Source organism: Heteronotia binoei, chromosome 20 (genome assembly GCF_032191835.1).
Source record: "Heteronotia binoei isolate CCM8104 ecotype False Entrance Well chromosome 20, APGP_CSIRO_Hbin_v1, whole genome shotgun sequence".
NCBI lineage: Eukaryota > Metazoa > Chordata > Lepidosauria > Squamata > Gekkonidae > Heteronotia > Heteronotia binoei.
In genome coordinates this window covers 3013807-3247383 of record NC_083242.1, presented here as the reverse complement: position 1 = coordinate 3247383, position 233577 = coordinate 3013807, and the positions used below count along the sequence as shown (strand labels likewise).

The 233577-nt window shown below is 49.2% G+C and overlaps 3 protein-coding genes, 1 long non-coding RNA gene and 1 other non-coding gene across 5 annotated transcripts; 2 read left to right on the top strand and 3 right to left on the bottom strand.

The window, feature by feature from the left end:
* Positions 1–16238: 16238 nt before the first annotated feature.
* Positions 16239–106217, top strand: USP7 (ubiquitin specific peptidase 7). The gene is made up of 31 exons (XM_060260511.1): positions 16239–16386; positions 53598–53702; positions 65309–65507; positions 68928–69066; positions 71425–71513; positions 72586–72694; positions 78071–78201; positions 79085–79139; positions 80465–80545; positions 80635–80725; positions 82416–82498; positions 82629–82738; positions 84197–84353; positions 86004–86148; positions 87266–87396; positions 88869–89003; positions 89144–89245; positions 90805–90910; positions 92257–92349; positions 92843–92910; positions 93320–93420; positions 94324–94477; positions 95334–95401; positions 96208–96316; positions 96403–96480; positions 97259–97359; positions 99012–99111; positions 101018–101137; positions 102817–102888; positions 104707–104797; positions 105807–106217. The coding sequence occupies exons 1-31, from the start codon at positions 16290–16292 to the stop codon at positions 105911–105913; spliced, it is 3327 nt and encodes a 1108-aa protein (XP_060116494.1). The 5' UTR covers positions 16239–16289; the 3' UTR covers positions 105914–106217.
* Positions 106218–121007: 14790 nt separating this feature from the next.
* Positions 121008–174322, bottom strand: LOC132588579 (cell death-inducing p53-target protein 1-like). Its single transcript, XM_060261010.1, has 7 exons — positions 174271–174322; positions 172138–172329; positions 126028–126334; positions 125846–125907; positions 124875–124967; positions 123282–123444; positions 121008–121125 (listed from the first exon to the last, which is right to left on the bottom strand). The coding sequence occupies exons 1-7, from the start codon at positions 174320–174322 to the stop codon at positions 121017–121019; spliced, it is 978 nt and encodes a 325-aa protein (XP_060116993.1). The 3' UTR covers positions 121008–121016.
* Positions 174323–188167: 13845 nt separating this feature from the next.
* Positions 188168–209735, top strand: CARHSP1 (calcium regulated heat stable protein 1). Its single transcript, XM_060260804.1, has 4 exons — positions 188168–188409; positions 202913–203089; positions 207502–207624; positions 208522–209735. The coding sequence occupies exons 2-4, from the start codon at positions 202932–202934 to the stop codon at positions 208682–208684; spliced, it is 444 nt and encodes a 147-aa protein (XP_060116787.1). The 5' UTR covers positions 188168–188409; positions 202913–202931; the 3' UTR covers positions 208685–209735.
* Positions 209736–215763: 6028 nt separating this feature from the next.
* Positions 215764–228217, bottom strand: LOC132588405 (uncharacterized). Its single transcript, XR_009556503.1, has 5 exons — positions 228192–228217; positions 226558–226598; positions 226223–226308; positions 216966–217172; positions 215764–215911 (listed from the first exon to the last, which is right to left on the bottom strand). It is a non-coding gene; the product is annotated as an uncharacterized LOC132588405 (long non-coding RNA).
* On the bottom strand, positions 226400–226486 carry LOC132588627 (small nucleolar RNA SNORD60). Its single transcript, XR_009556517.1, has one exon. It is a non-coding gene; the product is annotated as a small nucleolar RNA SNORD60 (small nucleolar RNA).
* Positions 228218–233577: the final 5360 nt, after the last annotated feature.

Below are 233577 nucleotides of genomic sequence, written 5' to 3'. Positions count from 1 at the left end.
AAGATGTAGGTGGGTTGTCTTCTTTCTTTGAACAGCCTAACTGAATAGTACAGAGCTGTGTTTGTTCAGCTCTCACATGCTATATAGCCTGCTCCATTTCTACACAATTTTCCAATGGATAGTGTGAACCGGTCTTCTTATAACATCTGAGTTAAAAATTTTTGTTTTTTTAATAGCTATATAGCCTATGAGCTTAAAGATACTTGCACTGCTATCTTTGTGTATTTATTCGCTTCATTTATAACACCTTTCTTGCTGAGATTTGAGGTAGATAAAGCAATACAATAAAACCAGTATAATGGTTTAAACCACTATAATGGTATAAAGGGCCATCAAGTCACTGCTGACTTTATTATTTTATTTTACTTTTCCATTTTATTGGTTTTAGCCTAGTTCTCCAGCCTGACTGGATGACCTTGACAGGCTGGAAAACTAGGCTAAAACCAATCAAATTAATTTTAACAGGGATCAATGTGAAGTTCTGCATTTAGGTAGGAAAAATCCAATGCATGGTTATAGGATGGGGGAGACTTGTCTTAGCAGTAGTCTGTGCGAAAAGGATCTAGGGGTCTTAGTGGACCATACGCTCGACATGAGTCAACAGTGTGATGCAGTGGCTAAAAAAGCAAATGTAATTTTGGGCTGTATAAACAGAAGAATAGTGTCCAGATCACGTGAAGTGATGGTATCGCTTTACTCTGCTCTGGCAAGACCTCACCTATTGTGTTCCACATTCTAAGATGGATATAGACAAGCTGGAACAGGTCCAGAGGAGGGTGACGAAGATGGTGAGGGGTCTGGAGACCAAGTCCTATGAGGAAAGGTTGAAGGAGCTGGGCATGTTTAGCCGGGAGAGGAGGCGGCTGAGAAGGTGATAGGATCACCATCTTCAAGTACTTGAAGGGCTGTCATATAAAGGATGGGGTGGAATTGTTTTCTGTGGCCCCAGAAGGTAGGACCAGAACCAATGGGTTGAAATTAAATCAAAAAGGTTTCTGGCTCAACATTAGGAAGAACTTCCTGACCGTTAGAGCGATTCCTCAGTGGAATAGGCTTCCTTGGGAGGTGGTGGGCTCTCCTTGGAGGTTTTTAAACAGAGGCTAGATGGCCATCTGACAGCAATGAAAATCCTGTGAATTTAGGGGGAGGTATTTGTGAGTTTCCCGCATTGTGCAGGGGGTTGGACTAGATGACCCTGGGGGCCCCTTCCAACCATGACTCTATGATTTATGGTGACCCAGGAGGGTGTTTGAGGCAAGAGATGTTTCAGAGGTAGTTTGCCATTGCTTGCCTCTGTGTCACAACCCTGGTATTCCCTGGAGGTTTCCGCCCAAGCCAAGGCCGACTCTTCTTAGCTTCAGAGATCAGTAAAACTGGATTATGGTTTTGTCCCCTGGGCAGGCAAACTTGTTACCTCCGGGTATGGTGCATGCTGGACCCAGTATTTGGGAGACCTTGGGGTATAGTTGCCCCCCCCCCTCCAATTTGAAAGAGGTGGAGTATGGAACCCACAAATCCTAAACCCCTAATCTTGGGTTCTCCATGAAACGTGGACATGGTAGCCCTCCTGGGGCATTTCTTGACCCTCTGCCAGTCTGTGGGGTTTGGCAGAGGGCAGGACTTTCCACACGGTGACCACAGCAGCCAAAGGGGCCCAAATGCAGATGGGAAGAGAAGGGAAAAGGACGGATTGTTAATTGTCACATCTGTCACTAGAGGGCGTCCTGCTAGTCCTTATAGACAGAACAGAGGCAAGAAAACCTCACAAATGTTTTGGTCTGGGAGGAAAAAAATAAATAAAAACAAAACAGGGACTTTAAAACACGTGGGGGAAATCCCCTAAACAAAGGATGCAATTAATGCATTCAATGAGGACCTGAAATGTGTCTTACTGAACATTCCATAAGTATGAATAGAAGATAGAAGAAGATGATATTGGATTTATATCCCGCCCTCCACTCCAAAGAGTCTCAGAGCGGCTCACAATCTCCTTTACCTTCCTCCCCCACAACAGACACCCTGTAAGGTGGGTGAGGCTGGAGAGGGCTCTCACAGCAGCTGCCCTTTCAAGGACAACTCCTACCAGAGCTATGGAGGACCCAAGGCCATGCTAGCAGGTGCAAGTGGAGGAGTGGGGAATCAAACCCGGTTCTCCCAGATAAGAGTCCGTACACCAAACTGGCTCTCCTGCATTTGTAGGCTGGATGTCCTTTTGGAGTGTGTGGGGTAAACATTATGAATGGTTCAAAGGGAAGGTGGGGGGGATAAACAACATGTTCTTCCCTCTTTCAGATCTATGGAAGCTGAGGGGGGTGGTGTCAGCAAGTTCAGGGGAAATGGAAGAACATGCAGAATTCACAACCACATGATGAGGCTCTGATGGTCAGCAGAGTCTGGATCACCTGAGATAAAAAGGGCTGGAGGAATGGAGGATGGGTCTATCAATGGTGGCTGTAGGGAGCCTCGGCAGCCACAGGCAGAATACCTCCAGATACCAGATGCTGGAGACAGGGAAGGGCTCTTCTTTCCATGTCCTTTTTGTGAGCAGCTTAGAGGTGTCTGGGAGCAGCCCTGGGAAGCAAAACATTGGGTTTGGGTCTGATCCATCTCACCAAACCAGATTCCCCCTCTGGGTCTGAGGTTAGGAATCCTCCCTGCTGTCTATTCTTCTGTGGCTGAAACAATACACAACTCTGATGGTGTCTGAATTCTGTCTGCTCTCATTGGGCTTTGGCTGCTCTTTTATATTAAAAAGTATGAGGATTCCCCTCCCTATCGTGTCTACGTTTGACTCCCAAACCGGTGGTGTCCAATGTGAGATTTCATAGTTGACCCCAAAGACGTAATAAATGATCCATTTGTGTTCAGTTTTGGGCATAACAGTTTAGGACGGATGTCAATAACCTGGAACAATAGAGCAACCAAGCAGGTGAGGGGTTTGGAAACCACATCCCACTAGGAAAGGCCAAAGGAGCTGGAAGTCTCTATGTTGGAGAAGAGACACTTGGGAGGTGGTATGATCACCACCTTCCAATACCTAAAGGGCTGCCCCATGGAGTATGGGACAGAAACATTTACAATCATGTTAGATGACAGGGCTTGAACTGACAGGCACAAACTACAGCAAAGAAGGTTTAGTCTAAATTTGAGGAAGAATTTCCTGACAACGAATGTGCTCGACATCAATTAGATGGTGCGGGTGGTACACCTGCCCACCACACTATCAATCTTAGTTAAATCCTAAACATCGTATCAAATCTCGCGGCATATCAAATGCTGGAATCTGGTTTGATTGGGATTCAGAAAGGTAATCAGACGTTTGGTGAAATATTTCACTGATATAGAGAACGTCTGTGGAAAATACCAAAATCTGCAGGAGAGAATGGGTGTGTGTGTGTACTGTTGTTTTTTTTGTTTTGCTCTTTAAAGAGGTATTTTGTTTCAGCTCTGCTCCCAAGGATGTGGCAGGGCCAGTGAGACATTCCGTCTCGCCATTCTTGCTAGACCCGAGTCTCCTGTTGCCGCGAGTGACGTTCTGTTTATGGTGCTTTCTCTTTCTGAGCTGAACCAGAACCAATGGGAAGGCAACACTTTGTGCCGAAGATTCCACCACATTGGCCCTGCAGAACTTTGTGGCACGGTCTCCTCCCACCCTACCAGGGAATCTGTCTCAACAGTCTTGGACAGCTCCAGCTTGACAGTTGTGGGGAACGAAGGAGGCCTTTTCCCAAGAACCCTTCCAACAATTAAATTCCAGGTATGCTCTGAAAGAATCAGAAATGCAGAACTAAATCACTGGGTTTCAAAGTGTATTTTTTTCATGTGCCTGTGAGAAAGAGGACTATTATCCCAGCTTCCCTCAGCAAAGCTGTCACAAATGCGATAGTGACATCAATAATGCAATTACCAACAATCCACAATGTCGGATTAAAACAGTCAACAAGTGCAGAGGGAGTTTTGTGTTTAAAATCTTCCACAGTGAAATCTCCTATCCTCCTGCCCAAAACCCCCCAGGAGATGGTACCTACCTAGCTTCTTCAGGCAGACCACTGCAGGGAAACAAGACCATGTCAGAGCAGCAACTATTCAGATAGCCAAGATGGAAAAATGGCACCTCCGCCTTTTGAGATAGTGTATCTCAATACTAGGGGGGTGGGGCGGAGGGGGGAGAAATGGGGGAGAGATGTTGTTCTCCATGTCTTTCTTGTGGGTCTTCTGGGGCCAAAAGCCATCAATGGACTTATCAGTTCTAAATCTGTATAATCCTTTTTTGAAACTACACCATAAGAACATAAGAACATAAGAGAAGCCATGTTGGATCAGGCCAACGGCCCATCAAGTCCAACACACTGTGTCACACAGTGGCAAAAAATGTTATATACACACATACACTGTGGCTAATAGCCACTGATGGACCTCTGCTCCATATTTTTATCTAAACCCCTCTTGAAGGTGGCTATACTTGTGGCCACCACCACCTCCTGTGGCAGTGAATTCCACATGTTAATCACCCTTTGGCTACACTACTTCTTGCGGCAGAGTACTTTCTTGTTCCCACACAAGTATGTGTAGTGCCAGCTCCTTATTGGGAAATACCTGGAGCCTTTGGGGGAGTTGGCAACCTTAGCATAGCACCTTCTCTCCATAAATCTCAATTCGCTCTCGGACCACTCTGCTCTCATTGGGCCTTCAGCTCCCATATTCGGAAGCGATCAGATCAGAATAAAACATAACATCCTATTCATTCCTAGGGGTCAGGTTTATCATATGTCAAACGTTCTGCTAATACTTGGCGGTATTTATTGGCAGTTACTTTGGGGGGAAAAAATCTTTTTTGTACGGGTGTGTTTGTAATTGTGCATAAAACACCCCTGCACATGGAAGCACTACATTCATTATTGCATCATGATTCCAATTTCCAACGTCATGTGACCTTTCTAGGAATGAGACGTTTCTAACTGGGAAGTATTTGTTTCACAAAATTATTCGGCAGATTTGGGGTGGGCGGGCTAGAGGGAATAAAAGAAACTTACAAAACATAATTTTAGCAGGTCTTTTTTGTGGCTCAGCTCCTCCTGCATCCTTGATGCGGAAAGGGCAGGCTGTCTCTGAGCGACGCCCCCTGCTGTCAAAGGGCTGCAAAACTCCTGTCAGAATAAAAATTCTGGTATCAATCACGGTATATCATAACCTGAAATCACAGCTGTTTAGAATGGGGAGGAATAAGAGAGAAAAGAAGAATTTCTAACTTCAGCACAAACGTATTATATTTCCTATATTATTTTTATTCTTTAAACTCTGTAGGAAGGTTTCTTCCTGGAGGACAAACCAGTAGATATTCATGTTTGGGAAGTTAATCCACTCTGCCCTGTCTTCCGATGACTGGGATATTAGGAAGCTGCTCTCCAGTAAGTGTTTCAGATCTAGTAAAATAATGTCACGCTCGCAAAACAACTGATATAGCTTTGCTCTGCATACCCATATCATAGGACGCCAGTTTTAGGATGCCATGGATCCTCCCAAAGAACCCTGGGAATTGTAGTTCAGTGAGGCTGCTAAAATATCCAGTAGACCTCACTCATCTCCCACACCAGAATTCTACTTCCCAGGGTTCTTCATGGGTGTTTATGTATATAAATGTTATTGAATAAATCAGCGGTGGAGCTATGCTTTTACAGTTCATGAAAAAGTTTGGCCCATTGAAATATGATAAAATGCATTTTATTATAGCTGTCTTTCTGGCTTATGCCTGTTAATAATAGGACATGTGGCAATTAACTTTAGTTTAATCTGTTGGCTATGGGTTTAAAATAAAAATGGGCAGATGTTTGCTTTGGTTTACATTTGTGTCAACAGGTTTGGTTCTCCAGCATTCCTTGGTGGGGTTTTGGAGAACTATTAGGGTTACATGTGCATATTCTATGGCTTTAAAGATCAGTTTGTATAGCATTTGTATGAACAGTATGGCATTTGGACAATTTTTTTAACTATTGCCACACATGCTCAAAATGCGCATACTTTGAAGAAAACTTTTGGTTTTCGTATTAACAGTTCACTGCACTTTTTAGCTTCTTTAGAATCATCATCCAGTTACAGAATGTTTAGTTTAACATCTTTGATTAAACATGAAATCCATTTCCTGTTGTCAAAACTTGTGCGACAGCCCGGCTTCTTGAGATACTGAGGGGTGTGTGAGAGATTAAAATGTATACTATCAACATAAACTACCTCTTTATATACATAAAAAAAGAAAAAGGCAGCCATTTGAAACACTTCCTTGGGCTTTTCTGTGATAACAATGTGCCAATACACCTACTAGGAACTGTTGTGGCACCTCACCATTGGGCCATGCTGCCTGTCTCTTTGCTTAGCATACAACTTTGCAATTCCAGGCTTAAGATTTTGGTTTAAAAAAAATAACTGGGCAGCGTCTTAGGATGTGGGTTTTGTGTATAATTATTATGAGTTTTTACAGCAATATTTACTATGGCTTTTATTGTTGCATAAGTTAATTTTGTTGTTACCATTTCTCAATCTGGCTTCTGTCAAAGGCATTGTGCAAATATCTTTATTAAACTTCTCGAGTTCTGATTTATTTAAGTGATTCGGTATAATGAGATCTGGGATTCAAGCCAACCAGTGTTTTACTGAACTGGTAAACATTTGGCTAGTGACCTGTATTAAAATGGGCTGCACCCAGAAGCCAGAATGGTATTATTTTATTGGATTTTTATTCTTTCGTTCTGCACATTCAAGGTGGCATATGTATCCTGACAGCAATCTTGTGAGGTTAGGATAAGCTCCAAGACAGTGACTGGAACAGTAGCACCCAGTGGTTTTCAGACCAGACTCGGAGTAGTCCTTCCTTTATCAAATGTTGGGGAGGGACGATGGCTCAGTGGTAGAGCATCTGCTTGGTAAGCAGAAGGTCCCAGGTTCAATCCCCTGCATCTCCAACTGAAAACGGTCCAGGCAAATAGGCTTGAAAACCCTCAGCTTGAGACCCTGGAGAGCCGCTGCCAGTCTGAGTAGACAGTACTGAGTTTGATGAACCAAGGGTCTGATTCCGTATAAGGCAGCTTCATATGTTCATAAGTTCTTAGCTGTAAATTCTGACCCCTAGATGACACTAGAATCATAGAACCATAAGAGTTGGAAGGGATCTCCAGGGTCATCTGGTCCAATCCCCTACACAGTGCAGGAAATTCACAATTACCTCCCCTTCCCCATACATACATCCCCAGCGACCCCTGCTCCATGCACAGAAGATGGTAAAAACCTCCAGGATCCATTTGCCAAACTGGCTTAGAGAAAAATTTCTGACTGACCCCAACGTGTCAATCAGCATTTCCCTGGGCATGTAAGAAAGGGCCATGAGAACTAAGCACTGATGCAACCCATCCTGCCCTCCTTCTCATGACCTGCCTAATACACAGAATCAGCATTGCTGTCAGGTGGCCATCTGGCCCCCGCTTCAAAACCTCCAAAGGAGGAGAGCCCACCACCTCCCGAGGAAGCCTGTTCCACGGAGAAACCACTCTGTGAGAAAGTTCTTCCTAATGTTGAGCCAGAAACTCTTTTGATTTAATTTAAACTCATTGGTTCTGGTCGGACCTTCTGGGGCAACAGAAGACAACTCCACACCATCCTCAATATGACAGCCTTTCAAGTACTTGAAGATGGTGGCTCAAGAGGTTTGACCCTAAATCTGCCTCTTCTCCAGCTTGCTAGATTTCTCAGTTCTGTCCTGTCCTGGCCAAGTAATGTGGGGGGGGGGGAGGGGGGCAGAGGACCTTTTATTTTTTGTAAAAAGACCAAGGCCAGTAAACGTTGTCAAATGTACCTCCTGAGAAAAGGTATTGATCCTGTGATGGAAGGGAAGACATTTGAGATCTCTTATCAGTTCAAAGACTTGCAATGCCAATTTGGGAGGGGCTATATCCCCCGTGGCGCAGTGGTAAAGCTGCAGTACTGCAGTCGGAGCCCTCTGCACACGACCTGAGTTCAATCCCAGCGGAAGCTGGTTTCAGGTAGTGGGGGGAAAGTGTAGATGACTGGGGAAGGCAATGGTAAACTACTCCATAAAAAAGTCTGCCGTGACAATGTTGTTGAAAACAACTGGTGCTTGCACAGGGAACTACTTTTACCTTTTTTTAGAACAGGGGTGGCCAGACTTGCTTAATGTAAGAGCTACATAGAATAAGACATGAACATCTGATGTTGGAGAGCAGGAAGGGAGGGAGGAAGGAGAAAAGATAGGGGGGGAGGGAGAGAGAGGTCGAAAGAAAGCAAAATGCATTCTCCAAGCTGCTGGCTGGCTTGGCTTGGCGAGTTGATTTAACAAGACAAATGCTTTCTCCAAGCTGGCCAATGATGGGGCAGTGGGGGCTTCAAGAGCCACACAATATGTGTGAAAGAGCCACATGTGGCTCCCGAGCCAGTTTGGCCACCCCTGGGCTAGATTTTTATATAGAAAGCCTAGATTTTTACATAGGCGCAGAGTGCTAAAGCTGCAGTACTGCATTGAAGCTCTGCTCACGACCTGAGTTCAATTCTGGCAGAAGCTGGGCTCAGGTAGCCGGCCCAAGGTTGACTAAACCTTCCATCCTTCCAAGGTCGGTAAAACGAGTGCCCAGCTTGCTGGGGGGGAAGTGGAGATGACTGGGGAAGGCAATGGCAAACCACCCTGTAAAAAAGTCTGCTGTGAAAATGTCCCCCACCCCTCCATGCTAATGAAAATTAGGCCATAAGCTTCAGGCAGGATTGCAAGGCAAAATGAGCTTTCAGGCCAGCCTGGGCCCTTGCTGGTGTGTGCTGAAACACAAAAACCCAGATAGGAAAACTGAGTCTGGCTGCTCACCTCCCCTTTCTTTTTCAGCCAGACATGCTGACAGATGGCTGTCCACTCCACTGTACGTTTTATTCGTAAAGCAAAACAAGAGACACCAGAATTAGACTTGTGAAATTTATGCATCCTTTTAAGTTTAAACAAAAATGAAAAGAGAGGACTTCTAATAAACAAAGGATTCCTGGATTTGTTGTGAAAAGAAAATGTACTGGTTTTGTAGCTATCCCCCCTCCTTGAACAAGCTGGCTTTCAGGCTACGTTCTGAAAAACAGAGAAGTTCCCTGCTAGCTTTCTACAGGTCATAAGGAGACCAAAAACTTCTTAAGACATAGGTGGGAGGGACCCCCCTCCCCACCCCCGGCAATGGTGGGGGTGGGCCACCTTGATGCTGTTGGACTCTTGAAACAAAGTGCAGACTTTGAAAGATGCTCACCAGTTTGTGTGTCTCTACTGTGCAGAGTTATGCAAAATGGGCCTTGAATGTCTTAGCTGGGGCTGAATGGAATAACCCGTGTTGCACCAAAAGCCACTCCACATCGTTCTTTCCTCTAAATAGGGTCCCTCCATTTGCCCTTTAACGTACAGGGCTCCTCTACTTATTCTGCCCCCTCTTTCAGTTCTTTGTCCCACTTCCTTAGCCATATCCCCATTGGAAATCTAGAGATTTGGGGCTGGAGCCTGGGAAGGACAAGGACCTTTGTCCATTCATTCTTCCTCAGCCCCCTGACTTACCTCCCTCCATTTTCAACCACAACCCCTTGACCCTTTCCCCTCTGCTTTCCACCCCTCTCTGGCCCCTGAGCCGTCCTCCCTAAGGCTCCCCCCTTTCTCCCTACACCCTCCTGACCCACAGTTCTCAACTCTTCTCCCTCAACCCCACCTAACCCCTCCCACCTTCAGCCCCCGGACCCTTTCTCTTCCAAATTCCCCCTCAGTCCCAGACCTTTTTCTCTCCCCTTTCACTCTACTTCCCCCCTGTCCATTTCCCCCACTTCTGCTTCAGCCCCCTTTTCTCTCCCCATCCCCCTTCAGCACCCTACCTCTTCCCCCCTTCTCTCCCAGCCCCCTCTTTTCTCTCCCCTTCCCTCTTCAGTCCCCTATCTCTTCCCCTCCCTTCTCCCTCAGCCCCCTCTTTTCTCCCCCCTTCAGCCGCCTACCTCCCCCCTTCTCCCTCATCCCCCTCTTTTCTCTCCCCTTCCCCTCCTTCAGCCCCTTACCTCTTCCCCTCCCCTTCTCTGTCAGCCCCCTCTTTTCTCTCCCCTTCCCACCTTCAGCCCCCTCCCTCTTCCCCTCCCCTGCTCTCTCAGCCCCCTCTTTTCTCTCCCCTTTTCCCCTTCAGCCCCCTACCTCTTTCCCCCTTCTTCTTCAGCCCCCTCTTTTCTCTCCCCCTTCCCATCCTAAAGCCCCCTACCTCTTCCCCTCCCCTTCTCCCTCAGCCCCCTCTTTTCTCTCCCCTTCCCACCTTCAGCCCCCTACCTCTTCCCCTCCCCTGCTCCCTCAGCCCCCTCTTTTCTCTCCCCTTCAGCCCCCTACCTTTTCCCCCTCCCCTTCTCCCTCAGCCCCCATCTCTTTTCTCTCCCCTTCCCTCCTTCAGCCCCCTACCTCTTCCCCTCCCCTGCTCCCTCAGCCCCCTATTATCTCCCCTTTTCCCCTTCAGCCCCCTACCTCTTCCCCTCCCCTTCTCCCTCAGCCCCCTCTTTTCTCTCCCCTTTTCCCCTTCAGCCCCCTACCTCTTTCCCTCCCCTTCTCCCTCAGCCCCCAACTCTTTTCTCTCCCCTTTTCCCCTTCAGCCCCTACCTCTTCCCCTCCCCTGCTCCCTCAGCCCCCAACTATTTTCTCTCCCCTTTTCCCCTTTAGCCCCCTACCTCTTCCCCTCCCCTGCTCCCTCAGCCCCCTCTTTTCTCTCCCCTTCTCCCTTCAGCCCCTATCTCTTCCCCTCCCTTCTCCCTCAGCCCTCAACTCTTTTCTCTCCCCTTCTCCCTCAGCCCCCTTCTCTCTCCCCTTTTCCCCTTCAAGCCCATACCTCCTTCCTCCCTGCTCCATCAGCCCCCTCTTTTCTCTCCCCTTTTCCCCTTCAACCCCCTACCTCTTCCCCTCCCCTTCTCCCTCAGCCCCATCTTTTCTCTCCCCTTTCCCCCTTCAAGCCCATACCTCTTCCCCTCTCCTTCTCCCTCATCCCTCTCTTTTCTCTCCCCTTCCCCCTTCAGCCCCCTACCTCTTCCCCTCCTTTCTCCCTCAGCCCCCAACTTTTCTCTCCCCTTTCCCCTTCAGCCCCCAACCTCTTTCCCGCCTTCTCCCTCAGCCACCAACTCTTTTCTCTCCTCTTCCCTCCTTCAGCCCCCTTTTTTCTCTCCCCTTCCTCCTTCAGCCCCCAACCTCTTTCCCTCCTTCTCCCTCAGCCCCATCTTTTCTTCCCCCTTCCCCCAGCCCCCTACCTCTTCCCCTCTCTTTCCCCTCAGCCTCCAACTCTTTTCTCTCCCCTTCCCCCTTCAGTCCCCTACCTCTTCCCCTCCCTTTTCCCTCAGCCCCCAACTCTTTTCTCTCCCCTTCCCCCTTCAGTCCCCTACTTCTTCCCCTCCCTTTTCCCTCAGCCCCCAACTCTTTTCTCTCCCCTTCCCCCTTCATGTCCCCTACCTCTTTCCCCCTTCTCCCTCAGCCCCCAACTCTTTTCTCTCCCCTTCCCCCATCAGTCCCCTACCTCTTTCCCCCCTTCTCCCTCAGCCCCCAACTCTTTCCCCTCCCCTTCCCCCTTCAGCCCCCTACCTCTTTCCCTTCTCCCTCAGCCCCCAACTCTTTTCTCTCCCCTTCCCTCCTTCAGCCCTCTTTTCTCTCCCCTTCCCCCTTCAGCCCCCTACCTCTTCCCCTCACTTCTCCTTCAGCCCAACTCTTTTCTCTCCCCTTCCCCCTTCAGCCCCTTCCTCTTTCCCCCCTTCTCCCTCAGTCCCCAACTCTTTTCTCTCCCCTTTCCCCTTCAACCCCCTACCTCTTCCCCTCCCCTTCTCCCTCAGCCCCTGACTCTTTTCTCTCCCCTTCCCTCCTTCAGCCCCCAACTCTTTTCTCTCCCCTTCCCCCTTCAGCCCCCTACCACTTTCCCCCTTCTCCCTCAGCCCCCGACTCTTTTCTCTCTCCTTCCCCACTTCAGCCCCCTACCTCTTCCCCTCCCTTCTCCCTCAGCCCCCAACTCTTTTCTCGCCCCTTCAACCCCCTACCTCTTCCCCTCCCCTTCTCCCTCAGCCCCCAACTCTTTTCTCTCCCCTTCCCCCTTCAGCCCCCTACCCCTTTCCCCTTCTCCCTCAGCCCCTGACTCTTTTCTCTCCTCTTCCCTCCTTCAGCCCCCTTTTTTCTCTCCCCTTCCTCCTTCAGCCCCCAACCTCTTTCCCTCCTTCTCCCTCAGCCCCATCTTTTCTTCCCCCTTCCCCCAGCCCCCTACCTCTTCCCCTCTCTTTCCCCTCAGCCTCCAACTCTTTTCTCTCCCCTTCCCCCTTCAGTCCCCTACCTCTTCCCCTCCCTTTTCCCTCAGCCCCCAACTCTTTTCTCTCCCCTTCCCCCTTCAGTCCCCTACTTCTTCCCCTCCCTTTTCCCTCAGCCCCCAACTCTTTTCTCTCCCCTTCCCCCTTCATGTCCCCTACCTCTTTCCCCCTTCTCCCTCAGCCCCCAACTCTTTTCTCTCCCCTTCCCCCATCAGTCCCCTACCTCTTTCCCCCCTTCTCCCTCAGCCCCCAACTCTTTCCCCTCCCCTTCCCCCTTCAGCCCCCTACCTCTTTCCCTTCTCCCTCAGCCCCCAACTCTTTTCTCTCCCCTTCCCTCCTTCAGCCCTCTTTTCTCTCCCCTTCCCCCTTCAGCCCCCTACCTCTTCCCCTCACTTCTCCTTCAGCCCAACTCTTTTCTCTCCCCTTCCCCCTTCAGCCCCTTCCTCTTTCCCCCCTTCTCCCTCAGTCCCCAACTCTTTTCTCTCCCCTTTCCCCTTCAACCCCCTACCTCTTCCCCTCCCCTTCTCCCTCAGCCCCTGACTCTTTTCTCTCCCCTTCCCTCCTTCAGCCCCCAACTCTTTTCTCTCCCCTTCCCCCTTCAGCCCCCTACCACTTTCCCCCTTCTCCCTCAGCCCCCGACTCTTTTCTCTCTCCTTCCCCACTTCAGCCCCCTACCTCTTCCCCTCCCTTCTCCCTCAGCCCCCAACTCTTTTCTCGCCCCTTCAACCCCCTACCTCTTCCCCTCCCCTTCTCCCTCAGCCCCCAACTCTTTTCTCTCCCCTTCCCCCTTCAGCCCCCTACCCCTTTCCCCTTCTCCCTCAGCCCCTGACTCTTTTCTCTCCCCTTCCCTCCTTCAGCCCCCTTTCTCTCCCCTTCCCCACTTCAGCCCCTTACCTCTTCCCCTCCCTTCTCCCTCAGCCCCCAACTCTTTTCTCGCCCCTTCAAACCCCTACCTCTTCCCCTCCCTTTCTCCCTCAGCCCCCAACTCTTTTCTCTCTCCTTCCCCCTTCAGCCCCCTACCTCTTTCCCCCTTCTCCCTCAGCCCCCAACTCTTTTCTCTCCCCTTCCCCCTTCAGCCCCCTACCACTTTCCCACTTCTCCCTCAGCCCCCGACTCTTTTCTCTCTCCTTCCCCACTTCAGCCCCCTACCTCTTCCCCTCCCTTCTCCCTCAGCCCCCAACTCTTTTCTCGCCCCTTCAACCCCCTACCTCTTCCCCTCCCCTTCTCCCTCAGCCCCCAACTCTTTTCTCTCCCCTTCCCCCTTCAGCCCCCTACCCCTTTCCCCCTTCTCCCTCAGCCCCCGACTCTTTTCTCTCCCCTTCCCCACTTCAGCCCCTTACCTCTTCCCCTCCCTTCTTCCTCAGCCCCCAACTCTTTTCTCGCCCCTTCAAGCCCCTACCTCTTCCCCTCCCTTTCTCCCTCAGCCCCCAACTCTTTTCTCTCTCCTTCCCCCTTCAGCCCCCTACCTCTTTCCCCCTTCTCCCTCAGTCCCCGACTCTTTTCTCTCCCCTTCCCCACTTCAGCCCCCTCCCTCTTCCCCTCCCATCTCCCTCAGCCCCCAACTCTTTTCTCTCCCCTTCCCCCTTCAGCCCCCTACCTCTTCCCCTCCCTTCTCCCTCAGCCCCCAACTCTTTTCTCTCCCCTTCCCCCTTCAGCCCCCTACCTCTTCCCCTCCCCTTCTCCCTCAGCCCCCTCTTTTCTCTCCCCTTCCCACCTTCAGCCCCCTACCTCTTCCCCTCCCCTGCTCCCTCAGCCCCCAACACTTTTCTCTCCCCTTCCCCACTTCAGCCCCTTACCTCTTCCCCTCCCCTGCTCCCTCAGCCCCCAACACTTTTCTCTCCCCTTCCCCACTTCAGCCCCTTACCTCTTCCCCTTCCTTCTCCCTCAGCCCCCAACTCTTTTCTCGCCCCTTCAACCCCCTACCTCTTCCCCTCCCTTTCTCCCTCAACCCCCAACTCTTTTCTCTCCCCTTCCCCCTTCAGCCCCCTTTCTCTCCCCTTCCCCACTTCAGCCCCCTACCTCTTTCCCCCCTTCTCCCTCAGCCCCCAACTCTTTTCTCGCCCCTTCCCCACTTCAGCCCCTTATTTCTTCCCCTCCCTTCTCCCTCAGCCCCCAACTCTTTTCTCTCCCCTTCCCCCTTCAATCCCTTTTCTCTTCCCTTCCCCACTTCAGCCCCCTTTCTCTCCCCTTCCCCACTTCACCCCTTACCTCTTCCCCTGCCTTCTCCCTCAGCCCCCAATTCTTTTCTCTCCCCTTTCCCCTTCAGCCCCCTACCTCTTTCCCCCCTTCTCCCTCAGCCCCCAACTCTTTTCTCTCCCCTTCCCCCTTCAGCCCCCTACCTCTTTCCCCCGTTCTCCCTCAGCCCCCAACTCTTTTCTCTCCCCTTCCTTCCCTTCCCCTCTCCTTCTCCCTCAGCCCCCTCTTTTCTCTCCCCTTTTCCCCTTCAGCCCCCTACCTCTTTCCCCTCCCCTTCTCCCTCAGCCCCCAACTCTTTTCTCGCCCCTTCCCCCTTCAGCCCCCTTCCTCTTCCCCCCTTCTCCCTCAGCCCCCAACTCTTTTCTCTCCCCTTCCCCCTTCAGCCCCCTTCCTCTTCCCCCCTTCTCCCTCAGCCCCCAACTCTTTTCTCTCCCCTTCCCTCTTCAGCCCTCTACCTCTTTCCCCCCTTCTCCCTCAGCTCCCAACTCTTTTCTCTCCCCTTCCTCTCTCCTTCTCCCTCAGCCCCCTCTTTTTTCTCCCCTTTTCCCCTTCAGCCCCCTACCTCTTTCCCCTCCCCTTCTCCCTCAGCCCCCAATTCTTTTCTCTCCCCTTTTCCCCTTCAACCCCCTAATTCTTCCCCTCCCTTCTCCCTCAGCCCCCGACTCTTTTCTCGCCCCTTCCCCCTTCAGCCCCCTTTCTCTCCCCTTCCCCCTTCAGCCCCCTACCTCTTCCCCTCCCTTCTCCCTCAGCCCCCTCTTTTCTCTCCCCTTTTCCCCTTCAGCCCCCTACCTCTTTCCCCTCCCCTTCTCCCTCAGCCCCCAACTCTTTTCTCGCCCCTTCCCCCTTCAGCCCCCTACCTCTTTTCCCCCTTCTCCCTCAGCCCCCAACTCTTTTCTCTCCCCTTCTCCCTCAGCCCCCAACTCTTTTCTCGCCCCTTCCCCACTTCAGCCCCCTGCCTCTTCCCCCCTTCTCCCTCAGCCCCGACTCTGCTCCCCGCGCTCCCCTCATCCCCCCCCCCGACCCCTTTCCCCACCCCTTCCCCTCCGCAGCGCCGCCTCTCCCGGCCGGGCTCCTCCTCTGGCCGGCCTGCGTGCTGTTCCCGGGGCGGCCGCGGCGCTGCTGCCTCCTTCCTCCCTTCCCTCCCCTCAGATTCCTCCTCCTGCTGCTGCTGCTGCTGTGGCCGGGCGGAGCGGAGCGGAGGCGAGCGCGCCGGCGGAGCCCGTCGAGCTAGGCCGCGGCCCGGCGTCCCTTGGCCCGTGTGCGCCGCGGGGCTCCTTCGCCCGCCCTGCCGCCGGCTCCCCTTCGCCTGGGCGCCCCTCCATGCGGATGTGACATTTGGCGGCCGCCATTTTGAGGGCGGGCGGGAGGGAAGGAAGGAAGGAAGGAGGTGCGAGAGGGAGAGAGACGGAGCAGGCCGCGCTCGGAGCCTGCCGCTGCCGCAGCCCGGCCCGGGGCCGGAGGGAGCCGCCCGCCCGCCAGCCAGGCCCGCCCTGCTGCCTCCCTCCCTCCGCCGCCCGCCAGCCGCCATTGGGCGAATAGCCAGTAAATACGTGCGCGTCTCGCTGCCTCCCCCGGCGGCCGCCCGCTCCTTGCCCGCCGCCGCCGGAGCCCAGCCCCAGCCGCCCCGCGACGACGACCACCCCCGCCAGGCCTCGCCGCCCGGGCCTCCCCGCCGCGGCAGGCCGCAGCAGCAGCACCAAGCCCCGGCCTCCCCTCCGCCGCCGCCCGCAGCCGCCCTCCTCCCCCTCGCCCCGGCCGGCCGGCCCCAGCCAGACATGAACCACCATCAGCAGCAGCAGCAGCCGCCGCCGCCGCAGCAGCAGAAGCCCGGCGAGCAGCAGCTCAGCGAGCCCGAAGACATGGAGATGGAAGGTGAGGCCGGCGCTGGGCATCCGTCGCTCTGGGGGGGTCTCCTCCCGTCCCCCCTCCAGGCATCCCCGCTTCTTCGCCCTGCTTTAGCAGCACCACGGGGGGACCTCCTGATGGCACTTTGCTTTTTTGGCCACTGTGGGACACAAGAGTGTTGGGCCGGAGGGCCCACTGACCTGATCCAACATGGCTTCTCTTAGGTTCTTACCACTTTCAACACCCCCCCCCTCCAAATATTGCTTTAGCAGCACCACTTTTAACACCCCCCCCCCCAATATCGCTTTAGCAGAACCACTTTCAGCACCCCCCCATATTGCTTTAGCAGAACCACTTCAGCACCCCCCATATTGCTTTAGCAGCACCATTTTCAACACCCCCCCAATATTGCTTTAGCAGCACCACTTTCAACACCCCCATATTGCTTTAGCAGCACCACTTTCAACACCCCCCCAAATATTGCTTTAACAGCACCACTTTCAACACCCCCCAACATTGCTTTAGCAGAACCACTTTCAACACCCCCCAAATATTGCTTTAGCAGAACCACTTTTAACACCCCCCATATTGCTTTAGCAGCACCACTTTCAACACCCCCCCAATATTGCTTTAGCAGAACCACTTTTAACACCCCCCCAAAAAAATATTGCTTTAGCAGCACCACTTTCAACCCCCCCCCCCCCCCAATATTGCTTTAGCAGAACCACTGGTGGACCTCCTGATGGCTCTTCCTTTTTTTGGCCACTGTGTGACACAGAGTGTTGGACTGGAGGGGCCATTGGCCTGATCCAACATGGCTTCTCTTATGTTCTTATGTGACACAGAGTGTTGGACTGGATGGGCCATTGGCCTGATCCAACATGGCTTCTCTTATGTTCTTCTGTGACACAGAGTGTTGGACTGGAGGGGCCATTGGCCTGATCCAACATGGCTTCTCTTATGTTCTTCTGTGACACAGAGTGTTAGACTGGAGGGGCCATTGGCCTGATCCAACATGGCTTCTCTTATGTTCTTATATGACACAGAGTGTTGGACTGGAGGGGCCATTGGCCAGATCCAACATGGCTTCTCTTATGTTCTTCTGTGACACAGAGTGTTAGACTGGAGGGGCCATTGGCCTGATCCAACATGGCTTCTCTTATGTTCTTACCACTTTTAACACCCTCCCAATACTCTTATTCCTCAATTTTGCTCTTGCCCCAGTATTCATGACAACACCCCTCTCCCCAGTTTCCCCTTCCTTTTTAGTCTTCTTTTTCTCTTCCCAGTCTTGCCCCTCCCATAGTCTCATTTCTCTTCCTCCCCTTGCTCTAGTAGGTGCAGGCCTTCTGTCCCCTTCCCAAGCATCCTTGTTTCTTCCATTTTGCCTCCCCCCCATTTCAACAGCAGTAACCTTTTCTCCTTCCCCCCATCCTTATTACCCCAGCTCTGCTCTTTCCCCAGTTCCCTCTCTTCCCTTGTCTCTTTAATCTCTCTCACCAGCGTTGCTCCCCCCACCCTCCTTAGATTCATTTCTCTAGTTCTCCCCCTCCCCCAGTTTCTTAGGCACCCCCTGGTTCTTCCTTCTTTTTAGTCTCCTATTTCTGTCTTCAGTGTTGCCCCCCCCCCCCCAAAAATCCTTGCCTCCTTTTTCCATGGTCCTTAGGCCTCCTGTTCCAGCCCTCCCCATACCCATGGTAGGACATCCCAGGCCCCCTTCCTGCATCTCTCTCCACCCCCCAAGCTTTGCTACACTCCTGGTTCTGTTCTCCCCCTCCCCACACGCTCAACTCCTTACAGTTTTCAACACAGTTTCCGCGTCTCATTCTCCCCTCCCTGATTTTGACTCCCACCCCTCAGCCTCCTTCCCACTTTTCCAGCCTTCAACTTTGCTGCCTCCTCTTCTCCGATTATCTTATCCCTCCCATACTCAGGGCTATGTCCCATTTAATAAAATGAATTCATTCCTGAGTAAACAACATGCACAGGGTGGATGGGGCTTGTGTCTCCCAACCTGGCAGGGGGTCTGCCTTATTCCTCCTCTCCCCTGCAGCCCACCTTTTCATCTCTCGAGGGTGATGGGCTGTATCGCCATTAAATTCTCTTCCCCCCCACCCCTCAAAGTGCATGGATGCAAATTTCTCTTTCCAGTCACCCTTCATTCTGCAGCATGATCTTTTCTTTTTGCCTTTTCACTTGACTGGGCCCCCATGAAGGCTTTAACTGCCCCCCCATCAAAAAAATAAACCTTCCACTCTCTTATTTATTTATTTATTTATTTATTTATTTATTTATTTATTTATTTCATTTGATTTATATCCCGCCCTACCCCACCGAAGCGGGCTCAGGGCGGCTTACAACATAGAACTCTAACAATAAATCAGCTTAAAATACATTAATAATTAATACAATAAAATACATAAAAACATTTATCAATATACCATGCTACATCTTCCCTAAAAGTCGGTTCTTCAAGTATTCCAATGTTCAGATGTTCATGAATTTGGATATTCAAATATCGGGTCAGTTGTATGCCAGTCGGAAGAGGGTTGTCTTACAGGCCCTGCGGAACTGTCCTCCGAGAACTCTTCTAACTTCGCAGTGCCCACTGTGCCCTCTTTTCACACACCCCTTTTGTAGCCCTCCTGGGTATCTCCCTGCTCTCGCAGTCTTCCAGGTATGTGGAAATAACTCTTCCCCCCCCCCCCCCATCATCAGAAAAGCAGGTCTCCTTCGTGACTCCTCATGCCCCTCCCCCTTTCAAAACACATCTGGATCCCTTTCACCTGCTATTGCAGAGAGGAAGTTCGGGGTCTCTGCTCTTACCGTGTTGACCAGCGCTGAATGCTCCCTAATGCCCCCCACCCCCATTATATTGGTAGATGGGGGGAGGGGTGGGGGAGGGAAAGAATTTAGTGGCCAGATCCTGCCCAAGCTGCCCACTCTCCCAGACCCCCATTTCCCTAGAGGAGACCTCCTTGATCCCAGTGCCAGAAGTTGAATTTAAAAAAAAAAAGTTTGGGGTTTGTTTTGCACAACTGATGGGTGCTGGAGGAGGGGCGGCCTTGCGCGTTTCCCTGGTTTGGGGGGTGGGGGGGGAGCCTGCCTGATTTTGGCGCTTTGGAGGCGGGGGAGGCGTGTCTCCCATTGAGAAAGGGGGGCGGGGGCGTCGGCTTCTCTTCCGGTAGCTTTTGGGGGGTGGGGGGAGTGCATGCCTGTGTGCAAAAGGCGCTGGGTGGAGGGGCCAGAGCCGACACGGAGAGGCTGGGGCGCCCCCCCCCCAGCAGGCCCCGATCCCCTCTTTTGCAGGGGAGCAAGAGCTGGGAATGTGGGCGGGGAGGGGTTGCTCCCGCCCGGGGTGACCGGCGGCTGGCTCAGGAATGCTCGTGCCGTGTGCGGCGCTCGGGTTTGTTGCCTCCCCCCCTCCGCCCCCCTCCATTGTACCTTGCACGCAGCCAGCCACGCGAGATGCTCGCCATTTTTAATTGGGGCACCGCTCTTTGCTTGCACGGGGTGGGGGGGAGCGTTATTTACAGAAAATGCATTGACTTCTTGGAGCGGGGGGGGGGGGAGAAGCAGCTCACGCGATGCGGCCCGAGTCCCGCCCCCCGCCACCCCCCCCCAAATGCTTTTAAATAGATCCAAGCGGGCAGCCGTGTTGGTCTGAAGCAGTCGAACAAAGCAGGAGTCAAGTGGCACCTTTAAGACCAACCCATTTTTATTTAGAACGTCAGCTTTCGTGTGCTGTCTTAAGCACACTTCATCGGGCCAGGAATCCAGCACAGTGTATGGCTTTGCCCACTGTGCTGGATTCCTCGTCCGATGAAGTGTGCTTAAAAGCACACGAAAGCTTACATTCTAAATAAAAATTGGTCGGTCTTAAAGGTGGAGCTTGACTCCTGCTCTTAAATAGTCCTCGACCAGCTCAATCATGCTGCAGCCTGTGTTGGGGGGCGGGGGGGGGGGGGTAGAGGGAGAGGAAGAAAACGCTCCCCGGTGAACGTCCTCCAGATCTAGGTTCCCTTTCCCTGGCTTAGGAGAAGGAAAGCTATGCACAGTTTTCTGCAGAATGTGGGTTGGGGGTGCTGCAAAAGTTTGGAAGGAGGACCATCCTCTTCAAAACAACTGGGCTTTAAAGCCGACTTCCCTTTATTGCTGTTGTTTGTTGCGCGATGACAAGACTTTGGAATCACCAAAATGAAAAGTATCTCGGCATCGGGGTATTGGGCGATAAAGAATTGATTGGCATCCTGAAATCCAGGTTAGCTTAGTTGGGCAGACCTCTGAGCCGCAGAACGCAAGGTGGTAGATTTAAATGAATTTGTTTTACTGGGGCTGGATTGTTTTTATTGGTCATTGATAGAGTGCTTAGCTTGCTTTGCGAATGCAGGGCTTTTATGCTGGGGTTCTTTAATTCTTGTTCTTTAATCTCTGCTTAATTTTTGTTAAAACACTTCTTGTTCAAAAGGCTCCCCATATGGTAAAACTGACTGAGCTGTATCACAAATGGGGGGAGTAGTGTGATTGAAAGGTCCAGACATTCGCTACACAGAGAAAGCTAGCTAGACTGGAACCCTTCTCTTATTTTCTTTGCGGACTAGTTTCTTCTTATACATAGCCCTGTGGGCAAGTAGTACAGCCCCAGTGTGAATGGACCATTTCTGTGAGAATTTAGGCTAAGGTTACTTTGTACTTTTTGTGGCAAGGTGAGAGAGGTGCATATGGTAAAACAGATATTTTGTATCTAGGTGCAGAATGGTAGCATAAGAATTATCTTAACTGTTTTAGTGGGACATGTTTCCCCTACCCCCCCCCCCCTTTTGTGGGACTTCCCAAGATGCCTCAAATGAAGAGCTGCCTAACCTCCTGATAGCTAAAATTTCAGAGCATCTTGCAATATCCGTCTCAGCTTTCAGAAGGCACAGCTGTTGATTTGATTCTGCCTGCCCATGATTGCAAGCTCTGTGGTATACTGATGCAAAAAAAAGCATTATATTACACGGGTGTCAAACTCATGTGTTATGAAGATTTACCACAACATAAATATGACCTTGTTGGGCTGGGCCGTGTGTGTCAGGTAGTGGTGGTATAAACTTTATAAAGGGACACAGATGAACACAATTGAATATTTTTAAAAATTCAAAAATAAAGCATGCTTAAAACATTAGCACTCTTCGATCTTAAAGGTGCTTTCTTTGTATCTCTTCTGTGTGATCCGGAGAACTGAGCAAAGTTTACCTTCTTTCCCCAGGGGAACAGGAGAGGAGAGGGGGAGCCTCAGCCAATAGAAGGAAGCTTAGTAGCTCTGTGTGATTGAGAGAGCCTGGTAAAGCAAGCTATTCCTCCTCCCCAAGGGAGGAGCCTCAGCCAATGGAGAAATGGAGACTTTGCTGTGTGGCTCCTGCGCTCATATTGAGCAAGCCTGGCAAAGCAAGCTGTGATGCAGAAGGAAGCAAGAGAGGGAGAAGGAAGCAGATGACAGTTGCTCGGGGGTCTGATTGACACCCCTGTGTTAGAACTTTGGATCCCTTTAGTATTTATTTTAATATGAGAGCCTGCGTGGTGGAGCGATGAGAGTGTCAGACTGAGACCCAGGTTGAGTCCCCACTTCTACCATGGAAGCTCACTGGGTGATCTTGGACCAGTTGCATCCTCTAAAGCTACCCTGCTTCACAAGGGGGGGCGGTTGTGTGAATAAAATGGAGGAGAGGAGAACCTGTGTACACCGCTTTGGGGTCCCTATTGCGGGGAAAAAGAAGGATATAAATTAACTATACAAACAGTGAATCTCGTGTTCACAAAAGAGCATATCATGTGATCCTTGCAGTAGAATAAACTAGAAGCATTTCAGGTATTTTTTGGTGTGGTCTTTGAAAGGTTTAAAAAGTAAAATCAAGTTTTTCTGGAAGCAAAATAACACCTATAAACTGGCGTTTCTGTGAAGCAAGGATGGGTTTTCTAAGTTAAACTCTGGTCTCCTGAGTCCTGCATCCTGTCTCCAGCCTCAGCCTCTGGCACTTTAAAGCAGGTTTGGAAGCAGACAAACACTTTCTGGTATTTCCCCCGAGCGCGTGGCATTCACAGGTAGACTGTATCGATTCATGGAGGCTTCAGTATGTAGTTGTGATGACTAACAGGCAGGGATACATTGAACCACCATCAGTTTGTCTCATCTTTAATTTTTAAAGCTGCTTAACCCGGCAGCTGTGAAGACTAACCCACACTGAGGCTTCCATACTTTGGTTACTTTACGAGAAGACGGTCCCTGGAAAAGACAACAGCGCTAGGAAAAGTTGAAGGCAGCAGGAAAAGTAGACAGGAGATGAATGGACTCCCATCAAGGGGGCCGCTGCCCTCGGTTTGCGATAGGATGTTTTGGAGGTTATTAATCCATAAGGTCGCCGTAAGTCAGAAGCGATTTGACGGCACTTAACATACACGCATGCACCCTGGTTGGCCTCTTGTCCGAATGAATTCTCTAAGATAATTGTGTGTTCTGTACAGATGTGCTTTCATTCGTCTGCTTGCAGCCAGTTTTAGTGGCTGACGGTGAGCTCTAGCGTTGCAGGGAACAGTTTATATCCCCTTATGCGCGTAACCTTGAAATGTTGACCACGTTTCCCTTTAACCGTCTTGCCCAAAGCTTTTTCTCCTTGATGGCTTGACTGAAGTGTTGTGCAAATCTATGAAGCAGACCACGGCGTTCATGAATGATTTTAACGCCACAACCCCAATAAGTTGTTTTGGGAGCTTTTCTTGGCTAAAAAAGCAGCATATAGATAGCATCGCTACAAAATAAAATTGTTTTTTGTGCAGTGCTGCGACTTGCAGAAATAAATGTTTTCCAGTGACCTCCCAGAGAGCCAGTTTGATGTAGTGGTTAAGTGCGCGGGCACTTACCCGGGAGAACCAGACTTAATTCCCCACTCCTCCACCTGCACCTGCTGGTAGGACCTTGGGTCAGTCATAACTCTCAGAGCTGTTCCTCTTCAGAGCAGTCTGGAAGAGCTCTCTTAGCCTCACAGGGTGACTGTTGTGGGGAAGGGAAGGTAAAGGAGATTGTAAACTGCTCTAATGTTCCAAATGAAGGGCAGGGTATAAACCCAATCTCTTCTCTTCTTCTTTTTCTTCATCTTCTCACCAGAACTGTCTTTTTCCTTAGGTAGCTGCAGCCAAGCCTGATCCCATTAATCTGTGTGTGAAATTTGGTCACCTTTGTTTGTCTCCTGTTGTTGATCTGCTCACTGAAGGACCCCCAATAAGTTTCCAGAGTACCACGGAGCAACCCTTACGGTACAATCTCCTCATACCATTGCCTAGCACAGTTGCTCTTATAAAGCTCTTGCCGACAGAAAGTTGAGTTTGGGAAGAAACTACACTTGGAAGGAAAGTGTATCCACACATTGGTTGCACTTATCATCTCAAGCTCTCCTTTGCCTTCCCCTCCTGCAACGAGGTGTGGATATTGGTGGTCTTTTCCAGGGGTTGGTGTTTTGCAGTGGCCCCCTTTGATGCTCTGGAACAGGTTGCCTGCAGAGGTGAGGAAGCCTCATCTCCCTGCCAGGTCTCAGGCAAACTTGCAAGGTTGTTTTAGAAGAAGAAGAAGAAGAAGATGATATTGGATTTATATCCCGCCCTCCACTCCGAAGAGTCTCAGAGCGGCTCACAATCTCCTTTACCTTCCTCCCCCACAACAGACACCCTGTGAGGTGGGTGGGGCTGGAGAGGGCTCTCACAGCAGCTGCCCTTTCAAGGACAACCTCTGCCAGGGCTATGGCTGACCCAAGGCCATGCTAGCAGGTGCAAGTGGAGGAGTGGGGAATCAAACCCGGTTCTCCCAGATAAGAGTCCGCACACTTAACCACTACACCAAACTGGCTCTCCTTTTGGGCTAAACTTTTATCCTGAGGAACGTTGTTGGGTTTGATAGTATTAAGATGGTCTTAAGAGTGTTGTTCGTTTGATCGGATTATGATGATATTGGATTTATATCCCACCCTATACTCTGAATCTCAGAGTCTCAGAGCGATCACAATCTCCTCTACCTTCTCCCTCCCCACAACAGACACCCTGTGAGGTAGGTGGGGCTCTCAGAAGCTGCTCTTTTAAGGGCAACTCCTACGAGAGCTGTGGCTAACCCAAGGCCATTCCAGCAGCTGCAAGTGGAGGAATGGGGAATCAAACCTGGTTCTCCCAGATAAGAGTCTGCGCAGTTCACCACTATACCAAACTGGCTCTCTTTGGTTGCAAATTGTCCACTGTCTGTGGATAATTTGCAAATTGGTTGTATTATCCGCTGCCTGTGCCTTGGTTGCAAATCTCTTCCGGTCCACATCTCATGGAGAATGGATGGCCTATCCGGATTTCAAATAAGTAGTCGTTGTGGTGGGAATGGGCTTCTGCTTGAACTAAGAGGAAGCCGTGCATTGATTTCCACAGTATTCTCTTATTGACCTACAGTTCAGAGAAGCGATGTTCAAACGCCTGAGTGGTACAGAGTGAAGGGATGGGTTTTATGGGCCAGGGCCGGCCTGCAGCCAACCATCTATATATTCTGTAAGAATGTGTATTCTGTGGCTGTACCTCAAGACCGCTTCTGAGAACCGGGGCTGTCACGTGACCGCAAGCAGGCTGCTTTAATCCCACCCTGAGCTGAACAGATGCTGCAGACTTTCTTTCTAGCACCTGTGGGGAAGCCCCTTTTGTCACTCGGTTTTAGTACAGTACACGTTTTAATATGTAATTACGCTATGGAAGCAAAACATGTTCTGGTGCAAAGCCTGCTGCCTTTCGAAGGGCGCCTGCTGTGAAAATAGCAGGTAGCTTCCCAGTCCCTCATACACTTTTGGGTTGGCGTGGCTTGCTCCAGCTGAGAATCAGTGCAGAAAATAGTGGGGTGATTTTTGTAGGAGCAGAGGACAAACGGCAATGGATGAAACAACATCCTGGTGTACTGAGTCTCTGCTTACAATAAGAGGGAAACGATATCACCATTTCCCTGTAGAGGGTATTCTAGAGCTAGTGAGGATCAATTTCGCTAATGTTTTTCTTTGCATCAAATAGATTCTTCCCCCTTTAATATATTAGCATTCTTGGGTTCATAGACTCCCATTCCGCCCTCTATCAGTGTTTAATCTGTTCACTCGGGGCTCTTATAAAAATTTCATTTATAAGTCAATTCCTTGATTGCTTCTGTTGTTCTTAACTCCTTGCTCCTTCTCGGTAAAGTTCAGGTTAGCAAACGGAATCAATTTGTTTATTGTTGATCTGGCAATTTGCTTGTGCAACATAGCAAAGCAGATAAGAGCCGCAAAAATGTTATCAGTATTTATAATAAGCGCAGAACGACTATGCCGAGCTGTAATATTGGCTGAAGGCTTCTAACAAAGCCTCAGCTTTTTAAAGGCTTCACCGTATTGACCAGACAGTGTTTGCTTTCATTAAAAAAAAAATAGCAGAGTCATGTAATTGCAGAGGCTTCGATGTGAAGAGTCAGGACTGTGACAGGAACAAAAAAAATGTAGCTGCAAAACAAGGCCAAGCTGCTTGGGGGTGAAAGGAATGCCGCTTCCGTCGGTCTTCTGCAGCCGGTGTTCAGAGTTGCATGTGTGAATGGTAAGTGCTTCACACGAGAAACCAAACTTCCAGGGAACAAACTCTGAGAATGCTGTGATATTTCCACAGCAAACCCTCGTGGAACTTCATCCAGATATATCTTCATCCATTAGCTGTGGCTTGAGACCTTACTTCTAAACCGAGGTGAAACTCCATTTGAGAAGGAAAAAACCCCAAACCATCATTTCATCTAGACAGACTGACAAAAATTGTGGTTCACCGTGGAAGCACTGAGAGGCCAGTGCGGCCCTGTGCCAGTGGTCTTTCAGTTTTCCTGTACTCCTTGCAATTATTGTAAGTCGGTTTGCTTTTAGGAACTGTACATCGCTTCAGGTGCCCTGCCACAGAAAGGCAATTAACGTAAATAAGAGCATTTACTTTAGAACAGGGGTGGCCGAACTTACTTAACCTAAGAGCCACATAGAATAAACATAAGATGTTTGAGAGCCACAAGACATGAATGTCAGAGGTTTGAAGGAAGGTAGATGAGCACGGAGGAGGGAGGAAGAGGTGGAAAGAAATCAACTTTAACTTTAAATGCATTATCCATGCTGACAACAAATGCCTTCTCCCAGCCAGCCAATGAGGGCTTTGAGAGCCACACAAAGTGTGTGAAAGAGCCACATGTGGCCCCAGAGTCACAGTTTGGCAACCTCTACTTTAGAAGTTACCTCTTGCTTTAAGGTCTGGAAGTGCTGAGTGTGGGAAAGTGAATAAGATCTCTCTTCTAGTTTGGAAACTTTGCATCTAAAGAAACATGACTGTGTTGGATTTTTGCACCATTGCTCCATACATTGTTACGGGAGGTCAGGGAGGAGATGCCTCAGTGGTGGTTTGGGAATACTTTGGCCATTAGCGAATATGATGAGTAAATGTTGTGCTCAAACCGGGGCTCAGCCTGGTGAGTTTTGTCTCTGGCCCATTTTCTTCAGCACAGTGCAGAGAATCCACATTGGGAGGTAGGGGAATTCAAAAGGTGTGCTCATCAAGATGTGCAGTAAATTGTACTCACAGAGCCTTCTGTGATTAATATAAAGTAGGGGTGTTGAACTCATTTCTTATGAGGGCCGGATTTGATATAAATGAGGCTTTGTTGGGCCGAGCCATGTCGGGCTGGGTCGTTTGTGCACCTGTTTAATATTAGGTAGCAGAGATGTACACTTTATAAAGGACACAGACAAACACAATTAAAGATTTTTTTAAACAAAATTAAAACATGCTTAAAACATTAGCAGTCATTGGTCTTAAAGGTGCTTTCTTTGTATCTCTCCCATGGGATCCAGGGAACTGGGCAAAGGAAGCTCTGGCTCTTTCCTTCCTTCCCCAGGGGACCAGGAGGGGGAGGAGCTTTAGCCAATAGAAGGAAGAGAGGCTTGGCTCAGTAGCTCTGCTGTGCAATTGAGAGAGCCTGGCAAAGCAAACTCTCCCTTCCTCCCCAAGGGAGGCGCCTCAGCCAATGGGAAGAAGAAGATATTGGATTTATAACCCACCCTCCACTCCGAAGAGTCTCAGAGCAGCTCACAATCTCCTTTCCATTCCTCCCCCACAACAGACACCCCGTGAGGTAGATGAAGATATTGGATTTATATCCCGCCCTCCACTCCGAAGAGTCTCAGAGCGGCTCACAATCTCCTTTCCCTTCCTTCCCCACAACAGACACCCTGTGAGGTAGATGAATATATTGGATTTATATCCCGCCCTCCACTCCGAAGAGTCTCAGAGCGGCTCACAATCTCCTTTCCCTTCCTCCCCCACAACAGACACCCTGTGAGGTGGGTGGGGCTGGAGAGGGCTCTCACAGCAGCTGCCCTTTTGAGGACAACTCCTGCAAGAGCTATGGCTGACCCAAGGCCATTCCAGCAGGTGCAAGTGGAGGAGTGGGGAATCAAACCCGGTTCTCCCAGATAAGAGTCCATGCACTTAACCACTACACCAAACTGGCTCTCCTACACCAAACTGGCTCTCCTAATATGGGGAAAATAGAGGCTTTGCTCTGTAGCTCCTGTGCGATTGAGCAAGCCTTGCATTGCAAGCTGTTATGCAGAAGGAAGCAAGAGAGAGGGAGAAGGAAGCAGATGGCAGCCAGTTGCTCAGGGGCCTGATAGGAGCCCCCCGAGGGCCTGATTTGGCCCCCAGGCCACATGTTTGACACCCCTGAATAAAGGATGCAAAAAAAAAAAAGAGAGAGAGAGATACCCATTGGAAGTTGAGAATTGGATCCATAGACTGAGTAGCTGCCTCTGGAGTTGCTACTGAAGGAGAGGGTGACTTTCTCCAGCCATGTCTCTGCTATGTATCTAGGCGGCTCCTTTTCAGGAAATTCTCTCTGGTGCATTGTGGGTAGGAGGGATGCAAAACATTAAACGGTGAGGATTTGCCTGCCAGCTGTTGATTACTGCAGACCTTATTTTTGGAGGCCTCGAAAACTGGCAAAGGATTCCATGGGCATTCCTGGAGCGCCTGCGCAGATGAATAAGTTGCATGTTTCCCGTCGCATGCTGACCTTACTGCTAGTTGTCTGCTCACAAGGCTGACACCGCAGAGGACGTGTTAATCTTTCTTAACAGAAACCAGAAACAGAATGAGGATGATATGTGGGCTTTGATTCTTAATGCTTAAACAATAGCATTTTGATGCTTTGCGTGCTCACTTAGTTGAACAGAATTGATGTCTGCAGTATGCGCATTGGATGGTTTAATTTGTATTTCTGCACGTGGCTTGTTGTTGAATATATCCCTGCTCTTGCTTAGCGGTAGGTTGATACTGAGTGACTCTAGGAAGTCTCCTCTTCTTCTGAGCCTGCTTTGGTGGGGAGGGCGGGATATAAATCGAATAAACTAAACTTCTCCCCCCCCCAATAAAAAACCCCACTCACCAGTGGATCATTTTAGAGCATCACACAACCTAGAACATAAAGAAGCCATGTTGGATCAGGCCAGTGGCCTATTCAGTCCAACACTCTGTGTCACACAGTGGCCAAAACCCAGAGGCCATCAGGAGGTCCACCAGTGGGGCCAGAACTCCTGATGGCCCCTGGGTTTTGGCCACTGTGTGACACAGAGTGTTGGACTGGATGGGCCATTGGCCTGATCCAACAGGTCTTCTTTATGTTCTTATGTGACTCAGAGTGTTGGACTGGATGGGCCACTGGCCTGATCCAACAGGGCTTCTCTGATATCTTTTGTTCTGTCTGGGACAGTGATGCTCTGTACTCTTGGTTCTTGGGGGGCAAGAGTGAGAGGGCTTCTGGAATTTTGGCCGCACTGGTGGACCTCCTGATGACCACTATGTGACAACAGAGTGTTGGACTGGATAGGCCATTGGCTTGATCCAACATGGCTTCTCTTCTGTTCTAAGTTGTGTGGTGCTCTAAAATTGTCCACAGGTGAGTGGGTTTTTGTGGGGGAGGGAGAGGAGAACATGAGACTTCCAAGAGGAACTCAGTATCAACCCACCATTGGGCCAGAAGCAGTGGTTAAGTGTGCGGACTCTTATCTGGGAGAACCAGGTTTGATTCCCCACTCTTCCACTAACAGCTGCTGGAATAGCCTTGGGTCAGCCATAGCTCTCATGAGAGTTGTCCTTGAAAGGGCAGCTGCCGGGAGAGCCCTCTCAACCCCACCCACCTCACAGGGTTTCTGTTGTGGGGGAAGGAGATAAAGGAGATTGTAAGCTGCTTTGAGTCTCTGACTCAGAGAGAAGGGCGGGGTATAAATCTGCAGTCTTCTTCTTTCCTCTGCTGGGTATATTTGTTCAGGACCCCCTGGCTCTTAGGCACATGTCCTCTAATTCTTACGGTTTTTTGCAAAGGAATTATGTCCACAACTTTTCTCAAGCGTTCCCCCCCCTTCACTGCCCCTTCCCCCCCCCTCATAATGTGACAGTAGCTTTCCATGCCTGGGTTAGTGGGTTATGAAAGTTTTAACACAGTGGCCTCATGGGTGGTTATTTTTGTTTTGTCTGCTTGTTTATTTCCTCACTAGCTATTCTTTGCGGGATAGACACAGGCAGGTTCTGTTTCTAAAGCTTCTGGAGGCTGGCTTTGCTAAGTTGGGCGCAGGTAAATGTACGCCAGTGAAGCCGTGCTTGCTCTAAATTGCAGCACGCTGAACCAGTCCAGGCGGTGCTTTTTAAATGGCACGACGGGATGTTCTGGAGTGGCCCTGCAGGGTGCGGAGGCAGGAGTGAACTGGCGATGGGCTGCGACTTGCCCTGACTCTCCTAGGAATGGAATTATTAATCGCGGACGATGCTTAGGGAAACTGGGAATGACATAAGGTTGTTTATATGTGAGTGCAAATGGATGCCTACCCACCATTGCCTTTTCTGGGCTTTTAAAGCCCAGCAGAGCCTCAAGTTGGCAATTGGAGATTTGGTTGGCTGTGCAGCTTTTTGAAAACGTTGCTGTGGGCTGCCCTAAGAGCTTCACTGTGTGTCTGAAGGGCAGCCACATCTGCCACTGAGTGGCTGGTCCCGCTTCTTGTGGTGGCCATTTTGTTGCTATGCCCACCATGTTGTTTCAGAATTCCAAAGGCCACCCACAGGCTCAAAGAAGGTTGAAGTCCCTGGTATAAATAGATTCACGGGACTGGCGTGTCTGGGGAAGTCAGCATTTCCCCTCCCTAGAGTGGGACCCTTTCCCATGGTAGAAACACCAAATTCATTCGAAGGCCAAAGACCTGAAACTAGTTCAGAACCAAATTATTCCCTCTGTAGTGGCGACCCTAGAGTATTCCGGCATGTGTGCCAGCCTGGGTGAATTTCGACTGCAAAACTTAACTTGCCCACCAAGTGTGGCTACCCTTGTTGTCGTTGTGTGAGTATTTTGTGGCACATTGAGAGCCTAGTTTGTTGGGGAGGTGTGTTCTTCTTGGCATTCTGTGGCATTTTCCCGTCATCGTTTTGGAACTCCTTCTCCATGGCCTGAGCTTGTTTATGATTCCTTTTACAGTCCCCCCCCCCCCTATTTTGAGAGATGGCCTTATAGATATCTCACTTCCAGACCTCCTTACCAATCTGAGTGTCTTGGATTATACATGTACTGGATTTTAGAACTCTGGCTCACAGAGAAATCTCTGAATAGTTTCAGATGAGGTTGGTAGAATGAAAACAGCAAAATTCATTATAGCGTTGTAAAGGCTAACAAAATTATTGTGGCGAAGCTTTCCCAAGATAAGCCTCTGAAAAATGTACGCTACAGTAAATGTATCAGTCTTTAAAGTTCCCCAATATTTAATTTTTTCCGAGTGATTTTTCACACACCGATCTGTAACTTGAGTCAGAGAGTTACTTTTTCAGATATCTGAGACCACAAGAGCTATACTGCTCGGTAGGTAGCAGTGGGAACGTTTGTAACTGTTGTGGAAATAAAAAGGTAACAACTGTGTACTGCTCCTGTGGTTCATAAACATGCCAGACAATACTGCTTTAATGTAACTGCCAGATTACACACAATACGTCTCATGTTTTTAAAAACAAAGGTAAGGTTCACTGCTGTTTCAGCTTTTATGTTAAACGAAGCCTCAGGGAAGCGGTTTTTTATGGCTTCAGAAATTTTGGATAATTTGACCAGCTAAATCAAAGCTGGGAACCCTAAACCTCCAGATTGTAAGGGAGGTATCTCAAATGCCTGAGCACTATCCAGTTTCTCAGCAGAGCATTTGCTTGGCATGCAGAAAGTCCCAGGTTCAATCCCCGGCATCTACCGTCAAAAGGATCAGATAGGAGGTGGTGGAAAAGACCTCAACCTGAGCCGCTGCTGTTCTGGGTAGACAATACTGACGTTGATTGGACCAATGCTCTGATTCAGTATAAGGCAGGTTCATGCGTTATTTGGAAGGTTTTAAATGTTTGCATACAATTAAACAAAACCAAGCCTTTTTGTAGTGCACTGAAAGAAAGACAGAAGCATCATTGCTAATGATCTCAGCGAGACTAGATTTATTTTCCTCTTTCAGAGTGTTCTTGTTGGGTAACTGATGAGCTAGTAAAGCCAAACAACTTTAAAACTGATTCTACAGAACATTTATTATCCCTTTGTTTAAACAAAATACGTTGCTTACACCCAGAACTTGCAACCACAATCCTGTCTCTCCTCGTGTTTCTTAGGAAAGGAAAGGTCCCCTGTGCAAGCACCAGTCGTTTCCGACTCTGGGGTGACGTTTTCCCGGCAGACTTTTTACAGGGAGGTTTGCCACTGCCTTCCCCAGTCATCTACACTTTCCCGCTAACAAGCTGGGTACTCATTTTATTGACCTTGGAAGGATGGAAGGCTGAGTCAACCTCGAGCCAGCTACCTGAACCCAGCTTCCACCAGGGATCGAACTCAGGTCGTGAGCAGAGCTTAGGACTGCAGTACTGCAGCTTTAACACTCTGCGCCACGGGGCTCTTCGGCTGTTTCTTAACATAGGTATTTTTTAGCTGTCTGTCTCTTGCCTTCTCTCCACTGAGTTTGGTGTAGTGGTTAAGTGTGCGGACTCTTATCTGGGAGAACCGGGTTTGATTCCCCACTCCTCCACTTGCACCTGCTAGCATGGCCTTGGGTCAGCCATAGCCCTGGCAGAGGTTGTCCTTGAAAGGGCAGCTGCTGTGAGAGCCCTCTCTAGCCCCACCCACCTCACAGGGTGTCTGTTGTGGGGGAGGAAGGTAAAGAAGATTGTGAGCTGCTCTGAGACTCTTCGGAGTGGAGGGCGGGATATAAATCCAATATCATCTTCTTCATCTTCTGAGTTCTGGGCGGCACATGTTAGTTAGTCCTCTCCCCTCCATTTTATGTTTGCAATTTTGATCTTGATGTAGGTTTCTTTCTTTTTTTTTACATAAGATCATCCAGGAACCTGGACAATGAGGCATTTGTGCCCAGTTGGTTGTAAATGGGCTGCCAGGGCAAAGGTTGATTGCATCTCCTGTATTTACTTGGAAAGTTCACAAGGGACACTCGAGAGCACCTTGATCTGAATAGATTTGCAGCAGGGATGGGTGTAGGTGGAGTGGGGCTCGGATCCAGACCTCTGGTCTGGGTTTAGCTGGCTGCCAACCTGAAGTGAAAGCACTTTCTGTGCTCAGACAAATCAAGTCAAGTGTGAGGACGCATTTTTGGGGTGGGGTGGGGGGGGAAAGCCTCTGTCAGGACTTGAGCACGAAGCATGCTGGGGGGGGGGGAGTATTCAGCCTGCATTCCAGCCCCGAGTTTTGTCCACAGGAGTGGGGAGAATGCTTCAAAATGACCGTCCACGCCTGCAGGAAGCCTCCAGAGCATCAGTGATTGAGAGCAGGTCACGTGATGCCTTGGCCCTGGAAGCAAAAAAGGCGGGACTCACCTCTGCTTCATTTGGCCACGCCCAGTTTCCTGCTGCCTCGCATCTTGGACTTTGCCTCTTTTAATTTTGCAAGGAGGTGGGTCTGCTGCTTCTTTGCAGTGGATAATAGCTTGTCTTGGTGTTTTTTTAAACTTGGGATTTGGGCGCTCACCATCGTTTTCCAGACAGTAGCCTGCCAGTTCTTCCAAAAGTGACTGGAATATGGGGAAAACCTGTGATGCAGACACGTTGGAGAAACATCGCCTGCGGGGTGACATGGTAGAGGTTTACAAGATAATGCATGGGATGGAGAAAGTAGAGAAAGAAGTACTTTTCTCCCTTTCTCACAATACAAGAACTCGCGGGCATTCGATGAAATTGCTGAGCAGACAGGTTAAAACGGATAAAAGGAAGTCCTTCTTCACCCAAAGGGTGATTAACATGTGGAATTCACTGCCACAGGAGGTGGTGGTGGCTACAAGCATAGCCACCTTCAAGAGGGGGTTAGATAAAAATATGGAGCAGAGGTCCATCAGTGGCTATTAGCCACTGTGTGTGTTTGTGTGTATATAATATTTTGGCCACTGTGTGACACAGAGTGTTGGACTGGATGGGCCTTTGGCCTGATCCAACATGGCTTCTCTTATGTTCTTATGTGACACAGAGTGTTGGACTGGATGGGCCATTGGCCTGATCCAACATGGCGTCTCTTATGTTCTTATGTGACACAGAGTGTTGTACTGAACGGGCCATTGGCCTGATCCAACATGACTTCTCTTATGTTCTTATGTGACACAGAGTGTTGGACTGGAGGGGCCATTGGCCTGATCCAACATGGCTTCTCTTATGTTCTTATGTGACACAGAGTGTTGGACTGGATGGGCCATTGGCCTGATCCAACATGGCTTCTTTTATGTTCTTATGTGTCACAGAGTGTTGGACTGGATGGGCCTTTGGCCTGATCCAACATGGCTTCCCTTATGTTCTTATGTTCACCCTTTGCTTGTGTTCTCCCATTCAGCATCCCTCCTTTCTCACAAGGGACAAGTCTTGCCCTCAGTCCCTCATGGAGTTTGCACTGCTGACACCCGCTTAAACCACGGAGCAGTATCCCCCGCCCCACCTCCTAGGTCCAGGAACACAACCGCAGGCAGAGATGTGGGGTATTGCCGCTCAAGACACTTCTTCCGCTCTGTGCCAATAAGTGTTCCCCAGCTGAACTCCTGCATACTTGGGAGGGATCCCGTGGAAAGAAAGACAAAAAACATCCAGCTTAGAGCTCAGCTTGTCAAACGGCAAGAAAGATGTGTCACGTTTCTTATTCCTGCTTGCTCTGTTTCTGGAAAATTTTCTTGAAAACTTCTCAGTTCTCATTTCCATCAGTATGCAAAGCCGATGTGTTTGGTTTGGGGCATGCAATTATTTGTGTTTCGTAGCTCATGTCAGTCTGCGGTAGAACAGCTAGAATCGAGTCCTGTCTCACCTTACAGCCCAACACGATCTCCAAGGTATAAGCTTTCGAGCGGCAAAGTTCCCTTTGTCAGACAGGAGTAGGAATGGAGATCTGTGAGTCCTTTTATCACAGTCCGACGCTGGGAGGGGTGTTGTAAAGAATGCTTGTAAAAGATGCAAAGGTGCTGTTTTGTGCATTGTAATCAGCTTGATTAGAGTGGTGTGGGAACGCCCGGAGGCAGAAAATTAACATCTATTTTGTCGTTGCCCTTGAATACATTGTTTTTAACTGGGTGCATTTTTGTGCAGGCACTGCAAAGCTGTGGTCAGGGATGAGAGCTGTAGTTGTTATCTGACACAGTATATAAATGCCAGGCAAGGGCAATGAGGCTAGAGGGGGAATTATTGGAGGGGGAAGGGGGAGTGAGAATTGGATGGAGGCTGGCTCCATAGTCTGTTGCAGAAGTGTGCAGTATCTGATATCTCTGACTGTTTAGCGATGTGTTGGTGCATCAGTTGTGCTGCGTGTCTCAGCTGTAGTCCTGTAGCTGCATAGTCCTGTAGAGCCAGTTTGGTGTAGTGGTTAAGTGTGTGGACTCTTATCTGGGAGAACTGGGTTTGATTCCCCACTCCTCCACTTGCAGCTGCTGGAATGGCCTTGGGTCAGCCAGAGCTCTCTTATCTGGGAGAACCGGGTTTGATTCCCCACTCCTCCACTTGCAGCTGCTGGAATGGCCTTGGGTTAGCCAGAGCTCTCTTATCTGGGAGAACCCGGTTTGATTCCCCACTCCTCCACTTGCAGCTGCTGGAATGGCCTTGGGTCAGCCAGAGCTCTCTTATCTGGGAGAACCCGGTTTGATTCCCCACTCCTCCACTTGCAGCTGCTGGAATGGCCTTGGGTCAGCCAGAGCTCTCTTATCTGGGAGAACCCGGTTTGATTCCCCACTCCTCCACTTGCAGCTGCTGGAATGGCCTTGGGTCAGCCAGAGCTCTCTTATCTGGGAGAACCGGGTTTGATTCCCCACTCCTCCACTTGCAGCTGCTGGAATTGCCTTGGGTCAGCCATAGTTATCGCAGGAGTTGTCCTTGAAAGGGCAGCTTCTGTCAGAGATCTCTCATCCCCACCCACCTCAGAGGGTGGATCTGAGAGCCTGTTTGGTGTAGTAGTGAAGTGCGTTGACTCTTATCTGGGAGAACCGGGTTTGATTCCACACTCCTCCACTTACAGCTGCTGGAATGGCCTTGGGTCAGCCATAATTATTTCAGGAGTTGTCCTTGAAAGGGCAGCTGCTGTGAGAGCCCTCTCAGCCCCACCCACCTCACAGGGTGTCTGTTGTGGGCGGGGGGAGATATAGGAGATTGTAAGTTGCTCTGAGTCTCTGATTCAGAGAGAAGGGTGGGGTATAAATCTGCAGTTCTTCATCGTCATTTTTTTTTTAAATCAAATTTATATCTCGCCCTCCCCTGGCAAGCTCTTATATCTGAAATTTAAAAGTGATTTAGCTTTAACGATGCCTGGAAAAGTTGGATTTCCCCGCTAGCTGTGTGTTGGATGGATACTGCTGCCCCATTAGCACATGTCAGTCTGTGGCCCGGTGTTGCAGCTTAAATCATTGGGGCACTTAAGTAGCTTGTGGAGGTCATAATCTGAACAGGAGGGCCGTCCCTCTGTCCTGAGGGTTCCCTCCCTCTCTCTCCTCCCCTGATAATCTCGGTATTGAAGTGAAGGCAAGAGAGTGCAAGATATTGTGCGGGGGTTTCCTGTTGACTAAATCAGCAGTGAGTTAATTAAGAAGATTAGACCAAGGTAGCCGGATTGTTATCTCAGAGTCCAGGCACACCATTTCAAAGGAATACAGAGCATATTTCAGAGGTTCTGTGCGCCTTAAAGACCCTGCTGATTTCTCTGAGGAATCATAGTTGTTGGAGAGGGGGCGGGGGGGGGGGGTGTTATTACCGTATTTAGTTTCCTGAGAGTAGGATCCGGGAGCTGGATGAATGACAGAAGAGACCTGTTGTATCAGACCAGTGGTCCATCTCCTCCAGCACCCCATTTCTCAGCGTGGCTGGCCAGATGTCTAGCAATGGCCACAAGCAGTAGCACCTAAGTGAAAACCGCTTCCTGAGGCACACTGCCTCTTTGAGTGTCCACGTTCAGCTGTCATGGTTGAATCTGTCTTCTATGAATATGTCCGAAGTAGCAACCATCCCTGCATCCGTTGGCTGAGGGTGCCACAAGAAGATACTTACCATCGGCTACCTGTTAAGTAGAGTTGCCAAGCCTCCAGGTAGTGGCTGGAGATCTCCAGTTGTTACGACTGGTTATAGGTTGGGGGGGGGGACTTGTCTTAGCAGTACTATGTGCAAAAAGGATCTAGGAGTCTTAGTGAATCATACGCTGAACATGAGTCAACAGTGTGATGTGGTGGCTAAAAAGGCAAACGCAATTTTGGACTGTATCAACAGAAGTATAGTGTCCAGATCACATGAAGTGATGGTATCGCTTTGCTCTGCTCTGGTAAGACCTCACCTTGAGTATTGTGTTCCCTTTTGGGCACCACATTTTAAGAGGGATATAGACAAGCTGAAAAGGGTCCAGAGGAGGGCAACGAAGGTGGTGAGGGGACTGGAGATCAAGTCCTATGAAGAAAGGTTGAAGGAGCAGGGCATGTTTAGCCTGGAGAGGAGGTGGCTGAGAGGTGATATGATCGCTATCTTCAAGCACTTGAAGGGCTGTCCGGATGGGATGGAATTGTTTTCTGTGGCCCCGGAAGGTAGGACCAGAACCAGTGGGTTGAAATTAAATCAAAAGAGTTTCCGGCTCAACATGAGGAAGAACTTACTGACTGTTAGAGTGGTTCCTCAGTGGAACAGGCTTCCTCCTTGAGAGGTGGTGGGCTCTCCTTCCATGGAGGTTTTAAAACATAGGCTAGATGGTCATCTGACAGCAATGAAGAGCCTGTGAATTTAGGGGGAGGTATTTGTGAGTTTCCTGCATTGTACAGGGGGTTGGACTAGATGGCCCTGGAGGTCCCTTCCAGTTCTATGATTCTATGAACTGATCTCCAGGTGACAGAATTCAAGAAGCATTTTAAGATAGATGCTGAACTGAAAGAATTTAGTACACCTTCCGGTGTTGTCAGGGGGTGTATAGCATGGGCAAATGAGGTGTGCTAATGAGCTCTGGCACCTCTTTTTCTATGAAATGACCCCTGGAAATGATTCTAAAACTGCAGTACTGCGGTTTGAGCTCTCTGCTCATGACCTGAGTTCAATCCCAGCAGAAGCTGGTTCAGGTAGTCAGCTCCAGGTTGACTCAGCCTTCCATCCTTCCAAGGTCAGTAGAATGAGTCCCCAGCTTGCTGGGGGGAAAGTGTAGATGACTGGGGAAGACAATGGCAAACCACCCCGTAAAAAAGTCTGCTGTGAAAACGTCGTGATGCAATGTCACCCCAGAGTTGGAAACGTCTGGTGCTTGCACAGGGGACTTACCTTTACCTTTTAATAAAAAGTATTGCTTGCCTTGGGTCAAGCAGAATATAGATCTTTAAAATAAACGTAAAGGTTGCTATTTGGGGTTTTTCCCCCTCCTCTTAATGAGCCAAAATGGCTACCTGAAATCTTTTCTGTAGTAGTGCCCATGGTCCATAACTGGAGCAATTTTGCTTCTTCAAGGGACTTTTCTTTGTTGTGCCAGCATTCTTAAAATGATCCACAGTGTCCTATCAATTCACACATGAATTTTATTTTACCACTTCACTCTTAGGCTCTTCTGCAACACATAGGAGCAGTTCAATTTGAACTGGGTTTCTGCAAATTTGGAAGAAAATCGCTCTACAAATTGGTTAGATTTGCAGAGGAAGTTAAAAAGAGAGAGAGATTAGCTTTCTGGAACATGTTTAAGCAATGGCTTCTCAAAGCATAATTATGTACGTCTTTCTGTATAAGTGATATTTATAGTTTGTGCAAACTAACTTGGCGTTAATCCCAGAGCGCTGAGGTGCCCATGATACACCCAGTGTCTTCCTTTATTTACTTTTGCCCTTTCCACAGTTCAGTCTGTTTTCCTGGGTAAGGTTTTTACTAACAAAGGAGTTTACAGTGCTAGTGAAATGCCCTTAGCTCTGGCTGCAAAGAGGCACAGTTGAGTCAGCGGGGGGGGGGGGGGGGTGTTTGCCCGAAGTCTGGAAGGCAGGAGGCTGTCTTTACTGGGAAATAGAGAAGAAGCCCCCACCCCCTATGACAGGCTTGTTGGTAGAAAATCACATGAAGCTCCTCATCAAATTAAGCCACTGTGGTCCTTCCATTCTGACAGTGGTTTTCTAGAGTGCCTCAATCTTTCCCACCTGCTATTCAGTGAGATCTTCTACTTGGAGGTGAACCCCCAGGACTTTTGGAGTTCAAACAATATGTCTGCCCCCTAAGCAGTAGCCTTCCCCTCCCCTGTCTTGGCTCCCCAAGCCACCAGGCAGGGATCTTTTATAAACTAGGTCTGTCTGTATGCCATATAGATGACCAGTACAAACCTGTCTATACAAATGATGTGGTGTATATATATATAATTTCCATGACTAGTCCTGGATTGAGACACCAGAAGCACTGCCGTCTGTTCTTGTCCTATGCTAGAAGGCACAGGTGAGCTGGTATTTTGCAGGATCTGGCCACTTAACATCATTCAGGTTTGGGTTTATACAGATTGAACTCCAGTGGTGTACGCAAACATTGCTAGTTTCAGCCTGTGATTGAGCGCATACACTCAGAAATGGTGGTGGGAAGTGCCGACTGACTTACTTTCAAGGCAAGAGATGTACAGAGGTGGTTTGCTATTGCCTGTCTCTGTGTTTTGACCCTCGTATTCCTTGGAGGTCTCCCATCCAAATACTAGCCAGAGATGACACTGCTTATCTTCTGAGATCTGATGACAGTAGAAAAGAGCAAGAGTCCAGTAGCACCTTAAAGAGTAACAAAATTTGAAGCAGGGTATGATAAGAGGGTGGATGACCATCTGACGGGAGGGATGGTGGCTCAGTGGTAGAGCATCTGCTTGGTAAGCAGAAGGTCCCAGGTTCAATCCCCGGCATCTCCAACTAAAAAGGGTCCAGGCAAATAGGTGTGAAAAACCTCAGCTTGAGACCCTGGAGAGCCGCTGCCAGTCTGAGTAGGCAAGACTGACTTTGATGGACCCAGGAGGGTCTGATTCAGTAGAAGGCAGCTTCATATGTTCATATGACAGCAGTGCTGATTTTGTGGACTTGGGCAGATCGTGAGGGCAGGAAGGGTCTCGCCAGGGCTTAGTTCTCATGGTCCCTTCTCACAAACCCAGGGAAATGCTGGTTGCCTCTTTGGGGTCAGGCAACAATTTTTCTCCAGGCCAGTTTGGCCAGGGATCCTGGAGGTTTTTGCCATCTTCTGGGAATGGAGCAGGGGTCACTCTGTGTGTGTGTGTGTGTGTGTGTGTAGGGGAAGTACTTGTGAATTGTGTACTTGCTTACTTGTGTGTAGTTGTGTAATCGTTTGAATTGTATACTTGTGTGTAGGGGAAGTACTTGTGAATCCCCTACACTGTGCAGGGGGTTGGGATAGGTGACCCTGGAAGTCCTTTGCTACAGCTACTAACACAGCTACCCATCTTTATCAAGGTCTAACGCGATCAGGTCTAGCCTGGGCATACTCAGAAATAGCTGCTATTAACATCTTGATGTGGCAAAATATGCACCTTCCTAAGATAGATGCTCTTGCCACGTCTAGTCTCACGGATGCCGTGGTTGGTCAGAAGAATGCCATAAATTTTCAGCCAGTTAGGTGTGAATGGATTTAATTCACTGTGTCTTTAATTAATGCGATTTATATGGCGTTTAGCGAGTAGCAAGATGGAGCTGATGGACAAGCTTAAACTGTTTTGTTTTGATACCCTCCTGCCAGCCCCACAAAACTGCTACGGTTTTCTGCAGCTGACGTTCTCTGTGAATAATTTACAGAAAAGCTCAGAAAGCAGTCATAGCTGGGAAATGTATTGGACCAGAACTTGCTTTTGTATGGCTCCTTATTGCTTGGGTGCTTATGCAGATATTTTTTTAAAAAAGGGTGTGCTTGCTGGTGCTACTTTGGAATACAAAGGTATGAAGACTCCCCGGCAGCGTGTGGAAACCTTGCCTATTTGTGAAAATGATTGTAGCGTCGCCTTTTATTTGTCACATTAGCAGGGGTGGAATTCTAGCAGGAGCTCCTTTGAATATTAGACCACGCACCCCTGATGTAGCCAATCCTCCAAGAGCTTACAAAAAAGAGCCTTGCAAGCTCTTGGAGGATTGGCTATATCAGGGGTGTGTGGCCTAATATGCAAAGGAGCTCCTGCTAGAATTTCACCCCTGCACATTAGCTTTCCAACATGTGGGACATTACTGGTGCGGAGGATCCTTCTAGACAGCCAGTGGGGTGTAGTAATTAACGGTGGTGGATCTGATTCTCTACTCCACCTCCCCATGAAGCCTGCTGGGCCAGTCACGGTTCTCTCAGCTCCCGTCTCGCTCACAAGGTGCCCGTTGAAGGGAGAGGAAGGGAAGGCGATTGCAAGCCACTTTGACACTCCTTAGGGTAGAGAAAAGCAGAGCACAAAACCCCCCTAGCATCCGTTCTGAATTGGTATCGCCCCAAGAGTTCTGTACTGTGTGTTCTTCCCATGTTATCTGAATTGGCTCTTGGTGATAAAATCACTGCCGTGCGACCACGTCTCAAGGCTGTAGGAAAATCTTAAATTCGTAGTCAAAATCCGACAGGCCACGAAAGGAACCATCTTTCAAGCCGCTCATTTACACCCTCTCCATTGCATCTTAACGTTTAACTGACCCCATCGTGCCAGAAGATGCACTGCTGATAGTTAGCGCTTATATATGCGCATAGCGTCCCTGTTAACATCACAGCGCCACGACCCATGTGGGGCTGACGTTCATGAAGACTTGCTCGCTTTCCAAGTGAGTTCTTCGTGCTACTCCGTTTCTTATGAGCAGCTGCAGCCAACAAACTCAAGAGATCCCTCCTCAGTAGACTTGATAGAGCGTTGGGGAAAGGTATGACGATGTACATAGCAAGAGAGGCGGGTTTGTGAGCCTGCTGTTATTTCTGGTGGCTGTGAAATTGCCGTTCTGGGGCTTCACTGTCTATGCACAGTCTCCTGGCATTTTAAAAACAAGGGAAATCTCAGCGCGCATCAATAACACCAGCTGCCATTTGAAGATCAAAATACCTTGAAGTTTCTCCCTTTGTGACCCTTCCAGTGCGTGGTCCTTTCTGGGGGGGAGGGGGGGTTCAGTAAGATAACCGGCCATTCAGACATAATCTCATTAGGAGCGGACACAGTAATCGATTAATTAGCGCAGTTAATCGGTTTTTAGAAGGCTTGATTGTAAATAGGAAAGATGAATTGGAGCCGCACATGGAGGTTTCCTTTCTGGGTGGCTTGCTTCTCTGGGTTCTGACCCGCTCCCCTGGTCCACTTCCCCCATCTTCTTTCCGGTCTTGGTGTCCCCTGGGGTGAACGGAGATCAGGAATCTGATGCAAAACAGGCGCAAAGGCTGAGAGGGTAGCGAGAGAGAGCCAGCGGGCGAGTAAAAATTAGTTGGCAGAATTGTTTCTTTCCGTGTCTGCTGCATAGAAGCCATGGGTGCATGAAAGAGCCCATTTGTGTGTTGGCAACTGCATGTTACAGATTTAAAGCGGCTTAGAACTCCTCCCACTGCCCCAGGGAGTCCTGGGGACTGTGGCTGCTATGTGTTAGTGGTGGCTATCATCTAATTCTCAGTTCTCAACCACAGTACAATTCTTAGGGAAATCCCCAACAATTATACTGGTACCAGTTAAAGCATACAGTGTCGGCAGGCCCTGTATGTCTGTGCAGTTATAACGTAGTTGAGAATGCCATGATTAGTGCAACCCCATTGAAGCTGTGGCAGGGACTGAAGCTGGGGAGAGGGACAGACTCCCATGTGCTTCCTTGTGTGTGTGTGCGCGCGTGTTCAGTGCAGTCAAGCTGCAGCTAACTTAGAGCCCCTCCACAGGGTTTTCAAAGCAAGAGATGTTCAGGTGTGGTTTGCCATTGGTGGGCGCCAGAAAAGGTGTCGGTGGGCAGCATGGCACCCACGAGCACGTTGGGGACCCCTGGCTGAGAAGGTGGAGGCTTCCTTCTGAGTTCTACAGGAGACTATCAAGGTGCAATATCTGACCAGTAATGACTCCTTGTAGGCGGCTTGGTCATAAGCCAAGGCCTGTGTGGCTCTGGAAGGCCAATTAGCAAAGCTGCAAAAGGAGGGAAGTGCCAGTGCCGGCAGAATGCCACCCTAATGTGTTGCCTTGTGCAAGAATTACGCCTGAAGAATCTGCGCTGGCAGGATGCAGAACTGGTCGGAGCAGTTGAGCTCTTTCCTCCTGGACGAGTTTCAAAGCAGCCCCATGTAGGTGTGGTGTCCGTGATGTAGGTCATGAGCTCTCACCCTCTCCCGTGTGTGATGTTTAGACCATGCTAATTTATTTCAGCCCTTAATAAAGGCAACTTGAGCATTTATGTGGTGCATGAGGTGAAAATTGGCTGTTAAACTAGCACCGTGGCACTCGCTGTTTTCCCTGTCCCTTCTTCTCCAGGGGATTCCTTTAGCTGCAGGTCCTTCCGTTTCTCCAGCAAGCTCTCGCTCGTTTCTCTGCAGAATGCAAGCTGAGTTTCACTAGTGTCTCAGTCACCTTGCGCTTGATGGTGTCAGAAAGCATTCCCTACCCCCTTTCCGACAAGTGTTGCAGTGCTATTTGCTGCCTTTCCCAGTCCTTGAAAGACACCTTTTAGTGTAGTTCACAGTGCTCATTGAAATGTAGGCTAAAGGGGTGAAGTTCTGATTTTCAGCAAGGTAAGAGCGTAAACATTTAGCCGTTGCATTTGATGGAGGTGTTGCATCCCTTCAGATCAGCGTTTCATCTGCATTCCACCTGGGCAATAGCTCAGTTAGGCATAGAGACATTGCAAGACTTCTGTTCGTTTTCCCAGAGGGTTGTCTCTTTGGTAATGTTTCTTCAGGGCCTTTCCTGAAGAACATGTGGAAATCTTTCCACTGTGCAAACCAGAGGTTCCCCACCTTTTTGAGCTTGCAGGCACCTCTGGAATTTTGAAAGGGGATGGATAACCCTCCCCCCCCCCAAAAAAAGCTATCTCAGAAGGCAGAGCCAAACCCAAAGTGGCTGCCACAGAAAGTGGAGCCAAACACAATATCTCCCTCCTCACTTTGCAAAAGGATCGCAGAAGGGTAGTAAAAAGAAATGAAGGAAGTCCTGAGGGGGATGGAAAGGAAAAGAAGCGAAGGCTTAAGGGGAAATGGAACCGGATATTGGCTATGGAAAGCACAGGAGCTTACTAGGCATGTGGGTTCTCTAGCGGCTGTGACTGCTATTGCAATGGAAACACCTTTTGTTTGAATGCTGGCAGCCAATAACAAGCCTTGCCTTGCAGTGGCTCTGCCCACTTCCTGAAAAGTTCAGTGGACACTGCCTCAGGGACCCCAGTGTAGACACTACCATGTACCGACTGAAGAAAAAATGAGAGGAGGGTTCTCCCCCCCCCCACCCCCAAATATTTATACGGTTGAGTCGCTGAGAGCCAGTTTGGTGTAGTGGTTAAGTGCACGGACTCTTATCTGGGAGAAGCGGGTTTGATTCTCCACTCCTCCACTTGCAGCTGCTGGAATGGCCTTGAGTCAGCCATAGTGGTTAAGTGCACAGACTCTTATCTGGGAGAAGCTGGTTTGATTCCCCACTCCTCTACTTGCAGCTGCTGGAATGGCCTCGGGTCAGCCATAGCTCTCTTTTGTGGAGGAAGGAGATTGTAAACCGCTCTGAGTCCCTGATTCAGAGAGAAGGCCAGAGTATAAACAGAGATGTGAAGGCCCAGAAATAAAAATTCGGGGGTAGGGATGGGGAAACAGGTTTTTTTTCCTGTTTTTTTCCTGAAGCCTTTTTTGTTTTTTTCTGAAAAATTGAAAAAAGAAAATAAATGATTATGGGATGTTTTATTTTAACATGATGAATAAAATATTTTAAGACAAGGTGTTCAAATATTTTTCAAATCATTTCTAAAAAATGTGTATGGTATCAGATTATTCTAATTTCTGTGCACTGAGGACAAGCAAGCCCTAGGCTGTGCCCATTCGTTGAAACTTAGTCCTCCACTCCCTTCTATACATTTCCCCCCTCTTCAATTCTTTTTATGAGAATGAGTTTTTTTTTATTTTTATTCAATACTGTGGAGAGGAAATATGAATAATTGCTACTTCTGGATTTTTAGAAAATTGTTTTGTGGAGTTTTTTGTGTGTTCCACATAAGCTAGTAAACAGTTCAGGAGATTGTTGCTCCATTTGTTACAATTACAAATAAATATTACGTAAAAAGTAAATTCTGTTTGTAATAATTGTTTGGATACACTATATTTTTAATATGCTAGTTGTGATAATTGCATGCCAAGTAAAATTGTCCATAGTCATATTTTATGTTCCTAAAGTAACAGAATGACTTTCAATCTGGAAAAGAAAAAAAAGTGCTAATGTGGCTTTTTTTTTCTTTCAATTTTTCAAAAAATTTCCATTTTTTTCAAGAAAAAAAATACAGGGGGAAAAACCTGGGTTTTTCCCCGTGTTTCAGAATTTCTAAAAAATTTACATCTCTAGGTATAAATCTGCAATTCTTCTTCTTCTTATCTAATGACCTTTTGCATCTTCGTCATCTTTTCTCCCCTTTACCCTCAGGTTACATATATCTGCTATCTGAGGGTATGCACCACTAGTCTGATCCATGGGTTCCAGACTGCTTAGGCCACAATGGTGCTACAGGCCTGACTTTTTTTCCTTGGATTTCCATGAATTCCACGGTTTGGGACTTTCAGATGGCAGAAATACAGGTCCCTCCACAACTCTTCAGCGTATTTGCTTGTGTGAAATTCTCACCCTGTAGCATCAGGGAGAGGGGTTCTTGCCCCCCCCCCCAACCCATGATCCTATACTGGTGTTTGTTAATTTCAAGCATTTGAACTTCCTTTGCCTGTAGATTGGGAAATTGTCCTCTTACAGTGAATACAGAAAGGTGATTTTTGCTAGAACCACTCCACTTCCTGTTGACTATGGAGGCATTGCAAAAGCCCAATGTTTTTTTCTCTCACACATGTGACAATATAAAAGTCTCTTTTAGGTATCCAAAAAGAAACCAGAATGCTGAAGTGGGTTCACACCACCATAAATCTGTTAGTCTTTGAGGCCTTGGAAGGAAACCCCCCCCCTACACACACACACACACACACACGCAAAAGTTGTTTCTTTGGAAGTATTTCTTTAGGTCCTTTTCTGGGTTCAGCTGTTGCTTTGATTTTGTTCATTTCTGAGAGGACTGCAGTGGAAATCTTTATATAGCATGAAGGCACCACAGCCCATATTCCTTTCCTTCTGCAACATTCTTCCACTTTATGTCTTGCTGCAAGTATTTATTGCCATTACATACAGGCAGAGGGTTGGGGTTTTATTTTTTTGGGGGGAGGGGGGATGTTGTTCTTTGCCTTGGAAAATAAAAGCTTGATATCCATTCTTGCTCAGTTTTTAGAAAGTATTCAGCGTTGCCTCTCTGAAAGTGCACAAGACGGCAACTCGGATTGCTTACCTCTGTTTTGTTGCTTTGACTTCAGGGTTATTTATTTATTTTTTACTTGTAAATTTCATTTGCTGTGTCTGCTGCCCTCCTGGTCCACCCGGAGACACGTTTGCTGTGGTGCAGAAGAGATCTTGGCTGCTCTGGAGGTCCAGCAACTGCCACGGAACTCCAGGCGCTGCATTCTGAGACCAAACGCAGCACCAGCTGGACTTTCCCCTCCATCTCACTTTTCTAAGACATAATTAAATCCGGCAACACATCCAGTTCTTGCTCCTGTATCACCGCCTTCCTTTCCCAAGTATCTCAGGCTTGACCGATGTGGGTACAGTAAGGCTTTTAGTGGCACTACGTGAGTTGGTTGGTTGGGTTTTTTTTACTCCCATCGAGTTGGCTGTTTGGTTTTGTTCAGGATGATATAAAACCTTCTACCAGGATCCATTTCCAAATATTCTGTTTGCATGTACTAGGCAAGTCTATATTTTGCCCCAGTTGTTTTCTTCCCTCCCACTGTGCTTCTAAAGATATGAAAGGAAAGGGGTGATAGTGTAATTTCCTTCATTTCTCCCCCCCCCACACACCAAGCACTTGTTCGACTTTTTCTTCCAATGGAAAAAGCAGAGATTTAAGGGGAAACTGGGACTAAAAAGTCTTAAATATTTTATCATAATGAGGCATGAAATTGCTGCTGGGGATGAGGGTTTGTAATACTGTTGTAGCTGTCTGTAGAACTCTTTAAAAATGTTTTCTAATTAATATGTTACTTGTACAGCCATAGCTGGTTTAAGTCTGTTGCGGTGAAATAGGAGTCTTGGGGCGACTTACAGATGAGCAAGTTTTTATTCTAGTTCAAGCTTTCATAGACCAGAGCCCATTTCATTTACCGCTGAGATTATTTCTTGTGAAGGCTTACTCTAGTGTTAAAATTTGTTACCTTTCAAATCATCCCACTTACTTCGAATTCCCCATCAGATGTGAAAGAAACTAGTCTGCGTTTGGGTATGTAGGCACCAAATCAAGAGATAAGCTCAGGCTACGCAAGAATGTATTTTTTTAGTCCGTAGTTCTCCAAAGTCCATGGAGGAAAAACTTACCATAATTTCAAGATTTGCTCTCTAATAAAAAGTATCTTCAAAGAGATATCTAATTTAAATGGCAGACGTGGCTAATTTTGTTCACTTTACAGACAAAACTAGAGACTGGTACCTGGGGGCGTTCAGTCTCACATTCAGTGGTGTGTGTGTGGTATGTCACACGAGAATTAATTCAGCACACGTATAAAGAATGATTGGGCGTACACTTTGCACAGATTGTATGTGTGTTCGCTGTAAATGCAGCTAAAATGTAGCTTTTTATTAGCAAACTTTTATCCTGTGCTCAGTTAGAGCAAGAGACAGACAAGATGTTTCGCCTCCTACCCCTTAGAGAACTTTATCTTTTGTGGTCTGGAGTGTCATTTGTGGTACAGCCGCTTCACGTGTCTTCTGTTCCTGTGAAAAGGACACCGTTTTGAAGCCCAGATAATAATTTCTTCATTTTGTTTGCTACAGTGTTGATAGATTGTATTTTTAATCTCTCCTTCCCAGGAACATCAATTTTCCCAGTCAGCAAAAACTAAAAATATACTTAAGGCGTCCTGGCTTGTAACATCTTCTCTAATGCCGGATAGAATTTTGTAAAGATGGTTTGAATAAGACTAAGGTGCGAAAAACACACCTTCGTTTTATTCAAAACATCTTTACGAACCGGAGAAATGGGACTGGACCATGAAAGTTTTATCGTGGAGTGAAATGGACAAACTAACTAGAACACTAAGAGACTATGATTTAGAGATATTTAAAAAGGAGTGGAGGAAATTTAAAGGATATATGGAGAAAGAGTGGAAAGTAAAAAGACATTGGACAATTTTTTAGTAGTAAGAACATATATATTGAATTTTGATCAGTTAGTAGTACCTTTAGTATTGAATTTGAATTTATAACCTCGGGGAAGTCAACATTGGAGGGAGGGGGGATTGAAATGTCATATGGGTTAATACTGAAATAATTAAGAAACAATTAAGTTTTGTAACCATATGCTATCAATAAATTGTTAAAGCTAAAACATCTTTACGAAAATAAGCAGGCTTAAGTGGAGTAACTCTGCATAGTATTGCATTGTTATAATTTGTTTTTAGAAAATTTTGTAAAATTTAAAAGAAATGGCGCTAACTGTGATGTATTCCAGTGCTGATTTTAATGCTTTATATTTCTTAAAGCAGTAAATTTAAATCTGAACAGAAAAGCAGTAATGCCTAGCTTTAATTGTATTTAATATGTATTTCCCTTTTCCTGCACCATTCTGGGGTGGGAGACACAAACCTCTTGGCAAAATTTCTTTGCTCAGCCCACACTGCCCATTTCACCTGGACCTGCTGCATAAGTTCTGGCTGTTTCTTAGAGCAGAGTTGGTCTGTGTTCATGCGTAAATATCAGATCTAACCTCTGAGGGAAAGGAATTGTTAAATAACCACTGTGGCATGTCATTTGGTTTTTTAAAAGGCCACCAGGAGAGGTTCTTAACTCAGCTCCTCTATGATAGATCCAGGGGGGGAGCCGTGTTGGTCTGAAGCTGCAGAACAAAGTTGGGTCTTTAAGTCCAACAGAGTTTTATTCAAGGTATAAGCTTTTGTGGCTTGCGCATGAAATCTTATACACTGAATAAAACTCTGTTGGTCTTAAAGGTGCCCCTGGACTCAGAACGTCATTTAGTTCCTCTAAGTAGTGTAGAGTTGTGTTGGTTAACAACTGTCACCTGTTTCTTTCATTGGGCCAGTCCTGAAAATTGGTGTTAATCATGCCCTTTCTGCCTGGATGCCCAGGGCTGAAACAATTCTGCTGCTGTGGCAGTATATATATATATATTTAAATTACCCACCTTTCCCGCTGAGACTTAAGGTGGATTATAAACTTTAAAAACAGTGTAAGGGATATAATAAGTAATGCAATAAGACTGGATGACAAAATTAGAAGAAAAAAATGCAGTAAAAACAAGGTATTAGAGCAGAGCAGGCCTTACGGCTTCCTTGGGGCCCACCTTTGCAAAACTTTGCTCATGGAGGTTGGGGGGAGGGGGCGGGGGCTGATTCCCTTTCCTTCGTTCTGAGCTCCTGGTTCCTTATGCTGAAGAATAAGAGAACTGGTCAAACGTACATTGTACCCCGTGGCAACTGCATTTGTTTCCAAGTGATGGTATTTCTGGCTTCTTCACCTTTTATAGCTTAAGATCCAGCGGTTCTCAGGACCAGAAGGGGGGAGGAAGGGGGTCCTGGCGGAAGTGCTCTCGAGTTAGGGAGGAATGGCTTGAGGACTGTGGCCGTTGCATGGGCTGGGTTAATCGCTTCTCTTGCAACTCCCCAGGTGATGTAGCTGCCTGTCAAGCTGGTTGGACACAGTAGATAGATGTTAGGCCAGCCTTTTGCCGCTGCGTTTCTGAATGGGTAGGAACAGTCTCTCACCAGCGGTCATTTTTAAGCCATCATGAGCCTGCTCGACTTCTATGTCTGCAACTCAGGTGAGACCTTACAGTCTTAAGCTTCAAGGGACTCTCATTAATGCCTTTTTGTACACCCAAACAAAACACCCGGCCGGGTTCCAGCTGTTTCTTGTGTTCTGAACGGAGGGTTGAGCTGGTCACACAGGAAGCATGTATAAAACCTCAGCCCGGTGCTTTGTCCTTTCTAGGGACTTCCCCCTGAAGTTGCCACATGGGGTTCTGGTATAAAAGTGCGTGATTTGTGGGTGACAAGTGAGTAGTTTCAGTTAAGTTCAGTGATTTGCTGAACTTCGTCTGGGTGACATCTGCGGACGACTGTTGAGAGAGGATTATTTTTTGTAGAACAGCCAGAAATAAGCAATGCACATGGCTTTGACGTAACTATTGGGGAACAAAGTTCCGAACCTTAACAGAGGAGAACTCGCATGCATCACTTAATACGGGCGAGTCTCCAGCAATGTTCCCTCTAAGCTATGGAGTCTTGTGAGCAAAAATCCTACTTTGTAAGCGACTGGCATTAAAGTTGTGAGCTCCTGCATTAATTAGCATGCTCTGGCCCATCCTTCCAGAGCTAAGGCAAAAGTGGGTGAGCCAGAGGCTAAAAAACTGTGAGCTCGCTCACACTAACTCAGCTTGAAGGGAACGCTGGTTTCCAGATGTTTTGCCATAGCTGATCTTGGACCTCATGAGCTTGTGGGACTTGGCCAGGTGGGGAGGAAGTCACCTCAGGGCTTACCCATTGCAGGAAAGCTATTTCAGGTACACTGGGGCAGATCACATAGGAAGGGAAGAGCCCCGGACAGAAACTGGTCAACTCCTTGGCATGGGAGGAGCAGCTTGCTGGCTGGTGGGACAGTCTTCAATCCACCGTCCAGTTCAAGTAGGACATGGGTTCCCTAAAGAACTGTAAAAAGGTAAAACACTAGTCATTTCCGACTCTGAGGTGATGTCGCATCACAACGTTTCCACGGCAGACTTTTTTTACGGGGTGGTTTGCCATTGCCTTCCCCAGTCCTCTACACTTTCCCCCCAGCAAGCTGGGTCCTCATTTACTGACCTCGGAAGGATGGAAGGCTGAGTCAACCTTGAGCCGGCTACCTGAACCCAGCTTCCGCTGGGATCGAACTCAGGTTGTGAACAGAGCAGAGAGCTCGGGCTGCAGTACTGCAGCTTTACCACTCTGTGCCACGGGGCTCTTCCAAAGACCTGTACTCGTCCTCTTTTTTACTACACCAAGGGAGCTTTTGATGCTCTTACTGGCCTGTTTGCATTGGGTCTTTTTCAGGCAGCTTGTTTCCATTTGGATCTCACCACAAGCCCCTGGCAAGACGTATTAAGTAATAGAGGGCCCTGCTCGACTCTTAGGTCTTGAATGCAAGTGAAATCTTAATTTCACAAGAGGACTGTTATTAACCATGTTGTAGAGATGTGAGAAGACCTGGGGTGAAGGGTTTTTCTCCCCTTTCCCAGGCTGGTGAGGGCAGCCCCCCCCCCCAGTTCTTCCAGCAGAAATGCTAGAAATTTTGGAGAGCACTGCAAAGAAAAACATAAGAGAAACAGTTTTGTCTTTTGAAATGGGTGAAATGGATTTTAAGCAGTGCTTGTTCAGAAATATGTTGCGTCTAGCCCTGAGCTGGATAGCCCAGCAACTGGAGTCTCAGAAGCTAAGCGAGGTCAGCTCTGACAAGTACTTGGATGGGAGACCTCCTTGGAATACCAGAGCTGGGAGGCAGGGGCAGGCTTTATTCAGCCACCTCCCTGAATATCCTCCAGGCCCCCAATAGAGGTCAGTCACCATGACTTTCAGGTTTGTGCATGTGTGCACCCAAATGCTTGTACATATAAAAATACACACACACATGCACACACAGACCGTTGCATATGCTGCCTAGCAACATAATAGAGATTCTTCCTTATGCTGTATAGTTATAGACAGTATATTCAATGATGTATTTATTCTGACTAATTTTGTTCACAGTTAATATCCTGTGATACATTTGAAGACACTACTTTGCTTGAACTCTGTCTGGGGCATGAAGGCCAGTGATAGGATCCCCTGTTCTTACAAGATCTTGTTTCTCAACCATCCTGCAAAAGAGAGAGAGCCTTAATGGCGGTATTCCTTCCTAGCTTGGCATGGAGGATTTATGACCTGCAAAGCACTACAACGATTTCGTTAGATGCGGTTTGCACTGCTGATTTGAGATAAATAGCCTCATTATTAACCCTTCAGTAATTAATTGAATTTGAAAAAAAGAGTCCAGTGCTACACAGGGGTGATAATTACCTCTAGTATTTAGTAGGATTGCATTACCTTCATTGGGTAGAAAGCAGCTTCAAGTTCTCCAGAGTAACAAGAGGACCTTTGGTCACTCAGCCTCCGGCCAGGTTGCCCTCTGGACCAAAGCGTTCTTGTCTGGCACACCTCGCAACTGGTGCTGGGTTGCTGTGCGTTGTCCTGGCTTAGGGAGTGACATTTCTAGATCACGCTTCTGGGACTGATCAGCTGAATTATTTCCCATCTTCGCCAGGTGTTTTATCTGGGCTTCTGGGGACTTCTGGATGTGTCAAGGCGGCTTTTGCGATGGTTTCCTTTCTGGTTTGTGTGCAAAGACCATTTCAGAGCTGCTTGAGGCAGGTGGAGGTGCAACAGTGCCGTCTGCTTTCTGTGCAAGCTCAGGAGCGGAAGCGGCAGAGGTTGGGTCGGAAATGAGAGTAGGAGCTGCAGCTTCTGAGCCTTTGGTTAAGGGGAGGGCAAGGAAGGCCCTCATAAGTCCCTGCAGGGCACGAACTGGGAGGAGAGAGCGGAGAGGTCAAGTAATCCCCTTAATGAGTGCCTAATAATAAATGTTCTCTCACAAGCAGGGCTGTCAGGGGAATGATTTTTTTTTGTGTGTGTAAGATGATCATGGAGCTGCATCGCCAAGGGTGGACGTGTCTGGAGCAGAGAGCCCGGCAGCCGGACTCACCCCCAGCCAAGGGCTGCTGCGGCGAGTGGATTTGGGGGCAAAGGGAGTGGCAATGAAGACTGACAGGCCTCCCGGAGGGAACGGTTTGTTTTATTTGCTGGAGGGTCCAGCCGGATCAGCTTTTCTTTCCCCATCACTGTCGGGCATGTTTTATAGCCAGCGGTAATTCTGGAAGCGCCTCTTAACCGAGGCTCTGTCCCGGGTGCTGAATACGCTTCGGAAACTGTGTGCAGAATGGGAACTGGAGACAGACCACTGTCCAGATGCCTGTTATCTGTCTTGGCAGGGGGGAAGGAAGGGGGAGCACAGATATGCAACTAGAATGTGCTTTTAATGTCACTAGCGGGAGTTGCTTTGGGCTTGATTTCTTGCGCAAACGTGAACTTCTGTAGCGTCCCGACTTCTAAATACGATGGTTCTCGATATTGTGTTTACGGAACAAATTTAACGCTCTCCCTTTTTTTGGGGGGGGGGTTAACCCAAGGAGTTAGGATTAACATCTGTTTATTCATCTTTTCCTTTGAGACATGAAAAGGGAAAGAAAAGCTAATGCAGAGTTATTGATCTTGACAAACGTTGCGCTCGTTGTGGGGTGACTGCGCTGAATGCTGTTTGCGGCTTATTTTTTCCTAACGGCTGATAAGACCCAAGTTGCTAATCTGTTTCCCCTCTCCTCTCTTCCCCCTCTCTCCGTCCTCACAAGCTGGGGATGCCGATGACCCGCCAAGAATCACTCAGAACCCAGTCATCAACGGGAACGTAGCCATGGCTGACGGTCACAACAACACGGAAGAAGACATGGAGGATGGTGAGTTGCCCTCCTGTTTCCTTGAGAGCTGCTTTACTTACTGCTTTACACAAAGAGTGATTAAAATGTGGAGTTCGCTGCCGGAGGATGTAGTGTTGGCCGCAGGAACAAACAGCTTTAACTGGGGGATTAGAGAGATTCGTGAAGGATAAGCCTATCAATGGCCATTAGGCATGGTGACTGAGGGGAACCTCCATATTCAAAGGCACTAATCCTCTGAATCTCAGAGCCAGGAGGCAACATCAGGGGAAGGCCTCGGCCTCCCTGCCCTGTTATTGGTCCTCCAAAGGCCACTGTGCGAGACAGGATGCTGAACTAGATGGACCACCAGTCTGATCCAACAGGGCTGATGTTCTTACGAAGGTCTCGGCCTCTCTGCCCTGTTATTGGGCCTCCAGAGGAACTGGGTGGCCACTGTGTGAGACAGGAGGCTGGAATAGATGGACCGTCCCTGGTCTGACCCAGCAGGGCTCTTCTGATGTTCTTCACAGGGGAAGCCCTCGGCCTCTCTGCTCTGTTGTTGGCCCTCCAGAGGAACTGGTTGGCCACTGTGTGAGACAGGATGCTGGACTAGATGGACCCTCCCTGGTCTGACCCAGCAGGGCTCTTCTGATGTTCTTCGCTGGGGAAGGCCTCGGCCTCTCTGCTCTGTTGTTGGCCCTCCAGAGGAACTGGTTGGCCACTGTGTGAGACAGGATGCTGGACTAGATGGACCCTCCCTGGTCTGACCCAGCAGGGCTCTTCTGATGTTCTTCGCAGGGGAAGGCCTCGGCCTCTCTGCTCTGTTGTTGGCCCTCCAGAGGAACTGGTTGGCCCCTGTGTGAGACAGGATGCTGGACTAGATGGATCCTCCGTAGTCTGACCCAGCAGGATTCTTCTGATGTTCTCAAGGGAAGACCTCGGCCTGTCTGCCCTGTTGGGTGGCCGCTGTTGGGACAAGATGCTGGACTAGATAGACCCTCACTGGTCTGATCCAGCAGGGCTCTTCTGAGGTTCTTATGAAGGCCTTGGCCTCTTTGCCCTGTTGTTGGATCTCCAGAGAGAACTGGTTGGCCACTGTGAGAGACAGGATGCTGGGCTAGATAGTCTGATCCAGCAGGACTCCTCTCATGTTCTTGTTCTTCTGTACTTCTTGTCCTCCTTAGAGAGGAGTATCTTGTGGAGTGACTAGGACTAACCCAGAAGAGGTAGCTCTGGAAAGGTTCATGTTTCAGAAAACAGCTCGCTAAAAACACACACACAATCATGCACTTGAGCATAACCTATTTTAGTACTCAGCCATAATTCTTCATGTAACACGCAGCAAGACAGTGCACTGTCTTGTTATATATTCTGAAGGCCTGTAGGAGTTCTCCTCTTGCCTTTCTAGGTGTCTCCATTGTCAGCAGTTGTCAGTCGCATCCTAGTTTTAATCATCATGAGTGGCTGCTGGTCTGCAGCGGAACTAGGCCATGTGCAGCAGAACTAGGAGAGCCAGTTTGGTGTAGTGGTGAAGTGCGCGGACTCTTATTTGAGAGAACCGGGATTGATTCCCCACCTCTCCACTTGCAGCTGCTGGAATGGCTTTGGGTCAGCCATAGATCTCGTAGGAGTTGTCCTTGAAAGGGCAGCTTCTGTCTGAGCTCTCTCAGCCCCACCCACCTCACAGGGTGTCTGTTGTGGGGGGAGGAAGGGAAAGGAGATTGTGAGCCACTCTGAGACTCTTCGGAGTGGAAGGCGAGATATAAATCCAATATCTTCATCTACCTCACAGGGTGTCTGTTGTGGGGGAGGAAGGAAAAGGAGATTGTGAGCCGCTCTGAGACTCTTCGGAGTGGAGGGCGGGATATAAATCCAATATCTTCATCTACCTCACAGGGTGTATGTTGTGGGGGAGGAAGGGAAAGGAGGTTGTGAGTTGCTCTGAGACTCTTCGGAGTGGAGGGCGGGATATAAATCCAATATCTTCATTTACCTCACAGGTTGTCTGTTGTGGGGGAGGAAGGGAAAGGAGATTGTGAGCCGCTCTGAGACTCTTCGGAGTGGAGGGCGGGATATAAATCCAATATCTTCATCTACCTCACAGGGTGTCTGTTGTGGGGGAGGAAGGGAAAGGAGATTGTGAGCCGCTCTGAGACTCTTCGGAGTGGAGGGCGAGATATAAATCAAATTCCCCCCCCCCTTACTGAGTGGAGCAGTTCACATCCTGAGCAGAATGTAACTGCTGTAATCTTAAAACGGACAGTGGGCAGTGCAAGCCCCCGCACGGCTCCAGGCTGCTGCTGAGAGAGGCTTCTGGTGTTAAGTTCGGCGAGAGATACCGTCTGGTGTAGTGGTTAAGCGCTCGGAGTCTTTTCTGGGAGAACTGAGTTTGATTCCCCACTCCTCCACTCGCAGCTGCTAGAATGACCTTGGGTCAGCCGTAGCTCTTGCAGAGTTATCCTTGAAAGGGCAGCTTCTGTGAGAACTCTCTCAGCCCCACCCACCTCACAGGGTGTCTGTTGTGGGGGAGGAAGGGAAAGGAGATTGTGAGCCGCTCTGAGACTCTTCAGGGTGGAGGGCGGGATATAAATCCAATATCTTCATCTACCTCACAGGGTGTCTGTTGTGGGGGAGGAAGGGAAAGGAGATTGTGAGCCGCTCTGAGACTCTTCGGAGTGGAGGGCGGGATATAAATCCAATATCTTCATCTACCTCACAGGGTGTCTGTTGTGGGGGAGGAAGGGAAAGGAGATTGTGAGCCGCTCTGAGACTCTTCAGGGTGGAGGGCGGGATATAAATCCAATATCTTCATCTACCTCACAGGGTGTCTGTTGTGGGGGAGGAAGGGAAAGGGGATTGTGAGCCGCTCTGAGACTCTTCGGAGTGGAGGGCGGGATATAAATCCAATATCTTCATCTACCTCACAGGGTGTCTGTTGTGGGGGAGGAAGGGAAAGGAGATTGTGAGCCGCTCTGAGACTCTTCGGAGTGGAGGGTGGGATATAAATCCAATATCTTCATCTACCTCACAGGGTGTCTGTTGTGGGGGAGGAAGGGAAAGGAGATTGTGAGCTGCTCTGAGACTCTCCGGAGTGGAGGGCGGGATATAAATCCAATATCTTCACCTACCTCACAGGGTGTCTGTTGTGGGGGAGGAAGGGAAAGGAGATTGTGAGCCGCTCTGAGACTCTTCGGAGCGGAGGGCGGGATATACATCCAATATCATCATCATCTTCTTCAAAGCCCGCTCATCGGGAAACATTATTGGGTGGTTTTCTATTTCACAAGTCTGTTGAGGGAAGCAGTCGTGGAACTCGTGGTTCAGAACCCCCAGGCAGGCCACAAGCCCTGCAGGACCACCGTTCTTCTCCCCCCCCCCCCCATCTTGTATGCAGGCATGTGGTGTTTAACTGTACATTTTTAAAAAAACAGAGAGGAATCTATGCCTGTACCCTGAGAGGAGCCGGTGGTAAGTTGAAGCGAGGTCACTCCCTGGTTGGAGAAGGATCCCTCTGTGGGTTTGGTCTTCTTCCTCGGTGCCATGAGCCCTCCTGGTGATCAGTGTTCCCTCTGGGTTTCCCCGCCCCCTTACTGAGTGGAGCAGTTCACATCCTGAGCAGAATCTTAAAACGGGCAGTGGGCAGTGCAATCCCCCGCGCAGCTCCAGGCTGCTACTGAGAGGGGCTTCTGGTGTTAAGTTCGGTGAGAGAGACCGTCTGGGGTAGTGGTTAAGCACACGGAGTCTTTTCTGGGAGAACGTGAGTTTGATTCCCCACTCCTCACTCGCAGCTGCTAGAATGACCTTGGGTCAGCCGTAGCTCTTGCAGAGTTGTCCTTGAAAGGGCAGCTTCTGTGAGAACTCTCTCAGCCCCACCTACCTCACAAGGTGTCTGTTGCGGGAGAGGGGGGAAGGTAATTGTGACCGCTCTGAGATTCAGAGTATAGGGTGGGATATAAATCCAAAGATATTGGATATGTATTCCACCCCCCACTCCAAATCTCAAGAGTCTCAGAGTGGCTCACAATGGCCTTTATTTTCATCCTCCCCAACAGACACCCTGTGAGGTGGGTGGGGCTGAGAGGACTCTCAAAGCAGCTGTCCTTTCAATGACAACGTCTACCAGAGCTACGGCTGACCCAAGGCCATTCCAGCAGGTGCAAGTGGAGGAGTGGGGGAATCAAACCCGGTTCTCCCAGATAAGAGAGCTCTGGCTGACCCAAGGCCATTCCAACAGCTGCAAGTGGAGGAGTGGGGAATCCAACCCGGTTCTCCCAGATAAGAGAGCTCTGGCTGACCCAAGGCCATTCCAGCAGCTGCAAGTGGAGGAGTGGGGAATCACACCCGGTTCTCCCAGATAAGAGAGCGATGGCTGACCCAAGGCCATTCCAGCAGGTGCAAGTGGAGGAGTGGGGAATCAAACCCAGTTCTCCCAGATAAGAGAGCTCTGGCTGACCCAAGGCCATTCCTGCAGGTGCAAGTGGAGGAGTGGGGAATCAAACCTGGTTCTCCCAGATAAGAGAGCTCTGGCGGACCCAAGGGCATTCCAGCAGCTGCAAGTGGAGGAGTGGGGAATCAAACCCGGTTCTCCCAGATAAGAGAGCTCTGGCTGACCCAAGGCCATTCCAGCAGGTGCAAGTGGAGGAGTGGGGAATCAAACCCGGTTCTCCCAGATAAAAGAGCTATGGCTGACCCAAGACCATTCCAGCAGCTGAAGTGGAGGAGTGGGGAATCAAACCCGGTTCTCCAGATAAGAGTCCGCACACTTCACCACTACACCAAACTGGCTCTCAATGGCTCTTAATGAGAGGTCGCTCACATGGCTTAGAGGGAATGCTGCCAGTGACCCCGGGCTAGGGTTTCTTGCCCCCAGTTCCTTTGGTCTCCTGACCATTTCCCTTGTCTTGACCTTGGTGGTGTCGTAGCTCGGGCTGTCGTTCTGTCCGTCATGCAGCTCTGACATCATGCACTCCCCATCCAACAGGATCTCACGCTCAGAGCCTTTTAGGTCTGGAAAGATCGGAATCTGCTGATTCAGAGTGTTTATTCCCTAGAGATGTTGGCATTCAGGCAGCTTACCAGCTTTTATAAAACAATTTGAAATAGGAGGAGGACGTGGAGGGGGGAGGCACAGGGCCAAGTCTGCCACGGCGTCCCCTTCCGCTGCAGCGGCCTTCCCTTCGGGGCTGTGAAATTAAACACTTTGTTTGACCAGCCTCTGCGACGGGGCCCGTGTCCCTTGCTTTCCTGCGCCATGGCAGAGTAGCATGCAGCACAGACTTGGTCGTACCGTGCAGAATTGACTGAACCATCCACATTTTTGCTGATGGTCTCAGGCACCCCAAAAAACCCTGTAAAGTCTTGGGGCGTTTCTTTTTACTGTGAAGGAACAGAGCTTTACTACAACTTGGACGCTCTAATAAGGCGATGTCCCTTCCTCCCCCTTCTCCCAGTTCTACCCGATGAAGTCTTAATGTTTTGGTGCGGGGCTTACGTTGGAACCTCAAGGTGACATTGACAAAGCACGGCACTAGACTGATGATTCCCGTGCAGTATTTTGCCCTGTCATTGAGCCAGGGCTGCTGCTAGGCTTTATGGCACCCTTGGCAAATCACCCACTAGCATGCCCCACCCCCCGTTAAAAATATAGAGAAATTGAAAACTTTTCAAACTTAAAACTTTTCACGTTTTTAATTTACCGATTTTTAATTTTAATTTTTCAAAAATATGTGATGTTATAAAAAAAATGGTGAGAATAAGAAGACGACGTAGGATTTATATTCCGCCCTCCACTCAAGAGTCTCAGAGCGGCTCACAAATCTCCTTTATCTCCCTCCCCCACAACAGATAACCTGTGAGATGGGTGGGGCTGAGAGGGCTCTCCCAGAAGCTGCCCTTTCAAGGACAACTCCTGCGAGAGCTATGGCTAACCCAAGGCCATTCCAGCAGCTGCAAGGGGAGGAGTGGGGAATCAAACCCGGTTCTGCCAGATTAGAGAGCTCTGGCTAACCCAAGGCCATTCCAGCAGGTGCAAGTGGAGGAGTGGGGAATCAAACCCGGTTCTCCCAGATAAGAGAGCTCTAGTTGACCCAAGGCCATTCCAGCAGCTGCAAGTGGAGGAGTGGGGCATCCAACCTGGTTCTCCCAGATAAGAGAGCTATGGCTGACCCAAGGCCATTCCAGCAGCTGCAAGTGGAGGAGTGGGGAATCCAACCGGGTTCTCCCAGATAAGAGAGCTCTGGCTGACCCAAGGCCACTCCAGCAGCTGCAAGTGGAGTAGTGGGGAATCCAACCTGGTTCTCCCAGATAAGAGAGCTCTGGCTGACCCAAGGCCACTCCAGCAGCTGCAAGTGGAGTAGTGGGGAATCCAACCTGGTTCTCCCAGATAAGAGAGCTCTGGCTGACCCAAGGCCATTCCAGCAGCTGCAAGGGGAGGAGTGGGGAATCCAACCTGGTTCTCCCAGATAAGAGAGCTCTGGCTGACCCAAGGCCACTCCAGCAGCTGCAAGTGGAGTAGTGGGGAATCCAACCTGGTTCTCCCAGATAAGAGAGCTCTGGCTGACCCAAGGCCATTCCAGCAGGTGCAAGTGGAGGAGTGGGGGAATCAAACCCGGTTCTCCTAGATAAGAGACCTCTGGCTGACCCAAGGCCATTCCAGCAGCTGCAAGTGGAGGAGTGGGGAATCCAACCGGGTTCTCCCAGATAAGAGAGCTCTGGCTGACCCAAGGCCACTCCAGCAGCTGCAAGTGGAGTAGTGGGGAATCCAACCTGGTTCTCCCAGATAAGAGAGCTCTGGCTGACCCAAGGCCATTCCAGCAGGTGCAAGTGGAGGAGTGGGGAATCAAACCCGGTTCTCCCAGATAAGAGACCTCTGGCTGACCAAGGCCATTCCAGCAGCTGCAAGTGGAGGAGTGGGGAATCAAACCGGGTTCTCCCAGATAAGACTCCGCATACTTAACCACTACACCAAGCTGTCTTGCTGGCCATGTTAGGAAGGAGAGTGGCAGGATAGAATGAGGTGGGGGTCAAGTCACACATTGGGGAAAGGGGGGTGGCTTGGCTTTGTTGAGGGCAGCTTAGTGATGGGAGAGGACAAGGTGAACATCGGTCAGGAGCCAAAGTCATGCATCGGGGAAGGGGTGGCCCTAGGCCAGGTGGCGCCCTAGGCGACTGCCTCCTTTACGTACTCCCACGCCCTGGCCCTGCATTTAGCAGCCCTCACTTGTGGAAAACATTCTAGATGCGGACAGGCTGATGATCCTAAATGTCTCTGCTTCCAGCGCTGCCCTTCCTGAGGGAGCCCAGTCTCCTAGCGTGCTTGCCCTCCTCTCGGCAGGTGGGCAGCACTAGAGAGCACAGCTGAGGCTGAAGTTCTGAATAGGTGGGGGTGGACTGGAAGGGGGAAAGGCAGTGCTAATGGCCAGTGTTCCCTCTAAGCTGAGTTTGTGTGAGCTAGCTCACAGATTTTTAGTCTCCAGCTCACACGTTTTTTTGTCCTGCCTCAGGAAGAACGGTCCCAAAGCACCATAATTTATGCAGTAGCTCACAACTTTAATACCAGAATAAGACCATAGATTTATACCCCGCCCTTCTCTCTGAATCAGAGTCTCAGAGCGGCTTGCAATCTCCTTTATCTCCTTTCCCCACAACAGACACCCTGTGAGGTGGGTGAGGCTGAGAGAGCTCTGACAGAAGCTGTCCTTTCAAGGACAACTCTGCAAGAGCTGTGGCAAACCCAAGGCCATTCCAGCAGCTGCAAGTGGAGGGGTGGGGAATCAAACCCGGTTCTTCCAGATAAGAGTCCCGCACTTAACCACTACAGCAAACTGACTCTCACACCAAACTGGCTCACAAAGTAGAATTTTTGCTCACAAGACTCTGCAACTTAGAGAGAACACTGCTAATGACCCTGGATGAGCTGTGTGGGCCTCTCCCTGTGTGCATTTGCTCGATTGCCTTGGGTGGTGAGGGGGGCACCTCATAGGTTTCCTGTTCTTGTTTTTGGTTCCATCTGATTTGCTTATTGGAATCTGGTGGAATTCTGTCTGTAAAGGGAGCGACTCTTCCAGAAAACACCGGCGGGTTACCTTCGCTGTGCATTGCAGCTTCTAATGGCTTAACGAGCGGTAATCTGGCTCGGGGAAAATAGCTGCACGCTTCCTAATTGAAATTCATTTGGGAGGCAGCGAAAGGCAGAATGCTCTGTGATCAGAAAAGGGGCATTTGAATCTCCATTTGACTGCATCCCCCCCCCTCCCCCATTTCAAGAATGCCACAGCAGTAAGCTGAATGAGCTGTTGAAAATGCAAAGATGCGCATTGGTCTTTTGGCGGGAGCTTCTCTGAAATACCTGTGTGTTTGGGGTGGGGCGAAGGGGAAGAATAGCTTCGTGTCTGATGCCGTGACACTCACCTCAAAGCTCCATTCTGCCAGGAATGGGTCAACCTTTACCCAGAAAATAGACAGCTCTGTTTTTTTTATTGCCGGAGTTTCCTGACTGATGTGCTCGGTGCTTTGGGTACGAAGTGGATTTGCACCATCACTAGGCTGTTGTGCAACGTTTAGTGTGTTTACAGCCGTGTGTCACTCCACGTGTGCCACTTCGGCACTCTCAGCTAGCCGTGGAGGGTGGAGACTTACTAGCAGTAGCAGCCCCAGCATGACAAGGGTTTTTTTTCCCCTGAGAGTGCTGAGGAAGGAATTCTTCATGCAAGATCTATTCTGGCCTCCCTAACCGTGACACAGTTTCACATCGTACATGTTCTAAATTGGCACGCATGATGTCTTTTGTAACCCAGAATGCTGTGTTTTCCAGCAGTGGAGCTTAGCTGCTTTTGTGTGTGTGTGTGTGTGTGTGTGTGTAACTTGCTGGGCTTTATTATCCCCCATGATAATCCCTGATGCCAAGGCTACATGCACATTTTGTGCACAGTCCTCTGCATGGTTTCAATTGTACCGCGGTAATCTGTTTGTGGAGTGAGGCAAAGGGTAGTTTTGCCGTCTGATTCTGTGGGTCACTGCAAGCTTGGTGCGGATGAGCGTTCTGCTTGATTCCAAGCGCTTGGAGAGTTACTGTTGAATCGGTGGAAGCTGAGGTATGGGAGGAAAAGAGCAGGGGAGACACTTGGTCCTTTGGGTATAAGTTGGGCTGTTCTGAGTTCCATCTTCCTGCGTGGCGGCTGCGACTTATAGAAGTTTTATACCCTGCCTTTCTCTACCCTAAAAAGTCTCTTAGTGGATTTAAGACAGAACCTGATTAACTAACGAACAGACGCTTAGCCATCTTATGTACATCAGGATTACATCATTTTAGCACCTATTTTTATATGTTTTATCTATTTTAATTAATTTATTTGTAATTGATATTTACTGTTATGTTTTATGTGAATCATGGGACTCCCATGTCTGTTATACTGTTTAATGTGAATCATGGGACTCCCATGTCTGTCAGCCGCCCTGAGCCCGCCTGGCGGGGAGGGCGGGATATAAAAATAAAATATTATTATTATTATTATTATTATTATTATTATTATTATTATTATTATTATTATTATTATTATTATTATTATTATTATTATTAAGCCAACTCGATGACCTCAGAAATCCTCTGTAGACGATTGAATGCAGTCCTTCTCAGGGGGACTCTTCAAAGCCAAAAAGGAACCCCACCGGAGTCCCTTGTCAGCCAAAGTAAATCCCCTCAAAACTTGATAAGCATATCTTGGCCCCCTCCCTGCCTGGAAGAGGTAGGCAGCAGGTGTTAAGATTGCCTTCTCTGCCCAGAACAGAGGTTTTGATCTGCTCGTCGTCGTCTGAAGAGCAGCTCAATCCTCCATGACCAAAACCTGGAAGTCCCCTCCACTCTAAAAAGTCTCAAAGCGGCTTACAGTTGCCTTTTCCTTCCTCTCCGCACAACCGGCACTTTGTGAGGTAGGTAGGGCTGTGGGAGTTCCAGGAGAACTGTGACTGACTCAAGGTCACCCCACTGGCTTCACACGGAGAGAGGCGTGGGGAATCAAAACACTGTGCTCCAACCTGGATAATGAACCTCGCATCCACCGCTCTCCACCGCTACAGCATGCTGGCTGTCACAGGACTCACACAACATTGTGGTATGTTTTGCTGTGCAGATGTAGCTTTCCAGCTCGCAGCATCGCACCTGCGCCAAAGGTCTGTGACCTTCCCCCCTAGGAGGCAGCACGGGGCCCACTAAAATGTCAGGGAAGTGATCTGACATCAGAGCCATGCGACAGGAAGGGAAGGAATCCATTCCCTTAAGAGCGGTGGACTCTAATCTGGAGAACAGGGTCTAATCTGAAGGGTCAGGTTTAAATCTCCACTCGGAGCCTGCTGGGTGACAGTCACAGTTCACTCAGGACTCTCAGCCCCAAGGCGTCAATTGTAGAGAGAAGAAGGGAAGGCCATCGGAAGCCATTTTGAGACTCCTTAGGGCAGAGAAAAGTGGAGTGTAAAACCCAACACTTCTGAAAAGGCATCCTCTCCCCAACTGAGTGTCCATACAACACTGCCCTCAACATGCACCCAAAGCGATGAGGGGGGGGGGGGGAGGTGATGACACCATGGCTTCCTGGGCACGTACACTGACAACACCACAGTAGAAGGTGGTAGCTCTCCAAAAGCTCACAATAGAGATTTACAAGATTATGCATGGGATAGAGAAGGCAGAGAAAGAAGTACTTTTCTCCCTTTCTCACAATACGAGAACTTGTGGACATTCATGAAACTGCTGAACAGTCGGGTTAGAACTGATAAAAAGAAGTCCTTCTTCACCCAAAGAGTGATTAACATGTGGAATTCACAGGAGGTGGTGGTGGCTACAAGGCATAGACAGCTTCAAGAGGGGAATGGAGAAGCATATGGAGCAGAGGTCCATCAATGGCTATCGTTGGAACTTTCTGGTCTGGGGCAGTGATGGTCTGTATTCTTGTGCTTGTGGGGGGGGGGACAGTGGAAAGACTTCTAGCCCTATTGGTGGACCTCTTGATGGCACTTGGTTTTTTTGGCCACTGTGTGACACAGAGTGTTGGACTGGAGGAGCCATTGGCCTGATCTAACATGGCTTCTCTTATGTTTGGGGCAGTGATGCTCTATATTCTTGGTGCTTGGGGGGGGGGGCACAGTGGAAGGGCTTCTAGTCCCACTGGTGGACCTCTTGATGGTACTTGGTTTTTTTTGGCCACTGTGTGCCACGGAATGTTGGACTGGAGGGGCCATTGGCCTGATCCAACATGGCTTCTCTTATGTTCTTATGTGACACAGAGTGTTGGACTGGAGGGGCCACTGGCCTGATCCAACATGGCTTCTCTTACGTTCTTACGTGACACAGAGTGTTGGACTGGAGGGGTCATTGGCCTGACCCAACATGGCTTCTCTTAGGTTCTTATGTGACATAGAGTGTTGGACTGGATGGGCCACTGGCCTGATCCAACATGGCTTCTCTTATGTTCTCATGTGACACAGAGTGTTGGACTGGAGGGGCCACTGGCCTGATCCAACAGGGCTTCTCTTATGTTCTTATGATCCAGCCAGTGAAACTCCGCAACCCTCTAGGGGGGTCTCTGCCGGTGGGGTCGAGGACCACCGTGTCCAGCGCATGATGTATAATGGTTCTTTTGGTTCTTTTCCAGACACGAGCTGGCGGTCGGAAGCAACGTTTCAGTTCACGGTCGAGCGCTTCAATCGGCTGAGCGAGTCGGTGCTGAGCCCGCCCTGCTTCGTCCGGAACCTGCCATGGAAGATTATGGTGATGCCGCGACTTTACCCGGACAGGCCGCACCAAAAAAGTGTAGGATTCTTTCTTCAATGCAATGCTGAGTCTGATTCCACGTAAGACCTTTCAGATCTTTAATACCCATTCCTGCAGCGCGCCCACCCGCCTCGTCCCCCCTGTAGCTGACGTGCACCCAAAGGCTGGGGGGCTGTAGGAGTAACAGACTAACAGGAGGAAAGCCAGCGGGTTGTTTTATGTGCATTAAAAATAAATAAATTATGGATGAGTGTGACTTGAATTCTGGATGGTACAGTACACTGTTTTCCAGCTTGCCTTTTTGATCCAACCTTTTCTTTGGCTTCTGCCTGCCTGCTCTGTTTCCTTAAGATTTGCTTGTGCTTAACGTGGGCAGCGTCAGCAGGCAAGGAAGGGGCAATGCAGGGGTGGCCAAACTTGCTTAACATAAGAGCCACATAGAATAAGCTTCAGATGTTTGAGAGCCACAAGACAGGCAGGGAGGGAGAGGTGGAAAGGAGAGGAAGTCACTTTAAATACATTCTCCAAGCTGTTGTCTGGCTCGGCTTGGAAAGTGATTTAAAGAGAGAAGTTGGCTGATGGGGAAATGGGAGCTTCGAGAACCACACAATATGTGTGAAAGAGCCACAGTTTGGCCACCCCTGGGATAGTATGTTGCCATGCATGCAGAAAGGGGGCAAAGTTGTGGAAGGCCTGGCTTGGGCCGCTTGGTGCCACCTGCAAAATGGGGTGTAGACGACCAGTGGTTTAGCGTTTCCAGGCAGCGAAGCATGAAAAGCTTAAGGCAGACGCATCCTACCAGTCCAGACCCTCTGATATAGGAATGTGCAGCACGCTTGAGTTTTGCAGAAGCGCTCCTTCAAAAAGAGAGGTGATCCTTGGCTGTGTGTAAACCAAACCTGCTTCAGGTTGGTACTAAGCCAGTTTGGGGTAGTGGTTAAGCTTTAAGAGGGAATTGGATAAAAATATGAAGCACAGGTCCATCAGTGGCTATTAGCCACAGTGTATATATATGTGTGTGTGTGTGTGTGTGTATATGTGTATGTGTGTATATATATATGCACAAACACACATATATTGGCCACTGTGTGGCAGAGTGTTGGACTGGATAGGCCATTGGCCTGATCCAATATGGCTTCTCTTCTGTTCTTCTGACACAGAATGTTGGACTGGAGGGGCCATTGGCCTGATCCAGCAGGGCTTCTCATATGTTCTTATGTGACACAGAGTGTTGGACTGGATGGGCCATTGGCTTGATCCAACATGGCTTCTCTTATGTTCTTACGTGACACAAAGTGTTGGCCTGGATGGGCCATTGGCCTGATCCAACATGGCTTCTCTTATGTTCTTATGTGACACAGAGTGTTGGACTGGATGGGCCATTGGCCTGATCCAACATGGCTTCTCTTATGTTCTTAAGTGTTTGGACTCTTATCTGGGAGAACCGGGTTTGATTCCCCACTCCTCCGCTTGCAGCTGCTGGAATGGCCTTGGGTCAGCCATAGCTCTGGCAGAGATTGTCCTTGAAAGGGCAGCTGCTGTCAGAGTCCTCTCAGCCCCACCTACCTCACAGGGTGTGGGGGGAGAATATATAGGAGATTGTAAGCTGCTCTGAGTCTCTAATTCAGAGAGAAGGGTGGGGTATAAATCTGCAGTCATCTTCTTCTTCTAAAAAGTTTTAAGTTGTGCTTGTCACCTGATCACTGGATGGGAACGAAAGCTTATTGGAAAGGCCCAAGAAGCCTCTCTTGTGAACTGGGACAGGAACCTCAGTGATCTCTGTGTTTTGTACGACCCACATCTGTCTGTAGCAGTGTGAATGTTCCCTGACTTACCTTGCCCGTCTTCTGTCAGGGCCTTGCCATGAAAACAGCTTCTTGCATGGTTTTTATGGCATCTCCTTTCCCCACAAGATGAAAAGCTGCAACTGTGCTTTGTAAATTGCGCATAGATTTCCAACAAGCACTCCTTCGGCTGCCAGGATATATAAACATGATGAATGGGTGCAGACGCATCCTCCTTCATCCTTCTAAGTACTAGAGCTTATGTGTTACCAGGAGCTCTTTCCCTCAAAGGGTTTTCCCTTGCAACTAAAGTGCAGAGTGTTATATATATGTGTGTGTGTGTGTACATGTGCATACACACACACACGCACATTGGCCACTGTGTAACACAGTGTGTTGGACTGGATGGGCCACTGGCCTGATCCAACTTGGCTTCTCTTAGGTTCTGATGTGTGACACAGTGTTGGACTGGATGGGCCATTGGTCTGATTGAACATGGCTTCTCTTAGGTTCTTATGTGTGACACAGAGTGTTGGACTGGATGGGCCATTGGCCTGATCCAACATGGCTTCTCTTAGGTTCTTATGTGTGACACAGAGTGTTGGACTGGATGGGCCACTGGCCTGATCCAACATGGTTTCTCTTAGGTTCTTACATGTGACACAGAGTGTTGGACTGGATGGGCCACTGGCCTGATCCAACATGGCTTCTCTTAGGTTCTTATGTGTGACACAGAGTGTTGGACTGGATGGGCCACTGGCCTGATCCAACATGGCTTCTCTTAGGTTCTTATGTGTGACACAGAGTGTTGGACTGGATTGGCCACTGGCCTGATCCAACATGGCTTCTCTTAGGTTCTTATGTGTGGCACAGAGTGTTGGACTGGATGGGCCACTGGCCTGATCCAACATGGCTTCTCTTAGGTTCTTATGTGTGACACAGAGAGTTGGACTGGATGGGCCACTGGCCTGATCCAACATGGCTTCTCTTAGGTTCTTAAGTGTAACACAGAGTGTTGGACTGGATGGGCCATTGGCCTGATCCAACATGGCTTCTCTTAGGTTCTTATGTGTGACACAGAGTGTTGGACTGGATTGGCCACTGGCCTGATCCAACATGGCTTCTCTTAGGTTCTTATGTGTGGCACAGAGTGTTGGACTGGATGGGCCACTGGCCTGATCCAACATGGCTTCTCTTAGGTTCTTATGTGTGACACAGAGAGTTGGACTGGATGGGCCACTGGCCTGATCCAACATGGCTTCTCTTAGGTTCTTAAGTGTAACACAGAGTGTTGGACTGGATGGGCCATTGGCCTGATCCAACATGGCTTCTCTTAGGTTCTTAAGTGTGACACAGAGTGTTGGACTGGATGGGCCATTGGCCTGATCCAACATGGCTTCTCTTAGGTTCTTAAGTGTGACACAGAGTGTTGGACTGGATGGGCCATTGGCCTGATCCAACATGGCTTCTCTTATGTTCCTTTCTGCTTGAGAGCTTCCATCTTCCTTGAGGCGGCCCTCATGCAATAATGCACAAAAGTAGAAAAAACGGGGAACAGCGTTTAAAACAGTTGAAATGTAGCCTCTCTTCACCAGTCACTTCTGTTGCATTGATTTTCGCTGACACCCAAAGCAAAAGTGTTTAAATCTAGGGGGTGGAAAAGCTGGCCATCCCTTGCAACTCAAGTGCGGGGTGTTATCTGTTTAATTGCTGCAGGTCGTGGTCTTGTCATGCTCAAGCGGTCCTCAAGATAATAAATTACAAGGACGATGAGAAATCTTTCAGCCGCCGCATCAGCCACTTGTTCTTTCATAAAGAAAACGACTGGGGCTTTTCCAACTTCATGTCATGGAGTGTAAGTAAAGCTATGCACTGGTGGGCACATAAGGAAGGCATCTGAAAGGTGCGCATGGAGGCATCGGGCACACCTTTGGGAAGTCCCGGCGAAGCCCCTGGGGCAAGCGACGCTCTCCTCCCGTTTCTGTTTGCATGACTGGGATCTCTAATGCTAAAGTTGGTGGCTGGTGCCGGGCAGCAGGCCAAGGGAAGGGTGTGCAAGAGGAGAAACCTAAATTGGGCAAAATGGGACCTCCCCTCCCAGTCCCAACCCAGTGAGGATGGGGGATGCTCCAGAAGCTGCGGAACGTTATGAACAGTTGAGCAGCGAGAGAAGGAGATGTGGAAATGGCCCTGCTCAGTTTCCTTGGAGAGCTTATGGGATCCTGAGGTGGGGGAGGGCAGAGATTTCCAACAGAAATGTTTCTCCTCCCCACCCCCAGCTCTTTCAATGGGCATTGCGAGCCAGTTTGGTGTAGTGGTTAAGTGTGGGGACTCTTATCTGGGAGAGCCAGGTTTGATTCCCCACTCCTCCACTTGCAGCTGCTGGAATGGCCTCGGGGCAGCCATAGCTCTCTTATCTGGGAGAACCGGGTTTGGTTCCCCACTCCTCCACTTGCAGCTGCTGGAATGGCCTTGGGGCAACCTTAGCTCTCACAAGAATTGTCCTTGAAAGGGCAGCTGCTGTAAGAGCTCTCTCAGCCCCACCTACTTCACAGGATGTCTGTTGTTGGGGAGGAAGATAAAGGAGATTGTGAGCCGCTCTGAGACTCTTGAGTGGAGGGCGGAATATAAATCCAATGTCGTCGTCTTTCCTTATTAAAGTTAGTTAGTTAGTTTATTTGATTTATATCCCGCCCTCCCTGCCGAAGCAGGCTCAGGGTGGCTCACGGACAGAATAGGATATTTATTTATTACATTAAATTTCTATCCCACCCTCTCTGCAAGCAGACTCAGGGCAGCTCACAACATTCATTTTCACAAGTTAAAAACCAATAAAACATAATTACAATTTTAAATTTAAAAAAAAACGTTTCATGGTGCTGTATCGCTACAGTGTACAATATAGGCAGGTTCTTCTTTTCAGATGGTGATTACCAAGTACTCTATATGATGTCAGGTGGCAGCTCTCTCCTGGTTAAATATCAAAGGCCTGTCGAAACAATTCAGTCTTACAGGCCCTGCGGGAAGTAGAAAGATCCCGCAGGGCCCTTATGGCCTCCGGGAGAGCATTCCGCAATTCTGGTGCTGCCACCGAGAAGGCCCTAGCTCGCGTCAAACGCAACCTAGCCTCCTTTGGTCCAGGGATGGACAGTAGATTTTTTGTCCCTGAACACAGTGCTCTCTGGGGAATATGTAGAGAAAGGCGGTCCCGCAGATAGACAGGTCCCTGACCATAAAGGGCTTTAAAGGTCAATACCAGCAATGAAAACAGTTAAACATTACAACAAACGATTTAAAACAGTTCAAATAATTTTGGTGCTAATTCCGTGTGATTTAAGACGGCATTCGGTGCTCTTAGGCATCCAGTTGGATCTGATATCATGGCGGTGGTCGTCAGTCAGTTAAAAGCTAGTTGAAATAATACTGTCTTGCAAGCCCCGCAGAACTGGGCAAGGTCCTGCAAGGCTTTCAGCTCCTCTGGCCCTTGGTTCCACCAGTGGGGAGCAGCGATGGAGAAGGCTCTTTCTCCAGTTGTTTTTAGTCTTGCCTCCTTCAGCCCAGGGATCGATAATAGATTTTGTGTACCTGATCTAAGTACCCATCTGGGGAACATGTGGGGAGAGACGGTCACCTATCTCTGAGCACCTATAGTCAGCACTGTTTGGAGGAGTTGACACTGGCACTCCAGGGAGCTACTCATTCAGAGCAAACCCCCCCCCCCCCCCGGACAGCAGCCCTGCAATACTGGGTATTTTCCAGTTGCTTTGTCTACCCCCCCCCCCCCCGACTGTCAGTGGCATTCTTCTGCTGGTGTGTATGAGACAGAGGAGAGCAGACCATGGTGCTCTTCTTCCAAATCCACCCCCCCTTTTTTTTTCTGGTTACATTTGCATAGTTGTCCAGCTCGATGCTGGCTCAGGGATAATGCTGTAATGGGGGGGCGGGTGTTGGAGGGGTGTAGCTTGCGTTGATTTGCAAAAGGACCTGATTATCCATAGACAATATGAGACATTCCAATCGTTGTGGAACTTCAGCAAATGTTATAGATTTTAGCCCGAGTCTTTTCCCTCCTCTGCTTTCTTTAAAAGGAGCTTTCAGGATTGACCTTAATTTCCAAAAGGGGGAGAGAAGACCCATAAACCATCTGAAAGGTGGTTTTGCATTTGATTTTTAATGTGTGTGGTGTTGATTTTTTTTTAAAACAAACAAACAGGAAGTTACTGATCCAGATAAAGGGTACATCGAAGACGACAAAGTCACTTTTGAAGTCTACGTTCAAGCCGATGCTCCACATGGTGTGGCGTAAGTAGCTTTTAAAAAATAACAACAACCCAAATTTGGCCCCTGCATGGTAACATTCAGTGAACTCTCCCAGAAACTGACCCTCCCCTTTCGCTACAACTTTAAAAAAAATATTAGCTGAAATGCCACCTCTTTTCTCCTCTGAAACTGTGTAAAAGCCGTAACTGGCTGGGACCCTTGAAGTGCCTCAAAAGAACAGAGATGGAAAGGAGTTGAAAGCAGTGTTCCCTCGGAGCTGAGTGAGTGTGAGCTAGCTCACAGTTTTTTAGCCACTGGCTCACACATTTTTGCCTTAGCTCAGGAAAAATGGCCCCAGAGCAAACTAATTTATGCAGTTGCCCACAGCTTTCATGGCAGTAGCTCACGGGGTAGAAATTTTTGCTCACAAGACTCCACAGTTTAGAGGGAACCTTGGTTGAATGTCTGATCAGTTCTTTGGTATTCAGTCAGGCTCCTTTCCGCGTGTGGGCACTTTCATTGGACACAAGCTTTCACACCAAGGAGTGGAATAAGAGAAAAACTGGTGTGGTGGCAGCAGTTTAAGAGTATTGGACTAGAAACGACGACAGAGGTCTGGGTTCAGGGACCCTCTTTGCCATGAAGTTCACTCTGCAACCTTGGGCCAGCAGTTCCTTTTTGGGCTAGCCTACCTCACAGGGTTGTTGTGAGGCTAAACATGGGGGAAGGAAGAACCATGTGAGAATCCACCAAGGGTGTCTTCTATTCCTGAACCATTTATTCGTGTGAATGGTGCCAGATTGCAAGTCTCTCCACCCACCTCTCAGGGTGACTTTGTTCATTTAGGAGGAGAAGACGGCTTCTTCTCTAGAAAGCAAGTAAAAGAACTCCGTAGGACCATTCCTCCTGATTTCACTTAGCACAGTAGTTGTGGGGAAATAGTGTGTGGAAATGTGCTCATGTATATTTGGATGTGTTTGACCAGCTGTCTGAAGTCCACTGTTGAAAATGGTGCCAGCATAAAATATTCAGGTATCTTCAAATTTATAAAATGGAGATATGTCTAGTGGTTGAGCATACACGTTTTAAACATGCAACCCATGTCCTTTTCCAGGTGGGATTCCAAGAAGCATACAGGCTACGTGGGGCTGAAGAACCAGGGAGCAACCTGTTATATGAACAGCTTGTTACAGACATTATTTTTCACAAACCAGCTGCGAAAGGTAAGCTCAGAGCTCTGCGCCTTCCTTGTCGGTACACCACTGATCTGGGCTGGGAAATGCGGGAGCGACTCACCGTGTGGCTTTGAGGTTGGGTGGTGCAGAAGGAAGCATCCTTCCTGTAAGGAAATGACATCTGTTTCAGCAGCTGCTAGCCACTTTGGTGTAGCGGTTAAGCGTGCAGACTCTAATCTGGGAGAACTGGGTTTGATTCCCTACTCCTCCACAGGTGACTGCTGGGTGATCTTGGGTCAGCCAGAATTCTTGCAGAGCTGTTACCTTAAAAGCAGTTCTCTTAGCCCTGCCTACCTCACAGGGTGTCTGTTGTGGGGAGAGGAAGGGAAGGAGATTGTAAGCTGCTCTGAGCGGAGGGTGGGGGATAAATCCCAACTCCTTCTCTTCCTCCTCTTCTCCTTCTCTTTTAGCTTTCAACTTACAGTGGGGTGGCTGTATTTCCTACCTGTCCCTTTCCCAGCTGTCTGGAGCAGGCCGCTTCTACCTGTCCAGCCAGGCACAATTGCACACGGTCACTGTGTGCTTCAGTGGAGGGTGAGGCAAAGCAGGGAGTATAGCAAAGAGATGGAAGGCAGGAAAAAGCGAGACGGCAGAGGTGGACCTTCTCCTTGACTTCGTACCTGGTGGCTGTCACTGCTAGCTTCAGACAAGCAGCAGATCCCCTGCCAACCCAGCAGGCGCCAGTTGCCCTCTTGAAGGAACTTCAGAATAGCTGTGAATCTTCAGAGTCAGTGGCTGCTCTTATTGATATTGGCCGTGGGCAGTGTGTTGTTTGTTTATGACTAGATTCTCTTCTCCTCTCCCCAGCCCCGTTTTTAGACGTCAGTCTGAGTCGGGGTGGCCAAACTGCGGCTTGGAAGCCACATGTGGTTCTTTCACACATATTGTGTGGCTCTTGAAGCCCCCACTGCCCTGTCAGCCAGCTTGGAGAAGGCGTTTGTCTCTTTCAATCGCTTCTGCAAGCCAAGCCAGCCAGCAGCATGGAGAATGAATTTAAAGTTGAAGTTGCTTTCTCTCCTCCTCTCCCTCCCTCCTGCCTTCCCCATCTATCCCTCCCTCCCTCCCTCCCTCCCTCCCTTCCTTCCTTCCTTCCTTCCTTCCTTCCTTCCTTCCTTCCTTCCTTCCTTCCTACATCTGACATTCATGTCTTACGCCTCTGAAACATCTGGCATTTATACTATGTGGCTCTGGCATTACGCAAGTTTGGCCCCCCCGTGGTCTGAGTAGTGTGTGTCTGTGTGTGTCAACTGCTGTCAAGTGGCAGCCAACTTCTGGCATCCCCGCGCGAGGGGCTTTCAAGGCAGGTGAGAAGCAGAGGTGGTTTAGCCGTTGTCTTCCTCTGCAGAGACTTCCTTGGTGGTCTCCCTTCCTAATACTAACCAGGGGCTGACCTCGCGTAGCTTCCCAGATCTGACGAGATCGGGCTATGCTGTGCTATCTCCCTCCAGTCTGTTTGCTCCTCCCCATTCGTTAACCTTTTTGAGAAAACTCTTACCCCGTGGTCACAGATGCTAGCGATCAGCAGTGCTGGAACAGCCGTCTCCTGCCTCCAGCACCTCTTTGGGATGTTGCCGAGTGTTTTGGCCCTGGAGGGGTTCCCTCCCCACTCCCCAGAACCCTCACAGCGTTAGCAGAAGAGGGTGACTCGTTTTCCGTACTGTGGGTTGTGGAGAATGAGAATTGCTCTCTGCTGATGAATAGGTGGAGTGACACAGTGCGCCGTAAAAACAGGTGGGGTTCCCAGTGAGAGTCTGAGACTTTGCTACTCCTTCTCTTCCTTCCCAAAGGCCGCCTCTGTAGCTGGTCTTTAGAAGAACAACCAAAAAAGAATTCCCGGCTCCAGAGGTGTGATGGTCCTCCTTTCAGTGTGGAATTAGTGCTGTGCGTTTTGGTTTTGTGGTTTTGCAATGAGGGAAGCACACCTGTATCTCCGGGTCCCAATGGCTCCATCCATGGCCTTTCACCAGATAAAGCAGTCTAAGAAATCTGGTTCTCATCACATAACCGTTCTGTGTTTTTTGGTTGAGCCCATCTTGCTTGTTTTTCTTAAGACTGTGCAATGAACTGTTCCAGAGAGTTTGACACCCACCCACCCACCACCCGCCTAAGATCAGAGAGCACATTCCTGGACTTCGGTTTGCCTTTCCAGTTCTGTTATGTGCACTCCCTTTGTTGTGCCAAAAAGAGAGATTCAGCATTATTTGGGGGGTCTTCTCTCCCACCCTGTTCAGGCCAAACTGTCTTCAGTTTGTTGAGGTTAGACTGGAAAATTTCCTTCTGTAATACTAGGGGAGCTGCTCTCCCTTCTTGTTTCCCTTCTCTTCAGTTTGGTGTAGTGGTTAAGTGTGCGGACTCTTATCTGGGAGAACCGGGTTTGATTCCCCACTCCTCCACTTGCAGCTGCTGGAATGGCCTCGGGTCAGTCATAGCTCTGGCAGAGGTTGTCCTTGAAAGGGCAGCTGCTGTGAAAGCCCTCTCAGCCCCATCCTCCTCACAGGGTGTCTGTTGTGGAGGAGGAAAATAAAGGCGATTGTGAGCCGCTCTGAGTCTCTGATTCAGAGAGAAAGGTGGGGTGTAAATCTGCAGTCTTCTTCTTCATCCCATATAAATTATATGCAGGGACACAAGTCTTCCATACGGGAACTGCAGCTTGTGGTACTGGCCACAGAATCAAGACCGTGTTCCTTCCCGTTTCTGCTCCTCGCTCCCTCCAGAAAAGTTCAGTTCTAAAATACATGAAGAAATAGTAAGAGCGTTTTGAAGTTTGTGCAGTGTGTCCTTGGCAGAGCAACCGCAGCCAGGCACGGGCTTTGATTAGAGGGAGAAGTTTTCTGGGTGACGATGTGGGTCAGGCTTCACACTCCGGTATCTTTCATCTTAACCAACTAAGCCCTGCGTGAAACAGAAACGGGCTTCCTCTTTCTACGCAGTCTAGCATGGCCTTGAACCCCCTTTCCTGCCTTTTTCACAAACGGCTCTTCTAATTCTTTGTGTGGGGTCGCGTGCGTGTGTGTGGTTTTTAAAAACGAAACGTTCTCTTTGTCCCTGTATCTCCTCCCCTTCCAGTAGCTGGAACTTCACAAGCGGCGAGTATCCCTTTCCTCCTCAGTTAGCTCGCCATACAGAGTCTAGCCTTTTGCCGTTTCACGTTTTAATCTCTTTAAGACCCTCCCCCCTTGTCTAAATTTGCTGCTGTTCTCAATCCTACCCGGTTGAATATAATCTGCGAATTGCATTAGTGTATGTTTCCTCCCTCTTCCAGGGTGATTAAGGGATAAGTAAACCCCACCTAACCCCTTTTCCCTCGCACTTCCCATGTGGGCATGATGCCAGCTCCTCCCCTCCTTGCCCCCCCCCCCCGTCAGTCAAGTGACTGACAATTCCACATCATAAAAATGAAGAGAGGGGAGGTCAACTGAAGTGCATCTTCTTGGGCCAATAAAACCATGTCCTTTCCTTAAAGACTTAGATAGGTAGTGCTGAAATCACCGTCAGCAATAACGCCACTGTTGCCCTAGGTATTTGCATTTTCACGTTTTCTTCTTTGCGTTGCTCGAGATTGCAGGGATATGTCTTGTTCCGTCCTTCGTGGGGAATGCAGCATTTGTGTGTCTGCCCCTGGGTGCGTTCTCAGTGCTTAAATCTGAAACAGCAAGAATAAAATGCATTGTGGCCAGTTGTTCCAGTTTAAGAGACTGGACCGTGCGAACGGGTTGTCCTCAGGAAAGGCTTTTCCTGGGGAATGGCCCAGCTCAGCAGCAGGATACAATGTTATCTGGATGCCATCCTGAGGCTGCTGCAGCAGTGCAGTGTTGAGAGCCAGGGTGTTGCCCTCAGGCCAGGAAATGCCCAGCACAGGTCTGGGTAATGGAATCCAAAAAACCCCCCAATGGTACCAGTTGGCTAAAAATTCTGTACAAGGGAGGCGGATCTCTGGCAGACCTGGAGTCTTGCAGGGAGCATCAGGGTAGCTGGGTGTAGAACCTGGGGCAACTCTGAAACACTGGCCAGTGGCGTTTGTTTCAGAGCTGTGCTGAGTCTATAAACAGCATATCAGGCCTATCGCTTTGCCCTGCTGCCTCCCAGTCAGCAAGAACTTAAAGGATTGAGACTTGAGCATTTCTTGGCATTATTATACTTAGGAGCTTGACAGAGAGGGAGGGACCTCAAAAAGACTGGGGAGTTCTGCTTCCTTGTCTGAGGTGTAGCTTGCTTTAAGGTGTCCTTCCTCTGGCCGGATTGGGAGGTTTGCCCCAAGAATTCTTGTCCAAGGCGCCTTGGAGTTTGGGTCACAAGGCAAATCAGGAGCCCAAGTCTTATGAGGAAAGGTTGAAGGAGCTGGGCATGTTTAGCCTGGAGAGGAGGCGGCTGAGAAGTGATAGGATCACCATCTTCAAGTACTTGAAGGGCTGTCCTCTAGAGGATGCTGTGGAATTGTTTTCTGTGGCCCCGGAAGGTAGGACCAGAACCAACGGGTTGAAATCAAATCAAAAGAGTTTCCGGCTCAACATTAGGAAGAACTTCCTGACCGTTAGAGCGGTTCCTCAGTGGAACAGGCTTCCTCAGGAGGTGGTGGGCTCTCCTTCCTTGGAGGTTTTTCAACAGAGGCTGGATGGCCATCTGACAGCAATGAGGATCCTGTGAATTTAGGGGGAGGTGTTTGTGAGTTTAGAGTGGTTCCTCAGTGGAACAGGCTTCCTCAGGAGGTGGTGGGCTCTCCTTCCTTGGAGGTTTTTAAACAGAGGCTGGATGGCCATCTGACAGCGATGAAGATCCTGTGAATTTGAGGTAGTTATTTGTGGGTTTCCTGCATAGTGCAGGGGATTGAACTAGATGACCCTGAAGGTCCCTTCCAACTCTTATGATTCTATGATTCAGTTGTGTGAGAAAACTGGGGGTGGGGGGGGGGAAGGGGGTAAGATAAGATGTGTGTGACCATTGTTTTCTCAGATACCAGTGTGCATTGCTGAAGGCCAGTCTGACCAGTGTGAGATGGTGGTTGCAGTCTTGGATTTAAGGCTTGAAACACCAACTCAGCCATGAAACTTGCTGGGTGACTCTGGCCCAGTCTGTGCCTCTCTGTCTGTCTCTCTCCCCTCCCCCCTCACACACACATCCTAAACTCCCTGGGGGAAGGAAAGGTGGGATAAGAATGTCGTAGACCGCAGGACCGCAGTGTCTTGAGTTTTGCCCAGGTACTCCTCCCCCTCCCGCCCCCTAACTTAATCTGGACGGGTTATTCTCAAAAAGTGTTCAGTTGATGTCAATCCTAAATGGTCAGGATGAAACTGGCAAACTGTGAATGACGACACGGAGCCATAAAACCTTTCCCAGCAGTCCTAATCAAACCGGGTGCTTTTGCAGGCTGTGTACATGATGCCCACAGAAGGAGATGACTCATCGAAAAGCGTTCCTCTAGCGTTGCAGAGAGTGTTCTATGAGCTTCAGCATAGTGACAAACCTGTAGGAACGAAGAAGCTCACGAAATCGTTTGGGTAAGCGCTGTCAAGACATCAAAGCTCCTCCCTCCCTCTCCCCCCCCCCTTTCTTTTCAAACGGTCAGACAGATCGAAGAGGGCAAAGGCTGCTCTGGAGCAGAATTTAATGGGCTTAAGTTCCAGGAGGGTTCGCTTTGGGTGAATGCTAGGGGAAACTTCCCAGTGGTGAGAATAGTTCAGCGGTTGTTGGGCTTTGTTCTGTAGCAGGAACCCCTTTGCTTATTAGGCCACACCCCCCTGATGTAGCCAGTCCTCCTGGAGCTTCCAGTAGGCCTTGTACGAAGAGCCCTGTAAGCTCTTGGAGGATTGGCTACATCAGGGGGTGTGTGGCCTAATACACAAAGGAGTTCCTGCTCCCCGTCACTGGAGGCTTTTGAGCAGAGGCGCTCAGGTTTGCTCTAGCTTTGGATTCCCAGAGGGTCGAGCTGGCTGATGGCCTTTACGGAGCGCCTCCTGACGCAGGCTCTTCAAGAACCGCTTCTCATAAACGTAGCGTAATTGGAGGGCCTGCACATGTCAGAGTAAAACCCTGGTTCATCGGCTGTGGGGTATGCGAAAGGTCGTGTATTCTTTGGCCGGGCTTTGGCCGTGGCCCGTGCGATTTGCCACTTGAACAGCGGTGAACAGCTTGGGGCTTGTCGCTGCTTGAATGAACAGAAGCAAAACCTGGTTTTGCTGTGTGTGGGGGGGGTGGGGGAGTCTTGGATAGACAGCAGGATTCTGCAGCACTTCTCATTCTGGGCTTTCACTTGGGGGTTCCCCACTTTGACTTTTTACCCGCCCTCGTTTTGTGCAAGGAACGAAATAGTTCTGCTGCTTCTCAGTCGTTTAAGATGGTTTCGTTTTGTAAGTGGCGGTTTTTTGTTTGTTTCGCTTAAAGATGGGAAACTTTAGACAGCTTCATGCAACACGATGTCCAGGAACTGTGTCGGGTGGTATGTATTATTGCCTGTCGCGCTCCTCGCTTGATGCGGACTGTGAACCAGGTGGCAGTTCTGCATTGTATTTCCCCAACGGTTCAATTCAGCAGGGAGCTGTTCTTGCACAGGCCCCGTTGGAAGCCAAAGAGACTCCTGCTGGATCGTACCACGTCTCTCTACCGAAGCCTCGGGTTCAGCTCACACCAGGCCTCAGCTTTGAAACCCGCCTTGCTTGTTAGCGCTTGGCCCTGGTGTTCCGCTGTTCGCGTGCAGAGCGCCATGGTGTCTGCACTGGGAAACAGCAGCCCCGCTCTCCCTCATTGGAGGTTACCAGATCGGGTTCCATGTCCAGAAAAGCGGTTTCTGACCCACAGCTCCCCTCCAGCACACTTCTAGAAAGTCGACGCTGCTGGAGTAATAAGATGAGCCGTGTAGGAAATAATTTACAGCAGGGAGACAATACTTAGCAAGTGGAAATTGGATTAATAGTAGCTTTTCCTGTAAGTATTGATTCTTTATATTGGGTGACTGAGGAGATGCCAGTGCATATAGTGTTTGAGACTTTCAACCAGAATGGTGGTGGTGGGGGGGGAATACTTTCCGTTGCAGCAAGAAAGCAAAAAGTAGTTCGGTGTGATCAGGAACATTCAGTACTTAAAGCTAAGGAGACAGTTGGCCTCACTTGTGCCTGAATGGGAGGCATGGTGGCTCAGTGGCAGAGCATCTGCTTGGTAAGCAGAAGGTCCCCAGTTCAATCCCTGGCATCTCCAACTAAAAAAGGTCCAGGTAAATAGGCATGAAAAACCTCAGCTTGAGACCCTGGAGAGCCGCTGCCAGTCTGAGTAGACAAGACTAACTTGGTTCAGTGGTAGAGCATCTGCTTGGTAAGCAGAAGGTCCCAGGTTCAATCCCCGGCATCTCCAACTAAAAAAGGTCCAGGTAAATAGGCATGAAAAACCTCAGCTTGAGACCCTGGGGAGCCACTGCCAGTCTGAGTAGACAAGACTAACTTCAGTGGTAGAGCATCTGCTTAGTGAGCAGAAGGACCCAGGTTTAGTCCCCGGCATCTCCAACTAAAAAGGGGCCCAGGCAAGTAGGCGTGAAAAACCTCAGCCGGAGACCCTGGAGAGCCGCTGCCAGTCTGAGTAGACAGTACTGACTTTGATGGACCAAGGGTCTGATTCGGTATAAGGCAGCTTCGTATGTTCATATGTTCAATTTGGGGTTGGGGGTGGGGTTTGCACTAGGAACGTCTGAGCTCTCTAAAGGGGAAGGCAGGGTAAATAAACCTTATGAATAAAGGTGTGCTTCTTAAGGACATGTCTTCTGTCTCCTTTCAGTTGCTTGATAACGTTGAAAATAAAATGAAAGGCACCTGTGTCGAAGGCACGATTCCTAAATTATTCAGAGGCAAGATGGTGGTAGGTATTTGAAGTCATTTGGGCGGGCGAACTTTGCTTCTTTGTTGGTGTGCATTTCACTATCGCGTGTTCTCTTTTTGTTTTGGCAGTCTTATATCCAGTGCAAGCATGTAGACTATCGGTCTGAACGAATAGAGGATTATTATGATATCCAGCTAAGTATAAAGGGAAAGAAAAACAGTAAGTGTCTGTTCTCTGTGCAGAAAGTCTTGCGCTTCAGCAAAAGCCCTTGGCTTTTCTGAGAAGTTCAGTGCCCGCGATGTCCAGTTGTAATGGCAAGGAATGCCTTTATATGTTTGCAACAAGCAGCACTTTCTTGAATTATTCTCTAACACATACACACACAAAAGTCAGGTTCAGGTTGGCCAGAGATCTTGAGGATCATTTTTCCACATCCTCTGTTGGCCACTGTGTGGCTTCACGATTAGAGAGTTAGACTGGGATCCGCAGAGGCCAAGACTCCAGATCTTTAGCTCAGCTGTGAAGCCTGCTGGGTGAACTTGGAGCCGGTCCCTCTCTCTCATCCCAGCGTGACCTCAAAGGTTTGTCGTGAGGTTAAAATGGAGGAGCAGCGAACTAGACATACGTTGTCCTCAGCTGCATGGAGGAAGGGTGGAGTAAAACATTTGTTTAGTTTTGTGGTGTGTGTGGTCACCTTGCGAGAAGGGGAAGTACCATGGTGGCCCTTTCACAGATTAAAACATAAGAGAAGCCATGTTGGATCAGGACAGTGGCCCATCCAGTCCTATACTCTGCTTCACACAGTGGCCAAAAAACCCCAAGTGCCATCAAGAGGTCCACCAGTGGGCTAGAAGCCCTTCCGCTGTGCCCTCCCCCCCAATGTGATCCTGTATACCTTTTCAGCCTGATAACTGTGTGTGATGCATATGACTCCCCCTTCTTTAAGGACAAAGTCAGTGCCACATTTATTTGAATTCGCTGTTCCCTGTTGTTAAAGCTGCAGTACTGCAGTCCTAAGCTCTGCTCACGACATGAGTTTGATCCCCGGCGGAAGCTGGGTTTTCAGGTAGCCGGCACGAGGTTGACTCAGCCTTCCATCCTTCCGAGGTTGGTAAAATGAGTCCCCAGATTGCTGGGAGGAAAGCATAGATGACTGGGGAAGGCAATGTCAAACCACCCTGTGAAAAGTCTGCCGTGAAAACGTTGTGAAAACAACGTCACCCCAGAGTCGGAAACAACTGGTGCTTGCACAGGGAACCTCTCCTTTCCTTCCCTGTATCTGTGCCTTGGGATGGGGATATTTTTTGCAGTACAAAGGGCATAATCACATTCAAATAAATACAGTGTACTTCCTGGACCAGGAATTAACCGTTTCCCATGCACACAGAATTCTTAACTGGCTTGCAAATTTCCCCTAGTAGTCGTGCAAACAGGTTCTGCGAGTTACATTTATTACGTTTGTAATAAACTGGAAGACGTACAGGTGGCCTAAATCTTAGGTATATCTGCCGGCGTTTCTTCTGTCTGGTTTTTTTGTTTGGTTTTCAAAGAACGCTGCAGTAGAAAACACATTGAGCAATCAGGGCGGTGAGCCAGGGTTGCCAGTCTCCAGGTGGGGCCTGGAGAACTCTCAGAATACAGCTGGTCTCCAGGTTGACATATCAGTGTTCTGGAGAAAAATGACCTCTTTGGAGGATGGGCTGTATGGCATTATGTCCTGAGGTCCCTCCCCAAACCCGCCCCCCCCACCCTCAACCTCCACCCCCCAAACCTCCAGGAATCTCCCAACCCGGAGTTGGCAGCCCTAGTGGCAGCAGGTGCCCAAAGATGACTTGTCGTCGTTGTCGTCTGACACAGAGCTGAACTGATGTAAACTTCTCTTCCTCGTGTCCTCCCCCCCTCCCCCAAGTATTTGAGTCGTTCATTGACTACGTCGCAGTGGAGCAACTGGACGGGGACAACAAGTACGATGCAGGGGAGCACGGCTTGCAGGTAGGCTGGGCTCTCAGTTGCCCGGACAAAGCTTAAGGGGTCCTCCTCAAAGCCGAATGCTTCACCCGTTCCCCCGGGAATCTGCTTCAGTGGGCTGCCCTGATCCTGTTTTTCTTTCCCCGTAACGCAGGAAGCGGAGAAGGGTGTCAAGTTCCTAACGCTGCCCCCCGTGCTACATCTGCAACTCATGCGGTTCATGTACGACCCCCAGACTGACCAGAACATCAAGATCAACGACAGGTGAGAACTTGCGTCGCGTTGGAACCTTGGGCCGTAGCATGAGGAAATGGCCAAGCCGGAACCGTGGCTTCTCATGTGTTAATTTCTTTTTTAAGGGTCGTGGTGGGGTGACGGTTCTGAAGGGGCAGGTGGGTTTGGTTGAATGTTGCAGCGTGGTTAAACGGGGTTGTTGCTGTTGTACGGCAAAGAACATCACGCTGTGCCGCAGAACAAATGTCGATTCAAGAGAGGGAACTGCCGTGGGATGTTCGATTTGCAGTCCAGTGCTTAGTTGCCCCTGAGCTGTTCAAGGCCGGAGTGAGCTCGCTGGTCTGCCCCAGCGCTCACCTTTCTGTCTGGTATCAGCTGTAACGTTCCCTCTCTTCCAGTGTTCCTTCTAAGCTGAGTTAGTGTGAGCTAGCACACACATTATTGTCTCAGCTCAGGAAAGATGGCCCCAGAGCAAACTAACTGATGCAGGAGCTCACCGCTTTAATGCCAGCAGCTCACAAAGTAGGATTTTTGCTCACAGCTTAGAGGGAGAATTTCTGTCTTCCCTCCTTCCCAAATGGAGCCGAGACGTTCAGCGTCACCCTGCATTCCTTGTTTAGAATGCCACCGTGTCTCAGCAGCAATAACGGGGGCTTTTGCCCCATCAGGAAAAGCTGGGGCCGAAGTCAGAAGCTGCTGCATGAAGTTAGAGCCATTAGAACATAAGAACACAAGAGAAAACCTGTTGGATCAGGCCAGTGGCTCCTCCAGTCCAACAGTCTATGTCACACAGGGGCAAAAAAAAAACAGGTGCCATCAAGAGGTCCATCAGTGGGGCCAGGACACTAGAAGCCCTCCCACTGTTGCCCCCCCCCCCAGCACTAAGAATACAGAACATCACTGCCCCAGACAGAGAGTTCCAAAAGTATGCTGTGGCTAATAGCCACTGATGGACCTTTGCTCCATATGTTTATCCAGTCATGCTGGGGAACCGTTTTGCACCATTTTATCTGAACCCGGTAGTGAATGCAGGTTCACTTGCTGTTGGCCCATCTTTGAACTCTCACCTTTCAACTAAGCCCTCTCTGATTTGACCCCAAAGTCTCAAAGTTTGCAAAGAGAGACAGGAAACATGGGGAAGGCTCTTACTTTTTACATATGTGCACGCGAGCAGCAGATACTTCCCAGAAATGGGGCTCACAACACATCTGACAAGGCTCTGGGAGTCACGAAGACATGGGTTCAAGACCATTGTTCTACAGGAAGCTTCTTTGGGTGGGGTCCCTCAGATCTACTCTTCAGAGGGTGGCGCTTTCCTCCAGCGGGTGGCTCATGGCACTGGAGGAAAGCACTGCTATTAGCAAGGATCCCTCGTGATCCCAGTCATCATCGTTGTCTTCTTCCCTCCTTTCATTTGTTCATGACTAACCAGCTTTGTCTTAAACAATCAGTAACGGCGTGCGACTCTCTCTCTCCCTCCAAACCCAGGTTTGAATTTCCAGATCAGTTGCCTCTGGATGAATTTTTGCAAAAAACCGACCCGAAAGACGCAGCCAACTACATTCTTCACGCAGTGCTAGTACACAGCGGAGACAACCACGGCGGTCATTATGTTGTTTACTTGAATCCAAAAGGCGATGGGAAAGTGAGTAATGCCAGAGTTTGGTGTATGGGAGCCAGTTTGGTGTAGTGGTTAAGTACATGGACTCTTATCTGGGATAAGATAATCCCCCCATGTTTTCTGTGTCTGGGAGAACCGGGCTTCATTCCCCACTCCTCCACAAGCAGCTGTTGATGTGGCCTTGAGTCAGTCACAAGTTCTTGCAGAGTTGTTCTCTCAAGAGCAGTTTCTGTCAGAGCTCTCTCAGCTCCACCTACCTCACAGGGTGTCTGTTGGGGGGGGGAAGGGAAAGGAGATTATAAGCCACTTCTGAGACTCCTTTGGGTAGTGAAGGGGTGAGGTATAAACCCAATCTCCTCCTCCTCTTCTCCTTCTCCCTCTTCTCCTTCTCCTCCTCCTCCTCCTCTTCTCCTCCCTCTTCTCCTTCTCTTCCTTCTCCTTCTCTTCCTCCTCTTCTCCTTCTCCACCTCCTTCTCCTTCTGAGAGCCAGCCCACTCTCCCCGCAGCTCATTCCCCATGCTGTTCAGCTTTCTCCTTTTCTAAAAGCTTTGCGTGCAATTCATGTGGTTCTGAAACTTGGGTGCAGTCTTGACTGTGCAGGGGGTGAGGCTCACGCGGACAGCACCCGGGCTTTCTAAGTGGGGAAGCTGCTGGAATCAGTTCTTCTAAAAAGCACCGGGGAGTGGGGTTGCTTCCAGCAGCCAGCCCCTTGTTCCTCTTTGGTTGCTGTTCCAGAGGATTAGGCAGTGGGAGGCACCAACGCAGGAGAAACCCCCCAAAGCGTCTGTTTGTCTGTGGAATTCCACTTGCAGCCCTTTGGGTCCTGGCCTTTGATGGAATATTTCTCCCTCCGTAGTTATTTTCTGTTACTTCTGTGCATTCATGGTTGCAGTGGTTAAGAGCAGTGGACTGTTCTGGGGAACCGGGTTTGGTTTCCCACTTGTCCTCCTCCACGTGAAACCCACTGAGTGACCTTGGCCCAGCCCCAGTTCTCTCAGAGCTCTCTCAGCCCCATCGACCTAACGAAAATGCCTCTTGTGGGGAGAGGAAGCAAAGGAGATTGTAAGGTGCTTTGACTCTTTGGGGTAGAGAAACAGCAGGGTATAAAAACCAACTCTTCTTGACTTCGTTTGCAGTAGCTTTTGTGTAATGTGTACCTACTTAGACATTTGCCTCTGCAATTTTAGACCTTTAGAAAACATTTGTGCACAGTTGGTAGCGTTTAAAATCAAGCAAATTTTGCATGTGTGTGAGAGAGAGATCCCCACCTTCTTCTGGCTTTCTGCCAAAGCAGTGAGAAGACATCTTTACATTTGTGCACACCTGCTCAGGTAATTGGTCCAGGCCATCCCTTTCAAGCTACATTTTGCCACTGTTAGGCTTTGCTTCTTTTGAACAAGATCAGTCATAAGAACCCCCAAAGGTTGCTGTGTGATAATGACAGGATGGCTTTGTCCTTCTCCCCTTTAAATGAATCTTCTGGTCCTCCCAGCTGCTGAGAACAGGGGAGGAATCTCACCTGGTCCTCTGTCCAAAGGATAGCTACGTTGGACGCAGTATGGAACTTCTTGGCAAAAAAAAAAACTCGTGTGAAATTCCATTCTGTCTTTAAAACCTATTTCAGTTTCGTCTCGGGCTCTGTCCAAGATTTTCGGTGCGCTCTTTCCTTTGCAGTGGTGTAAATTCGACGACGACGTTGTCTCTCGATGTACAAAAGAAGAAGCGATTGAACATAACTACGGAGGCCACGATGACGACTTGTCTGTAAGGCACTGTACGAACGCCTACATGTTGGTGTACATCAGGGAGTCGAAATTAAGTACGTATCCATTTGCTCGGTCCCCGGCATCTCTAGGGGTTCATCTTGCAAAACATAACACAGGCTACTGTCACGAGGAAACGGCTTTGCCGGTCTGAGCGACCACTGTTCTGTGTGTTTGCTTGAAATGCATAGCTGGGGATGAGCGGTGGACCTGGGTTTTGTCGATGGACGTGCAGCAGTTTTAAAGGGCAGGAACAGACACAAGAACTGTAGCATGGGATGGTGTGGAACGGAGAGGCAGTTGGCCACCCCTGCCAGAGTTTCAGCAGTATTTAGAGATGCGGTTTAAAAAGAGGGAAATACAAAAGATCCGCTGAAGGGCACACAAGTTCTCGCACATCCAAAGAACCGTGCGATCTTCAGAAGTGTTGGCCTGGCCCAGGTGTTGAGGCATCCTTCCTGTACCAGCCTTAGGATCTGGTTTAGCAGAAACAGGCTGCAATCACACGTGCTAAATAATCCATTTTGCATCCACTTCCAATACGCTTTCAAACTGGGTTTTGCCAGTTTGTCCAGGGTGTGGGGGTCTGCGTCGGTTGGAGGTAAGGGTGCCGGCTCCAGGGCGGGGGATCTGTCGCTGGGTCTTGCGCTGCCTCAGAATGGAGGTTACTGCACCCGTTGTCCTTTTCCACCTCCTCCTGGGTCTTACCACTGTTTCCTCTCCCTCTCTCTGGGTAACAGCCTCGTGGTAAGCTGTGGGCCCGTCCTCCCCGGCAGGCAGACTAAATCCCCACCCCTGCACCCTCCGCCCTTGCCCCCAACAAAGCACAGGTGCAGCAGCTGCGGGGGGACTACTCACGAGGAACCCACGGAGTCATAGCGTTGCCAGCCCCATGCTCCTGGTCTGGAGGTCTGGGAGGAGGGGTGGCGGCCCTGACTCTGGACGCAGTTCCTACAGTAAAATCCAGGTGGAAAGTGCATCGAGGGTGGATCAAAACCGCATTATTTAGCCTGCGTGATCACGGCTGCCGTTTGTAGTCTCCCACCCAGTGCTTTTGAGCAGCAGCAGAGGCCTAGAGAGGGGAGACACTTGTGTGTGTGTGTGTGTGTTTTCAAAAAACGTCACAAAAATGCCACTCTCTGTCCTTTTCCTCTTTCTCTCCCTGCTTCCCAGGTGAGGTTCTGCAGCCAGTCACAGACCACGATATCCCTCAGCAGTTAGTAGAAAGGTTGCAAGAAGAAAAGAGAATAGAGGCGCAGAAGAGAAAGGAGAGGCAAGAAGCTCACCTCTACATGCAAGTGCAGGTCAGACTGTGACAAAGAAAGAGCAGCTCTCTGAATCTTTGGGTTCTGCATCCTTTTTAGTTTGTTTGTCTTCCCTCTTTCCCTTTCGCCTTCCTTTTCTGGGAGGTTCGTTCACCCTGTGCATTCCCTGCATTCAGTAAGCTGAGCGCTTTAGAGTTCTCTGTGTAGGGAGTTTATTGCGCAGCTTTTTATTTTGATCATATTGTCTTCTTCTTGGATTCTACTTTTTGAACTTTGCCTGTCTGAATCTGATCCTAAGATAATGGTATAGATGCATTGTTATAAGGTTTTTGTCTTGGGGGGGGAGGGGGGATTTAAAGAGTTAAGTATTTTGGGAATATTTGACTGCACTGGTATATCGTTTTTAAATGTTTTAAAAAACAAAAAATGTTTTTAAAAAACATGGCTAACCTGTTGCTGGATCTGTTTTCTAGATGATGATAGCACTTAGCACTTTGTAGAAAGTATCAGATAATAGCACAAAACACATTTCTTCACCCTAACTTCCCTTCGGAGAGCCAGTATGGTGTAGTGGTTTAGTGTGCGGACTCTTATCTGGGAGAACCGGGTTTGATTCCAAACTCCCTCCACTTGCACCTGCTGGAATGGCCTTGGGTCAGCCATAGCTCTTGTAGGAGTTGTCCTTGAAAGGGCAGCTGCTGTGAGAGCCCTCTCAGTCCTACCCACCTCACAGGATGCCTGTTGGGGGGAGGAGAAGATAAAGGAGATTGTAAGCCGCTCTGAGACTCTGATTCAGAGAGAAAGGCAGGGTATAAATCTGCAGTCTTCTTTTTCTTCCTAGAAACAATTCCCTCCTGAAAACAAGCCCTTTTCCCTCTGCTAGTTTGGCATAGCGGTTAAGTGTGTGGACTCTTATCTGGGAGAATCGGGTTTGATTCCAAACTCCTCCACTTGTACCTGCGGGAATGGTCTTGGGTCAGCCATAGCTCTTGTAGGAGTTGTCCTTGAAAGGGCAGCTGCTGTGAGAGCCCTCTCAGCCCCACCCACCTCACAGGGTGCCTGTTGGGGGAAGGAAAAGATAAAGGAGATTGTAAGCCACTGATTCAGACTCTGATTCAGAGAGAAGGGCGGGGTATAAATCTGCATTTCTTCTCTTCTTCTTAAGGGGAGGCCGAGGTTTCCAGATTTACAGGGAAAGCTATGAACTTTAAAACAAACAGCAGTAGGTTTATACAGAGCGTCTGTTCAGTTTCCAAAGGCCCAGCGACTCACTGCCTCAGCCGATGTCAGCTGGCACTCCCCAAAATCTGCTTCAGCAGTTAGCTGACCATGAAAGGGAGAAGGTGCTGCCACCTGCGGCACTGCCAGCTCCCCTGAATGTCAGTGCAGGCACACTTTAAAACCATTGAGGGAACTGCTAGCTCTGTGGCATGGAAGAGAGCCAGCCCCCCACTGGAAAGCCAATGGAAGCTGACAGACCTTTTGCATAGAACATCTCGTGTGGTTTCCAGATAGTAACCGAGGACCAGTTTTGCGGCCACCAAGGGAACGACATGTACGACGAAGAGAAAGTGAAATACACGGTGTTCAAGGTGTTGAAGAACTCAACGCTGGCGGAATTTGTTCAGAACCTTTCTCAGACCATGGTGAGTAAGCCTTCAGGAAGCGCCGATGCTTTCTGCCAGAGTTTTCTGGAGTTCTCCTGATTAAGGGGTGTGGGGGGTTTTTTTGGGGGGGGGTGTTGTTCAGTTGTGCTGATTTTCCCTAGCATTGTTTTTCTTTGCAGGGCTTTCCTCAAGATCAGATTCGGTTGTGGCCGATGCAAGCCCGAAGCAATGGAACGAAGCGGCCGGCCATGTTGGATAACGAAGCAGATGGCAATAAAACCGTAAGTATTGAGGGGAGGGCACAGATTTTTAAGCTATAACATAACGCTTATGCATTCTACACCGAAGATGTGTGGGACTTCTTGTTCTAGTGCCAGAAGAGGTGGTGGTGGCTACAGGCATAGACAGCTTAAAGAGGGAAATGGAGAAGCATATGGAGCAGAGGTCCATCAGTGGCTATTAGCCACAGCTTATCGTTGGAACTCGCTGTCTGGGGCAGTGATGCTCTGTATTCTTAGTGCTTGCGGGGGCACAGTGGGAGGGGTTCTAGCCCCACTGGTGGACCTCTTGATTGCACTTCGGGTTTTTGGCCATTGTGTGACACAGAGTGTTGGACTGGATGGGCCATTGGCCTGATCCAACATGGCTTCTCTTATGTTCTTATGTCCTGGCTCCACTGGTGGACCTCCTGATGGCACCTGGGTTTTTTGGCCACTGCGTGACACAGAGTGTTGGACTGGATGGGCCATTGGCCTGATCCAAGATGGCTTCTCTTATGTTCTTATGTCCTGGCTCCACTGGTGGACCTCCTGATGGCACCTGGGTTTTTTGGCCACTGCGTGACACAGAGTGTTGGACTGGATGGGCCATTGGCCTGATCCAAGATGGCTTCTCTTATGTTCTTATGTCCTGGCTCCACTGGTGGACCTCCTGATGGCACCTGGGTTTTTTGGCCACTGCGTGACACAGAGTGTTGGACTGGATGGGCCATTGGCCTGATCCAAGATGGCTTCTCTTATGTTCTTATGTCCTGGCTCCACTGGTGGACCTCCTGATGGCACCTGGGTTTTTTGGTCACTGTGTGACACAGAGTGTTGGACTGGATGGACCATTGGCTTGATCCAACATGGCTTCTCTTCTGTTCTTATGTGCCTGTGGAACACCGTTGCCAGCTCTGGGTGGGGGAATGCCTGGAAATTTGGGGGTTGGAGACTGGGGAGGGCGAGGTTTGGGGAGGGGAGGGGCCTCAGCAGAACATCATGCCGTACAGCCCATCCTCCAAAGCAGCCGTTTTCTCCAGGGTCATCTGGAGATCAGTTCATAGTGGGAAGTCTCCAGGTGGTGTCTAGAGGTTGGCAGCCCTCCTGTGGAATGTGAGGTTCCATTGTGGTGGCTGCTTTGATGCTGTTAGCCGCCCTGAGCCTGCCTCGGCGGGGAGGGCGGGATATAAATAAAATGTATTATTATTATTATTATTATTAAAATGCTGTGCATGGCCCCCTTGGTAGCCAGTGGCTGGTTTCCTGGAAGTCCTGGTTGTATAAAGTCTTAAAACAGACTTTCGATTTTATTTCCAGGAGCCCTCTGAATAAAAGTAACTGTGGAAGTAAGGGGGGGGCGGGTTGGAGCATTTGAGCTAGTGCCACTCAAACGCTTTGGCATGCTGCTTGCCGCTATCTTAGCACTACCTGAGGAGAATAAAGGCATTATGATGGTTTTCGTTTCCCTGTCAGGAGGCAAGTGGACCAGCCTAGCTTATTTTGAACGGTCAGAATACAGCTGTTGTTAACCTTGGTATCTTCTCTCTCTCTCTCTCTCTGTCTCTCTGTCAACCGGGCAGATGATTGAGCTCAGCGACAATGAAAATCCATGGACAATATTCCTGGAAACAGTCGACCCAGAGATGGCTGCTACGGGGGCAACGTTACCCAAGTTTGACAAAGACCGTGAGTATCCTTGGGTCTTTGAGACACCATCTAGGCCAATACCGTGCTCCGTGCAGAAAATGCAAAGCTGGCGTGATCCTGACAGAGGGCTGGCCAGAGTTTGCTTGAAAACTCCTCCCAGATAACTGGTTCCACCTCCAGGCGGCTCTCGCCTTTAGGAAGCTTTCTCCTGAAGTAGTTCGACTGAAGTAGTCCCCTCTCCCACCCCCAAAATAGAATAACATAAGGCCCTCAGAGAGCAGAACTTTTCCCATTTCCCTGGGACAGCATTTCAGGTATTTGAAGAATATGCCCATTCCTCTCCAAAGCACTCTCTCCTCCTGACTGACCATACCCTCTTCCATCAGCCTCCCCTCTGGGACTTCTTGTTCAGAGACTTCTGTCTTTCTCTGAACTTGTCCGGTTTTGGCTATATCCCTTCTTCAAGTGTGAAGCCTTGAAGCCGACCCCAGATGAAGTTTGATGGGCAGGAGTAAAGACCCTGGTCCAGACCCTAAGAGCCTCTCAACTAAATTTGCACGCCCAAGGAGCGGAGGGAAAGCTTTGGATTTTGGTTGGTCAAATTTGTGAAACTTAAGGGGAGTTCTAAAAGCTGTTAGCAACTGGAAGAATTTCCACTGGGCACATCTAAGCTTTTTGGGGCCCAGGGGGCCTGAAATAGCTCTTTGGACCTCAGCCATGGGACGGTGCTCTAGTTGACCATCTTGCTCGGGGCACAAATATGCAAACTCAGGTTGTCTGATTCAGGTTCAGGTTGTCTGATATTTATCGATCTCTGCCACTGAGAGTTTGATGGCAGTAAGGTTGCTGTAAAATGTGCATAACGAGCCCCGTGGCGCAGAGTGGTAAAGCTGCAGTACTGTAGTGCTAGCTCTGCTCATGACCTGAGTTTGATCCGGATGGAAGCTGGGTTCAGGTAGCTGGCTCATGGTTGACTCAGCCTTCCGTCTTTCTGAAGTCGGTAAAATGAGTACCCAGCTTGCTGGGGGTAAAGTGTAGCAGACTTAGGAAGGCAGTGGCAAACCTCCCTCTAAAAAGCCTGCCATGAAAACGTTGCGAAAGCAATATCACCCCAGAGTTGAAAACAACTGGTGCTTGCACAGGGGATTACCTTTACCTTTTTTTATGTGCTTAGTAATCAAATCAACAAGGAGTCTTAATTGCAACACATTGATTAGTTAATATTTTAACCCTGTCCTTGAATGTGAGTAGGTATATAACTCAAGCTTCAGAACGTTTTCTGTCTTCTCCTTCACAGAAGCAGTCTTCTTTGTGCTCCAAAGGGAGTAGCCTGCTGCTGTAAGCAAACATATGTTCTTTTCCATTTTTTGTTTCTAAACTTGTAGATGATGTAATGTTGTTCCTGAAGATGTATGATCCAAAGACGCGGAGTTTGAATTACTGCGGACATATCTACACGCCGATATCCTGTAAAATACGTAAGTAAGGCAACCACGCCGCCAGGCCTGTTACGTAAGCCAGTACACATCGTGCCCAATTGCGGCACGGCTCTCCCAGCAGATCTTCAGAACACCCCTAGCTTTATTTTAGTGATGGTTGCTCACCATATTGGACCTTTGTCACTGGAGGTGGGAAGAATGGGCATGCTAGAGGCCAGAGGGTGAAAATGCACAAAGTCCTGCCCACTTCAACTTTCTAGATTCCAGTTTCCTTCACATGACTCCTGTCTCCCTCTCTCTCTCCCTCTCTCTCCCCCCCCCCCACCCCGAGCTAAGGTTTGATCCTCTTTGAACTCAGGAGGTTGCATTCAGTTTTTTTGGTTTTGCTTCATTTTGTCTTCCATAGAAAATCTGGGTGGGAAAGGGTTTTCCAAAACACTGGAAGCCTTGATGTTCATGGGTGCGAAACAGGAGTGCCTTTTGGAGAGCAAGCAAAAGCATTAACGTGCCTCTTTTCTTTTTCTTTCCAAAGGTGACTTGCTGCCGGTTATGTGTGAGAGAGCAGGATTTCCCCAAGAATCTAATCTTATCCTCTATGAGGTTTGGGTCGTCTCTTCTTTCTCAAACAAAACCCAGAATAGTTTTCCTGATGGCCGGTGGGGTTGAGTGATGTGAAATGCGGTGGAGGGCGAAAGCAAGGGAGTTCCAAAACCTGTTATTACTTATGTATACAGAGGGCAGCCTCTGGCATAGAGCAGCCAAAGGCATCGGTTAGTCTTTATGATAACTCCAGGACTCTTTCTCATCTAGTTGTTTTTATAAACCGTGGGTTGGTTGTGGGTGGGAATGTTAGTGCAGTCGGTTAGCTTGGCTACTGCGGTAGCCCTCACAGGCACTACACGTTACTGGAGCGGAAAGGGAAATAAACCCCATTTAGGACTAGAAAGGTTCCGATTTGTGCTGTAATGGGAAGAATCTCTGATCTGTCGCCTCTCCCCTTCTGCCCCAGGAAGTTAAGCCGAATTTAACGGAGAGAATTCAGGACTATGATGTATCCCTCGACAAAGCTCTCGATGAACTCATGGACGGCGACATCATCGTGTTTCAGAAGTAGGTCTCTTATTTTATTAACATAAGAACATAAGAGAAGCCATGTTAGATCAGGCCAATGGCCCATCCAGTCCAACACTCTGTGTCACACAGTGGCAAATTTTTTTTATATACACACACACATACACACTGTGGCTAATAGCCACTGATGGACCTCTGCTCCATATTTTTATCTAAACCCCTCTTGAAGGTGGCTATGCTTGTGGCCACCACCACCTCCTGTGGCAGTGAATTCCACATGTTAATCACCCTTTGGGTGAAGAAGGACTTCCTTTTATCCGTTTTAACCTGTCTGCTCAGCAATTTCATTGAATGCCCACGAGTTCTTGTATTGTGAGAAAGGGAGAAAAGTACTTCTTTCTCTATTTTCTCCATCCCATGCATTATCTTGTAAACCTCTGTCATGTCACCCCGCAGTCGACGTTTCTCCAAGCTAAAGAGTCCCAAGCGTTTCAACCTTTCTTCATAGGGAAAGTGTTCCAGCCCTTTAATCATTCTAGTTGCCCTTTTCTGGACTTTCTCCAATGCTTATTTAGTATTTATTTATTTATTTAGTATATTTCTATTCCGCCTATTCCCCGTAGGGCTCAGGGCAGAGTACAATATACGACAAAACAATTAAATACAATAAAAACATTTTATAAACGGACAACTTAACAGCAGCTCTACTGCTGCGGTCATCACCTTGTCGACTTGAGCTGCGCTGGGCTTCTGACAGCTTCTGGGCACAAGAATACTGCCTTTGCCTAGGGAAATGTCCCTTGCTAGATATGTGACAGTGCCTGCTCAGCTGCTTTGGCTTATTTCTAAAGGTTGCAGAAAAGGCAAAGGCAGGACAGATTCCTGCCCCTGCAGCCCCTGATTGGCCTTAAAATGGCTGTGGTCTTGTCTCCTCTTAAACAGGGATGACCCCGAGAACGACAACAGTGAACTTCCCACTGCAAAAGAGTACTTCCGAGACCTGTACCACCGAGTCGATGTCATCTTCTGTGACAAAACCATCCCCAACGACCCTGGCTTCGTCGTCACATTGTCCAACAGAATGAATTATTTCCAGGTACCCTCCTCCCCTCGCATTCCCGACGAGGACAAGGGCTGCAAAAGAGACACTTGCAGTCTGATTGGCAAATAGCTTTGGAAGCTCCGGGTTTCTAAGTTGTGTTTTAAAAAGAGACGTCTTGGCTCCGAATAAGCTGGTGTGGTCAGCCCATTTCCCAAATGTTGCTTGGCGTCTTTCCAAGGAATTCCATGTATACTTTTTAGGGTGGGAGTGGCAGATTGGATTCTGTTTTCTTTAGGGAAATGGTATTATTTTTATATTCCTAAAAAAAAAAAGACCGTGTTGACCTCTTCCCCCACCTCTGGAGAAATTTTCAGGGCCTTGGAAGGGTGGAAGAGGTGAACTCGCCCATCTTTTCCCACTCTGTTGTGCTGTTCTCAGTTTCTGCAAGATTTGTAAACACTTCAGATTTAGACTTGTTTCTGCCTATTGTCTGGGCCCGTGTGTGCATACGTCCTGCGGTTTCTTGGCATCTGACTCTCAGCTCTCCATTAAGTCGATGCTGTGATAGTTTTTCTGTTTTCAGGGGAGATTTCGTGGGGGGCTATGCAAAAGCAGCATCGTCCTACCTGCAGTCTGAAACGGCGTCCCACGCTCATTTTCCTGATCGTGTAGTGACTCTGCTCAGTTCTTATTTCAAATTGGAGTGGTCTTCCTCAGTAGGAGTCCCACGTCACGTAGAGGGGGGGGAGGGAACGGGTGCTTTGAGAGTGATTCCCGTCATAACATCATTTGCAATGCCTTGGGGCGTGCTGGGCTTTTGCTGAATCCCGAGAGCAGAACCTCTTATTATTCCCACAAACCTTGCTTTTTTGTTCCGAGTTCTTTCTTAAAACCTTTTCTTTTTTTAAAGGTTGCAAAGACTGTCGCCCAGAGGCTTAATACGGACCCGATGCTACTGCAGTTCTTCAAATCTCAAGGGTAAGAGGGGCTTGTCTAAGCAAACCTGAGACTCCAAAACGCATTGAGTCTCACCTTAGCAAAGGTTAGCTGTAGCTGTGGGGTTGGAGATGGCTGGCTCACACTCTGAATGAGGAGTTCTGTTCTTGGGGGTGCCGTGCTATCAGCATTGACGTCTGACAGCCCTGACCCCAGGAGAAGCGCTGGTTTCTGAGCTGCAGAGAGCTCGGCCTTGGAGGGGCCTCAGTCACGAGAGTCTAAAAGCTGTTGGCAGATTGGTAAGGTTAGTTGGTGCCCAGCTTGGAAGAACCCGGGTGTCCCCAGAGCATAATGAAGCAAGCTTATAGCCGCTCTCCCATTCAAAACCAGCAGTTAATTGGCACCGGTTTTGAGCGTGAGTTGGAACTCCGTGGATGGGGGAGTCCTCTGTAAAGCAGAAGGCCCAGTTTGAGGGAGTCTGCACAGAGCTCTGAGCCCTGCTTACTAATAATCTCTTTCTGTACAACAACTTCCCACTCTGGCAAGAGGTAAAGCGTCCTTCTGTAGCCCATGGATGTATCAGTGTCCCCTGGATTTTTTGCTCTGTTTGAATGCTTTGACAGTAGCGAGTTGCATCACCCCCTCCTAGCTGCCCTAACGTCTTCCCCCCACCCCCTTGCTGCAGGAAGGAATGTGGAAATACATGGGATGCTGTGGGCTTCCTGTCTAGATGGAAGTCTTGCAGATTGCGAGAGAGCGCTGGGTTGAGTCTGCCTTTGCAAAGCAAAAGAAGGCGGAGGTAGAGAGGATGTTTAGAGTGAGCTTCTTGTCCGGTTTTTCTTGTTCAGTTACAGAGATGGCCCAGGGAACCCTCTTAGACATAATTATGACGGAACTTTAAGAGATCTTCTGCAGTTCTTCAAGCCTAGACAACCTAAGAAACTTTACTATCAGCAGGTAGGAGTCTTTTATATTTGTATAGGCAGGAGGAGGTGTCAGTTCATCAGGACTAAACGGTGTTGTGTGTGTTTTCATCCCTCTAGCTCAAAATGAAAATCACAGACTTTGAAAACAGGCGAAGTTTCAAGTGCATATGGTTAAACAGCTTATTTAGGGAAGAGGTAAGTCCACTTGGTTCCTTTGCTTTTTTTCAAAACTTTGATCAGAGTGGAGGAGGGTGGGGGGGGGAATGCAGGGAAAAGTACTTCTTTTCAGTTAGAGGTGTTAATAGACTAAAGTAGAATCGTAGCTTAAAATTTGGCCCACGGTTATTTGCTGCGACAGCTCCCCTTGCAAGTTATTTGCCGGCTCCAGAACCCAAATTCTGACATCTCTCCCTCAGCACAAAACCTAACGCCTTTAACTTCCAAGACAAATGGATTTTTAATGTTATTACCTGACATTACGAGATGAGCATTTCTGCTTGACAGCTTTCCCAAGTAATTGCATAGATCCAGTTGCTAGAGGAATGTAAAAAAAAGTAATTACATAATAAGCTTTTTGGTTCTGTCTTTTAGGTGTGTCAGGGGCTGGCTGTTTTTTAAAATTTATGACGCAGCAGAATAAAAAAGAGATGGCTCCTCTTTTTATTTGGGTAGCATCTCTCAAGGATCTCAGTCCAGCAGCACGTGGAGGGGGGGGGGAGGGAAAGAGTTTGTGGGGTATGAGCTTTCAAACACCTGGACTCAGATCAAGCTGTTCTACTACAGAGCAATATGGATGCCCTCTGAAATCTCTCAAGGAAGCCCCGTTGACACAACTGGCAGGTTTTAATCTTGGCGCATATTAGCCAACTAAACAAGGATGAACTGTACCAAGAAGCCACCGTCTGTCCCACATGGTTTTGTGTCTCTCTTTGCGTATCACTGTCTCGTTTTCTCCCTCTGCATCCTCCTTTAGGAGATAACACTGTATCCAGACAAGCACGGCTGTGTACGGGACTTGCTAGAGGAATGTAAAAAAGCGGTAGAACTCTCGGAGAGGGGGTCGGGGAAATTAAGGCAAGTGTTTTCCGTGGGTCTTTGCCTTTCTCCCAATTGCAAAGTACTGTAGATTTCTCTCTGGGTGTGTGGGGAGGCTGGGGTGTTGGAGAGTCAGCTTGGTGTAGTGGTTAAGTGTGCGGACTCTTATCTGGGAGAACCGGGTTTGATTCCCCACTCCTCCACTTGCACCTGCTGGAATGGCCTTGGGTCAGCCATAGCTCTTGCAGAGGTTGTCCTTGAAAGGGCAGCTGCTGTGAGAGCCCTCTCCAGCCCCACCCACCTCACAGGGTGTCTGTTGTGGGGGGAGGAAGGGAAAGGAGATTGTGAGCCGCTCTGAGACTCTGTCCTTGAAAGGGCAGCTGCTGGGAGAGCCCTCTCCGCCCCACTCACCTCACAGGGTGTCTGTTGTGGGGGAGGAAGGTAAAGGAGATTGTGAGCCACTCTGAGACTCTTCGGAGTGGAGGGCGGGATATAAATCCAATATCTTCATCTACCTCACAGGGTGTCTGTTGTGGGGGAGGAAGGGAAAGGAGATTGTGAGCCGCTCTGAGACTCTTCGGAGTGGAGGGCGGGATATAAATCCAATATCTTCATCTACCTCACAGGGTGTCTGTTGTGGGGGAGGAAGGTAAAGGAGATTGTGAGCCGCTCTGAGACTCTTCAGAATGGAGGGCGGGATATAAATTCAATATCTTCATCTACCTCACAGGGTGTCTGTTGTGGGGGAGGAAGGGAAAGGAGATTGTGAGCCGCTCTGAGACTTCGGAGTGGAGGGCGGGATATAAATCCAATATCTTCTTCTTCTTCTTGGGGTGTTCTCTTAAGATGGAAACGTAACACCTTTAAGGAGGAGGCAGTGGGGAAGGGGGCTGCATCACAATGAGCTTTGCTAAAAAAGTTCCCAAGGCCTACAGTGGTGGAAAGTGCCATCAGATCACAGCTGATTTAGGGTGACCCCGTCGGGTTTCCAAGGCAAGAGGCCCTCGGAGGTGGTTTGCCCTCGCCTGCCTCTGCATAGCAAGCCTGGGCTTCCTGGGGGGGTCTCCCATCTCAAAACTACCCAGGACCACCAACCCTGCTTAGTTTCCAAGTTTTGTACGCTTTGTATTAGTTTCCCCGTATCTTGCCAGAACTGCCCTAGCTGCTGCGCAGAGTGTTTCTATTAACTGCAAAGGGAGCTTTGATTCCCGGACTTTGTACCCCGGAAATCCTGTGGGACTATTCTGGGTTCTAATCGAGTTGTCATAGTGCCAGGCCTCCTTGTCCATCCCTGGGCAGCCAGTGGTCTATTTGTGGTTGTCATATAGAGAGCCAGTGTGTGCTGGACAAGCAGGGACTGTGGCTCAGTGGCAGAGCATCTGCTTGGCACGCGGAAGGTCCCAGGTTCAATCCCCGAAGTCTCCAGTTGAAAGGACCAGGCTGGAGGTGATGGGAAACACCTCTTCATAAAACCCTGGAGTTGTCATAGTTTTTTTCCCCCAAAGCCTTCTTTATTGAAATAACAATTCAGCTTCCTAGACGTTGGGTACCACTGACCGGGATATTTTTCCTCCATACACCCAGTCAAAGGGGAAAGGGGGTGGTACAAGAGGTTCTGAGGGCTGTATCTCTGAGCGATGCCATGCGTGCTGTAAGCGCATTGACAGTTTTCTCCCTTCTTCCCTCTTAAGGCTGCTAGAAATTGTAAGTTACAAAATAATCGGTGTCCATCAGGAAGATGAATTGTTAGAGTGTTTATCACCAGCAACCAGTCGGACGTTTCGAATAGAGGTAAGCGCAATGTAGCGCAACTAGGCATTTTCCTCAGAGCTTCTGTCATTCAGAGCTTCTGTTCTCCCACCCCCCAGGGCAGGCTTTAAGTGTCTGGCAAGGGACAGCCAATGAAGCATCCTTGGCGTTTGTAGGACACTCTGCAACCACCAGATTGGATACAGGCACTTCATTGTGACAAGGTGTTTTTGGGAGGACTTTGCAATGTTCTGTGCCCGAGTATTAATTAGTCTGTTAGCCACTGAGGTTTCCTTCCTGTCTTGAGGCTTGCCTCTAATAACGTCCTCTGCTTTAATACTCCACAAAGCAACCTTTTCTTTCTGTCAGCGGCTACTAGCCATGGCGACTGAGGGAAACCTCCATGTTCAGAGGCACTGAACCCCTAAATCCCAGCGAGAGAGCCAACGTCAGGCAACGTTGTCTTCTGCGCCCTGTTGTTGACCTTCTAGAGGAACTCTCTGGCCGCTGTGTGTGATGGGATGCTGGACTAGATGGACCCTCATTGATCTGATCCAGCAGGGCTCTTCTGGTGTTCTTATGAAGGCCTCAGCCTCTCTGCCCTGTTGTTGGCCTTCCAGAGGAACTGGCTGGCCACTGTGCGAGACAGGAGGCTGGACTAGATGGGCCCTCCTTGGTCTGATCCAGCAGGGCTCTTCTTAGGTTCTTCTCAGGGGAAGGCCTCGGCCTCTGTGCCCTGTTGTTGGCCCTCCTGAGGAACTGGTTGGCCACTGTGTGAGACAGGTGTCTAGACTAGATGGACCCTCCCTGGTCTGATCCAGCAGGGCTCCTCTGATGTTCTTCTCAGGGGAAGGCCTCAGCCTCTCTGCCCTGTTGCTGGCTCTTCAGAGGAACTGGTTCGCCACCAGTTTTATTTTTTTTATAAAAATAAAAAAAAGTTATTACTGTGTGAGACGGGAGGCTGGACTAGATGGACCCTCCCTGGTCTCATCCAGCAGGGCTCTTCTGATGTTCTTAATGCTTTTCTCAAAAAAAAAAAATCCCCAAACAGTAGCGTAATTCTATTTATTTAGACCAGCCCCAAAATCACAGTAGCAGGCAGGTTTATATAGCTCTTCCTCTGGCTCAACATTGTGCGAAAGACAGGAGGGAAGAATTAGGGTGTTGGTATGGATTTGACCAAAAAGAAAAAGACACCCCAACCTGCCCACAGCCCCATCTGCAGATTTGCAGTCGGGTTTCAGTTGGAATGGAGGAGAGATGGTACAGCCTGGGTGCTGGCGCGTGTTTTTTATTTTGTCCACTGTGTGACAGTGTTGGACTGGATGAGCCATTGGCCTGATTCAGCATGGCTTCTCTTCTGGCTGATGGCAAGTTGCTCCCAAGGCTTAAGGGCCAGAGAAAATGGGAAGAGCAGCCTTTTCTGCTGCTGTGAGCCCTGTCGTTTGTCCAAGCAAAATTCCCAAGCTGATGTTGCCTGGCCTCAAAAGACAGCCTTTGGATTCATCGCTGGCATTCTCACCTGTTCATGAGAACATAAGAGAAGCTGTGTTAGATCAGGCCAATGGCCCATCCACTCGAACACTCTGGGTCACATAAGAACAGAAGAGAAGCCATGTTGGATCAGGCCAATGGCTCATCCAGTCCAACACTCTGTGTCACATAAGAACAGAAGAGAAGCCATGTTGGATTAAGACAATGGCCCCTCCAGTCCAACACTGTGTCACATAAGAGAAGCCATGCTGGATCAGGCCAATGGCCCATCCAGTCCAACACTCTGTGTCTCACAGTAGTTAAAACCCAGGGGCCATCAGGAGGTCCACCGGTGGGGCCAGGACACTAGAAGCCCTCCCACTGTTGCCCCAAAGAATGCAAAACATCACTATTCCTCTGGCCTGCCTGGTGAGCCTGCCTGATCGATGCATGTGCTGCTGTCTTTTGAATGCAGGAAATCCCCTTGGACCAGGTAGATCTAGATAAGGAGAACGAGATGCTCATCACAGTTGCTCACTTCCAGAAAGAGGTTTTCGGGACTTTTGGAACACCTTTCTTGCTAAGGATACACCAGGTGAGTCCGGTGGTACTTCGCGGCTTGCTGGTTGATGCATCAAGAATCAGGCTGTGGTTGCGTTAGGCATTTCTCTGAACTGAGCTTGCTGCTCACAACCCACTTGCAAAGTAACCCCATGTGCTTTGCCTCCTCAACGCAAGAATCTTAACATCTGCTAACGCTGAACAGTTTATTTTTCTAACTTTGTGAGTATTCGTCGCTGAGCGACAGGCTGCATTTCACACGTTACACAGAAGCAAAACCAAATTTGTCACTGAGCGCCCCTGTCCTTGTAGCCCACTAGCAAGAGAGATGGGACCTTGGATTTAGCAATCGTGGGCTATCTGAAAGGCCTAGCAGTGCTTATCTATTGTCTTTGGTGCGGTGGTTAAGTGTGCGGTCTCTTTGCTGGGAGAAGCGGGTTTGATTCCCCACTCCTGCACTTGCAGCTTCTGGAATGGCCTTGGGTCAGCCATAGCTTTCTCAGAAGTTGTCCTTGAAACAGCAGCTTCTACCCATCTACCTCACAGGGTGTCACTGTGAGGGAGGAAGATAAAGGAGATTGTGACCGCTCTGAGACTCTGATTCAGAGAGAAGGGCCGGGGAATAAATCTACGGTTTCTTTCTTTCTTTCTTTCTTTCTTTCTTTCTTTCTTTCTTTCTTTCTTTCTTTCTTTCTTTCTTTCTTTCTTTCTTTCTTTCTTTCTTTCTTTCTTTCTTTCTTTCTTTCTTTCTTTCTTTCTTTCTTTCTTTCTTTCTTCCTTCCTTCCTCTTCCTTCCTTTCTTCCCTCCTTCCTTCCTTCCTTCCTTCCTTCCTTCCTTCCTTCCTTCCTTCCTTCCTTCCTTCCTTCCTTCCTTCCTTCCTTCCTTCCTTCCTTCCTTCCTTCCTTCCTCCCTTCCTTCCTCCCTTCCTCCCTCCTTCCTTCCTTCCTTCCTTCCTTCCTTCCTTCCTTCCTTCCTTCCTTCCTTCCTTCCTTCCTTCCTTCCTTCCTTCCTTCCTTCCTTCCTTCCTTCCTTCCTTCCTTCCTTCCTGTTGGGCTTCATTAATTTGTGGAGTTCTAGCTTAAGACCTGTGATGCTCAAAAGTTTCTACCCTGGGAGATTTTGTTGGTCCTTAAGAGGGGTGGCCAAACTTGCTTAACGTAAGAGCCACACAGAATAAACATCAGATGTCTGAGAGCCGCAAGACAGGACGGAAGGAAGGAAATAGATGGGGAAAGTAGAGGGAGGTAGAAAGAAAGCAACTTTAACTTTAAATGCATTCTCCAAGCTGCCAGCTGGCTTATTTGGAGATGTGATCTACCTTCTCCAAGGTGGCCAACGGGGCAGTGGGGGCTTTGAGAGCCACGCAATGTGTGTGAAAGAGCCGCATGTGGCTCCCGAGCCACAGTTTGGCCACCCTTGTTCTTTAAGGTGTGACCAGACTCAGTTTTAGTTTAACACGAAGATTTTTGCTAGTGTGTAGCTTATATCGAATTGGCACATCTAGGCAAGCAAGTCTCCACAAAGCAGTCCTGTGGCAGATGAGGCTTGAGAGCAGCCACATGGCCCAAGCATCACGGTAACATGAGGATTTGCATCAGGGTCGACCAAATCCTAGTATGAGCCTTTAGGCATCCCCCACGTTCTCCATCTCTTCGGCAGAGTCCTTCTGAAGCTGAGTTGCCAATTTTGTGGGGGGTTCTGCTTTTTTCCAGGGTGAACACTTTCGGGAAGTGATGAAGAGGATCCAGGCTGTGTTGGACATCCAGGAGAAGGAATTCGAAAAGGTACGGCTGTGATGGGGACAGAGCATGACAGGGAGAATTCAGAGTGTGTACTTTATACGATTCCATGGCGGTTTGTGGGAAGTTCAGAGCAGCTTGCAAACAATAATATCCAAACGCTAACATGAAAAATGAAAGAGAATTTTTAAACTTGTGAATTCCCTGGCAACAAAAATCCCAAGCATCCTGAACCAAAAGCAGGATGAAAAATGGTACGCCTTCTAAAGCTAATGAAGAGGTACGACTGCACCTTGGGGCCATCCCCGTAAAGGCTTCGCAGGGTCATGCACCACCCCCAAATTGATGTTTGCTCTGGTCTGCAGCAATTTCCCAAACTGTGTTTCATGCAAAAATGCCGGGGGGGGGGGCGTATTTTGATTGGTGCTGCACTGAGAGCTACAGCTCCATTGTTAATTGAGAAGAGTGAATCTTTGGGGTTGGGCAGCAATTTTTCTCCTAGCTGGTTTTGCCAGGAATCCTGGGGGATTTTTTTGGTTTTTTTCTGCCATCTTCTGGGCGTGGAGCAGGTGTCATTGTGGTGGGTGGGGTGGGAGAAGGTATTTGCTAATTATCTTCATTGTGCGGGGGAGTTGGACTAGATGACCCTGGAGGTCCCTTCCAACTCTAGGATTCTATTAGGAAGAACTTCATGACTGTTAGAGCAGTTCCTCAGTGGAACAGGCTTCCTCCTCGGGAGGTGGTGGGCTCTCCTTCCTTGGTGGTTTTTCAACAGAGGCTGGATGGCCATTTGACAGCAATGAGGATCCTGTGAATTTAGGGGGAGGGGTTTGTGAGTTTAGAGCGGTTCCTCAGTGGAACAGGCTTCCTCAGAAGGTGGTGGGCTCTCCTCCCTTGGAGGTTTTTAAACAGAGGCCAGATGGCCATCTGACAGTGATGAGGATCCTGTGCATTTAGGGGGAGGGATCTGTGAGTTTAGAGCGGTTCCTCAGTGGAACAGGCTTCCTCGGGAGGTGGTGGGCTCTCCTTCCTTGGAGGTTTTCAAACAGAGGCTAGATGGCCCTCTGACAGCAATGAAGATCCTGTGAATTTAGTTGGGAGGTATTTGTGAGTTTAGAGCGGTTCCTCAGTGGAACAGGCTTCCTCAGGAGGCGGTGTGCTCTCCTTCCTTGGAGGTTTTTCAACAGAGGCCAGATGGCCATCTGACAGCGATGAGGATCCTGTGAATTTAGGGGGAGGTGTTTGTGAGTTTCCTGCATTGTGCAGGGGTTGGACTAGATGACCCTGGAGGCCCCTTCCAACTCAGGAGGTGGTGGGCTCTCCTTCCTTGGAGGTTTTTAAACAGAGGTTAGATGGCCATCTGACAGCAATGAAGATCCTGTGAATTTAGGGGGAGGTATTTGTGAGTTTGCTGCATTATGCAGGGGGTTGGACTAGATGACCCTGGAGGCCCCTTCCAACTCTAGGATTTTCTGATTCCTCCAGGCTTGCATAGCAGAGATGTGAATAGAGCCACAGTAGTGCACATGCTAGATAGCCTGCTCAGCTTTAGCCTTTCAACCCAGCCTACCTCAGACCGGTGTTGAGAGGATAAAGTTGGGGGGAAGGGGAGAGAGAAACTAGCCACTTTGGAAGAAAGGGAGGTTCAAAACTGATAAGACATTCTCAGTCATGCAGGGAGGATAAGTTACTAAATGCCATCTTGTGGGCCGAAAGATGAGGAGAGGGGAGTGAGTGCAAATGCAGAAGGTCTAGCAGACGTCTCCCATGATATTTTTGGTACCCTTTTTCCAAATCTATCTTTGAGCAACTCTCTCTCTCTCTCTCTCTCTCCCGCCCCCTTCCCATTTGTTCTCCCTGAAGTTTAAATTTGCTATCGTAATGATGGGTCGGCACCAGTATATAAATGAAGATGAATATGAAGTGAACTTGAAAGATTTTGAGCCCCAACCTGGTGAGTATCCATGCGCTTTGCTTCCAGCCCTTCTGTCTGCTCTTCTCCGAGCAGCGCCTGGAACGGGGTGGTTCTGGGAGGCGCCGTGTCCGCCGCAAATGTTGCATACGGTTCTGGAGCCTCTCCAAGGCACCCTCTTGGCACACTTTGGGCCCACTCAGCCTTTGAGACTCCCTGCTCAGAGGACAACCTGACAGCCAGATGTGGCTACGATAAAATCTGGTTTTCTTGCTGATGCGATGGAAATCTTGGGGGGCGGGGTGGGTGCCGAGCCCCTGGCACAACCACTTTACCTAGCAAGTGAGGCTGGAGTTTGTACATGTCATGGGCAGTGTTCCCTCTAAGCTGAGTTAGCATGAGCTAGCTCACAGATTTTTAGCCTCCAGCTCACACATTTTTGTCTTAAGAGAGCCAGTTTGGCGTAGTGGTTAAGTGGTCAGACTCTTATCTGGGAGAACCGGGTTTGATTCCCCACTCCTTTCATTTTCATTTCATTTTATTCGATTTATATCCCGCCCTCCCCACCGAGGTGGCTCAGGGCGGCTCCTCCACTTGCACCTGCTGGAATGGCCTTGGGTCAGCCATAGCTCTTGCAGGAGTTGTCCTTGAAAGGGCAGCTGCTGTGAGAGCTCTCTCAGCCCCACCCACCTCACAGGGTGTCTGTTGTGAGGGGAGAAGATATGGCCACTCTGAGTCTCTGATTCTGGGAGAAGGGCGGGGTATAAATCTGCAATTCTTCTTCTTCTTAGCTCAGGAAAACTGACCCCAGAGCACAATAATTTATGCAGTAGCTCACAACTTTAATGCCAGTAGCTCACGAAGTAGAATTTTTGCAAACAAGACTGCAGCCTAAAGGGAACATTGACCATGGGTAACCCGTGATTTGGACTGCCTGGGGCACTTGTTTTGTTTGTTTTCTGTGTATTGACAGGTGTTTTGTATGAAATGACTGACATGACTTTTCCCTTCCTCTCTTTCTGTCTCTTCCCCTTCCCCCTCCCCCCAACAGGCAACATGTCTCACCCCCGGCCTTGGCTGGGGCTTGACCATTTCAACAAAGCCCCAAAGAGAAGTCGCTACACGTACCTTGAAAAAGCTATTAAAATCCATAACTGACTGACCCTCTCCCGTTTGTCCGAGGCAAAAATTTAAAAAAAAGAGAGAAAAGAAAAGGAGGGGGGGCAACGATAAGTGTGTGTGTGTGCGTGTGTGTGTGTGCGCACCTTTTTAACAACCGTAGGACTTTTGGTACACGTGCACTCAGTCAGAAGTCTCCAGCAAGAGGATTTGCTGCTGATGTATTAATTTTATTTTCAGGCTGTTCAGTTTGGCTTCTCTGTAATCTATTATTATTATTATTATTATTGACTGCCCTTTTTTTTTTGAGCAAAAAAAAAAATGAAGGTGTTTTATAAAAGCTTTTGGGTGCCAATGAGAGTTTTTATGGGAAAAAAATGTTTAAAAAACCGAGACTGTCAGCGTAACGAAGGGGGGCAAAGGGCTGAGCGCAGGAGAGGCTGACATTGGCAGATTTTGTCTGTGCTACGTTTGAGTTGGAAGACCCTTGCCGGCCAGTGGCCACCCCCCCCCCCCCCCCGTGCCCCGTTCAAAATATACGTGGTACCTGCCGTCACTGCAATCTAGTTGGCGCTGTGGTTAGGCTCACGTCCCAATTTATTTTCAGTTATATCCTTTAAAAATATGAATTTTTTTGTGCATTTGTAAATGCAAACAGAAACAAAAAAAAAAGCTCACATCATCAATAAATAGCAAATCTCTACTTTGTTGTGTACACTGTTGGCACTTATTGGGGGAAAAATAATTTTTTTTGTGTGTCTTCAATCAGTCTAGGGTTTCTCTACTTATTATTTTAAATCAATGGATTTTGAGTCCTGTTTGCTTTTTGGCGTGGGGTAGGGGACATTGTGTTTTGACAAGGAAGAGTTTGTGGAGCCTTCAAAGGAGATGTCCGTGGGAGGGAGAGGTGTGCGTTGTGTTGATTAAAATAATAAAAAAAAAATTGTTAAGGATAGAATCTTTTTTGTGATTAAAAAACCCCCCCAAACCTGGCAGATGAAGAACCAACAACCTTCGAAGGTTTGCAGAAGGAAAAAGGCTTTTACTTTTATATATAAATATATATATAAAAAAAGAAAATTTAGTTAATCTGGGATGGAAACGAGGAAGGCAAAAGCAAAATAGCCTTTTAGAGCCAAGGGCATGTTCACTAGGATTTAGTAAGCTGTTGACTTTGTAAAAAAAGAATTAAAAATGGGTGGGAGGGTGGGAAGTGGGTGGGGGAAATAAAATGGAATTGTATATTTAATGGAGGAACGTGTACAATTTAACACTTGGACATAACGATTTTGGGGTTGGGGAGGGGTGGGCGGGCAGGGGTGAGTCTACAAATGAATTTCACAGATGTCAATATTCATGGTGTGTAGTTTCTACTTCATTTCCTCTCTCCTTCTCCCTCCTCTCTTCCCCCCAGATTGCTTTTTCCGTTTTAGTTTGGAGCAAACAGACAGCCGTTTCCGTGTCTCTTAAATTTTTTTTTAGTGCAGTTTCAGGGAAAAAATATATATATATAGAATCAGCAATTCTCTTTTTTCTTTTTTTTTTTCTTTTTTTAAATTTTGCATTCTTTTTTCCTCTCCCTCCCAGCCCAGGATTTTTTATTTTGTTTCTGTAGCTGCCCTGTGCAATGAATCTTCCTGTATATTGCCTTTTTGCTGGAAAAAAAAATGTTGTATGTTGAATAAAAATTTTCTATAAAATTTCCCTTCGGTGCGTGGTGGCCTTGAACGTTGGAGAAGGTCTCTGCTCTCCTTTTTGTAATACACTTTAAGGAAGATTTCACCAAGACCCTTTTTTTAAAAAAAAAAATCAAAGGTTTTGTGAGGCATTTTGGGGGTTTTCTGAGGGGATGGTATTCAGTTTTGAGGCTTGATCAGAGTGGGAAGTGGCAGGTGAATTCTGCTTTTTGTGCATTTACTTCCACAAGGGGTAGATTAATCTGATCTGTGGGACAGGAAGCTACTTCCTGAATAGTTCGGTGTTGATGATATAATGCACAGTATAGACGTTTACCAGTGTTCCCTCTAAGCTGAGGTAGCGTGAGCTAGCTTACAGTTTTTTTAGCCTCCAGCTCACACGTTTTTGTCTTAGCTCAGAAAGGATGACCCCAGAGCACACTTAATTGATGCGGTAGCTCACAACTTTAATGCCAGTAGCTCACAGAGTAGAATTGTTGCTCACAAGACTCTGCAGCTTAGAGGGAACATTGGATGTTATATGTGGTTCTTCGGAGTGTGAAACAGAGATACTGTTTGGGAAATCATTAGAACTGGATCACTCTACACCTCATAGCAACACTAACTCCAGCCGATTGGTACTAGGCCGTCCCCTTTATACAGAAATCATCATTGTGAGCATACGATTTCTGCTTACATGTCTCCGGTAAATACAAGGTGAAAAGATTTCCATTACTCCTGCAAAGACCAGTATGTCGGGGAGAGGAGTTCGGCTTAGCCTCCCTGAGAGGTTAGATTTCTGTATTGAGGGAAGCTTGGGGGATTTGCAGCACCAGACCCATTTGTTTGCTTCAAGATTTTCTGCTCTGTTTCCTGCTGGTAAGATAACCTGCCCTGTCTAGATGGAATTGGTGCCCTTCTTCCCGTGTAGCCTTCGACTTCCCTATTACATGGCTTTTCCAGTGGATTGGGGGAACTTGAATTCATGGCACTTGGGTGCTCTGGACTGTTTCCGGCTTCTCTCCGTCTCCCCTTCCCTTTGAAAGCATTCTGACGGCAGCCGTGGTGCAGGTGCTAGACTGTACTTGCGCACATCTCACAAAGAGCATGCTTCCTCTTGCAAGCAAGGACTAGCGCCCTCTCTGTCACCATGAGGCATTTGCGGACTCCGGGAAGAGCTGGCCGTCTGCCCTTACTCAGGCACCTTGGGATGGAGCCTGGGGTCTTAGCAGAACCGGAACCCGCCCTGCAATAGACCATCCTTCAGTTTAACTGTCAAAAACTTGTGTTTCATAGAGGTGCATGGGGGGGGGGGTTGGTACCACTCATTGAATGAGCTCTTCCTGAGAATTTCTGCTTTCGTGCTTTGGGAGAAATGAAGTTTCCAGTCCCTGGGCTGTGAAGTCGACGTGAAAGTGCAGAGGCGCTGTTTGGTGAAAGGCTGTGGCTTGCTGGCAGAGCCTCTGCTTGGCATGCAGGAGGTCCCAGGTTCAGTCCCCGGCATCTCCAGTGGAAAGGGCCAGGCAGGAGGGGATGGGGAAGATCTCAGCCTGATGCCCTGAAGGTCCCAGGTTCAGTCCCTGGCATCTCCGGTGGAAAGGACCAGGCAGGAGGGGATGGGGAAGATCTCTGCCTGAGATGCTGGGAAGCTGCTGCCAGTCTGAGTAGACAGTACTGGCTTTGATGGACCTGAGACCTTGTTCAGTATAACACTGGGGAGAGGGAAGAACCAGTAGGGGCTTTTCCCTTTCCCAAGCTTGGGAGAAGCAACATGTATGTTTGCGACGTGTTGTTAAAGGGAAAGAACAACCATGGCGTTTCCAATTTCTTTTAGCATGAACTATCCACGATCCTGTGAACCACACGGCTCTCGCCACGATTCGGTGGTCGCTTTGTAGTTATTTCTGAGATATAAAGGCTCTTGACAGCGTGTGGTGTCAGGCATTTTGACAGCTCCTTCTGTTTGCAAATAAAGACTGAGGCCTGTGGGCTTCTTTTACAATCCCCGGCAGCTGTAAGCTTAGGAAACAAAAATGTTTCTTTAACAGCAGCAAATCGGCATATTTTGTGTTTGGCATTTAACTGTGACGCTAGGGATGGCATTGAAAGGCACCTTGAATTTGCTTTGCACGCTTCCCTGAATGTCGAGGTTGGTGTGTGTTAACGTTTGAAACCCAAGCAGCCGTGCACCTGATCCCTGTTGGAAAAGAAGGGTCTCTCTCTCTGCCTTGGAATATATGGCCATTGGCAGAAAAGTAAGAGGGAAATGGCTAGAAAGCATTGTCCTGTTCTGGAATTGATGGCCAAAGAGGCCAGAATGGGTTTTGGATTTCTCAGATGTTGTAATTTCCCCCCACAAACAAGACTGGGAAGGATATAGAATCCTAGAGGTGGAAGGGACCCCCAGGGTCATCTAGTCCCACCTCCTGCACATTGCAGGAGACTCACAAATTCCTCCCCCTAAATCCACGGGATCCTCATTGCTGTCAGATGGCCATTTAGCCTCTGCTTAAAAACCTCCCAGGAAGGAGAGCCCACCACCTCCCGAAGCGAAAGCCTGTTCCACTGAGGAATTGTTCTAACAGTCAGGAAGTTCTTCCTAATGTTGAGCCGGAAACTCTTGATGTACTTTCAACCCATTGGTTCTGGTCCTGCCTTCCGGGGCCGCAGAAAACAATCCCACCCCATCCTCTATATGTGCCATCTTTCCTCTCCTATTCAAGGAGGAAGTCTGTTTTCTCCCGGAACTTGCAGGGAAACGTGGGCAGGATTTTCGGAGGAGAACAGCTTTTTTACCCAGAGGGCAGGAAATGCGCCTGGATTTCATATACTCCTGCCTGCGTGATCTCAGTCTTGCTATTTTTCCTTTGGGCTCTGTGCCTCGGCTCTGGGGGAATAAAAGCGGGTATGTTGAGCTGAAAGGTTTAAAAGGTGTTCCAAGCCCTTATTTGCTTGTTTTCTCCCCTCAAATGCCTCCAACACATCCGAACTTCCAGCAGACTCTTTCACACACACACACACACACCCTGACTGCCACCCCCCCCCCCCAAAACTATTAGACTCAGGTGGGTAGCCATGTTGGTCTGAAGCAATAGAAACAAGTTTGAATCCAGTGGCACCTTTAAGACCAACAAAGCTGAATTCTGAGTCTAAACTTTTGAAAAGCTTAGACCCAGAATTCAACTTGGTTGGTCTTAAAGGGGCCACTGCACTCAAAACTTTTTGGGCTCCGTTGCTTAACTCTTGTCAATAGCTCAAGTCTTCTGTTTTAATTTTTATTTTTTTGACTTTGTTCCTTTTTAAAAAATTCTATTTTTAAAAAAACCCTTCAGACTGGCAAGAATATTCTGGCTTGTCGGCTGTCCATCCCATGCACCGTTCCTCCCCCATCCTACCCCCCAATCTCACTGTTTAAAAGCCACTCGCACTGGTTATAACTCCAAAGGGTGTTTCCCTGAACACCAAGTGAGGAGGTCTCCCACAAAAGCCTCTCTTGGTGCTTGCAAAACCCAGGGCTTGCAAAATGTTTTATAACAGGGGTGTCAAACATGCAGCCATGGGGGCCGAATCAGGCCCCCGGAGGGCTCCCATCAGGCCCCTAAGCAATTGGCTGTCATCTGCTTCCTTCTCCCTCTCTTGCTTCCTTCTGCATCACAGCTTGCTTTGCCAGACTTGCTCAATTGTACAAGAGCTACAGAGCAAAACCTCTATTTACTCCATTGGCTGAGACTCCTCCCTTGGGGAGGAGGCAGCGCTTGCTTTACCACACTATCTCAATTGCACAGCAGAGCTACTGAGCCAAGACACCCTTCTATTGGCTGAGGCTCTTCTCCCCCCCCCCCCTTCCCCATCACACACCTCACATTCCCCTAGGAAAAGAAGGAAAGAGCGAGAGCTTCCTTTGCCCAGTTCCACACACATGGCCAGGCCCCAACAAGGTCTCATTTATGTCAGATCCGGCCCTCATAACAAAGGAGTTCGACACCCCTGTTTTATAATGTTCCGGCAAGCAGCTCAAAGTTGTCTGCTGATGGTTGAAATAGCTTCAGCGTTGGCAGAGCCCGCACCAGTTGCCATTTTGTTCCATGGTTGCTTAGATCGGACTTGTGGCTCCGAATGAATAAATGTGGCCCTTGAAAAGGGGGGTTGACCCATTTGGGCTAGATCAGCCAGCCATGATATGTAAAGTGGAACCTCCATTATCGGTAAACAGGACACCTCTTCAGCCCTGTTTGTGGGCACACTGAGAGCATCGGGCGGGCCACGTAATACTGAGCCCTTGGTGTGATCCAGCCAGGACTCTTAGTATTCTGTTTCTGGTTTGGGTTGGGTTTTTTTGCGGTGGGGGGGGGGAGAAATCAATATGGTTGGGTGGGAGGCTGCTGCGACCCGAATTGTTTGTTCTGTATGCCGTTTGAAGTGCACCCATCCTGAGGTCCAAAGCCTTGGGGCTCAGCACCACCTTCCTGTGACTTTCAAACCGCTCTGTTGAGAAGGAACTCTTTTTTTCTGTACATAATTTGGAAATAAAATTTAAATTTTCAAGTTCTACTACTGCGTTTGGATCTCTTCTGTTGGAAAGCGGGGTTAAAATGATACCCCCTTTGAGGCGGGTGGGTTTACCGTGTTTGCTCTGGATTAAGCCCCCTCCCTTTTATACTTTGCATTAGAACATTCCCCCACCCCCCACCCCAAAAGAAAAAACCCTTCTGAAAGGTTTGATGGTCCATCCAGTCCAGCATCTCATCTCACACAGTGGCCAACCGGTTAGTTTTGTAGGGCCAACAAGAACATGGAGATGGATGCCTTCCCCGATGTTGCTCCTACATTGGGATTCAGAGTTTGACTACCTCTGACTGTGGAGGTTCCCTTTAGATTAGATTAGATTTATTAGATTTATATCCCCGCCGAAGCAGGCTCAGGGTGGCTCACAACAATAGGAAACAAATGGATTACAGTAAAACATCAATGCAACGGTTCCGACAGTTAAAACAGTTTAAAACAATTTGGTGCTAACATCGGCTTAATTTTCGACGGCATTCCGTGCTCTCAGGTGTCCTTTGTATTGCTAGATCTGCAGTTTAATTAAAGGCTAGCTGGAATAGTGTCGTCTTGCAGGCCTTGTGGAATTGGGCGAGGTCCCACAAGGCTTTGACCTCCTCCGGCAGTTGGTTCCACCGATAGGGGTCGGCGATTGAAAAAGCGCTCTCTCTCTCTAGTGGTTTTCAATCTTGCCTCCCTCTGCCCAGGGATTGATAGAAGATTTTGCGTTCCGGATTGAAGTAACCCTCTGGGGAACATGTGGGAAGAGACGGTCCCCAAGGTAGGCCATATAGGGTTTTATAGGTAATGACCAGCACCTTGTAGCTGGTGAAGGGATGACGAAGATGGTGAGGGGTCTGGAGGCCAAGTCCTATGAGGAACGGTTGAAGGAGCTGGGGATGTTTAGCGTGGAGGCTGAGAGGTGATAGGATCACCACCTTCAAGTACTTGAAGGGCTGTCCTAGAGAGGAGGGTGTGGAATTGTTTTCTGTGGCCCCAGAAGGTAGGACCAGAACCAATTGGTTGAAATTAAATCAAGAGTTTCCGGCTCAACATTAGGAAGAACTTCCTGACAGAGCGATTCCTTAGTGAAACAGGCTTCCTCGGGAGGTGGTGGGCTCTCCTTCCTTGGAGGTTTTTAAACAGAGGCTAGATGGTCTTCTGACAGCAATGAAGATCCTGTGAATTTAGGGGGAAGTGTTTGTGAGTTTCCTGCATTGTGCGGGGGGTTGGACTAGATGACCCTAGAGGTCCCTTCCAACTCTATGATTCTAGCGAATCCGGTACGCCACTGGCAGCCAGTGCAGCTTGCGCAGCCCTGGCTGTATGTGCTCCCGCATGGAGAGCCCCAATAACAGCCTGGCTGCCGCATTCTGCACCAGCTGTAGTTTCCAGATCCGAGACAAGGGCAGCCCCATGTAGAGAGCATTACAGTAGTCGTCTTGAGGTGACCGTAGCATGAATCACGGTTGCCAGGTCGCTGTGCTCGAGGAAAGGGGCCAACTGTCTTAACCCGCCTAAGATGGGAAAAGGCGGGTTATAGCCCCAGCCTTTATGAATTTGCCTAATTGCCATTAAAAGCCATCTGGGCGTGTGCCCCTCACTACATCCTCTGGCTGTGAAATGCTCAAGGATTCCTGAGCCCTTCTATTCCCATTCGGAAGGTAGGAGGGATGCTAAAGTGAAAGGAGTCAGAACACAAAAGGCACAATGCAAAATGTAATTGGCTTGGTTAAAGCCAGGGAGGAACGCTTGTGGGACAGACAAATTGCCCTCCGTAGTGAGATGAGAATCCCAGCTCGCATGGAAAGAATTCCTTCTCTTTGTGTGCCCTGAATCTGTCACTCATCAACTTCACTAGGTGCCCTGCCCTGAGTTCGAGTCCTACGGCACAGAGAGAAAAAGCTCCCTCTGTTAAGAACATAAGAGAAGAGAATGGCCCATCCAGTCCAACACTCTGTATCACACAGTGGTCAAATATATATATATACACACACAGAGACACACACACACACACACACACACTGTGGCTAATAGCCACTGATGGACCTCTGCTCCATATTTTTATCCAATCCCCTCTTAAAGCTGGCTATGCTTGCAGCCGCACCACCTTCTGTGGCAGTGAATTCCATGTGTTCATCACCCTTTGGGTGAAGAAGTACTTCCTTTCATCCGTTTTAACCCGACTGCTCAGCAATTTCATTGAATGCCCACAAGTTCTTGTATTGTGAGAAAGGGAGAAAAGTACTTCTTTCTCTACTTTCTCCATCCCGTGCATTATCTTGTCAACTTCTATCATGTCACCCCGCAGGCGACGTTTCTCCAAGCTAAAGAGCCCCAAGTGTTTTAACCTTTCTTCACAGGGAAAGTTTTCCAAACCTTGATCATTCTAGTTGCCCTTTTCTGGACTTTTCCCAATGCTAGAATATCCTTTTTGAGGTGCGGTGACCAGAATCGTACACAGTATTCCAAATGAGACTGCACCATCGATTTATACAGGGGCATTATGATACTGGCTGATTTGTTTTCAATTCCCTGTTGGTTTTTTCCCACCCTGCTTGTAGTGTTCCCTCAAAGCTGAGTGAGAGCAAGCTAGCTCAGGATTTTTTTAGCCTCCAGCTCACACATTTTTGTCTTAGCTCAGGAAGGACAGCCCCAGAGCAAACTAGTTTACGCAGTAGCCAAATGGCTCGCCCACAACTTTAATGCCAGTGGCTCACAAAATAGAGTTTTTGCTCACAAGACTTGACAGCAGGGGTGTCAAACTCATTTGTTATGAGGGCTGGATCTGACATAAATGAGACCTTGTTGGGCTGAGCCATGTCGGGCCGGGCCTGTGTATCTATTTGTGATTAAGTAGCAGAGATATAAACTTTATAAAGGACACAGAGAAACACAATTACACAATTAAGGTTAAGATAGTCCCCTGTGCAAGCACCAGTCGTTTCCGACTCTGGGGTGACGTTGCTTTCACAACGTTTTCATGGCAGACTTTTAATGGGGTGGTTTGCCACTGCCTTCCCCAGTCATCTACACTTTCCCCACAGCAAGCTGGAGACTCATTTTACCGACCTCGGAAGGATGGAAGGCTGAGTCAACCTGGAACCAGCTACCTGAAAACCCAGTTTCCGCCGGGATCAAACTCAGGTCATGAGCAGGGAGTTCAGACTGCAGTAGTGCAGCTTTACCACTCTGCGCCACAGGGCTCTCAAAATTACACAATTACACAAACACAATTACAGATTTTTTTAAAAAAGCAACCTTAAAACCTGCTTAAAACATTAGCACTCGTTAGTCTTAAAGGTGCTTTCTTTGTATCTCTCCCATGGGATCCAGGGAACTGGACAAAGGAAGCTCTGGCTCTTTCCTCCCTTCCCCAGGGGACCAGGAGGGGGAGGAGCCTCAGCCAACTGAAGGAAGAGAGGCTTGGCTCAGTAGCTCTGCTGTGTGACAGAGAGCCTGGCAAAGCAAGCTCTCTCTTCCTACTTCTTTCCCAAGGCAGGAGCCTCAGCCAATGGAGAAAATAGAGGCTTTGCTCTGTAGCTCCTGTGCAATTGAGCAAGCCTGGCAAAGCAAGCTATTATGCAGAAGGAAGCAGATGACAGCCAGTTGCTTGAGGGCCTAATAAGAGCTCTCCAGGGGGCTGATTCGGCCCCCGAGCCACATGTTTGACACCTCTGATCTACAGCTTAGAGGGAATTTTGCCTATGCATAATTTTATCAAGCTCTATCACCCCTCACCCCTCTTCCAATCACCTTTTTTCTAGACTGAAATGTCCCAGACTCAGCCTTTTTCCCTACAAGGAAGGGTTCTGCACTTTACCAAATTCCCTGATATTGTTTTTCGGATATATTTTCAGGTGTTTCTGTTGAGGTTTAGATATACGATTAGCAGAGTACCACCATGGAGAGAACCACGAATAACAGGCAGGCACACGGTTTAGCTTAAGAAACAAAGTAGTTTACTTTACTAATGAGGAAAAGGTATGACTTGGATTTCTAGAAAGCAAAGAAGGATTCAATATCCTTTCTAGCTTCTAGTCCACATCTCGACTCTCTCGAGTCTTAACTTCAACTGCATGGAGATCTGAGGGCTTAACACAAAGGGCAATAAAACTGACCAAATGTTTTCCCCTAGACCACCACCCAAATATACGGATTAGCCTATTAGGGCTCTCCCTCAATGGTCACTATGCAGATTGACACCTAGCCTTGGCGGGAAGTATGTGCACACATTCTCATTGGCTCTGCCTATATCGCTGGCTAAACATCAGCATGCATATACAAACACTTAATTAACTCATGACAACAGGAAGTGAAATTGCATCAAAAACCCAACGGTTTCCCCTCCACAAGGCTTGCATTTCGTTTCTCCTCTCCTGCACGTTGGAGCTTGAGTGCTTGAAATGCGCTCCTGAAACGCTTTACCCTGTTTAGGGCTTGCAGGACTTCAAGGTCGCCACTAGGTGGTGGTCAAATACCCTTCCCAGCCTGCTGGTCTCAAGAAATTGAGCACGGGGAAATAGCTGCAGGCAACTGTTAGACGTTCTCAGGGTGAATTCCCATTTATACCAGCAAGTGGAAGGCAGGCCAGTCCGTCAATACAGATTTTAGCTTCAGCATCTAGGGAGGAACTCCCCGGTTCATTCCCCCGTGCTTCCAGTTACAAAATTCAAGAATGCAATTGTAGGGCAGGGACTTTTTCTCCCCCATGGTGAGCTGCAGCTTCCTCTGACCACCAAGGTAAGATTTGTTCTCAGCTGCCGAACTCACAGATGTATGTCTGAAATACTGCTTTGGAATAGACACACAGAGTTGGAAGGGGGCATAGAGGCCATCTAGTCCAACCCCATGCTCAAGACAGCATCAGCCTAGAACAGGGGTGTCAAACTCATTTGTTTTGAGGGCCAGATCTGACTGGGCCGTGTGTGTACCTATTTAAGATTAGGTAGCATAAAGGGCACAAACACAAAGATTTTTTTTTTAAAAAAACAACAACTTTAAAACATGCTTAAAATATTAGCACTTGTTGGTCTTAAAGCTGCTTTCTTTGTGTTTCTCCCATGGGATCCAGGGAACTGGGCAAAGGAAGCTCTGGCTCTTTCCTTTCTTCCCCAGGGGATGTGGAGGGGAAGGAGCCTCAACCAATAGAAGGAAGAGAGGCTTGGCTCAGTAGCTCTGCTGTGTGATTGAGAGAGCCTGGCAAAGCAAGCTGTTAGGCAGAAGGAAGCAAGAGAGAAAGAAGGAAGCAGGTGACAGCCAGTTGCTCGGGGGCCTGATAGAAGTACTCTGGGGGCCTGATTCGACCCCAGGGCTAGACCATTCCCGACAAATGTTTGTCCAGCCACTGTTTGAAGACTGCCAGGTAGAGGGTGCTCTCCACCTCTTTAAGCAGCCCATTCCACAACTGGACTACTTTTTAATGGGGAGGGATTCCTAATATTTCACTGGTTTCTTTCCCCTGGCAATTTAAATCCATTCTTTAATCCATCTTCTGCTGCCAAGGGGAACAGCTCCCTGCCCTACTGAGGGACACCCTTTCAAACCCCAGTTTGAAAGCCAGTTTGGTGTAGTGGTTCAGTGCCCGGACTCTCATCTGGAAGAACCAGGTTTGATTCCCCACTCCTCCACTGGCACCTGCTGGAATGGCCTTGGGTCAGCCAGAGCTTTCACAAGAGTTGTCCTTGAAAGGGCAGCTTCTGGGAGAGCCCTCTCAGCCCCACCCACCTCACAGGGTGTCTGTTGTGGGGGGAGAAGATATAGGAAATTGCAAGCCACTCTGAGTCTCTGATCCAGGGAGAAGGGTGGGGTATAAATCTTCAGTCTTCTTCAAATACTCGAGAGAGCAGTCATGCCCGCTCCCCAAAGTACAGTATGGGAATCTCAGATATGATGATGATGATGATGATGATGATGATATGGATTTATATCCTGCCCTCCACTCCGAAGAGTCTCAGAGCGGCTCACAATCTCCTTTACCTTCCTCCCCCACAACAGACACCCTGTGAGGTAGATGAAGAGATTGGATTTATATCCCGCCCTCCACTCTGAAGAGTCTCAGAGCGGCTCACAATCTCCTTTACCTTCCTTCCCCACAACAGACACCCTGTGAGGTGGGTGGGGCTGGAGAGGGCTCTCCCAGCAGCTGCCCTTTCAAGGACAACCTCTGCCAGAGCTATGGCTGACCCAAGGCCATTCCAGCAGGTGCAAGTGGAGGAGTGGGGAATCAAAGCCGGTTCTCCCAGATAAGAGTCCGTACATTTAACCACTACACCAAACTGGCTCTCCACACCAAACTGGCTCTCCAAGGAAGGATCTGAAAGGAAGGGGGAATCTTTCTGCCACATACACCGACTAAATTCTGCTTTAGCAGGTAAGAGAATGAGCTGTGATCCAGAGGGTCACAGAGGGATTGACCCCAGTGGCTAGTACTTGAATGGGAGATCTCGGAACCCCAAGGCAGTGAAAAAAAGACAAGCATAATCGCAGGCTTTTGTCTCTCCCCTGAAACAGCTTGAGGGGCGGGTGGGATTTCTACTGGGAAAAAAGGTCTGGGAGGAGCAGCAGGTTCAACCCCCCCCCCCCCCATGGCCACTTTTTTGCTTTTTCAAGCTGGCAGCGGAAGATGTGATCCAGTATCCTCCAGACTTAGTTTGGCCCTTTTCTGGGGATTTCTCTCCGCCTGAAGATTTTTAAAGAAATCGTTTGTAGCGATATCAAGAGCCAGACTTAGCATTCGATGGTCCCATTCTGTTGCATGCAAATCACGCCCTGTACAGGAAAATAAGGAACCGCAGGCAGACAAAAGACAACCCAAAGCTTTTTCTCTCTTTACAGAGCTGTGTTCATTTTTGTCCAGCATCGCTTAAAACGGCACAAAAGTTTCTGGTCAAAAATAAGTTTACTTCCAGAACCTAGGGTTGTCAACCTCTGGGTGGAATAACAAAACAAGGGGAAAACACGGTGAGGTTTCCAGGAACTCAACCTCCAGGAGGTGACTGGCGATCTCCTGGGATCACAGCTGATCTCCAAGTGATAGAGATCAATTTTCCCCTGGAGAAAACAGCCACTTGGGAAAGTGAATTCTGGCATTATACCACACAGGAAGCCCCTGTGAGAGCCAGTCTGGTGTAGTGGTGAAGCGTGCGGACTCGTATCTGGGAGAACCGAGTTTGATTCCCCACTCCTCCACTTGCACCTGATGGAATGGCCTTGGGTCAGCCATAGCTCTCGCAGGAGTTGTCCTTGAAAGGGCAGCTGCTGTGAGAGCCCTCTCAGCCCCACCCACCTCACAGGGTGTCTGTTGTGGGGGGAGAAGACATAGGAGATTGTAAGCCGCTCTGAGTCTCTGATTCAGGGAGAAGGGCGGGGTATAAATCTGCAATTCTTCTTCTTCTTCTTCCCCTTTCCAAACTCCACCCTCCTCACGCTCCACCCCCCAAATCTCCAGGTATTTCCCAACCTGGAGCTGGTAACCCTACCTGACTCTCTTGTGCACAGCATCTTGTCTCACCCCAAAAGCTTTTTGCCCATGGCCTCCAATGTGCATGAGAGCCAAGGGAGGGAAGAAGAGGAAGAGGGGGGGACTTTGGGGCCTCTGTTGGGAAGTTTTCTGGGTGAATCAGGCTTCGGGCAGGATCCTAAGCCAGGTGCCACAGTGTGAGGTGGACCTGGAAATCTAACATATGTTCTGAACCTTGTTGGTCTCCTGTAAATATATTGTAAAGATTGGGTTCCAGTGATAAATAAGCCTCCAAACTGTGGAAAGACGGATATCTAGAACAGACGTCTTTGGAAGGGCTTCTTTTAGTCCCACAAACTGAATACTGGGATATTGTTACTCCTTGGAAAGACGACTGTTTTTGAACTGCCTTCTGTGCAAGTCTTTTTGCTACATGCTCTTGTCTATTTGAAATCCCCAGGTGGAGGCAGGGAATCCCCCGGTTTGGAGGCCCTCCCCACCCCCCGCTTCAGGGTCATCAGGAAACGGGGGGGGGGGGGAGGAAATGTCTGCTGGGCACTCCATATTACCTATGGAGACCAATTCCCCTGGGCCTAGGGTATTATGGAGAACTGATCTGCAGGTCTTGGGGGGGGCTGTTTTTTGAGCTAGAGGTGCCAAATTTGCAGCACAGCATCCGGTGTCTCTCCTCCAAACACCCTCCAAGTTTCAAAAAGATCGGACCAGGGGGTCCAATTCTATGAGCCTCCAAAGAAGGTGCCCCTATCCTTCATTCTTTCCAGTGGAGGGAAGGCATTTGAAAGGTGTGCAGTCCCTTTGTGTGATGGCCAGAACTCCCTTTGGAGTTCAATTCTGCTTGTCACAACCTGGCTCCTGGCTCCACCCCCAAAGTCTCCTGGCTCCACCCCCAAAGTCTCCTGGTTCCACCTCCCCTCCCCAAAACCCCCCAGATATTTCTTGAATTAGACTTGGTAACCCTCGTGGGGGGCTGGATGTGAGCAGGCTTTGGGAAGGAACTCAAGGGGGACTCCTCAGCGCAAGGCCCAAAGGAGGAGAGGCGGGGACTGTGGCTCCCAGTCTCCAGGTAGGACCTGCCATTATTTGGGGACTCCAAGTGGTCTCCAACCCACAGTTTCCCTTTGGGATATGGCAGCTTTGGAGGGCACACCGTGTGCAGCATCAACCCCCCCTCCCCATTCCCTCCCCAAACATCCGGTTTCTCCAAGCACCATCTCCTCAATCTCCAGGAATTCCCCAGAACCAGAGTTGGCAACCTTAGGTGCAGCAGAGGAGCTGCTAGTGCAAGCGGTGGACCCGCGGCGGCGCCCTCTTCTGAAGAGGTGAGTTCGAGAGACGGCAGCACGGCGGCTGAGCGGCGGGCGAGGGCAGAGCGGAGGGCGACTCGTGGCAGGCTCTCGGGGTGGGAGACGCGGCTCTGCCGTTCTCCGGCTGCCCGAGGGCTCTATAGTCTCTTGTAGCGGTAGATGTGGTAGCGGCAGCAAGGGCAGTAATGGTCCACGTCCTTGCAGCATTTGCAGGCGAAGGGAGCCAGGCAGCAACCCAGGCAACAGCTGAAAGAGAGGAAAAGAGGGATGTGGGGTGAGGACAAGGCCGTCATAGGACCTCCTGGTCTAGGCTTCTCACTCCAGGTCCTTGTCAAAGGAGATAAGCGTATGGCTCAGAGGTCCATCAGTGGCTATTAGGGAACGCTGTGTCTGGGGCAGTGATGCTCTGTCTTCTTGGTGCTTGAGGGGCAACAGTGGGAGGATTTGCGGAGTTCTGGCCCTGCTAATGGACCTACCTGATGGCACCTGGGTTTTGACCACTGTGTAATAAAAAGTGTTGGACTGGATGGGCCATGATTGGCCTGATCCAACATGGCTACCCTTACGTTTGTATGTCTGGGGCCATGATGCTGTGTGTTCTTGGTGCTTGGGGGCAACAGTGGGAGGGTTTGTGGAGCTCTGGCCCTGCTGGTGGACCTCCTGATGGCACCTGGGTTTTGGCCACTGTGTGACACAGAGTGTTGGACTGGATGGGCCATTGGCCTGATCTAACATGGCTTCTCTTATGTTCTTATGTGACACAGAGTGTTGGACTGGATGGGCCATTGGCCTGATCCAACAGGGCTTCTCTTATGTTCTTATGTGACACAGAGTGTTGGACTGGATGGGCCATTGGCCTGATCCAACAGGGCTTCTCTTATGTTCTTATGTGACACAGAGTGTTGGACTGGATGGGCCATTGGCCTGATCCAACATGGCTTCTCTTATGTTCTTATGTGACACAGAGTGTTGGACTGGATGGGCCACTGGCCTAATCCAACAGGGCTTCTCTTCGGTTCTTATGTGACACAGAGTGTTGGATTGGATGGGCCACTGGCCTGATCCAACAGGGCTTCTCATATGTTCTTATGTCTGGGGCAGTGATGCTCTGTATTCTTGGCACTTGTGGAGGGCAACAGAGGGAGGACTTCTGGAGTTCTGGCCCTGCTGGTGGACCTCCTGATGGCACCTGAGTTTTTGGGCCACTGTGTGACACAGAGTGTTGGACTGGATGGGCCACTGGTCTGATCCAACAGGGCTTCTCTTATGTTCTTATGTGACACAGAGTATTGGACTGGATGCACCATTGGCCTGATCCAACATGGCTTCTCTTATGTTCTTATGTGACACAGAGTGTTGGACTGGATGGGCCACTGGCCTGATCCAACAGGGCTTCTCTTCAGTTCTTATGTGACACAGAGTGTTGGACTGGATGGGCCATTGGTCTGATCCAACATGGCTTCTCTTATGTTCTTATGTGACACAGAGTGTTGGACTGGATGGGCCACTGGCCTGATCCAACAGGGCTTCTCTTCAGTTCTTATGTGACACAGAGTGTTGGACTGGATGGGCCATTGGTCTGATCCAACATGACTTCTCTTAGGTTCTTATGTCTGGGGCAGTTATGCTCCGTATTCTTGGTGCTTGTGGGGGGCACAGTGGGAGGGTTTCTAGTGTCCTGGCCCCACTGATGGACCTCCTGATGGCACCTGGGTTTTTTTGGCCACTGTGTGACACAGAGTGTTGGACTGGATGGGCCATTGGTCTGATCCAACATGGCTTCTCTTATGTTCTTATGTCTGGGGCAGTGATGCTCTGTATTCTTGGCACTTGTGGAGGGCAACAGAGGGAGGATGTCTGGAGTTCTGGCCCTGCTGGTGGACCTCCTGATGGCACCTGGGTTTTTTGGCCACTGTGTGACACAGAGTGTTGGACTGGATAGGCCATTGGCCTGATCCAATATGGCTTCTCTTCTGTTCTTATGTCTGGGCTAGTGGCACTCTGTATTTGAAGCAGGCTACACATCTTGTTTGGCCCAAAGACAGAACCAAGAAAGGCTTCCAGTCACCACCACCCTCTCCCCCTCCCAAGAGAAATCGACTCACCACTCGAAGTCTCATCATCTCCATGTTCTACTAAATACAGTTGTAAGTTTGCTCGAGACACCTTCCTAGATTTGTTTTGCTCTTTTTAAAACATTAAATGAGCATAGCTTCATGCACTGTGGATGGGCTGCGGCTCAGGGGCAGAGCCTCTGCCTGGCACGCAGAAGGTCCCAGGTTCAATCCCCAAAATCTCCGATTAGAAAAGGACCAGGCAGTAGGTGATGCAAAAGACCTCTGCCTGAGACCCTAGAAAGTTGCAACTGGGTGAGGCGCAGGTATTATTTTAAAAGCACTTACCCCACCAAGCACAAGCAAGTGCAGAAAGCATACGTCAGCGACCCCACACGGAAGACGACCTCGGTGGTGATGATCTGGCGGCAGCAGGGACAGATGGTCGAGGCGGGTTCGCTGGAGAAGATCCCGGCAACCACGACCGGTGGCTGGCTCACCGCGCAACAGCCTAAAAGTAGAAAGCGCACTGTGGTTTTCCTCCTTTTGCAAAACGGTCACGTCGCACGTAATGTTTCGCTGCAGGTCTGCACCCCTAGTTCGGTGTTCAAATCATCTGCCAACTGAAGCATCTCGGACTGATCGTCCGTCTTTGCACAAAGGAAAGGCATCAAGAAAATAAATCTGAATGCTGCCAAAAGCTTAATAGATGTGCCTCGTTTTAGATGTCGGACCCAAAGGAAGCAAGAGAACTGGGGACTCCCCAGGTCTAGGGTTGCCAATTCCCAGTTGGGGGGAGGGAATTCCCCTGGTTTGGAGGCCCTTCCCCCACTTCAGGGGTACCAGACAGCAGGGGGGTGGGGCTTGAATGTCCACTGAGCACTCCTTTATGCCCTATGGTGACTGGTCTCCATACAGTTTAATGAAGAGTTGATCCATGGGTATTTGGGGCTCTGGAGGGGCTTTTTTGTTGCGGTCCAGATTTTCAGCATAGCATCTGATACCTCTCCTCAAAGCCCAACCCCAAGTTTCAAACAGATTGGACCAGGGGGTAAAGTACCTCCACCCTCCATCATTTCCAATGAAGGGAAGGCGTTTAAAGACGAAGACTGTAGATTTATACCCCGCCCTTCTCTCTGAATCAGAGTCTCAGAGCAGCTCACAATCTCCTTTCCCTTCCCCCCCCCCCACAACAGCTACCCTGTGAGGTAAGTGGGGCTGAGAGAGCTCTCCCAGAAGTTGCCCTTTCAAGGACAACCTCTGCCAGAGCTATGGCTGACCCAAGGCCATTCCAGCAGCTGCAAATGGAGGAGTGGGGAATCAAACCCGGTTCTCCCAGATGAGAGTCCGCACACTTAACCACTATGGCTAACCCAAGGCCATTCCAGCAGGTGCAAGTGGAGGAGGGGGGGAATCAAACCCAGTTCTCCCAGATAAGAGAGCTCTGGCTGACGCAAGGCCATTCCAGCAGCTGCAAGTGGAGGAGTGGGGAATCAAACCCGGTTCTCCCAGATAAGAGAGCTCTGGCTGACCCAAGGCCATTCCAGCAGCTGCAAATGGAGGAGTGGGGAATCAAACCCGGTTCTCCCAGATGAGAGTCCGCACACTTAACCACTACACCAGACTGGGTCTCCAGTTTGGAGTAGTTGTTAAAAGGAGTGCAGTTCCTTTAAATTTGATGGCCAGAACTCCCCCTGGATTTTAATCCTGCTTGTCACATCCTCAGAGTCTCCTGGCTCCACCCCCAAAGTCCCCAGGTATTTCCTGAGTCGGGCCTGGCAACCTTATCCCACCTGGAGGCTGGCGTCCCTAGGAGAACATGGAGGAGAGGAAAATGATGTAAACTGCTTTGGGTACCCACTGGAGAGAAATACAGTCTATACACGAATTAAACCAATAAATGAATTTTCCCAGCCCGAGAGTACGGCCTCTGGCCCCTACCTGTTCCCATTTTGTTGCTGGAGACTGCTTCATAGGGGGGAGGAGCCGGACACTCTCCTTCATAGACTTCTATAGTATAGGAACAGCCATCGTCTAGAGAGAGAAGAAGGAAGGGAAAATTGACATGTTGCACAGACAGGCTTCGGTGCACAACACAAATATACCTCCATGTCGCTCTGTTTCTGGGGTCCAGAAGTCAAGTTGTTGATAGAACCAATGTTCCCTCTGAGCTGCAGAGTCTTGTGAGCGAAAATGTTACTTTGTGAGCTGCTGGCATTAAAGTGGAAATTAGTGTGCTCTGGGGTCAGGCAATTAGTTTGGGGGGGGGAGAGAGAGGTGGAAAGAAAGCAGCTTTAACTTTAAATGCATTCTCCAAGCTGCCAGTTGGCTTGGCTTGGCAAAGTAATTTAAATTTAAAGAGAGAAGTGCCTTCTCTGAGCCAGCCGGCAGTGTGGTGGAGGCTTGAAGAGCCACACAAGACGTGTGAAAGAGCCACAGTTTGGCCACCCCTGGTCTAGCCCTTCAGCAACTGTGAATTTTTATTTGTTTATTCAATGGTTGGAGCTGTTTTAATGTGATGTTCTTATTGTTGTAAGAGCCCCGTGGCGCACAGTGGTAAAGCTGCAGCACTGCAGTCGGAGCCCTCTGCTCACGACCTGAGTTTGATCCCAGCGGAAGCTGGGTTTTCAGGTAGCCGGCTCGAGGTTGATTCAACCTTCCATCCTTCCGAGGTCGGTCAAAGGAGTCCCCAGCTTGCTGGGGGGAAAGCGTAGATGACTGGGGAAGGCAATGGCAAACCACCCCGTAAAAAGTCTGCCGTGAAAACGTTGTGAAAGCAACGTCACCCCAGAGTCGGAAACGACTGGTGTTTGCACAGGGGACGACCTTTACCTTTTCTTATTGTTGCATCGAGTACTCTAATGTATAAATAAATCTGAATAAATAAAGTGCAATTGTGGACTCTTACGTACCTGTGAATTCGATGTGATCCGGTGCAGATGGTTTTACTGCAAATGGATCTGAGTCATATGATGTTGGTGCGTAGGAATCTGTCCCATATGATGTCGACGCATACGGATCTGAGCTATACGGTTGTGGTGCACATGGATCTGAGCTATATGATTTTGGTGCGCATGGATCCCAGCTATGCGATTTTGGTGCGTATGGATCTGAGCTATACGATTTTGGCACAGCCGGGGTGTATGATTTTGGTTCATAAAGATCTGGGGCATAGGATTCGGGAGCCTGTGGTCCCGGGACATACGACTTTGAGGCTTGCGGTCCTTTGCTGTGTGGACCTTTACTGTGTGGTCCTTTGCTGTGTGGTGTTTTGGCTGAGGCGTACACTTCTGGCTTGTACGATGACGAATACCCTGGGGTATTGGGGGCTGCGGGACACTTGATCTTGGTCATGAGAAAGGAGACATTTTCCTTCTTCTGTTCCATCCTTCTGGGTTTATCTGCGAAAAATACAACAAAGTCAAGAAGAAGGTCATGAAGGGAGAGAGAGAGATGTTTCCTAGGCGCTTGAGAAATGTGGAGCTGCTAAAAAAAAAGGTAAAGGTAGTCCCCTGTGCAAGCACCAGGCCTCTGATCCAGCGGGAGCTCACAGGAGCACAGCTCCTGAACCTTTCTGAGAGTTCCACCTCCTCTTTCAGAGAGTTCCACCTCCATGTCCATTGAATAGTAGGTGCAGCTGCATAACAATCCCTGGATGAGCTCCACCACCTATTTTTCTACAAAACGACCCCTGGCAAGCACCACTCATTTCCGACTCTGGGGTGACGTCGTATCACAATGTTTTCATGGCAGACTTTTTACGGGGTGGTTTGCCATTGCCTTCTCTAGTCATCTACACTTTCCGCCCCAGCAAGCTGGGGACTCCTTTTATTTATTTATTTATTACGTTCGACTTATATCCCGCCCTCTCCGCAAGCGGACTCAGGGCGGCTCACAACATCATATCCACACGGTTAAACCAATAAAACATATAAAGCCATAATTTACATTTTTCAGTTTTTAAAAAACATATTACAATTTTTAAAACCATTATTTAGTGCTGAATCCATACATTATAGGCGGCATTAAATTTCCAAACAGTGATCACCGGCATTCTGTGTGATGTCCGCTGGCAGCCGTCTTTTACTGACCTCGGAAGGATGGAAGGCTGAGTCAACCTGGAGCCGGCTACCAGAACCCAGCTTCCGCCGGGATCAAACTCAGGTCGTGAGCAGAGAGCATGGACTGCAGTACTGCAGCTTTACCACTCTGCGCCACGGGGCTCCTATGGAACTACTAAACGAGGGTCTAAACAACACTTCCCTGGGGGAACACAGATAAGCTGTGCTGAATGACAAAGCTGGTACTGAAAAACTTATCTCTCAGGAGGGAGGGGTTCTTTCATCCAACAGTCACCTGCTTAAACGCCAAAGGGGAGAGAAAGGGAACAGTCTGCCTACTGTGTTTTGGGAAGTTTTGGAGCCCCAGCTTGTGTTCAAAGCGATTCAGAAATGCTGTCCATGCACTGCTGAGGCCGCGGATCCCCCGTGGTAAAAGCCTCCTTGGCCAGGAGGGAATTACAGGGTTGGGTAAAAATATAATAAAAAAATCGAGACCAAAGGGAGTGTTTGCTGAGCTGAGCCAGACTCCCTCCAGCACTGCCTGGTGCGTTGGCTCCTGTCCCTCTGTTCCTAGAACAGGAACAATTCTTCTTCCCCCTGTCCCCTCTAACCCTCAACAAGCACCTCGGAGCTCCCACAAACTGACCCATTTCCAGCTGCTTCCCTCCCTTGTTTTGGAACTGAAACTGCCTCGGCTGCCCCGAGCGTGGGATCGCCTCGGTTGGTAAAGGTGGGGACGGATTGGGCCTCTCTCTTGACGCTTCCGGAGAACATCGGTGGTCCATTAGAGAGGGTGCGATTCCCTCCAGGACAAGAAGCATTTTACCCCAGGGATCTGTGACCCCCTGGTGCTCCTTGGGCCACTCTGGTCTTTCAAGGTCAGGGCAGGTGTTTCATCCGGCCCAGAGAAACGTCCGCTGAAGCAAGAACTTCCTGCACCAGAGGAGACCACCGCTCTTGTCAGAATGGATAGATAGGATCCAACCTTCTGGAACTGATCTGCTGGGCAGCCCACTATGGCAATCCAGCAGGATACTGTGGGAGACTGTATCAGAAACCAGTTTCCTGCCTCTGCGTAGCAACCTTGGACTTCCTCGGCGGTTTTCCATCCCAAGTAGTAACTATGGCTGACCTGGCTTGGAATCTGAGAGCTGATGAGACCAGGCTAGCCTGAGTCATCTGGGTCAAGGCAAGAGGCGTTCAGAGGTGGTTTGCCATTGCCTGACTCTGCGTAGCAACCTTGCTTAGTTTTCAAGATTGGGCTAGTCTGGGCTTTCCAGGTCAGAGTTAATAACTGTGTGCCAATGAGCATATTAGGCCACACACCCCTGATGCAGCCAATCCTCCAAGAGCTTACAAGGGGAGAGCCAGTTTGGTGTAGTGGTTAAGGGTGCGGACTCTTATCTAGGAGAACCGGGTTTGATTCCCCACTCCTCCACTTGCACCTGCTGGAATGGCCTTGGGTCAGCCATAGCTCTTGCAGGAGTTGTCCTTGAAAGGGCAGCTGCTGGGAGAGCCCTCTCCAGCCCCACCCACCTCACAGGGTGTCTGTTGTGGGGGAGGAAGGGAAAGGAGATTGTGAGCCGCTCTGAGACTCTTCGGAGTGGAGGGCGGGATATAAATCCAATATCTTCTTCTTCTTCTTCTTACATGGCCTGCTGTAAGCTCTTGGAGGATTGGCGACATCAGGGGTGCGTGGCCTAACGTGCAAAGGAGTCCCTACTACAATAAAAGCCCCAGAAGCGACCAAACGTTTGAGAGCATCCAAAGTCCTGGAGTAAGACAGGGTGTGGAAGTCTGGGAATTCCCTAGTCCTGGATGGTGCCATGTGGTGACCTGAGCTTGGCATGATGCAAGGTGCGCACTGACTGAATCACTCCGAGAAGGAGGGCGTGCAGCTCCCTACCACCTGCTGGTGAAATAACAGGAATCTGCCCCCCAATTATTTATATTAACGGATGGGGTAATCACACATGGCAACACCCATTCCGATTTTCATTCTGGCGCGGCCTCTGCGATCCCATCAGACCGGCTAGTTCCTCTTCTTCCCCCCGCCTTATCTGTAATCTAACTGTCACAGCTCGGGTGGGTGGAAAGGGGAGGGTGAATCAAAAGTACCGCCTCTCATTTGGTAAGCCCCCAAACCCTCCTGATTTTTCTTCATTCCACTCCTGATATAAACATGGGTTTGCTAGATGGCATGAAGCGTTAGTTCCATAATTGCTCCCTTCAGACCAAAATTGACCACTGCCAATCTTTATCTCAACATCGGTTGGAGCGTTGTTGTCAAAGTCATAGGTATTATTAATAGTTGGGGTTACCAATCCCCAGTTGGGAGCAGGGGAAACCCCGGTTTGGAGGCCCTCCCCCCCACTTCAGTGTCATCAGAAAGCAGGGGGCGGGGAAAATGTCTGCTGGCCATTCCACGATTCCCTATGAAGACTGATCTCCATAGGGTATAATGGAGAATCAATCTGGACATATGAAGCTGCCTTACACTGAATTGTATAAGGTCCATCAAAGTTAGTATTGTCTACTCAGACTGGCAGCGGCTCTCCAGGGTCTCAAGCTGAGGTTTTTCACACCTATTTGCCTGAACCCTTTTGAGTTGGAGATGCCGGGGATTGAACCTGGGACCTTCTGCTTACCGAGCAGATGCTCTACCACTGAGCTCTACCACTGAGCCACTGGGGCCCTGGAGGGACTGTTTTTTGAGGTAGAGGCACCAAATTTTCAACATAATATCTGATGCCTCTCCTTAAAACACCCCCCAAGTTTCAAAACGATTGCACCAGGGGGTCCAATTCTATGATCCCCAAAAGAAGGCACCCCTATCCTTCATTATTTCCAAATGGAGGGAAGGCATTTAAAAGGCATACAGTCCCTTTAAATGTGATGGCCAGAACTCCTTTCAGAGTTCGATTGTGCTTGTCATACCCTTGCTCCTGGCTCCACCCCCAAAGTCTCCTGGCTCCATCCCCAAAGTCAACACTAGGCAATTATGAATAAAGATGCCACGCAGTGGTTTAGCTCAAGGTCCATTCTAGACGAAGACCCCAGGATTTATTATCTCCGTTTCAATTTTATAACATCTTCAACAGTGAAATGAGCTTAAATGAATTGTTCTGGACCTCAATGTTCATGGAAATTTCTTCTGAATATTTTTACTTCGTATTTGTGAAATTCCAATATTAATTTTATGGTGCTTTCCACCCAATTTCAATCATTTCCCATTTTAAGTTAAATTTATTTCATAGGAATCAATCCTTCATTCTATGTAACACACGCCCCCTTAGCAGCAAATTAGAGCATGTGTGGATCCATGTTGTAAAGAGTAGAGCTGTGGTTCCGTATAACGTCGGGAGAAAGAGGCTGAGGAAGAACTAACTAGCGAAACCGTGAGGTTCCTTATTCTCTCTGGACCATCACGAGTGGAACACTAAGAAATTAAAGACTTCACCCATGTCTTCATAAAGTCCTATTTGAAGAGGCTACCATTCTTGGTGACTGTTGAGAGACTTTGTGGGGAAAATTTCAAGAATGTTCAGTGTTCCTTAGTTCTGTTTTTGTTTAACTTCACTAAAAACGCATATTTACACGCTTGGCGTGAAAGTTTTATTGCTTCCGGTGGTTATCTCATATTGCTTATCTTCACTCCAGTTCCAGTTGTATTTACTATTGAGAGAACTTGTGACTTACCCAAGTTCACATTGGCAGGTACATGTGAAGGAGTGGGGAATCAAACCTGGTTCTCCCAGATAAGAGTCCGCGCACTTCACCGCTACACCAAACTGGCTCTCCTTGTGGCCCTCTCCTTAGTGGACTGTGTTGGCTGTGGAATGCCAGGGATTCCACAAGCTTAGATACAGATGGAGGCAGAGAGGAAACGGAGGCAGTTACAGAAACCGGGTTACTCCATGCATCAGTATAGAGGCCAGGAATAGAACACCTGTTATTTTAAGCCCCCCCCCCCCCGCCTTGGATATGCCCCAGAGGAAAATGGAGAGACTGGTGGCTGGCCCAAGGTCACATCAGCAGGTGCATGTGATGGAGTGGAGAATCAAACTCCTAGACAAGAGCCTGCACACTGAACCACTACACCAAACTGTTTGTCCAGCCACTGCTTCAAGACTGACAGTGAAGGGGAGCTCACCATCTCCCTTGGGAGCTGGTTCCACTGTGGAACAACTCTTCCTGTAAAAAAAGTTCCCCCTAATATCTAGCAGGTATGTTCCCACCTTTCATTTAAACCCATTCTTGCAAGTTCTGTCCTGTGCTACAAACAGGCTAGGATGGCGAAAGGCTTCGCTAGCCCTGCATTTAAACCAGCCATTTTTATTCTGCATTCGTGTTCTCCATTCTATAGTAATTTAGCCCTTAAGAGAAAGGAGAGGGGTGTCATGGGTACTGGGGACCCTGCAGAGGAAGTTGAGCCTGCAGAAGAAACTGTGCCCCTGCCACCTGCACCAGCGCCCCTGCCTCCTGCTGGAGAAGATCCCAGCCCCCCTGCCTCACCCTCTCGGGTGGCGCGTGTGCGTGACCGCCTCCGTCAGGACCTCAGGCATCGGAGGAGGGCGGCACGCTCACAAGCAAAACGCTCCCTGAGCCCTGAGTTTTAGGAGGATTCTGGCCCTTCTAAGAGCAAGGATGCTTGAGTTGCAACAGGATCCTGGCTGCCTCTCTGAGCCAGCAATTAGCCCAAATGGGCAACAGCCAGCAGAGGGCTATGGCTTTGGGAGGAGGCTTTGTGGAAGCAACTAGTCATCTCCCTGACGTTCTAGCATCCACTCCGGCTTGACTTTGGTTTCTGGACTCCCTGACTTTGGCTTGTGACTTCTGGACTCCCTGACCTCGGCTTCTGGACCTTGGACCTGCGATACTTGTACAGTGATTCGGATTTGGCGCCTCGGACCCTCCTGCTTACTGGCTACAGACCTCGGACTGCCCCTGGACTTTGCCTGACCCTGCCCCAGCCCTGACAGGGAGGTGTTGAATGGATGCCAGAAAGACCAAAGGAAATGGACAAAACGCTTGTTTTTCAATCTTCCGACGACTTCATTTCTTGATTGTATTCCCCAAGCTAGCCCAAATCTTATCAGAACTCAGAAGCTAAGCGGGGTCAGCCCTTGTGAGGACTTGAATGAGAGACCACCAAGGAAGTCCAGGGTCATTCCATGGAGATGTAACAACATCTCTTGCCCTGAAAACCCTGCAGAGTTATGACTTGACAGCAGAAAAGAAACAATGGCGATTGAAGGGTCTCGTGCTGCAGTTCTGTAAGCCAGCGCATTCATTCCCTCCAGAAAGCCTGTTCCCACAAATGCAATGGGAAAGAAGTACCATAAACCAGCAGTAATAGACACACCATAAAACAGTTGCCAGGCTAAACAGAGAGGCACAAAATTAAATATAGAATGCAGGGAGAAAATGCAGGGGGGGAAATCCCTCTGTCTATCCTGTGCTGATGATGAAAATACCAAGAAAATGAAAATCCTTGTCCTTCACCAGTGCACAAAAAGAAGAAGAAGAAGATATTGGATTTATATCCCACCCTCCACTCCGAAGAGTCTCAGAGCAGCTCACAATCTCCTTTCCCTTCCTCCCCCACAACAGACACCCTGTGAGGTGGGTGGGGCTGGAGAGGACTCTCATAGCAGCTGCCCTTTCAAGGACATCTCTGCGAGAGCTATGGCTGACCCAAGGCCATTCCAGCAGGTGCAAGTGGAGGAGTGGGGAATCAAACCCGGTTCTCCCAGAGAACAATAATACTGGCATACCTTACAGGGGCACTGGAAGAAGAAGAAGGCTGCAGATTTATACCCCGCCCTTCTCTCTGAACTCAGAGACTCAGAGTGGCTTACAATCTCCTATCTCTTCTCCCCCCACAACAGACACCCTGTGAGGTGGGTGGGGTTGAGAAGACTCTCTCAGCAGCTGGCCTTTCAAGGACAACCTCTGCCAGAGCTATGGCTGACCCAAGGCCATTCCAGCAGCTGCAAGTGGAGGAGTGGGGAATCAAACCCGGTTCTCCCAGATAAGAGTCTACACACTTAACCACTATACCAAACTGGATTGTGAGGTCACGCTTGATTAGTGTTTTGAATTCTTAGATACCAGCTATTTGCTTATTCATGAGCCAGTCTGGTATAGCAGCTGGACTAGTACATGGGGGAACCAAGTTTGAATCCCCTTTTGTGCCACGGACTCTTGCTGGATAACCTGGGGCTAGTCACATACTCTCAGCCTAACCTACCTCACAAGAGTGTTGTGTGAGGATAAAATGGAGGACCGAAGGCTGTGAGCCACTTTGTGTCTCCAGTTTGGGGAGAAAGGTGGACTATAAATGAATTAAACACATAAAAATTTTAAAATATTGCTACAGTTACCAGTAGCGGCCCCATGAGAATCTCATGAGGAGGGAAAATTGGGGGCCTCTCCCCCCATATCTCCTTCTTTGAAGAAGATGAAAATATTGGATTTATATCCCGCCCTCCACTCTGAAGAGTCTCAGAGCGGCTCACAATCTCCTTTCCCTTCCTCCCCCACAACAGACACCCTGTGAGGTGGGTGGGGCTGGAGAGGGCTCTCACAGCAGCTGCCCTTTCAAGGACAACCTCTGCCAGGGCTATGGCTGACCCACGGCCATGCTAGCAGGTGCAAGTGGAGGAGTGGGGAATCAAACCCGGTTCTCCCAGATAAGAATCCGCACACCTAACCACTTTGATAAGAATCCTCACACTTAACCACTTTGAGATAACATAAGCTATCAGGGACACAAGGAGTCTAATTTGCCCTTCCCCTTTTAGTCTTTAATTAAAATATCTGTACTCCCTTCTTTACTCCAAGTGGTTCATGACAGCCAACAAAACACAGCAAACCGAGTATTACACTAAATAAAAAACACAATTCTAAAACTTCAGAACCAGTTTCAGCTCTTAACTTACATGCGGCTCTTCTGAATGTTCTCTTCTTATATGACATTCTCAGACCTCATCCAGACTCTTTTTTTAATTTATTTTTTATTTTAGGTGACTTTACAAATTTTAGGTAACTTTGTCTGCTTAGAGAGTCCCTGGAGTATATCAATTGCACCCATATCTGTGGGTGGTTCGAGGCCCAGGTGCCCAGTGAGAGCCAGTTTGATGTAGTGGTGAAGTGCGCGGACTCTTATCTGGGAGAACCGGGTTTGATTCCCCAGTCCTCCACTTGCACCTGCTGGAATGGTCTTGGGTCAGCCATAGCTCTTGCAGGAGTTGTCCTTGAAAGGGCAGCTGCTGCGAGAGCTCTCTCACCCCGACCTACCTCACAGGGTGTCTGTTGTGGAGGAAGAAGATATAGGAGATTGTAAGCTGCTCTGAGTCTCTGATTCAGAGAGAAGGGTGGGGTACAAATCTGCGGTCTTCTTCTTTACTATTGGACATAGTTAGTTATTTACAGGGTTGTGTGCCCAGTTACCACTGCCAAATCTCATGACAACCCTGGCATTTAAAATCCTTCCCATCAACGCAACTCTGCTGTTATCCTAATCCGAAAATTACACACACACACACACAAACAGAATGTAAGTCTCTGATTGTTATCATTTGGGCAGGCTTTGTTCTTTCTATTATGTCTATTCTTTGAAGCGTTTTAATAATAATTATATTTAATAACAATATTTAGTGCTTAGAAAGGTCATGCCTAATGAAACCAGGTGAGGGTTTCCTAGGATTCTTTTCTGCCTTGACTTTCTAATTAAATGAATTGACAGATTCATGGAGGAGAGGTCTGTCAGTGGGCATGAGGCATGGTAGCCGAGGGGAAGCTCCACATTCAGAAGCAGTCAGCCTCTATGCCAGGAGGCAACATCAGGGGAAAGCCATGGCCTTTATGCCCTGTTGTTGACTGTCCAGAGGAAATGGCCGGCCACTGTGTGAGACGGGAGGCTGGACTAGATGGAACCTCCCTGGTCTGACCCAGCATGGCTCTTCTGATGTTCTTCTCAGGGGAAGGCCTTGGCATCTCTGCCCTGTTGTTGGCCCTCCAGAGGAACTGGTTGGCCACTGTGTGAGACAGGAGGCTGGACTAGATGAACCCTCACGGGTCTGATCCAGCAGGGCTGTTCTGATGCTCTTCTCAGGGGAAGGCCTCGGCCTCTCTGCTCTCTTGTTGGTCCTCCAGAGGAACTGGCTGGCCACTGTATGAGACATAGGGTTACCAATCCCCAGGTGGGGGCAGGGGCTGGTTTGGAGGCCCTTCCCCCGCTTCAGGGTCATCAGAAAGCAGGGGGGGGGTGGAGGGAAATGTCTGCTGGGCACTCCATTATTCCCTATGGAGACCAATTTTCATAGGGTATAATGGAGAATTGATCCATGGGACTCTGGCGGGGGGGGAAGCTGTTATTTGAGGTAGATGCACCAAATTTTCAGCAAGTCATTCAAAGCCTCACCCCAGAACACCCTCCAAGTTTCAAAAGGACTGGACAAGGGGGTTCAATTCTATGACCCCCCAAAGAAGGTGCCCGTATCCATTATTTCCAACAGAGGGAAGGCATTTAAAAGGTGTTCAGTCCCTTTAAATTTGATGGCCAGAACTCCATTCGGAGTTCAATGACACTTGTCACAACCTGTTTCCTGGCTCCACCTTCAAAGTCTCCTGGCTCCACCCCCATAGTCTCCTGGCTCCACCCTCAAAGTCTCCTGACTCCACCCCCAAAGTCCCCAGATAGTTCTTGAATTGGACTTGGCCACCCTAGACAGGAGGTTGGACTTGATGGACCCTCCCTGGTCTGATCCATCAGGGCCTTTCTTATGTCCTTATGCTCTCTGAGGCGGTATAAAAGTGGTTGGAGAATTATGAAATTCTCTGAGGTGGGCCATTCCTCTCACTTACCAGGAAAACTCCCAGCCAAGCACTTAGGGAGTCAACACTCTTGCATGCTGAGGAAACACAAGAGAGATCAGTGATAACTGTGGATCAGGCCTTCTTTTTCTATGAGAGAAAACCATGGGCTCAAGATCCAAGATCTCTTGGGCATTTTTCTTTTATTTAATAGTCCTGGGTGTGATTCTGCCTCATGCACAAGGGGACCTAACTGTGCGTTCTCCTCACTCTAACATGCTCTGTTACCTGGCTCTGGCCTGCTGCTAGAAATCTGTCTTTCCCCAGGCGGGCTTCAGGGGAGGGACGGTGGCTCAGTGGTAGAGCATCTGCTTGGGAAGCAGAAGGTCCCAGGTTCAATCCCCGGCATCTCCAAAAAAGGGTCCAGGCAAATAGGTGTGAAAAACCTCAGCTGGAGACCCTGGAGAGCCGCTGCCAGTCTGAGAAGACAATACTGACTTTGATGGACCGAGGGTCTGATTCAGTATAAGGCAGCTTCATAAGTTCAGTTCTGAGGAAAGGAATGGAGCAGAGCGAGGTCATCAGGCATGTGAGAGGACAGGATTTAGGCTCCCGTGCCTATTTTTGTAAAATGAAACCGAACTCGCCTCCCTGACCTCACTTGAGAAAAGGATTATTCCCGGGAAAGGATTATTTCACGGGCCAAAGTGTGCCTGGATATTCTCACTCTGCCAAGGGGATATTTTAATTGCTGACAGAAGCAGGGATGCTTTGACCTACCAAGTTAATGTTTGAGAGTAAAGATTCATTGGGTAAGGGGGGCCCAGAGTTGGAGAATTTTATTTTAGCAATACTGGGGGGAAGGATTATGATTTGGAATTAAAATAAAGGAACCTGAATATTAGCACCTTTACATCTAGTATTAGAGAAACCGATTCAAATTTGTAGCACTTCAAATGACTCAGAGGTTGACGTTTTTGACTTGTTCTGATGAGACACATGAGAGCTGGATTATTGCCACCTCCATTAACTGCAGGCCATTTCCTTCCCAGAAAATGAGATCTGGAAACTAGGAAAGATCATTCCAGCAGGTGTAGGTGGAGGACTGGGTTTGATTCCCCACTCCTCCACTTGCAGCTGCTGGAATGACCTTGGGTCAGCAATAGCTCTGGCAGAGGTTGTCCTTGAAAGGGCAGCTGCTGTGAGAGCCCTCTCAGCCCCACCCACCTGACAGGTGTCTGTTGTGGGGGAGGAAGGTAAAGGAGATTGTGAGCCACTCTGAGTTTCAGAGTAGAGGGCGGGATATAAATCCAATATCATCAATATCATCATCAGTGTCTGGGTAGGAACCATTGTTTCCTCTAAGCTGAGTTAGTGTGAGTTAGCTCACAGTTTTTTAGCCTCCAGCTCATACATTTTTGTCTTTGCTCAGGGGAAATGACCCCAGAGCAAACTAATTTATGCAGTCGCCAAATTGCTAGCTCACCACTTTAATGCCAGTAGCTCACAAAGTAGAATTTTTGCTCACAAGACTCCACAGCTTAGAGGGAGTATTGGTAGGAACCTGACCCTGATTTGTGGGTGTAAATAAAAAAAACAGATCTCAATCTTTAGGGTTTGTAGAATCTTTCGGGCTCAAGTGCCGTGTTCTACTGGAGAAAGTTTTCCTTCCAGACATTTCGTTCTCAGCTGCGGAGAACATCCTCAGTGGCGTTGCAGCCGGAGCAGGCGCTCAGACCTTCTTGGCTGCTGTGCATTGAGTGCATTGCCCACTCAATGCACAGCAGCCAAGAAGGTCAGAGCGCCTGCTCCGGCTGCAACGCCACTGAGGATGTTCTCCGCAGCTCAGAACGAAACGTCTGGAAGGAAAACTTTCTCCAGTAGAACATGGCACTTGAGCCCGAAAGATTCTACAAACCCTAATGATGTTACCAGCCGTGAAAACCTGAAATCTTTGAGATCTCAATCTTTTTGACCTCTCACAAATACATGGGCAGAGTTTATAAAGTCAAGAGGAAAGTTACGTATAACTCAAAGGTTGCAGCTCTAATAACTTAATTCCAAGAGTTTTCCCCTACTATGCCCCCTTGGCTATTCTCAGTGGTTCTTTTGTAATGTGAGAAGTAGGATCCTGGTACCCGAATGGTGGGTTCAGAGGTTGGTACACAGAGTGTGGGTACACAGCTGGTACACATCACCATCATCGTTAGCAGAATGAGTGTGCAATCCAACCTATTCAGTTTTTTTCTTGACGGCAGCTCTAATCTCTTTGCATTTTTTGACAGACAGCATGTACCAACTTTGCCAGGTTTTGGCTGCCTGAAATCTGCATATCCTCTGCTCTGATTTATTGGTGGCAGTGAACATTTTTGCACCTTATTTCCTCACATGAACAAATGCAAGGTGGCTTATAGATGCAATTAAAACACAGAAGACATCAAAATGGCCAGGGAAATGCAACAAAATGGTTTAACTGGGTCTCAGCTGAACCAAGGGAAAAAAGCAGTTCTCATTTCTCCCACCCCAGCAATTGCCAGCAATCCTGATTTTGTACGTCTGCAGTGTATGAATTCATGTTTTCCTTAAAACAAACTTGAAACCCTTGTGGAGAAAATCAAAATGTTGACTGGACGTCATCATTCCAGTACCTCTTTTTCAAATATATGAAATTTTTATTAAGAAAAGATGGACATACAAAGAAAAGAAAGAATAAAGAACCTTTTTCAAGGTTCAGCATGTTTGACTTCTGCTTTTGAAATTGGGTCCTAAGGGATTTGAAGAAGATGAAGACATTGGATTTATATCCCACCCTATACTCTGAATCTCAGAGTCTCAGAGTGGTCACAATCCATGTTCCCTCTAAGCTGCAGGGTCTTGTGAGCAAAAATTCTACTTTGTGAGCTACTGGCATTAAAGTTGTGAGCTACTGCATAAATTAGTGTGCTCTGGGGTCATCTTTCCTGAGCTAAGACAAAAATGTGTAAGCTGGAGGCTAAAAATCTGTGAGCTAGCTCACACTAACTCAGTTTAGAGGGAACACTGCTCACAATCTCTTTTACCTCCCCTCCCCCCGACACACACACCAGACACCCTGTGAGGTAGGTGGGGCTGAGAGAGCTCTTACAGCAGTTGCCATTTCAAGGACAACCTCTGTGAGAGCTATGGCTGACCCAATGCCATTCCAGAAGGTGCAAGTGGAGGAGTGGGGAATCAAATCCACTTCTCCCACATAAGAGTCCACTCACTTAACCACTACACCAAACTGGCTCTCAGCTTAAGAAGAAGATATTGGATTTATATCCTACCCTATACTCTGAATCTCAGACTCTCAGAGCAGTCACAATCTCCTTTCCCTTCCTCCCCCACAACAGACACCCTGTGAGGTGGGTGGGGCTGAAAGCTCTCGCAGAAGCTGCCCTTTCAAGGACAACCTCTGCCAGAGCTATGGCTGACCCAAGGCCATTCCAGCAGGTGCAAGTGGAGGAGTGGGGAATCCAACCCGGTTCTCCCAGATAAGAGAGCTGTGGCTGACCCAAGGCCATTCCAGCAGCTGCAAGTGGAGGAGGGGGGAATCAAATCCAGTTCTCCCACATAAGAGTCCGCGCACTTAACCACAACACCAATGGCTCTCTTTGCAAAAATGAAACCAAGAGTCCAGCAGCACCTAAAAGACTAGCCAAAATTTATTTGGGCATAAGCCTTTGTGGGCCTGAGCTCGCTTTATCAGATGCGTTGCACTGAATTCTAGCCTTAGATTTGCTCCATCAAGATGGGTGGCCGTACTGGTCTGTCTGTAGCAAGGAAAAAGAGCAAAACTTCAGTAGCACCTTAAAGACTCACAAAGTCTGTGGCAGGGTGTGAGTTTTTGTGAGTCACTGCTCACTTCTGAGCGGTGACTCATGAAAGCTCCCATCCTGCCACAAGTTTTATGAATCTTTCCATTTGCTACTGGACTTTTTCTCTTTTTACTGCTCCAGACAGACTAACCCAGCCCCCCATCTTGAATAAGAACATAAGAGAAGCCATGTTGGATCAGGCCAATGGTCCATCCAGTCCAAACTCTGTGTCACACAGTGGCCAAAAAAACCCAGGCGCCATCAGGAAGTCCATCAGTGCGGCCAGGACACTAGAAGCCCCCCCACTCCGCCCCCCCAAGAATACAGAGCATCACTTGCCCCAGACATAAAAACATAAGAGAAGCCATGTTGGATCAGGCCAATGGCCCCTCCAGTCCAACACTCTGTGTCACATAAGAACATAATAGAAGCCATGTTGGATCAGGCCAGTGGCCCCTCCAGTCCAACACTCTGTGTCACACAGTGACCAAAAAAAACCAGGTGGCATAAGGAGGTCCATCAGTGGGGCCAGGACACTAGAAGCCCTCCCACTCTGGCCCCCCAAGCACCAAGAATACAGAGCATCACTGCCCCAGACAGAGAGTTCCATCAATATGCTATGGCTAATCTCTATGGAAGGCATCACCTTTAGCCCTATGGAATGGAAATCCCTCAACCTTGTGAAGAAACTTGCATGGGTACAAACAGAACCTGAAGGAGTGAGCAGCGGCTCACGAAAGCTCACACCCCGCCACGAATTTTGTTAGACTTTAAAGTGCCACCAGACACTTCGATTTGCTATTCTTTGAGGGGCCATTGTTGGCTTTTCCATCTATAATTCCCCCCCCCCCTTTTGCTCTTGCCTTCCCTCCTAAACCTTCCCAGTTTCTTCAACATGAAGCTACCTGTCAGCGAATAGGTAAAGGGAATCCATACCACTGCGTGATGAGCCAGCAGTTTTTCCCCCAGACTTGGGATCACTTCATCCACCGTTCCAAGGTTTGTGCCAGGAGAGCAAAGAGGGCATATTATTGTCCCAGGGATCGGCCCATGTCGAGGAGCACAGGACAGAACGGCTGGTCCCGGCGAGGATAACAGGAAGGGAAATGGTGATGTCAAGGAGGCTGCATTTACTTCACCCCTGCAGGTGAATCGAGTTCTCCCGCCTCCTCCGTCCACGTGGCGTGGTACAAAGCATCCTTCCAGGAATGTGGGGAAACTGGTTGGCTGGGATGCATCCAGGACGTGGCTAATTCTTTCCCTACTGCCTGGGCGGTTTTATGTTGGACATGGAATCTAACTGACGATGATCCAGGCGTAGCAAAGGAATGTGGCCCTTTCCATGAGGTGGGGTGATGCAGGCACAGAGCTGGTGCATTTCGGGCAGCTTCCTAATCGCCTCTTCCTCCTGCCCATCTCAGCACCAGGACCTCACAGGCAGGGGCCCCAGGATGTCCAGTTGCTGGTCTGATCCATCCTGACAAGGCCGTGGCATCGTCGTATGCCTTTTATCCACATATGGAGCCTTCATGAGGAAACCCCCTTTTGAAGGTGTGACCCCCCCAAGTGGTGCTTCTGCCTGAAAAGAAGATGTTGGAGTTATAGCCTGCCCTCCACTCTGAATCTCAGAGTGGCTCACAGTCTCCTTTACCTTTCTCCCCAACAACAGGTGGGTGAGGCTGAGAGAGCTCTTACAGCAGCTGCCCTTTCAAGAACTGCTCTGCGAGAGTTACGGCTGACCCAAGGCCATTCCAGCAGGTGCAAGTGGAGGAGTGGGGAATCAAACCTGGTTCTCCCAAATAAGAGTCCGCACACTTAACTGCTACACCAAACTGGTTGGCCAACTCAGCGTTGGAGGGCAGCTAAGCCACCAGCCTCAGTAGAGTTGCCAGGTCTAATTCAAGAAATATCTGGGGACTTTGGGGGTGGAGCCAGGAGACTTTGGGGTTGGTGCCAGGAGAGATTGGGATGGAGGCAGGAGCAGTGTTGTGACAAGCATAACTGAACTCCAAAGGGAATTCTAGCCAAATCATTTAAAGGGACTGCACACCTTTTAATTGCCTTCTCTCCACTGGAAATAATGGAGGATTGGGGCACCTTCTTTTGAAGCTCATAGAATTGGACCCACTGGTTCATTTGTTTTGAAACTTGGAGGATATTTTGAGGAGAGGCAGCGGATGGTATGCCACAAATTCAGTGCTTCTATCTCCAATAAAACAGCCTCCCTAGAGCCCCAGATACCCGCAGATCAATTCTCCATTATACCCTATGGGAATCGGTCTCCCTAGGGAATAATGGAGTGCCCAGCAGACATTTTTCTCCTCCCGCCAACACACACCACTTTCTAATGACCCTGAAGAAGGGGGAGAGCCTCCAAACTGGCGGATCCCCTGCCCCCACCTGAGGATTTGGCAACAAAAGTGAGACTCACAGATGAAGGTGGAAGAAAATTTATACAGACTATAAATTGCAGAAAGTCTCAGAACAACCAGCAAATTCCACAGAACAATCAGCACAGTCAACAACCATCTTCCTTATCTTCACACCCCTTCTAACCCTCCCAGCAATCAACACAGAACAATGGTCACATTCAACAGTCAGTTTCCTTTTCACTACCCTTCCAGGAGGCCCCACCAAACAATGGGCACATCCACAAACCAATTGCCCTTTCACCACACCCCCTCCAGCCTAGAAATAGCAGCTCTCCAGCAGCCCTGGCCCCACTCAATGCACAGCAACCAAGAAGGTTGCGCCTGCTCCGGCTGCAACGCCACTGAGGATGTTCTCCGCAGCTGAGAACGAAACGTCTGGAAGAAAAACTTTCTCCAGTAGAACACGGCACTTGAGCCCGAAAGATTCTACAAACCCTAATGATGTTACCAGCCGTGAAAACCTGAAATCTTTGATAGCCTATACATAGTATGTAACTTTGTGGTATTGGGTGGAGTCCTTTGTAGTTCCGCTCGTGATTTTGTAATGGAAAGAATAAGGAACCGTGTAGAAAGGAGTTCTCACGGTTTCATTTGTCCGGTTCTTCCTCAGCTTCTTCTCTCACCGTTTCACGGAGCCACAGTAACTTTGCTTCAGACACGGATCAACGCATGCTCTAATTCTCTGCTGCTGGCTCTCCAAAACCACGAGGTCTTATATTGCACTAAAATAAGAGTGCATGTACACACATTTAGAGTGTGAATATTGTTGTTGATCGGTGATTGGTCATATTTTCCATTTTCTCCAGGGGATCTGAGTTCTGTAGTCTGGTGAAGAGCCGTAATGCCGGGAGATCCCCAGGCCTCACCTCCAGGTTGTACCTCCCTGTCTTGAGTTGGCATGCTTTGGCAGCTGAGTACAAAGGAAAGAGCTTGATGCAGACCAAGAGGTTGCCAAAACTTGGAAGAGAGCTTGGGGGGGAAAAGAAAGGATCGTTCCCATACCTGAATCTCTTCTTTCAAAGTTGTTTTTGATATGTCACCAACATATACATTTAATGACACAGTGGGCTCTTATCTAATTACAGCCCTTTGCTGTTTTCCAAGATTCTCACCTTGGCCGACTTCTTTCCCTCTCCCCAGGCAAGGTCTCCCAGTAGGTTAAAGCAACAGGCCCTTTGGGGTGAGTCAGGCTACTCCCTCGAGAGCGCCATCTCTGCATGCAGCTGGAGCAGAGACTGCCTTTTCGGATGCAGGGGCAAACTCTACTTCAGACGGCCCTGGCTGGGTTCTGACATGGACTTTCCCCACCTCTCTGTTCCCATGATTGGCCCCTAAAATATTTTTTCCTATAAACTAAGCAAGTCTACTCAGTGTTAGTTGTTCTGATTCCATGTGTGTGTGAGAGAGGGGGGGATGTGGTGCTGGAGGAATAGCCCCCCCAGTCTTCTTCATGAGGCTATGGTAGGGATGCCAACCCTCCAGGTAGAACCTGGAGACCCCCGGAATGACAGCTGCTCTTCAGACTACAGTGATCAGTTCCCCTTGGAGAAAATGGCTGCTTTGGAGGGTGGACTCTGGGCCATGGTACCCCACTGAGGTCCCAGCCCTCCCCAGGCTCCATCCCCATATCTCCAGGAGTTTCCTACCCTGGATCTGGCAACCTTCCTCCTCCACCCCCCACTAGTGGCCTTGAAGAGTGCATTTAAAATTAGTCACTTTCTTTCCACCTCTCCCTCCCTCTCCCCATCTATTTATCTTCCTTCCTTCCTTCCTTCCTTCCTTGCAGCTCTCAAATATCTGACGTTTATTCTGTGTAGCTCTTAGGTTAAGCAAGTTTGGCCTCCCCTGTTATAGAGCCATCCCAGTTTGATCTGGGGACAGTTAAAACACCAGTTATTGTCTGTTCTGGGACTGAGCGGGTGAGAAGGTCTGTACTTGAAGGACCGCTGCCTCCTCGTGTACTGTCTAGCTGCCAGTTGGTTCCTCTTCTCACATCTTGCTCTCTGCCCCCCCCCTTGCAGAGGGGAGGAGGGTGGCGACCAGAAACAGGGCCTTTTCAGTGGTAACACCCAAGACTCTTTTTGTAGCAGGAGCTCCTCTGCACATTAGGCCACGCCCCTCTGATGTAGCCAATCCTCCAAGAGCTTAGAGGGCTCTAAGTACAGGGCCTACTGTAAGCTCCAGGAGGATTGGCTACATTAGGGGGCGTGGCCTAATATGCAGAGGAGTTTGTGCTACAAAAAGAGCCCTGGTGACACCTCACATTTGGAATGCCCTCCCACGTCAGGCTTACCTGGTGCCCACCTTTCTTTCCTTTAGGCAATAGGCGGCAGCATTCCTTTATACCCAGGCATTTCAACTTAGCTGGGTTTTAGCCATTTTGTGATCTGGGGATCACTTGCTGTATCACTTTCCAGTGCTGCGTGTTCCTTTTACGCCCCAGTCGGCTTTTATACGCATTTTTTAAAAATTGCCTTTTATTTTATTGTATTGACGTGGTTTGTTTCTTTATTTGCCCTATTATTGTGGTTTGTTTTTATTTGTTTTGATCTTTTGATTTATTGTTTTAACTGTGACCAGCCCTGAGCAGGCCTGGACAGGTGGGCTGAACCTTTTCACGACAAATTGGTTCCGGGAAGGGAAAGGGGAGGGAGAGGGGCAATCCTGGGTGGGGTTGCCAATCTCCAGGTGAGCAGGGGGAGAGAGCCACACAGGCATTCACGTCAAATCAACCTCAGATCCTTAGAAAATTCAATTATTTATAACAAATTATTCATAGAAAATACAGCGTATCACAAAGTGCAAAGGAAAAACTACTCCCGAAATAACTGTTCCTATATTGATGTCCGACAGTTTATTCCTTGAGATTGGAGTCGCGAAAGAGTCCGATGCTCCAATTCTTCTCTGTTAGCCAGTATCTGGATGGAATGCAGCAAGGCAGTAAGATGCAACAGGGATGTGCTAAATGCCCTGTATCATGCGAGGCTTCAATGAGCTTCGGAAATTACTAAAACCATTCATATTGGAGACCAGCGCTCCTACATTCGACAGACAATTGACGGCCATCAGACAGCGGGGAGGGTCATCAGATAGGGTCATCAGACAGCGGGGAGGGGGAGGGAGATGTCTGCTGGGCACTCCATTATTCCCTATGGAGACTGATTCCCAAAGGATATGATGGAGAATTGATCTGCGGATATCTGGGGCTCTGGTGGGGGGGCTGTTTTTGGATGTAGAGGCACCAAATCTTCAGCACAGCATCCGATGCCTCTCCCCAAAATACCCTCTAAGTTTCAAAAGGATTAGACCAGGAGGTCAGATTCTGTGAGCCTCCTATCGTTCATTATCTCCAATGGAGGGAAGGCATTTAAAAGGTGTATGGTCCCTTTAAATGTGATGCCCAGAACTTCCTTTGGAGTTCAATCATGCTTGTCACAACCTTGCCCCTGGCTCCACCCTCAATGTCTCCTGGCTCCACCCCCAAGGTCTCCTGGTTCCACCCCCAAAGTCCTCAGATATTCCTTGGCTTGGACTTGGCAACTCTAATCCTGGGTGCTGATTTGACCCAATATGTGACGATTGTTTAGAGATACCAGACCCCCCAGTGGGGAAGGGGGTCCCCTGCTTTCAAGCTCCCCTTCTTTGTGCAGTGTGGGGATTACCCCTCTAAACAGAGAAGCACACCAGAAATTAACCCAAGATGCCTACATGTCATAGAAGTGATGTAGGCACATTAGGGACATCAAAGGGGCTGTGCTCTGGTTTGAGGGCAAAACTCTATGGTAGAAACTACCACTGAACGATTGGCATTGGCCGATAAGTGGGCAGTGAAGAAGGCCAACAGGACAAAATATATTTGATTGGAATGTGGTGTTGTGCGAAGAAGAAGAAGAGAGAAGAGAGATTGGATTTATACCCCGCACTTCACTAACCAAAGGAAACTCTGAGCAGTTTACAATCTCATTTCCCTTCCCCTCCCCAGCACAGACACCCTGTGAGGCAGGTGAGGCTGAAAGAGCTCTGACAGAAACTGCTCTTGAGCAGAACAGCTCTGAGAGAGTTATGCCCAGTGTTCCCTCTAAGCTGAGTTAGTGTGAGCTAGCTCACAGGTTTTTTTAGCCCCTGGCTCAAACATTTTTGTCTTAGCTCAGGAAAGATGGCCCCAGAGCAAACGAATTGATGCGGTAGCTCGCAACTTTAATGCCAGTAGCTCACAAAGTAGAATTTTGGCTCACAAGGCTCCCCAGCTTAGTGGAAACATTGGTTATGGCTGACCCAAGGTTGAAGATTCCATGGACGGCCAAAAAGACAAAAAAAGCAGGTTCTAAATCAAACCAGACCCTCACCACAATAGTTAGTTGCTTGGGGGCCTGATAGGAGCCCTCGGGGGGCCTGATTCAGCCCACGGGCCGCATGTTTGACACCCCTGAGCTAAACTGATGCTATTGTACTTTGGTCACATGAATATAAGAAGGCGAGGCTTGTTGGAAAAGGCAATCGTGCCCGGAAAAGTGGAAGCCAGCAGGAAAAGACGAAGACCTAGCTTGAGATCGATGGACTCAGCCAAGGGACCTCCAGCCTTCTGTTTGCAAGACTTGAACGAGGCTGTGAATGAAGAACATTGTGGAGGTAATTCCTGCACAGGTTTGCCATAAGTCGGAGGTGATTTGATAACACTTAGCATGCACATGAGGAGACAGCCCGGAGGTGGATTGCACGGGGACAGAGCCCCGAGGGTAACGGCCTGCCCTGTCAATTTCCTAACCTCCCCTGCTGGGTTCGTTCCCCCGCCCCACACACATAGGCATGCTCCCTCCTACCCCCATTGAGCATCCCAGTGAGTCAGCCCACATCAGAGGAGCAAGAAAGGATATTGCAGCTTTGCTGCGCATACAAATGCCACCAGACAGGTTCGGTGAGCATCTCCAGGAGAATAACCTGCCCTCTCCTTGCGGGAAGCAATTTCCTCTCTCCCAGCGGGGCGTTCTGGCCCAAATGGAGGAATCTCGTGACTGGAGAAGGCAACATATCAGGTGAGGATCACCTGTCCGTCCGTTCATCGAATCCTAATTCTGTTAGCTTAAGCAACAATGTGTTGGGATGAATGGTAGAACTGCCTTGTTCCTTAGGAATTATGTTCACACGAGGCTGGCCGCCTTCAGAACAGGAACAGTTTCAGAGCAGGCATGGCAGTTCTCAGAGAAGCTTCGAAGGAGGATCACAACGTGAGATTGCTGGACTTGGGATTCATTCACAAGTTCAGAGCGATGGACTTCCCTTCCCAGGGCTGAATAGGGACACAGGACTCTTATCCCACTATGGATGCTGATTTTCTACCCACAAGCATTTCCCCTCTGCTCTGACCATACTCATTCCAAGATTCCAAGATCCATGGCACCTTTGCAAGCATTCTTTGCAACACTCCTCCTCCCTTCTGACTGGGCTAAAAGCACTTGGAGGTCTCAATCAGGGTCAGCCCTGCCACTAAGCAAACTAGGGGATTGCCTAGGGCGCCAGACTTCTGGGGTCACCACATTGGTTTCACCCCCCCCCCCATGTGACTCGGTGATGTTATCAGTGCAGGGAGGGGTGCCTGAAGTTAGCCTTTAGGGCAGGGGTGTCAAATATGCAGTTTGGGGGCCGAATCAGGCCCCCAGAAGGTTTCTATCAGGCCCCCGAGCAACTGGCTGTCATCTTACTTCTCCCTATATCTTGCTTCCTTCTGCATAACAGCTTGCTTTGGAAGGCTTGCTCAATTGTACAGGAGCTACAGAGCAAAGCAACAATTTTCTCCGTTGGCTGAGGCTCCTTCCTTGGGGAGGAAAGAATTGTTTGCTTTGCCAGGCTCTTTCAGTTGCTACTGAGCCAAGCCTCTCTTCCTTCTATTGGCTGAGGCTCCCCCCCCCCCAGTCCCCTGGGGAAGGAAGGAAAGAGCCAGAGCTTCCTTTGCCCAGTTCCCTGGATCCCATGGGAGAAATAGAAAGAAAGTATCTTTAAGATCAATGAGTGCTAACGTTTTAAGCATGTTTTAAGTTTTTTAAATGTATATATTTGTGTTTGTCTGTGTTCTTTATAAAATTTATATCTCTGTTACCTAATCTTATATAGGTACACACATGGCCCAGCCCAACAAGGTCTCATTTATGTCAGATCTGGCCCTCATATCAAATGAATTTGAAACCCCTGGTTTAGGCTGCCAGACGATCTAGGGCTGGCCGTGCTCATGTCTGGAGAAGGGAGTTGTGACTCTCTGAAGCTTACACCCTGAAACTCTAGCTGGTCTCTAAGGTGCCACTGGACTCAAATCTAAGAATAAAAATAGTAATCCTTTATTATCGTTGGGACATTTCAAGGTCCAGGAAATGGCCTGGGAGCTCCACTAACGTTCCATGGGCTGGCAGGAGACATTTCCCAGAGAGAGACAACCAGACAGCGGCTTTACCTTAGAAACTATTACAATAGAATTACTTTTATTAGAGGTAAAAACAGTGCCCTTTTTTTTAGCAGGAACGCACAGGAACACAGTTCCGCCTGGCTTGGGGTCAGGGGGTGTGGCCTAATGTGCAAATGAGTTCCTGCTGGTTTTTTCCTATTAAAAAAACCCCTGTGTGAAACAATGGTGGTATCGGGGGTGGGGGGGTGGCCTAATATGCAAATGAGTTCCTGCTGGGCTTTTTCTACCCCAAAAGCCCTGAGTAGAAATATTATTTCAATGCAGAAATTCTCAAGCTTATAACATTCTAGCATACAGAATTAATCCAATTAATCGAATATCCAATTAGAGCGCCCTGTAATTCTATAGAGGTTGGTAAAGAGGGTGTTTGCTAAGAACAACAAGGAACAAGAATAAACCCAGACATTATGTACCTTATCTCATCCATAGGGATTAATGTAGTTGTCAGTCAGGCCTGTGATGAGTGCCGGATGTATTCAAGAAAACTCAGACCCTTGCATACAGTGAGGCATGAGCTTTGCCTATAGCTAAAACAATTTCTGTGAGGGCAAGAAGCCCGGGCTATCCTGGGATCGCTTCAAATAACGATCTGTATATTATCGATAGGTTAGGAAGCTCTTAGTCAAGAGGTCCTGTGGAGTCTGGTGTTTAGGCTTCAAAACTAGTACCATGAACTTAAGAAATATAAACTGATCTTTCTTGGGGCAAAGTGCGTCAGTGAATGCACTCTTGCTTGGAGAAATACAGCGTTTGGTCAGGCTCAAAGCCTTATGGGGGGAAGAACCTGAAGAGACCCATGTTGTTGTTCAGTCACACAGTCGAGTCCGACTCTTTGTGACCCCCTGGACCAACTCACGCCAGGCCCTCCTGTCTTCCACCATCCTCCGAAGTCTGCTCAAATTCGTGTTCGTTGCATCAGTAACGCTGTCCAGCCGTCTCATCTTTTGCCGTCCCCTTCTTCTTTTGCCTTCTGTCTTTCCCAGCATCAGGGTCTTCTCCAGTGAGGGCTCCCTTCTCATTTGGTGGCCAAAGTATTTGTCAATGAAACAAAAATAGACATTTTTCTGGTACTCCCGTGCTTTCTCCATAATCCAGCGAATGTTGGCAATTTGATTTCTAGTTCCTCTACCTCTCCGAAACTCAGCTTGAACTTCTGGTAGTTTCCGATCTACATACTGCTGAAGCCTAGCTTGTAGGATCTTTAACATGACCTTGCTGGCATGTGAAATGAGTGCAATGGTGCGATAGTTTGAACATTCCTTGGCATTACCCTTCTTTGGGATTGGGATATAAGCTGACCTTTTCCAATCCTGTGGCCACTGTTGCATTTTCCAAATTTGCTGACATAATGTGTGCATTACTTTAACAGCATCATCTTTTAGGACTTTGAATAGCTCTACTGGGATACCGTCATCTCCACTCGCTTTGTTGTTAGTAATGCTTTTTAAGGCCCATTTGACTTCACACTCCAAGATGTCTGGCTCAAGGTCAGCGATTTCACTGTCATGGTTGTCAAGGACATTGAGGTCCTTCTTGTACAATTCTTCTGTATATTCTTGCCACCTCTTCTTGATCTCTTCTGCTTCTGTTAGGTCTCTACCGTTTTTGTCCTTTATCATGGCCATCTTTGCACAAAACGTTCCCTTGATTTCTCCAATTTTCTTGAAGAGATCTCTTGTCCTTCCCATTCTATTATTTTCTTCTATTGCTTTGCATTGTTCTTTCAGGAAGGCCTCCTTATCTCTCCTTGCTGTTCTCTGAAAATCTGCATTCAGTTGGGTGATTTTTTTCCTTTTCACCTTTGCCTTTTGCTTTCCTTCTTTCCTCAGCTATTTGTAAAGCCTCTTCAGGCAGCCACTTTGCTTTCTTGCATTTCTTTTTCTTTGGGATGGTACTGATTGCTGCCTTCTGTACAATATCACGAACCTCCATCCATAGTTCTTCCGGCACTCTGTCTATCAACTCTAGTTCCTTAAACCTATTCTTCACCTCCACTGTATATTCATAAGGGATGTGGTCAAGGTCAAACCTGAATGGCCTGATGGCTTCCCCAGTTTTCTTCAGTTTAAGCCTGAATTTTGCAATGAGTAGCTCATGATCTGAGCCATAGAGACTCATAGAGACGCGATGGGAGCACATTCAGCCAGTGCTGAGAGAGCTGCACTGGTTGCCTGTTGTGTTCCGAGTTTGCTTCAAGGTGTTGGTATTAACCTTTAAAGCCCTTTATGGTCAGGGACCTGTCTATCTGAGGGACCGCCTTTCCCCATATATCCCCCAGAGAGCACTGCGATCAGGGACAAAAAATTTGCTGTCCGCCCCTGGGCCAAAAGAAGCCAGGTTATGTGTAACAAGATCTAGGGCATTTTCGGTGGCAGCACCAGAACTTTGGAACACCCTTCCAGAAGCAATAAGGGCCCTGCGGGATTTGTCTGAGTTCCGCAGGGCCTGTAAGACCAAATTGTTTAAGCAGGCTTTTGCTGTTTGATTGAAGAAGGGCTGCCACCGGACATCATATAGAATACTGGTGATCACAGTCGAGAATTCAATACCGCTTATATTGTACTGAAGCAGCACCATAGAATGGTTTTAAAATTGAAATAAGTAAATTATGGTTTTATATGTTTTATTGGACTGATTGTACTGTATAATGTGAGCCGCCCTGAGTCCGCTTGCGGAGAGGGCGGGATATAAATTGAACGTAATAATAAATAAATAAATAGGCTAAGTTAAACTACCACACAGACACAGTTGCCAGACAGGGATGGTCCAGTCTGGCTTGGAATTCCACTACAATTGTAAAGAAATACCTACTGAATAAGAAAGAGTAGAGATAGTATCCTCAACTATCTGCTTCTGCTAGGATGGATAGAGACAGAGGACGCAATCACACACTCACCCAAATCAGGGTGTCAAACTCATTTGTCATGAGGGCTGGATTTGACATAAATGAGACCTTGTCAGGCTGGGCCATGTGTCATAAAATGTATTGCCAGGTAGCTGAGATATAAACTTTATAAACGACATACAGACAAACACAATTAAAGGTTTTCTAAAAACTTAAATATAGCCCTCTTGCAATATTTTGTTTATTTAACAGTCTCTGAAAACTCTTGCTCTGAATTATTGCATCCAAACCTGGAGACAATGTCTGTGCTGTAGCAATCTCCAGTATGCTGTTCAGGAGTGTGTGTGTGTGTAAGTTGCAACCTACTTTTGATTTATTGACATTCATTGCAGAAATCTCACGGTCAATGCTTTGACCCTAAGACCCAGGGGAAAACATGAAATGGCTGGGCATTGTGAGCTTTTGTACATAAGTTGTTTCATGCGCCAGTCAGCCAATGGAGAAAATAGGGGTGTTTGCTGTGTAGCTCCTGTGCAATTAAGCAAGACTGGCAAAGCAAGCTGTGATGCAGAAGGAAGTGAGAGAGAGAGAAGGAAGCAAATGCAGTGAAGTGCTCACGGGCCTGCACGTTTGACACCCCTCCCCTAAATAATGCACTTTCAATCCACTTGCAGTGCACTTTCCAGCTGGATTGTGCCGGTTCACACAGTAAAATCCAGTTGGAAAGCGGATTGCAAGTGCATTGTTTAGTGCGTGTGATTGCAGGCAGAGAGGGGCATATCTTGCTCCTGGGGAGTCCACTAGAAGGAAGTTTCCTTAAGAAGAGCTGTCTGAGGTCAAAGGGAGAGCAGCAGAGCGGACCCTCCCAAAAGGGTGTGGAGAGCCCGGATCACGACATCGCCAGCTCGCATCGTCAACACCACCTCCAGCTGGCTCTTCTCCATCCAGAGAAGGTGATGGCATCGGTGGCTGCCAGAAGGGGCAGTTGCCAGCCATTTCCAGTGCCCTCTCTTTCTTTCTCTTGTGATCTTCCACTGCTTTGCAACGTGGTTTAGGGGGGCAGAGTTTGATTAGTCAGTGGCAGCAGTGGCTGATGCCACTCTCTGCTGCTAACAAAGAACACACAGCTTTCTTAAGAGATTGAGACTGGAATTTAGGAGGCATGGTTAGTGGGACTGCAGGGACCTTGTGGGCATGCACACCTTTTCTAGAATTGCCCCTGAACTTCAGCTGATGGTCCTGGATAGCAAGACATAAATCTATCATTGAAGGAGGAGGAGGAGGAGAGATTGGATTTATACCCTGCCTTTCAGTACCTAAAGGAGTCTCAGTGCAGCTTACAATCTCCTTCCCCTTCCCACAACAGACACCCTGTGAGGTAGGTGGGGCTGAGAGAACTCTGACAGAAATTGCTCTTGAGAGGAACAGTCCTGAGAGAGTTATGACTGACCCCAAACACCTCCAACCAAAGTTCTGCTCCACCTCCTTTCGGTGCTGTGTTTGTCTTCTGCCCCCTTTGCCTGTTGTCACTCTCAGGTCTGACAGCCAGTTTGGTGTAGTGGTTAAGAGCACCAGACACTTATCTGGGAACCTGGGTTTGATTCCCCACTCCTCTTTCACATGCAGCCATCTGGGTGCACTTAGGACAGTCACAGTTCTTGCAGAGCTGTTCTCTCAAGGGTAGTTTTCTCAAAGCTCTTTCAGCCCCACCTACCTCACAGGGCGTCTATTGTGGGGAGTGGAAGGGAAGGAGATTGTAAACTGCTCTGAGACTCCAAGTGAGCTGGAGTATAAATCTCCTTCTTTGTGGGATTAGGTGACTCCAACGTATCATCCATGGACAGCTATCTGGTCTAGATCTTGGTACCGACTCTCAGAGGTGTCTGCCAGATTAGCCACATCAATCAGGTGGATGTGTTCTGTTGTGTGGCGATGTGACCCACTGGGTGTGCCATGGCGATGAAGGCAATATGGTAACCACAGTGAAAGGTGTGTTCTTGCTCGGAATATCCTTCATTCCCACAGGGCCCCTGAAGTGATTGTTGTAGCTTAGAGACGCACCCTTAGAGGAGCATAGAGAATGGTAGTTTGCAGAGGATCCCTGCTGGCTGGGAGGTAGGAGCTACAGGCGGTAGTACCGCGAGAGTGTTCTGGGAAGCTAGGAGAACACTCGGTTTGGTTGGCTGCAAATAATTGCTCTTATTTTTACTTTGATGTGGCACTCCTCTAATGGAACCCTAACTTATTACACTGTGTCAGAAGCAAAAAAGCTAAACAGACATTTGAAGAGAGATAGTGTCAGACATTGTAACTTACCTGTTTAATGTGCATTTCACTGTTCATGTCCCCTTGCCCTAACTAACTCCATTTTGAATGATTCTGTTAACCCGGTGAATAAAAGCTTGCATTTCAAACACTTTTGCAACAGTTACTAACTCCCTTGGGAAATTCCTAGCAAAGCACTAACAAATGTAACAGCGCTTTGAAGATAGTGAGCCTCAAGGTAACCAGCAGGGTCCCTTCCTTGAGAAAGAGATAAGGAGGCCTGGGAACCGGCTATTGCCTCCCGAAAGTGTGAGAATGGTTTTATTGTTTAGCTTTTGATGTTAGAGGTTAAAATCGCATGTTCTGCTTTGAATTGGATCAATCTCAATTCGTCCCTGTCCTAGACAACAAGTTCTCAAATAAATGGATTAAGCTGCTACAAACTATGGTCCGTTTTACTTTGAAGTTCCAAGTCTGACAGATAGGAGGACACATGAAGAAAGCTGACTGGAAGAAAGTCGATTATTTTGAAATGTTGCGTTGGAGCAGAACAAAGTTCCTTTGTTCCTTTATTCTACACAGAACGAAATTCCTTTATTTTCTTTTTTAATTTTTATTTTATTCTATTTTTAGCCTACCCTTTGATTCCCCACTCCTCCACTTGCAGCTGCTAGCATGGCCTCGGGTCAGCCATAGCCCTGGCAGAGGTTGTCCTTGAAAGGCAGCTGCTGTGAGAGCCCTCTCCAGCCCCACCTCACCTCACAGGGGGTCTGCTGTGGGGGAGGAAGGTAAAGGAGATTGTGAGCCGCTCTGAGACTCTTCGGAGTGGAGGGCGGGATTTTATTTATTTATTTATTTGTGATTTATATCCCGCCCTTCCCACTAGGTGGATATAAATCCAATATCTTCATCTTCTTCTTCTTCTTCTTTAGGATAGGCTCGTGGCGAGTTACATCAAAAACATTGAACAATAAAAACAATAAAAGACCAATTTAAATATATAATATCTAAAACTACAGAATGAGAATAGACTAAAATGGCAGGTTCTGACTCACAGACATGGCCTCTTGTCCAGTAGATCTTATTGCACTGGAATGGAATGAAGGGGGGAGGCTGTTAACAAGTGACGTCCTTTATACTTTATTCCTTTATACTTCAAGCTCCCAGTCCAACAGGCCATAAGCAAACAAATTCGATAGTTGGGTGGTACAGAATAATACAGTTCAGTTATGCAGAAAGGAATCAATCAACCAGAAATACTAAGTACAAAGAATAAAATCACCATTAAGGGGGGAAAGTCATCAAACACCATCGATAAAAATTTTGCCACAGCAAGAGTTACACTTGGGCTGGTATCGGCCAAAAGTTTTGTAACTGCTTCTTGTTTTGAAACGTATCCCCGCTCCTGAATATATCCTGTGATCCATTTATCTCTACTGAGTTCAGGCTTCTTACAGCCAATAAAAGCAAATAGTGTCCAGATTCCCTGATTTTCAGCCGCAAAATCGTTCAAAAGAAGGGAATCCCCTAAGAACCTGCCTGCTAACTCCCCCAAAGGTAAAACATTTAATCGAGCCTTAGTAAAGAGTGTTCTATTTGGGGGGACAAAGTTTGACGCCAGTGGCAGCTTTAAGACCAACAAAAGTTTTATTCCAGATATACGTTTTCATGCAGAGGTTGAGCAGTCTTTGGCAATGACCCTTCTTGGCCAGCCCAAAGGGGGATGAAGAACTTGTCTGCATTTTCTCTCTCTCACTCCTCTAGCATACGGTGTGACAGGTTCCGTATCCCATAATTCCTCACCAATGATGGGTTCCGTATCCCATAATTCCTCACCTTAATTCACTGCCATGTTACCACGGCGCTCAATACTACCCAGCTTCTTCACTTCAGGGCGTTGCCTTCCCAGGACAGAAGACAAGACTGGTCTCATCAGATCTCAGAAGCTAAGCATAGAATCATAGAGTTGGGACCTCCAGGGTCATCTAGTCCAACTCCCTACACAATGCAGGAACTCCACAAATACCTCCCCCTAAATTCACAGGATCCTCATTGCTGTCAGATGGCCATCTAGACTCTATTTAAAAACCTCCAAGGAAGGAGAGCCCATCACCTCCTGAGGAAGCCTCTTCCACTGAGGAACCACTCTAACGGTCAGGAAGTTCTTCCTAATGTTGAGCCAGAAATTCTTCTGATTTAATTTCAACCCATTGGTTCTGGTCCTACCTTCTGGGACCACAGGAAACAATTCCACCCCATCCTCTCTAGGACAGCCCTTCAAGTACTTGAAGATAGTGATCATATCACCTCTCAGCCGCCTCCTCTCCAGGCTAAACATCCCCAGCTCCTTCAACCTTTCTTCATAAGACTTGGTCTCCAGATCCCTCAACATCTTCGTCGCCCAGCTCTGGACCCGTTAGGCATGGGAGACCACCAAGGAAGGCCAAGGGTGCTACGCAGAGGCAGGCAATTGGTTTCTGATCCAGCCTCCTATACAGTCCATATAGGATGGCCCAGAGAATCAGTTCCAGAGGGCTGGATCCTATCTATCCACTTTGTTAAGCATGGTCCTTCCCTCTGGTGCAGGAAGATCTGGCTTCTGTGGAAGTTTCCCTGGGCTGGATGAAACACCTGCCCTGTCCTTGGTAGACCAGAGCGGCCCAAGGAACACCAGGGGGTCACAGATCCCTGGGGTAAAATGCTTCTTGTCCTGGAGGGAATCGCATCCTCTCTAATGGACCACCGAAGTTCTCCGGAAGCGTCAACAGAGAGGCCCAATCCCTCCCTGTCTTTGCCAACCAAGGCGATCCCACGCTTGGGGCAGCCGAGGCAATTTCGGTTCCAAAACGAGGGACGGAAGCAGCTGGAAATGGGTCAGTTTGTGGGAGCTCCGAGGTGCTTGTTGAGGGTTAGAGGGGACAGGGAGGAAGAAGAATTGTTCCTGTTCTAGGAACACAGGAACAGGAGCCAACACACCAGGCAGTGCTGGAGGGAGTCTGGTTCAGCCTGGCAGAGACACCCTTTGGTCTCTATTTCTTTATTATATTTTTACCCTACCCTGTAATTCCCTCCTGGACAAGGAGGCTTTTACCACGGGGGATCCGCGGCCTCAGCAGTGCATGGACAGCATTTCTGAATTGCTTTGAACACAAGCTGGGGTTCCAAAACTTCCCAAAACACAGTAGGCAGACTGTTCCCTTTCTCTTCCCCTTGGGGTTTAAGCAGGTAACTGGAGGATGAAAGAACTCCAGTTCCCTCCTGAGAGATACGTTTTTCAGTACCAACTTTGTCATTAATCACAGCTTAACTGTGTTTCCCCAGGGATGTGCTGTTTAGGCCCTTGTTTTGCACACACAAATGTTTAGAATTTATGACTCCGATGAAATAACTCTGCCGACCCATTTATTTTATACCAGCTGGGGAATGTATGGAAGGAGTGGAGGCAACTGATCCCACCAACTACAGAACTGGAGTTTGTTTTTAAACTGCTATATTGTTTTATTATATGTACCCAGGGCTTTTTTTGAACAGGAACGCACAGAAACACACTTCTGACTGGCTTGGCATCAGGGGGTGTGGCCTAAGATGCAAATGAATTCCTGCCGGGCTTTCCCTACAAAACCCCTATGTGAAACAATGGTGGCATCGGGGTGTGTGGCCTAATATTCAAATGAGTTCCTGCTGGGCTTTTTCTACCAAAAAAAGCCCTATATGTATCTGATTTTAATCTTGTATTATTGGCTGTTGTTACCCGCTCAGAATCCATTTGGGAAAGGGCGGGCTATAAATTGAAAATTATAAAATAAATATTTCTAAAGAACCTAGGAAACATCTCTCCCCCCCTCCCCATAACCTTCTTCTTGACTTTGTTGTATCTTTTGCAGATAAACCCAAAAGGATGGGGCAGAAGAAGGAAAAGGCCTCCTTTCCAGTGACCCACAACAGGCGTCTTCCAGACCCCAATGCCCCGGGATATTCATCATCGTACACATTGGAATTGTATGCCCTGGCCAAAAAAATCACACACCAAAGTCCCACAGGCCCCCAAATCCTTTAATTTTAGGATTAAAGTCTTGCTGGGCAGGCCCCTCAGATTAAAGACACCCCCATGGAAAGCACGTCAGAGAGAAGAGCTCTCTCTAGCCCTCCTGAAACTGAAGGATGGTTGTTTGTGCACAAAAGTTGGGCTAATTCAGTTGGGTTGCCGTGTTGGTCTGAAGCAGCAGAACACCTTTCAGACCGACAGAGTTTTGTTTAAGGTATGAGCTTTTGTGTGCTCATCCACCCCTTAAGATACAATGAAAAGGAATTTACCAATCCATACATACAGGTAAAATGAGTCTCCAGCTTGCTGGGCGGAAGGTGTAGATGACTGGGGAAGGCAAGGGCAAACCACCCCGTAAAAAGTCTGCTGTGAAAACGTCGTGATGTGATGGTCACCCCAGAGTCGGAAATGACTGGTGCTTGCACAGGGGACTACCTTGACCTTTACATAAAGGTAGAGGGTAAGCAGCAGATTAGCATACAACAAAATGAAGATGCTTAACAGATTCAAGGACCAAGCAGGTCCTTAATTGTATCCTTAGTTGCTGCTAACTGGCAGGATCTCAGGTAATTATTCTCTACATCCCGCAATTAAGGATAGGTCTGCCGATCGTTCTCCGATTCTGACATCTTTATTTCCTTCCCTGTGTTTATCCTCCAGAATTAAATCCAAAACAAATGGTAAGCGTATGCACTAAGCTTGTTATTCCTGTTTGGTCCTTGAATCTGGTGAACATCTTCGCTGTGCTGTATGCTAAAGTGCTGCTCACCCTCTACAAATACGCATGGATTGGTCATTTCCATTTCAATGCATTTGAAGAAGTGGGCAGGCACACCAAGGCATAGCCTTGAATGAAACGTTGTTGGTCTTAGAGGTGCCATGCTGGACTCAGACTTGTTGGAGGAGAATTTTATTGTGCACCACCCAAAAGACAAGTGAGTGTGTGTGGGGGGGGGGATCGAGTTCAAATCCAGCCTGAACTCTCCCTGGAAGCTAAAATGACTATATGGAGGCAATGACACATTGGTCACCTCATGGGGGAATTAAGACTCAATGGAGAAGACAGTCATGCTAGGAAAAGTGAAAGGCATCAGGAAAAGAGAAAGTCCAACAGAAGTGATGGATGGCCTCCGTCCAGGAAGCCACAAAGTTTGCGAGACCTGAGCTAGGCGTGAATGAAGGACTTTTTGGAAGTCATTAATACATGAGGGCTGTCATATGTGAGATCCGGAGGATTAGTCTATTGTTGCAAAACAGTGAAGAGTCCGGTAGCACCTTGAAGATTAACATATTTTATAGTGTAGTATAAGCTTTCAAGAAACACAGCTCTCTTCGTCAGGTACATGGGGGGTAGGTAGAAACTGGACAGAGATATATAGGTGGGAGGGGAGGGGAGGAATGGATTCAGGTATTCCATTCAGATTCATCAATAGAAGGAAGGGGGTGCTCTAGTGATTTTTTTTTTGGGGGGGGGGAACCATAGAGTTTCCCACAATTTGCTAGAGCAGGGGTGTCAAACATGCAGCCCAGGGGCCAAATCAGTCCCCCAGAGGGGTCCTATCATCCCATGAGCAACTCACTATTATCTGCTTCCTTCTCTCTCTCTTGCTTCCTTCTGCATCACAACTTGCTTTTGCCAAGCTTGCTTAATTGCACAGGAGCTACAGAGCAAAACCTTTATTTTCTCCATTGGCTGAGGCTCCTCCCTTAGGTAAGAAGGGGGGAACCAGAGCTTGCTTTGCCAGGCTCTCTCAGTTGGACAAAAAGAAAAAAACTCTCCGTGTAAAATGCAATTTTAACTCGTTGTGAATAATAAGTATCAAAATACAAATCGAATAATATCAGTCCATATCACCAAGTTAAAACCTCATACGTTACTCAATGCTCCTACTGTCCTTATGTGGCTGAAAGGCACTAAATAACATTCAGTCCAGTATTAAAAGTAGGTGGTCCAACGGAGAACCGGTCCGCTTTGCAAGATCTCAGATCCTTCTTCCAGGGACCATTCCTATAAGTCTTGTACAATTTCCCAGGTCCAGTAGTGCCAAAAGAATTCCTCAGGCTGAGCCCATCTCGGAGGAGCAGCCACAGCGAGCGGAGAAGAGGCGGCAGCTGCGCAGCGGCATTGCCCGCTCCGAGACGGGGCGGCTCACCACGCTCCCCGGTGCCGTTTCCCCCCCTCCCCCCTAGCTCCACCCCAGTGTCTCCTGGCTCCACCCCCAAAGTCCCCAGATATTTCTGGGGTTGGACTTGGCAACCCTAATAACAAATGAGTTTGACACGCATCCCCACGCTACGTGCCTGGTGCAATACATCACTTCCAGGTGACATCATCGCTACACGTGCGAGAAAAAAATCCCCCGCCAGCAGCCAGTGAGGACTTGGCAACCCTATTCATGCATCTGATGAAGAGAGCTGTGTTTCTCAAAAGCTTATGCTACAGAGAAATTTGATAATCTTAAAGGTACTACTGGACTCTTTACTATTTTATAAGTCTGAGGCAGCTTGATTACACTTAACACATACTCAGTGTTGTGGACACTGGGGAGGGACGGTGGCTCAGTGGTAGAGCATCTGCTTGGGAAGCAGAAGGTCCCAGGTTCAGTCCTTGGCATCTCCAAAAAAGGGTCCAGGCAAATAGGTGTGAAAAACCTCAGCTTGAGACCCTGGAGAGCCGCTGCCAGTCTGAGAAGACAATACTGACTTTGATGGACCAAGGGTCTGATTCAGTATAAGGCAGCTTCATATGTTCATATGACAACAAGAACTCCACCTAAGGATTAGAGGTTGTGCCCTTAGATCGGTAGCGGCCAAAGCCAGGGCATTTTCTGCTGTGGCCCCCACTGTTCAGAATTATCAGCCTGAAGAGGCGCAGAAAGCTCTGACAGTTTTCAACCTCCCTAAAGGAGGCTGAGCTGGGGGGTTTGAAAACCATGTGAATGGGCCTGTGGGGGTCAAGGGAAACAGGAGAGTGGAATCACGATAGCTTTATGGTTTGCTTCACCCCATGTGACTCACCTCCTCACAGTCGCAAACTACCTGTGGATGTATTAAGGAAAACTGAACTGCGGACATTGCTGCTGCTGCGGGTGTGTCCTGTTGAAGTCTGACACAGGCCTCGGGACTTTGGCAGCGAGGCTTCAAGGACAGGTGATCCCCCCCAAATTCACCCTTATGCAAACCTGCATTTCCTCACATTCAGTTGCAGCTCATGTTTGCGCTCCATATCAGGTGATATTGCTGAGTCACCTCTGAGTCAGGTAAAGAGGGGCTGAGTCAGGACTCGAGCACTTGCTTTCGGGGCCAAAGGTTTAATCCCCACCATCTCCATTTCAAAGATCTCAAGAGCTGGGAAAGGGAAGAAGAAGAAGAAATTGGATTTATATCCCACCCTCCACTCCGAATCTCAGAGTCTCAGTACAAATTACAATCTCCTTTACCTTCCTTCCCCACAACAAACACCCTGTGAGGTGGGCGGGGCTGAAAGAGCTCTGACAGAAGCTGCCCTTTCAAGGACAACCTCTGCCAGAGCGACGGCTGACCCAAGGCCATTCCGGCAGGTGCAAGTGGAGGAGTGGGGAATCAGGCCTGGTTCTCCCAGATAAGAGTCCGCACACTTAACCACTACACCAAACTGGCTCTCAGTTCCCAGGTTCAGTTGCAGGCATCTCCAGTTACAAAGTCTGGGGAGGTTTGGGGTTGGAGCCTGGGGAGGACAGGGACTTCAATGGGGTCCAGTGCCCTGGAGTCCTGAGAACTGGTCTCCGTAGTCTGGAGATGAGATATAATTTCGGGGGATCCCCAGGTCCCACCTGGAGGCTGGCTAGGGTTGCCAATCCCCAGGTGGGGGCAGGGGATCCCCCGGATTGGAGGCCCTCCTCCTGCTTCAGGGTCATCAGAAAGCGGGGAGGAGGGAAGGGAAATATCTGCTGCGAACTCCATTATTCCCTATGGAGTCTTATTCTCACGGGAAATAATGGAGAATTGATACGCGGGTATCTGGGACTCGGGGGGGGCTGTTTTTTGAGGTAGAGGCACTAAATTTTCGGTATAGCATCCAGCACCTCTCCCCAAAATGTCTCCAAAGTTTCAAAAAGATTGGACCAGGGGGTCGAATTCTATGACCCCCCCCAAAGAAGGTGCCCCTATCCTTCATTATTTCTTATGGAGGGAAAGCATTTAAAAGGTGTGCGGCCCCTTTGATATGGGATGGGCAGAACTCCGTTTGGATTCAATTATGGTTGTCAGAACCTTGTTCCTGACTCCATCCCCAAAGTCCCCAGATATTTCTTGAATTGGACTTGGCAAGTCTGGCATCCTTTCTTCTGCCCTACAGGCTGTGCCCTCCGGACCAAACCCAAATGAGCCACTCTCAGGTCCTTTTTAACCTCCTTGCAATTCGGTTTTTTGATGTCTGCTGCTTTGTTGTTGGGGTTTTCAAGACAGCGGCAGCTGCCTAGAGAGCCGTGGCGTTTCTGGGCTTAATTGAGGGATTATGTTCCTCCAGCAGGGCTGGTCTGTCTTGTGCTGGCAGTTGTTATACCATCATAATCCTATTTTGTTTTTATGGTTCGCTGCCATAGAAGCCTTTCCCTGCGAGGCAAAAAAAAAAAATCATTTCAATAAACAGCTGCCGTTCAAAAAGCGAGATCAAGAGGTGAAATGAGATTTCTGGTATTTTTTAGGAATGACAGCCTTCTTCGGCTTGTCCCCAGAGATCCAAACGCCATTCAAGGACTGTGTTAAGAACCTAAGAGAAGCCATGTTGGATCAGGCCGATGGCCCATCCAGTCCAACACCCTGTGTCACACATAAGAACCTAAGAGAAGCCATGTTGGATCAAGCCAGTGGCCCCTCCAGTCCAACACCCTGTGTCACACATAAGAACCTAAGAGAAGCCATGTTGGATCAGGCCAGTGGCCCCTCCAGTTCAACACTCTGTGTCACACAGAAGAACCTAAGAGAAGCCATGTTGGATCAGGCCAGTGGCCCATCCAGTCCAACACCCTGTGTCACACATAAGAACCTAAGAGAAGCCATGTTGGATCAGGCCAGTGGCCCCTCCAGTTCAACACCCTGTGTCACACATAAGAACCTAAGAGAAGCCATGTTGGATCAGGCCAGTGGCCCCTCCAGTCCAACACCCTGTGTCACACATAAGAACCTAAGAGAAGCCATGTTGGATCAGGCCAGTGGTCCCTCCAGTCCAACACCCTGTGTCACACATAAGAACCTAAGAGAAGCCATGTTGGATCAGGCCAGTGGCCCCTCCAGTCCAACACCCTGTGTCACACATAAGAACCTAAGAGAAGCCATGTTGGATCAGGCCAGTGGCCCCTCCAGTCCAACACTCTGTGTCACACAGAAGAACCTAAGAGAAGCCATGTTGGATCAGGCCAGTGGCCCCTCCAGTCCAACACCCTGTGTCACACATAAGAACCTAAGAGAAGCCATGTTGGATCAGGCCAGTGGCCCCTCCAGTTCAACACTCTGTGTCACACAGAAGAACCTAAGAGAAGCCATGTTAGATCAGACCAATGGCCCATCCAATTCAATACTCTGTGTCACACAGTGGCCAAAAAACCCAAGTGCCATCAGGAGGTCCACCAGCGGGGCTAGAAGCCCTCCAACTGTGCCCCCCCCCCAACACCAAGAAGACAGAGCATTACTGCCCTGGACAGAGAGTTCCAACAATACGCTGTGGCTAATAGCCATTGATGGACCTTTGCCCCATATTTTTATCCAATCCCCTCTTGAAGCTGTCTATGCTTGTAGCCGCTGCCACCTCGTGTGGCAGTGAATTCCACATGTTAATCACCCTTTGGGTGAAGAAATACTTCCTTTTATCAGTTCTAACCTGACTGCTCAGCAATTTCATTGAGTGCCCATGAGTTTTTGTATTGTGGGAAAGGGAGAAAAGGATTTCTATCTCTGCCTTCTCTATTCCATGCATAATCTTGTAAACTTCTGTCAGGATTGAAGCCTCTTTACGGGGAATGTAATGTGAGAATGGCATGAGAAGAGGGTGTGGAGGGTTAAGGGTAACGGACAGGGAGAAAGCAGCACTCACAAGCACCCACGCACCTGTATGTGGGACTCTTTGGACATGGATTAACTCAGGGGTGTCAAACATGTGACCCAGGGGCCAAATTAGGTCCCTGGAGAGCCAGTTTGGTATAGTGGTAAAGTGTGCGGACTCTTACCTGGGAGAACCAGGTTTGATTTCTCACTCCTCCACTTGCAGCTGCTGGAATGGCCTTGGGTCATTCATAGCTCTGGCAGAGGTTGTCCTTGAAAGGGCATCTTCTGTAAGAGCTCTCTCAGCCCCACCTACCTCACAAGGTGTCTGTTGTGGGGGGGGGGGGGAAGTAAAATGACCGCTCTGAGATTCAGACTATAGGATGGGATATGAATCCAATATCATCATCTTCTTCTTCTTCGTCTTCTCAGGTCCCCAAGCAACTGGCTGTCGTCTGCTTCCTTCTCCCTCTCTCTCGCTTCCTTCTTCATCACAGCTTGCTTTGCCAGGCTGGCTCAGTCACACAGGAGCTACAGAACAAAGCCTCTATTTTCTCCTTTGGCTGAGGCTCCTCCCTTGGGGGGGGAGGGAGAGCTTGCTATGCCAGGCTCTCCCAATCACACAGCAGAGCTACTGAGCCAAGCCTCTCTTCCTTCTATTGGCTGAGGCTCCCTCCGCCTCAGTCCCCTGGGGATGGAAGGAAAGAGCCAGAGCTTCCTTTGCCCAGCTCCCTTGATTGCAGGGGAGAGATACAAAGAAAGCACCTTTAAGACCAACGAGTGCTAATATTTAAAGCATGTTTTATTTAAAGTTTTTTTTAGAAGAAAAAGACTAAAGATTTATACCCTGCCCTTCTCTCTGGATCAGAGACTCAGAGCAGCTTACAATCTCCTATATCTTCTCCCCGACAACAGACACCCTGTGAGGTGGGTGGGGCTGAGAGGGCTCTCCCAGAAGCTGCCTTTTCAAGGACAACTCCTGCGAGAGCTATAGCTGACCCAAGGCCATCCCAGCAGCTGTAAGTGGAGGAGTGGGGGATCAAACCCAGTTCTCCCAGATAAGAGTCTGTGTGTTTGCCAGTGTCCTTTGTAAACTTTATATCTCTGCTACCTGACATTACATTTTACACAAGGCCCGGCCTGGCAAGATCTCATTAAGTCAGATTTGGCCCTCACAACAAATGAATTCAGCACCCCTGGATTAACTGGCTTTGACACTCAGTGTAGGCAGAAGGGTTTGTTTAGACTCCTGTTGAGTTCTTGCACAGAAGACGTGTCCCTCTCGTTTTGCATCACTGGTCCTTTCAAGAGCTCCTCCGCCCATGCAGAGCCTGACGGTTAAATGGCAACTCTCTCGTGGCATTATTGTTGCTATTCTTTTTGGTAACCATTCATTCAATAGGTTGAGAAAAGGCACGCCAAGATCCTTTTGGAGCGAGTCCAGCTCACTTTGCTGTTTGTATCAGGACACTTTGGTGTTAACTAGCCCCGTCTGTCCAACCAAAACCGCAAAACGAAAGGTGTCGGATTTGTTGGCACAGCGCAAAGAATATTTGCCATTCATGGTCAATGAAAGAGAGCTCTCGGAAACATAAGCCCTCAAGAATGCGAGATAATCTAGCCTGGCTGATTGTTGGCTGCCTTGAACAGGGGGAGTAAAAATCCAGCTTGCTCTGCAATTAGAAAAGGGTGTTTGAACTGCTGCACCAAAGTTACATAGTCCATGCCCACAGTGAGTAGGAGCAAATTCCCAGCCCTGCTTGGTTTCTGTTTTGGGAAGCGCTGCAAGCCTTAGGGCACGGGTGTCAAATGTGCCATTTGGGGGCCAAATCAGCCCCTTCCTATCTGCTTCCTTCTCCCTATATCTTGCATAACAGCTAGCTTTGCAAGGCTTGCTCAGTTGCACGGGAGCTACAAAACCTCTATTTTCTCCATTGGCTGAGGCTCCTTCCTTGGGGAAGGAAGGGGAGAGGAATAGCTTGCTTTGCCCGGCTCTCTCAATTGCACAGCAGAGCTACTGAGCCAAGCCTCTCTTTCTTCTATTGGCTGAGGCTCCCTCCCCCAGTCCCCTGGGGAAGGAAGGAAAGAGCCAGAGCTTCCTTTGCCCAGTTCCCTGAATCCCCTGGGAGAAATACAAAGAAAGCACCTTTAAGACCAATGAGTGCTAACATTTTAAGCATGTTTTAAGTTTTTTTAAAAAATGTATTTGTGTTTGTGTTCTTTATAAAATTCATATCTCTGCTACCTAATCTTAAATAGGTACACATGGCCCAGCCCAACATGGCTTGCCCCAACAAGGTCTCTTTTATATCAGATCTGGCCCTCATAACAAATGAGTTTGACACCCCTGCCCTAGGGGTATGTACAGCCGAAATTCATAAGAATGTGAGCACAGAGGAGAAGCCATGTTGGATCAGGCCAACGGCCCATCCAATCACAGTAGCCAAAACCCAGGTGCCATCAGGAAAAGTCCACCAGCAGAGCCAGAACTCTAGAAACCCTCCCACTCTTGCCCCCTCCCCCAAGCACCAAGAAGACAAAGCATCACTGCCTCAGACATAAGAACAGAAGAGAAGCCATGTTGGATCAGGTTGAACACTCTGTCTCACACAGTGGTCAAAAACCAGGTGCCCCCAGCAATTACTCTGAATTGGCCATGGTTGCCAACTTCCTGGAGATCTCCCAGAATTACATCTGATCTCCAGATTCCCGAAATCGGTTCCCCTGAGTGACGTGGCTGTTTTGGATGATGGACTCTCATTATACTGCACTGAGGCCTCCTCTCCTCAACACTCGTCCTCTCCAAACTCCATCCCCAAATCTCCAGGATCTTCCCCAACCTGGAGTTGGCAACCTGTCGGATCCAGCTCCTGGGGGAGGGTCTCAAAGGGCAAGACCAGGTTTCTTGGGTCCAGCAGGAAGGGCTAAAATTGGGGGTCAGGAGACGGGGTTTGTGGATTTCATTAAAGGCCCCTCTCTTAGCTTGGGCTGTGTTTTGCAGCTTCCATTCAACCAGCAGCGAACCTGAAGGCATCGCCGCGTTCCCATGGTGGTGGAATGGAGGCTTAAGTATTTAGGGCAGCTTAAATGTTTTGACAGCTCAGTGAGAAGCGGATTTACAGGTACTTAAAATCTTAAGCCTGCCTTGTGTTTAGCGGCAGTTGCAGGGAAAGGAAGTCTGTCATAGACTTCAGGTGAGCTGGTCTCTCGCCAACAGAAGCCACGCTCGCCTCAGTCTTGGCAGGTGCTGAGGGTTTTGAAGGAGAACAGGTGTGTCTGTAAAAGACGCATCTTATCTCTTTTTAAACTGTTAATTGCAAAACAGGAGATGCAGGTTTTGAATCCTGCAACCGAGTGGCCATCAAAGAGTTAACCCCGTCTCCATTCCCCGCACAACCCCAAGGCAAACGGAGGCTACCTGAAATCCTTTGGATTTCAGAGCCAAGTCTGTGGACTTTGTCTTGTCAATTTTAGCTCTTAGAATACCAGTTTATTTGTTCTATTTTATTTATTATATTTATATCCCGCCCTTTCTAAACAAACTCAGGGTGGGTAACATCAAAATAGATAACATTAAAAAACAGTCATGATACAAATATTAAAACACATAAAACAGGTAAAACAATTGACAATAAAAAGACGGGAAAGTAAATATAATAGTTTTAAATTAAAAATCCCCCCATGAATTTTACAAATGACAATAGGAGCCACTCCCATAATCTAAATTAGTTGTTCAGCTCAATCCTCTGTCTGCAAAGGAAAGAAAGAGGTACAGATGTGCATGTGTGTAAGGATGAAGTTGGCCTCTGGGAAAATGGAGATGTGTGGGGAAGAAGAAGAAGAATTGGATTTATATCCTGCCCTATACTCTGATTCTCAGAGTGTCTCACAATCTCCTTTACCTCCCCCCCGCACCTCGCCCACAACAGACACCCTGTGAAGTAGGTGGGACTGAGAGAGCTCCCCCAGCAGCTGCCCTTTCAAGGACAACTCCTACAAGAGCTGTGGCTGACCCAAGGCCATTCCAGAATGTGCAAGTGGAGGAGTGGGGAATCCAACCCGGTTCTCCCAGATAAGAGTCCGCACACTTCACCACTACACCCGACTGGCTCAACCCCCTCCCCCTGCATCCAGTATGATGTCTGGGTCAAAGTCGTCCCTGAATGTTTCCGCCGTGTCACGATGGAAACTTCACACGCATCCCACTAATTGGACTGCTTTTGATAAGGACTCGCACAGCACCTGTTGACAGACACAGGCTTGTTGACAAAGACAGGTTGCTGCTGATGGTGTGCTCAAGAACCAGTCAGAAACCCTGTTGACGAAACTTTCCAAGCACCTCGGGATGAGTCAGCCTCAGAGACCTGTACCGCAGAAGGAGCAAGGCGCTCCCTGGAGAAGCCTTCTTGGGCAGCAAGTTCACCCGGAGTGCATGACTCAGATTCTCAATGCAAACCACACACCACCCCAAGCAGGGTTGCCAGTCTGGCTCAAGAAATATCTGGGGACTTTGGGGGTGGAGCCAGGAGCAAGAGTGTGACAAGCACATTTGAACTCCAAAGGGAGTTCTGGCTATCACATTGAAAGGGACCACACACCATTTAAATGCCTTCCCTCCACTGGAAATAATGGATGGGAGCACCTTCTTCTGGGGCTCATAGAATTGGACCCTCTGATCCAATCTTTTTGAAACATAGGGGGTGTTTTGAGGAGAAACTCCGGATGCTATGCGGAAAATTTGGTGCCTCTATCTCAAACAACAGTCCTCACAGAGCCCCAGGTACCTATGGACCAATTCTCCATTATATCCTATGGGAAGCAGTCTCCATAAGATATAATAGAGTGCCCAGCAGACATCCCCCCCCCGCAGCTTTCCAATAACCCTGAAGCAGGGAGAGGGCCTCCAAACCTGGGATTGGCAACCCCATTCCTTATATATCTAAGTGCCGTGAAGTCATAACTGATTTCTGGTAACCCCAGCAATGGGCTTTCAAGGCAAGAGATGAGCAGAGGTGATCTACCATGGCCTTCCTCTGAATAGGCTTCCTTGGTGGTCTCTCATCCAAGTGCCAGTCCTGTTTAGCTTCTAAAATATGACAGGATTGGGCTATCGCTGGAGATCCGATTGGCTGGGCGCATTAAAATAACGTTTCAGCAGCCGCTGCCACCAGCTCTCTGACTCCTCTTTCCCAGAGTATTTTTTTTTTTAAATTACCCCTCTTCTCCCCTTCATGTAGGCTTCTTCTTTGTGTGTGGCTCCACCTCTTTCGGCAGCCATCTAGTGGTTGCGCCCACCACACTGTGCCAGAATTCCAAAGGTGGGAGAATTGAAATGGGCCAGACTGAAACTTGTTCTCTTTCTGAATAACGGGGTAGTGGTCGAGGCAGCAGTAACGTGTGGTCTCTGTTCTGCCTCTTTGCAACTCTGTGAAGTCGGTTTGTCCCTGGGCATTCCTGCAGCACATTAAAACGCTTTAGGGGTGTCCAGTAAATTACTATAATTTCAGGCAGCGGTGGTGAAACTTGCTTAATATAAAAGCCACATCGAATAAATGTCAGATATTTGAGAGCTGTAAGACATGAATGTCAGATATTTGAGGGAGGGAGGGAGGAGTGGAAATAAAGCAACTTTAACTTTAAATGCCTTCTCCAAGCCATCTGATGGGGGGTGCAGCGGGGGCTTCAAGAGCCACACAAGATGTGTGAAAGAGCCACATGTGACTCCTGAGTTGCAGTTTGGTCACCCCTGGTTTGAAGTGTGGTGGAAGGACCAGCTCAGAGCTGATGCTGAACTAAGATATGGAGTCCCAGGTTCAAATCCTTGGTGGGTGCGACCTCGCGTGGTCGTTCTCTCTTTGCCTAAGCTTCTCCAAAGGCTTGTTGTGAGAACAAACTGGAGAAGTCAGTTCGGAGTGTCAGAATGCCGTCCCGAGATCTGGGAGAGGGGGTACAAATCTCTGTCCTGCCCTAGAAGTTTGTTGGGCCAGCCACTTTTCTCAGCCCAGCCTACCCAACAGGACTGTTGTGAAGAGAAGAGGAGGAAGGCAGAATCATGCACCCACCTCTGAGGTGAGATAAAAACAGAGCTGGGAATTAACAACTTACTGCTGTTTCTCTTGTAACAGAGAGACAGAGGGAACTGAACTGAACTGCCCCCTCTTCAGAGAGGTTCCTGTGAAATTCATGGTTTGCTCTCCAGCCAGAAGCAATGTCTATAGTCCTATGGTGAAAAATCTACTTTCCCGCATGTACACCCCATCTTTCTAGTCAAAGGGGACTCAGAACAGCTTAAGTTGTTTCCTTTTCCATTTTATCCGTACAACAACCCTGGCCAAGGGCAAGGGATCCTCCGGTTTGGAGGCCCCCTCCCCTTGCTTCTGTGGCAGTGTGGGAATTCGAACTTGGGGCTCCCAAATCCTTGAAAACACAGCACCATGCTGGCTTGCAGGTTTTTAGCGACCTGTGGGAAAGCACTCTGCCCATCCTCAGAAACACCCTTGTTCTGCCACTCCACACATCTGAGGACTTGAGCTGTAATGTACTGAGCGACGAGATGTGTTGAAGGCAACATACTTTATTGGCGAGTACATCACAAGGGCAGAATCGCGGGCCGGGTCCCAATTATATACATGCCCCGGAACAACCCTCGTCTGGCCAGGTCCAATCCTGGCCGGTTAAACTTCCCGCCACAGATCTTGATTGGCGGAGCGTATTAGCGAGCTACATCCGGGGACCAGTGGGTTTCCACTGGTCGCCTCTGTAGCGTGCGCTGTGCTGTACATAGAGACTTGAATGTAGGACATAACATTCCTCCCCCCCTAGTTCAGGACACAAAGTCTTTCAAGTAGGCTGGTGCCCGACGTTCCCTGGTCGACCTCCTCGGGGTTACTTGGGGAGTTGGTGCGGCTGCCGAGGCTGGCGGGGTGGCGGTTTCCCCGTGTTGGGGTGACGCCGGACGATGACTGCCCATCGCTTGTTGCTCGTCCGGAGTCCCTTCTCTGGTGGGGTCGCTTCTGCCGCTGTGGTGCTCTTCCGCCCGTGCAGTCGGTGCGGCCGGCATGGGCAGGGTATCTTCCGGAGGTGTTGCTGTCAGTTCTTCCCCGCTCCCCCCGCCCCCCATGGTTCCTCTGGCAAAGTGTGGCGGCGCAGCTGATCAATATGCCTCCTAAGCATCTGGCTCCCCTCTGTCGAGACCTCGTAGGAGCAGGACCCGGTCACCCGCAGCACCTGAGCGGCTAACCACTCCGGGCGGCTTGCAAAGTATTTAGCGTACACCGGATCCCCTGGAAAGAACCCCCTAGTGGCTTCCCTGGTTTCAGGGGAACTGTGGAGGTCCGTGGCTTGGTCGGGGTGCAACCGGTCTAGCCTCGTGATCAGCTTCCTCCCCATTAGTAACTCTGCAGGGCTCGACCCAGTGACGGGGTTGGGGGTGATTCGGTTCTCGAATAGGAAAGCTGCCAGGTGGTGGTCCCAATCCCCCTGTACAATGCGCCCCAGGGCCTCTTTCATGGTGCGCACCATGCGCTCTGCTTGGTCGTTGGTGGCTGGATGGAAGGGGGCGGACCGGATGGGTTGTATTAGGTATCTGCTCAAGAACTCCCGGAATTCCTGGGAGGTGAAAGCGGTCCCATTGTCTGTGACGAGGGTATCAGGAATCCCATGTGTGCAGAAGGCTCTGACCGCCGCCACCGTGGACGTTGAAGCTACTGGAATAACTTCCAACCACTTGGTGTATGCGTCCACCAGAATAAAGAATATGTGGCCCTGGTATGGCCCCGCAAAGTCTAGGTGTAACCGGGACCCTGGCCTCCTATTGGACTCCCAATGGTGGACAGGGGCACTGGGCGGATCAGGCCAGGACTCTTGGCAGGGTTGACACCTTCGAACCCATCCCTCAATTTCTTCATCCATTCCTGGCCACCACACATAGCTGCGTGCTAGGGCCTTCATCCGCACTATTCCCGGATGTGTTTCGTGTAGGGCTTCCAGCACTTGTTTCCGCAATGGGGGGGGGGGAACCACCACCCTACTTCCCCAGAGAAGGCACCCCTTGTGCGTGGACAGTTCATCACTGCGCGCTGCAAAGGCCCTGAATTCTGCGACCTGTGTACCCTCAGGCCATCCCCCTCCCCACCCAGTCTAAAACACGGGCGAGGATGCGGTCTCGACTCGTGGCTTTAGCAACCTCAGCGGCGTGGAGGGGCTTCTCCGGTAGCATCTCAATAAGCATCACATGGTGGGCCGGGGCTGGGCTGTCCATTGCGGGCAGCGGCAGGCGGCTGAGGGCATCCACGTGTCCCATAGCTTTGCCCGGGCGGTGGACCAGGGCATATGTGTATGAATTGAGGAATTGATTCCACCGCAGGACGCGCTGCAACAGAATTTGCGGCGTCTGGCTTATGGTCTGTGGCGATCGTGAAACGCCTACCGTACAGGTAGTCGTTAAATTTATGCACACCCTCCACGATTGCTAAGGCCTCTTTGTCAATCTGGGCGTAGTTGCGCTCAGCAGGGGTCAGGGTCCTTGAATAATAGGCTACTGGAACCCCCCTCCCGTCCGGGAGTTGGTGCCCCAGGACGGCGCCCAGCCCGTATGGGGAGACGTTGCACGCCAGAATCACTGGGAGGGATTCGTCAAAGTGGTGGATCACATCGTTAGAAACTAGGAGGCCCTTGACTGCCTGAAAAGTGGCGGCCTGCTGCTTTCCCCAGACCCACAGGGCGTTTTTATCTAGGAGCCTATGAAGGGGTTCCGCAATGGCTGCTTTGTGTGGTAAAAATGAATGGTAAAAATTCAATAATCCTAAGAAACTTTGTAGCTCTGCCTTGCACGTGGGGGCCGGGGTGTAGACAATTGCCTTGGTCTTGCTGGCTGTCGGATGGATCCCCATGGCATCTACTGCAAACCCCAAAAACTCTACCCTCAACACCCCAAGGGAACACTTTTCCCTCTTAACTTTGAGTCCCGCCGCCTGGAAACAGCGGAGTATCTCACGCAGACGGCTGCTGAACTCCTCAGCGTCCAGGGCGGCGATCAGAACATCGTCAAAAAACGGTTGCACTCTGGGGATCCCTTTAAGGAGAGAATCCATTATGCTTTGGAAAATCCCCAGAGCCACGCTTACCCCAAATTGTAACCGCCGCACCCGAAAAGCTTCCCCTGTGAGTCACAATGGGCTCCTGCCGTCTCGGCGTCTACCGGAAGTTGCTGGTATGCCTGTGCCAAGTCCAATTTCCCAAAAACCTTAGAACCTGCTAGGGCTGCCAGTACGTGTCTGACTACGGGAACGGGGTATGGGTTGTCTTGCAGAGCCTTGTTTATGGTGCACTTGTAATCGGCGCATGTGCGCACATCCCCATTCGGCTTCACTGGGGTGACTATCGGTGTTTCCCAGGCGGCGTAGGACACTGGTTCTAGCACCCCCTGGGCCGTGAGGTGTTCCAGCTCCGCTTCTGTTTTAGGTTTAAGAGCGAACGGGACCCGCCTGGCTTTGAGCCTTATTGGCCTCATGTGGGGAATGAGGGGTAAGGTGATGGAAGGTCCCTTGTAACACCCCAGGGACCCATCAAACACTTCTGGGAATTCCCGGCACACATGCTCAAAATTCTCAAAAATGCTCAAAACCCAAAACCTGTACGGGGTTTTTTTGGAAGTCCCGCAGTATGAAATCGGCTGGCCGCAGCCTGAAACGGCCCCTGGGGCAAAGTTTTCTAAGCGACTCCTCCGAGATTATGGAGACGGAGGAGCCCGAGTCCAGCTCCATTAGGCATGGAGCGCCCTCGATAGCGACTGACACCCTGACCTTGTTGGGGGTGGTGAGGGGCAAGTTCATTACCTGCAGGCTTGTTGATGCGGTCGAGTATGCCTCCGTCGAGTCGTGGTTGGTGGACTGGTGCCTGCGGGTCGCCTTGGCCCGGCAAGCCCGCGCTATGTGGCCCACTCTCCCACAGTTCCTGCAGTCCATGTTTCGATAGGGGCAGTCCCGTCTCTCGTGTGGATCCCCACAGCTGGCGCACTTGGTGTTGGCTGGTCTCTCCATTGCTCGTTGTCTCGTGGGTGCCCTTGGGCCCATTCCTAGTTGGCGATGGAGCTGGTTTGCCTCCTCCTCCTCTGGGTTGCCCGGTGCCGTTTCTTCCTGGTGGACGGCTTCTGCTCGCAGGTTGTTGTAGCTTTTGGTGGCTCTCTCAAACGCGATGGCTTCATTGAAGGTGCTCTGTAAAGTGAGCTCCTCTTTCGCAAAAAGCTTTTGCTGTAGCCTTTCGTCTTAGAGGCCCCACACAAATCGATCCCTCAGGGCTTCGTCCAGCTTGTCGAAACTGCAGTTCCCCGCGATTTGGCGGAGGGCAGCCAGATAGACTGCGGCCGTCTCTCCCGCCCCTTGATCTCTCCTGTGGAAGAGAAATCGGCGGGCGATGAGGGATGGCTGGGGCAAGAAGTGCCCGATCAGGAGTCTGACTATCTCCTCGTACGTTTTCTCCGTGATCTTTGCGGGGGCCGAGAGACCCTTGGCGATCTCGAATGTGGCCTCCCTGCAGACGCTCAGGAGCATGTCTCTCTTACGGCTGTCGCCCATGATCAGGTTCGCTCTTAGGTAGCAGTCGACCTGCTCCATGTAGGTCTCCCACCTATCGGGGTTGGCCGGGTCGAACTCTGCAAGGTGGCCCGTCGTCACGCTTGGGTTCGCCATGGCGGCGGTGGCGGTAGCAGGTGCTTCAGTCTCCCTGGACTGTGTGCCTTCCTCATCTCCGGCCAGGCCAGCGAAGTTTGTTGTGGAAGTTACCTGGCTAGCATCCCACCTTCGTCGCCACTGTAATGTACTGAGTGACGAGACGTGTTGAAGGTAACATACTTTATTGGCGAGTACATCACAAGGGCAGAATCGCAGGCTGGGTCCCGATTATATACATGCCCCGGAACAACCCTCCGTCTGGCCAGGTCCAATCCTGGCCGGTTAAATTTCCCGCCACAGAACTTGATTGGCGGAGTGTATTAGCGAGCTCCATCCGGGGACCAGTGGGTTTTCACTGGTCGCCTCTGTAGCGTGCGCTGTGCTGTACATAGAGACTTGAATGTAGGACATAACATGAGCCTTCTGATTCCAGAGCTAAGCTTCCCCCCCACCACATGTTTGTCTCTGTAAACTTCTTCCTATTTACTAAAAACGTTGTTATGCTATTCTTTGCTGCCACCTATCGATTTGGTTAATTATAACACTACTGTTTGTCAGCTTGCTGATCCTTCTCTACTTTGAAAAGAAATCCTTTCCTAGCCGTCCTCTCCTCCACCTTATCCCCTTAACATTCCTGTGCGAGGTAGGTCTGGCTGCTGGCACTGGCCCCAAACCACCCCAAATTTTGTAGGCACAGAGGGATTTGAACCCAGGTTTCCTCGATCCTTGTCAGACGACCACTAGGGTTCCTCGGTCTGCAGGGTCAACCCCAGACTGTCTGGCACCCGAGGCAAAGCTAACTCCTGGCTCCCCTCTCTGCACTGATAACGTCACTGAGTCACATGGGGGGCACCCAATTCGGAGCCCCCAAAAGGCTGGCGCCCTAGGCAATCATCTAGTTTGCCTAATGACAGGGCTGGCCCTACAGGTCTCGTTAGAAAGCATATTATTCAGCAGAAGAATCTGCAATGTCGTTTGTCTCTCTGTTTGACAGAGATCAGTTCCCCTGGAGAAAACGGCTGCTTTGGAAGGTGGACTCTAGGGCATTGCACGAGGGTTGCCAAGTCCAATTCAAGAAATAACTGTGGACTTTGGGGGTGGAGCTAGGAGACATTGGGGGTGAGGCCAGAAGCAAGGCTGTGACAAGCACAATTGAGCCCCAAAGGAAGTTCCGGCCATTACATTTCAAGGGACCGCACACTTTTTAAAATGCCTTCCTTCCATTGGAAAGAATGAAGGATAGGGGCACCTTCTTTGGGGGCTCATAGAATTGGACCCCCCGGTCCAATCCTTTTGAAACGTGAAGGGTATTTTGGGGAGAGGCACATAAGGGCCCTGCGGGATCTTTCTACTTTCTGCAGGGCCTGCAAGACTGAACTGTTCCAACAGGCCTTTGGAGGTTTTTAAACAGAGGCTAGATGGCCATCTGACAGCAATGAAGATCCTGTGAATGTAGGGGGAGGTGTTTGTGAGTTTCCTGCATTGTGCAGGGGGTTGGACTAGATGACACCTAGAGGTCCCTTCCAACTCTATGATTCTCTGATTCTATATCTAGCCGGGAGAGGACTGCCACCCCACATCATTATAGAGCTACTGTGCGATCACCATCAGAAAAGAAGAACTCGCTTATATTGCAGTGGTCCTACACCACGTAATGGTTTTAAATTGTAACTATATTTTATTAGTTTTAACTTGTAAATATGAATGTTGTTAGCTGCCCTGAGTCCGCTTGCGGAGAGGGCGGGATAGAAATTTAAAGTGAATAAATAAATAAAAATAAATAAAAGATGCTCTGCAGCAAATTTGGTGCCTCAACCTCAGCAAACAGCCCCCCCCCAGAGCCCCAGATACCCACAAATCAATTCTCCATTATACCCTATGGGAATCGATCTCCATAGGGAATAACGGAGTGTCCAGCAGACATTTCCTCCCCCTCCCTCCGCTTTCTGATAACCCTGAAGTGGGGGGAGGGCCTCCAAATTGGGGGATCCCCTGCCCCCACCTGGGGATTTGTCAAAAACAACAGAGTTCGGGTAGCACAAACAAACACCATATATTCAGTTGCTCATAATTTGCTCATTCCATATACACAAACCATACAAACATATTCTTAAAGTCCCAGTCCACAAAAGTCCACTGTATTCCAAAACATGCTTTAAGATGCAATCTTCAATTTCTTGTAAGAAGTGTTGGAGAAGAAAATAGAGACCGGTTTCGGCCACGCCCTTCTCGGTCGTCACTCACAACACAAATTGCTGCGTCCACCTTCTCCAGTTTTTTGGAACGATCATTCGCTAAATGGGACCCAGTCCTGCTACGTTACTGGGCATCGCCTCACACAAATTCTACACCTGGGGATTGGCAACCCTACATTGTAGCCCACTGCGGCCCCTATGGTTGCCAAGTCCAATTTAAGAAATATCTGGGGACTTTGGGGGTGGAGCCAGGAGACTTTGGGGGTGGAGCCAGGAGACTTTGGGGGTGGAGCCAGGAGACATTAGGGGTGGAGCAAATATCAAGGCTGTGACAAGCATAATTGAACTCCAAAGGGAGTTCTGGCCATCACATTTAAAGGGACCATTGCACACCTTTTCAATGCCTTCCTTCCATAGGAAATAATGAAGGATAGGGGCACCTTCTTTTGGGGCTCATAGAATTGGACCCCCTGGTGCAATCGTTTTGAAACTTGGGGGATATTTTGGGGAGAGGCACTAGATGCTGTACTGAAAATTTGGTGCCTCTACCTCAAAACACAGCCCCCCCCCAGAGCCCCAGATACCCGCAGATCAATTCTCCATTATTTTCTATGGGAATAAATCTCCCTAGGGAATAACAGAGTTCCCAGAGGACATTTCCCTCCCCTCCCCCCCGCTTTCTGACGACCCTGAAGCGGGGGGAGGGCCTCCAAACCGGGGAATCCCCTGCCCCCACCTGGGGATTGGCAACCCTAGGTCCCTCCCCTTAACCTCCCCTCCCCGGGCTCCACCCTCAAATCTGTAGGAACTTCCTACCCTGGAGCTGATGGCAACCTGAGGCAGAGTCTGGGCAGGCCCTCCTCCTTATCCAAAAACAGGCTGTCAGTCAGTGGGCAAATCCACGTATCCAGTGATCGAGCCCATGTTGTCCAGCTCTGGGACACCGTCAGCAAAATGTGTGCAATGTGGAAACAACAATACGGAACAGGCCAGATGCCCCCCCCCTCCCTTTTCATCAAAATGCAAACCGAGCAGTTTGTGAATTTCTCTGGGGCTTCTCTGCAGGCAAGGCCTCTTGTAAACATGGAGCGTTCTGCAATTTGACAAAGCCCAGCCTAGACTAGAGGGGCTGCGGCAGAGAAGGCAGAAAGACTTGTAGAGCCTTTTCCACACAGCTGCGGGTTGGGCAGGCGTACATCACTGTGCGTATGCTGCAGTCAGCCATGTTAGCAGAATAGATCTTCCGTGTTCAGAGGCAGTATATCTTATTGTTGCCAGCCTCCAGGTGGAGTCTGGAGATCTCCTGCTTTTACAACTGATCTTCAGCTGGCAGAGATCAGCTCCCCTGGAGAAAATGGCAGCTTGGAAGGGTGAACTCTATGCCAAGGGTGTCAAACATGTGGCCTGGGGGCCGAATCATGCCCTCAGAGGGCTCTTATCAGTCCCCCGAACAACTGGCTGCTATCTGCTCCCTTCTCCCTCTCTCTTGCTTCCTTCTCCATCACAGCTTGCTTTGCCAGGCTCTCTCAATTGCTCAGCAGAGCTACTAAGACAAGCCTCTCTTCCATCAATTGGCTGAGACTCCTCCCCCTCCGGGTCCCCTGGGGATGGAAGGAAAGAGCCAGAGCTTCCTTTGCCCAGTTCTCTGGGTCCCATGGGAGAGAAACAAAGAAAGCACCTTTAAGACCAGCAAGTGCTAATGTTTTAAGTTTTTTTTTTTTAAAAATCTTTAATTGTGTTTGTCTGTGTCCTTTAAAACGTTTATATCTCTGCTACCTAATCTTAAATAGGTACACGCGGGGCTTTTATTTTTAGCAAGAATGCGCAGGAACGGAGTTCCAGCCGGCTTGGTTTCCAGGGGTGTGGCCTAATATGCAAGTGAGTTCCTGCTGGGCTTTTTCTACAAAAAATCCCGACACGAAACAATGGTGACACTAGGAGGTGTGGCCTATTATGGAAATGAGTTCCTGCTAGGTACACACATGACTTGGTCTGAAATGGCCCGGCCCAACAAGGTCTCATTTATGTTAGATTCAGCCCTCGTAAGAAATGAGTTTGACACCCCATTGCACCTTGCTTAGGCCCCTCCCTTCCTCAAACCCCGCCCTCTCCAGGATCCAGCCCTAAAATCTCCAGGTATTTTCCAACACAGACTTGGCAATCCTCGCATATTTTTAGCGGTTAGAGGCCAGGCCCTAGCAACAAAGGGGAGGCTTTCCCTTCAGCGTTGCGTTGTGGATATCCCCAGGGGCGTCTGGCAGTCTGCTGTGGACACAAGACCTGGCAACGATAGTTAAACCTTTCTTTTCGGATTAGTGTCATTCTCTAATGATGTTCAATGTTTCTCCCTTTGCTGTACGGTTTTCCTGTCCCACTGAGGCAAACTGAGGCATTGCTATTTTGAGCAAATTTGATTTCTCGGGGTTGATTGTCCACATGACGTGTGCTGTGTCTTTTTCTTCCTTTCCCTTCCTTTTCTTAAGCAGGAAACGCCTCCTGCAGAATAATTGCTGAGAAATTACAGAGGAAATTTCATTGGGCAAAGGATAAGAGGCCCTAATTTGGTGCTACAGGATTGTCCGCGACCGGAACGGCAGGATGATTGAACCTCCCTTCCATTCCAAGAATATACTTTTCAAAACCCAGGGGAAAGAACTGCACCTTGAAGGAATCCTTCACAAATCTGAAATGGAGTGAACGCGATGGGGTGTGATGTTGCCAGCCTCCAGGTTCTAGGGTTACCAAGTCCGACGCAAGAAATCTCTGGGGACTTTGTGGGTGGTGCCAGGAGACTCTGTGGGTGGAGCCAGGAGACTTTGTGGGTGGAGCTTGGAGGAAGGTTGTGACAAGCACAATTGAACTCCAAAGGGAGCTCTGGTAATTACATTTAAAGGGACTGGGATCCTTTTAAATGCCTTCCTTCCATAGGCAATAATGGAGGATAGGGGTGCCTTCTTTGGGGGCTCGTAGAATTGGATCCCCTGTTCCAATATTTTTGAAACTTGGGGAGTGTTTTGAGGAGAGGCACCAGATGCCATGCTGAAATTTTGGTGCCTCTATCTCAAAAAAACAGCCCCTCTGGAGCCCCAGATACCCAGGCTCTTTGGCACACCGAGTGTGGGATGCTGCAGGAAATGGAGCAGAAGAGGAGGAGGAGGAGATCGGATTTATACCCCACCCTTCACTCAGCATCTCAGAGCGGCTTACAATCTCCTTCCCTTCCCCTCCCCACAACAGACACCCTCTGAGGTAGATGGGGTTGAGAGAGCTCTGACAGAAACTGCTCTTGAGAGGATAGCTCTGAGAGAACTGGGACCGACACAAAGTCACACCAGCAGTTGGATGTGGAGCAATGGGGGGATCAAACCCAGTTCTCCCAGATTAGAGTCCGCACAGTTAACCACTGAACTGGGAAGGCAGCAGCATGGGGTGAGGAAGCTGGGTGCAACTGAGCATTGTTGGAAATGCTTCAGAGAATTATGGTGAGGAGTTAAGGACTACCACGTGCAAGAGGAGGGGGGGGAGAGAGAGAGAATGAATGAACGAAGGAAGGAAGGAAGGAAGGGAGGGAGGGAGGAAGGAAGGAAGGAAGGAAGGAAGGAAGGAAGGAAGGAAGGAAGGAAGGAAGGAAGGAAGGAAGGAAGGAAGGAAGGAAGGAAGGAAGGAAGGAAGGAAGGAAGGAAGGAAGACAGGTTCTTCAGAGAGGCTAGCCCAAATGCCCAAATGCCCACTCTGTCTTCTGCCAAAGGTTTCTACGTCCCCCTCTGGGCTGGTCAAAAAGGGTCCTTGCCAAAGACCAAAAGAGCAGCCCAGCCTCCACACGGATGCTTATATCCAGAATAAAACTTTTGTTGGCCTTAAAGGTGGCCCTCAACTCAACTTTGTTCTTCTGCTTCAGACCAACACAACAACTTCCTTGAATCTATCCAATGTTTGCTGTTTCCCTCCCCCCCCCTCCCCCTGTGCCAGGCCAAATCAATACTCTACAGCTGCACCTCAAAGAAAGTATTTTGGTGATGCTCCCCTATAACATTCTCACCCCAAACTATTTACCTGACTCTTCCCCCACCCTTTTTTAAATTAAACAGAAGGGTATAGTTTCACACACCCTTGCTTGCCAATTTTCTGCCGCCAGAGCTCTGGCTGTAGCCGCTTTCTGGCTCCTTCTAAAATAAAAGGGCGCTTTGTTCCTGTGGAGGACAGAATCGCCCAAATCAAGCTGCACAGATTTGTCATTGGCTCCCAAGGGGAACTGATTGTTTCAGAGGGCAGCCTTCCCAGTCTGCAGTTGAACAGCTCGATTTGAGTCCCGGGACATCTCGGACACAAACAAGAGTTTCGGGGCATGAGCTTTGGAGAGTCTGTTATTATTCTCGAAGATGTTTCAGGGTTCCAGTCTAGAAGAAATCTGGTTCTGCAGCCACGGAAACCCACCAGAAGCAGTTGGTTTCCCCAAACAGTAGGGCTGCCAGGTTGGGAAACCCCTAGAGTAGGGGTGTCAAACTCATTCGTTATGAGAGACGGATCTGTCATAAATGAGACCTTGTTGGGCCGGGTTATGTCAGGCCAGGCCATGTGTGTACCTATTTAAGATTAGGTAGCAGAGATATAAACTTCATAAAGGACACAGACAAACACAACTAAAACATGCTTAAAACGTTAGCACTCGTTGGTCTTAAAGGTGCTTTCTTTGTATTTCTCCCATGGGATCCAGGAAATGGGGCAAAGGAAGCTGTGGCTCTTTCCTTCCTTCCCCAGGAGACCAGTAGAGAGAGAGCCTCAGCCAATAGAAGGAAAAGAGGCTTGGCTCAGTAGCTCTGCTGCATGATTGAGAGAGTCTGGAAAAACAAGTTCTGCCTCCCTCCCTTTCCTCCTCCCCAAGGTAGGAGCCTCAGCCAATGGAGACAATAGAGGTCTTGCTCAGTAACTCCCGTTCAGTGGAGCAAGCTTTGCAAAGCAAACCGTTACTCAGAAGGAAGCAAGAGAGAGGGAGAAGGAAGCAGATGACAGCCAGTTGCTCGGGGGCCTGATAGGAGCCCTCCGAGGGCCTGATTTGGGCCCTGGACCGCATGTTTGACACCCCTGCCCTATAGATTTGGGGATGGAGCCTGGGGAGGAAAGGAACCTCAGTGGGGTGTAATGCCACGGAGTCCACCCAGCAAAGCAGCTGTTTGCTGCAGGGGAACTGATCTCTGTAGGCTCCTTCCCTTGGTGGTAGGGATGCCAGCCTCCAGGTGGGACCTGGGGATCGCCGAGAATTACAGCTCCTCTCCAGACGACAGAGATCAGCCCCCCAGGAACAAATGGGTGCTTTTGGGCATGGTACCCCACTGAGGTCCCTATTTTCCCCCAGCTCCACCCCCAAATCTCCAGGAGTCTGGCAACCCATCCCCCACCTGTGGACTGGGAGAACCTGGCAACCTGAAATGGTAGGAATTAATCTGGGAAGAACTGGCTTATTCATCTCCCCCTGTCATAGAAAAAGAAGTGCTGGAGCTCATGAGCACAACTCATTTGCACACGCCACACCCCCCAACATCACCGGAAGGTGGACTCAATTCTGTCAGCTCAGCATCGACCTTAAAATGCTTCTTGAATTCTAATTGTCATCCTAAAACCTTAGTCCCATCATACTTTTTAAATTACTTTCTCCTCTGTGTCCGCAGTGGCATGATGAAGAGTTCCATCTGTCTGCTTTATATTGTTTTGATTATTTCCCCATTTTTTGTGTAGGGGGGGGATATTAGAACATTTGTCAAATCTTAAGAGTTCAGCGAAATTCTCAAAGGAGGTTTGAACAATGAAGCCCAGAAGCAAGCTTTTTTTTTGGGGGGGGGGGGATAAGAAAGAAAAAGCACAATAAAAATTTAGAGGTTCTGGAGCTTTGCTCTTGTGAGCTCCTGGTTGAAATGAGAAGAACATAAGAGAAGCCATGTTGGATCAGGCCGATGGCCCATCCAGTCCAACACTCTGTGTCACACAGTGGCCAATATATTGTGTGTGTACACACATACACACACACACATGTATATATATACTGTGGCTAATAGCCACTGATGGACCTCTGCTCCATATTTTTATCCAATCCCCTCTTAAAGCTGGCTATGCTTGTAGCCGCCGCCACCTCCTGTGGCATTGAATTCCACATGTTAATCACCCTTTGGGTGAAGAAGGACTTCCTTTTATCCGTTTTAATCTGACTGCTCAGCAATTTCATTGAATGCCCACGAGTTCTTGTATTGTGAGAAAGGGAGAAAAGTACTTCTTTCTCTACTTTCTCCATCCCATGCATAATCTTGTAAACCTCTATCATGTCACCCCGCAGTCGACGTTTCTCCAAGCTAAAGAGCACCAAGCGTTTTAACCTTTCTTCACAGGGAAAGTGTTCCAAACCTTTAATCATTCTGGTTGCCCTTTTCTGCACTTTTTCCAATGCTACAATATTCTTTTTGAAGTGCGGTGACCAGAATTGTACACAGTATTCCAAATGAGACCGCACCATTGATTTATACAGGGGCATTATGATGCTGGCTGATTTGTTTTCAGTTCCCTTCCTAATAATTCCCAGCATGGTGTTGGCCTTTTTTATTGCAATCGCACACTGTCTTGACATTTTCAGTGAGTTATCTACCATGACCCCAAGATCTCTCTCCTGGTTAGTCTCTGCCAGTTCACATCCCATCAACTTGTATTTGTAGCTGGGATTCTTGGCCCCAATGTGCATTACTTTGCCACATTGAACCTCATCTGCCACGTTGACGCCCACTCACCCAGCCTCAACAGATCCCTTTGGAGTGCCTCACAATCCTCTCTGGTTCTCACCACCCTGAACAATTTAGTGTCATCTGCAAACTTGGCCACTTCACTGCTTACTCCCAAATCCATGAGGCCTAGACATCACCATGCCCCTCCTCTGTTACCCTTTTAAGGGATCCACATGTTTTCTTTGGTATTACAACTCCAGGTTTTTTATATTTTCAGCAGGAGGCTCTCTCACTCTCTGCTTATTCCTAGAAGTGCCGAAGGTTCCTGTACTGTCTCCACCCAGCCCCAATTTACCTATTCATATCTCCCAGGTATTCTGCACAGAACACCAAAAAGAAGCCTTAATATCAACAGGTGGAACACCTGTTTTTCTTGCTAGGGTTGCCAGCCTCCAGGTGGGGCCTGTAGATCTGCTTTTGCAACTGATCTCCAGTTGGCAGAGATCAGCTCCCCTGGAGAAAATGATCGAAACAACTGGAACCGTTGTAATAAATGGACTTTATTGGAAAAATTGAGCTGAGGCTTCATGTAATGTTGGGGGAAGGAGGCTGACGAAGTTGATGGTCGAAACCGTGAGGATTCCTTTCATAAGCGGTTCCTTCCTTACTCTCTCCGCCTCGTTAGGAGCCGAACGCTGAGAAGAAAAGTGCTTACCCACCGTTGTGTCTGCCTTGAAGAAGCCATTTCACAAGGCTTTCGAAAGACTATATGGGGAAATGTCATGTATTGAATGCTCAGTGTTCCTTAGTTTTGTTTGGTTTAGTTTGTACTAAAACGCATTTATACATGCCTTGTGTGAAAGTTTCATTGCTTCCGGTGGCTTATTCACAAAGACCTCTGGAGAAAATGGCTGCTTTGAAGGGTGGACTCTAGGGCCCATGCTGGGGCCCCTCCCCAAATCTCACCCTCTCCCAGATCCTCCCCCCCGAAAGTCATATGAACATATGAAGCTGCCTTATACTGAATCAGACCTTTGGTCCATCAAAGTCAGTATTGTCTTCTAAGACTGGCAGCGGCTCTCCAGGGTCTCAAGCTGAGGCTTTTTCACACCTATTTGCCTGGGCCCTTTTTTGGAGATGCCAGGGATTGAACCTGGGACTTTCTGCTTCCCAAGCAGATGCTCTACCACTGAGCCACCGGCCCTCCACTAAAGGTATGGAAGATCCATTGTTCATATGAACATATATGGAGCTGCCTTCTACTGAATCAGACCCTCTTTGGTCCATCGGAGTCAGTCTTGTCTACTCAGACTGACAGCGGCTCTCCAGGGTCTCCAGCTGAGGTTTTTCATGCCTATTTGCCTGGACCCTTTTTTGGCAATGCCAGGGATTGAACCTGGGACCTTCTGCTTCCCAAGCAGATGCTCTACCACTGAGCCACTGTCCCTCCCCAACACTCCAGTATTTCCCAGCACTGACTTGGCAACCCTATTTTCTCCCCTTCCCCACACCTTCTTAATTCTCCCCAACACCTAGTCTGATCAAGAGCTGCAGAGAACCGGACAGCTTGATTACTGTATTGTGTTTATCTGGGCCAGTCAGAGCTTTTTTTGTGGCAGGAACACCTTTACATATTAGGCCACACATCTCTTATGTAGCCAATCCTCCTGGAGCTTACAGCAGGCCCTGTAAGAAGAGCCCTGTAAGCTCCAGGAGGATTGGCTGCATCAAGGGGGCATGGCCTAATAGGCAAAGGAGTTCCTGCTACAAAAAAAGCCCCTTGGTTGAAAGTTCTCCCTTGGGGGGGCATTGCATTCTGTCCTGCCCTGTTTTCAAGGCCTTGGGGACAAGTTATTCTTTAGCAATGGACAACACAGGGAGCCCACAAAGGATCAAAGAGCCTCACCCAAGCACCTGAAAGGGCAGTCTATCTCTGCTGTTCCCTGTACCTGAAAGTGAGTAGTGATTCCTAGAATCCTAGAGTTGGAAGGGGCCTCCAGGGTCATCTAGTCCAACCCCCTGCACAACGCAGGAAACTCACAAATACCTCCCCACACACATACACATCCCAGTGACCCTGCTCCACACCCAGAAGATGGTGTGGGGGAAATACCCCTCCACGATCCCTTGCCAAACTGGCCTGGAGAAAATGGATGTCTGGCCCCAAAGTGGGGAACACCAACCCGCGGGTGTGTAAGGAAGCGTCACGGGTTGAGAACTAAGCACTGATGCCAGTTTGGCGTAGTGGTTAAGTGCGCAGACTCTTATCTGGGAGAACCGGGTTTGATTCCCCACTCCTCCACTTGCAGCTGCTGGCATGGCCTTGGGTCAGCCAGAGCTCTTGCAGGAGTTGTCCTTGAAAGGGCAGCTGCTGTGAGAGTCCTCTCAGCCCCACCACCTCACAAGGTGTCTGTTGTGGGGGAGGAAGATGAAGGAGATTGTGAGCAGCTCTGAGACTCTGAGATTCAGAGTGGAGGGCGGGATATAAATCCAATATCTTCTTCTTAAAGAGAGCTAATTTGGTGTAGTGGTGAGAAGCCAGATTGGTGCAGTGGTTAAGTGCACGGACTCTTATCTGAGATAACCTGGTTTGATTCCCCATTCCTCCACTTGCAGCTGCCGGAATGGCTTTGGGTCAGCCAGAGCTCTCACAGAGTTGTCCTTGAAAGGGCAGCTTCTGGGAGAGCTCTCTCAGCCCCACCTACATCCTAACCCTGTTGTGGTGGTGGGGGGAAGTAAAGGAGATTGTGAGCTGCTCTGAGACTCTTCTTCTTCTTCTTCTTCTTCTTCTTCTTCTTCTTCTTCTTCTTCTTCTTCTTCTTCTTCTTCTTCTTCTTCTTCTTCTTCTTCTTCTTCTTCTTCTTCTTCTTCCTCTCATGATCTGCTCATCCCCTGCCATAAATGTTGTGAGTCTTTCAGGTGTTCTTGGGCTCTTGCTCTTTTCTACTGCTACACAGACGGACTGACAGGGCCACCCATCTCGATCTCTGTTTGCTACTAGAAATCCTGGGGAGGAATCGGAGTCCTGAGGAACAATTATTCTGGGCCCTCACAGGAAATTCTAGCAAGGCAGTTGTCAGAGCTGAGATTCACCAGCGAGAGGGAAATCGTAGGGCTGCTGGGAGGGTGCGGTGAGGGTGTCTAAAATCTCTCTAATCCGGCCTGTCCTCCCGCGAGCCCAGATTAGCCTCGGGCGATTCGGTGGGGCTGGCCTAGTTGGCAAAGTAATCCCAGCAGGTGCACCGCAGGGCTGCCGCGTCTGACAGCTTCAGTGCTACTCCCTGGGCGATTTGGCGGAGAGTCTTGGTGGCACACAGCGGCCTGAGTTATCCCAAAGAAAGTTCTTGGCATCTTCTCGGCAAAATGTCCTGATCCACAGACAGTGAGCTGTTCAAAGTTCTTGTGCTTTTGTTGGTTTCCATTCTGGATTGTCAGTATCCCTTCCAGCTGGGGTGCCAACCTCCCGGTGGTGGCTGGAGATTGCCTACTGTAACAACTGATCTCCAAGTAGAGCTGCCATTCCCCAGGTGGGGGCAGGCGATCCCCCAGTTTGGAGGCCCTCCCCCCACTTCAGGGTCTTCAGAAAGCGGGGGAGGGAAATGTCAGCTTTGGCACTCCATTATTTCCTATGGAGACTGATTTCCATAGGGTATAATGGAGAATTGATCCATGGTATCCAAGGGGGACGGACTATTTTTTGAGGTAAAAAGGTAAAGGTAGTCCCCTGTGCAAGCACCAGTCGTTTTCAACTCTGGGTAGAGGCACCAAATTTGCAACTTAGCATCCGATGCCTCTCCTCAAAACACCCTCCAAGCTTCCAAAGGATTGGACCAGGAAGTCCAATTCCATGAGCCTCAAAAGAAGGTGCCCCTTTCCTTCATTGTTTCTAATGGCAGGAAAACATTTAAAAGGTGTGCGGTCCCTTTAAATGTGATGGCCAGAGCTCCCTTTGGAGTTCAATTGTGCTTGTCACACCTTTGCTCCTGGCTCCACCCCCAAAGTCCCCAGATATTTCTTGAATTGGACTTGGCAACCCTATCTCCAGGTGACAACGTTCAATTTCTTTGGAGCCAATGGCTGCTTTGCAGAGGAGACTGGATGGCCTTCTGCCTGACTCAAGTCCCTCCCCTTCCCAAACTCACCCCACAGGCTCCACCCTCCAGATCTCCCGCCCAGGAGCTGGCAACCCGATTCCCAACGTGTCCACGCCCACCTTTGGCTCAGGAGGTTCACACTCTCTAAGGTGTTTGCGGCACCGAGACCAGCTCGAGCTCAGACAGGGGTGCCTCAGAGAGCATGACATCACCTGCTGAGTCAGCACCACTCAGGGCGAGAAACCCCTGTCCAGATGGCAGCTTTGGGGGCTTCGTCCTTCCCACAGAGGAGCGTTCGTCTCCGTGCTGCCCAGAAACCTGGAATTTTAGATGCGGAGGGAAGGAAACACTTTGCACATGCTCAGGGCCGCTTAAAAATCATGACTGTCTCTCTCTCTCTTTTTTTTAATGGCTGTGTCGTAAGTCTTGAGCGGCCCCGTGGCGCAGAGTGGTGAAACAGCAGTACTGTGGTCTGAACTCTCTGCTCACGACCTGAGTTCGATTCCGGCGGAAGCTGGATTCAGGTAGCCGGCCCAAGGTTGACTCAGCCTTCCATCCTTCCGAGGTCGGTCAAATGAGTCCCCAGTGTAGATGACTGGGGAAGGCAATGGCAAACCACCCCGTAAAAAGTCTGCCGTGAAAACGTTGTGAAAGCAACGTCACCCCAGAGTCGGAAACGACCTTTACTTTTCCTGTAAGTCTTCAAGTGATTGTTTCAAAGCCTTCATCCAATGTTGTGTTTATGCTGGTATCTTTGTTTCACAGTTAAGAGGGGGGGGGGTCTGATTCAGATGCAAACTTCTTTTTAAATCTCTGAAGCTGGTCCCCCCCCCCGCCTGCCTCTTTTCCCAGCCGGTTCCTCCCCCCCCCGTCTCTCCCTGGGTGGCCTCTACTGGGGGTGGGGCTCTCCTAGCAGCCCCGCCCCTTGGTCGGTGGAGCTCAGATGCGCCCTGCTGCTACTCAGAGGAGACCTTTCCCGGGACTGAGCGGAGATCTCCAGCGTCAGCGCCAAAGCCCCCCCCTCGTCCCCTCCTTCGGTAAGTTGCATTGACTTTTTTGCTGCCGGAGCGGGGTGGGGGGGGGAGAGAACGCATCTCCTGCTTTCCTCGGGAGGGAGCCTTGTGTCTTTGCATGGGACTTTACTTCCGAGTAGAACAGGGCGGAGTGGCCGCTGGGGAGCACAGAAGAGGAGGCAGGGGAAAATTTATGGGGTGGAGCAATTCTTGCAAAAATATTTTTTTTTCCCGGGGAGGGGAGTGGATAAAGTTTGCAAAAAAAGTCAAAAAAGGGGGGGGGGAGAGGTTTCACAAAGGAAAAACAAAATGGAAAGTGGTGGGGGGAACAAAGCTGGAGAGGAGAAAAAAGATTGCAGCCGTTGGTGGTTTGCACAGTGCTTTTTTTGGGGGGGGGGCAAACAAAAGGGAAAGCGTGGGGGTGGTGTGCGACAGCTGATGTGCTTTTGTGTGGAGGGGGGTCGTGTGTGTGAACTGATGTGCTTTTTTTGTGGGGCGGGGTTCCCTTCTTGAGTAGACACTGCAATTTAAAGTACTTAAAAAAACGGGGGAGGGGTATAATAAAAGGTGAGGGGCTTGGGGCGGGGGGCAATTTCTTTAAACTCGGAAATCGGGAGTGTGGAAGTCGGCCGGCAGCCAGATTCTGACGCTAGTTTTGCTCACGAGTAGCCCCGCTGTGTTAAAACAGGGCTGGCGCCTCTCCGGAGCGTGCGGACGATTCTCTTGTCTGGCGTGAACAGAAAGACCTTTGTTGGGCGGTTGTTTTTGAAGTCACAAGAAAAACATTTTCTTTAGATGGCATTTTAGAAGGTGTCTGTTTGGCAAGCTAGAAGGGCGCTCCCTTTGGAACGAAGCAAAAACACAAGAAAGCAGTTTAATTTTGCCCTCTTTTGGGCCGCCTTTGCCCAGGGAAAAACCCTACGTTGGCCGGGAGAAAAAATGCAAATTGGAGCATCCGGCCTCTGCTGGGAACTCATTTGTCAGGCTGGCTGGGAGAGGAAGGGGAGGCCGAGCCAGCCATTTCCTCCAAAACACACTCCCAAGACGGTTACAGCTCTTAGCCTCAATGTTCCCATCATGTTCTCTGTAATAACTGAGAGACAGGCGAAAATGCCCCAGGGTGAGCTTTCCCAGTACCGAGATATGTCTGGTTGTCTTGGTTCTGTCCTCACAACAACCCGGTGGGGTAGATCAGGCACAGAGAGAGCAAGTGGTGTAAGGGCAGTTGCAGAACTTCATAACTGACGGAGAGACTCGAACCCAGGACTTCCAGGCCAGCAATCCCCACCCCCACCCCCTTGTCATCCTAGGTTTCCACTGAGGAGCAGTCTGTAGAGCTAATTTCCAAGTCACCTTTCTTTCCCCCTTCTCCTTTGACTTTCATCTGTTGCTCTTCCACCCTGTATTAATTGGCTTTCCACTAGTCTCTTTATTTGTATGATACTTATACTTGCAATCAGCTTGCTGTCTGCTTTCGAGACAACCGGCAGAGAAAGGGGGAAATATGGATATTTAATGGTTGCTGTAAAAGAGACAATGTGGCATACTGCTTAAAGTGTCCAAGTGAGATCAGGAAAGACCCAGGTTCGAATCCTTACTATTTCATGGAAGTGTGCTGGGAGATTTTGGGGCTCCTCTCTCTCTCTGGTTAAGTGTGGGGACTGCTATCTGGGAGAACCGGGTTTGATTCCCCACTCTGCAACTTACAGCTGCTGGAATGGCCTTGGATTAGCCATAGCTCTCATAGGAGTTGTCCTTGAAAGGGCAACTTCTGGGAGAGCTCTCTCAGCCCCACCCACCTCACAGGGTGTCTGTTGTGGGGGGAGAAGGTATAGGAGATTGTAAGCTGCTCTGAGTCTCTGATTCAGAGAGAAGGGTGGGGTATAAATGCAGTCTTCTTCTTCCTCCTCCTCTCTCTCCCCCCTCTCTCAGCTTGCAGGACTGAAAATGTGAGGATAAAACAGAGGAAAGGAGAATGCTGTAAACTCCTTTGAGTTGCCCATGTAAGGTAGGCTTTGTTTTGTTCCCATATCACAGAGGCCTAAAAAAACGAGCCAGTTTAGGGGAAAGATTTCAGAATACAGAATTTCCATGATCCCAGGTCAGCCCTGGGGGGGGGAGGGGGTTTAAGAGCCTGACCCCAGCAAAAAGGGAAATTTCTCCATGAATGCTGGATAAGTTCTGTCTCCTCCAAGGCTTTCTTCTTGCACACGGGTTAGTTCTGGATACGACAAAAAAACCTTGATTCTCAGGAGACCTTTGTTGACTCCCGCGTGAAATGTTTCCTGAGATGGCGACTGAGCGCAAAGCCGTGTATGTGTAGAAAACATCTCCCTCAAGTGCAGGGCTTGTTTGTGGATCTTGGCACTGTAGGCCATCCACAGACAGAGGTGCACACTCGGGCATTCTTAAAAAGCGTGTGTGTAAATCTACGGAAGCAGCAGTCGGCAAATTCAACAAATAACAGCCCTCGTGGTAGGGTTGCCAGGTCCAATTCAAGAAATATCTGGGGACTTTGGGGGTGGAGCCAGGAGACTTTGGGGGTGGAGCCAGGAGCAAGGTTGAGACAAGCACAACTGAACTCCAAAGGGAGTTCTGCCCATCACATTTAAAGGGACCGCACACTTTTTAAATGCCTTCCCTCCATTGGAAATGATGAAGCATAGGGGCACCTTCTTTTGGGGCACATAGAATTGGACCCCCTGGTCCAATCTTTTTGAAACTTGGAGGGTCTTTTGAGAAGAGATACTGGATGCTATGCGGAAAATTTGGTGCCTCTACCTCAAAAAACATCCTCTGCAGAGCCTCAGATACTCGCAGATCAATTCTCCATTATGCCCTATGGCAGGGGTGGCCAACAGTAGCTCTCCAGATGTTTTTGCCTACAACTCCCATCAGCCCCAGCCATTGGCCATGCTGGCTGGGGCTGATGGGAGTTGTAGGCAAAAAACATCTGGAGAGCTACCGTTGGCCACCCCTGCCCTATGGGAATCGGTCTCCACAGGAAATAATGGAGTGCCCAGCAGACATTTCCTCCCCCCCCCCTACTTTCTGATGACCCTGAAGCGGGGGGAGGGCCTCCAAACCAGGGGATCGCCTGCCCCCACCTGGGGATTGGCAACCCTACCTCATGGTGTTGTAATCCCACCTGTCCCTTCAAAACGCTCTGGTCAGCCCACATAGTTTCCGCCCACCCCAATTTTATCCTTACGACCCCTGTGAGGTTGTTTGGGCAGAGAGGGGATGATTGGACCAAAATCACCCATGAAACAACTTCATGGATGAGTAAGAATTCCAGCCTGGGTCTCCATCGGCCTGCTCCAATGCTTTAAGCATAACCCCAGAGTAGTAAAACCAGAACGGATTTGAAGCTCAGATGCCTGCCAGGGGGGGGGGGGATGTGTTGTCCCCCTCCTCCAATAATGATGGAGCCTCCCTGGGGTAAGAAAGAGTGTTTACCATCGATGGCTTCCGCGCCTTTAAATGTCACGACTAAAAGATCTCATGACACCTTGACTTGGCTGACTGATGCTGAATCATAGAAGCCATTGTTAGGAGGGTTGGGGGGGGGCGGGGGGAGGGGGCTTGTAAAATAGATATTCTTAATTGGCCTTTTCCATTCTCAAAAACCAGGAGCAGGGAACAATCATGTTTTGGTGCCTAGGAGAAAGAGCTACATCTTCAGAGAGTGCATACTTTGTGTGTACCACTTCCTGGGTCTAGAACCTAAAGTTCCCTCTGAACTTGGTAGGACCTCTCAGGGAGGGCTGCCAGCCTCCAGGTGGCACCTGGAGATCTCCTGGAATCACAGCTGGTCTCCAGCTGACAGGATCAGTTCCCCTGGAGCAGGGGTGGCCAAACTGTAGCTCGGGAACCACATGTGGCTCTTCCACACATACTGTGCGGCTCATGAAGCCATCGCCATTTCTCTTTCAATAATTTTGTCAAGCCAGCCAGTGGGTTGGAGAATGCATTTAAAGTTGCTTTATTTTCACCTATCCCTCCCTCCTCCCATCGATTTGTCTTCCTTCCTTCCCTCCCTCATCTGATGTTCATGTCTTGGCTCTCAAACACCTGATGTTTATTCTATGTGGCTCTTACATTAAGCAGATTTGGCCACTCCTGTGCCTGGAGCAAAATGACTACTTTCAGGCTGGTCTCCATGGCATTAGAATCTGCTAAAGACCCCCCCTCCCCCAACTCCAACTTCCCCAGACTCCACCCCCAAAACCTACAGCTGTTTCCCAGCCTAGAATTGTCAATCCTGCCCTAAACCCAGGAGGACTAACAGCATATATATATACTTTAAGCAGAGGTAGTTAAACCCCTGTGTGGGAAGGTCAACAGAAATCAGAGTTTGGACCGAGGGCTCCTCTCCTCTGCCACAGACCTCCTTGTGTGCCCATGGCAATTTCTTCCTTCTCAGCTCTTGTTCGTGATCTATGTAAGGGAAGGGTAACTTGTAGGAGTTTACATCCTTCTCTTTTTAATCTTCTCAACAACACTGTGAGGTAGGCAAGGCTCTTTTTGTAGCAGGAGCCCCTCTGCATGCCCCCTTGATGTAGCCAATCCTCCCAAGAGTTTAAAGGGCTCTTAGTACAGGGCCTACCATAAGCTCCAAAAGGCTTGGCTACATCAGGGGTGTGTGGCCTAATATGCAGAGGAGCTCCTGCTACAAAAACAGCCCTGGAGGTAGGTCAGGCTGACTGGCCCAAGATCACCCAGTGAGCTTCCATTGGCAGAGCGGGGATTCGAACCAGAGTTTCCCAGGTCCTAGTCTGACTTTTCAACCACCACCCCACGTTGTAGGGCTTGGTAATCTGATTTAAACAAAGGGATAAGATCTATCTGGGGCAAGCTGTGTGGCTTTCTTGCTACTTCGGAGGCTTTGGCGGACGGCTATTTCTGCTCTCGGGAACAGGCTTTTCATACAGAGATTGCCTCACTTATAATACTGGGTTTTGTGGCTGCAGGACAAGACTTGCGGGTTGTTGTTTTTTTTCCTGTTGCCTCCCATAAATATGTGAAAATAGCCCTTAATGCTTGGCCAGAAAAACAACATGCTAAAAAAAAAAACCTGGAGTCATCGAAGTATTTGAATAGGAACCTGCAATGTGGAGCTCTTTTTCTGGTTCTAGAACAAAGATTAAGGGTAGGATTATAGTCTGAATTGGAGCTGCTGTTTGCCACCCAAAATGGCACCCCCATGTTGCCTGTCTCATATGCACAGTTCTGGTCACTGCCCTGGAAAAACAAAAGGGGATGGCACACCTTCCCTGCACAGAAAGGTTAAAAAGGTCAGGGCTCCATGTTAAACCTGGAGAAACGAAGATTGAAAGGTGACATGAGAGAGGGTGACAAAATTATGCATGGGAGAGAAATAAGTACTTTTCTCTCTATTTACAATACAAGAACTTGCGGGCACTGTTGGGATTAAATATACTATTAGCAGAGCAACATGGAGATAACCACGAATCACACAGCCAGGCACACGGTTTAGCTTAAGAATACAAAGTAGTTTACTTTACTCATGAGGAAAAGGTATGACTGGGATTTCTAGAAAACAAAGAAGGATTCAGTATCCTTTCTAGCTTCTAGGCTACATCTCGACTCTCTCTAGTCCTAACTTCAACTGCATGGAGATCTAAGGGCTTTACACAAAGTACAATAAAACTGATCAAATGGTTTCCCTTAGGCCACCACCCAAATATATGGATTAGCCTATTAGGGCTCTCCCTCAATGGTCATTATGCATATTGACACCTAGCCTTGGCGAGAAGTACGTGCACACATTCTCATTGGCTCTACCTACTCACTGGCTAAACATCAGCGTGCATATACAAACATTTAATTAACTCATGACAACAGGAAGTGGAATTGCATCAGAAACCCAGCAGGCACTCCATGAAATTAAGGAGCAGTAGGCTTGGGACAGATCTACGGGAGTACTCCTTGACCCAAAAAGTAATGGGTGCAATTCCCTGCTGCAGAAAGTGGTGATGGCTACAAGCATGGACAGTTTCGAAAGAGGACTGGATAAATAGCTGGAGCAGAGGTCCATGAGTGGCTCTTAGCCACAAAGCACATAGAGGGGCACTCTGTCTGGGGCAGTGATGCTTTGTCTTTCTGGCTTCTGTGGGAGGGAAACTTTGATGACTTGCAGGTCAGGGGCCAAAGGGAAAGCCCCCAAGGACTAGACGGTGCCCTGGGATGCCCGTATTAGGTTTACAGGATTATGCATGGGATGGAGGAGGTAGAGAAAGAAGTACTTTTCTCCCTTTCTCACAATAACAAGAAGTCGTGGGCATACAATGAAATTGCTGAGCAGTCGGGTTAGAACGGTTAAAAGGAGGTACTTCTTCACCCAAAGGGTGATTAACATGTGGAATTCACTGCCACAGGAGGTGGTGGCGGCTACAGGCATAGCCAGCTTCAAGAGGGGGTTAGATAAAAATATGGAGCAGAGGTCCATTAGTGGCTATTAGCCACAGTGTGTGTATATATATATGTGTGTGTGTGTGTATATAAATTATTGGCCACTGTGTGACACAGAGTGTTGGACTGGATGGGCCATTGGCCTGATCTAACATGGCTTCTCTTATGTTCTTATGTGACACAGAGTGTCGGACTGGATGGGCCATTGGCCTGATCCAACATGGCTTCTCTTATGTTCTTATGTGACACAGAGTGTTGGACTGGATGGGCCATTGGCCTGATCCAACATGGCTTCTCTTATGTTCTTATGTCTCCTTCCTTCCTTCCTTCCTTCCTTCCTTCCTTCCTTCCTTCCTTCCTTCCTTCCTTCCTTCCTTCCTTCCTTCCTTCCTTCCTCTTCGATTTATATCTTGCCCATTCCAAAATGGACTCTTGGTGCATGGAGGGGGCCACCGTGGAAGCATTTTTTGAGTTCTGGCCCCACTGATGGACCTCCTGATGGCCCCTGGGTTTTGGCCGCTGTGTGACACAGTGTTGGACTGGATGAGCCATTGGCCTGGATGAGCCATTGATTCAAGATGGCTTCTCTTATGTTCATAGGATCGCCTACTTGGCACGTGATGGGGAGAGATGGAGAAGCTGCCGGGGATGCCTGCAGTTCCATCTCAATGGGGAGCAAGATCTAAATATAGGCGATGTTGCTCTGAAGGTGCCCCAGAGAGGAGGCTTGGCAGGAGGCAAGAGGGGCTCTGAAAGGTCTTTCTGGCTTCTGTGGGAGAGAAATTTTGATGACTTGCAGATCAGGGGCCAAAGGGAAAGCCCCCAAGGGCTAGACGGTGCCCTGGGATGCCCGTATGCTAATCCCTAACCTAAAATACCCACAAATTGTCCCATGAGAAACACGCAAAACTGGGATTTCCACTTTAGCTGCCACAGTGTTCTTGCTTCAAGGTTTCATTTGCGTGTCAGTTGTGATCTTCTTTGTAGGGGCGAGGTTGTTGTGGAAGGGCCTAATAATCCTGGCAACACTAGGGTAGCTTCTTTTATTGCTAGGGCCATCTTTCCTCTCGGTTAAGGGGGATGAGGCAATGAATGCAGCTGCTGAGTTTCAGCTTCTGGAGAACCTTCTCTTTCATGCTGGGTTTCGTTTTTTTTCATTTAACGTCAAGGCGCTAGTCCTTATGGTTGGGAAAGGATACCTTAAAATTGCAGAAGCCCAAGTTCTTGCTGGATGGGTTTCTTGTCACCTCCTCCTTTAAGCGTAACACCAATGTGGGAGAGCTGCTTGCCACCTCTCCAGGGGGTGGCTGGAGACCTCCCACTATTACAACTCATTTCCAGGTGACAGAAATCAGCATCCCTGTTGGGTTGCCAGGTCTGTGTTGGAAAATTCCTGGAGACTTTGGGGTGTAGATCCAGGAGAGGGCGGGGTTGGGAGAGGGGAGGGGTCTCAGCATGGTGCAATGCCCTGAAGCCCACCTTTCCAAGCAGCCATTTTCTCCAGGGGAGCTGATCTCTGCCAGCTGGAGATCAGTTGTAAAAGCAGATCTCCAGGGCCTGCCTGGAGGCTGGCAACCCTAGTTCCTGGGAAAATGGCTGCTTTGGAAGGTGAGCTCTATTACACTCTATTTAAGTCCCACCCTCTCCAGGCACCACCTCCCAAATCTCCAGACGTTTCCCAATCTGGAGGTCAGTGCAAAAAAAAAAAATCTCACGGAGGTGCATTAGCTGTACAGTTGCCAGTTCCAGGAGACCAGTTGAGAAAATTAGAGTCTGGTGGCCCCTTTAAGACCCACAAAGCTTTATTCCAGGCACAGGCTTTCGTGTGCAGGCCGATTTCTTCAGATCGTTTGCAAGAGAGGGAAATTTCCAGCTGCCCCCTGGAGGCTGGTAACCCTATCTGGCAGTAGGGAAAACAGACAACCGTTTCTCTTTGTCTTCCGTGCGTATATATTCGTGACGTCCAGGACTAGAAACTTGACAAAAATGTTTTAACAGGAAGAAAAGCTACATTTGAATCAACTCTACATGGGGGGTGTTTTCCTGTGTTTCGGGTTTCTGGGGCAGAACCCACGGCCCAGACTCCATTGGTGTCCTTCTCAGGCAGAGAGAATTTGCAGTTGGTGACAAAACAAAAACTCCCATCATTCTTCTCAGCTTTCCAGCTCAGCAGCGAAAGGCCTCCTCTCCTAGCAGCCAGCCATAAGTTGGATGTGGCGGAGCGGATGGATGTGCAGCTGGCAATGTTTGGGAGATGGGCAACTTGCCCAGAGAGGCCAGGCGGTTTGAAACAACAGAAGAGCAGCTCTGTTGTTGAGTAGGGTGTCTGGCCGTGGGGTGAAACAGTTTTCCAGCGATGTCTGAAATCCATTCATGAGTCTTGGTCCAATCCACAAGCCCACAGTTCAAACAAACTAATCCTGGTGGAGGGAAAAGAGCTGAGAAGTCATCTTAAGAGATGCAACCAAGGCCTAAAAGGCTCATGGTTTTGAAGGCAGCCCTAGATTTTGAAGAGAGCCATGCAAGTAGAAAGCTAGCGAGCAAGCCTGAGGAGCTTGTCTTCTACTGGTAGGTATTTTTGTTTTTGTTTTTTCAACCTAAGGAAGCATTCAAAAAATGAGACTTCCTTTCCACCATCAGATGTCACACCGTTCTGCACCCTTAGGGCTCCACCGCTTCACAACCACCACATTTAGTATGTGTTGACTTTTCACCTGAAAGAGGTAAAGTTACCCCCTTTGGGGGTGGGTGGGATCTCCTGTGCTTGTGAATTTAAAAGTGGCATACCACGAGGAAGAAACACTTCTGCAGCTTCTATTGGCAGGCGAACCTTTTCCGGAGGAGAGAGGTCTCTTCCTAATCAGAGCTAGGGTTGCCAGGTCTGCAGGTGAGACCTGGAGATCTCCTGAAGTTACAAGTGGTCTCCAGAACAAAGTTTGGGCCCAGTGGTCTCCTTTAAGACCAACAAAAGTTCATTCGAGGTATGAGCTTACCTTTTTAGGCACAAGAGAAGTTAGACTGAAGACAACCAGGGAGCAAGCCTTTTCAGCAATGGCCCCTCGATGGTGGAATCAACTTCCAGAGATGATGCGAGCCCTGCGGGACCTGAATCAGTTCCGCAGGGCTTGCAAAACCTTTCTCTTTCAGCTTGCCTTTAAGACAGAACCTGGCTAAATTGAAATTGACCTGTAGCCATCTAGCCATCTTGGTATGATTGTGACTTATAGCACCTTATAGCACCTGTTTATCTATTTTAATTAATTTATATAATTGAATTGTATTTTAAACTCTTGTTTACATTGTATTTTATTCTAATCATGGTGTTCCATGTCTGTGAGCCGCCCTGAGCCCGCCTTTGGCGGGGGAGGGCGGGATATAAAAATAAATTTACTTTACTTTACTTTACTTACTTCCTCAGCTACATAGAAATGGAAGTGAACGTTTCATATATTTTATTTATTTTGACTTTTGTTCCACCATCCCTGCAAGCGGACTCAGGGCGGATCACAACAACAATATAAGCACAATAATCCAGTAATTAAAACAACTGAGCACAGTACAAAATTAAAACAGGTAGCTAGTGGTTAAAGTCCAGTCGTCTTCGAAGTGAGAGCCACTGGGCCTCTAAAATATATCTAGAATCCTAGAGTTGGAAGGGACCTCTAAGGTCATCTAGTCCAACCCCCTGCACAATGCAGGAAACTCACAAACACTCCCCCCCTAAAATCACAGGATCTTCATTGCTGTCAATATAGGCAGATGCCTCTATGCAGGTGAATAGCCAATTAGCATATAGCTTAATGAAGATGCTTTGATGTTTGACATGGGTCTCCAGGTCACAGATCAGTTCCCCTGGAGAAAATGGCTGCACTGGAAGGCGGAGTTTATGGCATGATCCCCCACTGAGGTCCCTCCTCACCCCAAACTCCGCCCTCCCAGGCTCCACCCCCAAAGTCTCCAGGAATTCCCCAACCCAGAGCTGGCAACCTGAGTTGGAGCAGACCCAGAGAGAGGAAGAGGAATGCGGAAGTGTGAAGGGCTTTGCCATTTTGGGTTTTCTTTCATCCCCCACCGCAACTGTTTCTCCGATGGGGCTATTGTCTGCCATGTGCCGTGCCCCCCCCCACAGCACATGCTCCCCGGTTTCCTGTGGTGGCAGAAAGAAATTTATGCTTGGTTTTCTGACCTTGGGGGGCAGGAGATTGGTCTGTGGATAGGAAGGGCGTTTTTTCCTGGAGGTGTTGAGTTTCACATGAGCAGGGCAGAGGGTGAGGGAGTCGGATAAGCCGGGGCCTACGTTGTGAGTCAGCAACAACGCCCAGGCAGTTTGCCAAAGCGGCCTCGGTGGGTAAACAGCCTTGGGGAGTTAAGAAGGTGGCAAAGTCAGTGTTTGTCCCTTGATGCGTCTTTCTTTGCCGCGGAGTTCTGCAGACTTTGACACCGCCCCAGTCAGATGGGTGTCAACACGCGCAACGCTTGTGCAATTACTTTCCTCTTGTTTTGCGCACCAGGGATTGGGGTTTTTTGTTGGTGGTGTGAGCCACAAGAACAGAATATCAGCCGCCTGTCGAAAGCCATGTCTTTTCCTACAGCATTGTGTTCAGTTCAGTGTTGTTTTCGGCACCACATTTTAAGAAGGATATAGACAAGCTGGAAGGGGTCCAGAGGAGGGCAACAAAGAGGGTGAGGGGTCTGGAGACCAAGTCCTATGAGGAAAGGTTGAAGGAGCTGGGCATGTTTAGCCTGGAAAGGAGGCGGCTGAGAGGTGATACGATCACCATCTTCGAGTACTTGAAGGGCTGTCCTATAGAGGATGGGGTGGAATTGTTTTCTGTGGCCCCAGAAGGTAGGACCAGAACCAACGGGTTGAAATTCAATCAAAAGAGTTTCCGGCTCAACATGAGGAAGAACTTATTGACCGTTAGAGCGATTCCTCAGTGGAACAGGCTTCCTTGGGAGGTGGTGGGCTCTCCTTCCTTGGAGGTTTTGAAACAGAGGCTAGATGGTCATCTGACAGCAATGAAGATCCTGTGCATTTAGGGGGAAGTGTTTGCGAGTTTCCTGCATTCCGCAGGAGGTTGGACTAGATGACCCTAGAGGTCCCTTCCAACTTTATGATTCTGATTGTGGGTAGCTTTGGGAAAGGTCGGTTTGAACGAAACCTCTCCAGACACTTGCAGGTTAACAGACAGATTTTTATTTGGGATGCCCTGGAACCAGGAGCGGGGTGGGGTTCAGTTTCGGTGCAGGCCTCTCCTGTGCTTTGGGCTCTGGCATCATAGCCTTGTGGTTTGATGAGTTCGAAGATGATGGAGTGATGGCCACAGAAACAGACAGTTTAGATAGATTCACGGAGGAGAGGTCTGTCAGCAGCTCCTTGCCTTGGCGACTGAAGGGAACCTCCACATTCAGAGACGCTCAACTTCTGAATCCCAGTGCCAGAATATCAAGGGAAGGCTTATGAACTGGTTAACCACTGTGTGAAGACACTGGACTAGGTGGACCCTCACTGGTCCAATCCAGCAAGGCTCTTCCATTCTCACGAGAGAGCAAGATAAGCGCCTTCCGTAACCTATATGCATCAATGCAATTTAAACAATCTGCATATTTTCCCCATCTAAATTTGCGGGGTTTTTTTAGCAGCTGCGTTCAAAGACAATCCGCCCTCGTCTGTCCAGACTGAAGGAATGTTTAAATCTTAGAGACTGACACACTAAATCAGAGGGGTCAAACTCATGAGAGGTGGATCTGACATAAATTAGACTTTGTCGGGCCGGGCCATGAGCATCATTAATTGTAATGCCAGGCAGTGGAGATATAAACTTTATAAAGGACACACACAAATGCAATTAAAGATTTTTTTTAAAAAAACCCCTTAAAATAAAACAAGCTTAAACCATTAGCATTCTTGGGTCTTAAAGGTGCTTTCTTTGTATCTCTCCCCTGCAATCCAGGGATCTGGGCAAAGGTGTCAAGCAATGTGAATCTTTCTTTTAATGATATAATGCCAATAGTATAATGCTAACTGAATGTATCTGTGAAGCTATATGAATGTTGCTAACCATAAACTAAGCTGGGCACATCAAAGCAGTAAATAGCCAGAGTGTAATTCCCGCCTCTTTTGCCCTCTCACTTTTACTAACAAATGCAGGAATTTGCTCTTTGAAGATAAGCACCTCCAGGGACAGGTTCTCAGGCCTGGGCACCGAAAAGAAACCACAGAGGAGATAAGTTTACCATGTGAAGATTCACACATGAATACAGCATCCTTTAGAGAATGTAGCTTTGTTTAGGAAACCTTTGATGTGTCACCTTTAAGTATGCCTTCCACTGTTACTATGTATCAGTTCCAATACTCAGCTCAATAGAAGCATCTTGTCAAAGATTGCAGGTTTTCACGGCTGGTAACATCATTAGGGTTTGTAGAATCTTTCGGGATCAAGTGCTGTGTTCTACTGGAGAAAGTTTTCCTTCCAGACGTTTCATTCTCAGCTGCGGAGAACATCCTCAGTGGCGTTGCAGCTGGAGCAGGCGCTCAGACCTTCTTGGCTGCTGTGCATTGAGTGGGGCCATCTTGGATTATCAATAAATCTTAGATTATCAATAAATCATACTTTGTTTCAAATCAAGGACCGATTACTTTGAGATCTAATTGCTTGACAAAAGGAAGTTCTGGCTCTCCTTCCTTCCCCAGGGGACCAGGAGGGGGAGGAGCCTCAGCCAAAAGAAGGGGGAGAGACTTGGCTCAGTAGCTCTGTTGAGCGACTGGAAGCCTGGCAAAGCAAGCTCTCTCTCTCCCCCTTCCTCCCCAAGGGAGGAGCCTCAGCCAATGGAGAAAACAGAGGCTTTGCTCTGTAGCTCCTGGCAAAGCAAGCTGTGATGGAGAAGGAAGCAAGAGAGAGGGAGAAGGAAGCAGCCAGCAGCCAGTTGCTCGGGGGCCTGATAGGAGCCCTCTGGGGGCCTTATTCGCTCCATGGGCCACACGTTTGACCCCCCGCCCCGCTCTAGGGGGCATCACGGTGGTAGAAATGCCTGTTCTTCCTTAAGGGATGTTGGTTCACTCATCTCCATTGATTTTCAGCCCTTATGTGATCTACCAAGTTAGGAGAGGAAGGGCTGAGTCAACAGTCATCGTGCTAAAGAGTCCGCTTGAGCTTTTACGCTTCTGCTACCTCAGGGAGGGCGGAAAATTGCTCCACTGACAGGTTGCATGTCATTGTTTGTGCCGAAAGCTGCTGCATAATTCATAAAGTGCTTTGTATGGGCGTTGGAGGGGAGGGGTGGCTTTGAACGTCTTAACCTGACATCTTGGGATCCAGATGTGTTCTTTGGGGAGGGGGGTGCTTTCCGTAATAATGGCAGAGAGGCACTCATCTGTCTTATCCGTTGGCAATTGTGCGCGTGCTGCTTTGCTGGCCGAGAGCAGTCAAATCAACCAAGGCCACCCCTGACAAACTGGGGGGAGCCGGTCTGAACCGGGGAGGAGCATATTCAAAGGGTCGGGGGCTGGCTGGCAGGAAAACGTCTCTGAGGAAGGGAATCAAACTCCTTGCGCACGGAGTTCAAATTGCTGTGACTGTGGAAGTTGTGACTAGCGATGACGATGGGTTTCATCCTACGTCAGTGACGGAGGAAAAATGGACACCATAGCAAACAGAAGCGTCGCTTTATGATTAAGAAACACATTTCCATCTTTATTGTGCTGCTTTAAGGAAGTGGGCACAGTTCAGCCTGGAGAAGCAAAGTCTGGGGGGAAGAGAGGGTGGTCTGAAGGGCCGTTCCAGGGAAGAGCTCCAAGACTTGTTTGGCTGCCGTATCTCATGGGCTTATATTCTAGGACTGGGGTGGAGTGTGTGTGTGTGTGTGTTGCATTTGAACATTTTGGGGAAACGTCCTAATGGGAAGAGCAGTTATGAAAGTGGAGCCAGTTGCTGAGGCAGCTGTGGGCTGTCCCGCACTGGAAGAGATCTTGGGAGATGTTTTAGCTTTGGATAGCTTTGAGCCGGGGGGTTGGGCTAGATGATCTCTAAGGAACCCCTTTCCAACTTCAGGATTCTGGTTTTATTGAAGCATGATGGTCTTTTTTCCTTAGATTTTCCTCAGGACCAAGAATGTCTTCTGAGTCGGCTTCCCCGCACGAGCGCTCTCCGCCACCAGGGGTTCTCAGGCTCCCAGAAGGCCGCCGGGTGAGGGAGCGCTCCCCTTCTCCAATGCGGGGTTATCTCATCCCTAGCCCGCTTCCAACCCGGAGGACTCGGACATATTCTGCGTGAGTATCAAAGGTTGTCATAGGACTCAGGTGGCACCTAGAGAGCCAATTTGGTGTAGTGGTTAACTGTGCAGACTCTTATCTGGGAGAACCGGGTTTGATTCCCCACTCCTTCGCTTTCATCTGCTGGAATGGCCTCGGGTCAGCCAGAGCTCTCATAGTTGTCCTTGAAAGGACAGCTTCTGTAAGAGCTCTCTCAGCCCTACCCACCTCACAGAGTATTTGTTGTGGGGGAGGAAGGGAAGAGATTGTGAGGCGCTCTGATTCAGAGAGAAGGGTGGGGTATAAATCTATGGTTTTTTTCTTCTTCCCGTTACTACAATTGATTTCCAGACAACTAAGATCAGCTTCTCAGGAGAAAATGGCTGCTTTGGAGGGTGAACTCTAGGGTGTTGTATCTCACTGAAGTCTCTCCCCTCTGCAAGCCCCGCCCCCAAATCTCCAGGTATTTCCCAACCCAGAGCCGGCAAACTATTGTAGGTATGTTCCGTTTTGCCCCCCCCCCCCAAAATGCGTCAAATTTCCATTTATATTATTTGACATCATCTACTCTCGGATCTCATTTTTACAACCTGCCGAGGCCCCTCGTATCCGCTTGCTGCTGCCACGAGGGAAGAAGACGACTGTAGATTTATACCCCGCCCTTCTCTCTGAATAGGAGACTCAGAGTGGCTTACCATCTCCTCTGTCTTCTCCTCCCACAACAGACACCCTGTGAAGTGGGTGGGGCTGAGAGAGCTCTCCCAGAAGCTGCCCTTTCAAGGACAACTGTGTGAGAGCTATGGCTGACCCAAGGCCATTCCAGCAGCTGCAAGTGGAGGAGTGGGGAATCAAACCTGGTTCTCCTAGATAAGAGTCCTCACACTTAACCACTGCACCAAGCATGGTCTCGCGAAGAAGACGACTGCAGATTTATACCCCGCTCCTCTCTCTGAATCAGAGACTCAGAGTGGCTTACAATCTCCTATATCTTCTCCCCCCACAACAGACACCCTGTGAGGTGGGTGGGGCTGAGAGAGCTCTGATAGCAGCTGCCCTTTCAAGGACAACCTCTGCGATAGCTATGGCTGATCCAAGGCCATTCCAGCAGCTGCAAGTGGAGGAGTGGGGAATCAAATCCGGTTCTCCCAGATAAGAGTCCGCACACTTAACCTCTACACCGAACTGGCTCTCCAAACTTCAACTGGAAGGCAGTTGCAGCCCACAGCCTGTGCCCAGTGAGTTTCAAGACATGTGGCTACACACCTCTCTGTGTCTGTGGCATGAACTCCCCTCCACTTATGGTGTCCTGCCATTGGTTGGAGAAGCAGTTGACCACGATGACCTTCCGACAGTCAGGCGTGTCTCCTCTGCTCCCCTCCCTTCTCCCAGCAGGGAAGATGCATTTTCCGGGTGCCGAGTCCTTTCAGTGACTTCATAGGGAATCCTCTTTTGTGTGTCTTTGTGTGTTACTAGAAAATGCTGAGCTTAGTTTGTAGAACTCTGGCCCTGTGAGAAGGGCAGTGTCAGCGACTGGCCAGAGTGTGGCTATGTCACAATCGCATTCAGGCCAGAAGGTCAAAAGTGTTGTGTGGGAAAGCGAGGGAACAGACGGGAGGGTGAGAAGACATGGAAGAGACCCAGGGATCGCCCCGGTGTGGCCTGTAACAAAGGACACCTTCCTTTCCCCCAAGCTGGGCTGCTTCCTTCATGGAACCGGAAGCATCAGAAGCTGTTTTGCCGGGTGCCTCAAGGTGAGGAAGACGGACAAACCAGGCTCAAAAGCATTAACAGGACATCTTTTCAGGCCATGTGGGTGAGAGTGCTTTGATGCCGGTGTGCCTCTGGAACCCAGATGCAGTTCTGGTCACCGTTACCTCCAAAAGGACATTGCGGAACTGGAAAAAGATAGAGAGAAGGGCAACCCAGATTATTTGGGGGTTGGGGCACCTTCCCTAGGAGGAACGGCTGAAGAGACTGGCACTTTGCAGTTTAGAAAAGAGGCAGCTAAGGGGGTGGGAATATGATAGAGATGTATACGATTATGCACAGGGTGGAGAGAGACTCGACAGGGAACTTTTTCTCCCTCTCCCCAAAGACTAGAACTTGAGAGCATCTAATGAAGTTGATGGAAGGTTCAGGATGGACAAAAGGAGACTTGATAGAACAAGAGCGATGAAAATGTGGGATTTGCTGCCAGAGGATGTCATGGTGGATGCAGGAATCAACAGTTTTCAAAGGGGATTAGATAGGTTAATGGAGGATAATGTCTCTCAGCGGCCACTAGCCATGGTGGCTGAGAGGAGCCTCCAGGTTCAGAGGCACTAATCCTCTGAGTCCTAGAGCCAGGAAGCAACATCGGGGAAGGCCTCAGCCTCTGTGCCTTGTTGGTAGGTCCTCCAGAGGAAGTGGTTGGCCCCTGTGTGAGATGGGAGGCTGGAATGGATGGACCCTCCCTGGCCTGACCTAGCAGGGCTCTTCTGATGTTCTTCTGAGGGGAAGGCCTCGGCCTCTCTGCTCTGTTGTTGGCCCTCCAGAGGAACTGGTTGGCCCCTGTGTGAGGCAGGAGGCTGGACTACATGGATCCTCCCTGGTCTGACCCAGCAGGGCTCTTCTGATGTTCTTCTGAGGAGAAGGCCTTGGCCTCTCTGCCCTGTTGTTGACCCTCCAGAGGAACTGGGTGGCCCCTGTGTGAGAGAGGAGGCTGGGCTAGATGGACCTCACTGGTCTGATCCAGCAGGGCTCTTCTGATGTTCTTCTCAGGGGAAGGCCTTGTCCTCTGTGCCCTGTTGTTGCCCCTCCAGAGGAACTGGCTGGCCACTCTGTGAGATGGGATGGTGGACTAGATAGACTGATCCTGCAGGGCTGATGTTCTTGCAAATGCAGCTGGTCTGCAGCTTGGCAGATCTTTGATTTTGGCAGTTTTGGAAGAAGGAGAGCAGTTTGGGGTGCCCCATTCTCCAAAAGGGTATCATAGAGATGAGAAAGGTGCAAGAAAGGGGAACCCAAATTTGGAGAGATCGGAGTTGCTTTTCCTTCAAGGACTTTGGACTTTTTTTAGGTTGGAGGAAACATCTCTGAGGAGTGACACAACAGATGTTTATAAAATTACATACGAGGTGGAGAAAGTGGATGAAGGAGTTCTTTTTTCTCTTGACCAGGGCTTTTTTTGTAGCAGGAACTCCTTTACCTATTAGGCCACACCCCAGTGATGTAACCTATCCTCCTGGAGCTTGCAGTAGGCCCTGTACAAAGAGCCCTGTAAGCTCTTGGAGAACTGGCTACATCAGGGGGATGTGGCCTAATATGTAAAGGAGCTCCTGCTATGAAAAAGCACTGGTACTAGCATTCAGGGGGACGCAATGAGGTCACCAGTACAGGGCAGACAAAAGGAGATGTTTCTTCACTCGAAGAGTAACAGTCAGTGGGACTCACTGCCACTGGATGTAGCGATGGTTTTTGAAAGGAGTGAGGCAAATTCACAGAGCCGTCCAGGGCTATCAGTCATCATAATTCAATGGAGCCTCTATGTCTAGAAGCAATAACCCTGTGAATACCAGTGAGGAAGGAGGGGATATAATAGGGTTGCCAAGTCCAATTCAAGAAATATCTGGGGACTTTGGGGGTAGAGCCAGGAGACATTGGGGGCAGAGCCAGGAGCAAGGGTGTGACAAGCATAATTGAACTCCAAGGGAGTTCCGGCCATCACATTTAAAGGGACAGCACACCTTTTTAAATGCCTTCCTTCCATAGGGAATAATGAAGGATAGGGGCACCTTCTTTTGGGGCTCATAGAATTGGACCCCCTGGTCTAATGGTTTAGAAACTTGGAGGGTATTTTGGGGAGAGAGGCACTAGATGCTATACTGAAAATTTGGTGCCTCTGCCTCAAAAAACAGCCCCCCCAGAGCCCCTGTTACCTCCAGATCAATTCCCCATTATACCCTATGAAAATCGATCTCCTCATAGGGAATAATGAAGTGCCCAGCAGACATTTCCTTCCCTCTCCCCCCCACCCCATTTCTGGCGACTCTGACGCAAGGGATTGGCATCTCTACTCACGAGTTGCAGCCAACTTATTCAAAGTAACACAGACACCCCATCCCAAGAGGAAGCCTTTCTAATCGGAGACTGAAGCCTCCGGAGGTGAAAAGTCACATGGTGGATTTGGGGGTGGGGCTTCCCCCATTGGCCAGCTGACTGGGGGCGGAAAGGAGCCTGGGAAAGCGGAAGAACCCCCGCTGGGACCTGGGGATTGGCAAGCCTAGGGCATAACCAAATGGAGTCTGCAATGACTTCTAGCTGTCAAAGACTCCTTTTGGATCTCTTTCTTCACTGAGTGGCACAACCGGGGGGGGGGGACACAAAACATCTGGCGAGCTGCTTAGCCTCTCCTTGTTTAGACTTTCTGAACATTCTTTTGTTCCTTTCAGCACGGCGAGAGCTTTGGATGGGCCCACCTACAAGGGGACCTGCAAGTGTTTCTGCCGTTCCAAGGGACACGGTTTCATCACCCCGCAGGACGGCGGGCCGGATATTTTTGTGCACATTTCCGAGTGAGTCTGGACGGGGAAGAAAATTGAGTTCAGATCCTCCCATTGGTCCACCCCGGGGCAGGGAATTAACTCCCCACCTCAGCCCCAATTTTCTGCCCCCGAGGACTTGGGAAGAAGAAATAGTCTCCGCTTAGTGATGATCTAGGAACATCTTACCATGGAGACTAAGGGAGGCAGCCTAGAGGGTCACCTGGAAGAGACATCACATTCTCCCCAAGCTCCACTCCCCCAGGCACTGCCCCCCCCCGCAGATCTCCCCAACATTTACCGAGTAGGAATACCAAACCCAGCCCCCCATTTTTGCATGCCTGTATGCCCCGTGGCGCAGAGTGGTAAAGCTGCAGTACCGCAGTCCAAGCTCTCTGCTCACAACCTGAGTTCAATCCCGGCGGAAGCTGGGTTCAGGTAGCCGGCTCAAGGTTGACTCAGCCTTCCATTCTTCCGAGGTCGGTCAAAGGAGTTCCCAGCTTGCTGGGGGGAAAGTGTAGATGACTGGGGAAGGCAATGGCAAACCACCCCGTAAAAAGTCTGCCGTGAAAACGTCATGATGCGACGTCACCCCAGAATCGGAAACAACTGGTGCTTGCACCGGGGACTACCTTGACCTTTTTTTATGCTTCCAACAAGCGTGTTTGATAGTCGGTGGTTCCAACTGCTTAAGCAAGAACATATTCCAAAATCTAAGTCCAGCATCACCTTTAAGACCGACAAAGTTCAATTCTGCGCATGCACGTGGAAATGTATACCCAGAATTAAACTTCGTTGGTCTTAAAGGTGCCACTGGACTGAAACTTTGTCCTATTGCTTCAGACCAACACGGCTGCCCATCTGCACGTATTTCAGAACCGTCTGCCTGGTTTCCCAGTCGCAATCTTGTGGTTTGCTTCCCTCCGACAGCATCGAAGGGGAATACGTCCCGGTGACTGGCGACGAGGTCACTTACAAAGTGTGCCCCATCCCACCCAAGAATGAGAAGCTGCAGGCCGTGGAGGTGGTCATCACTCACTTAGCTCCCGGGACAAAACACGAGACGTGGTCGGGGCACGTGGTCAGCTCCTAGAGGGTTCCTCTGCTGGAGACTCATCGACTGGGGACGCGCAAGGAAGATCTTTAGTCAACAACAGAGAGAGACTGAAGTCCGGCAAATGAGCTTTCTGTATATTGAGTGAGGTGAAACATTATAACGGGGTCAAAAGATGGCCAGAGAACCCCTTCGCTTTTGGGTGTGTTTTTAAAAATTTAAACAATATTCGCAGAAAGAGAAGACACTTTAAAAAGGTGGTAAGAGCGGTGGAAATGTCTTGTGTGTGCTTTCCACCAGCAGAACTTCTGGGCTTTCCACCCAGTTGATGGGGTAGAGAAGAACAAGGTTGTAAGCCACCAAACTAAAATTTGTTGAGTTCACTCCTGCAACCTTAAGTTCTGATGGAGTTTCCGAAATTTTCTGGTCGATTGTTAGTCGCAGCAGCGTCCTGGAGGAAGGAAGACGGAATCCTTGCTCTGAAGGCTCATTTCCCTTTGTGAAACCAAAAATGGTTTTACAAAATTACTCTTTTCTGTGCCTTGCGGGCTCTTGGGCCTAGCGGCATCTGTGACCGCAATGCTGAGGAAACCCTTGAGCTGGCGGGAATGTTTCACTTCTCTGCTTTGTGCCTGGTTTTGTTTTGTTTTGGGCGGGGGGGTTGCAAAGGCTCAAATACTCCCTGCCTTGACTTACCGTAATATAAACATTTCGTAAAAAAGATACGAATGTCTGAAATGGTTGGTTGGAGTTGTGAGCCGAAGAAACCGTGTTCTTTAATTGCTTTCCGAGAAAGATCTGTATATAACACAACCAGGTTTCTCTTCCTCAAACTGGACAGGGCTTAGAATCCTTGTTTTCAGATGGCAAAATATCGCCAGCTAACCTTTTAATGTTTATCCTAGAATGAAATTCTTACTTCCAGGAGGCTTGGTAGAGAAACCCGATTCACTTGCATTTCAGGGCTGAATTTTGCTTGGCTTTTTTCTTTTTTGTCTGGTAGAGAATGTTCTGAACCGTGTTTGTTCCTTTCTAAGACTTCGCCCAGCTGGATACTTTGGGGCGGAAGATATTAAAAGTTTGGAATCAAGTCTGCTTCTTGGAATGGTGTAGGAGGGTCCCTGACGTTTCTGGGCAGATTAAAAATGAGCTCTCCGTTTCACCTCCTGGCTGGTAAACGCCAGAGACAAGATCCTTGCGCGTCGATTGTCACCGATGTTCCCTCTAAGCTGTGGAGCCTCGTGAGCAAAAATTCTGCTTTGTGAGCTACTGGCATTAAAGCGGTGAGCTGCCGGAATGAATGAGGTTGCTTTAGAGCCATTTTTCCTGAGCTGAAACAAAAAAATGTGTGAGCTGGAGGCTAAAAAAATTGTGAGCTATCTCACACCAACTCAGCTTAGAAGGAACACTGATTGTCGCCTGTTTGCAATGCGCACATTCTCTTGAGCTGAGCACCCGGTATTTTAGAAAGGATCTGTTTGCCATTTAATATGAGTGAGGTTTCAGGTATCATTGAGAGAGTGCAGCGGGAAAGAGCAGGGAGTTGAGCAAGGGAGGAGAAATGGGCACAGAATAAGGGTGGCGATGAACTTTGCATTTTCTCTGATGTTTGGGGTTCTAGCAGTTCCATCTGTGGACACGTCTTTTCCTTGAATCAAAAGCTGCACCCAAAAGAGTATCCTGGAAAAAGGGTCTGTGTTAGGCTTGCCAATTCCCAGGTCCCAGTGGGGGTTCTTCCGCTTTCCCAGGTTCCTTCCTACCCCCAGTCAGCTGACCACCGGGGGAAAGCCCCGCCCCCACAGCCATCATGTGACTTTCCACCTCTGGAGGCTTCAGTCTCCAATTGAAAGGCTTCCTCTTGGGATGGTGTGTCTGTGTTACTTTGAAGAAGATGGCAGCAACTCGTGACTAGAGAAGCCAATCCCTCATTTCAGAGTCGCCAGAAAGGGGGGGGGGGGGAGGGAAATGTCTGCTGAGCACTTCATTATTCCCTATGTGGAGATCGATTCTCATAGGGTATAATGGGGAATTGATCTGGAGGTATCGGGGACTCTGGGGGAGCTGTTTTTTGAGGTAGAGGCACCAAATTTTCAGCATAGCATCTAGTTCCTCTCCTCAAAACACCCTCCACGTTTCAAAAGGATTGGACTAGGGGGTCCAATTCTATGAGCCCCAAAAGAAGGTGCCCCTATCCTTCATTATTTCCTATGGAAGGAAGGCTTTTTAAAAAGGTGTGCTGTCCCTTTAAATGTGAAGGCCAGAACTCCCTTGGAGTTCAATTATGCTTGTCACACCCTTGTTCCTGGCTCCACCCCAATGTCTCTTGGCTCCACCCCCAAAGTCTCCAGATATTTCTTGAATTGGACTTGGCGACCCTAGTCCGTGTGAAACCCTTCTTAGGTCTTGTTTTTCGGGTTACCAGCTTCCTCCCTGACCACTGGCAGCAGATGGGGGGAGTTACGGTTGCCAACTCCAGGTTGGGAAACTCCTGGAGATTTGGGGATGCAGCCTGAGGAGGCCAGGAACCTCAGTGGGGTACAAAGCCACAGAGTCCACCCTCCAGGAAAACGGATTGGTGTTGTGTAGAAACAAGCTGTACTTCCAAGGGATCCCCAGGTCCCGCCTGGAGACTGGCATCTCTACCTTGTAACAAAAGGGGCTGCACAACTGTAGAGCTTTGCCAGAAGACTTAATGTCCCCAAAGAACCCCCTGCTAACAAAATTGGAGCAGAGTTCTAACCCTCTCTGCCTTTGCTTGGTGTGCTAGCTTTCTCCATGCAGGGAGAAATCCCAAAGCACCTGCCCCTCTGCCTGCAAGCTGACTTTGAGCCACCCCCCCCAACCCCCAGTTCTCCTGCCCACATGAATTTGAGCCTCTAAGAAGCCAACCTTTGCAGAGGTCAGGGCGACAGTGGCCCCCAATTTGAGCTCTTAAGTGTGCCTTGACTAGCGACACTTTGGGGAAGTGCACAACAGATATGCTGGAGCAGAAAGTCTATAATACAAAGGCTCTTGAACTAGACCCAGTCGTTGCGCCCTCCTTGCCTGTTTGTTTCTGGTATAAACAGGTGATTAGGAAACTCTGACGTTCTCAGCTAAGACCGAGAAAGGAAATCAGTTTTTCTCCTTGCCTGTGGATACAGCCACAAACACTGGGAGAAGCCAGATGCTATCTCTCCGGACCTTTCCCATTTTTTTTCTCTTCCCATAGCTGCTCTGAGTTGGCCGTTGGTCTCTCTGAAACAGTTGACTTGTGTGGTTTGGTGTGAAAGCAGCCAGACCCTGTTAATCATTAAGCATTAATCAATCATTTACAATCACGCTTGAAATGCGAGTCGGGTGATTGTCCAAACCTGAATTCAGGAGTCGTCTCTGGAGGTCTTCAGTCAGGGGCGAAGGAAGTCGGTAAAAGGAGACCCAGCGTGCTGCGTGACCCATTCCTATTCCCGCATGGCTGCACTGTGAACACCTTCTGAGAAGGCTGTGATCCTTTGCTGGCTTGCTCCCGAGGAAACACATGCAGGTTTGGCCTACAGCCCAATGTGGCACAGCATGGAACCGAACGTATCTCTTTGGGAAAAAGAACAGAAAATAAGGGCTATCGGAACAGTGGGAGGAGTGCTAAGATAACCAGGACACGAAGGGAGTGGCGGGCAAACCTCAGAGATGTGAAGGGGAAGTGAGAGAGGCAGACAGCAGCCAGGAATCCAGGTGCGAATTATGCACAGGTTGATGCCATCTAACCAAAATTAAAAAGTGCATATTTATCACTTCAGTGGCTTTATCACCAGCTTGCAACGGATAGCAATTGGGATGCAGAAACGGTGAATTATGAATACGCACTTCAGCTGCTGGTAATGTTAAGCTGCGTATTCTTAGTTCGGCAAAGGGGCTTTTCTAGACTGGTACTTTATGAGTATTTTGTTCTGAATGTTGATGCACTTTGGGTCTTAAATTATAAAAAGGGTTCCAACCTCTGCTCTGCAGGGTTGGGTTACACAGCTTCCCCTTTTCAGGGAAAAGGGCTCAGTGGTAGAGCATTTGCTGGGGACGCAGAAGGTCCCAGGTTCAACCCCCGCCATCTCAAGTTAAAAGGATTAGGTGGTGACTGGTAAGGAATGTGAAAGAAACTCTGTCAGAGACCCTGGAGAGCAGAATAGTCCAGTGCTCCGATTCAGGGAAAAGTAGCTTCACGCGCGCTTAGGAAAACCCTCCTGTAGCCGAACTTAAAATTATCAAATGATTTTTTTTAGGCCATTAAACCCCAATCCTGGCTGTGTTGGCCAGGATGTTCACAGACCCACAAGTTTGCTTAGTGTCAGTGGTTAGGAGCAGTTGCTAAAGAGGTTCACCATCCTATTTTATCCCTCTCCACCCCCCCCCCAGGTAAAATCAAGTCCTTTTCCTGTTCAGCCCAGGAAATAGCTTTCCTCTGAGGCGCTGGGGTGCTTTTGGGAAACTGGTTGTGGGAGTTCAAAGGCCGCTCCTTCCGCTCTGCCAGGATGCTTTTGGGAGGGCGTGGAAATGCTTTTCTGAACTTTGTCACAGAAAGCTTGCTGGTTTGAATTAGCGCCAGGATAAACGTCCAGAGTCCATTGTCTTCTTCTGCAGGGCTGGATGCATGCAATAGAGATCTGTATTTCAACCTTGCACCAAGAAGAGGGCATTTTTGCATCCTGTGTAAATGAGGGCACAAGTGTTGTTTCTCTCACATTGCAGAAGTTTGCCCTGGGTTTGTGAACCCCAGCAGGGGGGCAACTGTTGAATCCCCATCCTGTGTAATGGCACAATCTGGTGCAGAGTGACTCTGGTTTATGCTGCTGAAATCAGTGGAGCCAGGGTTTCCAAGAGTCCTGCCAGCCTTCCACAAAAGCATTCATGAGGGCTAGAAACTTGTTTTGAAATACATACACACACACCAGAGACTTGAGATTCTCAAATACCTAAACATTGCACCCTAAATATTGTCCTAAATAAACCTTAATATTGTGTTTCATTCCTGAAGGATCTAAAACAGATTCTTAAATGCAAGGATGTGTGTCTGGCAACCAAGATCAAGTTAATTCATGCCCTGGTATTCCCCATTATGATGTGTGGGTGTGGAAGTTGGACAATGAAGAAAGCAGAAAGGAAGAAAGTTGATTCATTCGAAAGTGTTGGGAGTTTTTTTACGGATACCGTGGATCACCAAAAAGACAAATGGAGGGGGTTCCAGATCAAATTGAGCCCAAAAAGATGCTGGAAAGGACAAGAATGCTAGGGAACATGGAAGGTGGCAGTAAGTGAGGAAGACCCAACTTGAGGTGGATGGACTTGTCAAAGCCACAGGCCCCCCCATTTGCAAGACACAAGCGAGGCTGTGGACAGGACATTTTTGAGGTCAGACTGGGAAATTCCTGGAGATGTGCTATAATGTTGTGGGGTCCATCCTCCCAAAACAGCCATTGCCTCCTGGCGAACCAATCTCTCTAGGCGAGGGATTCTAATTCTAGATCTCCAGGCGCAACCAGGAGGCTAATGCCAGAACATCGAAAAAATAGCTACAAGAATATCACTTTATACTCTTGTATTTTTTTTCATGGTTAAAGTTCTGGTATTATTTTCTTGAAGAGCCCTGTGGCACAGAATGGTAAAGCTACAGTCGGAGCCCTCTCTGCTCACGACCAGAGTTCGATCCCAGCAGAAGCTGGTTCAGGTAGCCGGCTCCAGGTTGACTCAACCTGCCATCCTTCCGAGGTTGGTAAAATGAGTACCCAGCTTGTTGGGGGGAAAGTGTAGATGACCTTTTTGGCACAAGGGTGTTTTTTTTTTTTTTTTGTGGGGGGAAAGAGTGGTTTTGGGATGGTACAATTGTGCACTTTATTTTGGTGCGGTTAAGTGTGTGGACTCTTATGGCAGGGGTGGCCAACGTAGCTCTCCAGATGTTTTTTTTGCCTACCACTCCCATCAGCCCCAACCAGCATGGCCAATGACTGGGGCTGATGGGAGCGGTAGGCAAAAAAACATCTGGAGAGCTACGTTGGCCACCCCTGCCATAAGAGTCCACACACTTAACCGCTACCGTTGGCCACCACTGTCTTATGGGAACTGGGTTTGATTCCCCACTTCTTCATTTGCACCTGCTGGAGTGGCCTTGGGTCAGCCCTAGCTCTCTCAAAAGTTGTCCTTGGAAAGGGCAGCTTCTGGGGAGAGCTCTCTCAGCCCCACCCACCTCACAGGGTGTCCTGTTGTGGGGGAGGAAGGTAAAGGAGATTGTAGCCTGCTCTGAGATTCAGAATGGAGGGCAGCATATAAATCCAATGTCGTATTACTATTACTATATTGTAATATATAATGAAATAATTATACGACTCACGGCCTGGTCGCTAAAAGGCCACGGACGGGTACTGAGAACATTTCTAACAAGTAGCATTTCTACATTGGCACTGCTCACAGTAATACAACAATCCTTCCCCAGATTGGGGCAGAGCTGAGAGAACCTATTTCACAGGATTGTGTCCAGTAGTCTGAGATGCAACCTGTGGGATGTTTGCTTCTAATTCGTAGTTGAGATTTTCATCGCTGTGCTAGCAAAGCTCATTAAATAGAGGATAAACAGATGGCTTGTATTCCTGGAAGTAAATCAGACTGAGCAAACTTTTTTCACCCCCCCCCCCAAAAGCCTAAAAAGGTCCACAAATCCGGCAACTTTGCCCTTCTAGGGCTTCTTTTGTGTTTCTGAAAAGACCAGCGTGGGCCAGTTTTCTTCTGGAGAAAGAAAACATTCCGGCTCTTTCCTTTTAACAGCTTTTTTTTACCACTGGAATTTTTATGGCTTCATCCCAGACTGCAAAAAGGCTTTGGGTGTTCATGGTGTGTGTAGTGTGTGGTGTTGTGTAGAGCGCTCTTTTTTTTTTTTTTGTATTTTTCACACACGTGTTTCTGCACCTGTGGCATTACCCAGTGAGACACATGCAAAGAAGTCCTTGCGGGAAATACAACCAGTTAAGGACAGATTCCAAACATCTCAGCAGGACACCAGCTCTAAAGCGAACTCCCTTCCACCCACGAAACAGACGGGACACCTTTTCTTCTCTTGCCACCCACCCGTCTCCCAGTGATGGTAGCACACTGCAGTCACACAGGAAGCAAGTTTTATTTTTGCCTCCTCTTCTAGAAAGCAAGAATTTCAGCCGCTCTGCAAAGCGGCACCAAGCCCTTCAATGCCAGCTCACTGCTCCCGTCTCCCTCTTGTTTGTATCTGCCAACTGTGGCTGTTTCTTGATGCTGAAGAGAAAAAGCACACATCAGGCAGAGCTGTCTTTCCTCCTAGGAGACAATCCACTTGTGACTTTGTCCTTTTGGAGCTAGAAGTCACAAATCTATGTGGCTGGCTTTCAAAGACTTGGCTCATTTTCTGGCTTTTTTGTGGGGCAGAGACTGTATTCCGGTGTCAATTTCCCTCCCCACACCTGACGACAGAGAAGGGTCGGTTTGTTTCTGTCAAACAAACTGACCGGCGTTTTTGTCTCTGTATATTTCCATGAAATAACGTGATTTGGTTTTACTTTACAACAGTTCCATCAGCTCTTCTATGGCACCACAGCATGATCTTTTGAAAATATTTGTGGGACTTAAGTAAACGCCCGTTTTTCCTTGAGCAACTGGTTCTCGCGGCAAGAGCTGTGCTACTTTATGTGCTTTGGCTAGGATGGGACGACTCAGATCTGCTCACAAGTCGTGTTGATCCCAATGGATCCCCATCTCCCTGCACACGTCGTGCGATACAGAGTAACAATAGTTTTCTTCTCTGCAGTCAAGGCAGTCAAATTGGCATGAAAATCACAACGCCAGCGAAGTCCCACCCAAGTCAGTGGATGTCAAAAGGATATAATCATGCACTGGAACATGTCTCAGTAGAACATATTTTTAAAATAATGTGTTATCTAAGTAACTCCCCCCCCCCCACCAGTCCTATTATTTCCCCACCCCTTTGCAGAGCAGGCAAAACTGAATTATTCAAAACGTTTTTTTCTTCTCTTGCACAGGTGAGGTGTCCAGAAAGATACTTTGGTAAAGAGATAAGAAGGGTGGAATACATTATTGCATACTGCCTCTTGCTGTTAGTACACTCCTACTATACTCCTTCTGCATCATTTAACACGTTGCTCAAATGTTTACCCTTTGTTGCAGATTTCTACTATTCAAATCCTCTTGCGCTATTTACTGGGCATCTATCCTGCACATCGTATTGACTTACAAGGTATTATTTGCATTGAGTTTCAATGGGAAAAAAGAGATTATAAATAATGTAAATAAATCAATAGGGAGAAATACTAACCCCTAAGATACATTAGCAGCTTCTGTCTCCTATTCGCTTTGAGTTGCATCTTCCTCCTATCTGTCTCCTATTCCTTCCTTCTGTCTCCTATTCGCTTTGAGTTGCATCTTCCTCAAAAGTTTCCGTAGGCTTCACCTTGTGAAAAGAACCTCGCCAGGCATACAGCAGCTTCTGCCTCCGACATCTTCAGCGCTGCTTCATGTCAAGCTAGGACAAAATTAGGTTTAGGAAATTGAGCCCTGGGTTGGAGAGAGCTGACAAAGATAACTTTTTCTCCCTCTCCCAAAAGACTAGAAAAAGAAGATATTGGATTTATATCCCACCCTCCACTCCAAATCTCAAGAGTCTCAGAGCGGTTCACAATCTCTTTTATCTTCCTCCCCCACAACAGACACCCTGTGAGGTGGGTGGGACTGGAGAGGGCAGCTGCCTTTTCAAGGACAGTCTCAGAGAGGCCTACAATCTCCTTTCCCTTCCTCCCCCATAATTAGGGTGGCCATAATATCTGCAGGCCAGCCAGGGACACCTTGAGAGGGGAATGAATGTGTGTGCGCGTGCGCAAAGCGCTGTGCGCGCCGCCACTTCCGGTGACATCATGCCACCGCCGGAAACAGGAAGTAACATCACTTCCTTTGACAGCACTTCCTGTGACATCATTTCCCCCAAATATCACCACCGGAAACATGAAGTGACATCACTTCCCCAAATTGCCACTGATGGAAACAGAGACTTCTGGTGACATTACCACCCCCAAAATATACAACTTGAAAAAAGAAGAGAAAACTTCACGATGTTCCCTGCTGAAGAAAAAAAGGCTCCAACAGCAACCCCTCTTGAGTCAGATTCACAGGAAAACAATCCACTATCCTTGATACCTGCTTGTGCTGACAAACATTTCAACAAGACTGTCCACAGTATCAAAGGGTCTTGATCAACCCAGTAAAAGCAACAAAGCAACCCTTATCTACAATCAAACTGAGATCAGCAGCTAAAACCACCACTGCCAGTCTGTGTCCCGTAGCCCATCCTGAAGCCAGGCGGATACAGGTCTAGAAAAGCAGGTCCTCCCCAAGCAGCACACAAAAAGAAAAAGGTGTTCAGGTGCCACTAAAATACTAAAAACTGCAAAAAAGAAAGGAAACCAAGTTCTCTTCATATTATTGAAGTGGTGGAACGAGCTGTCAAGTCACAGCCAATTTGTTCCTTACCTTCTGTTGTGTGATGGAAGCGATCTACTGTTGTCTGTGGTTGCTAGTTTCCTGAATGGAGCTTATCTGGAAAAAAAAAGAAACACACTGTCAGCAGTTTAAAATTACCTACTTTGCATCTTGGCAGCTCTTCCAACACACCCAGGAGGTGGCTGCCTAGTGTCGTTTTTTTTTTTTGGGGTATCGCCATTAGCCCTAATCCCCAGTTTTGTTTTGTATTCATTTTATAATTACTATTAAATTCTGGTCTTAAATTATTCAATCTAGTAGCAATGCTATTATTCCCTAGGCTTTTGGGTATTAAATTTGTTTTGTCTTTCTAGCAGGTTCCAGGACATATAAGTCTTTTCAAGAAGAGGAGGAGGAAGGGTTTGTTTTTTGATAATTTACTTTTCACTGCCAATTTGAAAAGCAGCTTACAATATCCTTCCCTTCCTCTCCCCACAACAGACACCTTGTGAGGTAGGTGGGGCTGAGAGGCTGTGACTGGCCCAAGGCCACCCAGCAGGCTTTGTGTGCGGGAGGCTAGACTCGAACCCGGGAGTTCCCAGATAAGAGTCTGCGCTCTTAACCACTACACCATGCTGGCTCTCAAATCTGGAATATGTAACATACCGCTAGCCATGAGAGGAGCTCATGTTCCATGTTCCAGTTTTGTGGCCACCGCAGCATGGCCAGCCTCAATTGACGCTTTGAGGATATCTTTCTTTTCCTTAATAAAGTGATAAAATTGGTCACAATCCATATCAAAATTCACTTTGACTTGCAGCTCTGCTTTCACCAGGTCTACGTTACACCGATTCCTGGTCTCCGTCCAGTGAGCTGACATGAGGCTGAATACCCTCTCCACAAAAGCGTTGGAGCATGGGATACTCAGGATCTTGCTTACAAGAAGTAAGAGGTTTTCGCACTTGTGAGACCGAGTTCCCATCTCAGAGAATATGGCCACCCACTTTTTATCCACAGTGATTTTGGGGGTCAACACAGGCCACTTGCTCATCCAGCAGGCTCTTGGCATCGGTGTATTCACTGTATAGGTTATCCAGGTTTATTATTTTCTCCATTTTCAGCTGCTCAGCAGCACACCGCAGGTGGTCATAAGTCACCCTTTTTTTAAGAGAAAATGGTGTCAAAGCACACAGGTGATTTTTCTCAGAGAAATCAAACTTTTCTTCCAGATATGTGGTGGTTCTTTCGAAGAACTTGAGGAAGTCCTGCTTCACTTTCCTTGCCTTTGAAGGTGGCATTTTGCGCAGCGCCTTATCTGTCTCCGTTCCAAAAAAGGAGTCAGCTTTGCGTTGCTTAAGGCTGTTTAGCAACCTGAGCATGGCCTCAAACAATTCAGGTGCTGTCAGTGCATCCCGCTCCAGAATCAGTACAGTCTCCTCAATAGGCGTCAGAGTGGTCTGGAGAAACATCATGTAAGTTTGCGATGTACTGTAGTCCTTCTCTCCAGCCTCATCGTCAATGTGGCGCCATATCAGAGGAGGACAGTCGTCCTCTCCCAGCTTTTGAAAGTACGCTTTAACGGCTGGCCAACACTTCAACATCTTGTTTATGGCAGGCAAGAAAGATAGCCATCTTGTGGGTACACGTTGAAGCAGGCGATCACCCTGCGTCTCCAAAAACTCAAACATCTCCTTCAGTTCCTCTGAACGTTTGGCAGAAATAGAAAAATGACCAAAAGCCTTCAGTATGAGAGACTCGATGTCGCAGGTGAGCATATCACATCCTTTTTTGGCAGCATTGTGCACAATGTGTGCAGGGCACCTGGCGGGCACGATGTCTTCACGGCCTCTACTCAGAAGTGTGTACACAGAATGGTATTTTCCAAAGTTTACATTCGCGCTGTCTGCTGAGTATGCAGACAGACGAGCTAAGTCCAGCTGGTATTTTGTCAAGACATCCAAAATCCTTCGTGTGACATCCTCAGCCGTTTCATTGGCATCTTCATAGAAATCAAGAAGACGATTTGAAATGCCGTCCTTCAAAGTGAAGTATTTAAGGCATAGGGGGAACATTTTCCTGTTGCCATGATTTGACGCGTGGCTGGAAATGCTGTAGAAACAATGTGCTGTGTCAAGATCTGACAGAATCAGTTCTACAGAGTAAGGTGCCAAGACATCGCTTATCAAAGCTGCACCCTTTGTTTTCCCACAGGTCATCTTGGTCACAGTCTCTGAATAGGGAAATGTGACTCTGCACAATTTCACACCGCAATCAAGAGACTGGTATGATAACGCATGGCTGTTCGTGTGGTATGCGCAGGTTAGTTCAGCAGCCGCAATTCTGGCCTGAGCAGCGATGTCTTTTTGGTAGACACAAAAAGTTGGGATGGATTTTGAAGTTCCAGCTTGGCTTGCCGCACTTCTGTGAGAGTCAGTGTCCTGATGAGCGTTCACATCATTCACTCCACCGTGACCAATTCCTATCTCCTTAGAACACGTCGTGCAGAATGCTTTGCTCTTGTCCTTTGTCTCTTTTAGCCAGGGGTAGGTGTTTTTCCATTCAGGATTGAACACAACCAAACATTTGGGCTTCTTTTTTGGTGGTTCCTGGGGCTGGTGACCTTTGCCACCTCCAGCGCCTGATGTTGAAGCCATGGTCTGCTGTAAGGGCCTAGATGAAGAGGGCAGAAGAATCATAATTAAGTCCTTGCCACCTCTGGCAACACTAATTGCCTGTCTCTACCAAACAGACTCTCCAGGTAGCTATGGGGGTGGAAATCACACTGGCCTGCCTTTCAGGGCAGTGGTAAGAATGATGAGAGTGTATAGTGTACTGTAAACACTTAAGATGCTGTGTAAATACAGAGTGTTAAATCCTAGAAGTAGTGTAGGAATTGCTGTGAGTAGGATTTTTTAATCAAACACAGGGCTTTCTTTGTAGCAGGAACTCCTTTGCATATTAGGCCACAACCCCTGATGTAGCCAGTCCTCTAGTAGACCCTGTAATAAGAGCCCTGTAAGCTCTTGGAGGATTGGCTACATAAGATGGGTGTGGCCTAATATGAAAATGAGTTTCTGCTACAAAAAAAGCCCTGAACACATTTATCTCCTTGGTACCATCACTGTGAGGGCAGGTACAATACCAAATTTAGAGAAGCTGTATAAATTTGTGAGAAAAACGTTTGCGTCCTCTGTTGTCTCCTCTTGTTTCAAATGGTTGTGTTGTGGGCAGAGCTTTTTTTTTTCTGGAAAAAGGGGCTGGAACACTCAAGAGGGAAATGGAGAAACACACACTGCGTTCCTGCTCCAAAACAGCCCTGTCTATCTGTACTCTTTTATTCATTTATCTATTATTTGTATGTAAATTCAGGGATTGTTATGTAGCTGCACATACTATTCAGTGGACAAGGTGGGAAGGAGGATGTGGAACTCTCCCTCGCTGTCCCTGCAGAGACCCTCCCTCACTGCCCCCCTCGGCACACTCAGGCGAACACAGTCAGGCACACACACACACATTAACCCCTTGTGCCCTGCCCCACACAATTGCCATTGCTGGGGAAATAGGGGCGGGCGGGCAAGCATCCCGGCCGTGGGGGAAGGGGAGGGGGGGAGGGGGACTTTCCCATCAGCACGCCCAGCCCCTCTCCCCCCCCCCCGTGCCCAGAAGCGCCGCTGGGAGGCGGGCCTCAGTCCCTCTCTCCAGCAGCCCCCTCGGGCACCGACGGAGGCCGCCAGCCGGCCCCTTCCAAAAGGGCGGAGCACTTCTTCAGCAGTGGGCGCTGAATCGCCAAGTGGGTTGCCCAGGCTGCCTTGCCACCAATTCTGGGCTGAGGGCTGGACATCTCCCAGAAGGAAGGGTTGGCAACGGATCCCCAGGCTCCAGAGATCCCTTCCTCTGGAGAACCCTGCCCGCCAGCCGCGTGCCTTCCTTGAGGAGGAGAGCGAGAGGAGCGCCCGCCTGCCTCCCCTTCCGCGGGCCGCAGCAGCAGCTCTCCCGGCCGGCCACAGGCGCTCGCCTCGCTGCCCCTTTGCCTTGCCTCTCCGCCAAAGCGCCCTCCCCACCCCCCGCCGGGACAGGCTCCTCGGCAGCGCAAGCCCGCCTCTCTCAGCCAGAGCTCCTGTGCGCCCGGGGCCACCCCACCGAAGGCCCCGAAGAAGCCCTCCTCTCCCGCACTGGCCCAGTCCGCAACGCACAGCGGGCCTGCCTCCTCCGCCTGGCCGCCCAGCTCCTTCCTGAGCACAGCTGCCAACCTCCAGGAAGAGCCCACCGGTCACCGCCCCCGCCCCACAGGCTCCAGAGAGCAGGCCTTCTTTCCTGCAGAGGCTTCCCACGTCCAGGCCTCCTGCTGGAGCTGGCAACGGAACTCCGCCTCCCCGCCAAGGGCAGGCGAAACCGGTTCTAGGGCCTGGGTCACATGCAGCTCGCCGCGAGGAGAAGGCCTGCCTGGGCAGCTGCTGGGGCGAGGGGGGCTCTTGTCCAGCCTGCCCTGCCCGACGGTCTGCCCCACGTCCCCCCAGGCGGCCCGGGGAAGTCGCTGCGCAGCGGCCGGGCAAAGATGGGGAGTCTGGGGGGGGGGCGGGAAGGGGGCCTTGTGTGGACGGGGTTGCTGTCCCCCCTCCCCCCGGGCAGGGCTGAAGGCTCTGTGGCCCCAGCAAGCAGCCTTCAGCGGAGCAGCCGCTCAGGCGAGGCGGTGCAGGGCTGGCAGGACTCGCCCGCAGGGCCCAGCAACAGGACCCCCGCCGGCCTTCTGCTCTGCTCTCGCAGGCCAGAGGAGGGGGAGCGGGCAGCGGCTGCGTCTTTGTTCAGCCTGAAGGCGCCTTTCCGTGCAAAGGCAGCCCCGTGCAGGGCCGGGGCTGCTCGGCGCTGAGGGGGACCCACGAAGGGCCATAAAGCGGCCCGAAGAGGAGGGTGTGGGGGAACTGAGGCCACGAAAGAGGCCGGCCAGGCCAGCACTGCGCCTCGGCAAATGGGGGGAAGGGGAAGGCCACTTACTGTAGTCTGTAGGGGAATCCTTTTCTCTTCTTCTCCTCTCTCTCTTCTTCTCGCTCTCTCTCTCTCGGCAATGGGCAAGCAAAGCAGATCGAGCAGCTCGTCTGCTGCACAGCCTAGATCAGAGAAAGTGAAAAGCGAAACTAGAAGCAGCAGGGAAGCAGAGCCTCCAGGGTGGGCAGCCACGGTCCACGGACCAATTAGGTGAGGGCCCCCAGCTGCCTGCCACGCCCCCACACCCCTTCCAGACTGTTCCCCAATGGCTGGGCAGGCTGGCTGCTGAAGTGGAGCCTCACCATCGGATCCATTTTGGCGAACCCGGGATTTGAATGGTCCCAGGTTAGCCAACCCGTGAGGTGGCAATTTGGGGGCAGGGGTGGGACTTTCCCGGGTGGTGGGTGGGGCTGAGAGGGCTCTCACAGCAGCTGCCCTTTCAAGGACAGAGGCTCAGAGCAGCTCACAATCTCCTTTACCTCCCCCCCCCCCCACAACAGACATCCTGTGAGGTAGATGAAGATATTGGATTTATATCCCACCCTCCACTCCGAATCTCAAGAGTCTCAGAGTGGTTCACAATCTCTTATCTTCCTCCCCCACAACAGACACCCTGTGAGGTGGGTGGGACTGGAGAGGGCAGCTGCCTTTTCAAGGACAGTCTCAGAGAGGCCTACAATCTCCTTTCCCTTCCTCCCCCATAATAGACACCCTGTGAGGTGGGTGGGGCTGAGAGGGCTCTCACAGCAGCTGCCCTTTCAAGGACAGAGGCTCAGAGCAGCTCACAATCTCCTTTACCCCACCCCACCCCCACAACAGACATCCTGTGAGGTAGATGAAGATATTGGATTTATATCCCGCCTTCCATTCCGAAGAGTCTCAGAGCGGCTCACAATCTCCTTTACCTTCCTCCCCCACAACAGACACCCTGTGAGGTTTTTGGGGCTGGAGAGGGCTCTCACAGCAGCTGCCCTTTCAAGGACAGTCTCAGAGAGGCCTACAATCTCCTTTCCCTTCCTCCCCCACAACAGACACCCTGTGAGGTTTTTGGGGCTGGAGAGGGCTCTCACAGCAGCTGCCCTTTCAAGGACAGAGTCTCAGAGCGGCCTACAATCTCCTTTCCCTTCCTCCCCCACAACAGACACCCTGTGAGGTGGGTGGGGCTGGAGAGGGCTCTCACAGCAGCTGCCCAATCAAGGACAACCTCTGCAAGAGCCATGGCTGACCCAAGGCCATGCCAGCAGGTGCAAGTGGAGGAGTGGGGAATCAAACCCAGTTCTCCCAGACAAGAGTCCGCACACTTAACCACTACACCAAATTGGCTCTCTTAAGGGCATTCAAAGAAGCGGATGAGCAGTAGGTTCCGAATTGACACACTTCTTTACTACACAGAGGGTGACTAAAATGCAGAATTCACTTTCAGAGGATGTAGCAGTGGCCACAGGAAACAGCTTTAAAAGGTGATTAGATAGACTCATGGAGGGAAAGTCTTATCAATGGCTATTGGCCAGGGTGACTGAGGGGAGCCTCCACATTCAGAGGCAGACAAGCCCTGAATCCCAGTGCCAGGAAGCAACATCAGGGGAAGTCCTCAGCCTTTATGCATGGCGGAACGCTGGATGAGATGGACCCTCACTGGTCTGACCCAGCAGGGCTCTTCTGAAGGCCTCAGCCTCTCTGCCCTGTTGTTGGCCCTCCAGAGGAACAGGTTGGCCACTGTGTGAGTCAGGAGGCTGGACTAGATGGACCCTCCCTGGTCTGATCCAGCTGGGCTCTCCTGATGTTGTTCTCAGGGGAAGGCCTCAGCCTCTCTGCCCTGTTGCTGGCCCTCCAGAGGAACAGGTTGGCCACTGTGTGAGTCAGGAGGCTGGACTAGATGGACCCTCCCTGGTCTGATGCAGCTGGCTCTCCTGATGTTGTTCTCAGGGGAAGGCCTCAGCCTCTCTGCCCTGTTGTTGACCCTACAGAGGAACTGGCTGGCCACTGTGTGAGACAGAAGGCTGGACGAGATGGACCCTCCCTGGTCTGATCCAGTAGGGCTCTTCTGATGCTCTTCTCAGAGGAAGGCTTCAGCCTTAGGTTTTTGGGTTTTTTTGGCCACTGTGTGACACAGCGTTGGACTGGATGGGCCATTGGCCTGATCCAACATGGCTTTTCTTATGTTCTCTCTGCCCTGTTGTTGGCCCTCCAGAGGAACTGGCTGGCCCCTGTGTGAAACAGGAGGCTGGACTAGATGGACCCTCCCTGGTCTGACCCAGCAGGGCTCTTCTTACACAAAGGAAAAGACACCATCACTAGTAACTTCACTTCCGTTGACTTATCAACAAGCTCCCAAAAGTAATACATGCAAAACTTTGCCTCACATATAAAACCACCCAGCCAAAATCAGTCATATCATTTTACATAGAGAGGAGGGAAAATAATTCTCCCACTGCCAGATTTTCTTCTTCTGCATAATTAAGCTAAGAGAAATGGAGTCTAGCAGAAAGTTGGCTGCTTTTTCAACACTGCGGGGCCGCCGGCAGAGGATACACCTATTACTTGCTACCCGATCCTTCTCTACTAGAGATTCGGGGGTCTGAATCCAAGACCTGATGTCATCCCAGGACCCCACCAATCAGCAGGAAGAATGCACAACAGCTGACAGCCAAGGAGAGCCGGTTTGGTGTAGTGGTTAAGTGTGCGGACTCTTATCTGGGAGAACCGGGTTTGATTCCCCACTCCTCCATTTGCACCTGCTAGCATGGCCCTGGGTCAGCCATAGCCCTGGCAGAGGTTGTCCTTGAAAGGGCAGCTGCTGTGAGAGCTCTCTCCAGCCCCACCCACCTCACAGGGTGACTGTTGTGGGGGAGGAAGGGAAAGGAGATTGTGAGCCGTTCTGAGACGCTTTGGAGTGGAGGGCGGGATATAAATCCAATATCTTCATCTACCTCACAGGGTGTCTGTTGTGGGGGAGGAAGGGAAAGGAGATTGTGAGCCGCTCTGAGACTCTTCGGAGTGGAGGGCGGGATATAAATTCAATATTTTCTTCTTCTATATTGTTTGACTACAAAGGGATGACCCATTCTGTCATAGCAGCCGTATACCCCCCAGCACAGATGCTTAAAAGTAACCTACCAGGTCTCTCTGTTGGGCCTGATCAGGGCATCACTGATGTCTCCATCTTGGCATAAGTGGTTCTGGTGCCTCTTTGCAGCCTTCTCCTGAGGGGGGGGGGGGAGAGAAAGCAACAGCCTGTTTTAATTTCTTAAGGAGAAAGGCCCCAAGAGGTGGTCTGGATACAGCCGGCCTCCCCAGCCTCAGCTAACAGCTGAAAATCAGGAACTGCAAGCACAGTTCTCATACGAGGTGTCAGAAATTTTAAAGAGCTCATCATCGGCTGGAGTTTGGAACCCCGCAGCCCCAGGGGAGTTCTTGTCCTCCTCGTACAAAAAGTCACATCTCGGACTCACCTCTTGGCTGAGTTCGTGCCGTGCGGCAACAACAGATCGCTCTGGAAGGGGTGAGAAAAGAGAAGGGTCAGTGCTCGGAGCAAGGGAAACACAACCCTCAGCAGGAAGCAGGCCTGCAACCTGGCACTCAAGCTGCTGGTTGTGAAAATCAGTTCCTGCCATTTTGCCTGCTTCTATTCAGCTTTAATAGATCACAGAGGCAGCCGGAGATCTATCTCAGTTCTTTAAATACCAACAAGCCAGGTAAGTAAGCCCTCCCCACCTGCAGCAGCTGACAACCAAGGCAACTTCCTCAGTGCAAGTGTTCTTCCTGCGATGTGTGACCCTCTCTCCTCCATCTCAAGGGATACAACATAGGGTCAAACAGAGAAAGCCAGTTTGGTGTAGGGGTTAAGTGTGTGCACTCTGGGAGAACCCGTTTGATTCCCCACTCTTCCACTTGCACCTGCTGGAACGGCCTTGGGTCAGCCATAGCTCTCTTTTCTGGGAGAACCGGGTTTGATTCCCCACTCCTACACTTGCAGCTGCTGGAATGGCCTTGGGTCAGCCATAGCTCTCTTAACTGGGAGAACCGGGTTGGATTCCCCACTCCTCCACTTGCACCTGCTGGAATGGCCTTGGGTTAGCCATAGTGGTTAAGTGTGCGGACTCTTATCTGGGAGGACTGGGTTTGATTCCCCACTCCTCCACTTGCACCTGCTGGAATGGCCTTGGGTCAGCCATAGCTCTGGCAGGAGTTGTCTTTGAAAGGGCAGCTGCTGTGAGAGCCCTCTCAGCCCCACCCACCTCAGAGTCTGTTGTGGGGGGAGAAGATATAGGAGATTGTAAACCACTGTGAGTCTCTGATTCAGAGAGAAGGGTGGGGTATAAATCTACAGTCTTCTTCAAATGAACAGTCCCAGCTTTGCTTCCTTTTACAGTGCAGCACCCCACCCGAATTCAAATGCCTAACCAGAGGAGATGTAGAAAAACTAAGGTCAATTCAAGACCGCCAAATGGGAATGCATGCTTGTCCACAGGGAGTAACACAGATCACACTTTCCCATAGAGAATCTGTGCAGCATCCATTCTTCAGTATGAGCAAGAGCACAAGGGCACAACCTAGTTTCCAGTTCCAGGTTGGGAAATACCTGTTGATTCTGGGGGTGGGTTTGAGGAGGGGAGAGAGCTCAGCAGGATATGTTGTCTTACAGTCCATCCTCCAAAGCAGCCATTTCCTCCAGGCGAACTAGAGATGCTGTAATTTCAGGCGATCCCCAAGTCCCACCTGGAGGCTGGCGTCCCTAACGGATGCACTATTAACAATTACTGTTCTTATTTGGCTCTGTGTAAGAACAGAAAATTTTAAAAAATGTAATTTTTGTTCTCTAATAGTTTGCCTCCCTTTTGCTGGGATCCGTTGCAAACGCAAAGTTTGCAAGCAATACAAATGATTATACATATTGCATTAACAATATTTGGTTTATTGCATGTAAATATTGCATTAGCAACAAATGACTGTAAATATTGCATTAACAATATAAACTGTATTCAAAAAGGATTTATATAACACAACTACAAGAGAACGTAATATACAGGCTAGACACCTCTAAAGCCATGCAATTATCACCCCCCCCCCCCCCCATCTTCCTTACCTGCCTAAAGTTGCACGTGGCGAGAAAAAGGAAGGAGCTAGCGGGGCGGCCCTTTTTATCGCCCCCTTCGCTTTCGCGATAGCCAATCGTAGGACGCGCCCTAGCCAATCGCCTCGCCTGACGCCTCAAGGCTTCCTTCCGATTGGACAGTCTCTTCGGGTGCCCCCTCCTCCCCTTTGATTGGACGGAGTTAGAGCGGACGGGAAAGGCCAATCACAGATAGTGGACAGGGAGACGGCGCGAAGAGGGGGCTTGTGGGAAATGTAGTATCCGAGGGGGACGAGAGCGAGCTGAGAGTTTCCGCGGAAGGAGAGAAGGACTACAATTCCCGGCATTCCCAGTAGCCCGGCGTGGTTTCCTTGGCGGGCAAGCCCCTCTCTGAGGCTTCTCGCGAGAAGCGAAGAGGGGGCGGGATTCTCGTTCCTCTGCTGCTCAGGTTCTCCCTACCATTTTCTCTTTGGCGTTCCAGGTGCAGAAAGTCCCTGCAAGTAAAAAACGAGCAGCACAGGGAGGGCTGTTTTTGGAATTGCAAGCAGCCCTTTGCATACAAAGAGACACAAGTCCCCACCTGCAGGCCAGACCTTCAAAGCCCCTTCCGAGGCGTGCAGAGACAAGTTCTCGTGCTTGCCCACCTCCCCAAGCCTTCCTCCTCCAAGAGAGCGCTGCCAGTCCCCTCCTGCTTACTCCCCGACGCCCATGATGCAAAAATAAGGACCCAAGGCTGTAGAAGTAAAGAGGGGGGGAGGCAAGAAGGACGCCCCGTGCCCTTTCCCGGCCACCCTCGACCCTGCTTTCCGTCCTCCACTCTCGCCTTCCCACGCAATGCAAATATAGAGCGTCAATGCTGAGTGGGCGAAGAAATCCCGCATAGACCGAAAGTGTGGGTGACAAGTCGCCCTACTTCTTTTCTACCTCTTGAGGAAGAAATCTGGTGCGCGCTATAACTGGTCCGTGCATAAATTAGGACTGGCTCCTCGGTCGTTCCGTTCAGCGCTCTGTGGGCCGCCCCTTTGCAGAAGGGAAACAGCAACTGAGTGACCTCCCTCCCTTCCCCTTTTGTGGCGACGCGGGAGAAATGCTGCGACTGATACCGGAGGTGTATGTTGCACGTCCCTGTGCTCCCTTTTCCTACCTCTTTGGCTTAGAAACTCGGTGCTCATTTATAAGCGCTCCGTGCGGAAACTCATGCTGCCCCTTCCATCGTTCCGTTCAACTATTTGGTCGGCGGCCCATGCGGCGAGGATGACTTTTTGCCCATTTTCCTCCACTCTCGAGGCGACGAGGAACGCAAAGCGGACGCAGAAAGCTTTGGACCGTTAGGCCGGAAGTGTTTAAGCCAGTCCTGCTAAACCTTTTGTTCTGCCTCTGGCTCAGGAACCCTGGGATGGAAATGCTGCTGCCTGGTGGTCGTATTGAGAAACTGACGGGCTAAGTAAAAACATTGATAGGTGCTGCTGTCTGATGTCCAGCCTGAGGAACTACATAGTAAAAGTTGGGCAGAAGCGGCCATCCGGCGGTTACAATAGGATATGCTGCCCTCTCGTAGGGAAATTGAAAGCTCGCATAGACCGGAAGTGTGGGTGACAGGTCGTTCTACTCCTTTTCTACCTCTTGAGGAAGAAATTTGGTGCGCGCTAAAAATGGTCCGTGCGGAAACTAGGACTGTTTCCTCGGTCGTTCCATTCAGCTCTGAGGGCGGCCCCTTTGCAGCAACTGAGTGACCCCCCCCCGGACCGCCCTCCCTCCCTCCCTCTCTCCCCTTTTGTGGCGACGCGGGAGAGATACAGACTGATACCGGAAGTGTACATTGCACGTCCCTGTGCTCCCTTTTCCTACCTCTTTGGCTTAGAAACCCGGTGCTTTTATAAGCGCTCCGTGCGAAAACTCATGCTGCCCCTTCCATCGTTCCGTTTAACTATTTGGTCGGCAGCCCATGCAGCGAGGATGATTTTGTGCCCACCGAAGAAAGCGTTGGACTGCGAGACCGGAAGTGTATAAGCCAGTCCCGCTAAACCTTTTGTTCTACCTCTTTGGCTCAGGAACCCGGGAATGGAAATGCTGCCGCCTGGTGGTCGTATTGAGAAACTGACGGGCTAAGTAAAAAAATGGATAGATGCTGCCATCCGGTGGCCAGCCTGAGGAACTACATAGTAAAGGTTGGGCAGAAGCGGTCATCCGACGGTCACAATAGGATATGCTGCCCTCTCGTGGTGAAATTGAAATATTGCACAAGGAGATTCTATCATCTTTCTGGACCAAATAGGGTTGCCAACTCCAATTTAAGAAATATCTGGGGACTTTGGGGGTGGAACCAAAAGACATTAGGGTGGAGCCAGGAGGAAGAGTGTGACAAGCATAATTGAACTCCAAAGGGAGTTCTGGGCATCACATTTAAAGGGACCGCACATCTTTTAAATGCCTTCCTTCCATGGGAAATAATGGATAGGGGCACCTTCTTTGGGGGCTCATGGAATTGGACCTCCTGGTCCAAATCTTTTGAAATTTGGGGGGTATTTCGAGGAGAGGCACTGGATGCTATACTGAAAATTTGGTACATCTACCTCAAAAACAGCCCCCCCCCCAGAGCCCCAGATACCAGTTGATCAATTCTCCATTATTTTCTATGGGAATAAGTCTCCATAGGGAATAATTACCAGCAGACATTTCCCTCCCCTCCCCTCGCTTTCTGATGACCCTGAAGCGGGGGGAGGGCCTCCAAACTGGGGGATCCCCTGCCCCCACCTGGGGATTGGCAACCCTAGGACCAAAGCACCTAGGACCAAAGAAATTGCTAATGACTACCGCCATTATAAAAGCACAACTAGCATTAGCACTTTTATTAACTTAATTAAGTGATTTTAAACCTATCAGAATTTTTAATGTTTAATGTTAATGTAACCTTGTCTTTTGTATAAGGGAAACTGAATGATGTTGTTAGCCGCCCTGAGCCTGCTCCGGCGGGGAGGGCGGGATATAAATAAAATTACCTACCTACCTACCTACCTATTTTTTGTTGTAATTATTGTATTTTACTGTAATCATGGTGCATACCATGTCATGTTAGCCACCCTGAGCCTGCCTTTGGCGGGGGAGGGCGGGATATAAAAATAAATTTATTATTTTTATTTCACTATGAGCCTTTTTTAATACTTTTATTACACAAAAAGACATCACCTCTTGCATCACAGCTGACTGCAGAAGGGCATTCAGCCCTGAGAACTATCGTGGGGTCATCGATTCATTTTTAAGCCACCCCAGGAGAGGCAGTTTGCATCTTTCCAAACGCAGGCAAATCCTCCCCCTTGATTGTAACAGAGGAGAGAATCCTGCTTGAAAAGGGGGGGGGGGCCAAGATCCATGCCCCATAAACATAACATGATGCACTGTACACCCACTCCATGACGCTCACATGCAAAGCAGCGAGAGGACAATTTGTTTTTAAAAGCCAAGGTTATTTTGCATCTTTTAAAACAAGCACCTGACATTGAAAGCACAAACAATTGAGTCACGCAGCCGCTACAGGAAAGAGTTCAGCAGCTCTGAAAAAGGGAGCAGTGACTCATGGAAGCTCATCCCACACCACAAATTTTATGAGTGGGCTCTTTTCTACTGCTTCGGATAGACTAACACTTGTCCACCCTCTTAGCTGAGTCACGTGTTGGCTTTCAGCTATATTATAGGTGGGTCCCGCTGGTCTCATCCTGGGACTATTCTTCTCTTGCCTCCCCCTCCCTCTCCCCCAAAAAGAAAAAAAAAAAGCCAACTCTGTGTTTTTCTGGCTGGAATCTCCATCCAACTGGCCAGTCCCCCCAGAGCAGAGGTGGCCAAACCGCAGCTCAGGAGCCACAAGTAGGCTCTTTCACACACATTATGTGGCTCTCAAAGCTCCCGCTACCTTATTGGCCAGCAGGAAGGCATTTAAAGTTGCTTTCTTTCCACCTCCCTCCGCCATCTATTTTCCCTCCTCCCTCCCTCCAACATTCATGTCTTTTGGCTCTCAAACATCTGACATTTATTCTATATGGCTCTTATGTCAAGCAAGTTTAGCCACTCCAGCCCCCAGAGATTTGCCCAGTGCTTCAAAGGGTAAGGAAACTGCTCCAAAGTCCAGGGACCGCTTTCCCCAGAACTCAAGTTCTGTCCCCACCACAGTTGCCAGTCTCAGTTGCCCCACCACAGTTGCCAGAAGCCCTGTGGCAAAGGATCTTCGAGGGTATCCGAGTGGAAATCTTGCCTCAAGAGTTAAAAATGACCAAGCCAGACTTAAATACAAGAGATGTTTATTGAGAACAGAGGTCTTGTCTGACAGGCTCCCACTCTCTCCCAACACAGAATTTGGGTGGCTGGCACCACCACACCCCTTGGGGGGAGAGCCCATTTCTTTCAACATTCCACAGAAGGGGTCTCTCCTGTTCCAGCCAGGATGGCAGAGGTACCCCCTATGCCAAGTGCTGGGTTTCTGGAAAAGCTCCAGCCGATATCCTTTCAAACAGCAGAGTGGGGGTGGGGTGCCTCTTATTGGAAACCTTCCCCCACCTCCAAGACCCCCACAGGAGAGAGAGAGGACAGTGCTGGGCCTGTTTCTCTATGGCACTATTGACTACGGGGCAAGACATCGCCACGCCCTTCTGGTACCCGCAGCCCAAAGCGGGCAGGGGCCAAAACTCTACCACCCCATCCTCATCCTTCGAGAGGATGTGAACGGACTGAATGGGTGCCCCTTTGTCCTTTGAAGGACATACCAAATGCCTCGAGCTCACCTCTTTTATAGCAGTTATTAAATATATTACATTTTAGGAGTATCGACGCGGAACAAGAGACAATTCATCTACACACGGCTGTCCAGACAGAACGAGCTTTGTAGAGACACCACAGCAGGTCAGCAAAGAAGTTCAAGTCACAGAGAAACTTCGAGAGGAAGCATGCCAAGCTCCCCCAAAGAGAACTATGGCTATTTTGTTGGTGGTTTCCAGCCACGTCCAAGGAGGATGAAAATCCCCCCCCCCTTTGCACGGAAGCAGTGACGGAGACCACTCCACACTGACCAGATTGCTAGCACCTCTGCACTTAAGGAGCTTCTCTGCCCTTCACTAAAAGCCCGATTCTCTCTCTTCCGCCATATCCTCAAGGGAGTCAGTGCATTTCTGAAGCCCTTCAAGCTCCATGTGGCTGGGAAGATCTGAGTTGCTGAAACACTCTGTGAAGCCCCAACCAAAGAAACTTTATTTTGGGGCATTTCCGAAGGCATTTCCAATGAATTTCTGCATGCTCAAGAAGTTGTGTGTGTTCTTTTAAGGAGTCTTGGGGAGGGGAGGGGGGAGTCTGTTCCTACAGCTTCTAGCACAGAGCCACAAAGAGCCTCCCCCCTCCCACAAGTCCTCAGAGT

What these genes read in the sequence shown, in the direction of transcription:
- USP7 (XM_060260511.1), top strand. Translation starts at nt 16,290, where the DNA reads ATGAACCACCATCAGCAGCAGCAGCAGCCGCCGCCGCCGCAGCAGCAG. An exon ending in ACCCAAGTTTGACAAAGACC is followed by an intron (nt 90,911 to 92,256) that starts GTGAGTATCCTT and finishes CTAAACTTGTAG; the next exon opens with ATGATGTAATGTTGTTCCTG. An exon ending in AGATTTTGAGCCCCAACCTG is followed by an intron (nt 104,798 to 105,806) that starts GTGAGTATCCAT and finishes TCCCCCCAACAG; the next exon opens with GCAACATGTCTCACCCCCGG.
- LOC132588579 (XM_060261010.1), bottom strand. Translation starts at nt 174,322, where the DNA reads ATGGAGCAGGTCGACTGCTACCTAAGAGCGAACCTGATCATGGGCGAC. An exon ending in ATTTAACGACTACCTGTACG is followed by an intron (nt 126,335 to 172,137) that starts GTAGGCGTTTCA and finishes TATTTTTCGCAG; the next exon opens with ATAAACCCAGAAGGATGGAA. An exon ending in TCAGATCCATACGCACCAAA is followed by an intron (nt 125,908 to 126,027) that starts ATCGCATAGCTG and finishes CTACGCACCAAC; the next exon opens with ATCATATGACTCAGATCCAT.
- CARHSP1 (XM_060260804.1), top strand. Translation starts at nt 202,932, where the DNA reads ATGTCTTCTGAGTCGGCTTCCCCGCACGAGCGCTCTCCGCCACCAGGG. An exon ending in AGGACTCGGACATATTCTGC is followed by an intron (nt 203,090 to 207,501) that starts GTGAGTATCAAA and finishes TGTTCCTTTCAG; the next exon opens with CACGGCGAGAGCTTTGGATG. An exon ending in ATTTTTGTGCACATTTCCGA is followed by an intron (nt 207,625 to 208,521) that starts GTGAGTCTGGAC and finishes TCCCTCCGACAG; the next exon opens with CATCGAAGGGGAATACGTCC.